General features: G+C 44.4%; 14 protein-coding genes and 5 long non-coding RNA genes across 32 annotated transcripts; 6 read left to right on the forward strand and 13 right to left on the reverse strand.

Moving 5' to 3' along the window:
- Window positions 1–3895: 3895 nt before the first annotated feature.
- On the forward strand, window positions 3896–6076 carry LOC113141293 (CD276 antigen homolog). Of its 2 annotated transcripts, none has more exons than XM_026325624.2 (3): window positions 3896–4088; window positions 4843–5181; window positions 5259–6076. In XM_026325624.2, exons 1-3 carry the CDS (start codon window positions 4052–4054, stop codon window positions 5384–5386), a joined length of 504 nt encoding a protein of 167 aa, XP_026181409.1. In that variant the 5' UTR covers window positions 3896–4051; the 3' UTR covers window positions 5387–6076. The 2 variants fall into 2 exon arrangements, 1 of the variants encoding a protein (XP_026181409.1); XR_003296732.2 differs by having other exon boundaries at window positions 3897–4088; window positions 4843–5360; window positions 5935–5980.
- A 4141-nt stretch (window positions 6077–10217) lies between these two features.
- LOC113141872 (uncharacterized) lies at window positions 10218–10988 on the forward strand. Its single transcript, XR_003296851.1, has 2 exons — window positions 10218–10447; window positions 10529–10988. It is a non-coding gene; the product is annotated as an uncharacterized LOC113141872 (long non-coding RNA).
- Window positions 10989–12612: 1624 nt separating this feature from the next.
- Window positions 12613–16697, reverse strand: LOC113139632 (Fc receptor-like protein 5). The gene is made up of 9 exons (XM_026322949.2): window positions 16565–16697; window positions 16366–16401; window positions 15900–16014; window positions 15431–15579; window positions 14779–15024; window positions 14062–14343; window positions 13313–13555; window positions 13017–13145; window positions 12613–12779 (listed from the first exon to the last, which is right to left on the reverse strand). The coding sequence occupies exons 1-9, from the start codon at window positions 16680–16682 to the stop codon at window positions 12676–12678; spliced, it is 1422 nt and encodes a 473-aa protein (XP_026178734.1). The 5' UTR covers window positions 16683–16697; the 3' UTR covers window positions 12613–12675.
- A 2388-nt stretch (window positions 16698–19085) lies between these two features.
- Window positions 19086–26262, reverse strand: LOC113139470 (sodium/hydrogen exchanger 9B2). The gene is made up of 15 exons (XM_026322744.1): window positions 26227–26262; window positions 24953–25024; window positions 24410–24499; window positions 23794–23893; window positions 23399–23569; window positions 22899–23041; window positions 22661–22788; window positions 22464–22545; window positions 21520–21613; window positions 21336–21442; window positions 21060–21209; window positions 20860–20968; window positions 20650–20786; window positions 19763–19937; window positions 19086–19662 (listed from the first exon to the last, which is right to left on the reverse strand). Exons 2-15 carry the CDS (start codon window positions 25022–25024, stop codon window positions 19577–19579), a joined length of 1644 nt encoding a protein of 547 aa, XP_026178529.1. The 5' UTR covers window positions 26227–26262; the 3' UTR covers window positions 19086–19576.
- A 902-nt stretch (window positions 26263–27164) lies between these two features.
- corin (corin, serine peptidase) lies at window positions 27165–41966 on the reverse strand. The gene is made up of 24 exons (XM_026321910.2): window positions 41625–41966; window positions 39454–39604; window positions 37314–37628; window positions 35995–36106; window positions 35746–35850; window positions 35133–35377; window positions 34928–35041; window positions 34426–34533; window positions 34149–34259; window positions 33832–33954; window positions 33625–33738; window positions 33128–33359; window positions 32885–33027; window positions 32666–32773; window positions 32453–32566; window positions 32100–32210; window positions 31847–31970; window positions 31632–31760; window positions 31357–31406; window positions 31039–31225; window positions 30805–30967; window positions 30618–30726; window positions 30268–30401; window positions 27165–29837 (listed from the first exon to the last, which is right to left on the reverse strand). Exons 1-24 carry the CDS (start codon window positions 41679–41681, stop codon window positions 29655–29657), a joined length of 3342 nt encoding a protein of 1113 aa, XP_026177695.1. The 5' UTR covers window positions 41682–41966; the 3' UTR covers window positions 27165–29654.
- A 1232-nt stretch (window positions 41967–43198) lies between these two features.
- nfxl1 (nuclear transcription factor, X-box binding-like 1) lies at window positions 43199–57939 on the reverse strand. 3 transcript variants are annotated; one of them, XM_026322097.1, is made up of 25 exons: window positions 57890–57939; window positions 57303–57496; window positions 57017–57205; window positions 56351–56460; window positions 55752–55882; window positions 55374–55418; window positions 54558–54691; window positions 54379–54464; window positions 54220–54295; window positions 53947–54044; window positions 53594–53708; window positions 52788–52912; window positions 52580–52702; window positions 51834–51924; window positions 49259–49379; window positions 49017–49173; window positions 48511–48602; window positions 46621–46642; window positions 46333–46455; window positions 45869–46023; window positions 45178–45247; window positions 44273–44377; window positions 44037–44117; window positions 43865–43918; window positions 43199–43706 (listed from the first exon to the last, which is right to left on the reverse strand). In XM_026322097.1, the coding sequence occupies exons 2-25, from the start codon at window positions 57475–57477 to the stop codon at window positions 43518–43520; spliced, it is 2667 nt and encodes an 888-aa protein (XP_026177882.1). In that variant the 5' UTR covers window positions 57478–57496; window positions 57890–57939; the 3' UTR covers window positions 43199–43517. The 3 variants fall into 3 exon arrangements, with proteins under 3 accessions (XP_026177882.1, XP_026177867.1, XP_026177875.1); XM_026322082.1 differs by having other exon boundaries at window positions 57285–57496; XM_026322090.1 differs by lacking the exon at window positions 57890–57939 and adding an exon at window positions 57670–57741 and having other exon boundaries at window positions 57285–57496.
- Window positions 57940–59528: 1589 nt separating this feature from the next.
- cnga1b (cyclic nucleotide gated channel subunit alpha 1b) lies at window positions 59529–64258 on the reverse strand. Its single transcript, XM_026299059.1, has 16 exons — window positions 64151–64258; window positions 64049–64068; window positions 63708–63796; window positions 63504–63611; window positions 63220–63246; window positions 62830–62863; window positions 62635–62739; window positions 62362–62468; window positions 61953–62127; window positions 61666–61802; window positions 61413–61585; window positions 61051–61176; window positions 60737–60889; window positions 60432–60663; window positions 59847–60022; window positions 59529–59774 (listed from the first exon to the last, which is right to left on the reverse strand). The coding sequence occupies exons 1-16, from the start codon at window positions 64256–64258 to the stop codon at window positions 59529–59531; spliced, it is 2016 nt and encodes a 671-aa protein (XP_026154844.1).
- Window positions 64259–71674: 7416 nt separating this feature from the next.
- On the forward strand, window positions 71675–75343 carry LOC113140849 (uncharacterized). 2 transcript variants are annotated; one of them, XM_026324909.2, is made up of 3 exons: window positions 71675–71953; window positions 73695–74051; window positions 74248–75343. In XM_026324909.2, exons 1-3 carry the CDS (start codon window positions 71872–71874, stop codon window positions 74454–74456), a joined length of 648 nt encoding a protein of 215 aa, XP_026180694.1. In that variant the 5' UTR covers window positions 71675–71871; the 3' UTR covers window positions 74457–75343. The 2 variants fall into 2 exon arrangements, with proteins under 2 accessions (XP_026180694.1, XP_026180703.1); XM_026324918.2 differs by having other exon boundaries at window positions 71680–71944.
- A 3910-nt stretch (window positions 75344–79253) lies between these two features.
- LOC113139796 (low affinity immunoglobulin gamma Fc region receptor II-like) lies at window positions 79254–192507 on the reverse strand. 3 transcript variants are annotated; one of them, XM_026323338.1, is made up of 10 exons: window positions 192490–192506; window positions 191022–191116; window positions 190207–190242; window positions 189585–189845; window positions 189263–189505; window positions 188882–189013; window positions 83674–83763; window positions 82016–82108; window positions 80515–80601; window positions 79254–79792 (listed from the first exon to the last, which is right to left on the reverse strand). In XM_026323338.1, exons 2-10 carry the CDS (start codon window positions 191050–191052, stop codon window positions 79749–79751), a joined length of 1017 nt encoding a protein of 338 aa, XP_026179123.1. In that variant the 5' UTR covers window positions 191053–191116; window positions 192490–192506; the 3' UTR covers window positions 79254–79748. The 3 variants fall into 3 exon arrangements, with proteins under 3 accessions (XP_026179123.1, XP_026179114.1, XP_026179131.1); XM_026323329.1 differs by lacking the exon at window positions 79254–79792 and adding an exon at window positions 79897–80383 and having other exon boundaries at window positions 192490–192507; XM_026323346.1 differs by lacking the exons at window positions 79254–79792; window positions 80515–80601; window positions 82016–82108; window positions 83674–83763 and adding exons at window positions 186390–186894; window positions 187645–187731; window positions 188402–188494; window positions 188609–188683.
- On the forward strand, window positions 88190–116872 carry LOC113139722 (polymeric immunoglobulin receptor-like). 4 transcript variants are annotated; one of them, XM_026323170.2, is made up of 8 exons: window positions 88190–88669; window positions 89427–89765; window positions 90533–90673; window positions 108021–108028; window positions 108867–109047; window positions 109283–109609; window positions 109829–109890; window positions 116588–116872. In XM_026323170.2, exons 1-8 carry the CDS (start codon window positions 88588–88590, stop codon window positions 116666–116668), a joined length of 1221 nt encoding a protein of 406 aa, XP_026178955.1. In that variant the 5' UTR covers window positions 88190–88587; the 3' UTR covers window positions 116669–116872. The 4 variants fall into 4 exon arrangements, with proteins under 4 accessions (XP_026178955.1, XP_026178971.1, XP_026178963.1 ...); XM_026323186.2 differs by lacking the exon at window positions 116588–116872 and adding an exon at window positions 110581–111816; XM_026323178.2 differs by having other exon boundaries at window positions 88196–88660; window positions 116588–116794.
- Window positions 100459–102462, reverse strand: LOC113141975 (uncharacterized). The gene is made up of 4 exons (XR_003296886.1): window positions 102334–102462; window positions 102054–102236; window positions 100993–101103; window positions 100459–100516 (listed from the first exon to the last, which is right to left on the reverse strand). It is a non-coding gene; the product is annotated as an uncharacterized LOC113141975 (long non-coding RNA).
- Window positions 103927–106391, reverse strand: LOC113140294 (low affinity immunoglobulin gamma Fc region receptor II-c-like). Of its 2 annotated transcripts, none has more exons than XM_026324114.2 (6): window positions 106166–106391; window positions 105738–105773; window positions 105032–105295; window positions 104722–104952; window positions 104457–104648; window positions 103927–104369 (listed from the first exon to the last, which is right to left on the reverse strand). In XM_026324114.2, the coding sequence occupies exons 1-6, from the start codon at window positions 106194–106196 to the stop codon at window positions 104260–104262; spliced, it is 864 nt and encodes a 287-aa protein (XP_026179899.1). In that variant the 5' UTR covers window positions 106197–106391; the 3' UTR covers window positions 103927–104259. The 2 variants fall into 2 exon arrangements, with proteins under 2 accessions (XP_026179899.1, XP_026179908.1); XM_026324123.2 differs by having other exon boundaries at window positions 104457–104579; window positions 106166–106390.
- LOC113141985 (uncharacterized) lies at window positions 121492–123633 on the reverse strand. Its single transcript, XR_003296888.1, has 3 exons — window positions 123287–123633; window positions 122230–122340; window positions 121492–121753 (listed from the first exon to the last, which is right to left on the reverse strand). It is a non-coding gene; the product is annotated as an uncharacterized LOC113141985 (long non-coding RNA).
- LOC113142029 (uncharacterized) lies at window positions 125921–128260 on the reverse strand. Its single transcript, XR_003296897.2, has 3 exons — window positions 127905–128260; window positions 126585–126586; window positions 125921–126100 (listed from the first exon to the last, which is right to left on the reverse strand). It is a non-coding gene; the product is annotated as an uncharacterized LOC113142029 (long non-coding RNA).
- Window positions 155428–187637, reverse strand: LOC113140240 (Fc receptor-like A). Its single transcript, XM_026324039.2, has 8 exons — window positions 187014–187637; window positions 161035–161239; window positions 158049–159923; window positions 156899–156934; window positions 156453–156716; window positions 156131–156373; window positions 155843–156055; window positions 155428–155722 (listed from the first exon to the last, which is right to left on the reverse strand). Exons 3-8 carry the CDS (start codon window positions 158077–158079, stop codon window positions 155622–155624), a joined length of 888 nt encoding a protein of 295 aa, XP_026179824.1. The 5' UTR covers window positions 158080–159923; window positions 161035–161239; window positions 187014–187637; the 3' UTR covers window positions 155428–155621.
- Window positions 173459–175651, reverse strand: LOC113139843 (high affinity immunoglobulin gamma Fc receptor I-like). Of its 2 annotated transcripts, none has more exons than XM_026323456.1 (6): window positions 175606–175651; window positions 175178–175213; window positions 174472–174735; window positions 174150–174392; window positions 173880–174074; window positions 173459–173700 (listed from the first exon to the last, which is right to left on the reverse strand). In XM_026323456.1, exons 1-6 carry the CDS (start codon window positions 175634–175636, stop codon window positions 173690–173692), a joined length of 780 nt encoding a protein of 259 aa, XP_026179241.1. In that variant the 5' UTR covers window positions 175637–175651; the 3' UTR covers window positions 173459–173689. The 2 variants fall into 2 exon arrangements, with proteins under 2 accessions (XP_026179241.1, XP_026179232.1); XM_026323447.1 differs by having other exon boundaries at window positions 173459–173753.
- Window positions 176252–179586, forward strand: LOC113140131 (butyrophilin subfamily 1 member A1-like). Its single transcript, XM_026323871.2, has 4 exons — window positions 176252–176455; window positions 177471–177800; window positions 178030–178377; window positions 178597–179586. The coding sequence occupies exons 1-4, from the start codon at window positions 176383–176385 to the stop codon at window positions 178758–178760; spliced, it is 915 nt and encodes a 304-aa protein (XP_026179656.1). The 5' UTR covers window positions 176252–176382; the 3' UTR covers window positions 178761–179586.
- A 2880-nt stretch (window positions 192508–195387) lies between the features above and the next one.
- On the forward strand, window positions 195388–214081 carry LOC113141835 (uncharacterized). The gene is made up of 4 exons (XR_004463294.1): window positions 195388–195760; window positions 205626–206188; window positions 206325–212767; window positions 212871–214081. It is a non-coding gene; the product is annotated as an uncharacterized LOC113141835 (long non-coding RNA).
- LOC113140215 (V-set domain containing T-cell activation inhibitor 1-like) lies at window positions 199220–203771 on the reverse strand. Of its 3 annotated transcripts, none has more exons than XM_026324010.2 (4): window positions 203589–203771; window positions 202329–202667; window positions 201753–202079; window positions 199220–200182 (listed from the first exon to the last, which is right to left on the reverse strand). In XM_026324010.2, exons 1-4 carry the CDS (start codon window positions 203659–203661, stop codon window positions 200022–200024), a joined length of 900 nt encoding a protein of 299 aa, XP_026179795.1. In that variant the 5' UTR covers window positions 203662–203771; the 3' UTR covers window positions 199220–200021. The 3 variants fall into 3 exon arrangements, with proteins under 3 accessions (XP_026179795.1, XP_026179803.1, XP_026179812.1); XM_026324018.2 differs by lacking the exon at window positions 199220–200182 and adding an exon at window positions 200314–201065; XM_026324027.2 differs by lacking the exon at window positions 199220–200182 and adding an exon at window positions 200314–201123.
- Window positions 214082–217236: the final 3155 nt, after the last annotated feature.

The raw sequence follows: 217236 nt of genomic DNA on the forward strand, positions 1-217236 counted from the left end.
GCCTTTTAGTAACGACGCATTGTTCTAATGGCCACACTGGTTATCTAGACTTGTTTTTTAAAAGCTATTTGTGTTTCTGTTTAGTTTTTTATTTTAGTATTTTTTTAGGGGCCATCTTGGGGCAGAAAGAGACAGAGGTCACACTAAGCTCAGCCCTCAATGACACAACACCTTCCAAACAACAGGCTGAGACAAACATCCAAACATCTGCCACTGGTCTGACGACAAACCACAGACGGCTGCTCTCACCTGACTATGGGCAGCCATTTGATGGGACAGACTGGATGTTGGCGGCTCATGGGCTTGGTGGCAAAAATAAAAAATAAGGATAGAGTTAAGGACAGGTGCTAGATCGCACAGAGAGGATTTTAAAGATGATACAAGGCCGCCATGACTGGAAAGTGGGGAGGGAGAGAGCACCCATGGCACCATGACCATGTTCAACCTTTGACCTGTAGCACCAAGAACCTGAACACAGGCCTCATGACGGGAGAGAAAGACCCTGACCCTAAGCCCTGCACAGAAACCACTAAAACAACCACTACAGGCTTCACTTTGGCCCAGGGGCCAGGACAGGACAGAGACAGAGTCATGGCGGCCAAGTATGACAAGAAAACAATGTCCTTACTATTTGGCAGACCTCACAGTGGACAGGGATCTGGAAAGAGAAAGGACAACAGTCAGTCTGGTCTCATGGGGTCCAGGAGTTTGCTTCATTTATTGCTCAGTGAGCACGGCCTCATTCAGACTCTGCACTTTGAGCTGCTACATCAACCCAAAGCTCAGGTGAGACTGGGTCTGAACACCTGCTGGACTCTATACTGGACCCTGAAAACCCCCAGTGCAGCTCCAGTTTGTGGCTCTAACCCAAACCGACAGGCAGGTCCCCCCTGGGTCTTTCAGGGCCAGAACCAAATCATGTCCAAGGCTGATGTGAACTGAACGGACACTTGACCTGGTCTCCTGAATAATAATGAGCTTCAACTAGTTTCATCTTCAGTGTCTTTGCTGTCACTTCCTGTTTGGACTGTTTCTGTTTGTTTCTTCGTTTATTTCTTTATTTGATATGAAGGAAAGTCAAATAGTTTGAACCAAGAAAACCCAGAAAGATAAAAACCAGCTTTTATGACCAGGCTACTAAATAAACTGGATTTGGACTAATGATTCCAGCAGCCTATGGAAAACTTAGTGGGTCATTGTGGGCCCAGGACAACCGACCGTCGGTGGGCCTTCTAACAGGGCTCATGGCTAAAACTGCGTCACACTGAGCCGCCACAGGTTTTTCCACCTGACTGACCTAACGGACAAGCTCACCTTAGTCCACGAGTCTTCAGGGCCCTTATGGATCCACACGTTGCAGACCCGAGGTCCGGTCTCGGTCCGACGTGGTTTTAAGGAGGCACTTTGAGCCTAAAGGCCTTGAAGCTCAGTCCGCCATGCGGCCACGCTGCTCTGCGTGTTGGGGCGTCACGCACCTGACGCACCTGTAGCAGGTGCAGACAAACAATGAGGGAGGGTCGCACCAACAAAGTGTCTTTGCTAAAGAAACGCTCGGTGTCTCAGCTCTGCCGGACTCTGGGTCCCTGGTCCTGCAGACACAGCTCTGTTCAGGTGAATATGACGTTTGTCTGCAGGTTTCTATCGTCTCTGCCTCCGCACCTGTTCCTCCTTTTTTCTTCGGGTTTAATGGTCAAGGTGCTGGTCCTTCTTGATCCGGCTCCAAACCGACGTGTTTGGACCAACGAGGGAGAAAAGATTCGGGTCTTGGTCATACAGCTTCAGCGGGCTGAGCACCTGGACAACACCTGAGCACCTGGCGCTCAGAGTTTAAAAAGCCGTGATTGACGGTCACGCCCACTGCGCACGGCTCCGGGCTGGTGATTGGCTCAGGCTGATCCATAGGTCATTTCCGGTTGCTGTGCTAGTTATCCTGTCAGATTATTGATAAATTCTAAGGCTGGAAGAAAATCCCATTCATTGTTATCAGATTTATAATGACAGAGGAAGATCATCATCCTCTTCACACATGCAGGTTGGTTGTTTTTATTATGGATGAAAAAAAAACATAAACATAAATCCAGACAGTAATTTCAAAATAAAAGCCTCACTGAAAAACACATATGTGGATATTTTATTGAAAAACTGTTTATTTACAAAGAGAAAACACTTTGAGAACAAAACAGTTACAGGAAAATGAGATAATCTGGGAAGAAGAAGAAGGAGAAGGAGAAGAAGAAGAAGGAGAAGAACAAGGAGAAGAAGAAGAAGGAGAAGAAGAAGAAGAAGGAGAAGAAGAAGAAGGAGAAGAAGAAGAAGGAGAAGAAGAAGAAGGAGAAGAAGAAGAAGAAGAAGAAGAAGAAGAAGAAGAAGAAGGAGAAGAAGAAGAAGAAGAAGAAGAAGAAGTGTGTGAGAGGTAGCAGAAGAGAAGGATGAGGATGTGATGCGGGAACCAAAGGTGTGTGGATCAGAAACTCCAGGTTCAGTCCTCTGTGCACAGCAGATAGAAAGTAGGTTATTTGCTGAAGCTGAAACAATAAAGTAGAAAACATATAATGACTGAGCCACATTTCTAGTGTGAGCTGAAGAAACTGATCAGTGACAGTGACGTCCTATAAAAACCTTCAGGACTGTTGGACTTGGAAGACAAATGTTGGTCTGACAGTGGAAAGCTGATGTTGCTGAAGGATACAGATGTGCACGCTCACTTTCCTCCAGCTGTTTCTTCTTCTGACCGCTTGTCATCTGTGACTCAAAGCTGCGTCAGGGTCGTGTCTCTGTCACAGTTAAAGTCTGCAGAAGAAGAAAATCTGCTGCCATGTAGACGAATCATGTTGTGTAGCTGCTGCAGAGCCTCTTTCTTCTTAGGACCAGTCCGTTCAGATTCCAATCAGCGGGTCCACATTAAATCCATCCACACAAATACAGCACCAAGAGTCGACCAGCAGGTGGCACCATTTGACCTGGATCAAACCCTTTGACACAGCAGCTTCACTGGGATTGTTTCAGAAAGTTTCCCCCCATCACTCCCTGACAACCAGAGGAAATCCATCAGTCCAGGACTCTCACAGCTGCTTCAGTCCTTCCTCACCAGCTGCTCCTTCCCTTTGGACTTTACTGATGAGATCAGGACCAACAGTCCAACGAGGACACGGCGCCATCAAGTGGCAACACCAGAAAACAGCAACCCACAATCAGGACTCAGAGAGGGAGAAGCTGCAGCAGATCCAGATGTGTTTCCAGGCCTGGTCACAGCTGGACACCCCATGTCCTTGTCTGGGCCTGATTTGGGTGTTTTCTGCCCAGCTTTGGTTCATGTCTGTCTCCATGGACTGAGCAGCAGCAGCAGCTGGGACAGTGTGTCCTGTGCTGCCCCCTGCTGGACTGAAGTACAATAACACACTTTGTTTCCTGTGCTGTCATTAGATTTGAATTGGAGACTGAAAATTCAGGTTCACACATTTATTAAAGACACAGGACAAAACAGCCTCAGTTTCATTAGGACGAGGCAGATGGAGACAAAAGAAAAAACAAACAGCATTTTTATCTCCTGTTATTTCCTTATATATATATATAATATTATTTATATATTATTATAGTATAGTTACAGTGATACTACAGTAACACTACTGTAATACTACACTAATACTACAGTAACACTACAGTGATACTACAGTAATACTACAGTCCACAGCCTTTACTGCTCACTGACACTTTGGGTCGGGTCCAGTCCAGTCCAACAGCAGCAGCTGGTTCTGTGTTGGTTGGACTGTGGACTGATTGGGAGGATAACACTTCCAACTCAGGGTGGATCTCAGTGTCCCAGCTGCTGCAGGCTCTTTCCTGTGTTGTAGCACGTGAACAGGGGTGGAACCTGATCCTGTAGTTACCAATCAGCTTCCTGGAGCTGAAAGAGAAAGAGAAAGTGTGAGGAGCTGAGGAAGGGCAGTGGCAGCTGCTGTCAACACGTCCTGAAGCTGTTTTTGAAGCTGAACTCAGTGTAGGAAGAAGCAGCTTTACGGGGACTTTGTGTTTGTAGGAGCCTTTAGTGAAGATGAAGATGTTGGTGGTGTTTGGGATCCTGGTGCACGGTAAGACCACCTTTCTCCCTCTGATCTGATTCACCAACACTTCAGCTCTTTGCTGTTTCATCCTCGGTGTAACTGCACCATGATGGTGGTTTTTCATGCCCCGAGTCTGATCCACAGCCAAAGGACTGAGAAGAAAAGGGACCAAGTATCTGTGTTCTTATCAAAAGGATTTCACATCGACCAATATTGAAATCATCCAGGGCTAAAAATAAAGGAGCCTCAAATCCGAACTAGAAGACACAACTTCAACCATGACAGACTGACACAGCAGCGTCTTTGTATCACGACCAGAATTAAAGTCAATCATTGACAGTCCCCAGGTCACTGCAGGTCAATGTGAACCAGGGAACCAGATCAGACCGGTCTGAGTTTCTGAGGAAGGAAAGAGTAGATAACAAACCTGCCCTGCAAGTCCAGTCCAGTGTTTACATACCTGTGGTAGGCAGGTACCAAACACACCTGAGGAGACTCTGCCACTGATGGATGTCTCCACTCTCCACTGCTTCTGATGATTTGTTCCCCAGAAACAAACTAATGGCCTGTGGTCTGAGCAGCCGCTGCATTTAAGGCAAACAGGGACTTTCCAGTCCAGGTCCCAACAATCTGAGCACTTCTTGCCCCTGATCATTGTTAGTTTGACTCTGCTGATCCAAAGTCCAACTTTGTCATTTGGTTTGTACAAGTGTTAGTCAGCAACAACATCTGAGTCCAGGTTGAACCACTGATGCACGTTTCTGTCTCTGTGTCCTCACAGTTTCCCAGCATGCCTTTGGTGTAGAGGTATCTGAGTGGGCGGAGTCAGTCATTTTGCCCTGTCAGATCTCTTCTGTACCTCGTCGTCCCACAGTGGTGTGGAGCCGCTACGACCTCACACCTTCAACTGTTTATGAGCGAGATGACGTAGGTGTCATCCTCACAGACCAAAACCAGCGTTACAGAGACCGAACGTCGATGAAAACTGACGCTCTGATCACTGGAGACCTGAGCCTCACTCTGAGAAAACCCCGCCTCTCTGACAGCGGCAACTACACCTGCATCATCACAGCGTTTGGAAACGAAAAAAGACTGGCAGATGTAGAACTGCAGGTCAAAGGTCAGCACCAACACCTGCTGTAGGTACAGGTCAGAGGTCAGAGGTCATATTGTCCTTTATGTTTCTGTTCTCCACAGAAGTTCCACCCTGGGCCAAAGGTCTTGTTGCTGTGTCTGTGGTTCTTGTGGTTCTTGCTGTTGCTGTGGGTCTTTTCATATATTTTTACTACTTCAGGACAGGTATGTCACTACTACATTACCCATAATGCTGTTGGTTACCATGTTTCCTGTAGTTGATCTTTGACTGTGTCTCAGCTCATTTCAGGTCCAAAAGAGACTGAATCAGTCTCTAATAAGTAGCTGCTGATGATCCTCAATCAGGACTGAAACCTGGACTTCAGTAACACTGCAGTCATTAGTCCAGTTCCAGTCCAATAGGACCAGACAACAAACATGTTCTTGTTGTTTCTGACCTTTTCTATCCAGCTGTGTAATTGTTGGATTTTGTCTGTAACTGTAGTTTCCCAATAATCTCACTAACAAAGTCTCAGAGTCTGGTCTCAGTCCTTTGTCATCATGGACTGCACAGTCCCTGAGTCAGTTCTTCAGGAACACTGTTACTGATTCATTCATCTGATTGGTTCCTGACTCGTTCTTTGGGAACTGCTCCAAATGTCAGGAACAATGAAACATGTCTTCATTCACAAACTAGTTTCCATTGGTTTCTGTTAGAGAAGGATGGAACAGGGAGCTGCTGTTCCTGTCAGTCCTGCTGCTGTCTGTCCAGCTCATGTTGTGTCTGTTGTCCTCTCAGTCCCACAGGTGGAGGTGGAATCAGGGGCGGAGTCTGTCCAGCTGCCCTGTAGAGCTTTAGTTAACCTGCTTCAAGTCTTCACAGTGAAGTGGACGGACAAGGACAACAGGAAGGTCCATGTGTATCAGGACGGCTCTGACCAACCTGAAGAACAGGACGAGTTTTACAGAAACAGAACAGAGATGAAGAGAATCCTGCTGAAAATTGGAGACTTCAGTCTGACTCTGAAACCTCCATCAGGCAGAGACACAAACACCTTCACCAGCAGAGTCTACAACAGGGAGGGAAAAGTCCTGATGGAGAAAAAGGTGGAGCTCAAAGTCAAAGGTCAGTCTTTATGCTAAGCTAACTGTCCTAGTCTTCAGTCTTGGATCTAGAGGAGAGAGTCTGTTAGACCCAGTCCAATCTGCTCTGTCAGGGTTTAAAAAGCTCCATGTGTGAATCAGAGAGAGATCACAGCCGCCTGCTTCTGTCTGTCCAGCTCATGTTGTGTCTGTTGTCCTCTCAGTCCCACAGGTGAAGATGAAATCAGGGGCGGAGTCTGTCCAGCTGCCCTTCATAACCACAGCTGACCTGCCTGAAGACGTCACAGTGGAGTGGATGGACAAGGACAACAGGAAGGTCCATGTGTATCAGGACGGCTCTGACCAACCTGAAGAACAGGACGAGTTTTACAGAAACAGAACAGAGATGAAGAAAGACCTGCTGAGAACTGGAGACCTCAGTCTGACCCTGAAACATCCAACAGACACAAACACCTTCACCTGCAGAGTCTACAGGGAGGCAAGAGTCCTGATGGAGAAACAGGTGGAGCTAAAAGTCAAAGGTCAGTTCAAAGTCTCTATGCTAAGCTAAGCTAACAGTTTCCACTGTATATGCTAAGCTAATGCTACATGGCTAAGAACGATGGGCCGACTCAGTCTTGGTGGAACATATTTAATTTCTTTCAGAAGCTTAAAAAACACAAAGAACATTAACAGGAGTGCAGTCGGTCCATGTGTCTGCAGACTCACTCATCACATCCTGACTTCTCTTCTTCTGCTGATTAGTTATTACATTACAAATACTCTAAACAAACACAGTAGGACCTAAAATAGTCCTGGAACAACCATAAACCAGCACATCCCTGCCTTAGATATATAGTTGAACAGTCTTATACATGACCCTCATGAATTGACAAGATATGCACTTTACCTCATCAACCATTGGTTCTATGAAGTCACATGACAGTTCCAGTTTTATGCAGCTTCTAACCTTTTGTTTTTAAATCACTTTTTACTCTCATGATTTGCATTTATTAAAGTAAACCTGTTTTACTCTCAGACCATGTTCATATTCTTTGTTCCCTTAATGAGATGATAACGTTTTAACACTGGTGGATCCTCTGACCAACAAAACTAATAGTCTAGTTTTAGACCAGATACAACATGTGGCAAATATCGACTCACTTCTTAGCTGAATGAAAGAATGAGCCCTGGTATATGTCCTCACTTTAGCTTAGCTTGACACTTCACACTAGTATCATGAACTTAACACTGTTGGTCTGTTCAACATGTCTTTTACTGAGAACTCATTCTTGTGCCTTTATACTTAGCACTTAGTTTAGACTTTATTAGAGCTTTTACCGACCTTAAACAGTTCTCTGTTTTACTGCTGCGGTCCACACTGACTCGTGTCCGCCATCCAGCAAAATGTGGGGACTCACTTTCAAACTGGTCAGTTTACTCTTTAAGTCTATAACACTATCTGTTAAGATATAAAAAGAAAAAGGAAAAAACTTCTTACCACTTGGAGAAGCTGAGTTTTTGACAAACAACCTTTTTCAACACACACATGATGATATCGTAGTTAGACGGACTTAAACAGTTTAACCAGTTGTTTCTAAACTTTAGTTCAAAGTTCATTAAAAATTAAAAACATATAGAAAAAAGCAAAGAGACATGAACAAACATGAACAAAACCATGAACAGACAGGAACAAAAACTAGATCTCATGGTGATGGAGTTTCCAGATGTTCTGCTGTTTTTTAAAACAATTTGACTCAGTTTTGTTGTTTTGACCTGAGACAGTGCAGCCTCTGAAACCAAATGACCATTGGATGGTGTCAGTGTCTGTTTATTGGAAATTAGCAGAGGAGAAATTCTTTTGGTTCACACACGAGTTTTAATTGAAAGTCCAAACTCTTGTACAAGGATTATATGTCAGCCAAAAATCACATCTCATTGGTTAACTACAGGTGGGGGAAGTCACGGTTTTAGACTTGACTCCCCTTGTTGGTGCTCAGGCTCAGTCCTGGCCTCTTAGCACTTGTCTCCTCCAATCCCTGGGGGCCCTGTTGTGAGAACTAGGAAGTTAGAAGCCTCAGTCTTATCTGTCCCTCCCTTATTTGGAGTTATTCATCACTCAGCAGGGTCGAGGTCCAGTCTCTTCTCTGCCTCCAGCTTTCAGTGTCTAATTACTCTGAGTCACAACACAGTGTTAACCTGCTGTTCATATCTACATCTACAAAGGTATATTAGTACGCAGTATTACTGTGAGTGTAACTGCTGTGTTCCTACGCTCTTTTCAATACCTTGTGTGTCTCTTCACACCGTGGAGACAGAGCTTTAACCTTCTTTCTTTAGTGTGTCAGGTCTGCATTACTCTTTGCAACAATGTGTGCATAAACAATATTTAACAAGCTAAATGGAAGGTAACTGCTGATAACGTTTTCCCAACAATGGATTCCTGCCAAGCTCTTTAAAGGTGAGAAAAGAAAACAACCTAAAACCCCAAAGTGGACGACTCTCAGTCTGAGATAAAGGCCAAGGAATAAAAGTGGGTTTGGAGACGTTTTTTAAAAGCAGCCAGACCAGAGGACTGTCTCACATGGACTTTATTCCAGAGCACAGGCCCCACGACTGAGATCTCACGGTCTCCTCTGCTCCTGAGTCTGGTCTTTGGAAGCTCCAGGAGCATCTGATCAGTTGACCTGAGGGACAGAGTGTAGGGATTTAAAAGCTCCGAGATATAAAAGGGGGCAAGACCATTAAGAGCTTTAAACACAGACAATAAAATCCTGAAATCGACTCCAAAATGGACCAGAAGCCAGTGAAGAGAAGTTATAGGACAGGAGTGAGACTGAGGACTGGCTGTCTACAGAGCTTTACAAGAGTCCAGTGTGTTGTGATAAAAGCGTCTATGACAGGTTCAAAATTAGACTTAGATTAAAACGGTTTTACTTTGGACAAAAGTCCCAGTTGATAAAAACCAGCTTTTCCAACATTGTTAGTCTGTTAGTCCAGTTTAAAATCAGGGTCCATTTTCACACCAAGGTTTGTCACCACAGGCTTGAATATGGCTTAAGTGGGCCCAGGTCCAACAGAGAGACAGAGGAGGTGTTTATAGGACTACCTCTGTTTGACTCTCATTAAAATGTAAAAAGTTAAGGGCCATGTCCCATTAAAGCTCCTCCCAAAAAACAATGTCCCCAGTAACATCATGGTTATCCACCAATAACATTTACATCTGGGATGATGGAATCTGTGGAAAAGATAAATGGGAAACATGGCTGAGGACTTTCAGTTTGTTTAGAAACCACATGGGAGCTCAGCTCATGTTTCAGTTACAGCTCAGTCCAAATCCCCTTCATTTCTTACCAATAGATTCCAATTAGTGAAGCACTTAGGTCCTGGACTCTGCTACTGTTGGAAGTCCTGAGGTCTAGACCTCAGTGCTGGGGGGACTGTCCTTTCACTGTGGTCTCTCCTAAACTGTGGAACTCTCCTCCATGTGATATTGACTGTGTCCCTGATTTTGGTCTTTGTCAGTCCAGACTTCACTAATAAAGGTTTATTGATTGATCGATCGATTGATGGAAACATGGAAATGTGCAGTTTGTCCTCCCAGTTAGTGGAGTCCCATCATGGGCCACTAATCCTCAGTCAGAGCCAGTAAATAAAGGTTTGATCTGGACATTTGACAATGACACTAAGTTAGTGAAGAAACAGGGAGTTGTGCTGTTGGTTGTTCACACACCACAGACTCTGTCTCTGTTAAATGGACCAATGGGACAGATTCCAGACTGGAACCAGTCAGACCTGTTTCCACTACAAATATTTCACTTCATACAGTCAAAGAAAATGTGTCAGTGCTGCTGCTGCTGCTGTCTGTCCAGCTCATGTTGTGTCTGTTGTCCTCTCAGTCCCACAGGTGGAGGTGGAATCAGGGGCGGAGTCTTTCCAGCTGCCCTTCATAACCACAGCTGACCTGCCTGGAGACGTCACAGTGGAGTGGAAGGACTTTATCAACAGGAAGGTCCATGTGTATCAGGACGGCTCTGACCGACCTGAAGAACAGTACGGGTTTTACAGAAACAGAACAGAGATGAAGAAAGACCTGCTGAGAACTGGAGACCTCAGTCTGACCTTGGAACTTCCAACAGACATACTAAGATACATAAGTCCCTTCACCTGCAGAGTCTCCAGGGAGGGAAGACTCCTGAGAAAGAAACAAGTGAAGCTCAGGGTCAAAGGTCAGAGGTCTCTGTGTTTGTCTCTGGTTGTTTGTTTGTCTCTGGTTGTTTGTCTCTGACTGTCTTCTGTCTCCTCTGCAGATGATTGAAGAGAATTGAGGACAAAGAAGAATCAGTGGACATCAGGAACAGAAGCAGCTCCACTGATCCATCTCCTCTGATGGCTGATCAATCAGTTTGATCGGTCTTTGATTATTGATCAGATCTGACTTTGGATCAGAGAGAAAATGGAGGTGAAGGAGCTGATGGACGATGGATGAAGAACAGAGGACGCTTTGTCTTCTTCTTCACTCTGACTCCTCCTGACTCTCACAGTCTGACACTCACTATTGATCAGTATTGATCAGTGATGTCACAGTGATCGGTGTGATGTCACTGGTATTCTGCTTGTTATTTGTAGTCGTCTTTTTCTGCACTTTCTAAATTGTGTTTTTGTTCATTTCATTCTGTGTTGATAAGTTTCCATTTTCATCAAGCAGACGACCCAAATATCTTTTTCATCCATTTGGACACAAATAAAAATTTCTTCTTCTGACTCTTATTCCACAAAGGAACTTTATGAGGATCAAACTGTGTTTGCAGATCATTTTCCAGCACAATAAGACTCCATGGTGGAAAACAGATATTTTAACAGGAAGTTTAGATATTCCAAAACCACATTTCAACAAGAAATCAAGGTTATCAAAAACTGCTGACGGACCCAGATCTGGTCCTTCATTTGAAGTTCAGTATTTATGATTCCAAAATCACAGGCTTTAATCCACCTTCTCTGTAGTCTACAAGGAAATCTGTTTTCCTGATCTAATGGGGTTTAGCACGGCTCAGCAGGCCTCTAGTTCCTGTGAAGGCTGAGGAAAGACCACCTCCCACCCCCCATCTTCTACAGAGGGGCTATAGAGCTGATCCTGAGCAGCTGCAGCAAAAGGGGAACTCATGGTTTGGTGAGCTCAGACTTTGCGTTGGGGGAGTCCTGCCAGCAGGGGAATTTATCCTGCCTCTGTAAAGCATGGCATCACCGAAGTACGATATGTCAGGTGGTTTCGTACATATGTGTAGGTCAGTGGACACGGTTCTGAGCATGACTGGGTTTCTGTTGTTGGGAGGCAGCAAGTCTGGCAGAGACAGAAGGTTCAGACGACTGGACAGAAGCTGCTGGAGCCTCAGTTTGTGTATGTTGGTTTCATTTTCCATCTAGTGTTACGCCCCAGCCTAGGGGTTGGCGGAGCGTAACACGATTGTGGAGTTTTCCTCCAAACCTCTTCCACTCTCAACAAACACGAACGAGACGAACTACAATTAACAAGAATATTTATTCTGTTTAAACACAGAATACAATACAGAATGTTCAAAACAAACAAAACGCTAATTTAGCCCTACTCAAACAAAAACGCTCCGTGAGCCCTACGATACTATACGAATACTGGAAAACAAACACAAACGCTAAATATAGCCCTATGGTCTCAATCAAAAGAAACAACACAAAATCACAGGTCGTCAGCCTGGAAACTCCTAAAACAAACAGGAGAAAACAAAACACAAACTAAGTGTCTAAGTAAGTAAGTTTCTAATCTAAACAACGAAAATCCAATCAATACTAAACTTACAAAATCGAAACAAAAATCTAATCACTAACTAATTGCGAAAACGAAGTCTTTATCAAAATACTTTGGAAGTGGCAAAGGTGGGAGAATAGCTCTCCTGAACAGCAGTCCGTGGGCTTCTTATAGTCCTTCCGGGAAGTGTTGGACCAATCCCGGAAGTCCAATCCACGGTCCTCGAGTCCACGCCCACTCCAGCATCCGACACACACACACACATACACACACACGAAATAGGGAGGGGAGAGCCAACAACATGACCCCTAGGGTCATAACACTAGTGAACACTGAAAAACTGTCACACATGAATTTCTAACAGGACTGACAGCTGAAGATCAGTCACTGGGAAAATCCCTGATCTTGGTTTTGTGTGACCCCCTCCTGGACTAATGTGTGTGTTTGTGTCAGAACTGTGTTTGTGTTGTTTGTGTTGGAGTCAGAGACATTTTGGATGAACCTTTGTGTGTCAGTGCAGTGAGAGCGTGGCTGGTGCTGCAGCTTCAGGGCTGATGGAGTTTGGGGGAACCTGCAGTGTGTTTCCACGGTAACGACACAACAACACTGAGGTCACAACATTTCTACTTTTATTGGAAACTTCAACACAGAAGAAGCAGCAGCACCGGGCCCAGGTCAGAACTGATGTTCAGTGGTGACATCATCATAGTCCGGGTCCAATCCGTTGCCAGGCTCACCAGGTGGGCGGGGCGTCGTCATGGTAACAGGCATCTTCCTTCCTGTAAAGACAGACATTGATCAGAGACACTGACAGTGAAGTCACAGTGAGTCCTCAGAGGTTTCATCAGTCAGTCCAAACATCAGGACCAAGCAAAAAGGAAGATTAGCTCAGATTCTGGGACCTGTCCCCACCAGCACCTGCTCAGGTGTTACTGCTCCGTCAGTCAGTAACAGCCATGACAAACCTAATAAACAGACACAAGCTGGGCCTCAGAGACTTTACAGGTGAGTGTTACCTGTGGGCTGCTGTCGATACAGAGACACCATGAGGATGGTGGAGATGACGTACGGACAGAACACCACGGCGTACCGGATCAGTGTCAACCAATGAGTCTCACCCGAGGGTGGACCTGGACTCTGTGAAGCTACACACACACACACACACACACAAACACACACACACACACACACACACACACACCTGCTTAGGTAACGTCTGCAGTCACTGTCAGTCATGTACCTGAGCAGACCACATCCTGGGACCACCCTCTGCTGCTCATATGGAGCTACAGCTTCTGTCACATGAACTCACTTCTTACAAATAGCCAGCTGGGTGGAGACTCTCCATGGCCCCTGATGTTACACCTGTAGACGCCTTCATCGGCCTTGGAAACATGGAGGATGGTCACGTGACCCGTAGGCCGATCGATGATGAGGGAGCCGTGTTTATAGAAATCAGCTGGGAGGTCGGAGGATGTCTGGGTTCTACAGATCAGGGTGATGTTTTCTCCCTCCATCACAGGGAGGACAGGACTCTGCAGGATCACTGCTCCACCTCAACATGGAGACAGAAGGAAAAACACCAGCGAATAAACCAACACACACATTTACTGCAACTTCCTGCCGACACAAACACATTTTACCACCTTTAGAGACGAGTTCGCAGTAACAGCTTCTTCCTGAAAACTTCAAGCTGCAGGTGTTGATGTAACACACAAATCTTTACAGTTAGAAATGGCTGAAGATGTTGTTTTGGTCCTGGTACATTCAGCTGTACATGCAAACGTCTGGTGTTCAGTCCCCCTCAGCTAAACTACAGCCTGTCCACCTCATTCACATTAAGCACAACTGACTGTGCAGCAGAGAAAAGTCTTGGATTTCTGATTTCTGATTTTGTTAGGTCAAACTGCAGCTGCAGGTGGTGCTGGGTCATGTCTTGTCCTGTTTGACCACAGGGTGGCGCTGGTGCTTTTACAGACAGCGGCTCTGCAGATCAACATGTCTGAGGCTGAAGATCATTGCACACATAAGGACAGGACGCAGACACACGGGCTCTCTCACCATGTACAGTGATGTTGACAGAGTTGCTGCGCTGCCTTGTAGGTGACTCACACCAGAACACGGCGCTGTCGGGCTGCTTGGCTGTTTGGATCAGGCAGCCAAAGGGAGTAGGGGTCCCCCACGCCTCTCCACAGCTGGATATCTTCCCGCCAGAGGTCGGGACCCTCCTGACCCTCCAGCCGTGATAGCTGCTGTTGGCACCACAGCTCAGAGACAGGTCCTCGTACTCAAAGTGCTGAGACGAGTCAGGAGACACCGTGAGAGAGGCCCGGTCCGAATCATCTGGAGACACAACCACAGCTGGAGTCAAAGTGCGTGAAGCTGCAGACCCTCTGTGTTGTTACCTCACGGGTCCCTGAGGCTGCAGAGCAGAACAGCTGCTTACTGGGTCAACTGGTTTGTATTTCATGTGTTTATGAGATAAATGAATAATAATAAAATCCGACTACTTTAAAGAGTTTCGTACTTTGGTCCAAACACCAAACATTTGACAGCCACTATGACCAGAACCTGATGAGTCCATGTTGCCAACAAGCAGCAAAGCTCAGTGTGGATTTTGTCCACACTGAGCTTTGCAACTCTTCCCTGTACTGACACAGACCTATTACCTGTTGCCCTGCTTTGCTTTGCCTGGTTCAAGGTTCAAGGTTCAAGGTTCATCCAAAACACAGCTGAAAATCTAAAAACACACAAAGTGACTCCAGACTATGTTTTTACCTCTGAGCAGCAGCCAGCTGGGTGGAGACTGTCCCTGACCCTTGACGTCACATGTGTAGACGCCTTCATCGGCCTTGGAAAACCCGTGGATGGTCATGTGACCTGTAGGCCCGCTGCTGATGAGGGAGTCATGTTTATAGAAATGGGCCTGGAGGTTGGAGGGAGGGCTCTTTGTTTTACAGTGCAGAGTGACATCATGTCCCTCCGTCACAGGGAGGACAGGACTCTGCAGGATCACCGGTCGATCTGCACAAAGAGGGAAACTGTTCAGAGTCTGATCAGCGTCTTTCTCCCCACCTTCAGCTGAACATTCAGAATCAGTAAAACCACTGTGCACATGCTCACACCACACTTTGTTTCACTACTTCTCCTGACACACACCAGTGTCACAGCTGTGGGGTCATGTGGTACAGACTTCTTTCCACAGTACCCCCCTAATCCAGCACTTATGTCCTAAACAAACCGAGCACAGCGTGAGGAGCCGTCCGGGTCCTTCTGATCAGAAAAGTTGTTTCTGATAATCTGATTCACTTCTCTTTCCTGAGACCACTTCCCTTTAAAAGTGTTATTTTAGTGCATGAGTTGCATGTAAAAATGTGCAGCATCAGAAAGAAGAAGAGAAATTGTGTGTGTGGAGTTTCAGGCTTCATACCAGTGACTGTGATATTGATGGCGACGCTGCTGAGCCTGTGGTTGGACTCACACCAGTACACGCCACTGCTGGACAGTTTGACCGTCTTCATGTTACAGGAAGAGGACGTCTGGACGCCCCAGCCCGAGCCACACTGGGACAGCTCCAACCTGGCAACACATGAGTCTGTCAGGCTGCTCCTCTGTTGTAGAGATTCATTAATGATCATTAATATTCACACCAGGCTGAAACCAACTGATCCTGTGAACACGAAGCAGCACGATCAGAGTCACCACAGGGTTTGTTTGTTTCTTCAGTGGATTAAAGTTGGTTAAAGTCCTGCTGACGACCTCTGACCCCAGTCACACGCTACAGCACATTCAAATAAAGTGGGAAAACACTGATGTCGCCTGTGATGGGTCATCAGTGTGCTGTGAGGTCACAGACGTGCACCTGAAACAGCTGGTGTTCAGCAGCTCAACAAACTGACCCTTTGTCTGTGTATCTCCACACCGTCCAGTCACCAGAGCTGAAGTGCTGACAGCTCAGAGACACCTGCTCATACTCGAAGTACTGAGACCTGTCGGAGGTCACCACCACAGAGGCTGAGACACAAACAGAGAAACAGACTGTCAAACAACAGGAGGGACCAGGTACCTCACAGAGCTGCAGGACTGAACCAACACAGGATCCTTCATCCCCCATCAGGCTCTACAACACCTCATCCAACGGCAGATGACGACTGACTACTCTCACTGCTGACAGACTAGTTAACAACAAGACCACCTGGATTTACCTTTGGGGATGAATAAAGTTTATCTCATCATCATCATCATCATCATCTCATTCACTTCCTGATTTTCCCTCTGACGCTTTCAGCTTCAGCCTGGACCTGAGCTCTTTACAGCAACAACTGAAACATGGAGGTGATCTAGAGGTTTGAGCTGGAGACTTACCTTGACTGTGGGCGGACGTCCGGCACAGAAACAGGCCTGAAACAACAGTCACAGCTCTGAGTGTTTGTGTCTGAGCACAGTTACCACAATCTAACAGATCAGCACATTTCCACTTCCACAATCCACCAGTCACATGAAATTCCCCTGTTGGTCTGAGTCCACAGGATGTTTGTGATTTTAGATGTTGGTCCGTACTCACAGAGGAGAAGCGGAGCTGTCCTCATGTCGCTGCAGTCTGAAGTTTCACTGGCTGCTGTAGTCAGTACATCCTGTTCAACCACAGAGGGTGGGAGGGGGCCTGAGCACTGCAGGCACATCAGCGTCACGGTCACCGCAGATTATTGTATCTGCCCTCCAGCCATCAGACTTTATACGTGTCTGTTTTCTTTCTAAACCTTTTTGTCACTGCTGATAATTTACGACTGAACACACACGTGTGTGAGACATATGGAATAAAAGAAAAAGTGCACTTCCTGTTTGTCTCAACAAAGACCAGTTCATGTTCCAACACCTTGGGCTGCGAACACAGTGTTTATATTAACCCACGACACTGCACTTCTCACACACACCTGTAATCCACAAACACACACACACACACACCTGTAGTCCACAAACACACTTGTAGCCCCCGCACACACACACACATACACCTGTAGAGCACACACACATGTAGTTCACAAACACACATGTAGTCCACCAACACACACACACACACACACACACACACACACACACACACACACACACCTGTAATCCAAACACACATACACACATCTGTAATTCACAAACACACACCTGTAGTTCACACACACAACTATAGTTCACAAACACACCCCTGCAGTTTACAAACACGCACACACCTGTAGTCCACACACACGCACACACACACAAACACCTGTAGTTCACAAACATAGACCTGTAGTCCACACACACACACACACACACACACACACACCTGTAATCCACAAACACACACATACACACACCTGTAATTCACAAAGACACTTGTAGCCCCCACACACACATACACCTGTAGAGCACACACACATGTAGTTCACAAACACACATGTAGTCCACCAACACACACACACACACACACACACACACACCTGTAATCCAAACACACATACACACATCTGTAATTCACAAACACACCCCTGTAGTTCACACACACACACACCTGTAGTCCACAAACACACTTGTAGCCCCCACACACACACACACATACACCTGTAGAGCACACACACATGTAGTTCACAAACACACATGTAGTCCACCAACACACACACACACACACACACACACACACACACACCTGTAATCCAAACACACATACACACATCTGTAATTCACAAACACACCCCTGTAGTCCACACACACACACACACACACCTGGGGAAACGCTCAGGTCAGTGTGAAGCTGCAGCCAGTAGCTGGTTAGCTTAGCATGAACACCTGACTGATGCTGTAAAAACACCAGCTCACTGAGCCTCAGTTCCTGAGGTCTGAGGTGTGACTGACATGTTGTTTCAGTAAACGGGAGTGCCTGATGCTTAGAACCCACTTTTGGTTGGTTTTACTGGGCTTCTTGCTGAAGTTTAGCTGAGATGAGAAAAACTTCATTAACCCCTGAAGGGAAACTCAGGCAGTCCTGTCGTTGGTCAGTCAGCAGTGAGGGCAGTCAGTCGTCGTCTGCCATTGGCTGAGGGCAGTGGGGATGAGGGATCCTGTATCGTTCAGTTATCCACTGCAGCTGCTGCTCCGGCCTGGCCTGGCCTGGCCTGGCCTGGCCTGGTCTTTATGCTGCCTCCCCAGTAGAGGAGAGAGCTCAGAGTACCTGTACCTGGGCAATAAAAGTAAACTGCCCAGTTTATCCTCTTGCCCCTACAAACGAAAACTGATGGTTTGTCAACAATCGGTTTCTGTTCTCAACAAGGACTGAGTGGGGACAGAAAGTGGGTGAGGGGGTTCAGAGGCAGTTTCTGGAAATGACGTGCAAATCATGCACAGCTCGACTGCTCATTTTCCACTACTGAACTCAGCAGCTGGGCAAAGATGATCTTCGGTGATTGTCGGCCTGTGGCGGTTTGCTGGCTGCAGTGAATGTCAGTCTGCTCGCCTTCTGTCCGACTGTGGTCTGTAAATGTCTGTGGGGGGGGGGAGAATATGGCTGTTAGAAGAAAACAGGAAACCCACAGATCTTGTGATAACTCAAAGAGAGCCTGGTGCCCAATATGAACGTTTACTTATCACCTTAAAAAAAACCACAGCAGCTTCTTGGTGTTGTTGTCAGAGGTGAGTTCGATTGTTCCAGAGTCGTGTTGTGGGTTAAAGAGAATCTGCTGTTTGTGTTAATGAGGGCAGTAAAGACTAAAGCCACAATGGCTCAACTTAAAAATCATAGTTTCTGTTTGTGTGTGATGCATCACACTGAAGCTGTTTTACAGCATCAGACCATATTCACGAGTCTCTGTACCAGGACAGATCAGGGCTGAAACTTACTGATGACCTCTGACAAAAACCTCCACCCTTACAAAAAACAACCAATAATAATAGTTAGCGTTACATGTTCTCTAACCTTACATACTGGAATTATCAATATTTGATGTGGGAGTTGCTGTAATAACCAGTGATTTGTTCATTTGATGACGAGTGAAAACCTGATAAATGAAATTTGAAGCTACATTAACGAGAAGCATCAAAAGAAAATAACAACAACAACCAGGAAAAACATATTTATTCAGGTTCATGTTGAACAAGCAGCAGATAAAATGTGATTTATCCTTCATAACGAACAAAAGTGATTAAAAAAAGCCATAACAATGATGAATATGTAATAATATTTCTCTAAGGAGGTCGGTGACATATGTCCATATTATGAATGTACTTTGGACTAATTATGACAAAGTACTTCTCATTACTGTCAATATTTTGATTACTACTATACTATACTGTACTTGTAGCAAAGAAAATGTAATATGTTTTATTTTATACACACATTATATACAAATGTTCTTTTTACGTCCCCACAACGTTGTAATGTCAAACATACGATGAAGTTTCCTCACTTGGAGTAATAAAATCAAATCACTATTAATTAGCTAATCAAAGCTAGCGTTAGCACGTCCAGGCATAAAACCAGCATAACGTGTGTACATATAGAAATATTTTTCACTGTGGACAGTTCATTTAGACTGTCCAATCACAGGCCTCACAGGTGGCTCTCCAGGGTCACATGGTATTTTTCTTGGACTGTCCCGTTACTGCTTTGGGTCGTGGTTTCAGCCTCTGATTCATCTGCTCGGGGTTAGAGAAAAATATCTCACTAATCATCTGATCAGTCAATGAAAGGGTCAAATGAAAGGTTGTGTGTTTGTATATGTGTGTAGGTGCTGACCTTTGACCTGCTGGGCCAGCAGACGTGGACCCGCCAGTCCAATGCCCAGAGCCCCGATGGGAGCTGTTGTCAGGATGGCTAACACGGCTAACGTTAGCACGTCCAAACCAAATTTTATCAAGGCCTCATCCCCCTCCTCCCTCGCCATGTCCAAGGCTTTGGATCCAATAGCAGCCTGACACGTGCACAAACAAAAACACACTTCAGACAGCAGGATTCGTACAACCCTAAGGTCTTTTTAGAACCTTAAACAGGCTAATGGCTAGATTCTGAGAACCAGACCTTTATTAACTCATTAAGGAAGGGTTCTGTAGGAGGAATCACAAAGGAGGACCTATGGGTCCTGTAAATGATTCTAGTATCAGGAGGTTGTGGAGATCACTTAGGGAGTTCTAGTGGTTTTTGAGTGGTTGCAGTCATCATTTGGGTGGTCCTTTTAGAAGTTTCTCTGGTCTCATGGTGATTCTACTGGTCCTTTCAGAGTCTACAGTTGTGACTGCGGTCCTACAGGTTTCTTGGATGATCAAGTACATATAGGTAGTGGTAACTGAGGGGTCAGCTCAGTGGGTGTTGTGGTAACTGGTCAGGGAGTTTGACATTTTCTTTAAGGGGTTTAGTATATTCAAGTATTTCAAGTAGGAAATTTGATTAGCCCCTAAGAAGGTGCTGGTTACCAAGGGACGTACCAGCTGTCCCTTCACAGGGTTTATAGGCACTGAGAAAGTTCTGAAGGTCCTTCGGGAAGTCAACACTTAAATCACAGGGCTCTTGTGGTCACTAAAGAGGTTTTAAGGATCCACTATGCAGTTCTTTTGTTCTTTGAGAAGGTTCTAGTCCTGATTTAGGAGGTCCTGGGGATCCTAATGCTGTGGTAAACATTCACAAACCTGTACAGTAGCTTTAGGCAGCCAGGCCACAGCAATGAAGAGTTTCTCCTTTAGGTTGAATCCTCCAAAATGAACCAGCAGGAAGGTGACGAGCAGACGGATCACCAGTCCGATACTGATACAGGCCAGGCCCAAACCTGAACACAGACATAGTCGAAGTGGATCGAGGTCTATATTAAATTCCATTTGTGTATTGGTTTTGGTTCTTACCAACAGTGCTGGGGCTGAGGGCTGTGATGGTGATTTCTGCTCCAATCAGACCAAACAGGAGAGGCTGGAACACATCCCATGACCGGCCCACCAAGGCTGCCACCGGGGCCTACACATAAACATACATACTTCTGGATTTAGCTGATTCTGCTGTCACATCCATGTTTGATCTGGATTAGAATTGGTCTGATGTGTGGTACCTTGTTGGTTTCCCAGCCCAGTGCAGCCAGGAAGGCTAGCACCAGTGTACAGAGTCCACCAGCTCCAGCAAAACCAATCACATGACTGAAGAAGATGGAAAATACTGACAGACCCAACAACATGAGAGTCCTTCTCAACACCAGGTCCTCCTGGAGGGGACAGAAGGAGAAATGCCCTCTGCTTACTGGGTGGATGAAAAGAGTTTCATACGAAAAGATCAAATTTGATTTAATTTTGGTTCTGATAAAGAAACATAATAAAAACCAACGTCAAACCTGATCTTTGCTGGGGAAGCAGCACAAGAACAGACCCAGGACCAGCCCAGCTATGACCCCTCCTACCACCTCCAGCAGCCCCTTTAGTATGTTCATCCACGTAGAACCTGCAGGACAAGAACGAACAAACAGCATATAGAACAGAGTAGAGCAGAAATGAATAAAATAGAACACGTTCTCTCACCTGTGGAGAAGGCGATTCCAAGGCAGGTAGAGAATCCGGTTATAGCCAGAATATCGTCAAAACTCCCAGCAGCCATCAGGAGGGTGGGAATCCCCTGAACAACAACAATACAGCATTAGAATATTAGAATATTAGAACCTTAAATGTGTTTTTGCTGAGGTTTCACTGTCCATGGGGAACGTTTTAGATAGATTTTCAAGGTCCTTTAGGCGCTTTTGTTACCTGAGAAGAACCTGGGGGAGGATGTTTAGGTCATCATCATATTGACCGGGACTTTAAAGTTGCTATATCAGGTTCTTACCAACACTGAAGGTTCCAGAGGCCCTTGACAAGGTTCTCAAGTTGACTGAATTGGTTTTAGATTTACTTTGGGTGATCAGAGTCATCAATTAGAATTGTAGTTAGAAAGGACGTTCCCATGGTCAGCAAGAAGGGCCTAGATAACATCTAGATGGTTCCTGTGATTACTGAGGAGGTTCTAGGAGTAGTATTATAAGTGGTTCTTGTAAACACTTTATATTATTATTATATATGACTTCTTTACATATTCTAGTGGTTCTTATGTTGTAGGAGGTTCTTGTTATCACGGTCGGTTCCTCTTCCAGAAGGAATATGTGTCATTGCTAAGGTTCTTGTAGTGAGTCTTTTCCTGATGACCCACGGCCATGGATGAGGATTTGAAGGCCAGTGTGTGGAAATGGCCAGTGAGGAGGATCGACTTTCTCTAAGAGGCTCCTGTTACTGAGGAGGTTCAGGTGGTTCTGTTTATGGTTCTTAAAGAAGTTCTTTAAGTTGTTGTTCTGTGGGTCATGTTTGTGGCTCTAATGTCCTACACACATAAGGTGTAATGTGTACACTGGCTGGCTCATCTTTCCTCCAGCTCCCCCTGGTGGTCAAGAGTCACCTGAGACCCATCTGACGTGTGGAGCAGTGGCAGGTTTTACCTTCTCCACCCCGAGTCCTTCTCTCTGCAGCAGCAGCATCGAAGGGACGACGACAGCAGGAGACACTGCAGCCAGGACAAACCTACACACACCGGTCCAATTACTTTCCTAAAGTCCCACACACAATAAACCCACAGTGTCCATATATTTGTAATGATGTGTGTGTGCTGTCTGCGCTTTGTGTTTGTGTGTGTTACCCCAGTACGAAGCCCCACACCCAGGGCAGACCCAGCAGGAAGTGAGAAACCACAGCAATGACACAGGCCTCCATCATGCAGGGGCCGATCGCAACACGCACACACACCGCCTTCAGACGGCGCAGAGCCTGCAGACACACACAGATACAAACTTATGGAAGTGCATCAGCACGGTCAGTGTGTGTGTGTGTGTGTGTGTGTGTGTGTGCACGCGCAGTGCACATTAGTGTGTTTGTACCGATGGGTCGAGGCCCAGCCCGGCTCTTGTCAGGATGATTGACAGGGCGATGTTCCTGAGAGCTGCAGACCAGTGGGTGTCGATGAAGACGGCGTCCGTTATGTAGGGAACGTTACGCAACACGAGACCTGCCAGCAACATACCTACACACACACACACACACACACACACACACACACACACACACACACACACAGAAGTACAAACAGGATGAGATTAAAATTAAAGTAATAAGATTCAGTTGATGTGCAGACTGGATTAGACAGTCATAGCAGTCCAGGATTTGATAGACTGGACTTAGTTAGGGCTGATCTAGACTAGATTACACTGTTTGACTGGTTAGGCCAAGCAAGACTACCTTAGACCAGGCCGCATCAGATTGAATTGGACTAGCTCAGTTTAATCAGGTCAAGCTTGACTGGACTGGTTATAATATATGAGTTCATATTTGGATCCAGACGAGTCCACATCAGAATACTTTAGATTAGACCGGGCTGTACCGAGCAGTGGAGGGAAGGGGGGCAGGGTGGGCAGCTGGATCATGCCCATCAGCTTCCCTCCGAGCACAGAGCAGATGAAGAGGATGACGATGCCGAAGAGGTTCCCTCCAGGTAAACACTCAGCTCCTGTGATGGACCAGACGACTCCGAACAGCAGCGCGAACAGACACACTGCACACACACACAGTCAAAGACATGAGGCTGAGGAAAGGTCTCACCGCACTCTGACCTCTCCTACAGTGGCCCCCCCAGGCTCTAAGAAGAACTAAACCCTCTCAGGAACTTTACTTTGCTGACAGGTCTTCACTTCCTCCAGTCAGGACACTGTGGTCTGCTGACACGTCCAGTGAGGACGAGGACTGGAGGACTCGTTAAACACTAACACAGTCCGTTACCTTTAGTCACGAGAAGGTTGAAGAGTCCCTGAGGTCGAGGACAACGGGACATCCGACTGATACAACACTGAGCACAGGAGGACGAGTCTGAGGCCACCATCTTGATGTAGACACACAAATAATAAACACATTATAAACGCACACACACACACACACACACACATGCACACACACACACATAATAAACACATTATAAACGCACACACACACACACACACACATGCACACACACACACATAATAAACACATTATAAACGCACACACACACACACACACACACACACATGCACACACACACACATAATAAACACATTATAAATGCACACACACACACACACGCACACATGCTGATGCAGCAACTTCTTCCACTGCTTTGGACTTTATGTCTTGAGAATCCAGTGAAACCATCGTGTCCAGTCTGTCTGCACAACAAACTGTTTCCTCCGTGGTTTGGGCTCGAGACAGAAGCACTGACACTGTCCCTGTAATGTGCAGCTGGACTTAGTGATTACAGAGACACCCTGAGTTTAACCAACAACAACACACACACACTTCTACTTTCTATTAATAGCTCTGTGTGTGTGTTACATGTATGTGTGTGTTCCTGCCCACTCACCTGGGCGTCGTTGTCCTGCTGCTCCGTCGTCCTCTGTGGCAGGATGACAATGTCTCTGTCCTCATGTGTGACCTGGACTTTAGTGTCACTCTGCACCACAGAAACATGAGACTTAATCATTAAACAGGAAACATGTAGGGACAGACTGTGAACAAAGGGCTGCACCTGTGTGTGTGTGTGTGTGTGTGTGTGTGTGTGTGCGTTTGGGGTTTTCCTTCAGTAAAAATCCTCGGCATTGACAGTGTTACATAAATAAATCAGTGATATTACAGAATTCCCCCTTAACGACAGCTAACTTAGTATTTTGGATCTTTGAGAGGCAATAAATCAATTTTCCAGACTGAATGAAATCAAGTCAGGAAGTGAACTTTATTTTAGATACAGACACACACTGGAGGTAAAATGCAGATATTTATGAAGAGAAACTGAACTGGGGCAAAGACCTGGGTCTCTGAATTAACCTGCAGGGCGTAGGAGGAACAACTGATCCAGGTGTGAACCACATCTGGATCAGTTGTTGTCTGAATGTGAGAACAGTTGTACCTCAGCTTCTTTCTGCGTTTGGCCGTCATCGCTCGGCCGACAGTAACGTTTTGTGGCTTCTTCATCCATCATCTGAAACAAACACACACATCATCCAACAGCTACTCAGCGGTATATAAAGTACTTCAAATTAGAAGTATATAAGGTAGTTAACGTCAGCTACCCAGCAGTATATAAAGTACTTCAAATTAGAAGTATATAAGGTAGTTAACGTCAGCTACCCAGCAGTATATAAAGTACTTCAAATTAGAAGTATATAAGGTAGTTAACGTCAGCTACCCAGCAGTATATAAAGTACTTCAAATTAGAAGTATATAAGGTAGATACATCAGCTACCCAGCGGTATATAAAGTACTTCAAATTAGAAGTATATAAGGTAGTTAACGTCAGCTACCCAGCAGTATATAAAGTACTTCAAATTAGAAGTATATAAGGTAGTTAACGTCAGCTACCCAGCAGTATATAAAGTACTTCAAATTAGAAGTATATAAGGTAGTTAACGTCAGCTACCCAGCGGTACATAAAGTACTTCAAATTAGAAGTATATAAGGTAGTTAACGTCAGATACCCAGCGGTATATAAAGTACTTCAAATTAGAAGTATATAAGGTAGATACATCAGCTACCCAGCGGTATATAAAGTACTTCAAATTAGAAGTATATAAGGTAGATACATCAGCTACCCAGCGGTATATAAAGTACTTCAAATTAGAAGTATATAAGGTAGATACATCAGCTACCCAGCGGTATATAAAGTACTTCAAATTAGAAGTATATAAGGTAGATACATCAGCTACCCAGCGGTATATAAAGTACTTCAAATTAGAAGTATATAAGGTAGTTAACGTCAGCTACCCAGCGGTATATAAAGTACTTCAAATTAGAAGTATATAAGGTAGTTAACGTCGGCTACCCAGCAGTATATAAAGTACTTAAAATTAGAAGTATATAAGGTAGTTAACGTCGGCTACCCAGCAGTATATAAAGTACTTCAAATTAGAAGTATATAAGGTAGTTAACGTCAGCTACCCAGCGGTATATAAAGTACTTCAAATTAGAAGTATATAAGGTAGTTAACGTCAGCTACCCAGCGGTATATAAAGTACTTCAAATTAGAAGTATATAAGGTAGTTAACGTCGGCTACCCAGCAGTATATAAAGTACTTCAAATTAGAAGTATATAAGGTAGTTAATGTCAGATACCCAGCAGTATATAAAGTACTTCAAATTATTAGAGTTTTCCTGTAAAACACAATCACACACCAACTTTCTTACCTTGGGCTGGTCCAGAGACTGTGTGACTGGGACAAAGAGGAAAAGACAAATGACAACTTAGTCATGGACGAGGCATCAGGCAGTGTGTGTGTGTGTGTGTCTGTGTGTGTGTCTGTGTCTGTGTGTGTCTCTGTGTGTGTGTGTGTTAATAACAGTGTGTTTAGACTCTGTTGTGTGTGTCACTAGAGGATGAGACAGGCTGTATAAACCCTGGCATTATGGGAACACGGGTCGCTGTCACAGTGTCGCCTGCATTAATACCAGGCTGTAACACACACACACGTCTTATTATCATCCAGATAATAAGACGTGTGTGTGTCAGTGTGTGCGCACATGTGGTGCACCTGCTGTTAACACACCTCACAGGTGACTGACAGGTGATGATTATTGGTCATATCGAAATGATTTAACAGCAAATAAACAGGTTTCAATATTCTAATGTGGATAATGTCAGTAAATAGCTGCCGTTTGCTCCACAGGCCTGGACACGTTATAGGACAACAGGCCCCTGGACACCATCATCTAACAGAGGGGGGTCTGAGAAACCAGAGCCAAGATACAAAACCACATTGTGAGTCTGTTCTGTGTTTGTTTGTGTCTTCTCGGTGTCACTTTCTGGTTGTTTTGAGAATATCTGCAGTCACTTTTAGTTTGTGAGGTTGTTTTTGTTGTTTTTCACTTAATTCATTCAGGTTTCGGTCTCACCTTAACATGAGGGGTCCAATCAGGACCAACCAGACACGTATCACATGACAGATGCAGATTTAAAGCAGCCATGGTCGACACTGTGATGCTAAGACTCCACAGTCTGAACTCGGCCGTATAAAAACCTTTAAAAACACACGTGAATCTAAAAATGTCCGTCGTTTATTCTTGTTTCTGGAAGAGGAAGTGGAAACAGAGCGAACGTCCAGTGATTGTGAGTCACACGCAGGACAGAGTGTGTGTACAGGTTTATTGGTGGGATACACAGTGACACAAACCAAAGAGCGACTGTTCACAGAAAACACCACAGTCTGTTCAGGAAGCTTTTAAACCCAGCACCCCTCATCGCCATGGCAACAGAGCTAAATCAGAGTGACATCACGAGCTCGCACACACAGGCCGAACAAACGTCTGCACGTCGGCACACACACCAACAGTCCTGTGTAGTGAGCATGACATACAAAAAGCTGTAGAAAAATACTCTTAAAAAACCAAAACAACAACAACCACTTGGAATGTTCTGGTGTCAGTCACGCGTCAACATGGAGGACACACCGGCAATTTGTTGGGCAACTCTTCGACTGCGTTACAAACGCGCTGTTAAGGGTCAAAGGTCGGGCTCGTGTCTCCTGAATGAGCCTTTGTATAGAACGGTTTTTACCTTTCTAACCATCTGTGGACCTTAAAGTGAATCGGACCAGTGGATTCTGGCAGGTTTCATGTTGGCGTTCTCAAATTAAAACGAATGTATGAAGGTTTTAACACTCAAAACTATTAAGACAAGACTCAGATATTTGAATATTATGGTCTGTTATTTTGACACAGGTCAGTTGTGCAGACTTTGTGTTGACTCCACACCTGCCAGTCTCCAAACAAATTAGGGGTCGACTGAGAAGCCAACTCCGCTAACATTAGCAGTTAGCAGTTATTTACATCATGGCTAACGCTAATCTGACAGCTACTTTTCTGTGCTAGCTCAGGCTGCTAACTAACGTTAACTATACTGTCTAGTTAAAGTACTACTGTTAAAACTACACAGCTTCACCAAAATACTTCATACAACCGTAGCAAACGTTGACGTAGCTTACTTCTGCTAACATTATGAGATCACACTATTAATCTATACTGGAAATATGCGACGATTGTGCTTCTTCCTAGCTGGCGCTAATGTGGCAGTTAATTGTTTAAGGCGTCTGCAGGTTATTGCGGGAAAACTAGCAACACTAGCATTTAGCTAAGGTGAAAATGGCGCCACCGGGTTGTTCAGACTACAGTTTTACAAACAGCTGCTAACACTGGCTAACAATGCTAATCTACATTAGCAGCATGGAGCAGGTGTGTCTTAAGACCTTTTTCACTTCATTTTGACTCGTGTTAAGAACATTTATAGATTAAAATTGGTAACTTTTTACTTTAAGACCTTCTGTTTATCAGTATCTGGTAAATACATGTAATGATTGTTTGTGTTGGTCATGGACTGTACACAGGTTATTTAGATCAAATACTTCAGGTGGTCTGTTTGAGGTAAAAGGTAAATAAAACGTGACCCAATATGTTGATAAATTGATTAATGTTATTACAAGTTGCCCAAATAAGTTGCCAGCATGTTATTTAAAGCAACAAAAACTTCTCACCATCTCACACTCACACAGTACGACATTGTACAAAGTTGTTTTTTTTGTTTGTTTTTTTTACAGCTAAGTTAAGTACAGGCACTATAGAGTGAAGCATTGTGGGAAGCTGAGTGCTCAGCTGGTCTGTTTTAGCTAGCAGCTTTTAGAAATTCAGCGCTGAACGCCTGAACATGATAATAAACATCAATGCAGACGAAGAATTAACGTGACAATAAACCGAAGCCTGATTATGATAAAGGTGATAAACATCAGGAAGTTGATTCCTCTGAGCTACTGCTGTAGTTAAACTACACACAAACTAAAACCTGGTCATGGAAGCAGAGAAGGACGATAATAAACTGAATTTACATACTGAATATTTAATGTCATTATTTTTTCAATTACTGAAATTTTGTATGTGAAAAGATTCTCAATTCAAACTTGTCCAAAGTACAAATATCTCAAAAACTACTTTTGAGGCATTTGTACTTATATTGACTTTTATACTTCATTATTCTACTCATCTACCTTCATCTGGTAGGTGGTTGTTTTCCAGACTAAGATTTTATATGTAAAAAATGAGAAACTCAGAATAAAATATGATGCATAATTATCGATTATACTCGAAAGGAGCATTTTTGCATAATAACTAATTGTACTTTGATATACTTAAGTACGTTTTTGCTGTGTGTACTACTGTACTTTACTGAAAACTTAAGATTTTACTGGTATTTATACATTTATACTTCAGACCTTCTTCTGACAGTTTATCTGCCCATAAATCTTCGTTGTTCTTCACTAAACTGAACATTTTTTGCTTCCATACGTGTGTTTTTATGTGTGTGTGTGTGTGTGTGTGTGTGTGTGTGTGTGTGTGTGTGTGTGTGTGTGTGTGTGTGTGTGTGTGATGTTTGTGTGTCGACAACAGCTCTACTCGTTTACTACTCAGTGTCTGTAGTTTATGCTGCTGCTCGTACAGCCGTCAGCGTCTAAAGGCGTCAGGACAGATATAGGCACAGGTAGAGGAACCGCAGGTGTGTGACTCATGGTGACATCACTTCCTCCTGGAATGAAAGCAGGTGTGTGTGTGTGTGTGTGTGTGTGCGTGCGTCAGTCGTTCAGGTACGTGTGAATGTAGAGCTGCTGCTGGATCCAGGGGGTGAAATGCGTCACGTTGCTGTAAACTCCGGGTCCGAGCACTTTACTGAAGCACACGCTGCCCCACGACGTCAGGCCGAACAGGGTCCAGCGACCGCCGGCCTCCTCGCACACCAACGGGCCACCGCTGTCGCCCTGAACACACACACAGGCGCAGACACACACATACAGACACACACTTTAATCACCTGAGCACTGAGACGGTATTTGGTTCAGGAATCAGTAAAAATCCAAACTAAAGTTGTTTTATTGCCTGAACATCAGGCTGAAAGTCTGTTGGAAACACTTTTTGTAGTTGATCCAGTTTTTAATAAAGACACTGGATGGATGTTCATTCATCGAGTGCTGGAGGACTGACAACATGAAGCTACTGCAGCAAAATAACAACTGAGCTTCCAGCAGCTGAAAGTGTCTGCTCACTACAATATGGCCTTTTGGTGCCAAGGACTTTCAAGAACCTGAAACTAGCTCTGTGATGCCCCCTGGTCTCCCTGCTGGCCTGAACCCCTGTCAGTACGGCAGCAGTTAGTCAGTGACGCCGAGCAGCTGTGGGTGCAGATGTTACCATGCAGGAGTCGACAGTTCCAGCCTCATAACCGGCACAAAGCATCCTGGGAGTGATGGTCTTCATGTCGAAGTAAGACTGGCACTGGGACAGAGAGATGATCCGAACCTCCCCTTCCTGCAGCTTGAAGGGCACTGCACACACACACACGCACGCACACACTCACTAATGTAGTCCACAAAGCTGTCTCTGCTAAAGTACCATACACTGTTCACATATACCGGATCTAGGACTACATATACAAGTGGCCCAGATCTGATCTGAGACCAGCTGGTTTGGTCTGTCTGGGAACATCAGGACTGAGTCAGTGCAGCTGGGATGTGGACACTGAAGAAGAACAGTGTACTCACTCCTGTTGCCCATGTGACCCCAGCCGGTGATGTAGCAGTAGGAGTCCGGTGAGGGAAGCTGGCCTGGCCGAGGGAGACACACCGGTCTGACCAGCAGCGTCTCCTCCACCTGCAAACACAACATCGTATTCTATCAGTACCGTCCCGTCTCTGCTGGGAACCAGTACTCTGTCTCAGTGTCCCTGACCTCGGAGTCCAGTTGAACCACACTGATGTCGTAGTCCACCACCGCCCGATTGTAGCGCGGGTGCACGATGATGGAGCGCACCCGTCGGTTCTGACTGTGGACTCCCGGATGGTCCAGGTTGTTCAGACCCAGCACCACTTTCCACAGGTCTGCACTCTCCCTCCTGGAGCAGACACACGTCAGAACAATACAGTCACACCCCCACCCTCCTCCCCTCCACCTCGCCTGCCTCACCCCTCAAAGCAGTGTGCGACGGTCAGAGCCCACCTCGGGGCGATGAGGACGCAGCCGCAGACGTGTCCGCTCTGACCGCTCTGCAGCGAGCACTGCCACGGCCACGCCCCCTGCCGGGACACACGCCCTCCCAGAATCCTCTTCTTCCTTTGAGGGTGGACGCCCACGGCCGGACGGAGCCCACACTCTGACAGACAGAGAGAAATCGTGGATTAGAGCTGCAGCCACAAACCCCCAGACAAAAGAGACCCTGAAACCACAGATTAACACGCAGGTTTAATTATCTGCAGCTGGAACTAAAACAGGAGCTGGGTTTACCTTCTCTGGTGCACAGGACAGATACTCTCCTCCTGGAATGACACGCATGACTGCACACACATGCACGCACACACACACACACACGCACACACACACACACACACGCACACACACACACACACACAAACACATATACACACAGTAATAGAGTCATTACAGCAGCAGGTTTAAAAAAGCAGCTTTGAAGTTTTATTAAAATGGAGATTTTCAACATAAAGTATCATTTATAGTCTGGACAGAACCGGTTCCTCCTCGGCTTCTAACTGGGTTTCTACCTTCTCTTCTCCAGCCGGGCCTGCAGTGCTGAGCCGTTCCTGAGGTGCCACTCAGGATGGACGTGTAACCAGCGGCGGCGGCCCGGGACTCCGGGCTGGTCAGGGACCATGGAAACGGAGGAGGGGACCCTGCAGAGACACAGACCACAGGTGTGTTGAATCTGTCCCACGTTCACAGAGTCGTGTTTGTGCTGTGTGTGTGTTACTGACCTTACCCTAGTCCCAGCTGGCTGCAGGTCAGTCTGCTCAGCTCGTGGTTCCACTCGTCCGCACACACCTGGTACTCCGCTGCCGTCCTGAACACGGTCAACACAGAACCCGATCGGTCGGACAGGGACACTACAGGGAGAGCAGAACCCATGTTGGTGGACGTAACACTGCCTTAAAATAAATTTGTGTGTGTGTGTGTGTGTGTGTGTGTGTGTGTGTGTGTGTGTGTGTGTGTGTGTGTGTGTGCGCACGCGGTACCACAGTTCCATTCGTCCGAGCTGTCGGAGCAGTGCTTCCTTCCATCACACCACCGAGTCCGGTGAACGCACTGATGGTTGTTACAGGGCAGCTCGTTGTCCCTGCACATGGCTGATTAATAACACGATCGATCAATACAATAACAATTATAATCTAAAACACTGACAACATGTATAAAATAATAATAATCCAAATAAACAAAAACACAACATATTATTAAAATAAGAACAGTAATAAAACTGCGTGTACTTGTAGTAATAGTAGTGTGGTGTAATAACAATAAGTGATAGTACTAGTAGTACTGTGCTGTACTTGTACTAATGTGCAGTGTGGTAACAGTGAGTGAGTCTCACAGCAGTTGGCCTCGTCCACCAGCAGGGGGCAGTCTGGGAATCCATCACAGATCATACTGGCTTTGATGCACACCTTACTGCCCGGACACTCCCACAGAGCGCGCTCAGAACAGCCTGCGCGAGACACACAGGTGACCATGTGGTACCACACCTGACACTGGTAGTGCTGTAGTCGTGCTGGTGGAGACTCTTATTTTGAAAGGTGCGTCTCACCACAGTTGTCCTCGTCGCTGTTGTCGTCACAGTCCAGGTGTCCGTCGCAGCGTTTGGTCGCCAGGACGCAGCGGCCCGACCGACACTTGAAGTGGCTGGGGGAGCACTCTGTCACCATGGCAACATGCCAAAAACACCAACAAGGACAAGGAAACAATTAAAATGGGACAGTGATGTCGACATGGGGGGGTTAAAGGTCGGCGTCATGAGGCCCAGTACCATCGACTCCGGCCTCCGGCAGCAGGCAAGTGGTGTTTCCTCCCTCCTCTGGAAACTGACTACAGTCTGAATCCTCAGGCCACTGCAATCCCACAATGCCGAGCACAGACTCACACTTCTCCTTCGCACTACGGCACAGAGACCTGCAGGGAGAGAGACAAGAGGGCACAATGGGAGAGTTAGTTAGTCCTGGTCATTGACTAACCAACACCTGAAGACTTAACAGACAAACTGGTAGCCGACCTGCAGGGCGGGACCCTCTGCAGGCTGACTGGGTCACACTTCGGCACCAGCAGTGTGCAGGCGTAGAACATGAGGTACTGGTAGCAGCCGGTCTGGACCAGGGCGGGGAACAGGGACGACTCCCAGGACACGGAGCTCTCTCTCTGGGACAGGTGGCCCAGGTAGTTGGGGTAGCTGGTCAGGTTGTAGGGTAGGTTCATGCACAGCTCCAGGCTGATGGGCTCACAGCGAGCTGGGTCACAGAGCACCAGAGTCAGGAGCAGGATCAAGACCAGGACTCTACTGTACTGGAGTCCATTTTGAGCTACGTGTACTCTAGTTTTGATTTTTTTTCCTGTCTGGGACCTCGTGCCTCGTCTTGACAATCATTACTGAATCCTGAACATCTAAACATTTGATTGATGCAATAATCAGGAAACGATTCTTATATAACCCAGGGATTGTGCTTTTTTTGGACTCTGGACTTTTATTTTTAAAAGTCTCTGATGAGGACTCACTGCAGTTGCTGTTGTGGTTATGTCGGGGGTCGCAGGTCGCACTGCCCCCTGTGCACACCGACGGACAGGAAGTGGAGATACAGCTGGGCTGACCAGGAACACACACACCCTGATCTGAAACACACACACACACACACTCAGGTAACTGTGGGTGAGAGGAGACGGACAAACAGGTGTGAGATGGTGTGAAGCCGACAGATGTCTCACTCTGCTCTCTGCTGCAGTGCTCTTCATCGCTGCCGTCTTTACAGTCGTCCTCTCCATCACAACGAAACGCAGAAGGGATGCACTGACCATTCCTGCACTCCAGCAGACCCTGACTCTTACACGCTGCACACACACACACACACGCACACGCACACACACACACACAGATTTACTGGGACTAAACAAATACCCGAGCTGTGTTCAGCTTTGACACAAGAGTTAACTTCATCAGTCTGACTCAGGTCTCTCACTCCGCCATGTCTCAGTCCGAGGTGGGAACTCGAGACACGAGTCTGACTCGTTGTTCTGTAACTCACAGCAGTTGAGCTCGTCGCTCTTGTCCAGACAGTCGTGGTCTCCGTCACACAGCCAGTCCCTGGACACGCAGCGGCCGTCTCCACATCGGTGATGACGAGCCGGGTCGCACACTGAAACACACACACACACACACACACACACACACACACACAGAAATAAATGCAGGTGATTAAAGTAATACTGCTGTACTGTCTCTGTGAGGTACACATGCAGTACTGTCAGAGTAAAATAGTACCACCATGTGTATTCATGGAAATGAATGTGTGTGTGTCTGACCACAGCTGAGTTCGTCGCTCAGGTCTCCACAGTCGTCGTAACCGTCACAGACCAGAGAGGGCGACAGGCAGCGACCGGTGTTACACCGAAACTCTGCATCTGTGCAGACTGAAGACAGAGTCACGTGTTTTTTTATTTGATCATATTCTGTCACATGGAGTGTTTCTGTTTTAATTCACGCTTTTCTTATTTTCTTTTCTCTTTCATCTGTATTTGTTCAGTCCCATTTTGTGTCAGTTCCTTTCTCTCATATTTTATCTGATATTTCTTTCCCTGCTTGTCTTAGAGTTCTATGGTTTTATTTGGCCTCAGTCAGTCAGAGGGCGAGAGTCATAGACCCTACAGTCTTCTTACATCACCGTGACGACCAGCCCTGTTATCCACTCGGTCACCTGTAAACACATCGCTACGGCAACAGGTTGAAAACTCCCACTGCTATTTACACAGAACACAATACACTGTGTGTGTGTGTGTGTGTGTGTGTGTGTGTGTGTGTGTTTACCGCAGTGTGTTTCATCGCTCCAGTCATCACAGTCGTTGTAGCCGTTACACACCAGTTTCTGAGGGACACAAATCCCCGTCGCACACAGGAAGTGGTCCTTCCCGCCGCACACAGCTGCCGACCAATCAGGAAGAGGATAGAACAGCGATGTCATCACATCAGCTGATCCGTTTAGATTTTGACATGTGTGTGTGTTTTTACTCACAGTGTTTCCCTTTGACCTGTCTTGGCGTGAAGCAGGCCAGGGGGGCGGGGCCTGCTGTTGTCATGGGTGGTGATGATGATGATGATGGTGATGATGATGATGATGGAGGTGACAAAGCAGAGGTGGCGTTGCTGAACTGCGAGCAGCGCAGGAAGTCAGGCCAGGAGGCGTTGAACATCTGAAGGACGGGCTCGCAGCCTTCCCTCGCCGCCTCGCAGAACGACGCACAGGGGAGCATGACCCGTCTGCATGCACACACATCACAGAGCACATTAACACCAACTCCCATGATGCTCCTGCCTGAGGTCAGGCGTCTCAGAGTGTGTGTGACGCTGTTATTCTTGGCCTGGACAGTTTCCAAACACACACACGTCATTTGAACAGCTGAGACAACACACGTGTTCCAACGTTCGCATCTCTGTGAGGACCAGGACTGAACCATCACAGTGAGGACATTTCTACCTGTCACCTCCTCACTACTTTAGTAGCAAGTACTGAGCACAAAAATGACTTTTATTATACTTTTATTACTTTTTAGTATCAGGAATAAATAACGTAAACTACAGATTTATGTAAAAATGATGGTCACTCCTCTTCAGGGTGGATTGTTTACCGGCCGTGTGTGCCGTCAGCGGCGATACATTCGGGCAGCGCCAGCGAGCAGCCGAACAACATGATGTGTTTGTAGCATGAGAGTCTGCCGAGGTAGCTGAAGAACCTGCAACACACACACACAGGTTCATGCACTTTTGGACAACAATGGAGGTACAGACCTATAAGCTAAACCAGGTTCTGGATTCACACACATTACGCTGTCGGTCTCTGGATGGGTTTGGACTCAGTTACACACACACACAGTTACCTTAGCAACATGTCGACCTCTGAGCTCTTGACCACGGCGGTGGACGAGGACAGCCATGTTTGATTGTAGGGCAACATGTGACACTGAGGCTCCACGATCAGCTGACAGCTTCCTGCAGAAACACAGCTTCCTGTTTATTTATACCCAGGAATAAACAAACAAACATACCAGCTGAGGACAGAGCTGGACCAGCACCTGCTACAGGTTCAGCAGGAACGTTGAGCCTGTTTATTCCACTTCATAAAAACACAGGAGGTTACAGTAACTACAGGTTTTGAACAGAGGAACAACAACTGTTATTATAACACAAACTCTACCAACTCGTTTATGAGACTTTCACTCACATGCACAACCTGCTCACACTCGTCACAGCTTCTCACTTTGTGCTTTATTAGAAATTCATTGACCTGCACTGGGTCTGTGGTTCTTTACTTTTAGACTGTAGGTCCAAGCTGAGGGAAACCAGACCGGAGCTGCTAACTGCTGTGTGGAGGTTAAACTTCCAGGTAGTCTGGTGACCGCCCAGCGTCCAATCAGAAGACAGGACAGACTGACGCTCATTAGCATTCACCTCAACTTCACATTAATACAGAGGGAGAGAGAGAGGGAGACAGAGTGGGAGAGAGACACTGAAGGACAGTGGAGGACCAGACGAGACGAGAGGAATTTTAAAACAGAAACTGAATGAGCGATTTATCATCTCACACACACACACACACACATAGAGGTCAGGATATTAGAGGACAGTAGATCTGGATTCAGCTCAGATCTGGCTTCACTCACTCACACTCACCCTCACACACACACACTCACACACTCCCGTCAGGTATCTGCAGTAATGAGACTAACAAGATTTTAGCGTTTGACAGAAAAGGACACAACAATAACAGAGACAGCAGGACAGAGACTACAGACTGTGGGAGTTGTAGTTTTTGTGAGGATGATGAGGCATCCTGCAGCTCACACTGCACCTTCACGGACTCTGCTGGAAAAACCACAGCCCCAGCACTGTGTATTTACTGTGTTGATACAGAAAGCAATATTAGCTAACCAGCAATACTCTTCTTCTCTTAATTAATTAAGTCTTTATTCATTGTAAGTATTATTCTTTCAACTTGTCTTTATCTACAGATGTGTATTTACTTTATAACACACATAGATAATCCACTGTGTGATTAAAAAAAACTGCAGGTTCTACTTTTTACCACCTTGTGCAAAACAAAGACCACATTTCCCATGAGCCCTTGCTCCTTCTTTTTCTGTTCCTGCTTTTACTTTGTGGTCACACTGTCACTGAATATCCCGTCCTCCGTGTTTACCTGTGTCAGGTGCAGGTGTGGTGCTGAATGGCCAGGCGGTGCTCGGTGACGTCACAGAGGTCAGCCAATCAGGAGGCTGTGTGTAGGGCTGGGTGGGCGTGGCCTGAGAGGAGGAAGCCAGAGGAGCGCTGGCGCTAGCAGCAGGTGTGATCACACCATCGTCGCCCTGGCTTTGTTGCGAATACGTGACGTTTACTGTCTCGGAGGCAGGGGAAGGATTTGTGCTGTTGCCATGGTAACCAGGGTCATCGCCATTGTTGACCGACTCAGGGGAGGGGAGAGGGCTGGAGACCAAGGGGCTGTTGCCAAATATACCTGGGGACAAAGACACAGGTAAGAAACACCTGTGGTTAATGACTGTACATGTGCTCTCAGCCAATCACATCGCTCACAAACAGCTGAGCCAATCACAGCGAGGCATTAAAAAACAAATCCAGGTCAGTGGGTCTGAGGTTGTGCTTTCCAGACACTGGAGCCCGGAAGTCGTGTCAGTGACACAATGTAAACACACAACAACAAACACGTTTCCACAGCAACACAACAGATGTGCATGTAAATAAGATAGAAACTGTAAATACAATCTGCAGATTAAAGGGACATTCTCCATGTTGTATGGATCCACAGGTGATGCACCGGGTCAGACGGCTTCAGGTGCTTCTTTACAGCAACACAAGAGAAACTGAGGAAGCTGCTGGTGATGTAAAGAACCAACAGGTGTACTGTACGTAAACGACAACCTCCCAACGCACAGGAAAAGCTGCCTGAAGAACCTTCCTTATGTTCCAGGTGTTTGGAACATCAGGAATTGATGCCTGTTTTAACGTTCCCCATGGTAACGCCATCGCTCCCACACTGATCGTACAGATTTCCCAGCAGGCCTGACACTGTGAAGAGACTGTGGATGTTTCCCTCCTGTGTGTTGATGATGATGGTGGCACAGGGGGAGGGAAACAAAGATCTGAGCGGCTTTAAAGTCCATTAGATGTTTAATGGTGGGAGAAGAGACCGTGTGTGTGTGTGTGTGTGTGTGTGTGTGCGTGTATGTGTGATGAGCTGAAACAACAGAAAACAGCTGCAGACAAAAGAGAAGACAAAGAGCTCACGCTGCGTGGTAAAGCTGCTTTCTCCACGGCTGTAAATTTCACTTATTCCGACGGGCTTTGTCTTTTTGTTTGGGCTTTGCTGCAAACATGAGGAGCAGCAGGAAAGAGAAGGATAAAAGAGACAAAGACAGGAAGTGAAAGGGTGACGAGCAAAGTGAGACGAGGATGTGAAAAGGAAAATGGATGAAGAGAAAAGGAGGAGTGGACGAACAGATGCTGCTCAGTTTTACTACCTGTGTAAATATTTGAAATTCTTTCACACAGTAAGCCTGACTCTGATTGGCTGAGAGAGTCCTCGCTGTCATGGCAACCAGAAGAAGCACCATACACACACGTACGTGATGTAATTAACACAACTGTGTGTGTGTGTGTGTGTGTGTGTCATCTCTCCTCCTACACACTGTCCTCCATCAGTCTGCTCACATCCCTCCATCTTTTCCTCCTCATTCCTGTTTTTCTTGCTTCCATCCATCCTAAGATCTCTGCTTCCTCCTTCGTCCTCACACCCTCCTCACTGCCGTCTCCACATACGAGACCTTAGCTCAGCACAAACACAACAAGCTCCAAGAATCACACATCTTCTGAGTCACACCTCAGTCAACTGTGAACACACAAGCATGATGCACATATTTTCTGTTTCAGCGTGACCTTCACTTCCTGGGGGTCTATCTCTGCTGTCCCTCCACAATAAAGCTCCATAAATCCACTTAGAGCAAACAGAGGCTGCAGAGCCTCCTTGAGAATCCTGCTGTTTCCTTCAGCGTCACAGGGATCCAGGGACAGTTGTCTGTGCACCCATGGGTTCACTGCAAACAGCAGCTGGTCACAGTCAGTTCTGCTGCTTTAATGAGACACTTTGACCGAATGTGAACAAATCCAGTTTAAACTCACAACCAAATCCTAACTCTTTACAATCCCCACAGCATTATGGGAGTGGTAGTTCAGAAGCAGAGCAAAGAGAAAAAGTGATAAAATCCATTAATATTAATCATCGTCTGACAAAAAACAAGAGTGTGTGTGTGTGTGTGTGTGTGTACCAGTGAGGGCCAGGACGAGCAGCAGCAGGGCGGCCAGCAGGCTCACAGTGGGAATCAGGATGTAGAACAGGAGTCGCAGGTGATTGGTGGATCCCAGCTTGTGAGGACACGCGTCCCCACCCATCCCTGTCTCAGGTCCTCGAGCCGGAGTCTGGAGGACACATGGACACAGTTCAGAGTCAGTGGACTTCATGCAAACAGCTGAATCCAGGTTATCAGAGGAGCGGGGGGCTGCCAGCTCAAACCCCCACCCACCCTGGGTTATTTTTAAGGAGCGAGGGTGGGGGTGACCCGGGTGGTTCTGTCCTCTCAGAGTTTCCGTTGGACATGTTGAGGTTATTTTTGAAGTGATATGACGAGGAGCAGACACTCGACACCACAGCAACCCCCACCTTTAAAGACGGCACACTGTTTGTTTGTCTGGACCTCCCTCTGTGCCATACACTGATTGATTGATTGATCTGCACAGCACCGTATCATAAACAGACCCCCCCCCCCATCCCCACCCAGACACCCACCCTAGTTAGAGCCTTTTCCTTCCGTTCAGCTGAACTAAAAATGTGTTGATCTACAAACTGAACTAATACAAAACTACAAACACATAGGGAGCAACTTAAAGAATGACTTTTATTTTGAAGGCCAGCTCCACATGAAGAACTGCAACATCAAAAACAGAAATGTTTTATTCATTGATTGTCTTAATTATTCTGATCTATTTACATCAGATCTGAAACAGACACCGTCCAGCTGTTACCGAGACTAAACCTGCAAACTGGGCTGGATTTTCATCATCTGATTAATCAAATGTGAAAAAACCGTCAAATGTCCCGTGACCCGTTAAAAACCACATCATGTTCAGTTCGTTATCGTAAGACACAATAACTATTCAGAGACTTTCTTTCTGATCAATTCACCGATCAATCGTTAGGGTCACTGGCAGTTCAGATAGATCATGTTTTATATAAAAAATACAATAACATTTTCTAATGCTCACCTTCACACATGATCATCTATACAATAATCAATAAACCAGACGTGTATTGATATTGATGTGTTTTATAGAAAAACAAGAAATTAACCAGTTACTGACAAAGCGAAACCAGTTTGAACCTGTTTATCAATTTATTCCTTCGTCATCAGAAACTGAGTTGATGAAGTTTATCACGTCGACTCGTCCATTTGATCATTTGGTTTATCAATTAAGATAAAAACATCGATTAACTTTTCTTTGGCAGCAGGTTCTAACCTGTAGTTACATGTTAACAGATAACTACCAACACCTGGTCTGCAGCTGTAGTTCCTGGATGGATTTTGGTCCAGATGTGTTGCAGCTGTTTTCTCTCACCAATGAGTTAAAGAGCTAAAAGTGTTGGAGGATTTTCACCAACCTGGCAACCACAAAGTTGTTCTCATTAATGGATTAAACTGATCAGTAAATTAACAGAACAAATCATATTATTGATTCTATCGATTAATCGACTATTCATCGTAAAGCAGAGTCTGAAGCACAGTGATGTAACCTCTTAGGACCTGGCGTCCACATGCGTCCACATGCGTCCACATCACATTTAGGGTTATATTACCATATCATGCTTAGGTTTTATACTTATCAAGTTCCAATAAGCCCAAATAGCAAAGAGAAATAAAAAATATCAAACCAGAGCTCAGGTCTTAAGAGGATAATATTGATCTGTGTAACTTTAGATCTGGAGCTGCGGGTTTGATGCTTGGGTTAATGATTAGATATTTATATATATTCATATAAACTGATCACATTATCAATACAAACTGATCATCTCAATATAAACTGATCACATTATCAATACAAACTGATCATCTCAATACAAACTGATCATCTTAATATAAATTGATCTCTGAACTACCTGGGGCCAAACGCTGTTCAGGGACCCGGAGCTTTGGAAACGAGCAGATTTAACGGGACAACACCGACCGTCCGTCTGATCCCGAACTGTTTCCTGGATAATCGGAGGTTAAACGGAGACGCTGAGGAACAGACGGAGAACCGGAGGACAGAGAACCGGAGGACGGAGGACAGAGAACCGGAGGACGGAGGACAGAGAACCAGAGGACGGAGCGGAGCAGCGGCCGCGGTGAAGGACACAACGCGCGGACAGCCTGACAGACAAACACCGGGGAGCAGAGACACTCACCGTGGCAGCTCCGGTGAAGGTGACACGCGGGCAGGTGTCCCGCCGCGCGGACAACATGACCTGCTGCTGCTGCCGCCGCTGAGCGCGAGATCATCCCTCTGTGTGATGCCCGCGAGCTGCACCGGTAACTAACGGGACACTGGCTCCGCCCCCCGCTCTCTCTCTCTCCACGGTCAGTGTCGCTCAGCCGCAGCTCAGGTGGCGTGCACGTGAACTTAACACGGGATTAAACACACACAAGATAACGGTACCGGAGCCTCGTGCCTGTGGGCTTAAACCGGTCGCACTGGGGCACGGCCGGATCTAACTCCAGGGGGGCCCCGGGGCACAGACCTTGTTGGACCCCTAGAAGCCAAAGGATTAGTCACGTGACTAAAAATCAACTAATCCACCTTTAAAATTGATTTTTACACAAAACTCTCCTGAAATCCGACACATTAAATTAACGAAGACAAACATACAGTAAATCTGGCAGTTTCAGATTTAAAGGTGCAGCCTGTAAAATGTCAAAGATTTAGCAGCACCTAGTGGTGAGATTGCAGAATGCAGCCTTCTGACCAACCATCACACCCCAGCCCTCATTTCCAGGTGTGAGGGAGGGTACAGAGGTCATCACCTTAAAAACAAAAGGTTTCCCTGTCTAGAGCCAGAATCTGGTTTGTCCATTCTGGGCTACTGTAGAAGCATGGCACAACATGGCTGCCTCTGTTAAAGGAGACCCGCTCCCTCTGTAGATTTAAAGGCTCATTCTGAGACTAAGACACTGAAACAGCTGGTATCTTTTGGTGATGACACACTAATGACAACATATTAATGAACACTATATTCCATTTCTCATAACAGATCACTCTAAATATTTCACATCGGACCTAATGAAATGAAACCGAACAACAAACCTTCAGTTCAGTGAAACCACATTTATTCTGTTTATTTTTCAAATATTTTAAAGAAAAAGAAACAAATTAATTTAGAGCAGCCGGAAAATGTTTAAGGTTTCACCACTGAACCTTTTCACTGTGATGGTTTTGTTCTCTGAGGCGTCTTCAACTAAACTTTACCACATCACTTTTCCTTTAACTTCCACTTTCAACAGTTTCAAAATTCATTTTCAAACTAGAAAATACACAAAACAAGAGAAATGAGGCTAAATTATTAAATTATACAAACTAAGATGTAAAAATCTTCACCGGCATCAAAACTTAGTGACTTTTAGCGACAATCTGCAGACTGACCCATCTCAAAGCAGAATGTTCAGTTTTCTCTCGGGTTGTTTGAAACCAAACTGCTGCACCGATGTTTTGTTTTACAGAACGATCGAATCATTGATTCCAACAAATCAACCGATTGAATAATCAATAATGAAGTGAACTGACAGTTGCAGCTTCTGTTCAGACATTTACAGGCAGCAGGAACTGATTCCGTTTTTCAGTCACTGAGTCCAGATCCCATCCAGAGACTGACAGCACCAATGAATGTGTGTGAATCCAGAACCTGGTTCAGCTTATGGGTCTGAGCCGTAGACCTCCATTGTTGTCCAAAGACTATTAAAAACCCAGCAGGGAACCACACCGCTGACTTGGCTCACATGGTTCTTCCTCAACAACAATGGGAGGCCTGTCTGTTTCCAAAAACCAGCTCCAGACTCTGAGAACGGCCGTCACTGTTTACAGACTCTGGTTCCACTGCTGGAGCTGGTTTTTGATTTCGTCTGGATGGAAAATCTGTGACCTGATCTTTCTTTATAGTTAAGACTGATGACGTTATAAGTTTGAAAAGTTAAATCCCACTCAGTCGACATCGACTGGAACAAACTAAACTAGAAAAACTCAAATACCAATTCAGAGAAGCAGAGAAACTAAATACGGAGACACCATCACGGAGCGATGCGTCTCTTCAGGGCGTGGTCAGGAGGTAGTAGGCGGCGACCGACAGCAGAGCTCCACCCAGCGGGACCAGGACGAAGGCGACGCACCTCCTCCACCTCCCTGCCCTCTGGTCATCATCCACCTCCTCCCTCCTGCCCCGCTTCTTGCTCCTCCTCCCTCCTCGCTGCTGACGCTTCTCGAACGCCTCCAGCTCCTCCTGCACACGGGAGGAGACGCTTTAACGACGGGTAATCAATAATAAACCATCAGTGATCACTAATAAACTACCAGTAATCAATAATTAACAGTCAATAACTAATAACCACAGGTCAAACTGTAAACACAGGGCTAAAGATAAACCACCACCTGACTCACCTGGAGCTTCCTTTGCTCCTCTTCCTGAGCTGCTCGCTGCTCCGCCTCCTTCAGCTGGACACACACACATTGACACACACAGGTTAGTGTGTATCCAAGTGTGTGTGAGTGAGGACTACAGGTGTGTGTTTGTGAACTACAGGTGTGTGTGTGTGTGTGTGTGTATGTTTACCTGGCTGACTTTTCTCTGTTGGTCTTTGCAGGTGTCATCACACTGAACACCACACTGAGGAGACTGAGAGCACAGGAACTCCTGAAACACACACACACACACACACGCACGCACACAGAGTTGTAATTAAATGTTACCCATTAATTAGACACACAAACTGACAATAAACAATATTTGCCATCAGTGTCTCATGCTAGTGTGTGTGTGTGTGTGTGTGTGTGTGTGTGTGTGTGTACCTTCTTGATCCTCCTGCAGGGACATCGCAGCTTCACCTTCTGCTGACATTTCTCCTCACACTCAGCTGGATGACACACCTGTTTACAGCGATGGCCACAGCTCAGCTGTAACACACACACACACACACACACACACACACACACACACACACACACACACACACACACACACACACACACACACACACACACACACACACACACACACGCAGGATGAATAACCAGAGTTCAGCTACAGAAACATGAGCTCAGTGGAAACAAAAGTGTGTGTGTGCAGCTCTGTGATCTCAGGATCCTCAGACCACACAGCTCCAAGCTAAAGAGCTGAGCAGGACTTTCCCTCCACTCTCCTCTGTTATTTCTCTGTCTGAACTTATTTTAACCGATCAAAGCTGTTGAGAGTCAGGTCAGAACCAGACCAGGTTAGAACCAGACCCGGCTAAAAACCAGGTCCAGGTTGGGGTTAAGGACTGGGGATGCATTATGTCAGTGAGTGTCCTCACAAAGATAGAAACACAAGAGTGTGCTGAAGCTTTTTGGAGGTTAAATTACTGCAGACTGTGAAAACAGAGCTGAACACACACACACGCGCACACACACACACACACACACACACACACACACACACAGAGGGAGACTCTGAGGTGAACAGTGGGATTGTGTTACTGCTACAGTGAGATTATTGGTTATTGATCGGGAAGGAAGAGGAACAAAGTGAGGAGGAGGAGAGAGGACGTCGGACAGAAACTGGTCTCATGGAAACACTGGGAATAATAATGGGAGGCAGCTGACTCCACTTCCAGAGTCTGATAAACAACTTTAACCATGATGCAATGGGGCCCAGGCTGAGGTGGCTAAGAGGGGCAGACCTGAGGACTGGACCGTGTGTGTGTGTGAGTCTGTACCTCTTTAGGACACTGGTTGTTGCAGGAGCCCAGCTCCACCTTCGTCTGCCCGTCAGCCGACGTCCACTTCCTGCAGACACACAGACATTTTGTTTGTTTGTTTGTGTTTGGCTGTTTACCTGTCAGGGATTAGCTCAGTCTCACCTGTGGGGCAGGATGTAAACAGACTGAGAGGAATGAGAAGATGCTGAGAGACCAAACCTCTGACCAATACCCGAGCTGATATTAGCCTGATTTATCGGCGTCAGCACTGATATCGACCAATCAGAGACAAGAACCAAGTTTAAACTTATTAATGTAGAAACCAGCAGCATCTATTTACTGAGCAGCAACTGGTGTGACTGGTGTGACTGGTGTGACTGGTGTGAAGAAGGAAACTCTTTCCTCATCAGTCACTCTGTGTCTTCCCCAGACACACTTTGACTGTGTTCTCAGTAAAGTTGTTATCTCTCACCACCAAACAGAGAAAAACCTCCCTGGTCTGGGGGGGTCTCAGGTGTCCTGGACCTAAAGAACAGAATCAGTGGATTCTGCTGCAGCAAACACTGAACACAATACGTACACAGACTGATGAATGAATGAATGAATGAATGAATGGAGGAGACAAAAGGTCACTCCTGTCGTCAGTGGCGATGATGATGCTGATGCCGTTGCCACGGAAACCATTGTGTATGTACGTGCACGGACTCACGTGCACTCCACGTAGAGCATGCTGATCTTGCAGTGGCAGCGCTGGCGGATCATCTGGCTGCAGAGGGGGCAGTCGCCGGGGTGACAGGGGCGGGGGCAGGTGTGAGGGCAGCCTGGGGGGCGGGGCTTGGAGCAGCCCTCCTCGCACACCTCACACTGCAGAGAGAGAGAGAGAGAGATTTATTTATGTCACGCATTTATCACCAACTCAGTTTGTTTAGAATTAGTCTTTAGGTCACTCTGTTTACTTCCTGCTCCACCTGTTGGACTTTATGACAAAGACACACCTGCTGAGGTGGCGATTCAATCTGAGCAGGCTGGAGGGTTTATAATAAACCTGGATGATTTATATTAAGTCATTTCAAGTGAAAATGAGAAAAGTCCACTTCAACTTTCAAGACCCTCTGATGGCTGCAGCAACAACATGACTTTTATAAAGCAGATCCACCCTAACGAGGTCGTCACCTTGTTGCCGTTGGTAACCAGGTGACACTCCCTCCTGCAGGTGTGGTTTCCACAGGTCAGAGGTCGTCCGCAGGCTCGTTTACAGGAGAACCGGCCCTGGCGATGACACGGCACCGGGCTGACCTGATCCACACACAGAGCAGAGTTTTATTTCCCGACCTCGTCTGAAGGGGAACGAGACAACGAGCTGGACACCAAAGGAACAAACGAGGAACAACAGGAGCTACAGGACACGAGGACGAGTGATGGGGACGAACAGGATGGAAAGAAGCAGCGACTGTTTCTTACCTCGTGTTCTCCAAAACAGGCCCTGAAACACAAACACAAAGAATGACTGTCCCACTTCATTCACCTGTGTGATCCAAACTGTTTTTAACACCAGGCTCTGCTGTGACTCACCTGGCCGACAGGTATCAGTGTGTAGACATGACCAACCTAAACAACCTAAACATCTGAAGGGAAGTCATGGAGCCACTGAAGCCTCAGTGCTCAGTAATATGTTAGTACGTATGTATGATTATTTAGAGGAATAATCCACTGCTGCTCAGACCATCATTAAAAACCAACTGTGCCCGAGTTAAAAGTCTTAGTGACTGGTTCAGTTTATCACCGTGGAAACGTGTCTGAAGAGCCTGAAACTGAACTGCAGGTCTGAGTCTCGCTGTGATGACTTCTGGGTAAATGAAGATGACTGCTCTTTGTTCTCACCATGTGGTGCCAGACCCCCTACACACACACACACACACACACACACACACACACACACACACACACACACACACACACACACACTCTGGGGCGGTTTGGTGCTGTCACAGATCATTAGACCTGAGATTAAAAAAAACATGTGCGTGCTGTGTTTTCCAGCAGCCTGCAGCTCTGTGACGCAGTCGACTCCCAAATGTGTGTGTGTGTGTTTGTCTGTGTCAGACCCAGGCCAACAAACACACACATGGCTGACTGTGTGTGTTTCAGGTATTTCTCACCAGAAATGGGAGCTTTTATTGTGAAAACACACAGTCCTAGAGGCCTGCTGTGGCCGACACCAAACAGCAGCTGTGGAGAATCTCTGACGTTTGTTTTCTTGTTGAGGAAAACTCAAAACCTGTGTCAGTTCGACTGAGCCTGAACACACAGATCTCCATCCGGCCTCCTGTGTGAGCGTGAGTGTGTGTGTGTGTCATCTTTCCTCTGTGTGACCTCTGACCTCTGTGTGACCTGTGGGCAGAGCTCTTTGGAAAAACCTCCAACCTGGACACCATGAGGACTAAAACCTTCCTCAATGATCAGCAGAAAATCCATTACAGCTCGTCCATTACAGCTCGTCTCTTGTCAACAGGAAGTTGGCTTTAAACCAAACTACAATGGACGGGACAATTGGATGCACTTGGTGCAATGCATCCTGGGTGTTGTAGGATTTTTCACCCTGAAAGTTTGTGGGAATAAAACGTCCTTTTATCCTGTTTCCTCCAGTCACAGGGCATGAAGAACATTTTTACTGTTCCACATATAAAGGGCTGAGCTGGATTCAATGATCCTCTGTTAAACAGCGGATTGTTCCTTTAATTCTAATCATATTAAGGAACAAGAGAACGTGTCTTGATCTTCAGAGGTTTTAACGTAAAAATAGTTTGTGTCTGTGTGTACAAACTAAATATCTTTACTATTCTGAGCCTTAGTCATGACAAAATATACTGATACTACAAATGAATGGGTTGTTTTCTTACTGATACGGACAAAAACTGCAACCATGTAAACAGGACGTGTACTGCTGCCCTTTAGTGTTGTTTCCTGTCTGATTTGCAGGTGGAGATAATGAAGTCATGTGACTAACACGACCGAGGAGTTTGGTTCTGACATGAAGGACCAGGCTTCACGAGAGAAAAGCTTTAATTTGTCTTTCTCTCTCCTGATCTCACATTTCTATTGGTCGTTTTAAACCAAACAGACAGGAAGCAACACTTTTTAAAGATCTTTCAGCTTTGCCTTTTCTAACAGGCTTTTAATGTGAAAAACTGCAGAAAACCAACAGTACTATCGTTTTGTTTGTACTGAACTCGCTCTGTGATTAACCACAGGTGACCCCGATCCCGACCCCTGCTGTGTGACGCTAATGTGAAAACAGGCCTGACGTGAGAACCGATGGGAATCTGTTCTCTGACTGCTGGTTTGACCTACGTGGGTATTGGCACTTGACACGGAGGACAGGGCAGAGCTTTCTTCACGAAGGCCGGTTCAGACAGCTGCTCCCACGGACCCGCCAACTGAACCTAAACACACATCAGTCACGAAGACAGAAAATCATTCAGACAAACATCATCTAGTCACCGACAGGAAACAGGAAACATCACTTCATATTAATGACGACTGTGATAAGATGCTGCTGATGGAGACAAAAACAAGTCAGTTCAAGAGTTTATCAGCAGATCTGACATTATTGGATTCTAATTATTGATGGATTATTGTGTTGATCACTTTAGTGTTGGAGCTGATGTGAGTTGTTAAACATCTTTTGTTGTTCAAAACAAAGACAACAAATATCTTTTCTATTTTTAGGTAATAAAAATAGAAAAGATGACAGCATGACTGCATTTTGTTGTGTTGCCTTTGGACAGAAGCTAACAGTTTACACCGTTTCTAGTCTTTATGCTAAGCTAAGCTAACAGGGGCAGCCTGGTCCCTACCTGCTGGGACCGGACCAGCACCAGGTCGTGGCAGGGCTGTGGACAGGTGTGGCTGCAGCTGGGCAGGGGCAGCAGGCAGAGCTGCTTGCAGGGGGGGCAGGGGCCAGGGTGGCACCGGTGAGGTTCCCTGGTCGGGTGGTGACAGGACGGAGGACACCTGGAGGAGACGGTGGAACAGACAGTCCTGAGTCCTGTGGCAGACGTGGAAATTAGTTCACAAGGTAAACAGGAAGTGTGTTTACCTGCAGGGCTCTTTGCAGCGAGGAGGTTTGGTGCTACGTTCTCGCCCACACGGAACAACCAAGACCGTGGAACTGCAGTTACATCTGACCTCCACGGTCTCTGGACAGGGGTAGCAACTGCCTGGAGGACAGCAGACACACTGGTTTCAAACATGGGGTTAAAGTACGGCTTTTAAACTGTGGCTGTACTTCCTGACAGCATCCTGCTCTTAAAACAAAATCATCATGTGAACATGAAGCCGTAACAGCTGGAAAGTCTCAGCTTCAAATGTCGTTAATAAAAACCATCCTACATTCAGTTCAGTTCGGTCTGTGCAGGTGAGAACTGTCCAGGTCTCAGTGAATGTGATGTGAATGTTGGATCCTCCAGCAGCCTCACACCCTGTGGCTGAATCTCACATTGTTGGCACAGACAGCACCTGTTGTTGCTGCACCCATAGGTGTCTTCCCCTCTTCACCTGGACAGTCTGGAGACTGAACATGGAGGTGATGGAGTGTTTCTGTCTGGATTTTCTTCATTTGTGGCGTGAACATGTGTTTTTGTCTCGTCAGTGCTGTCTGTGCTGTCAGTGCTCTGTCTGTGCGCCATCAGCTCACACTCAGTCCATTATCATAACACAGCTCCTACAGATAAAACTCACAGCATGACACCAAACCAGTGTCAGATCTGGACCCAGAACACACAGGACTTTGTTTTCACACTGAACAACGTCTCGCTCTGTGTTTCTGAGTCTCAGTTTAAAAAATAAAACACAATCATGAACATGGAAGAAAAACACATATTAATGAGCAGGGAGATGAATTTAAAGACAAAAAATTCAAATAGATAAAATCACTATGAGATTCTAAAATATGACATTAGACAAGTGGACCCTGTATCTGTGAGAACATGTCTGAGTCTGATGCAAATGAAACTCTGATTTCTCAGTAATGAAGGTGAAACAGAACATTAGTTGTATTTTCCTGTTACAGCTGCAGCAAAAAGACAATTAACTGATGAAAACAAATGGACTTTTTGTAAAACTGTCAAACGTCTGCTGGTTGAACCATCTCAGATAAAAGGACGTGTTGATTCACCTCAAAGATGTTACATGATGAATAAATGATGAACCGATCAGTTAATAATCGCTAATTATTAATCAATAATAAAACAGTCTTTAAGCTGCAGGTTCAGTCTCTGGTTGTTAACACATCATCATCTCCTCAGTGTCGGCTGTTATCTGTGTGGGAAGTGTTGGCGGTGGTGCGACCTTCTATTTCTTCCCCTTCAAAACATCAGCCAATCAGCACGCAGACACAAATAAATTAACTTTTATCTATTCAGCCAATCAGGAGGAAGGTGGACGCATAAATTACCCTTTATCGTCCAATCAGAAAACAATAGAGGCAGGAAGTAACCATTTTTGTGCAAACACACACACACACACACACACACACACACACACACGTCTTTGTTAAAGGGGATTAATGACGTTCAACGGGAATCAGAGGTCAACATTTTCCACAGTTAAATGTGTGTGTTGTTCAGTGCTATCAGCTGGAACAAATGCCACCACACACACACACGCACACGCACACTCACACACACACACACACACGCACACACACTCTCTTCAGGAGGTGTTGTGGGTCAGAGTTTTGACCTATCACCTTCTGCCAGCTGTGACTCCCTCAACAAATCAGAAACAATCTGACAGAGAGGGATGAGATGTGACATGTGTGTGTATGTGTGTGTGTGTGTGTGTGTGTGTGTGTGTGTGTGTGTGTGTGTTGGTAAAAGTTCATCAGACTCAAACTTTATTTCTGTGGTTTTATATGTAGTTTGTGTAGCTGTTAATAATTCTGCCTTTAGTTGTGTCAAGATGTGATGTTAATGATTTCTGATGGCTCACTGATTAATCAATAACATATTGATAATGATCAGCTGCTGCCGTTGGAGCAGCCTGGCTACCTGAGAAGTAATAATAAGAAGTTTAATGAGTAAATAAGTTTTCTGATTGATTAGCTCAGTTGTTTTTAATCAGTGTTCACTTTAAACTGGTTCTAAAACTGGATTTTTAAAGGCTTTTATTTTGTTTTCATTCCAACAGGAAGTCTCTTTTGCAGCCATGCATCTTCATACAACAACATATTTAAGACACGACACAAAGGCCTTTTCAACCACATCCTCCTCTGTGATCCACTGAAACAGAACAAAGTAATACTCTGAGGGACTCTTTGGATCTGCTGTCAGGTTACTCCAGGTAAACAAGGTAAACAGCAGGTAAACACCTGACGAGTAGAAACTTGGAGGACCCTAAAGTCCTGGCAGTGCGGCTGTGACTGGAGATAAGCAGGAAGTTCACCTGGTGTCGCTTTAGAAATAAAATCTCTGCTGCTGTCGTCACAAACAGCCAATCACAGGCAGAAAGGACGAACTTCAGTGAGACAGACTACTGTACCCATAATGCAACAAACAAACACAGGTGGTGTCAGCTCCACCCACACCTGCTGCTAACAGCACACTCACCAAAATAAAAGCACAGGTACAGGAACCAAAGTTCCAAAATAAGATTTTCACAATAAAGCACATTACCTTGGTGACAGACGGAGGGACACTTGTGGTTCCGACAGCCCAGAGTCCGACTGCAGCTCTGGTCACAGGGGGGGCAGTTACCGGGGCAACACTGAAACACAGGGCATCATGGGAAACAGAGTTTAAGCAAGAAAGACTGAAGTTATTTGTTTTTATCTGCTTCTCTTTCTCCTCCTTTTTCAGTCTCTCAGTTTCTCTGCTGACCCCAGCTTCTCCTCCACGTTTTGCTCTTTGACATTTAAACAGAGAGAAAACATTTAGCAGGTAAACACATCAGAAGCGACATTAGAAAGACTGACAAGTTAAAAATGATCCAGAGTCCACACAGGAGAGAAAATGTTTATCAGCCCTGTGTGATAACAGACCCTGTCTCGTCACTGGCAGCTCTGACCAAGCGTCAGTTCACCTTTTCCTATCGGACCCATCGCTCTGACATTTACAAGCAGAACCAGGAGCTGTGTGGAGAACCCTGCAGGTTTCAGCTGTTTGTCTCTCTGCTGATCAGTCGTCACCCTCATCACACACACACACACACACACACACATTCCTGCTGTCACACACTGATCCTGCTGCTGCTCATTAAACCATCGTGTCTGTGTCATCCTCAGTCCATCTAGTTCAATCCATTTCTCCACACCTGGCAGGGTTAGTAAATATCCTGCTACATCATCATCACATGAGCAGGTGACCTGGGTGGGCGGAGCCTGTCAGACAGGTGTTTCCAGGTGGAGCTGCTGCGAACTGACCTTCTTCCTGCACTGGTGTCTCTGGCAGCTTCTGGTCTTTGGACATTTGGAGTCACACAGGTACTCTCTATGACACGGCATCAACTTCCTGTGTTTGCCACACCTGCACTCCCTCTCCACCTCCTGATGGACACACACACACACAGCAGAGAGTTGGTGCGTGTCACTGTGGCTCAGTGTGTACCTGTGTGTGTGTGCGTGTTGTTACCTGTCTGCAGGTCTCACAGCTCCCTCGGTGACACCTCATCGAACAGGTGTGTTTCCCACATGACAGAGGGAGGTCGCACGTGTCGCCGCACGGCAGCACCTCCTCCGTGCACGGCAGAGACGACTCTACACACACACACAGTCAGGAGTGTGTGTTAGAAACATGAGCTCTGTGTTTTTGTCAACATGTATGTTCTTCAACACGTCACGACGACGTGAGAACAACATGATTCACAGCCTCAACAGATCAGCACCACCTGTTTCTGTGTACATGTGAGTATTTACTGTGTACATGTGAGTATTTCACCGTGTACATGAGTATTTACTGTGTACATGTGAGTATTTCACCGTGTACATGTGAGTATTTCACCGTGTACATGTGAGTATTTACTGTGTACATGTGAGTATTTCACCGTGTACATGTGAGTATTTCACCGTGTACATGTGAGTATTTCACCGTGTACATGTGAGTATTTCACTGTGTACATGTGAGTATTTCACCGTGTACATGTGAGTATTTACTGTATACATGTATTTCACCGTGTACATGTGAGTATTTACTGTGTACATGTGAGTATTTACTGTGTACATGTGAGTATTTCACCGTGTACATGTGAGTATTTCACCGTGTACATGTGAGTATTTCACTGTGTACATGTGAGTATTTCACCGTGTACATGTGAGTATTTACTGTATACATGTATTTCACCGTGTACATGTGAGTATTTACTGTGTACATGTGAGTATTTACTGTGTACATGTGAGTATTTCACCGTGTACATGTGAGTAGTAGTGGTGTGTACTAACTGGTCTTGCCGCAGGGACAGGATCTGCTGACAGAGCGAGGACACGGAGGACAGACTCCATCGTGACACACGACCTCACAGGTGTGATTCCCACAGGTGAGCAGACGACCACACACCTGGAACAGAGTCAGAAACAGAGTTAACCTCCAGGCTCTGCATTAAAGACTGTTGCATTATGGGTTGTTTGCAGCTTAATGTGTTTACTCATGTCTGGTATTTATTCATTTATTGGTCAGTCGGACAGAAACAAACTGAGCCAGTGATTAAGCTGTCAGTGAGGAGCTCACAGAGCACCTGGAGTACAAGTACCTGCTAGTACCTGCACTGCAATACTGCAGTACGTGGTAGTAGTACCTGCTGACAGTTCCAGCGGGGGCTGCTGCAGGGCCTCTCTGCCGTCTCTGCACCACACACACAGCTCTGGACGCTGACTCTGGGACAAGGAGCACATTCTGAAAGACACAGGGAGGTCAGAGGTCAGAGGTCAGAGTCACCTGCACACACTTCAGAGTGTCTCAAGCAGCTGGACTGTACTTTATTTACAGGGCTGTATATACTGCAGCGAGTACATGTATACACAATGAGGATTAAACTGCTACTGTGTTACCTGAGGTCATGTGAGCGTACCTGTGTGACAGGGCTGTGAACAGGTGTGCTGTTTGCAGGGTAACAACCTGCCACACTGCTGCTGACAGGACCAGGCCTGCAGAGAACACACACAGTTAGAGTCCCCCCCGCTGCTCCCACAGTACTTTCTGCCCTACACACCACATGTTTTATGTGTACCTTGTTGCTACAGCGACGGGGGAGGGGCTTAGCTTTGCCGCACATACAGGAAACTGACACCATCTTTGGACATGGAGGACAGGGACCTGAAAACACACACACACATTTATTTTAGTCTAGTTTTACCCATAATATTTTGTTTACCATGAAGAGGACAGTGTGTGTGTGTGTGTGGTTACCTGGGTGACAGAGCAGCAGACAGGTGTGTCCACAGGTGGGTTTGATTTCCTTCTGACAGATGGAGCCGCAGGAGTGAGGAACCAACCAGGGATCGGCTGGAGGATCCTGCAGTTTCCCACAGTAGCAGGTGTACCTGAACGCAACACAACACAGATTTAGCATTTCCAACAAAAACAACTTGAAAACAAAAACCAAACGCCTGAAGGAAAAGAAGCAGATGCTCGTTGTGTTTCAGCTCAGATCAGAAGCTGAAGAGAAGAATCAGCGTTGACCTTAAAAAGGACTTTTCTCTGTGCTGATGTGTTTTCACAATAAAGGTCACCAGTGACATTTTTCAGTCTGAAGACAAACGACGTGAAAATTTATTTCACTGATTAACTGATAATGATCAGCTTCAGTACATGGGCCCTGTCTTTGTGACTGTGTGTGTAAAATACACAAACACAGCTTCAGTTGCAGTGGAGCCCCCTGCTGCTCAACAACTCCCAACTCAGAGGTCAGAGGTCAGGCCTGAGACTTCAGGTTTCCATCCATGGAGCCCAGTGACACAGTAACATCACTGTAGGCTGAACCAGCTGAAGTTTGGTGTTTCTGCTTTAAAGATTATTGGTTATTGATCAGCAGCAGGTCAGTCCTCAGTCCTTCAGTCTGGGTCCGACCAGTAGAGGGCGCTGTTGCCTCACAGTCTTTGATCTGAAACCCTCCCTGTGACTAACGTCTGACCTGAGGACGGCACAGTGACGGACTAATGTGCTGTGTTACACTAAAGGTTCTGCACACACCTGTTAAGGATTCACTGACTTTGTAGGACGTACCTGTTGGGCGTGGCACTGGGAGGATATTCAGCTCGACACTTTGGGCTGAGGATGAAAAATTAAAAACTGATGATTGATTAATAATCAATGAACCTGTGACTGATTTTACTGATCAATACATCATCTCCACTGTTAACGTTCTGTTTACATCATGGTAACAATAAATCATCAACACATCTGAAGAAACTTTTGATGAATTAATTATCAAACCAGCAGCTAATTGATTAAAGCTCATTTAATTATCACTGAAACTGTAGAAACAATAAAACAACAATAAAACAAGAATAAACACGTTTCTATCAATGTTCTTTGTGTTTCAGTGTAAACACACTTTATTTCAGGTTCAACTAAAACAGCGTCAGGAACAAAAAGACTCACCAGGGCCAGGGCTGCTGCTTCTCACCAAAGTCTTCATCAGTGACCGAGGAGACGAGGAAGACTGAGTCTCTGGCCCATTTCTGAATGCAGGGCAGGTGGAAGAGGGAGAAACAGCTGGAGCAGCTCCACACCTGGACACACACACACACACACACACACACACACACACACACACACACACACACACACACACACACACACACACACACACACACACACACACACACACAGGTTTGACTGGATATGAATGTGCTGCAGGTCGATGGGTTAGTTTGAGTCTCTGCAGGTTCAGAAAACCTTTTTCACCCTCATGGTTTTTATAGACAAACCCAGGATGATTAATAACTAATGAACTATTCATTTCTAATAATATAATCAATTAACATCAGCTGGACCTTAACCTTTTCAATTAAGAGAGACAATACTGGTAGAGCAGCAGCAACAGAGGCTCATGGGTAATGTAGTATTTAGTAGTATTTAATAGATAAACCTGAAAAAATGAAATAACCGAAAATGACAGAAAACACAAACCTGCAGATTCAAATCACACGAATCAAATGTACTCAAGGTATCATAGCGTGTGTGTGTGGGGGTCTTACCGCCTGAGTCCTCTTGACCGAGGCGATGCAGATCAGACAGGTGAGAGCTCCAGACTGAAACAGATCACTGACATACTGACCAGTCCTGACCAGACCTGCTGCGTCTCCACCTGGACAGACACACACGCATGGAAACACACACACACACGGACACACACACTAGTCTACAACTTTTGGGAAATGTTCAACCTCTGAGATAAACTGTGCTGATTCATTAACCTGATTAGATGAATTAGACAACAGGTGACAACATGAAAGTTTATTAATGTATCTTCACTTTAACACTAAAGATCATTACCTGACTGTCATTTATTGATCTTTTATCTGCAAAGGTCAAGGTTTTATTGGTTTTCCTGAATAACTGATCCAGGTGTGTGTGTGTGTTTCCACTTTGCTTTCTTTAAAACTGTAGAATACTGAGGTTGTGTCTTAATAGTCTGCACAGCAAAGGGACCAACACACCCACAGTTATTCATGATATTCATCATGTATCAATACACAGATCAATTGATAATGATTGGGGTGGCACCAGTCTCTAAGTGCTGGAGCATAATCCCTAATAATCCTAGTTTGGACCAAACTCCATTTGAAAAAGAACCAATTTAGTTTAGTAAACAATGTTTAACATCACGTCTGACAACTGGGGTTACAGAGATTCAGGCGGACCTGTCTGATCGGTGTAGGTGGTGAAGGTTGAGGCCAGGATCTTCCCTCTCTTTCCGTCCTCATGGTCAATATCTTCATCGTCGTCATCGTCGTCTGAAGAGGAGGAGCTGAAATGGCTCTCCACCAATCGCTGAGCAGCCGCCTGGTTGGACTTTCTGATCTCCTCGAACTTGGACTGGACCGAGGCAGCTGTCAGTCACAGAGAGGGAAACGATAAATGACCTAAGGTTCTGACTGGGGAATGTTCCTGAGCATGTTCCTGCAGAACCTTTTATAGGAACGTCACCGTGTGGAGGCTCAGGTGTCACCGCCGCCTTCGCCCTCCCTCCTCGACCTGCCGCCCACAGCCCTGCAGCGGCCCCGGGCCTCTCTCTCTCCTTCAGCAGGGGTCGTGACCTTTCACCCTGACCCTCCTGACTCCGGCCTCGCCCTCGGCCCTGCTGTCGCCAGGCCGGTTCCATGGCGACCGGCTCTGAAGCTCTGCAGGAGGGAGATGAGGTGTTGAAACAGGTGTGTAACTGTTGGTTCCATATTAAAACTAAAAGTGAAGCCTTCCTACTTCCTGCAGCAGCAGGTTTCTGTTTTCAGGTCAAAGTGTTGGAGCAGCAGCTACATGACAACAACAATGACTGACAGATGACTCATAAACACACCTGAGCTCAGCCCTGAGACCACCTGGTCCACTTCAGACTGCTGTTAGCCGGCTAGCTAGGCTAGGCTACCTGCTACACAAACTCAGCGTGAAAACAAACGCAAACAAACGTCACATCCGGTAAACAACCGTTTGTAAACTGTAAACATCCCGCGGGGCCTCAGTAACTTTAATGAACAACAAACACAAACGTGATTTAAGACGCTGACGCCGACACTCACCTCAACTCTCAGCAGCAGCTCCCTGCTGTCCCAGCGCCTCGCAGTGCATGTCGGGACTTGTAGTCTACATTCACCCTAAAGCCGATTGTGTTTATGTAGAGTTAAAACTACAAATCCCATCATGCAACGTCACGCACAGAGCGACGTGTCGTTTCATTCATAATCTGGATCACCGGAAAGGGATGTAACTTTATTTTGAAATTCATATATTAATCTAATATTAATACGCGGCTTTTATAGCAAATTTTTGAATTTTGTTTACAACGTTAAACGTCGTTTAATTTGCAATAATGAAGAGTAACAAAGTAAATAAATTTACTCTTTTACAGCTAATAACATTTGTAATGCAAGACTGATTTCTTCACTGTAGTAGAAACAAACTTTACTAAAAATATAATATAGAAAAATATAAAATTAAATTTCACAATACAGTTTATATGTATGATTAAATAATTTAGAGTTATGAATAGAAAAAACGCTAAATTACAGCAAAAATTCATTTATAATTCTGTTTTATTTGTTTATTTTTCAGTAAATATAGACATTCTTAGTTAGGCTATAAAAATATACAGTAAAAATCCAATACAAATATAACAACAGATAAAATAATGAAATATTAGCTGTGAGATTAGCAGATTAATAAAAACTGTATTAATAAATATGTTTCTACTGACACTTCAGTCTTTTTCATTGAGTTGAAATAAAACTGTTCCAGTGCAGCGGCTCAACAATAAAAAAAAAAAAAACCTGTGTTATAAAACATGTTTATTCTCATTGGTCATATTTTGGCTCAGTAGAAAAACAAACTATGGGCAAAGACAATGAGTTTGGTGTCAGGTTTATAGGTCAGCTGACCTTTGACCTACACTGGTTTTACAGCAGCGAGCTGTAAATTAAATATCATTTAAATATGTTTTTGAAATATCAGTGGTCATTTAATGTCACTAGAAACAAAGAACTATACAAAAGCTCAGCTAGAAACATAGAAGTTGTGCTGATCATTATTTGATCTGTCATAAATTAATTCAATGTCAACATCAGAAAATTAAATCTTACACTAAAAGTGTCTCGTTTTCCCTCTGGAGCTCAAGTTTCCCTTTGAGCTCCATTTATTTTGATCCAGAGTCACTCCTGTTTCCAATGTGAACACAACTTTCAGCTTTGACAGCAAACAAGTGTGTGTCAAACTAGTTCAGTCAACAGAGTTTTTTATTAGTTTAACCACATGACAATTGACCAGATAAACACACACATTCAGTTTTTGATGATCAGACAGGAAATGAAACTGTGACTGTGTCAGATGAACGTTTTAAACAGCTGGACACTCACAGAGACCGCTTGCAGTAACATTTTGTCGTCTTGGTTCTATGAATTTTAATCTATGGAGGTTTTTATATTTACATCTCAGTGTAAAGTTCATAAATTGAAGTGAGGAGGTTCCATCTTTGAGGTCCAGTATCTGGTTCCTAACTAATATAAATCTCTTGTCACCTGTTTCATTTACTTTGAAGAAACTGAATGAGTTCGACATAAACTCTGAATATGAACTTGAGTTTGATTGGGTCACATTTCAAACCTCTTGCTTTCCACCCACCTGGCCAACCCAGGCTCTAACCTCAAATATCCAGTCCTCCCACTCCTACTTTTTCTCCTCTTCTTTGGTGGTCTCAGGTGTGGGAGGGGGCGGAGCTTCACCTGTCTGTTCGGCATGTGCTGACAGTGTAAGCTTCTTCTCCAGCCGGGTGACTCTATGTTTGAGTTTGCTGTGGGTGGCCTCGTGCTCCGCCAGCAGCCGAGCGTAACGGGTCAGCAGGCCGTCCAGCGTGCTCGCCATCCTCTCCACCTTCTCCTCCATCTCTTTGGGGTCGGGGCCCTGTGCTGCCACCTGCAGGACAAGACCAGTTACCACTTTAAGTTTAGCAGATCAGCCTCTGCTGTTTCTTTTCCCATCTGTTACCTCCAGGTCCAACAGCCCGTCCTTCATCAGAATCTGACGCCCCTTCTCCTCCAGCAGAGCCTTGGCATCAGGATATTCTGTCAGCGCCTCCATCAGGTCGTCTTTGGAAAGACAGAAGAGGTCGGAGTAACCGATGCTCCTGATGTTTGCCGTCCTTCTGTTTCCTGCCTTACTGCCTGGAATAATATAGCGTTCATATTTAATCCTGCTCTTTGGAAACATTACAGATGAAAGAGAAAGTTTCTGAAGTAGAGAAGAACCTGTCGATCTCGTCAGTGAACTTTAAAAACACATCAGACTGTTTCACAGTTTCAGATCAACATATTGCCGAAGCTTTTCCCAAAATCAACACAGATTCATTCTGATGATGATTAGACACAAACACAAACTGAGCAACATCTGACACTGATGCTCTGTTCAGGCTGTTAGTTTAAGCCAAGTTATGTCTCCTGCACGTCCCAACAAGTCAGGTCCACATTAATACTAATCCAATCCCTGCCTTAATTCTGCAGAGGTCAACTACTTCCTGCTAATATTTACTACTTCCTGTTCACTCTCTCTGCATGCAGGTTCTCTTGGTTTTACCTTTAATAGCCAGGATGCTGATCTCGCCAAAGTAGCTTCCTTCGCTGAGGACGACAAACTGTGTGACGCCGTCGTCTGCAACCACAGCCAGTTTTCCCTCCTTGATGATGTACATCTCTCTGCCGATGTCGCCCTTCTTACAGATATAGTCTCCTGGGCTGTAGACCTGAGGCTGCAACTTCAGCACCAGCTCCACCAGGAGCCCAGCCTCGCAGTCCGCAAAGATACGAACCTGCAGGAGAGAATCCCTGATGGATTTTTGTTCAATGGACTGGAGTTAAAGAGGACTGCTACTGCAGACAGACCTTCTTCAGGGTGTCCAGGTGGACGTTGATGGCGATCTCGGCTCTGAGTTTGTCCGGCAGGTACTTCAGGACTTCCCGCTCATCTATTGCTTTCTTATTGGTCCACAAGAAGTCAAACCACTTGATCACTCGCTTCTCAAGGTCCTTAGTTACCTGGAGGGGGGGACAGGAGGTTAAAGTATAGACCTGGTCCAACTTTGGAAATGTAATACTGGTAATGAAATAGACAATAAAAGTCCAGAAACTACAACAGTCCCCTCTGGGTCACATTATATTTTGCACCATATGTAAGATATAACTGGTGACTAGCTGACCTTTCGGAAGCTCATGTACTGTTTTATAGCGTCGATGCGGGCCTGGAAGTCAGCTCTGGCAGCATTCATGTTGGTGATCATGGAGCCAACGTTACCAACTATGGTGGCAAAAATTAACACCCCCACCTGAGCAGCATCAAAGCACAGTAGGAAAACTTTTATTCTGGTGACCAGATCATCAGTTCAGTTTCAGATAACAAATATGAGATTAAATCTAGAATGACCTCTTGCTCCATTTTATCTATTGAATAAACAGCATTTCATGTATCTGTTGGCCTGAGTGTCAAACCCTGACAATGACTGAAAGCTGGGTCTTAGACTTGTGGACTCTGGACTGTTTGACACTAACAAGTCAAACCCACCAGGAAGTCCGTGACGACGAAGAAATACTCAGAGTTCTCCACAGGTGGCGGCGTTTCTCCGATGGTGGTGAGCGTCAGCGTGGACCAGTACATACTGTAGGCGTACTTCCTCACCAGGCGACCAAACTCTGGATCTGATGGGTCGGGGTACACGAACCTGTCACTGCCAAAGCCTGAAGGGGCAGGACAGGACAAGGTGTTAGAGGCTTTTAGGAAGCAGCTACTGAAAAAACAACCAGATGTGTGGCCTCACCGATGGCCTTGGAGAAGGAGTAGTAGAGGCAGGCGTTCCAGTGGATGATGATGACGATGTACATGACCAGGTTGGAGATGCGGAGAACATTGGGGTAGTTTGTCCTGGTCTCTGTCCTCTGGAAGAACTCCAGCATCCTGAAACAACATGAGTGAAGTGAAATATTTCAATATATCTACAAGCTGTGAGATTAAACTGCTGCTCTTACTTCTTCCATTGTGGGGAACTGAAGGGTGTAGTGCTGTAGTGTATGTGTTGTACACGTGTGTGTGTGTGTGTGTGTGTACCTGTTGAACCTGAAGAGCTTGTTGAGGCGGATCTCGGGGTACGTGAGGCCAAACACGACGTACAGCAGGTCTGTGGGAATCATGGAGATCAGGTCCAGTTTGAACTGGAAACTGTTCATGTAGCGTTCACGCAGCTTCAGCTCGTCCTTCACCAGCAGGCCCTGATCCAGGTAGCCTGCACACACACACACACACACACACACACACACACAAACAAACACCAGGGGATTTCTTTTCCATTAATCAAGAAGTAAACAAAGTGAAACAAAGCTACAAGTAGAAACTCATAAAGCTCATAAAGCTAAATGTTTAGCCATGTTAGAAAACAGGCGTGTGTGTGTGTGTGTGTGTGTGTGTGTGTGTGTGTGTGTGTGTGTGTGTGTGTGTGTGTGTGGGCATGTGTCCGAACCGGTCCTGGTTCTGAAGACCATGTCAGCGAGGTAGATGATGTCACAGATGAAGTCCAGGATAAACCAATGGACCAGGTAGTCGGTCTGCAGCTCCTCGAAACAGGCCCTGCAACACAGAAACACACACTTACACAGGAAATACTTACCAAGGTGTGTGTGTGTGTGTGTGTGTGTGTGTGTGTCAGACCTGTGTGTGTGTGTGTGTGTGTGTGTGTGTGTGTGTGTGTGTGTGTGTGTGTGTGTGTGTGTGTGCGTGTGTGTGTGTGTGTTACCTGGCGATGATCAGGGTCCAGTTGTATAAGACGGGGACGGTGATGACAAACAGCCAGTAGTAGTAGGTGTTTCCTGCCGGATCAATGACTGTGATCTCCTGAGGACTGGACCCAGAGACAATAATCACTTTGATTGATTAGAATTAACAGCTACAGTCTGCACAGCTCAGTGACTCATGAAAACCAAACCTACACCTCCACTTTGGCCTTCTTCTCTTTCTCCTCTTCCTTCTCCTTCTTCTTCTTCTCCTTCCTCTCCTTCTTCTCCTGTTTCTCCTTCCTGCCAGAGAAGAAGACTTCGTCAGTTTGTCTCCTCACTGGCTGATGAATTACCTGTTTTATTCACCAGAAACCTGAACAGACCTGACACAGCTGAGAAAACCTAAACCTGAACCTTTGAATCAGCAGAGAAGAAGAATCCAACTTACTCTTTTCTCTCCTTCTTCTCCTTCTTCTTTTTCTTCTTCTCCTCCCTGGAAGAAAACAGGACGTGCATCACACTGAGATGAGGCGTGTGCATGTGTGTCTACGTGCACGTGTTTGTGTGTTTCTTACTCGTTGTTGTTGCTGTTGTTGATGTTGAACAGGAGTCCTGCTGCTGCTCCCTGGGCCCTGACACACAGACACAAACACAGTCAGATAAAACAAGTCACCAGCAGCTGAGTCCTTCACAGGAGCCTGGAATATGTGAGGGACTCCTGAAACCAGCAACAGAACCCCCCCAGCCCTTAACCATACTCAGAACCTCCTGCAGGAGTCCTGGAGCTGGTATTTGGACCATGTTATTGATGGGTGGACTGTAAACTAACAGCATCAGTGTGTCTAAAGCTTTTTAAGGACCTGAACACTGCCCCCTTTAAAGACCAGACCTCCTCTGCTGATTTGAAGCAGCTCCTCCTGTTCCTCCTGTTCCTGGTTCCTCAGACCTGAGGCTTCATCTGTGTGGAGGGTTGTACAGCTGCCTGACAGGCTGAATTCTGGGTAAATATATGAACATCTCCACATACAGCCACAAATAACATTTTCAAGATGCTCTTCAACAGCCACTCACCTGTTCCCTTCCCTGACGTCACCTGGCTCCTGAAGAATGATGGTGGGCGGGGCTAACCTGGAGACAGGTGCAGGGACTGGCGGAGCTACTTTAGCCATGTTGGTGGACTTCCTGTGGGCACACAGACAGAAACTAACAGAGCTTCATGTTGATTTATCTAAAGTCTCCACCTGTGCATGGAATCACCATGGGACACTCGACAACTACAACTCCCATGATGCTTTGGCAGCTCTCTTCCAGAACCACATGTTAGTCTGTAAGACAAGAGTTGGGTCTTGGGTGAATTTTTAACAGTTGTTAAAACAGCTGCTGAGTCTGATCAGATTTAAACACATCAGTCTGTTCCTGAGACTGGACCAGTACCTGACCAGTTTGACCAGCACCTGAAACAACACAGCCCAGTGTGTTTAAATGTGTGGCTTATGCTGACATTCAGCACCAGCTCTGCACAACAGTGACACAGACTCTGGAGGTCTCACTGATGGGTCCACATGAGACCTTCTGTCCACACAGAGGCGCTGCAGGTTCATCAGAGATGTGTTGTTGAGGACGAGCTTCACTGCTCCTCTTCATGGACGCATGAACGGCATTTAGTCAAAACATGGAGTTTTTATGCTGCTGGTGGAGACGGGAGGAGACATGTCTCAGATGAGTCACTGAATCAGGTCTGAACACAGGCTGCACTTGTTCTTCTTCTCTTTCTGTAACAATCTGTGTCTCCTGAAAATCACCAGCTTTTATTCTTGAATTAAAATGTAAAACAATACATCACACATCCTGCACCTTTATTGTGAAAGGCACAGGAATCAGAGCAGCAGGTTAAAAGTGAAATCAGTATTTGGGGATCATTGTGTTGTTTGCAGTGAAATAAAAACCGTCACACAACAGATGGGAAAATGTAAAAAACTGCATTTGTAAACAAAACACACACACTCCAGTTATTTTAACACAATTAAACATCATTTAAATTAAAAGTCTTTTATTTTTTCTTTATTTATATGAATATTCTGATTATGGGCTGTATCATAATCACACCTGCATCCTCCACTAGCTCCCTTACTCACCTGCCAGCTGCCAGCTGATTATCCGTCGCCCTCGGTTATGTGTTCTAAATCCACCAACTGCCCATCAAACTCATCGCCATGGAAACAGGACACACACCTGGCCCCTTTAAATCCAGGTGTGTGTGTGTGTTTGGAGTCCAGAGAGAAACGAGGAGAATGTGGACGGAATGAAAGTGTCTCCTCCGTCACCCTGACAGGGATAAAGAGATTAGACAGAGATGATACGTCTGACCAACCTACACCTGAGCACACAGGTGGGGGAGGAGCCTAATTCATGTTTATCTCACCTGTTCTCCTGCTCAGCTACAGTTTAACCTTAACGTTTAAGGTCCTGCACATGTGCACAGTTCACAGCTGGAACATTTTATTCAACAGGTTAAATGATAAAGGTGGTGATGATGAGGATGTAAAGGAAAGGAAACAAGGAAACACTGGAGGAAACAAGGGAAGGAGGAGGAGAGGAGTGAAGGGAAGACTGAGGAGGGAGCAGATTATGAACTGGTTTCCTCTGAGTCAGCAGACTGACCCTAATAACACACACACACACACACACACACACACACACACACAGAAGCAGCTTTAATCAGATTATCAGGATTTACTCTGTAGGTGTTTGTGAGGACTCGTCTTCCACCTGGACACCAACAACAAACGACTTATTAGTATTATTAATTTATTATTGTATAATATAATATTTATATTATACTATATTATATATATATTATATTATAATATTGTAAACCATTAAACCTCAGACTCAGTTTAAGGTTGTCTTTTATTTATTGTTGACTGTTCTTTGACTGTGTGTTAGTTTATATTTATTGTTGGGCCTGAGTCCTCTAAAGACCCAACTGTGTTGTGTGTAAAGGTTAGGGTGAGGTTAGGTCTGATGTCCTCAGATGGGATGAAAACAAGACTCTGTGTGTGTTTATGTCTTTCTGTGTTTGTGTGGACAGACTTTAGCTGAAGACCATCACTGTGAGGACACGTAGGTGAGAACCAGGTTCAGTTTCAGACCAGTTTCAGATCAGGCTTAGGGTTATATGTATTTACTTATGATAGTTAACCTTTCAGGAGGCTTTGAAATAAATAGTAACATGCCCCCAGAACCAGCTGTGAGGTAGAATCCACATCACTGACAAACACAAAGGTCCAGATTTGGCTCAGATGAAATGTAGCTTTTATTTAGTTCAGTCAAAGGTCGACAGTGCAAAGAATCAACTAAACTGAGTCTCACATGGTGAACAACAAGCAGACTGGTGGTGTCTGTCAGTGGAAACCATGACACCTCAGCAGAAACACATGATGGAGGCTCAAAGCGCTGCAGCAAACACACACACAGGAAATAAAAGTGCAGCAGCTGTGGTTTTTGGCAGCAGATCTACAGAGACGTGTCAGGTCTGATCAACAGAAAACACCTAGTTTATAAAAACACTGACACAGCCTGCAGCTACAGTATCACTGCACATGGTTAATAAACAGTTCTCTTTATGAGTCGGACTCAGTGCTGACCCTCGCCTCATCACCCTGCTCCTCAGCCAATCCTTCCTTGGTTCTGTTCTGTTGTTGCCATGGAGACGTGGAGACTGTTATCTGCCAACAGACGAATTAATGGAGAATTTAATGAAATTATTATAAAGAGAACAGAGTTTTTCACACTGTGATGATTCAGAGTGTTACCTGTGGGTCTGTGTGGATACAGAGACACCATGAGGACAGTGGAGATGACGTAGGGACAGAACACCACCAGGTAACGGACCACTGTGAACACCTGCTGGAGGGGGGAGGGGGCTCCAGAAGAGAGTATGTCTGTGGTTGTAGGTGTTCCTGCAGACAGAAGCCCACCTGGTCAGGTGAACATGTGGCTGAAATCAGAGTGTCAATCAAAGTGAAGCTGCTGACCTGTGACAGAGATCCAGCTGGGTGGAGACTCTCCATGGCCCCTGATGTTACACCTGTAGACGCCTTCATCAACCTTGGAAACATGGAGGATGGTCACGTGACCCGTAGGCCGATCGATGATGAGGGAGCCGTGTTTATAGAAATCAGCTGGGAGGTCGGAGGATGTCTGGGTTCTACAGATCAGGGTGATGTTTTCTCCCTCCATCACAGGGAGGACAGGACTCTGCAGGATCACTGCTCCACCTCAACACAGAGACAAACTACAGCATTTCATCCATTTCCACACAGCTTCATCAATACTAACTCCACAGGCTCATCTTACCACTGACAGTGATGTTGATGCTCTGACTGGTTGCTCCCTCTCTGGACTCACACCAGTAAACTCCACTGTCTGATGGGTCAATGTAGCTGATGTTACAGGAAGAACCAGCTGAGGTTCCCCAGTCAGGTCCACACTGAGTCCTCTGTCGTCTGGTTGTGTTCCTCCTCAGGGTCCATCCAGCAGAGCTGTCGTCCTCTTCACAGCTCAGAGACACAAAGTCGTCTTCAAAAAACTGGGAGCTGCTGGGACTCAGAGTCAGACGAGCTGTGGTGCAGACACAGTTTCAGTCCAACTAAACCTTTAATGACCTGCAGCTCAAACACTTTTACAAAAACTGATCTGATCTGAGCCTTCCTGTGTGGTTGATGTGGTTTGAGTCGACTATGAGACACGTTTATGATTTAGACAAAAGTTTCTCTGTGGTGACGATGAAACTGAAACTGAGAAACAGAAGAAAGACAGAAACAAAATATGGAAACACTTTCCATGTTACACAGATACTGAGGAACAAAATAAAACAGTGAATGATTTAATTATTACCTGTATAATAGATGATGATGAGGGACGACAGGACAGACTGAGGTCATTTCATAATTTTATTGTTTTTATTTAATTTGTCTTTATGTTTAGTTGATCCATGCGTACAGCACTTTGTGTCAGTTGTTGCCTTATAAATAAAAGTAGTTAATAATTAGTTTAACCTGCTGGTCCATAGTGCTGACAACAAACTTAGTAGGTCTGTTGTTTGGACCCTGACTAGAGTCTGTAGGACTTAGGAAAACCAGTTCTTAGTGAAGCTACAGTCTCATAAAATATGAACTTTATAATTTCAGTGAGACATTTGTGTGAGACAGCTGCATCTTCCTGTAGAAGTGAGCTGTGGGTCGGCAGAGAGGAAGTGAGACCTGAGTGTCTGACGGTAACCACTGAACTAATGTGGGTGGAAAGAGACTGGACCCAGTCTCAGACTTTAACTGGAGGTGAATGTTCAGTCATGAACATTTTAACTCACTGTAGCTGAACTCACCTGATGTGACTGTCACCTCTTGGTTCTGTCTGGATCTGACACTGATCGGATCACTGTGTGGTCCTGACTGAGTCTCTGCAGCCATGTGCTGTTTCAGACTAAAGTTCCCACATCTTGTGGTCAGGAGGCAGCAGGTTTACACAACCTACATGATGTTTATCAGTGATTTGACACTGGAATGAAAATACATCTGTGTGTGTTACTTCAACATCTTGTCAACAAGACCTCAGGGCAGGGATCCTAGAGACCTGATCTCTCTGCAGGGTCCAACAGTCACCAGGTCTCTGTTCACCAAGTGTGCATGTGCTCCCCCTGCAGGGAAACCAGCTGAGGACAGCAGAGATCACTGCAGCAGCAAAGTGTGGTCCTGGTTCAGATCCTTCAGGTTTCCTGTCCCTAGTCCACATGGACATGAGTTCACACCCTGAGCTGACTGAAGCAGACTGCACTGCAATAAACATCTATAGACACACAGGCCCAAGGAAACTGTGTGTATGATGGGTCATATGTGGCTCAGTGACTTTATAACGTCCCATCATCATCACCATCATCATCATCATGATACAAAATATCCATCCACCCCACTGTCACCTTCCAGTCCTTTGAAGCTCTCATAGCACGTATTCATGGTCACACACCAACCTTCTTGGCGACTATCTACCGCCCACCAAAACCTAACCCGACCTTCCTGGACGAACTGTCTGACCTCTTAGCTAACCTCATCTCTCTGTCAGCCAACATAATTCTTCTTGGTGATTTTAACATCCACTTCGACAATCCCAACAACGCCACAACAAAAGACTTCATTTCCTGTCTGGACAGCTTTGGGCTCCAACAATACATCACCTCCCCAACACATTCTCTAGGCCACACCCTCGACTTAGTCTGCTGCTCTGGCGTCACAGCTCAGTCATGTTCTACCCTCGACACCTTCTTCTCCGACCACAAACTAGTCTGCTTTAACTCCAAACTACCTCTCTTCAAAACCCACCTCTCCCCCACCATCACCTTCCGTAACTTAAAGAACATCGACCTCCCCTCCTTCACTGCTGCTCTCAACAACCTTTCATGTACTAATTATACACCGTCCCTCTCCAACATGTTATCCAATTTCAACCATGAGCTACGAAATCTACTTGACACCTTCGCCCCACTCAAAACTAGATCTGTATCCTTTATGTACTCTGCTCCTTGGTACACACCCGAACTCCGCCTCCTCAAAACCCAAGCCCGTCGCCTTGAACGTCTCTTCAAAAAAACCGGTTCATCCACCCACAAGGACTTATACCTAAACCACATACTGAAGTACAAGCAAACCATTACTCAAACAAAATCTGACTTCTTTGCCTCTCTTATTGTATCCGCCTCTGGCTCCACGCGTTCCCTCTTCTCCACTGTCAAAAATTTATTGGGCCCTCCCGATACTCCTCTCTTCCCCTCACTCTCCACCACCTTGTGCAATAACTTCCTGGATTTCTTCTCATCAAAAATCGAAAATATACACCAGCAATTTCCCTCCATCTATGACTCTGCGAACTGCCTCCACTGTACCCTACCCTGTCTATCAGTATTCTCCCTGCTTTCAAGTTTTATCATTCCACCCACCACGGTTACCACTTCCCTGATCCTCAAATCCAAACCCCCAACCTGTAAATTTGACCCCCTACCAACCAACCTCGTCAAGCTCTGTCTCCTTCTCTCTCATTCTCTCCTTCCTCATCTTACCCACATTATTCACACTTCCCTCAGTTCTGGCATCGTACCCCCATCACTCAAGACAGCCATCATCACACCAATTCTAAAAAAACCTGGTCTAGATCCTGCCAACCTTAACAATTTCTGCCCTATCTCCAATCTCCCGTTCCTCTCTAAAATTCTTGAAAAAATTGTTCACCACCAGGTCCATACCCACCTTTCCGCCAATAGCCTATACGAACACTTTCAATCTGGTTTCCGCCATCTTCACAGCACTGAAACCGCCCTGGTCAAAATCACCAATGACCTCCTAGTAGCCGCAGACTCTGGCCTTGTCTCCATCCTCATCTTCCTTGACCTAACTGCAGCTTTTGACACCATCTCGCACAATATTCTCCTCCATCGCATTGCTTCCATCAGCATAGCCGGCTCGGTCCTCTCATGGTTCACCTCCTACCTCTCTGACCGCACCCAGTCCGTCCAACTCCAGAACTTCCACTCCCAGCCCTCTACTGTCAGTTGTGGCGTGCCCCAGGGCTCTGTCCTGGGGCCCCTCCTCTTTATTATTTATCTCCTTCCTCTCGGACATATCTTTAGGTAACATAACATCAATTTCGACTGTTATGCAGACGACACCCAGCTCTACCTCTCTGCTGCTCCATCTTCTACCCTCCCCCCTCCCTCCCTCCTTACCTGCTTACATAATATCAAATCCTGGTTCACCCATAACTTTTTGAAACTCAACCCCGACAAAACTGAAATTCTCCTCGTGGGCACCAGATCCACCCTTTCTAAAACCAGCAGCTTCTCCATTCAAATTGACAACAATATTGTCCTCCCCTACCCCCAAGTTAAAAGCCTGGGTGTCATCCTAGACGGTACTCTCTCCTTCACGCAGCATATCAATACCACTACCCGGTCGGCCTACTCCCATCTCCGTGACATAAACCGCATCCGTTCCTCACTCACCATCGATAGCACGGCCATACTCGTTAATGCCTTTGTCACCTCTCGTTTGGATTACTGTAACTCACTCCTCACTGGTCTACCTCTCAAATCACTTCATAAACTACAACTTGTCCAGAACTCTGCTGCCCGAATCATCACCAGAACTCCATCCTCACATCATATTACCCCTGTCCTTAAACAACTTCACTGGCTCCCTGTGTCCTTCCGTATAAACTATAAAATCCTCCTTCTCACCTACGAAGCCCTCCACTCTATTGCCCCACCATACATCACTGATCTACTTCATATCTATTCTCCGCCTCGTACTCTCCGTTCCTCCAGTTCCACTCTCCTCTGCACCCCTACAGTGCGCCTGGCCACCATGGGCGCTAGATCCTTCAGCCACACTGCGCCCCGCCTTTGGAACATTCTCCCTCATCGCATCCGGTCGTCTCTGGACTTTTCAACTTTTAAATCATCACTCAAAACGGATCTGTTCCGTATAGCGTTTTCCACCTAACTGTCTTAACTTCTCAAAGCAGCCTGTGATGTTCTACCACCCTCCGCCTATTTCATATTGTCTCATATTGTTTCATATTTGTTGTTCTTTGTTTTTGTGTTTCAAATTGCTTTTACTGTACATCGCCCACTTCCTAGATACTCTACACTTTTGCCTTTACATTCTGGCCCTCTGTTTATGCATTGTTGTTACTGTTGTTTTAATGCACTCTATGTATTTCATGCTGTATGCTTCCTTTTTCTATCTGTAAGGTGACCTTGAGAGTTTGAAAGGCGCCATGAAATAAAATGTATTATTGTTATTATTATTATTTTATCATCATCATCATCATCATCACCATCAGAGCCTGTTCAGCTCAGCTGTTTCCAGGAAACTCTGTTTCATTGTAAATCACGTGACTCCTCTGTCACGGTAGTTTGGGCGTGACATAAACAAACCACATCAAGTCAAACTGCAGCTCAGGAAGTCAGCCAGTCTGACAGGATCTGGTCTCTGTGACTATCAGCTGCATGTTGTTGTTTTCCTGTGCAGGGATCAGTCCAAGTTCAGGTTTTATTGTAAATCATGTGACTCCTCCGTCATCGCACAGTTTGGGCGGGACACAGGCCAACTGGGACCAACGAGTCAAACTGCGTCACAGGAGGCTGGGCATTCTTACAAATTTCCTGTTCCTGTTCCTGTATCAGCGATAACTAAACAACAGACAAGATGTCTGCCTGTGTCACATGGATGGTTTCTGTGGGTCTGATCGGATCCTTGGTGCTGTGTCCTGTCTATGGAGGTAAGATGGGTCAGTGAATGCACCACGTTATTGACTGTTGTTGTGTTGTTAGTTACTGAGCTGAAAGAAACCAGTTCCAGTGAAACAGCTTGAGGTCTGGGCTCAGACAATGACTGGAGACTCCACAGGTCCTGCTGGTCTTTGCTTCCTGGTTTGGGCACGTTGTTGTTTTTGTCGTTGTTCTGTTGCTGTCATGGCGTCAGCTGCAGATCAAGCTCTGAAATAATTAACTTTTCATTTTCATTGACTGGGACTGGACTCTTCACCCTGGTGGACCAGAGACTGGGACCAGGTTATGTCTCTTTAATTACAATATATATAATATATATAATATGACTTGATGCCATTTAGGAAGAAGAAGAAGAAGTACTTTATTAATCCCCAAGAGGAAATTCAATTGTTACAGCAGTTTTTCTCATTTAAAGTTATTAAATTTAATATTATGTAAATTATTGGTGGCTGAGTGGTTAGCACTGTTGCCTCACATCAAGAAGGTTCCTGGTCTGAAACCCATCAGGGGCCTTTCTGTGTGGAGTCTGCATGTTCTCCCTGTGCTTGTGTGGGTTTTCTCCAGGTACTCTGGTTTCCTCCCACAGTCCAAAAACATGTATGTCAGGTTGATTGGTGACTCTAAATTGCCCATAGGAGTGAGTGTGAGTGTGTGAGGTTGTTGGTCTCTATGTGGCCCTGTGATGGACTGGTGACCTGTCCAGGGTGGACCCCTGCCTTTCACCCAAAGAGAGCTGGGATAGGCTCCAGCAGATCCCTGGGACCCTGGTTAGGAATAAGGGGGTACAGGTGATGGATGGATGGATTATGTAAATTATAATAATTAATTAATAAAGTAATTGATTATATATTTTGGGGGGTTTGTGTGTGTATGTGCATCTATATGTGTGTGTGTGTGTGTTATTGTTTATATTGTGAAATTATAGTCTTATGGCCATGGACACAAAAGTCTTCCTGAATCTCTCAGTTTGGGCTTTAGGAAGAATTAGAATTAGAGACGCAGGGTGACGTGTTAGTCCACAGACCGACTAAGCTGCATTTCTGGGCCCCATTAAACCACGACAGGTTTAGAAGAAGTGCAGGTCAGAACCTGTAGAGCAGCTTCAGCAGCATCAGAGTCACTGTCATTATATCATCACTGTTGTTGTTATCAGGATCTTTTCATCAGGACCAGGTAGACATGTGGGTTTTTGGCTCTGACCTGCATCAATCAATTGGATCCATGGACAATAGTTTCCTATTGGACACATTATTAAAAGTTTCTAATGTACCTCCCTTATAGTCCCACTGAAAAGTCCTGATCAGACCAGTCTGGTCCCACTGAGGTGGTCCCATGATGCAGTTTGGTTCTGATTATCAGGCTCCTGTTTGGATGATGAGCCCAGTGAGCTTCAGACTGTAGAACTGTCACATCTTATCAAAGCTGTTTCAGCTGCAGGTCTACCAGGGAACAGACTCCACCTCTGGATCTTCCTTTAGAGAAACTGCTACACCTGGTGGGGCCTGTTCTCCACTTCCCCTCAGGCTGTTTCTACAAACTCTGGTGTTCACACATGCACTTTTTTCTACTTCCAGTCATTTGTAGATTCTCTTAGAAACTCATAGGTTTGGTGTCAAACTCAGTTTAATGTGCTCAGACTTTGTCCAGACATCAGAGCTGTTTGATGAACAGATGAAGATAAAAATGTTTCCCAGAGAGCTGTGGTACTGATTCCTGCTTCTGTTTCCTTTTGTGGTCCAGACCCAGAACAGATCAAAGCCAAACCTGGAGAAAACGTCACTCTTCAGTGTCGAGGATCCAAAGATGCTACAACTGTAATGTTAAGGTGGGTCAGACCTGACCTGAAGTCAGAGGGTTGTGTCTTCGACTTCAGAGACCACAAGATAAATGAAGAAGCCCAACATGAAGCTTTTCATAGTCGAGTGGATCTGAGAGATCCAGAGATGAAGGATGGAAACTTTTCTGTGATTCTGAAGAACATCAGGATCAGCGACACTGGATCATATGAATGTTATGTTGGAAAGAGAAAACCAGGAAACCTAGTACCAGAACCAGTTGAGCTCATCAACAGCACCACACTGAAGGTGGAAGACTCAGGTGAGGTTGAAGCTGCTTCCTGGTTGTTGATGTGAGACCAGATGTTTGTGTTTTCTCCAGATGTTGTTGATGAGACTTTGTAGAAAACAGCTGGATGAGTGATGTGGTCAAAGTGCAGGAGATAATGTCTGACAGGAGTTTGTTCTGTTCTTCAGTCATCACCTACCTGACACCTCACACCTGTTCTCTCCTGCAGGTCACACAGGTGGTCAGAGTGGAGCTGAAGGAGACCAGGATGGAGGAGACAATCATGGACCTGTTGGACTGGCTGTGGGTCTGACAGTTGTTGGTATTTTGCTTCTTGTTGCTGCTGTTGTTGGTTTTATGTTCTATAGAAAACGATCCAGACCCACAGACCAGAATCCAAACCCACGTCCTGAACAAACACCAATGAACCCAAAGTGAACTGGGTCAGACCAGTTGGGTTCTGGTCCTGCTGCTGTCAGGGACCAGTTCAACACAGTCAGCCCAGAGACTTGAGACCAGCTTGGGACCAGGACTGATGGACACACTGAATTCAGGCTGCAGACACATCAACATGATGTGTTGAACAGTTTTGTTTTGTTACTGTGATGAAATGTGTCAGTGTCTGTCTGTAGCTGCCTGATCCAAACTCCTGGGTATCCAGTTTCAGCCATTTTCTAAACCAGTTCCTCACTGGACTTTAGGTCAAACTGGAGGAAACAGGGACTTTGTTGGAGACCAGACTACATTTGGTCTTTAATGGCTCAAAATCAGCTGCAGTGAAGCTGAAGCTTCTGTTGCTTTAACCACAACATGAAGCTGAAAACTCTGTAAATAATGTTTTTATTTCTAAATTCAGTTTTTATTCATGATGCAGGTCCATGTGGTTTGATCCTAAAAGCTGTTGACTGAACATGTTGCTGCAGGTCCTGAGCTGTTTATTCCAGCAGCTGGTCTAAAGTCCAAACTATGACCTATTGAAAACTTCAGTCTGTTTAATCCATGTTTTATTTTAAATCTGTCCTTTATGTTTGAATCTGATGTGAGCAGCTTCAGTTTCAGCCTGATATGGCCTGTAAAGCTTTTCTTTAATAAAGTCTGACTGGACTCAGCTCTGACTCTGGGTCTTTCAGTGACCCAGTAATTGGTGGAACATTTGTACTGGACTCAGCTGGGACAGAGGGATTGGACCTACTTGTAGTTTGTGCTCAGCAAAGAAGTAGGTTTGTTCTTCAGGAAACAGAAAGTACCAGTTTGTCCTAAACGCACCACGGCCTCAGAAGATCCGGACTCAACAGAAGCTGCATTTGAGCCTCAGACAAACTTTGAGTGAGTTTTTGCTCAGAATCAAAGTCGTGCAGTTTGTCCCTCATGGGTTCCAGTGCAGAGACGTTCAGGGTCAGCGAGGAGAGTGGGAGAAGTGAGGACCTATGAAGACCTGTGCTCACATGAGGAACCGTGCAGAGTTCCTTTAATGCTGTGAGCAGCTGCAGCAGGATAAGAGGCTGTTTTGAATCTCAAATGTGGAGACAAAGTGTTGAGCTGCTGTGGATCAAACCATCCTGACACTGTTGGTTCTGTTTCCTGCTGCCGCCTCAGGACAAACACTCAAACTGGTTCAACTGGTCGAAGCTTCTAAATGACAGACGGGAAAGTGAAACAGTGTGGGGGATTTCTCTGGACGTCATGTTCTAATTAGAAACAACAGGCTCCGTGTTTCCTGAGCAGGCAGGAGGAAGGTTTTTATCTTTCATTCCTCACATCAGTCACTGTGAGCTGAACCATCACCAACCGTTCTAACAGCATCATTCCACCTGTGCTGTGTGGGACCGGACTGGACTGTTCCTGACTGACTGTGGAAACAGCTTCTTAATGTTTCCTGCTGCAGGTGGAGCTGCTGTTCAGACTGGGAACATGTCAACGTCAACTAAAGGTCATAGGTCCAGACTCTAGACACATCCAGGACTAAAATCAGCAGGTTCACATTTAATGGTTCAGCATCCAGCATCCAGGAGAATAAACTGTGTGTGTTTTGGGGAAACACTATGAGCTTTGACCAAAAGTTTGACTGTTGCTGGTGCATTAAAGAAAAGGTTCTGAACAGACTCACTAACTGTAGTTTTATGTGGCAACAGCAGAATGTTGGAAATATGAACCGCAGCCTCCATAATGCAGAGCATGATGGTTTATATAGGTGAATTATCATGAAGGTCTTTATGTGAGGACTGACTGAGGACTGTTTCTTTAACCTGACACAGCCTGGAGGTTCCTCCTCCACCTAAATACTCCACGCTGATATAGGAAACAGGAAGAGGCTGTTTGGACTGACACTGTTCACTGCAGCTCCGTCTGTAGAAAACTGAACAGTCCACAGACCATCCGTGGAATAACGGGACCAGATGGACATTAAAACCTCTGTGTCACTGCCCTGGAGGCCTCACACATGGACTCATCAGGTCCTGCAGACTCTGTGTCTCTGCAGCTTCAGTCCCTGTGAAACCTCAGTCTCTGTTTTCTCCTGATCACAGATCAGCTCTCAGAAAAAACAGAAGCTTCTTAAAACCATCAGCAGAACTGGAATCTAATCTTGATAATATCCATAGACATGAGGCCTTTAGTGAGGAAACCAGCAGCTGCTGCACAGGAGAAGCTCCAAGTGTAGTTTGGAATAAAGCAGTGGATGAAGGGGAAGAGATCTGGACCAGGACAACAAGGGGCTGGTTCTTCTATAGTGCTAATAAGAAGGTGAAGAGTGAATATAGAAACATAGGGAGGAGCTCATGGTGAACACAGCGAGGTCGGGAAGATAAGGATCCATAAAGATCCAGACTGGGTCTACTTGTTATTCATTCCCATGAAATCCAACCATCAGTTTCTGGGTCCATGTTCAAAATGAACTTCCTGCTCAGTGTCATGTTCACCATGTCAGAGAGGATCCAGCAGGTGGTGCTGTTGTCTGACTGCTCATATGATGTGTTCAGCTCCATGATCAATAACCAATCAGAATCATTATTAAGACCAGTCCCATTGTCTCTATTGATCAAAGCACATGTTTAGTTTGGAAACACCTGGTAGATGTTGAACCATCTTCCTCTTACATTAAACTCAGAACAGTTTCCTTTTCCACCAGTTTGTCACTGAAGAGCAGACAGACAACAACAACAACATCAATGTCCAAAGTGCTGAAAGTGACAGGGAAAGACTTTCAGTCCCCAAACCTGAAGTCCATGAGAACAACCACAGGGTTTGAGCTGATGCACAAACAATATATCAGTGGAAAGATTCTTGTCCTGTCGGTGATGGGAACCATTTTAAGATGCAACAACAACAGCACATCCACTTAAAGCCTCTTTCAAGAACTGCAAAATCCTCCAAGGGGGACTTACTCACCAATAAGGTCTCTGTGAAAGTCCATAGGCTGAGCTCCAGATTGACACCTCATTTCAACAAATGAGAGCACTTAAGGCGGGGCTACAGGCAGCAGCAGCCAATCAGAGCCTTCAGCAGCAGCACGTCCTCCAGTCTGACTCCGGAAGCTTCCACCTATTGACCCGCACGTTCATGGTGACATCACAGACGTATAACCAATGGAATGCGGAACACGTTGGCCTGCAGCATTCTGGGAGTTTGAGTGAAATAGCATAATAGGGAGCGGCCCGTAAAAGACACTGTCATTTGTTCTTTTGTCTAAACTTTGTTTCTTTTGGCGAAACAGATAAAAAATAAAATAAAAAAGTTAAATACACAGTTGAGTATTTTTTTACTACTATGTCCAGGTTTGTCAAAATGTGCCAATTTGAAGAGCTGCTGGGTATAACCACTGGAAAACATCTGGAAAACTGTAATATTTTATAAATACTGATTGAAATTTGAAATGGGACTAGTCCACAACAAGTCCATAGCTCCCAGCTGCAGCTTTAACCTGTATATAAAGGTTAAAATATATACAGTTATAAATATATACAGGTTCTAAATATATACAGGTTACACAGGAACACAGAGTAAATCAGACTCAGACCAAACTTTTGTAAAAACTGCAACAGATTCAAGAACAGCTTTTACTTTAATTCAGGTCTGGCTTTGACAGGAGGTTTAAGCAGATGGACCTGGAATGATAAGACATGGCTGCTCTGCAGAACACAGCTTTGACTCAGTGTTCCTCATCACAACCACATGACGCCAAGTTACTGAAGACAGAAGAGACTTCCTGTCTCCGGTCAGACTCTGACCTAACACAGGAACCCAGTATAGAACCCAGTGAGTTCTTTCACATCCAGAGGAAACTTTGGTGGTTTGGCCTCAACCCTGAGACACAACGTCAGTGCAGCTGTGTCTACTGTCCATCTGTTCTCACACTCAGGTTGGTCCTCAGGCACACACACCCTCCTGCTCTAAGGTTCTACAGAGGAACCCTGAGCTCTCAACCATCTACAGCTACACAACTAAACCACTGAGTTAACACACGTGGTACTACACCTGAAGGACTGGATGTAAAAGTAATGCAGTAAAACTACTGATTTTCACCTCAATCTACTTCTAATATGAAGCTTCACATGTAGCTGAGTAACTACCTCTGAATTTATCCTTCTGTGTAATAATACACATGAAGTACCACGTAGTATCACATGTACTGCTGTGTCCCAGCAGGTGGCAGAGGAGCTGTGGAAGAAGTACACTAAAATTAATACAGTGATGCAAGTAAAAGTACTGGACTCCAAATGTTACTGCAATAAAAGTCCAAAAGTACCATCATCCAAATGTACTTGTATTCAAAGTAAAATACTCATTGTGCAGAATGGCCCATTTCACATGAATTGATCACCTAATGCTGGGTATCTGACGTTAACTACCTTATATACTTCTAATTTGAAGTACTTTATATACTGCTGGGTATCTTGGGAATTTCCCCCCAGGGATCAATAAAGTTTGATGATCAGTCTGTATTTTGTTGGATCCATCTGATACTGAAAATATAAAGAGAGCAGGAAAAAGTCCAAGGTTTGACTCTGACATGTAGTGAAGTACAAGGATGAAGTAGCACAACATGGAAATACTCAGGTAAAGTACTAATAACTCAGAGCTGGACAGAAGTATTAGTCTGTGGTCTCTGTTTTTACGTTTGTTCTTTTGTCCACAGCAGAGAGGTGTGGATCGGTTAGCCACAACCAAACCAGAAAAAGTCAAATTTTCCATCTGACGCCTTTATGAAACCCACAGAACCACACGAGAACAACAACAAAACCAGACCAAAGTTTAATGATCCTGCAGAGAAACCAGATGGCTGCTGCAGCAACAAGAACATGGTCCAAAAACCATCAATAAAATATAAATAACAGTAAAGTCACTGAGGACATTATCCACAAAACAGCTGGATTTTATCATCAGATTCTGTTAAACAGGCTCATATGAATCACAGTCTGACAAAACAAGTAACTTGATGTTGTCGTGCACCAAACTAAAACTGAAAGAGGCTGAGGGACTTAAAATACTTTAACAGTTTCTTTACTGTTTGGTTTTAGTTTTTAGTTCCAGTGGTTTGTGCTGAAAAATGCATCTAAACGTTTCCAAAAATAAGAGACAACAACAACAAAACACACAACCTGTAAAATGTTTGAAAAAATGAATGGAGTCTGGTGTGAGAGTCTCTGGGCACCAGTTACAGACCAGCAGGACGTCAGTGGGTGGACTGGTGTCTGAAGGTGTGAAGGTCTGAAGGTATGAAGGTCTGAAGGTCTACCTCAGTGATGAGTAGACGACAACTGGCTGTGCCTGAAACTCTGAACACACACACACACACACACACACACACACACACACACACAGTTCAATCCATATCCACCATCAGAGAGAGCGTCCTAATGTGTCCTCACCTCCATTCATGTGTTCTGTGTATCTGGGTCTGGTCTATGGGCCAGAGGCTCCTTTAACAAACTGGTTTCCAGTGAACTGTCCAGACTCCAGTCACTACTCACTGCACACGTCACTGTGAAGGCTGGACTGAGCCACTATCCACCTGTTCAACGTGCACATTAAGACCTGAATGATCCACATTTGGTTTTGCTGATTTTCTCTGACTTTGGTTCCAATTTGAGCTTCAGGTGGATGGAAACCAGACGACTGTCAGAGTGACCTCTGTTCTCATGGCACAGCACGTTTGGTATCATCACATTCACACTGAGCCTTTAAAGAACATTCCTGCTCTAATTAGATCTGAGCAGACAGAAACCTGTACAGGTCCAGACTCTCCTCAGGAATGATGCCAAGGTCTTTAAGGCCAAACTTCAGCTGACTGACATTTTTATGCTCCTGTTCTTCTCTAAATGAACAGCCCAACATTTCTGGGAAAAACAGTAGTTTTAGTTTCAGACCTGAGGGGACACAATGAAAACCAGTCTCGTGTGTGTGAAGTCCAGAGCTGGAGTCAGGATGCAGTTAGCTTAGCTTAGCATAAAGACTGGGTGCAGGGGGAAAGTGTTAGCCTGGCTCTGTCCACAGTTACCTCTGCTCCTGTTTGGTCCGATGACGATTTGTCCATAAGTGACGTCTTCAGTTCTCACTGCTGAGTAGACTGGAGCTGGATCTCTGTCTGCACAGGGAGCACATGGAGGTCACATGACTCCTGCTGCTACAGGAACATGAAGTTATTTCTCAGGTACAGATATAAAGAGATGCAGTACTACTTCATAAATGGCAGCAGGGTTTAAGTATTTGTTTGTTCTTCTCACCTCTGCTGAAACACAGTGAGACCAACCAGAGGTGGAGGGAACTGAACAGAAACAGGAAACTGTACGACCACAGAGCTGCTCACTGGTGTTAAAATAAACTGACACATTTCACCACATGACTTAAAACAAACAAACCTGTTGTCACACCATGTTCACAGAATCATCCCCCACAGTGGAACATGCTATAGTCAGAAACCAGACCAAGGTTCAGGGGAACCAGCAGAAAGAAGCTGCTGCTGTGGTTTAACATGCAGAGTTAAAAACTACAAAGTTATGAACAGTGTTTTTGGTCAGTGTGAGATGCAGAAAACAAACAGCTGAGGATCTTTGTTTGTTGATTCTGTCTCAGATCGGACTCTATTTGTTTTATTAAAGGATTAGTCTGATGACTTTCTATGGTTTTCTTCTTCTGCAGAGTCAAACTGGTTCAGTTCAAAACCTTCACTTTGACTCAGCGACTGAATAAAATGGTCTGGAGTTAAACAGAGAAACCAGAGAACTGAGTCCTGCACCAACCAGATGAAAACACCAACAGCTGCCTAAATAACTCAGAGCCTGTTTCATTATCAGGCCCAAACTGAGCCCGGCTCTGCTGGAGGTTTTTTCTTCCGTTAAAGGGAGTTTTTCCTCTCCACTGTCACCAAGTGCTGCTCATAAGGGATTTGTTGGGTTTTTATTTATTTATTTTTTTGTAAAGTGCCTTGAGATGATTGAATTGTGATTTGGCGCTATACAAACAAATTGAATTGAACTGAATAGATTCTTCCTCAACTGTTACCACGAACTCTCCAGGTCCAGGACCCTTTGCAGGGCCCCGATCCCCATGTTGGAAACCCAGGTTCTAACAGAGTGCTACTTTGTTTTTCACCAAATACCTGCAGAACTACTGAGTTTCCCATGAGCCTCAGCTGCTGTTTACTGCTAATCAGCTAATGTTAACATGCTAACATGCTAAACTGTGATCAGTGCTGGAAAGTACCTCAGTACTTTTACTCTAGTACAAAAGTACACACTTTTCCAGTGACAGTTTTTCTGTCCAGGTAAAACTTCAAACATGTGAGATCTTGTAGAACATGATGCTCTGCTGCAGATGAAGTTACCCACAGTTTATAAAGTACTTCAAACTGGTCCAACTACTGCAGTAAAGTTCAACATGTACTTTAATGCAGCAGGAATATTCTTCAGATATTACAGTCAAACACTGGCAGGGACCAGTACTTTTACTGTGATACTTGAAGTACATTTAGCTGATAATACTCAGAGGAGCAGCTGTACCTTGTTTCTTTGCTTTGGTGTCTCTGATGACGATTTGTCCATAAGTGACGTCTTCAGTTCTCACTGCTGAGTAGACTGGAGCTGGATCTCTGTCTGCACAGGGAGCACATGGAGGTCACATGACTCATGCTGCTGCTGGCTGTACCGCTGCTGTCAGTACTGCTACTGTCAGTACTGCTGCTGCTAGGACTACTGCTGTCAGTACTGCTGCTGTCAGTACTACTACTGTCTGTACTGTTGCTGTCAGTACTGCTGTTGTCTGTACTGCTGCTGTCGGTACTGCTGCTGTCAGTAATGCTGCTTTCAGTACTACACTGTTAGTACTACTACTGTACGTACTTCTGCTGTCAGTACTACGGCTGTCAGTATTACTGCTGTCAGTACTTCTGCTGTCAGTACTACTACTGTCAGTACTTCTGCTGTCAGTAATGCTGCTGTCGGTACTGCTGTTGTCTGTACTACTACTGTCAGTACTGCTGCTGTCAGTACTACTGTTGTCAGTACTACTGCTGTCAGTACTGCAGCTGTCTGTACTGCTGCTGTCGGTACTTATGCTGTCAGTACTGCTACTGTCAGTACTACTACTGTCAGTACTGCTGCTGTCAGTAGTACAAACTCCTGCAAACTCCAGGTGTGTGAAGCTGAAGTCAAATCCAGATGTGAGTCTGGATTAGACTGGGAACACTGGGAGAAATGGAAAAGGTCCCAGAAACAGGGAGGAGTAAAGTAGTTGAAAGCTGAAGCTGAAATCCTGAAGGAAGCTCATTTCATTATCTGGATCCTGAACCATTACAGCAACAGTCTGCACATGTTTGGAGATGTTGTGTTTGTGCACAGACACAGACGAGCAGCAGCTGAGTCTTTGTTCTGCTGTGAAGCTTCCTGCTCCATGTTCAGCTGAAGCTTTGGTCCCAGACAGGAACCTGGACGACCACAGAGCTGTGAGCTTCTGTTAGCAGCTTCACCACAGGCTCAACTACACACTGACTGACACGCAAAGCTCAACACACACTGTGTGAGACCAGAATAGAACAACAGGTTTGAAGAGAAGCTTCAGGCTGGTTCACCAACATCACAACACTGATGCAGATGCAGTGACTGGTTCAAACCACAGAGACTGTAAAAGCATCTACTTCTGTTTCTGAAGCAAAAAGAAGCAAACACACATTAAACATGAGCCTTTTCTGCAAATGTTCAAGCTCAGTTTCTTCTTTTTATTCTACAAACTTTGTGTGTTTGGAACATCAGACTCTTTAGGTCTGAACTGAGACAGAAACTTGTTAGTCAGGACTAAAAATAAAGTCTCTGCTGTTTGAAATGTCAGAAGACGTGAGAGGAAAGAACAAGTGAGGGAGTCGAGAGAAGTTTCAGCTGCAGCTGCAGGACAGAAACTAAACTAAACCTCCAGACTAAACGTTTGTCCAGAAATTCTCTCTCATGTCGTCACTTTGACGTCCATCTTATTAAAAATCCTCAGTCTGTAAAATCTCCTTTCTCTCTGAGGACGTTCCCTGTGTCTAAGAACAGACTCTTATTGTCCTTTCTGATGTCTCCACTTTCTAAAAACACAAAAACCAACGGCTTCTCTCACTTTATGAAAATGTCCTAAAGGTTCCAACAGGTTCCAAACCAACAGAAACAGGAAATAGAAACCTCACCTCTGCTTCGTCTGCTCCTCTGCTCTTTTTGATTGAATGTGTTGACCTCACTGTACGTGATGGGATGTTCTCCAGCATCATCTTCAGCAGCTGCAGGGAACCAAGATAAATAATAATAAACTGTGATGAGGAACCATTTGTCAGTGGATAATAAGCAGGAACATGCACAGACACAGGATGGAGAGAAAAATGCAGCTGTGATGATCTGGAGAACATCTGTATAAAGGTTTGAAATCCAGAAGTTTGTGTCTGACCTTTAGGTTTCCTCTGAACATGTCGTCTCACCAGTAGAACCAGTAACACCAGGAGAACCAGACCACAGACTGATTCTAACGCCAAAAACACACAGAGAAGAGGAGGAGGAGGAGGTGCAGTGGTTGGTGCAGGTGCAGTGGTTGGTGCAGGTGCAGTGGTTGGTTTCTCTAAAACGAAGCAGAAATAATGATGAAAACCATCAAAGGTCAAAGCTTCAGTGATTTAGCTGCTCAGTGAAAAATGAGATGAAACAGAAACTGGAGTTTCTTCTTCTTCTGATCTTCTCCAACACATTGAACATGAATGAAGCTGCTGATTGTAAAGTTGAGAGAACGACGACGCCGATCAGAGCAGGAACCTGTTAACATCAGCACACACACATCCACTGATTCAATGAGGAGTCTGTGACCTCTGACCTGTGACAGAGATCCAGCTGGGTGGAGACTCTCCATGGCCCCTGATGTTACACCTGTAGACGCCTTCATCGGCCTTGGAAACATGGAGGATGGTCACGTGACCCGTAGGCCGATCGATGACGAGGGAGCCGTGTTTATAGAAATCGGCTGGGAGGTCGGAGGATGTCTGGGTTCTACAGATCAGGGTGATGTTTTCTCCCTCCATCACAGGGAGGACAGGACTCTGCAGGATCACTGCTCCACCTCAACACAGAGACAAACTACAGCATTTCATCCATTTCCACACAGCTTCATCAATACTAACTCCACAGGCTCATCTTACCACTGACAGTGATGTTGATGCTCTGACTGGTTGCTCCCTCTCTGGACTCACACCAGTAAACTCCACTGTCCCAGGGGTCGATATAACTGATGTTACAGGAAGAACCAGCTGATGTTCCCCAGTCAGGTCCACACTGAGTCCTGGTTTCTCTGGTTGTGTTCCTCCTCAGGGTCCATCCAGCAGAGCTGTCGTCCTCCTCACAGCTCAGAGACAAAGAGTCTCCTTCAAAAAACTGGGAGCTGCTGGGACTCAGAGTCAGACGAGCTGTTTAACAACAACAACAACAACAACAACAACCTTAGTCTGTTAGTCTCTTAGTTCCTGCAGCAGAAAAAGTGTTTTAAAGCTGCAGCTGCTGAGTGAAGATCTTCATGTGTGTTTGGTGGATCAGACAGTTTCTCACAGCAGCGACTCTCCATCAGCTCAGAGTTAAAATTTATGACTGAATGTAAAGTAATAGACAGTTTTTCTTCCCAACATCATCAGACAACAACAGGTTTTCCAGACCAGGGTCAGACCAGGATCAGGGCTCTGACAGACTATCAGGACCAGCTGTCTGACCTCCATGTGTAAAGTCAGATGATCAGAGAAGCTCACTGACCTTGGTCTGTTGTGCAGCTCAGCACTGACAGCAAAGCTGCAGAGAAATGAGAGTCAGGTCAGTGTGAGGTTTAACATGGAGCAGAGACACAACTTTAACAATCACACACCAGATAAATAATAATAATCATACTTGTATTATTATTCAGATCAGTCCAGTGAACCAGACACTCAGTTCTCAGTAATTATCCCTCATCTCAAGGAAACAATAGAAACTTTATTGTGATAAATTATTTCCAGATATTTTAGTTTTATCACTAATGATCTCGACATATTGACATTATGAAAATAACTGGAAACACAGATGTTTTTCTGTAGTTACAACTGAAGACAATCAGCTTTGACATGTAACAACAGAGATAGAGAAACAATAAAAATAATATAGTTGAGTTTTTTAATAAGTTCAGCTCAAACTGTTTCTATGAAGGTAGAATAAAAAAACAGTAATCAATAAACCTGATCCAGTCTAAGGTCTGACTGACACCAACATCCAACAGTCCTTTAATTCTTCCTCACTGATCAGTGTTAGTTTAACAGATTATTTGTTGATATTGATCATCAATGATCTGAACCATATTGATCTATTGATTTGGATCAAAGTCTATGTTCCAGGTGAAGTCTGAGCTTCTCACTGATCAATATTTCATGGACTGATGAGGGTTTTTCTGGCTGTTTGTTGTATTTCCCTCCAAACTAAAGTGGCTGTGTATTTTCTTTCAGCTGCCTGATCTTAAACCTCCCTCGGTTCGGTCCTGGCCTTTCATTAGTATCTGACTACAGTCCTACTGAGCTGCTCTAAAACAGAAGCTGGATCATTCAGACCAACAGACTGTACTTACAGAGCAGCAGCTGCAGAGACGTTTGGTCCATGGCCCCACTGATGCTATGAGACCAGCCTGAGTCTGGTCTCAGCAGTTAATCCCACTTCCTTCTTCTGTAGCTGACGACGGTGGCCTGTAGTTCTTGATGGGGTTGGTTTATAGCAGCAGCAGCAGCAGCAGCAGACGCCTCCTTCACTTTATATCATTACTACTTTATTTACTTTATATTATTTATTATTATTTAAACATTACGTTTACATTATTTATTACAGTCAGGTTGATATCTTTTGGGACAAGGAGAAGTTATTTGTCATTTGGACTCTGTCAACGACTACAGTCATTTTTAGATTATTTTTATGTTTTATATTTTTATACACTCACCTCCATTGTTGGTGGCTCATCAATGTTGGGACAAATTGCTGATAAACAGTTTCATGGCCCAGTGTGTGGACTTTTACATACATATATACTGGTACATGCACTTACATAAATATGCATATATATATAATTTAATATTTTTCATTTCTTATTTATCTCACATCTTTGCTACTTCTGGCTCTGCTGTGTTTTGGACTTTGCTGTTGCAACAAGACAATTTCCTCATTGTGGGACAAATAAAGGTTTTTCTGATCTTTTCTTTCATATTCCTACATCCATGTGTGAGTGAGAATGAATTTTAATGATGCATCTTAATAAACCTTAGAAAGAAAAAAGGACAAAAAGACTCTACAGCCTCTTAAGAGAACGACCTGGAAACAAACCACAATAATAAAGAAGACTGCAGCTACAGTCTTTATACTTGGGTCTGTCTGCACCTCCAGGACTAGATCTGTTCATTATCATGGTCAGAGTCAGTCATTTGATTGTAGTAAGAGATTTGTCATTATCATTAGAAATAAAATTAGAGTCTGGATTCCTCATTGACAGATAACATTGTTTTTTTTTGTTTGTTTTTTTACAGATTTGTGCATACATTTAGGAAAAACAGAAAATCATAGTACGATTTTGAAGTTATTTCGGACTACAGTACATAAAATGAAGGTGTCAGGTACTGCAGTGAGTCCTCATGGTGGTTGTGTTGGGCTGCAGTTTGACATAAATCACCTTGTATGTCTCAGTCTGCATCAAACTGAGTCTGCTGACTGCAGCAAACTGGGGGACTGACCTGTCCAGGACTGGGCGCCCTCCTGGGGACTACACCCACATATAGACCAGGTCAGACTGTTGGACTCTGCAAAAAGGATCTCTGACCTGCAACGGTTTTTCTTCATGGGACAGGGGGACTGCTGGCCTGCATACAGAAGAGATCACCTCTCCTACAGTGTTTCTGGCCCCTAGTGGTTGGCAGCTGTCATCACACCCAGAGTCAAATAAATGGAATAAATAATATGATCCTGATTCCAGGTCTTCTCAGGACTTTTGCTGATGTTGTTCTGTTTATTTCCAGTTATTATTATATTATTTTCTGCCTGAGTCTCTGAGTTTCATAGTTTTTGTTTACACCCTCATCCCCGACTGCAACATCATGTTTCTAGGAGAACTCAGGACAGAGAAACATCAGTCAACTGTAAAAGTCTCAGTCTCAGGTCTTTATCAGGGGTTTGGACCCTGATCTATAGACCTGCAGCTCTGCTCATCAGCTGAACTGTGGCTTCTAACATTAGACATGAAGAATCCGTTCTGGTTCTAACACTGATCGGATCACTGTGTGGCCCTGACTGAGTCTCTGGTGCCATCTGCTGTTTCAGGCTAACCTGAGTCCAAAGTCCACTGGAGTCAGGAGCAGCTGCTGCCTCTGGGAACAAACGTGATGATGTGGTGAGGTCCCTCACAGCTTCACCTGTTCCCAGTCCACAGTCAGCAGGTTGTCAGCGGCAGCAGTGGAACTCAGAGCTGGACTCAGAGCTGGACTCAGAGCTGGACTCCAGCTTCTGGCAGAAACATGTGGCTGAGGCTTGTTGTGGACTGAACAAATGATGAGCTGCTGTGTATGAAACAATGAGGCAGCTACACCCTGAGCTGACTGAAGCAATAAACATCTATAGACACACAGGCCCAAGGAAACTGTGTGTGAGATGGGTCATAACGTCCCATCATCTTCATCATCATCACCATCATCATCATCATCATCATCATCATCATCATCATCATCATCAGAGCCTGTTCAGCTCAGCTGTTTCCTGTAAACTCTGTTGTTTCATTGTAAATCACGTGACTCCTCTATCACGGTAGTTTGGGCGTGACATAAACAAACCACATCAAGTCAAACTGCAGCTCAGGAAGTCAGCCAGTCTGACAGGATCTGGTCTCTGTGACTTTCTGCTGCATGTTGTTATTTTTCTGTCCAGGGATCAGTCCAAGTTCAGGTTTTATTGTAAATCACGTGACTCCTCCGTCATCGTACAATTTGGGCGGGACACAGGCCCTTGTCCTCAGGAGGCTCCGCAGCAGTCCGACAGTTTTCCTGTTCCTGTATCAGCGATAACTAAACAGAGACAGGATGTCTGCCTGTCTAACATGGATGGTTTCTGTGGGTCTGATCGGATCCTTGGTGCTGGGTCCTGTCTATGGAGGTAAGCTGGGTCAGTGAATGCACCACTTTATTGACTGTTGTTGTGTTGGTAGTCACTGGGCTGAAAGAAACCAGTTCCAGTGAAACAGGTTCAGGTCTGGGCTCAGACACGGACTGGAGACGCCACAGGTCCTGCTGGTTTGGGCGCTGTCCTTGTTGTTGTTCTGTTGCTGTCATGGCGTCAGCTGCAGAACAAGCTCTGAAATAACTCACTTTACATTTTCATTGACTGGGTCTGGACCCTTGACCCTGGTCTGTGATCAGCTCTGGGTTATGTTATATGAAGCTGAACAGCAGCAGTCGTGGTTACATTAATCGGACAGCTTTGTCCAGTAGTTCCAAATATCTGTTAATGGTTGGACATGAGCTTGGACTGGAGTATTTTCATCACATCTTGGTGCTTTTACTGAAGCTGAGGACTGAAATATATCCAGTGTTCTTGGACCAACCTGAGTCTCTCCCAGGCTGCGTTGGACAAGGGAGTTAATTTGAGAAGGAAAAACTTTACTGGTCTCACTGTCCTGGAATTAAAGTCCCTGGGTTTCCCTCATTAATGTCAGAAATTAATTCTTTGTTGAATTGTTTCAGTCTGGACCAAAGTCTGGACTGACTCAATAATAATAATGATTCTAATGTCCTTACTGTCTCAGCCTCCTGGCTCAGACTTTGTCCAGACAGCAGAGCTGTTTGATGAACAGATGAAGATAAAAATGTTTCCCAGAGAGCTGTGGTACTGATTCCTGCTTCTGTTTCCTTTTATGGTCCAGACCCAGAACAGATCAAAGCCAAACCTGGAGAAAACGTCACTCTTCAGTGTCGAGGATCCAAAGATGATACGTTTAGAGCATTAAAGTGGGTCAGACGTGAGCTGGAGTCAGAGGGTTATGTCTTCTACTTCAGAGAGAACCGCCAATATGAAAGCAATCAACTTCTATCTTTTCGTGGTCGACTAGATCTGAGAGATCCAGAGATGAAGGACGGAGACTTTTCTGTGATTCTGAAGAACGTCAGGATCAGTGACACTGGATCATATGAATGTCAAGTTGGAACCAACGGAAACAAACCAAAGCTCATCAACAACATGAGCCTGAAGGTGGAATATCCAGGTGAGTCCAAACTCAGGTGAGGGTGAATTGCAGTTTCTTTCTGGTTGGTTTTGTTCAGGTCAGACTGAATAATTCAGATCCAGATCCAGTCCCTGCTGTCCTCTCTGACCCAGTTCAGCAGAGACCAGTGTACCCTCTCTGACAGCCCCTCACTCTGATTGGCTGCTGTGGAAGTTACACCTGGACTCTCTAACCTCTGGTCTCTGTCTGTCAAATCACCATCTAGTCCTAGTCAACACAAACAGATAAAGCTGATTATTTTACTCACCAAATGTGTTATTGATCGAAATGCATCAGCCAAGGCAGATGAAGTGAAGTGGTTAACATCACAACATCCTGTAGAACTACTGACATTTGGGTATTTGCTTATTGACAAACATAGTGAGACCAAGACATGAACGCTGTCCAAACTTGATTTATTTTGGAGTGAGCAACAACAATAGCAGCACACCCTTCTAAGAAAATCACATCAGAACCAGAATCTTAAAAACAGTCTGACCTCTGGTCTCAATCAGTCATGTGACGTCTCTAAACTGTCTCCACAACAGATAAACTGAGGATCCAGGTCTTTGGAGCATGTTGGAGTTTTTCTGTTACAGCATCATCTCTGTTGTTATTTCAGATCACAGATGTTCTGTGATGAACAGTTTCTGAACAAACATCAGGGTCGACACTTTGAAATGTTTGAATGTTAAAGTATGTCCTGTCTTACTGATTTCTGCTTCCTGTTTTCTCGTTTTGTTGCTTTTGTTGTTGGTGCCAAAAAGAGAAAACAGCAAAACCTGGAGAAGACGTTGTCCTTCAGTGTCAGGTTCCCACAGACGCTGAGATTGTAATGACCAGGTGGAGCAGACCAGACCTGAAGTCAGAGGGTTATGTTTACATTTTCAAAGACGGTCGCCTTGATGAAAACGGCCAACATGAATCTTTTCGTGGTCGAGTGGATCTGAGAAGTCCAGAGATGAAGGACGGAGACTTTTCTGTGATTCTGAAGAACATCAGGATCAGTGACACTGGATCATATGAATGTTATATTGGAAAGAAAAAACCAGGAAACCTAGTACCAGAACCAGTTGAGCTCATCAACAGCACCACACTGAAGGTGGAAGACTCAGGTGAGGTTGAAGCTGCTTCCTGAGACCAGATGTTTGTGTTTTCTCCAGATGTTGTTGATGAGACTTTGTAGAAAACAGCTGGATGAGTGATGTGGTCAAAGTGCAGGAGATAATGTCTGACAGGAGTTTGTTCTGTTCTTCAGTCATCACCTACCTGACACCTCACACCTGTTCTCTCCTGCAGGTCACACAGGTGGACACAGTGGAGCTGAAGGAGACCAGGGTGCAGGAAACAATCATGGACATGTTGGACTGACTGTGGGTCTGACAGTTGTTGGTATTTTGCTTCTTGTTGCTGCTGTTGTTGGTTTTATGTTCTATAGAAAACGATGCAGACCCACAGACCAGAATCCAAACCCACGTCCTGAACGAAGACCAATGAACCCAAAGTGAACTGGGTCAGACCAGTTGGTCTCTGGTCCTGCTGCTGTCAGGGACCAGTACAACACAATCAGCCCAGAGACTTGAGACCAGACTGGGACCAGGACTGATGGACACACTGAATTCAGGCTGCAGACACATTAACATGGTGTGTTGAACAGTTTTGTTTTGTTACTGTGATGAAATGTGTCAGTGTCTGTCTGTGGCTGCCTGATCCAAACTCACTGGTTCCTGTTGAAAACATCTGTCTATAAAAATATCCAGTTTCAGTCACTTCCTGAACCAGTTGCTCACTGGCCTTTAGGTCAAACTGGAGGAAACAGGGACTTTGTTGGAGACCAGACTACATTTGGTCTTTAATGGCTCAAAATCAGCTGCAGTGAAGCTGAAGCTTCTGTTGCTTTAACCACAACATGAAGCTGAAAACTCTGTAAATAATGTTTTTTTTTCTAAATTCAGTTTTTATTCATGATGCAGGTCCATGTGGTTTGATCCTAAAAGCTGTTGACTGAACATGTTGCTGCAGGTCCTGAGCTGTTTATTCCAGCAGCTGGTCTAAAGTCCAAACTATGACCTGTTGAAAACTTCAGTCTGTTTAATCCATGTTTTATTTTAAATCTGTCCTTTATGTTTGAATCTGATGTGAGCAGCTTCAGTTTCAGCCTGATGTGGCCTGTAAAGCTTTTCTTTAATAAAGTCTGACTGGACTCAGCTCTGACTCTGGGTCTTTCTGTGTGATCCAGCTTTTTCTGGTCCAGCAGTGACCCAGTAACTGGTGGAACATTTGTACTGGACTCAGCTGGGACAGAGGGATTGGACCTACTTGTAGTTTGTGCTCAGCAAAGAAGTAGGTTTGTTCTTCAGGGAACAGAAAGTACCAGTTTGTCCTAAACGCACCACGGCCTCAGAAGATCCTGACTCAGCAGAAGCTGCATTTGAGCCTCAGACAAACTTTGCAGTGAGTTTTTGCTCAGAATCAAAGTCGTGCAGTTTGTCCTTCATGGGTTCCAGTGCAGAGACGTTCAGGGTCAGTGAGGAGAGTAGGAGAAGTGAGGACCTATGAAGACCTGTGCTCACACATGAGGAACCGTGCAGAGTTCCTTTAATGCTGTGAGCAGCTGCAGCAGGATAAGAGGCTGTTTTGAATCTCAAATGTGGAGACAAAGTGTTGAGCTGCTGTGGATCAAACCATCCTGACACTGTTGGTTCTGTTTCCTGCTGCCGCCTCAGGACAAACACTCAAACTGGTTCAACTGGTCGAAGCTTCTAAATGACAGAAGGGAAAGTGAAACAGTGTGGGGGATTTCTCTGGACGTCATGTTCTAATTAGAAACAACAGGCTCCGTGTTTCCTGAGCAGGCAGGAGGAAGGTTTTTATCTTTCATTCCTCACATCAGTCACTGTGAGCTAAACCATCACCAACCGTTCTAACAGCATCATTCCACCTGTGCTGTGTGGGACCGGACTGGACTGTTCCTGACTGACTGTGGAAACAGCTTCTTAATGTTTCCTGCTGCAGGTGGAGCTGCTGTTCAGACTGGGAACATGTCAACGTCAACTAAAGGTCACAGATCCAGACTCTAGACACATCCAGGACTAAAATCAGCAGGTTCACATTTAAAGAACCTCACAGCCCAGTTCCACTGCACCAGTGTTCCCAGTCTGAAGGTTCTATCATTTATTTTTTATTTTCCCTGTATGGACTGAATTTACTTCAACACATGATCTGTTCTGTTTCACTGTTTCCTCCTCCAGTGTTTCGAGGAGAAACAGGACGTTCACTGTGTCGGAACATAAACTTTGTTTATATGTGACACAGTTTGACAGAAACTAGATCAAATCAACTTTTTAAAGGTCTTTAATTGTTTAAGGTGCAGTAAAGGATTAGGTTGGAGCAGAGTTCCTCTAAATAACTGCAGTTTTATGTTGGTGACAGCAAAACGTTGGAAATTTGAAATAAAGGATGAATTTCATCTTAACCAGATTATTTGGGCCTTTATGAAGGGACTGGTTCTCAAACATGACTAATGAATAATACGACGAAGGTTTGTTGATTACACCAGAGAGGACAGAGAGAATACAGACAGTCCATGTACCTGTGAGGACAGGTGAGTCTGGAGCCTCGTTGCTGGTGATTATGTGCAGATGCTCAGGTCAAAGGTCACAGGTTACTCTGACTGGTCCAGCAGCGCCCCCTGCTGGAATAGGTTTACATGAACGTGAAAATGATCTCTTAAAGAAAAACTCCACAGAAGTAAAACTACAGAAATATAATTATTGAACATTAAAGTAAGAGTATTTATTGTTTCTAAAGTAAAAGTAGATTGTAAACGACCTGATGAACAGTCGCTTTGAGTTTAAATGCAGTTTTTAATAAATTTCCTTCTGTCTCTTTTTGTCTCTTGCTCCTGTTTCTTCTTTTAACATTTTGAAACACAACTTACAACCTGGTTAGAAATGAAAATACTCGTAATGTTTCCCCTGGTCTTTTGTTCAGGAGTGGATTTTTAATTTGTTCTTCAAAGAGAGCTGGGATAGGTTCCAGCAGGTCCCTGGGACCCTGGTTAGGAATAAGGGGTATAGATGATGGATGTGCCCTAAAATGACTGAAGTGTCTGTGCTGCCCCCTGCTGGTTGGTCCTGATCATAGTGTGGACTTTTGACGTGAGGACGTGACTGGGACGACCTTTGTAATGTGAACATGGTCTTGACTGTGGTGTCAGATCAGATTAATTGCCCAGTGCTCACTGACCGTTTATCACGGTTGAATAATGTGTGGAGCTGAGAGATCCAGTCATCACCTACCTGACACCTCACACCTGTTCTCTCCTGCAGGTCACAGTGGTGGACACAGTGGAGCTGAAGGAAACAATCATGGACATGTTGGACTGGCTGTGGGTCTGACAGTTGTTGGTATTTTGCTTCTTGTTGCTGCTGTTGTTGGTTTTATGTTCTATAGAAAACGATGCAGACCCACAGACCAGAATCCAAACCCACGTCCTGAACGAAGACCAATGAACCCAAAGTGAACTGGGTCAGACCAGTTGGTCTCTGGTCCTGCTGCTGTCAGGGACCAGTCCAACATAATCAGCCCAGAGACTTGAGACCAGACTGGGACCAGGACTGATGGACACACTGAATTCAGGCTGCAGACACATCAACATTGTGTGTTGAACAGTTTTGTTTTGTTACTGTGATGAAATGTGTCAGTGTCTGTCTGTGGCTGCCTGATCCAAACTCACTGGTTCCTGTTGAAAACATCTGTCTATAAAAATATCCAGTTTCAGTCACTTCCTGAACCAGTTACTCACTGGCCTTTAGGTCAAACTGGAGGAAACAGGGACTTTGTTGGAGACCAGACTACATTTGGTCTTTAATGGCTCAAAATCAGAGAGAGTAGGAGAAGTGAGGACCATCATCATAATTACATGCATCATTCCACCTGTGCTGTGTGGGACCGGACTGGACTGTTCCTGACTGACTGTGGAAACAGCTTCTTAATGTTTGCTGCTGCAGGTGGAGCTGCTGCTCAGACTGGGAACATGTGACATCACCACAGTCATCGTCCAATCCCTGCTCAGCATGGGTGGGCGGGGTCATCACCATGGAGACAGACAGGTGATTTCCTGCAGTCAGAGCAGGTGAGAAAGAAAATGGAGAATTTATCAACATTGGACACAAGAAGAGTCACAGACAGCTGGTATTGATTGATTGATTGATTGATTGATTGATGGTTAGAGGCAACAGCAGAATTTTTCTATTAGGACCAAACATTGTAATCTGTGTTGTACTTTCACTAAAACTGAAAACAGTTTGGGTCCTCCAGGTCCCGACAGTCCATCAGTGGTTTTTGCAGCTGTTTCCCTGCAGCTCCTGATCAATCAGACTGTCAGGATGAAGCTTTTTATCATTTCTTCCTCTTATCAGTCTGTTCCTCATTAGAACAAAATGATTCAGTCTATTGTGTCTGTGATTAGACAGTTCAAACAAAAAGTCTCTGTTCCCTGAAAGGTCTGGGAAAGTGAAACTTACATGTTTTATATATTTGAAAATGTTTTGCATTTAGTCAAATCCCAGTTGGACCTGGAGTGAGTCCAAACTGAGCCAGTTTCTGTGCAGACCAACAAAGTGAACTGTCTGTTGTTCAGTCTGTGACTTTTCCTGGAGCTGCTGTGACTCAGTGTCTGTGATGATGGAGCTGATTGTTCTGGAAACTTCACATTTCTCATTTTCTCCTTCTGGGACCTTAAAGTGGCAGCACGGTGGTTCAGTGGTCAGCACTGTTACATCTGCCTGTCACCCAAAGAGAGTTGGGATAGGCTCCAGCAGGTCCCTGGGACCCTGGTTAGGACTAAGGGGGTACAGATGATGGATGGTTGGGCCCTAAAATGACTGAAGCGTCTGTGCTGCCCCCTGCTGGTTGGTCCTGGTCACTGTGTCCACCATGTTCACATGAAGCTTTTATCCATATTACATGATAATATTTCAGACCATGACTCTGTGTGATGCTCCATCATGTATTAGCTACATGGAAATATGAAATACATCCCATAATGCACAGCATGATACATATATGAAGACATTTATGTGAGGACTGACTGAGTGAAGACATGAGCTGTTGTTTCTTTAATCTGACCCAGCCTGCAGGTACCTGTGAGTCCACAGATTCAGATTAAACCTGTTTCCTGTACAGACTCAGAGAATCAGCCACCAGGTAAAACTTAAAGCTGCTGAGTGGACCACAAAGAAACGACACAACGACTAGAAAGAGACTGAAAACCCCCCAAAGATGATAAAATGACAGGAACACACTGAACAACATGAAGACACTGAACAACTGATGCAAAACAAACACAACCTGAGTCTGAACAGACAGAAAACAACATGATGAGGGATCATGTGGTTACTCAGGTGGGGGCTTATTCCAGGTCTCTGCCCTTAGTGGGACTGACTCATGGTGGAGCAGCTGCTCTTTTTGTTTTCACAACAACAAAAGGGTTTGGATCTTTTTCTTTTCAGTGGGTTTCTGTCTCTGTCGTCTCTGGGTTCTTTGTTGTTCTGTGTCTTTGTGTGAACGTGGTGGACACAGTGACCAGGACCAACCAGCAGGGGGCTTTAAAAGGCTGTTTCTGCAGCTCATGTGAATCCACAGATTAAACCTGTTTCCTGTACAGACTCAGAGAATCAGCCGCCAGTGAAAACTTCTTACAGACCGTCTGTGGATCAACGGGACCAGACGACAGAAGAGAAGATGAACAGTGGAACCATGTCCCGGCTCTTTGTTTGGTTTTCATTCTGTCTCCTGGTCTGTGAGTCTGAAAGTGAGTCCAGTTGATTCATAGCCCTGAAAGTGTCACACATGGACTTTACTCTTTACCTTATTATGAGTTGAGGACAGTACTTCTTACTATTATTATTCATTAGTTGTAGGTGTTTGATTATTAGAATACTACAGTCTGAGCTGCTGGACTGTGCTGAACCTTAAAGTTTGATTCCTCCTAAAAGTCCTTCAGACCAACACTGCTGGCCCAGAGTCAAGATCCAGTGTGGTTTGACTCCTTTAAACTATGTTACTGTGGATGTTGAATGTAAAGCAGAAATAAATGTGAGGCTGTGCTGAAACTGTCCTCGTTGCTGTGTGAAAGGAGCCGTTCGTTAGGAAACTCTTTAGGATCAACAGCTGGTGACAGTGTTTTTATGTTTCCCACTGATGGAGGATCTGAGTCAGTCCTCCACAGTCCCTTTGTACTCTCAGACTAAAACAGGCCACTGTGACGTCTCTCTCCAACAAGCTGGATGAGATGAAGCTGCAGATTCATTGTGATGGACGATCACAGACCTGCCTCAGGAAACATCAAATACATGTTGGACGTGTGTCCGTCCACGTCGTTAGAAACTTAATGACTTTTTATAACTTTTATATTCTGTCTGTCTGACGAGGCCAAACCACACAAACCAACCAACCACACAAACAACTGCCCGACCAACACGACACACAGTCCGTCTGTCCAGTCACACCTGTAGCTGCTCAGGCTTTGGAGTCTGAGTGGATTATAGGAACAGGGTCTGCAGGAAACACAGCTGGACTTTTCTCTGACACTGCTGGTATTTCCCAAAGCATAAAGTCAAAGATGAGTCTTAGACCCAGACCAGAGCAAACCAGCCTGTGGTCTCAGCAGCTGTACAGCTGTGTCCAGGTGTGACACCAAAGCTGGATTTGCATGTGAACATTTACACACAGTAGGTCTGGGTGCTGATGACTGACAGTTCGTCAGCAGGAGACAACATCAAATCCTGCTCTATCAGTGAAAAGGGCCAGTCAGGATGATGCAGTCCACCTCAGAGTCCATAGTCATCTCGTTTTCTTCACATTGATGCTGGTCGTCCTTGCACCGAGTCCCCAGTTCATCTGGAGCTGAGTCCAGCTTGTTGCTTTTGGAGGAGCAATAATGTAATTTGATGTTTTACTAGGTGAAGGCCGCACCTGTAAACTGAATCTGATTTAAATGTACAGGTGTGAGGGAGGGCCGTCTGAATCTTCCTGACACTGGACAGCAAACACCACATCGGTCCTCTTTTGTTTTGGTATCTGGTCTTTAGGGTGAACCAGTCTCTGTCTCAGTGTGTTGGTGGGTTTGAAGTGGACTGGTATCTGATGTTTCCCAAAAATCCACTTAAGCCTCAGACACACCTGCTACATATGGAATGACCAGGTTCTTTCTCTGTGGGTCTTGAGGCTCAGTTGTGTCTCTTGTTTTTCTGCCTCATGTGGATGTTGCCTTGTTGAAGGTCCACTTGGAACTTGGTCCAGACGAGTCTTTCCTAAGAAAAGGTCTGATGTGTGCAGCTTCAGTTTCAGCCTGATATGTCCTGGAAAGATTTATTTTAATAATAAATCAGCTCAGCTCAGACTCTGTGTCTTTCTGTCTGATTCACTGTCACTAACACACACAGACCATGTTTGGGTTTAGTTTTGTGCTGATGGACACAGACCAGTGGTACAGTCCACGTACCTGTGTGGACAGGTGAGTCTGAAGGAGTCTGTGTCTGTGGGAGCAAAATAAAAGCCTCAAGTCTCATCGCTGGTGTTTATGTGCAGACACACAGGTGGAACCAAAATGTCCCAGGGGAAGAAACGCTGCAGGATGCTCAGGTCAAAGGTCACAGGTTACTCTGGTTCAGCAGCGCCCCCTGCTGGAATAGGTTTACTGAGGTAAAAGTACATGAATGTAAAAATTATTTTTTAAAGAAAAACACAAATTCAGATGAATTTTTCCTCCAATCTGATGTTGAAGCTGCAAAACTGTAAATTTTGAAACATACCAACCGTTGCATTTTCTTAATCTTAGAATGAGCCTTTTAAATCTTCATGAGGAGCGGGTCTCCTTTCATGGAGGCAGCCATGTTGCAGCTTCATGTTTCTACAGTAGCCCAGAAGGGACAAACCAAACTCTGGCTCTTAATTTTAACTTCAGAAATAACCGGAATGTGGTTTAACTTTATTGTTTGATAGTTTCACACAGCACATATATCGTTTTCTATTATGTAACAATCTACATAAGTTCATGAAAGCCCACCTTGATAGTTTTAGGTTCTAAGTGGTTCTCCAGTCTAACCTGAATGTGTTTAGTGGTACTCAGGAAGGATGACAATCCTGACAGTGTTTTTGTGCTGACCTCACTAATAACTAAAAATCTGAAAAGCACCCAGAGTGTTTCTAGTCAGGTCTGGAAACTCTACTTTGTCTAAATTTATAATTTGTAGTGATATTTTTGTTTATGTTCATTCCAGGATACTACATGATTTTTTACAATGCAGTACCACCTGTGGACAGGGTGGTTCCCACAATGTAACTACAAGGCTGTGTGTGTGTGTGTGTGTGTGTGTGTGTGTGTGTGTGTGTGTGTGTGTGTGTGTGTGTGTGTGTGTGTGTGTGTGTGTGTGTGTGTGTGTGTGTGTGTGTGTGTGTGTGTGTGTGTGTGTGTGTTACCTGGCGATGATCAGGGTCCAGTTGTATAAGACGGGGACGGTGATGACAAACAGCCAGTAGTAGTAGGTGTTTCCTGCCGGATCAATGACTGTGATCTCCTGAGGACTGGACCCAGAGACAATAATCACTTTGATTGATTAGAATTAACAGCTACAGTCTGCACAGCTCAGTGACTCATGAAAACCAAACCTACACCTCCACTTTGGCCTTCTTCTCTTTCTCCTCTTCCTTCTCCTTCTTCTTCTTCTCCTTCCTCTCCTTCTTCTCCTGTTTCTCCTTCCTGCCAGAGAAGAAGACTTCGTCAGTGTCTCCTCATTGGCTGATGAATTACCTGATGATTTATTCACCAGAAACCTGAACAGACCTGACACAGCTGAGAAAACCTAAACCTGAACCTTTGAATCAGCAGAGAAGAAGAATCCAACTTACTCTTTTCTCTCCTTCTTCTTTTTCTTCTTCTCCTCCCTGGAAGAAAACAGGACGTGCATCACACTGGGATGAGGCGTGTGCATGTGTCAGGATTGTTGGCAGCGGCCTGTCCAATACTGCCCCCTGCTGATCTTGGCCTGACCAGGATCTCGAGCTAATCAGTTGATTCACGGCACCCGTTCAGCACTAGTCTTAAACACGCCAGGACAACAGGCTCGCTGCCAGATTGTGGTTAATCCTCGCTTGACTCTTTCACGGCACGACAAGAATTGAGCCTTTGGACAATTCGATTTGGATTTTTGGAATACACGATCACAACCACTAGAAGACGTGATTGGTTTTTGTTTTGATGTAAGACTGCTTTGGACTTTGGGAATGCACAACCCCAACCACTAAAAGACTTGTTTTGTCTTTTGTTCTGATTCAGGACGTAAGTGTTGGAGAGACTTGTTTTGACGTTTTGTTTGTTTTGGAATAACTGCCACTCCTGTTTTCAACCTGAAAGATTCACGTCACCTGAATGATGCCCAAGAGAAAGTTTACCTAAGTTGTTTTACAAGTAACTGGCATTTCAGACAAGCTACTTTACTTTGTTTGACTCATATTGGGCCAGGTGGCGCCCCCAGGGCTTCCTCCTGAATCATCTTCTCTACGGGAAAAATAAAAACTCTTGTTGTAACTGTTCCTCGTGACTGTCAGAATTATTGAGCTCTAAACCAGAGTGCTAGTAGACTCTAACAGTATGTGTGTTTACGTGCACGTGTTTGTGTGTTTCTTACTCATCGTTGTTGCTGTTGTTGACGTTGAACAGGAGTCCTGCTGCTGCTCCCTGGGCCCTGACGCACAGACACAAACACAGTCAGATAAAACAAGTCACCAGCAGCTGAGTCCTTCACAGGAGCCTGGAATATGTGAGGGACACCTGAAACCAGCAACAGAACCCCCCCAGCCCTTAACCATACTCAGAACCTCCTGCAGGAGTCCTGGAACTGGTATTTGGACCATGTTATTGATCTGGGAATTAGGGTGGACTGTAAATTAACAGCATCAGTGTGTCTAAAGCTTTTTAAGGACCTGAACACTGCCCCCTTTAAAGACCAGACCTCCTTTGCAGAACTGTCCCAACACTCAACACGACCTGATTTGAAGCAGCTCCTCCTGTTCCTCCTGTTCCTGGTTCCTCAGACCTGAGGCCTCATCTGTGTGGAGGGTTGTACAGCTGCCTGACAGGCTGAATTCTGGGTAAATATATGAACATCTCCACAGACAGCCACAAATAACATTTTCAAGATGCTCTTCAACAGCCACTCACCTGTTCCCTTCCCTGACGTCACCTGGCTCCTGAAGAATGATGGTGGGCGGGGCTAACCTGGAGACAGGTGCAGGTACTGGCAGAGCTACTTTAGCCATGTTGGTGGACTTCCTGTGGGCACACAGACAGAAACTAACAGAGCTTCATGTTGATTTATCTAAAGGCTCCACCTGTGCATGGAATCACTATGGGACACTCGACAACTACAACTCCCATGATCCTTTGACAGCTCTCTACCAGAACCACATGTTAGTCTGTAAGACAAGAGTTGGGTCTTGGGTGAATTTTTAACAGTTGTTCAAACAGCTGCTGGGTCTGATCAGATTTAAACACATCAGTCTGTTCCTGAGACTGGACCAGTACCTGACCAGTTTGACCAGCACCTGAAACAACACAGCCCAGTGTGTTTAAATGTGTGGCTCATGCTGACATTCAGCACCAGCTCTGCACAACAGTGACACGGACTCTGGAGGTCTCACTGATGGGTCCACATGAGACCTTCTGTCCACACAGAGGCGCTGCAGGTTCATCAGAGATGTGTTGTTGAGGACGAGCTTCACTGCTCCTCTTCATGGACGCATGAACGGCATTTTGTCAAAACATGGAGTTTTTATGCTGCTGGTGGAGACGGGAGGAGACATGTCTCAGATGAGTCACTGAATCAGGTCTGAACACAGGCTGCACTTGTTCTTCTTCTCTTTCTGTAACAATCTGTGTCTCCTGAAAACCAGCAGCTTTTATTCTTGAATTAAAATGTAAAACAATACATCACACATCCTGCACCTTTATTGTGAAAGGCACAGGAATCAGAGCAGCAGGTTAAAAGTGAAATCAATGTTTGGGGATTATTGTGTTGTTTGCAGTGAAATAAAAACCGTCACACAACAGATGGGAAAATGTAAAAAACTGAATTTGTAAACAAAACACACACACTCCAGTTATTTTAACACAATTAAACATTTAAATTAAAAGTATTTTATTTTTTCTTTATTTATATGAATATTCTGATTATGGGCTGTATCATAATCACACCTGCATCCTCCACTAGCTGCCTTACTCACCTGCCAGCTGATTATCCGTCGCTCTCGGTTACGTGTCCTAAATCCACCAACTGCCCATCAAACTCATCGCCAAGGAAACAGGACACACACCTGGCCCCTTTAAATCCAGGTGTGTGTGTGTGTTTGGAGTCCAGAGAGAAACGAGGAGAAAGTGGACGGAGTGAAAGCGTCTCCTCCGTCACCCTGACAGGGATAAAGAGATTAGACAGAGATGATACGTCTGACCAACCTACACCTGAGCACACAGGTGGGGGAGGAGCCTAATTCATGTTTATCTCACCTGTTCTCCTGCTCAGCTGCAGTTTAACCTTAACGTTTAAGGTCCTGCACATGTGCACAGTTCACAGCTGGAACATTTTATTCAACAGGTTAAATGATAAAGGTGGTGATGATGAGGATGTAAAGGAAAGGAAACAAGGAAACACTGGAGGAAACAAGGGAAGGAGGACGAGAGGAGTGAAGGGAAGACTGAGGAGGGAGCAGATTATGAACTGGTTTCTTCTGAGTCAGCCGACTGACCCTAATAACACACACACACACACACACACACTCACACACACACACACTCACAGAAGCAGCTTTAATCAGATTATCAGGATTTACTCTGTAGGTGTTTGTGAGGACTCGTCTTCCACCTGAAGACCAACAACAAATCCTCACAATGTAAATCTGACTTATTAGTGTTATTACTTTATTATAGTATAATATAATATTTATATTATACTATATTATATATATATTATATTATAATATTATAAACCATTAAACCTCAGACTCAGTTTAAGGTTGTCTTTTATTTATTGTTTAATGTTCTTTGACTGTGTGTTAGTTTGTATTTATTGTTGGGTCTGAGTCCTCTAAAGACCCAACTGTGTGTGTGTACAGGCCTATACAAAAACAGTTTAACATTAGATGGTTAGATGAAGGTTGAGGGAAGGTTAGGGTGAGGTTGGGTCTGATGTCCTCAGATGGGACGAAGACAAGACTCGGTGTGTGTTTATGTTTGTCTGTGTTTGTGTGGACAGACTTTAGTTGAAGACCATCATTGTGAGGACACGTAGGTAAGAACCAGGTTCAGTTTCAGACCAGTTTCAGATCAGGCTTAGGGTTATATGTATTTACTTATGATAGTTAACCTTTCAGGAGGCTTTGAAATAAATACTAACATGCTAACAACAACAATGCTAACATTCTAATGTTTAGCACCTGTAATGTTTATTGTGTTCACTCAGTCAGATTATCATGCTAACATGCTAACATGCTAATCTGACTGCAACGGAAGGGCATCATGTGTAATAGCAAATTTCAAATGTTTGAATTTGAACTTGAATTTGAATTTAGTTTGTATAGTTTGAATTTATTAGTTTGAATTTGAAAAACAACTCAAAATTTCAAATTTCAAATAGCAAATGCTAACATGCTAACATTTGCAGCAAACAGCTGAAGCTGATGGGAATAACATTAGTTTCACCGATATCTGGTCAAAAAGTAAATGTTATAAAGGTCAGAGGATCATCAGAGTTCAAAGGTCATCCTGGGAGGAACATGTAGCACGTCACTCAGTTACCAGTTTATTAGGTACACCTAGCTAACAATGGTATCTGGTCACAATAACTGAAGGTGTTTTTGTTGTTTATCATAACCTACTGATGTAAACATGGTGTAAACACATTAGAGACACAATGATCATCCAGGTAAAAAAACAAAATGAACTTTATCACCTTCATGGAGGAGGATCTTCTGCTGGATTAGCTTTAGCTGGGTTTTCTTAAAAAACTGGAAAATGTGGATGGACAGACTGATCCTGTTGTCTCCAGAACCAGCTGTGAGGTAGAAACCACATCACTGACAAACACAAAGGTCCAGATCTGGCTCAGATGAAATGCAGCTTTTATTTAGTTCAGTCAAAGGTCGACAGTGCAAAGAATCAGCTAAACTGAGTCTCACATGATGAACAACAAGCAGACTGTCAGTGGAAACCATGACGCCTCAGCAGAAACACATGATGGAGGCTCAAAGCGCTGCAGCAAACACACACACAGGAAATAAAAGTGCAGCAGCTGTGGTTTTTGGCAGCAGATCTACAGAGACGTGTCAGGTCTGATCAACAGGAAACACCTAGTTTATACAAAACACTGACAGAGATCAAACACTGACGCAGCCTGCAGCTACAGCATCACTGCACATGGTTAATAAACAGTTCACTTCATGGGTCGGACTCAGCGCTGACCCTCGCCTCATCATCCTGCTCCTCAGCCAATCCCTCCTTGGCTCGGTTGGACCGGGGTGTTGCCATGGAGACGTGCAGACTGTTATCTGCCAACAGACGAATTAATGGAGAAATTAATGAAATTATTATAAACAGAGCTGAGTTTTTCACACTGTGATGATTCAGAGTGTTACCTGTGGGTCTGTGTCGATACAGAGACACCATGAGGACAGTGGAGATGACGTAGGGACAGAACACCACCAGGTAACGGACCACTGGGAACACCTGCTGGAGGGGGGAGGGGGCTGGGGGCGGGGCTGCAGAGGACACTGTAGTTAGTTCGGGGGGGGCTGCAGTGGTGGGCGGGGCTGTGGTTGTAGGTGTTCCTGCAGACAGAAGCCCACCTGGTCAGGTGAACATGTGGCTGAAATCAGTGTCAATCAAAGTGAAGCTGCTGACCTGTGACAGAGATCCAGCTGGGTGGAGACTCTCCATGGCCCCTGATGTTACACCTGTAGACGCCTTCATCAGCCTTGATGGTCATGTGACCTGTAGGCCCGGTGCCAATTAGAGAGTCATGTTTATAGAAATCAGCTGGGAGGTCGGAGGATGTCTGGGTTCTACAGATCAGGGTGATGTTTTCTCCCTCCATCACAGGGAGGACAGGACTCTGCAGGATCACTGCTCCACCTCAACACAGAGACAAACTACAGCATTTCATCCATTTCCACACAGCTTCATCAATACTAACTCCACAGGCTCATCTTACCACTGACAGTGATGTTGATGCTCTGACTGGTTGCTCCCTCTCTGGACTCACACCAGTAAACTCCACTGTCCCAGGGCAAGACGTAGCTGATCTTACAGGGAGAACCAGCTGATGTTCCCCAGTCAGCTCCACACTGAGTCCTGGTTTCTCTGGTTGTGTTCCTCCTCAGGGTCCACCCAGCAGAGCTGTCGTCCTCCTCACAGCTCAGAGACAAAGAGTCGTCTTCAAAAAACTGGGAGCTGCTGGGACTCAGAGTCAGACGAGCTGTGGTGCAGACACAGTTTCAGTCCAACTAAACCTTCAATGACCTGCAGCTCAAACACTTTTACAAAAACTGATCAGTGGGTTTTCCTGGTTGGCTGCAGCCTGTCGTGGCCTTAATGGGTCTCCTGGACTCTGTCAGTACTAATATAAAATGTGTCTGACTCATTGGCAGGTTGATATACTTTACATTATGAGGACTACATGGAACATCTACTGTATGTTGCTTTGAATGATGGGTAATCTCTGTCTAGTCCTCTGCCATGTGTTCTATGGGAGGTTCTCCTGCAGGTTCTATCAGAGATGAGGAGTGTTCTGGCTGGGAACCAGTAAGTGCTCTGAGACATGCAGCCTCCTCCAGAGTAACTCCACACTAACTGGGCTCTCAGGGGATCTTGGACAGAACCAGAGAGTCAGACTGGGACAGCAGAAGAAGCTCACTGACCTTGGTCTGTTGTGCAGCTCAGCAGGGACGTCACAGCTGCAGAGAAATGAGAGTCAGGTCAGTGGGAGGTTTAACATGGAGCAGAGACAACTGGACCAACACTGGAGAGGGAACACAGCCATGCTGGTTTGGTCTGATGCCTGAAGTCTCATTGTCTCATGAACATTTATATCCCAGACCCCACTGGTCCAGAAGAACAGCAGCAGAGTTCAGTCAATTGGAGCTGACTCTGGTACAGCAGCTGTCAGTGTGTGATCAACAAGAGACACCAGACAAACTGAGGAGACAAACAAACTAGAACAGAAACATAAAAATGTTGTGCAGAGGAAAAGAGACAGAGAAGAAACTAAACATCAGGACTCCAGTCGTGTTGTGGTGGAATCTGAACTATCTGAAGTTATGAGACACAAACACAGAGAGTTACTCACAGAGCAGACGGAGCAGAGACGTGGCCTCCATCCTCAGTAGGTAACATGAGCTCTGATCTCAGATCAGGTCGGTGTCCCAGTTAAAGGCTGAGCCTTCCTGTGTGGTTGATGTGGTTTGAGTCGACTATGAGACACGTTTATGATTCGGAGAAAAGTTTCTCTGTGGTGACGATGAAACTGAGACATTTTGAGAAGATAAAAGTTACTGAAGAACAAAAATCTTTGATGATGCTTTAATGATCAGTTTCTGAATCATGGACTATTTCATACATAATGATAAGTTCTGTAACCTGCTGGTCCACAGTGCTGACAACAAACTTAGTAGGTCTGTTGTTTGGACCCTGACTAGAGTCTGTAGGACTTAGGAAAACCAGTTCTTAGTGAAGCTACAGTCCCATAAAATATGAACTTTATAATTTCAGTGAGACATTTGTGTGAGACAGCTGCATCTTCCTGTAGAAGTGAGCTGTGGGTCGGCAGAGAGGAAGTGAGACCTGAGTGTCTGACGGTAACCACTGAACTAATGTGGGTGGAAAGAGACTGGACCCAGTCTCAGACTTTAACTGGAGGTGCATGTTCACAGTGATGATGTTCAGTCATAAACATTTGAAACTCACTGTAACTGAACTCACCTGATGTGACTGTCACCTCTTGGTTCTGTCTGGTTCTGACACTGATCGGATCACTGTGTGGTCCTGAGTCTCTGCTGCCATGTGCTGTTTCAGGCTAAAGTTCCCACATCTTGTGGTCAGGAGGCAGTGTGATGGGTCATATGTGGCTCAGTGACTCTAGAACGTCCCACCATCCCCATCATCATCATCATCATCATCATCATCATCATCATCATCATCATCATCATCATCATCATCATCATCATCATCATCATCATCATCATCATCATCATCATCATCATCATCATCATCATCATCATCATCATCATCATCATCATCATCATCATCATCATCATCATCATCATCATCATCATCATCATCATCATCATCAGAGCCTGTTCAGCTCAGCTGTTTCCTGGAATCTCTGTTGTTTCATTGTAAATCACGTGACTCCTCTGTCACGGTAGTGGGCGTGGCATAAACAAACCACATCAAGTCAAACTGCAGCTCAGGAAGTCAGCCAGTCTGACAGGATCTGGTCTCTGTGACTTTCTGCTGCATGTTGCTACTTTTCTGTCCAGGGATCAGTCAAAGTTCACATTTTATTGTAAACCACGTGACTCCTCCGTCATCTACACTTTGGGCAGGACACAGGCCCTTGTCCTCAGGAGGCTGTGCAGTCCGACAGTTTTCCTGTTCCTGTACTTGTGATAACTAAACAACAACAACAACAAGATGTCTGCCTGTCTAACATGGATGGTTTCTGTGGGTCTGATTGGATCCTTGGTGTTGGGTCCTGTCTATGGAGGTAAGCTGGGTCAGTGAATGCACCACGTTATTGACTGTTGTTGGGTTGTTAGTTACTGAGCTGAAAGAAACCAGTTCCAGTGAAACAGTCTCCGGTCTGGGCTCAGATGCAGACTGGAGACTCCACAGGTCCTGCTGGTCTTTGCTTCCTGGTTTGGGCACATTGTCGTTTTTGTCGTTGTTCTGTTGCTGTCATGGCATCAGCTGCAGAACAAGCTCTGAAATAATTTACATTTTCATTGACGGGGTCTGGACCCTTCACCCTGGTGGCTCCAGGACTGGGACCAGGTTATGTCTCTTTTATTACAACATGAGTCAACACTATTTTGAGACGCAGTGTGACGTGTTAGTCCACAGACCGACTGAGCTGCATTTCTGGGCTCCATTAAAACACGACAGGTTTAGAAGAAGTGCAGGTCAGAACCTGTAGAGCAGCTTCAGCAGCATCATTATGTCATTATATTATTCTGTTGTTGTTATCAGGCTCTTTTCATCAGGACCAGGTAGAGATGTGGGTTTTTGGCTCTGACCTGTTCATGGACACTGATTGTGTTTCTAGACTCTCCCACATGGTCCTGATCCAAGAGACAATCAATCACATCCATGGACAATATTTTCCTATTGAACACATTATTAAAGGTTTCTAATGTACCCCCCTCTCACTCCCATTGAAAAGTCCTGATCGGACCAGTCTGGACCCACTGAGGTGGTCCCATGATGCAGTTTGGTTCTGATTATCAGGCTCCTGTTTGGATAATGAGCCCAGTGAGCTTCAGATTGTGGAACTGTCACATCTTATCAAAGCTGTTTCAGCTGCAGGTCTACCAGGGAACAGACTCCACCTCTGGATCTTCCTTTAGAGAAACTGCTACACCTGGTGGGGCCTGTTCTCCACTTCCCCTCAGGCTGTTTCTACAAACTCTGGTGTTCACACATGCACTTTTTTCTACTTCCAGTCATTTGTAGATTCTCTTAGAAACTCATAGGTTTGGTGTCAAACTCAGTTTAATGTGCACAGACTTTGTCCAGACAGCAGAGCTGTTTGATGAACAGATGAAGATAAAAATGTTTCCCAGAGAGCTGTGGTACTGATTCCTGCTTCTGTTTCCTTTTGTGGTTCAGACCCAGAACAGATCGAAGCCAAACCTGGAGAAAACGTCACTCTTCAGTGTCGAGGATCCAAAGATGCTACGACTGTAATGTTAAGGTGGGTCAGACCTGACCTGATGGAGTCAGAGGGTTATGTCTTCTACTTCACAGACAACAGACTAAATGAAAAATACCAACATGAAGCTTTTCGTGGTCGAGTGGATCTGAGAGATCCAGAGATGAAGGAGGGAGACTTTTCTGTGATTCTGAAGAACGTCAGGATCAGCGACACTGGATCATATGAATGTTACGTTGGAACCAACGGAAACAAACCAAAGCTCATCAACAACAGGAGCCTGGAGGTGGAATATCCAGGTGAGTTTACAGAGTCCCGACTCAGGTGAGGGTGAATTGCAATTTCTTCCTGGTTGGTTTTGTTCAGGTCAGACTGAATGATGCAGATCCAGATCCCGTCCCTGCAGTCCCCTCTGACCCAGTTCAGCAGAGACCAGTATCCCCTTTCTGACAGCCCCTCACTCTGATTGGCTTCTATGGAAGTTACACCTGGACCCTCTAACCTCTGGTCTCTGTCTGTTCCTCTGTTCTTCAGTCATCACAGCTGAACCTGGACAGACTGTCACTCTGCCATGTCGAGCTCCCAGCAACTCAGAGATTAGAACAGTAGAGTGGACCAGACCTGATCTGGATCCAAAATATGTCTTTGTGTATTGGAACAATCAGCCTGATCCAGTAAACCAGCATCCATCTTTTAAGGAGCGGGTGGAGCTGAAGGACTCACAGATGAAGGATGGAGACGTGTCTGTGACTCTGAAGAATGTGACGTTTAATGACACTGGGACATACGAGTGTCGTGTCTTACAGGGTCAATCAAAACCACCTGAACTCATCAGCATCATCCACCTGAGAGTCTCAGCAGGTGAGTGTGTGTTTGTCTGAGCAGCAGAGCTGAAGCTGCTTCCTGGTTGTTGATGTGAAACCAGATGTTTGTGTTTTCTCCAGATGTTGTTGATGAGACTTTGTAGAAAACAGCTGGATGAGTGATGTGGTCAAAGTGCAGGAGATAATGTCTGACAGGAGTTTGTTCTGTTCTTCAGTCATCACCTACCTGACACCTCACACCTGTTCTCTCCTGCAGGTCACAGAGAAAAACACAGAGACGATGGACAAGACAAGGATAGAGGAGACAATCATGGACATGTGGGTCTGATAGTTGGTGGTATTTTGTTTGTTGCTGCTGTTGTTGGTATTATGTTCTATAGAAAATAATCCAGACCCACAGACCAGAATCCAAACCCACGTCCTGAACAAATACCAATGAACCAGATGGAAACTGGGTCAGACCAGTTGGGTTCTGGTCCTGCAGCTGTCAGGGACCAGTCCAACACAGTCAGCCCAGAGTCTTGACTTCAGTCTGCAGACACATCAACATGTGTATTTATCTCAACTGTGACGTGAACTAACATGAGACACATGTTCCTGAGTCAGACTCACTGTTTGTTTCAGCTGCTTCATTTTCTAACTTCAAAGCTCTGAAGCTTCTGTTGCTTTAACCACAACATGAAGCTGAAAACTCTGTAAATAATGTTTTTATTTCTAAATTCAGTTTTTATTCATGATGCAGGTCCATGTGGTTTGATCCTAAAAGCTGTTGACTGAACATGTTGCTGCAGGTCCTGAGCTGTTTATTCCAGCAGCTGGTCTAAAGTCCAAACTATGACCTGTTGAAAACTTCAGTCTGTTTAATCCATGTTTTATTTTAAATCTGTCCTTTATGTTTGAATCTGATGTGAGCAGCTTCAGTTTCAGCCTGATGTGGCCTGTAAAGCTTTTCTTTAATAAAGTCTGACTGGACTCAGCTCTGACTCTGGGTCTTTCTGTCTGATCCAGCTTTTTCTGGTCCAGTAGTGACCCAGTAACTGGTGGAACATTTGTACTGGACTCAGTTGGGACAGAGGGATTGGACCTACTTGTAGTTTGTGCTCAGCAAAGAAGTAGGTTTGTTCTTCAGGGAACAGAAAGTACCAGTTTGTCCTAAACGCACCACGGCCTCAGAAGATCCTGACTCAACAGAAGCTGCATTTGAGCCTCAGACAAACTTTGCAGTGAGTTTTTGCTCAGAATCAAAGTCGTGCAGTTTGTCCCTCATGGGTTCCAGTGCAGAGACGTTCAGGGTCAGCGAGGAGTGTAGGAGAAGTGAGGACCTATGAAGACCTGTGCTCACACATGAGGAACCGTGCAGAGTTCCTTTAATGCTGTGAGCAGCTGCAGCAGGATAAGAGGCTGTTTTGAATCTCAAATGTGGAGACAAAGTGTTGAGCTGCTGTGGATCAAACCATCCTGACACTGTTGGTTCTGTTTCCTGCTGCCGCCTCAGGACAAACACTCAAACTGGTTCAACTGGTCGAAGCTTCTAAATGACAGAAGGGAAAGTGAAACAGTGTGGGGGATTTCTCTGGACATCATGTTCTAATTAGAAACAACAGGCTCCGTGTTTCCTGAGCAGGCAGGAGGAAGGTTTTTATCCTTTATTCCTCACATCAGTCACTGTGAGCTAAACCATCACCAACCGTTCTAACAGCATCATTCCACCTGTGCTGTGTGGGACCGGACTGGACTGTTCCTGACTGACTGTGGAAACAGCTTCTTAATGTTTGCTGCTGCAGGTGGAGCTGCTGTTCAGACTGGGAACATGTCAACGTCAACTAAAGGTCATAGATCCAGACTCTAGACACATCCAGGACTAAAATCAGCAGGTTCACATTTAAAGAACCTCACAGCCCAGTTCCAGTGGAGGGAGCTGTCTGCTTGGACCAGTTCTCCTACAGTTTGGTGTCAGGACATTTGTAATGTGAACATGGGGGAGTGGGGTTCCATATTAAGGAGTGACCAGTTACCAGAGAACCTATTGTGAGATACTGGGTAATGACTTATATAATTATCATAATTAGTCCATCATTTCTCCATGAGAACAACTCACCACCCTGATGGAAAATCACAATGGTCGTTATCTGTTATTTAAAAACATGGTTTCAGTGATTCAGCAGGTCCACAAACTGCCCTCAGACCAGGTGATGCACAGGTCTACAGCGTATCCAGGGCAAACCTGAGTTATTAAACTTTCATCCTCAGCACAGTTATAACTCATTTGAGAGCCTCACTCTTAGTCTCTCACATACAAACTGGAAAACACAAAAACCAGTTCTACTTGTCATTTTGTACCGTCCACCTGTTCCTTACTCAGAGTTTTTAACTGAATTCCCTGACTTCCTGTCTGATTTAGTGCTTAGATCAGATAAAGTTATTATAGTGGGAGATTTTAACATTCATGTAGATGTTGAAAATAACAGCCTCAGCATTGCATTTAATTCTATATTAGATTCAATTGGTTTCATTCAAAACGTCAATAAACCCACCCACTGTTTTAATCACACCCTTGATCTTGTTCTGACCTATGGCATCGAAATTGAACATCTAATAATTTTTCCCCCAAATCCTGTTTTGTCAGATCATTCTTTAATAACTTTCGAATTTAAAATGATGGATCATGCAGCGTCTGGAAGAAAATTCCACTACAGCAGATGTTTATCCGACAACGCTGTTAATAAATTTAAGAAAATGATTCCATCTTTATTTGCATCTATGCCAAGTATAAACATAGTGGAGGGCAGCTGCCTTAATCCTACTCCCTACCAAATTGATCATGTTGTTGACAGCGCTGTAACCTCACTGCGTGAAACGCTTGATTCTGTAGCCCCTCTGAAAAAGAAGTTAGTGATTCAGAGGAGACTAGCCCCATGGTATAATTTACATGTTCGTACCTTAAAGCAGGCATCACGAAGGCTGGAAAGGAAGTGGCGTTCCACAAACTTAGAGGAAATTTTTCTAGCCTGGAAAAACAGTCTACTAACATATAAAAAAGCTCTCCGTAAAGCCAGAACTGCATACTATTCATCACTAATAGAGGAAAATAAGAACAATCCCAGGTTTCTTTTCAGCACTGTAGCCAGGCTGACAAAAAGTCACAGCTCCGTTGAGCCCAGTGTTCCCTTAGCTCTCAGCAGTGATGAATTTATGAGTTTCTTTACAAATAAAATCACAACTATTAGAGATAAAATTCAGCAGATGCTTCCTATACCTGCAATAAATGAATCTTTTACTACAGTAGCTCTTGAATCATCTGTAGGACCTCAGTTATGTTTAGACTGCTTCTCTCCTATAGATCTCTCTGAATTTACATCAGTAGTTGCTTCATCGAAATCATCAACGTGTCTCTTGGACCCCATCCCGACTAGACTGCTTAAAGGCACCCTGCCATTAATGAACTCATCTTTATTGGACTTGGTAAATTTATCTCTAGTATCAGGCTACGTACCACAGGCCTTTAAGACTGCAGTAATCAAACCTTTGCTCAAAAAGCCTAGTCTTGATCCAGGAGTCTTGGCTAATTATAGACCAATATCCAACCTGCCATTTATTTCTAAAATCCTAGAAAAAGCTGTTGCTAAGCAGCTATCAGACCACTTACACAGGAATGAACTATTTGAAGATTTCCAATCAGGATTTAGAGCACATCATAGTACAGAAACAGCACTGTTGAAAGTTACCAACGATCTTCTCTTAGCCTCAGATAATGGACTTGTTTCGATACTTGTCCTCCTAGACCTTAGTGCAGCATTCGACACCATTGACCACAACATCTTATTACAGAGACTGGAGCATGTGATTGGTATCAGAGGAACAGCGTTAAAGTGGTTCCAATCCTATTTATCGGACAGATTCCAGTTTGTTCATGTCCATGATGAACCTTCCACACGAACAAAAGTTAGTTATGGAGTTCCACAAGGTTCTGTGCTAGGACCTATTCTGTTCACCTTGTACATGCTTCCTTTAGGATATATCATTAGGAAGCACTCTATTAATTACCACTGCTATGCGGATGACACTCAGTTATATCTATCTATTAAACCTGTTAACACAAACCAGTTAACCAGACTTCAAGCCTGTCTAACTGACATAAAGGCCTGGATGACCAGTAACTTTTTACTTTTAAACTCGGAGAAAACAGAAGTCATTATATTTGGGCCAAAAAATCTCAGAAATAACTTTTCTAAAATTATAGCTACTCTAGATGGCATAGCCCTGGCCTCCAGCACTACTGTAAAAACACTTGGAGTTATTTTTGACCAGGACATGTCCTTTAACTCACACATAAAACAAATTTCTAGAACTGCATTCTTTCACCTGCGCAACATTTCCAAAATTAGGAACATCCTGTCTCAAAATGATGCAGAAAAACTAGTCCATGCATTTGTTTCCTCAAGGCTAGATTACTGTAACTCATTACTATCTGGATGTCCTAATATCTTAATAAAAAGCCTCCAATTAATCCAGAATGCCGCAGCCAGAGTCCTGACAGGAACTAGCAAGAGAGATCATATTTCTCCTATATTGGCTTCTCTTCATTGGCTCCCTGTAAAATATAGAATAGAATTTAAAATCCTTCTTCTCACATACAAATCCCTTCATAATCAAGCTCCTTCATACCTTAAAGACCTCATAGTACCATATTATCCCAATAGACCACTTCGCTCTCAGAGTGCAGGCCTACTTGTGGTTCCCAGAGTTCTCAAAAGCAGAATGGGAGGCAGAGCCTTTAGCTATCAAGCTCCTCTCCTGTGGAACCAGCTCTCAGCCTGGGTTCAGGAGGCAGACACTCTCTGTACTTTTAAGGCTAGACTTAAAACCTTCCTCTTTGACAAAGCATATAGTTAGGGCTGGCTTCAGGCAACCCTGAACCATCCCTTAGTTAGTTATGCTGCTATAGGCCTAGACTGCCCGAGGACCATCGGTGCACTGAGCTCCCCTACCCTAACCCCCCCCCCCCCCCCTCTCTCTTCTCTCCTCCCACCTCATGTATATTCCACTATTGAATGTCACTAACCTTGTGCTCTCTCTCTCCCCTAGTTTGTGCTCTCTCCCTCTCTCTCTGTTCTCTCTGTACCTTCTGCAGGTGTCCCTGGTCCTGGAGCTGTTTATCGCTGATGTGCAGTTACTGGCCCCACCACCTTGCAGTGTCTATTTGTTGTTTATTGTTGCTGTTCTTTTCTCTCTGCTCTATCCACTCACCCCAACCGGTCGAGGCAGATGGCCGCCCAGACTGAGCCCGGTTCTGCTGGAGGTTTTTTTCTTCCGTTAAAGGGAGTTTTTTTCCTCTCCACTGTCACCAAGTGCTTGCTCATAAGGGAATTGTTGGGTTTTTAGTTTTAGTTTTTGTAAAGTGCCTTGAGATGATTTGTATTGTGATTTGGCGCTATACAAATAAAATTGAATTGAATTGAATTGAATTGAAGCATCATGAAGGTGAAGCACTGCTACAAGCTGAAGGTGGAGGAACACTTCTCTAACTCTGACCCCCGACCCCCAGCCACAGATGTCTCTTTCCTTAACAAGCTAAATCACTTTATGCTCACTTTGACCCGGATAACAAAGACCAGACCCTCTGCAGACCACCAACCCCACACACTCAGGTACAGTGATGTCTACGCTCCACTGACCCAGATCAAAACATGCAAAGCTGCTGGCCGTGATGGAATTCATTGTGCCAGTGCCCAAACACCCCACCCCGACATGCTTGATCAACTACCGCCCTGTTGTACTCACACACATCGTTATGATGGTGCTTCGAGCGACTGGTCCTGGTCCACCTAGAGGACAGCCTCCCATCTACACTGGACATTATCAATTTGCCTACCACAGAAATAAGAGCACTGAGGATGTAGACTCCACAGTCTCCACTCTGTGCTCTCACATCTGGACAATAACACATATGCTAGAATGCTGTTTGTAGACTTCAGCTCAGCAGTCATCACCGTTATCCCGTCCAAGCTACCCAACTTCCTCTGTAACTGGATACTGGACTTTCTGACCAGCAGACCTCAGCATGTAAGGTCAGGCCACACCTACTCCACCATCATCACCGGTGAACCACAGGGCTCTGTGCTCAGCCCATTACTCTACTCCCTCTTCAGCTACGACTGCAGGCCTGACCATGGGATCTTGAGTTATTGTTGAGCACGTTGTCTCTGCTGCTTCCTGTTTCTGGTCAGAGCTCGAACTACAGGAAGGAAACGGTTTCAAAGTGACGCCACAGAAAACACCCTGGGCCTCAGAGACAGTCCCATGTTGTAGCTGTATAAACTACACATGACTCAAAGGTCTGTGATATGACTGGAGGCTGCCTGACAGTTTACACCCTGAATAATAGACAGCTACTTATTATTACCTCAACATTGTTTCTATGCCCGTTGCACTAGTGACTTAGCTTAAGGCATCATTTGTACACATGCATCTGTAAACAGCCTTCATAGTTTGAGCCTGTACATATATTTATAGCACATATTTCTCTCTACAGTGTGTTTATAGTCCTCACATCTGTATATATGTTCATAGCACTGCCTTAGTCTCCAAACTGTAGATTCTGCACTTCTGCTTAGATGCTAACTGCATTTCGTTGCCTTGTACCTGTAAATGTGTAATGACAGTAAAGTTTAATCTAATTCACACACAGGTGGGACTAATTTATGGAGAATTATATTATGTCCACATCAATGTGAGAGATTACTGTCATTTCTCAGGGTGATCCAGTGTTTTAGTGACAACTACATATTATTTTACTCTGATTACTCTAACTAGGCTGCAGCAGATCCCCCTGACCCTAAATAGGAATAAATGGGTCTAGACCATGGATGGATGGATGGATGGATGGATGGATGGATGGATTACTCCATCATTAGATTATATTACAGCCAATTTCAGTGATTTAAATGTTCTTGATGTCTGCTGATTCAGTCTGTGCTCACTTTGGTTATTTTTACTGCCATATATTCTCATTTAGGGTCTGGACACTTATTCCCCTCAGTGTCAGAAGAACAGGCTCACACCAGAGGGTTCCCATCACGCCCTGAAAGACAAATGATTTCCATACCTGCACCATGAGAACAGCTTTACTGTGGCTGAGCTGTTTATTTATACACAGTGTTGATGTGTTTCTCCATCCTGTCATGAGTAAACAGAGGACTCTGAAACTACAGAGACAAATGAAAAGTCAGTAGGGGATGAGCCATTCAGTGTTTAGATGATGTTTCCCTGCAGCTCCTGATCAATCAGACTGTCAGGATGAAGCTTTTTATCATTTCTTCCTCTTATCAGTCTGTTCCTCATTAGAACAAAATGATTCAGTCTATTCCTTCAAATTAAAAGCCTCCAGTCTGATAACCTCAGTCTCCTCCATATTAAAGGGACTGACCCTTGTCCTGGACTCAGACTGTGTCTGGTTTGTCATAAAAACCTCAGAGATTCAGTGAATGTGTTTGCAGACAGAGGGAGGAGACGTCATTCAGCAGGTTAACATCACTGACTGAGGAAAATCACTTCACTCACAGCTGCTCAGATACTTTAAAGTACAATCCTGAGGTTTTTGTACTTTACTTGAGTATTTACTGTTTGACATCTGGTTATGATTATATGGTTCTGTCAACATGAGCAGACACGTCACCAGCAGGTATTTTTGTTTGATGTGTGTCTGTGATTAGACAGTTTGAACAAGAAGCCTCTGTTCCCAGAAACATATCTGAAAGTAAAATTCACATGTTTTATATATTTGAAAATGTTTTGCATTTAGTCAAATCCCAGCTGGACCTGGAGTGAGTCCAAACTGAGCCAGTGTCTGTGTGGAGTCTGCATGTTCTCCCTGTGCTTGTGTGGGTTTTCTCCAGGTACTCTGGTTTCCTCCCACAGTCCAAAAACATGTATGTCAGGTTGATTGGTGACTCTAAATTGCCCATAGGAGTGAGTGTGAGTGTGTGAGATTGTTTGTCTCTATGTGGCCCTGTGATGGACTGGGGACCTGTCCAGGGTGGACCTCTGCCTTTCACCCAAAGAGAGCTGGGATAGGCTCCAGCAGATCCCTGTGACCCTGGTTAGGACTAAGGGGGTCTAGATGATGGATGGGCCCTAAAATGACTGAAGTGTCTGTGCTGCCCCCTGCTGGTTGGTCCTGGTCACTGTGTCCACCATGTTCACATGAAGCTTTTATCCATATTACATGATAATATTTCAGACCATGACTCTGTGTGATGCTCCATCATGTATTAGCTACATGGAAATATGAAATACATCCCATAATGCACAGCATGATACATATATGAAGACATTTATGTGAGGACTGACCGAGTGAAGACATGAGCTGTTGTTTCTTTAATCTGACCCAGCCTGCAGGTACCTGTGAGTCCACAGATTCAGATTAAACCTGTTTCCTGCACAGACTCAGAGAATCAGCCACCAGGTAAAACTTAAAGCTGCTGACCACAAAGAAACGACACAACGACTAGAAAGAGACTGAAAACCCCCCAAAGATGATAAAATGACAGGAACACACTGAACAACATGAAGACACTGAACAACTGATGCAAAACAAACACAACCTGAGTCTGAACGGACAGAAAACAACATGATGAGGGATCATGTGGTTACTCAGGTGGGGGCTTATTCCAGGTCTCTGCCCTTAGTGGGACTGACTCATGGTGGAGCAGCTGCTCTTTTTGTTTTCACAGCAACAAAAGGGTTTGGATCTTTTTCTTTTCAGTGGGTTTCTGTCTCTGTCGTCTCTGGGTTCTTTGTTGTTCTGTGTCTTTGTGTGAACATGGTGGACACAGTGACCAGGACCAACCAGCAGGGGGCTTTAAAAGGCTGTTTCTGCAGCTCATGTGAATCCACAGATTAAACCTGTTTCCTGTACAGACTCCGAGAATCAGGGGCCAGTGAAAACTTATTACAGACCGTCTGTGGATCAACGGGACCAGACGACAGAAGAGAAGATGAACAGTGGAACCATGTCCCTGCTCTTTGTTTGGTTTTCATTCTGTCTCCTGGTCTGTGAGTCTGAAAGTGAGTCCAGTTGATTCACAGCCCTGAAAGTGTCACACATGGACTTTACTCTTTACCTTATTATGAGTTGAGGACAGTACTTCTTACTATTATTATTCATTAGTTGAAGGTGTTTGATTATTAGAATACTACAGTCTGAGCTGCTGGACTGTGCTGAACCTTAAAGTTTGATTCCTCCTAAAAGTCCTTCAGACCAACACTGCTGGCACAGAGTCAAGATCCAGTGTGTTTTGACTCCTTTAAACTATGTTACTGTGGATGTTGAATGTAAAGCAGAAATAAATGTGAGGCTGTGCTGAAACTGTCCTCGTTGCTGTGTGAAAGGAGCCGTTCGTTAGGAAACTCTTTAGGATCAACAGCTGGTGACAGTGTTTTTATGTTTCCCACTGATGGAGGATCTGAGTCAGTCCTCCACAGTCCCTTTGTACTCTCAGACTAAAACAGGCCACTGTAACGTCTCTCGCCAACAAGCTGGATGAGATGAAGCTGCAGATTCATTGTGATGGACGATCACAGACCTGCCTCAGGAAACATCAAATACATGTTGGACGTGTGTCCGTCCACGTTGTTAGAAACTTAATGACTTTTTATAACTTTTATATTCTGTCTGTCTGACGAGGCCAAACCACACAAACCAACCAACCACACAAACAACTGCCCGACCAACACGACACACAGTCCGTCTGTCCAGAAACACCTGTAGCTGCTCAGGCTTTTGAGTCTGAGTGGATTATAGGAACAGGGTCTGCAGGACACAGCTGGACTTTTCTCTGACACTGCTGGTATTTCCCAAAGCATAAAGTCAAAGATGAGTCTCAGACCCAGACCAGAGCAAACCAGCCTGTGGTCTCAGCAGCTGTACAGCTGTGTCCAGGTGTGACACCAAAGCTGGATTTGCATGTGAACATTGACACACAGTAGGTCTGGGTGCTGATGACTGACAGTTCATCAGCAGGAGACAACATCAAATCCTGCTCTATCAGTGAAAAGGGCCAGTCAGGATGATGCAGTCCACCTCAGAGTCCACAGTCATCTCGTTTTCTTCACACTGATGCTGGTTGTCTTTGCACAGAGTCCCCAGTTCATCTGGAGATGAGTCCAGCTTGTTGCTATTGGAGGAGCAATAATGTAATTTGATGTGTTCACTAGGTGAAGGCCGCACCTGTAAACTGAATCTAATTTAAATGTACAGGTGTGAGGGAGGGCCGTCTGAATCTTCCTGACACTGGACAGCAAACACCACATCGGTCCTCTTTTGTTTTGGTATCTGGTCTTTAGGGTGAACCAGTCTCTGTCTCAGTGTGTTGGTGGGTTTGAAGTGGACTGGTATCTGATGTTTCCCAAAAATCCACTTAAGCCTCTGAAACACCTGCTACATATGGAATGACCAGGTTCTTTCTCTGTGGGTCTTGAGGCTCAGTTGTGTCTCCTGTTTTTCTGCCTCATGTGGATGTTGCCTTGTTGAAGGTCCACTTGGAACTTGGTCCAGACGAGTCTTTCCTAAGAAAAGGTCTGATGTGTGCAGCTTCAGTTTCAGCCTGATATGTCCTGGAAAGGTTTATTTTAATAATAAATCAGCTCAGCTCAGACTCTGTGTCTTTCTGTCTGATTCACTGTCACTAACACACACAGACCATGTTTGGGTTTAGTTTTGTGCTGATGGACACAGACCAGTGGTACAGTCCACGTACCTGTGTGGACAGGTGAGTCTGAAGGAGTCTGTGTCTGTGGGAGCAAAATAAAAGCCTCAAGTCTCATCGCTGGTGTTTATGTGCAGACACACAGGTGGAACCAAAATGTCCCAGGAGAAGAAACGCTGCAGGATGCTCAGGTCAAAGGTCACTGGTTACTCTGGTTCAGCAGTTCCCCCTGCTGGAATAGGTTTACTGAGGTAAAAGTACATGAACGTAAAAATTATCTTTTAAAGAAAAACACAAATTCAGATGAATTTTTCCTCCAATCTGATGTTGAAGCTGCAAAACTGTAGATTTTCAAACATACCAACCGTTGCATTTTCTTAATCTTAGAATGAGCCTTTTAAATCTACATGAGGAGCGGGTCTCCTTTCATGGAGGCAGCCATGTTGCAGCTTCATGTTTCTACAGTAGCCCAGAAGGGACAAACCAAACTCTGGCTCTTAATTTTAACTTCAGAAATAACCGGAATGTGGTTTAACTTTATTGTTTGATAGTTTCACACAGCACATATATCGTTTTCTATTATGTAACAAGCTACATAAGTTCATGAAAGCCCACCTTGATAGTTTTAGGTTCTATGTGGTTCTCCAGTCTAACCTGAATGTGTTTAGTGGTACTCAGGAAGGATGACAATCCTGACAGTGTGTTTGTGCTGACCTCACCAATAACTAAAAACCTGAAAATCACCCAGAGTGTTTCTAGTCAGGTCTGGAAACTCTACTTTGTGTAATTTATAATTTGTAGTGATATTTTTGTTTATCTTCATTCCAGGATACTACATGATTTTTTACTTTGTGTGTCTGTGTGTGTGTGTGTGTGTTACCTGGCGATGATCAGGGTCCAGTTGTATAAGACGGGGACGGTGATGACAAACAGCCAGTAGTAGTAGGTGTTTCCTGCCGGATCAATGACTGTGATCTCCTGAGGACTGGACCCAGAGACAATAATCACTTTGATTGATTAGAATTAACAGCTACAGTCTGCACAGCTCAGTGACTCAGGAAAACCAAACCTACACCTCCACTTTGGCCTTCTTCTCTTTCTCCTCTTCCTTCTCCTTCTTCTTCTTCTCCTGTTTTTCCTTCCTACCAGAGAAGAAGACTTCGTCAGTGTCTCCTCACTGGCTGATGAATTACCTGATGTTTTATTCACCAGAAACCTGAACAGACCTGACACAGCTGAGAAAACCTAAACCTGAACCTTTGAATCAGCAGAGAAGAAGAATCCAACTTACTCTTTTCTCTCCTTCTTCTCCTTCTTCTTTTTCTTCTTCTCCTCCCTGGAAGAAAACAGGACGTGCATCACACTGGGATGAGGCGTGTGCACGTGTGTGTACGTGCACGTGTTTGTGTGTTTCTTACTCGTTGTTGTTGCTGTTGTTGACGTTGAACAGGAGTCCTGCTGCTGCTCCCTGGGCCCTGACGCACAGACACAAACACAGTCAGATAAAACACGTCACCAGCAGCTGAGTCCTTCACAGGAGCCTGGAACATGTGAGGGACTCCTGAAACCAGCAACAGAACCCCCCCAGCCCTTAACCATACTCAGAACCTCCTGCAGGAGTCCTGGAGCTGGTATTTGGACCATGTTATTGATCTGGGAATTAGGGTGGACTGTAAATTAACAGCATCAGTGTGTCTAAAGCTTTTTAAGGACCTGAACACTGCCCCCTTTAAAGACCAGACCTCCTCTGCAGAACTGTCCCAACACTCAACACGACCTGATTTGAAGCAGCTCCTCCTGTTCCTCCTGTTCCTGGTTCCTCAGACCTGAGGCCTCATCTGTGTGGACGGTTGTACAGCTGCCTGACAGGCTGAATTCTGGGTAAATATATGAACATCTCCACAGACAGCCACAAATAACATTTTCAAGATGCTCTTCAACAGCCACTCACCTGTTCCCTTCCCTGACGTCACCTGGCTCCTGAAGAATGATGGTGGGCGGGGCTAACCTGGAGACAGGTGCAGGGACTGGCGGAGCTACTTTAGCCATGTTGGTGGACTTCCTGTGGGCACACAGACAGAAACTAACAGAGCTTCATGTTGATTTATCTAAAGTCTCCACCTGTGCATGGAATCACCATGGGACACTCAACAACTACAACTCCCATGATGCTTTGGCAGCTCTCTTCCAGAACCACATGTTAGTGTGTAAGACAAGAGTTGGGTCTTGGGTGAATTTTTAACAGTTGTTAAAACAGCTGCTGGGTCTGATAAGATTTAAACACATCAGTCTGTTCCTGAGACTGGACCAGTACCTGACCAGTTTGACCAGCACCTGAAACAACACAGCCCAGTGTGTTTAAATGTGTGGCTCATGCTGACATTCAGCACCAGCTCTGCACAACAGTGACACGGACTCTGGAGGTCTCACTGATGGGTCCACATGAGACCTTCTGTCCACACAGAGGCGCTGCAGGTTCATCAGAGACGTGTTGTTGAGGACGAGCTTCACTGCTCCTCTTCATGGACGCATGAACGGCATTTTGTCAAAACATGGAGTTTTTATGCTGCTGGTGGAGACGGGAGGAGACATGTCTCAGATGAGTCACTGAATCAGGTCTGAACACAGGCTGCACTTGTTCTTCTTCTCTTTCTGTAACAATCTGTGTCTCCTGAAAATAACCAGCTTTTATTCTTGAATTAAAATGTAAAACAATACATCACACATCCTGCACCTTTATTGTGAAAGGCACAGGAATCAGAGCAGCAGGTTAAAAGTGAAATCAATGTTTGGGGATCATTGTGTTGTTTGCAGTGAAATAAAAACCGTCACACAACAGATGGGAAAATGTAAAAAACTGAATTTGTAAACAAAACACACACACTCCAGTTATTTTAACACAATTAAACATCATTTAAATTAAAAGTCTTTTATTTTTTCTTTATTTATATGAAAAAATGGGGTGTATCATAATCACACCTGCATCCTCCACTAGCTTCCTTACTCACCTGCCAGCTGATTATCCGTCGCCCTCGGTTACGTGTTCTAAATCCACCCATCAAACTCATCGCCATGGAAACAGGACACACACCTGGCCCCTTTAATTCCAGGTGTGTGTGTGTGTTTGGAGTCCAGAGAGAAACAAGGAGAAAGTGGACGGAGTGAAAGCGTCTCCTCCGTCACCCTGACAGGGATAAAGAGATTAGACAGAGATGATACGTCTGACCAACCTACACCTGAGCACACAGGTGGGGGAGGAGCCAAATTCATGTTTAGCTCACCTGTTCTCCTGCTCAGGTGCAGTTTAACCTTAACGTTTAAGGTCCTGCACATGTGCACAGTTCACAGCTGGAACATTTTATTCAACAGATTAAATGATAAAGGTGGTGATGATGAGGATGTAAAGGAAAGGAAACAAGGAAACACTGGAGGAAACAAGGGAAGGAGGAGGAGAGGAGTGAAGGGAAGACTGAGGAGGGAGCAGATTATGAACTGCTTTCCTCTGAGTCAGCAGACTGACCCTAATAACACACACACACACACACACACACACACACACACACACACACACACACACACACACACACACACACACACACACACACACACACACACACACAGAAGCAGCTTTAATCAGATTATCAGAATTTACTCTGTAGGTGTTTGTGAGGACTCGTCTTCCACCTGAAGACCAACAACAAACGACTTATTAGTATTATTAATTTATTATTGTATAATATAATATTTATATTATACTATATTATATATATATTATATTATAATATTGTAAACCATTAAACCTCAGACTCAGTTTAAGGTTGTCTTTTATTTATTGTTGACTGTTCTTTGACTGTGTGTTAGTTTGTATTTATTGTTGGGCCTCTTGTTGGTAAGGTTAGATGAAGGTTAGGGTGAGGTTAGGTCTGATGTCCTCAGATGGGATGAAAACAAGACTGTGTGTATTTATGTCTTTCTGTGTTTGTGTGGACAGACTTTAGCTGAAGACCATCATTGTGAGGACACGTAGGTGAGAACCAGGTTCAGTTTCAGACCAGTTTCAGATCAGGCTTAGGGTTATATGTATTTACTTGTGATAGTTAACCTTTCAGGAGGCTTTGAAATAAATAGTAACATGCTAACAGTGACAATGCTAACATGCTAATGTTTAGCACCTGTAATGTTTATTGTGTTCACTCAGGCACATTAGCATGCTAACATGCTAACATTTGCTAACCAGCAGCAAACAGCTGAAGCTTATGGGAATAACATTAGTTTCACTCATATCTGGTCAAAAAGTAAATGTTATAAAGGTCAGAGGATCATCAGAGTTCAAAGTTCATCCTGGGAGGAACACGTAGCACGTCACTCAGTTACCAGTTTATTAGGTACACCTAGCTAACACTGGTATCTGGTCACAATAACTGAAGGTTTTTTTGTTGTTTATCATATCCTATTGATATAAACATGGTGTAAACACATTAGAGACACAATGAACATCCAGGTAAATAAACAAAATGAACTTTATCACCTTCATGGAGGAGGATCTTCTGCTGGATTAGCTTTAGCTGGGTTTTCTTAAAAAACAGGAAAATGTCACAGGGAGGACAGGACTCTGCAGGATCACTGCTCCACCTCAACACAGAGACAAACTACAGCATTTCATCCATTTCCACACAGCTTCATCAATACTAACTCCACAGGCTCATCTTACCACTGACAGTGATGTTGATGCTCTGACTGGTTGCTCCCTCTCTGGACTCACACCAGTAAACTCCACTGTCGGATGGGTCAATGTAGCTGATGTTACAGGAAGAACCAGCTGATGTTCCCAGTCAGCTCCACACTGAGTCCTCTGTCGTCTGGTTGTGTTCCTCCTCAGGGTCCATCCAGCAGAGCTGTCGTCCTCCTCACAGCTCAGAGACACAAAGTCGTCTTCAAAAAACTGGGAGCTGCTGGGACTCAGAGTCAGACGAGCTGTGGTGCAGACACAGTTTCACTCCAACTAAACCTTTAATGACCTGCAGCTCAAACACTTTTACAAAAACTGATCAGTGGGTTTTCCTGGTTGGCTGCAGCCTGTCGTGGTCTCCTGGACTCTGTCAGTACTAATATAAACTGTCTGACTCATTGGTAGGTTGATATACTTTATATTATGAGGACTACATGGAACATCTACTGTATGTTGCTTTGAATGATGGGTAATCTCTGTCTAGTCCTCTGCCATGTGCCTGTGCCTGTAGGGAAACCAGCTGAGGACAGCAGAGATCACTGCAGCAGCAAAGTGTGGTCCTGGTTCAGATCCTCCAGGTTTGCTGTCCCTGGACCACATGGACGAGTTCACACCCTGCAGGTTCTATCAGAGATGAGGAACATTCTGGCTGGGAACCAATAAGTGCTCTGACACATGCAGCCTCCTCCAGAGTAACTCCACACTAACTGGGCTCTCAGGGGATCTTGGACAGAACCAGAGAGTCAGACTGGGACTAACAGACAAACTAGAACAAACTAGAACAGAAACATAAAAATGTTGTGCAGAGGAAAAGAGACAGAGAAGAAACTAAACATCAGGACTCCAGTCGTGTTGTGGTGGAATCTGAACTATCTGAAGTTATGAGACACAAACACAGAGAGTAACTCACAGAGCAGACGGAGCAGAGACGTGGCCTCCATCCTCAGTAGGTAACATGAGCTCTGATCTCAGATCAGGTCGGTGTCCCAGTTAAAGGCTGAGCCTTCCTGTGTGGTTGATGTGGTTTGAGTCGACTATGAGACACGTTTATGATTTAGACAAAAGTTTCTCTGTGGTGACGATGAAACTGAGACTGAGAAACAGAAGAAAGACAGAAACAAAATATGGAAACACTTTCCATGTTACACAGATACTGAGGAACAAAATAAAACAGTGAATGATTTAATTATTACCTGTATAATAGATGATGATGAGGGACGACAGGACAGACTGAGGTCATTTCATAATTTTATTGTTTTTATTTAATTTGTCTTTATGTTTAGTTGATTCATGCGTACAGCACTTTGTGTCAGTTGTTGCCTTATAAATAAAAGTAGTTAATAATTAGTTTAACCTGCTGGTCCACAGTGCGGACAACAAACTTAGTAGGTCTGTTGGTTGGACCCTGACTAGAGTCTGTAGGACTTAGGAAAACCAGTTCTTAGTGAAGCTACAGTCCCATGAAATATGAACTTTATAATTTCAGTGAGACATTTGTGTGAGACAGCTGCATCTTCCTGTAGAAGTGAGCTGTGGGTCGGCAGAGAGGAAGTGAGACCTGAGTGTCTGACGGTAACCACTGAACTAATGTGGGTGGAAAGAGACTGGACCCAGTCTCAGACTTTAACTGGAGGTGAATGTTCAGTCATGAACATTTTAAACTCACTGTAGCTGAACTCACCTGATGTGACTGTCACCTCTTGGTTCTGTCTGGTTCTGACACTGATCAGATCACTGTGTGGTCCTGAGTCTCTGCTGCCATGTGCTGTTTCAGGCTAACCTGAGTCCAAAGTCCACTGGAGTCAGGAGCAGCTGCTGCCTCTGGGAACAAACGTGATGATGTGGTGAGGTCCCTCACAGCTTCACCTGTTCCCAGTCCACAGTCAGCAGGTTGTGTCAGTGGCTGCAGTGGAGCTCAGAGCTGGACTGGCAGCAACAGGGATCCTGGAGAGCTGATCTCTCTGCAGGATCCAACAGTCACCAGGTCTCTGTTCACCAAGTGTGCATGTGCCTGTAGGGAAACCAGCTGAGGACAGCAGAGATCACTGCAGCAGCAAAGTGTGGTCCTGGTTCAGATCCTTCAGGTTTCCTGTCCCTGGACCACATGGACATGAGTTCACACCCTGAGCTGACTGAAGCAATAAACATCTATAGACACACAGGCCCAAGGAAACTGTGTGTGTGATGGGTCATATGTGGCTCAGTGACTTTATAACGTCCCATCATCTTCATCATCATCATCATCATCATCATCATCATCATCATCAGAGCCTGTTCAGCTCAGCTGTTTCCTGTAATCTCTGTTGTTTCATTGTAAATCACGTGACTCCTCTGTCACGGTGGTTTGGGCGTGACATAAACAAACCACATCAAGTCAAACTGCTGCTCAGGAAGTCAGCCAGTCTGACAGGATCTGGTCTCTGTGACTTTCTGCTGCACGTTGTTATTTTTCTCTCTGTGGATCAGCAATAACTAAACAACAGACTGGATGTCTACCTGTCTAACATGGATGGTTTCTGTGGGTCTGATCGGATCCTCGGTGCTGGGTCCTGTCTATGGAGGTAAGCTGGGTCAGTGAATGCCCCACGTTATTGACTGTTGTTGTGCTGTTAGTTACTGAGCTGAAAGAAACCAGTTCCAGTGAAACAGGTTCAGGTCTGGGCTCAATGACTGGAGTTCCAGAACAATCTGGTATAAATCATTATCAACTGTTTATCGATGGTTCAGACTTTGTCCGTGTGTCTGCAACGGAGCAGAGACGTGTCTTCATTTCCTCATTCCAACAGTCGATAATTAGACGCAAAGAAAACACATTTTCAGAAGTTTCTCTGAGGAGAAAACCTGAATCCTGTTAAATGTCAAATATTTTCTGAAAACTAACAGACTTCTGGTCTTACTGAGGTTTTATTCAGATTGGGGGCCCTGAGTCATGGTCATGTCATGGCGGCGTTGTTGTTCTTCTCTTCCTCCTCTAAAGGCGGAGTTCATGTCGTTTACTCGAGCTGTAATGGAGGATGGTTCCTGTTGTCATAGTCCAGAGTCCGTGACCTGTTTTACAAAAACTGGATTGTTTTATCAGTTTGTTTGTGTAATGAGCAGTTTCTGACTCTGACCATCACTGTCCATACGTTTAATGTTGGTGTCTGAATAACAACCAAACTGTCCAGGCCCACATTTAATTGACACAGTGTGATGGTAGACCTGGGTCATACCACAGAATCTGGTTCTGGTCCGATACCAAGTGGGTCCAATAACAACACAATCAACAAGGCACTTTACAAAAGACAAAAACCCAACAAATCCCTTATGAGCAGCACTTGGTGACAGTGGAGAGGAAGAAAAAACCTCCAGCAGAACCAGGAAGAGACAGTAGCAGTTCTAGGCCAGTTTTACTGTGGGGGCCTCTGGGGACCAGTGTTTAATCAGAGGGGCACGTTAAAAAATGCAAAGATGATATTTAAGCATTTGGAACTTTTATTTTACTTTATATTAAAATGTCACTTCAGTTTATTCTGAACCAAAATGCTTTGATGCAATGAAACGATTGTACAGTGACATTCACTGAACCAAGAGCAGGTAGAGCCAAGTCAAAAGTCCCCATCTAGTCCTAGTCAACATCTAGTCCTAGTCACCATCTAGTCCTAGTCAACACAAACAGGTAAAGCTGATTACTTTACTCACCAAATGTGTTTTTGATCAAGTACCATCATCCAAATGTACTTGAAGTATCCAAAGTAAAAGTACTCATTGTGCAGAATGGCCCATTTCACATGAATGGATCTGATATTATTGGATTCTAATGTTAACTACCTTATGTACTTCTGATTTGAAGTACTTTATGTACCGCTGGGTAGCTGACGTTAACTACCTTATGTACTTCTGATTTGAAGTACTTTATGTACCGCTGGGTAGCTGACGTTAACTACCTTATATACTTCTGATTTGAAGTACTTTATGTACCGCTGGGTAGCTGACGTTAACTACCTTATATACTTCTGATTTGAAGTACTTTATGTACCGCTGAGTAGCTGATGTTAACTACCTTATATACTTCTAATATGAAGTACTTTATATACCGCTGGGTAGCTGACGTTAACTACCTTATATACTTCTAATTTGAAGTACTTTACGTACCGCTGGGTAGCTGACGTTAACTACCTTATATACTTCTAATTTGAAGTACTTTATATACCGCTGGGTAGCTGATGTTAACTACCTTATATACTTCTAATTTGAAGTACTTTATATACCGCTGGGTAGCTGACGTGAACTACCTTATATACTTCTAATTTGAAGTACTTTATATACTGCTGGGTAGCTGACGTTAACTACCTTATATACTTCTAATTTGAAGTACTTTATATACCGCTGGGTAGCTGACGTGAACTACCTTATATACTTCTAATTTGAAGTACTTTATATACCGCTGGGTAGCTGACGTTAACTACCTTATATACTTCTAATTTGAAGTACTTTATGTACCGCTGGGTAGCTGACGTTAACTAAACCTATAACAGTTGTAAGCTCGTTCGTTTTCTGCAGTGAGGACTCGTCTCAATAAATCAATTCAGAAGATTTATTTGCATTGAAGAATCATCATGTACATGAACTTCTCTTTGTCCATAAAATCGCAGCCTCCAACCAACTTCACAAAGAGAGAAGTGTCTAACTGAGCATTACACAAACTTATATATGGGAATGTGTTTTAATCTAAACAGTTGGGGAGGCACCGTGGTTTAAACTTAGCCCTCCCATCGTGGTGGCCCCTCGGCACGATATGCATCCCACCCGATGAGCCTAGACCCTGTAGGTGGCTTCAGTCTTCTTCTGTCCATCAACCCTGTCAACTAGAACACTATGTATTCTAAGAAATGAATGCTAACTCCGTGTTCCACCCTATGGAGCAACAGTTCTAACTAGCTGGCTATAGCAGATTACACTAGTGAGACTACACCTTCCCTGTTTATGCCCTGACACAGGAGCTCACTGTTGACTGTTGCTTCCCTATGAACATCTATAGAGTTACTTAATACAATCAGTAACTTCATACTATTATGACCCAACAAATCCCTCCTTTCACACCGAAAGGTGTGAATTCTATTTTTACTAAAGCAAATAAAGTAAGTGTATTCCTTCTTGAGGAGGCCCCCCAAAACTGCATCATTGTTCCACCCCAGTCACACCGTGGGGGCTGTGCTCTAAACCACTGATACTCTATGGGGCATGCAACTATGTCAGAGTATCCTCCTCAGCTACTGAGTCACCTGAACCATCTGAAGGGATAGCCTGTAGCAACGGCATCTGTATCGTAGACCTAGGCTCCCCTCCTTTAGTTACAAACTGCAGAGACAAGAGATACAGCAACAGCCACAACAAACAAGAATAGCAGCAAACACAGCTACTGACATTAACAGATAAAATCAAATTAGAATACTGACCAAATATACCCTGTATCCAGTTTGTAAAGGGGTCATCTATACCTGAGTTTCCAGCCAGCTCCTCAGACAGCACAGTGAGTCCCGCCAGCGCTTTGGTAACACTTCCATCTGGAGCAGTATTGTTTGGAATGAAAGTGTAACAGAAGGCGCCAAACATTTTACACACCCCACCTTTCTCCGCCAATAACATATGTAGGGCCATACGATTTTGCCAAGTCATTAACGAAGTAGGCCCCAGCTGTTCAGCTAGTCCTCTTATGGCATCCCTGCAGTAACTGACAAATCGTTGTTGATTATAATAGAGATACTTAATCCAATCCACATTTTTGTTAATTGTGCTCCACCAAAAAAGCAAGGACTCAAACCCTGCGCTTATCTGATTTCGAGCCTTGAACTCGTCTGGAACTCCCTGTGGCACATCTATGGCATCTATATATATTCTACGATCAAAAGAGTCTCCTGGGTTCCCCACCGACCCTACCAATGGAAGCACTGCATAAAGCTTCAGTCCGCCACACAGCCACCACAGCTCAGCTCTTCCTGTTTTCTGATCAACAAAATCTTGTTTAGTTAAATTTGCATGGTTAGTTTTGAATTTAACATAGTGGGTGCAGTAGCTGTGGGGAAGGAAGCCCAATTTTGTCCCGTTGCCAGTCAAATTAAAACAGGTATAATTCACCTATAGCTCACCACAGAGGGCGGTATGGAGGCCTGTTTGGGGGAGATTGGTGGATAAAGATGCTGGAATGGCTGGCAGGGCCTCATTCCTCCAGTGGGGTTGTGGAAAAGAGTTACAGCACACCTAAGACCTTCTGGGCTGGTGTTTTCACCTAATGGGTAGGGGGATGTGGATAGCTGCGGCCGAGCTGATGCACGTGCTATGCAATTACTAACATTAGTCCGTTGTGCTGTATGCCAAACCCAATCCAACCACTCATTTCTATCAGTGTATCCAGTCTCTATGGCTAACACGTCTTCCTGGGTCAAATCTGGAGGTATTTTACTGAATTAGAGATCCCTGGAATCAAACCTGGTGAGGGAGTAGAGGCAGGTGGTTTATTAGGCACTTGGGTGGCATTTTCAGTCACCTTAATATGAAACAACCCCAGTGGGTCGGTTCCTAAGACCCATACCTCCAATACATATGTTCCAGAGTCAGATAGTTTAGGTCTCCTTATAGTGATGATCAAGGGATTACAATTTTGGTCAGCACAGCTGGAGGTAGTACTGCTTGCTTTTATTACCGTCAGTCGTGGTTTCAAATCATCATCGAGATTATAACCCCAGTCCTGTTCACCCATATTGATATATTGATATATTCATACCCACTGCCATGCTGAACAATCACACCCCCAACTTTTCCACCCTCCTTCCTTCCAGTTTGTTTCAGAACACTTGAAACGTGTCACACAAATATACTTGTCTGTCCACCACCACTGTGCCTGTCTGCCACTTCCACATTCCACTACACTACAAAGGTCTACCTGGGCTATGCAGTCCAGTCCCTCTATACATTTAATTTGCAACTTTCCCTTGCCCTCTACTTCTGATCCTGGTACAAATCGTTTGGACCGTGAATGATCGGTTTGCACCTGTTCCTTTCTCTCCTGTAGTTCCCACCACAACAAAGGCAACACTATTATTGTGGTGACCACTACCTGATGCCTAAAAGGATGCCATGGCTTTCCTTCAACTGTGGCCATGGTTGGGGTGGACGTGTGTTATTCTTGTCAATTTCCTACTGCTTTGGCGTCCTCCCCTACTTTTGCCAAGGGCGGAGATGCAGGTGCACAGTGTGTCAAGGTGGTGCCAACTGGCTCCAGCTTTACCTTTTACCTGGACCGCGTGTGAGGTTACCTCAACAACTTCATAGGGTCCGGTCCACCTGGGTTCAAGCCACTTTCTCTTGTGGACTTTGACACGCACCCAATCGCCTAATCGTACAGCTGGAGTCTCAGTTGGAGTTGCTTCTGGCTCAGCTAGCTGCACCTGGGTAGACAAAACCCGAGTCAAATTAGTCAGAGCAGTCATGTAATCATCACAACCTACTTGCCACACATCCAGAGAGGGCATATGACCTCCCTCCCTGGGTGGTCCAGGCATTGGCCTTCCGGTAAGCAACTCATGTGGTGTCAAATGTGTGTTTGGACCTGGAGAGTTCCTTATTGACATAAGAGCAAGGGGAAGTGCATCTACCCATCACAGCTTCGTGCCATGGCAAATCTTTGCAATCTTTCTCTTTAATGTCTGATTTGCTCTTTCCACTGTTCCCTACGATGCTGGGTGGTACACTGCACCAAACGGTGAGTGATCTCTAGTGCTTTTTCTACTGCAGCTAGTTCCTTATTACTGAAATGTGACCCATTATCTGACCTAATGCTACGGGGAACCCCATGTCTAGGAATGAGTTCATTTCTTAGCCACTTAACTACAGTTTGTGTGTCTTCTTTTTTTCTTGGTATTGCTTCTACCCACTTTGTGAATCGGTCAACCATCACCAACATATACAGTGGGGCAAAAAAGTATTTAGTCAGCCACCAATTGTGCAAGTTCTCCCACTTAAAAAGATGAGAGAGGCCTGTAATTTTCATCATAGGTCTACCTCAACTATGAGGCACAAAATGAGAAAAAAAAATCCAGAAAATCACTTTTTTTTTTAAAGAATTTATTTGCAAATGATGGTGGAAAATAAGTATTTGGTCACCTACAAACAAGCAGGATTTCACAGACCTGTAACTTCTTCTGTAAGAGGCTCCTCTGTCCTTCACTCGTTACCTGTATTAATGGCACCGGTTTGAACTCGTCATCAGTATAAAAGACACCTGTCCACAACCTCAAACAGTCACACTCCAGACTCCACTATGGCCAAAACCAGAGAGCTGTCAAAGGACACCAGAAACAAAATTGTAGACCTGCACCAGGCTGGGAATCTGCAATAGGTAAGCAGCTTGGTGTGAAGAAATCAACTGTGGGAGCAATTATTAGAAAATGGAAGACATACAAGACCACTGATAATCTTCCTCGATCTGGGGCTCCAGGCAAGACCTCACCCCCTGGGGTCAAAATGATCACAAGAACGGTGAGCAAAAATCCCAGAACCACACGGGGGGACCTAGTGAATAACCTGCAGAGAGCTGGGACCAAAGTAACAAAGGCTGCCATCAGTAACACACTATGTCTCCAGGGACTCAAATCCTGCAGTGCCAGACGTGTCCCCCTGCTTAAGCCAGTGCATGTCCAGACCTGTCTGAAGTTTGCTAGAGAGCATTTGGATGATCCAGAAGAGGATTGGGAGAATGTCATATGGTCAGATGGAACCAAAATAGAACTTTTTGGTAAAAGCTCTACTCGTCATGTTTGGAGGAGAAAGAATGCTGAGTTGCATCCAAAGAACACCATACCTACTGTGGAGCATGGGGGTGGAAACATCATGCTTTGGGGCTGTTTTTCTGCAAAGGGACCAGGACGACTGATCCATGTAAAGGAAAGAATAAATGGGGCCATGTATCGTCAGATTTTGAGTGAAAACCTCCTTCCATCAGCAAGGACATTGAAGATGAAACGTGGCTGGGTCTTTCAGCATGACAATGATCCCAAACACACCGCCCGGGTAACGAAGTAGTGGTTTCGTAAGAAGCATTTCAAGGTCCTGGAGTGGCCTAGCCAGTCTCCAGATCTCAACCCCATAGAAAATCTTTGGAGGGAGTTGAAAGTCCGTGTTGCCCAGTGACAGCCCCAAAACATCACTGCTCTAGAGGAGATCCACATGGAGGACTGGGCCAAAATACCAGCAACAGTGTGTGAAAACCTTGTGAAGACTTGGAGAAAACGTTTGATCTCTGTCATTGCCAACAAAGGGAATATAACAACGTATTGAGATGAACTTTTGTTATTGACCAAATACTTATTTTCCACCATAATTTGCAAATAAATTCTTTAAAAATCAGACAATGTGATTTTCTGGATTGTTTCTCTCATTTTGTCTCTCATAGTGGAGGTATAGCTATGATGGAAATTACAGGCCTCTGCTACATAGGAGGCAACACGTCCATGTTCCCCCTCAGTATAGAATGAGATATGTGTCTGCACCAGGTTTAGAGCACACTCATTACCTTTGCGTCAAAGTTCCTTTCCCCAGGCTCCTCACTGGTGTTCGCCCATGCAATTTTAAAATTTACTCAATTTGCAATCACAACCAAACTTGTGCTGAGTTCGGCTGTTTCATGTGCACTTTAACTTTCACACTATAAATACAGGTTTAATGTACTTAAAGCAAACCTCAGTTAACCAGCATGGATATCCAGTGTGCACTTAGACACTCAAGCCGTGCGTTTGTTTTCAATCAGGTTACTGGCAAACCTGAACTTCTCAAGGACTATAAGACCAGGCCGACCGGCTGTTTCAATACAGCGATCTATAATCCGGTGTCAAACCAGTTTCCTATGTTCGATAACCTATTGTTATCAGGCAGTTTAACTCTTATCACTACTTTTATTTATTCTTCATTTTAAAATCCCACATATAGTTAGTTCTTCGATGCAGTACTCTCACATTAGAAAATTAATCCCACGACAGTTTTGATCGTTCGCTCCAACACTCACTTATAATAATTTATCCATTGTCAATGCACAGAATTTGGTTCATTAGAACAACAGGTTCTGCCTCTTACCTTCTTCTTCTGTCCATCAACCCTGTCAACTAGAACACTATGCATTCTAAGAAATGAATGCTAACTCCGTGTTCCACCCTATGGAGCAACAGTTCTAACTAGCTGGCTATAGCAGATTACACTAGTGAGACTACACCTTCCCTGTTTATGCCCTCACACAGGAGCTCACTGTTGACTGTTGCTTCCCTATGAACATCTATAGAGTTACTTAATACAATCAGTAACTTCATACTATTATGACCCCAACACAGTCCAGTCCGATCCCACACAGCACAGGTGGATTGATGCATGTAATTATGATGGTCGTCACTTCTCCTACTCTCCTCCCTGACCCTGAACGTCTCTGCACTGGAACCCATGAGGGACAAACTGCACGACTTTGATTCTGAGCAAAAACTCACTGCAAAGTTTGTCTGAGGCTCAAATGCAGCTTCTGTTGAGTCCGGATCTTCTGAGGCCGTGGTGCGTTTAGGACAAACTGGGACTTTCTGTTCCCTGAAGAACAAACCTACTTCTTTGCTGAGCACAAACTACAAGTAGGTCCAATCCCTCTGTCCCAGCTGGGTCCAGTACAAATGTTCCACCAGTTACTGGGTCACTGCTGGACCAGAAAAAGCTGGATCAGACAGAAAGACCCAGAGTCAGAGCTGAGTCCAGTCAGACTTTATTAAAGAAAAGCTTTACAGGCCACATCAGGCTGAAACTGAAGCTGCTCACATCAGATTCAAACATAAAGGACAGATTTAAAATAAAACATGGATTAAACAGACTGAAGTTTTCAACAGGTCATAGTTTGGACTTTAGACCAGCTGCTGGAATAAACAGCTCAGGACCTGCAGCAACATGTTCAGTCAACAGCTTTTAGGATCAAACCACATGGACCTGCATCATGAATAAGAACTGAATTTAGAAATAAAAACATTATTTACAGAGTTTTCAGCTTCATGTTGTGGTTAACGCAACAGAAGCTTCAGAGCTTTGAAGTTAGAAAATGAAGCAGCTGAAACAAACAGTGAGTCTGACTCAGGAACATGTGTCTCATGTTAGTTCACGTCACAGTTGAGATAAATACATATGTTGATGTGTCTGCAGACTGAAGTCAAGACTCTAGGCTGATTGTGTTGGACTGGTCCCTGACAGCAGCAGGACCAGAACACAACTGGTCTGACCCAGTTCCCTTTGGGTTCATTGGTATTTGTTCAGGACGTGGGTTTGGATTCTGGTCTGTGGGTCTGGATCGTTTTCTATAAAACATAAAACCAACAACAGCAGAAACAAGAAGCAAAATACCAACAACTGTCAGACCCACAGCCAGTCCAACAGGTCCATGACCTGCAGGAGAGAACAGGAGTGAGGTGTCAGGTAGGTGATGACTGAAGAACAGAACAAACTCCTGTCAGACATTATCTCCTGCACTTTGACCACATCACTCATCCAGCTGTTTTCTACAAAGTCTCATCAACAACATCTGGAGAAAACACAAACATCTGGTCTCACATCAACAACCAGGAAGCAGCTTCAGCTCTGCTGCTCAGACAAACATGTAGCGATTTTGAATTTATTAATTTTCTTATCAATCATCTCTGAAAATCATCAACGAATTAGCTCGGAGCACCAAGTCGTTTTCATGGCCTGGCCGTTTAAATTATATGAATGCAATTATCAATTTGGAAATCTGAAGAATGAGTTCGATACCCAACAGTGACCTTATATCTTCACAACCCACAGAGACCAGGAGAGAAGGACTGAGGTTTCCTCCATGTATTAAAACTGAGCATAGATGATAGGATTGTATACTTCAAACGTTACTGCAAATAACATGAATAACAATTTAACTCATCTAATTCTAAGTGATTTTGACTATTAGTAGTCAAAGTGGCAGTGTAGGTTGATCACTGACCCTGCAGAGGAACTAGTGACAGTAATTACTTAATAAACGTAGATACTTTGGAAAATGATTGGGTGCAGCAGTAAGTGAGACACCAGCTGATTCAGAGGATAGAGAGGCAGGTGCAGCCTACTTTGATGTCGTTTCGTGGAGGCTGGCTGACACCCCACGATGTCATCAGTCTGGTGTTCCCGAGGCGAACTTCTGGTTAACGAACCCGAAACGCCTCTTCGTCACACGGAGGATTAAAAAGGGGCCCGTAGATGCCTTGTGCCTGACGGTGCAGCTGCTGGAAACTCAGCTGGGCTGACGAGTTGCTGCTGTACGTCTTCAATTAGTGATTGAAAGGAATGCAAAGACTTTGCCATCTAACTTGTCACTGGTAACTTGAACATTAAAGAAAAATAAGTTATTTAAAGTTTGCACGCAAACGTACAAAAACTAAGTAAGAAAAAGGATCAAGAATTCAAATTGAAGCAAAACCGTAAAAAGAGAAATTGTTAAAAAAGGAACGAGCAAAAAGCAGCAGAAAGATTCAGAGGGGAGAGCAGAGGACGCAAAAAGAGAGTGAGAGCGAACACAGGTTTATCTACTTTTGCAGAGAGACGGGGAATTCAAAGTCATAAACTGAATCAGAGATTTGCCTACAGAGAGGGAAAATATTAATCCTTTGTCCAAAACTGTGGATTTCAGAGGATATCATTAAAGGCGTGATTACTTCACTGCCACCTTGACTGTACTTCATTACTTTCAGTACTTTCATTATCTCCTGTTCATGGACGCTGGTTCTGTGGTTATAGCTTGATTAGAGTGTCTTGTTTCAGGTTTAGCTGGAGTTAGATAAGATAGTCCTTAGACTGTTTGCTTAAATTGAAATTTCTTGAAAATCACTCAGTTTGTGATGTGTTTAAGGCAGGGGTCTGGATCCTGGAATGTTGAACCTCCACCACTTGGAATGTTTCAGGCCTAAATCAAAGTGGGGTTTTCCTTTTGCTACAAACACACACTCACCTGCTGAGACTTTCAGGTGGACGATGCTGGTGAGTTCAGGTGCTTTTGATTGACCCTGGAAGACACGACACTCGTATGTCCCAGTGTCAGTAAACGTCACATCCTTCAGAGTCACAGACACGTCTCCATCCCTCATCTGTGAGTCCTTCAGCTCCACCCGCTCCCTAAAAGATGGATGCTGGTTGTCTGGGTCAAACCTCCCGTCCAGGTACACAAAGATTTCTTCTGGATCCAGACCAGGTCTGGTCCACTCCACAGTTCTAATCTCTGAGCTGCTGGGAGCTCGACATGGCAGAGTGACGGTCTGTCCAGGTTCAGCTGTGATGTCTGAAGAACAGAGGAACAGACAGAGACCAGAGGTTAGAGGGTCCAGGTGTAACTTCCACAGCAGCCAATCAGAGTGAGGGGCTGTCAGAGAGGGGACACTGGTCTCTGCTGAACTGGGTCAGAGGGGACAGCAGGGACTGGATCTGGATCTGAATTATTCAGTCTGACCTGAACAAAATCAAACAGGAAGAAACTGCAATTCACCCTCACCTGAGTCGGGACTCTAAACTCACCTGGATATTCCACCTTCAGGCTCATGTTGTTGACGAGCTTTGGGCTGTTTCCTTTGATTCCAACGTAACATTCATATGATCCAGTGTCGCTGATCCTGACGTTCTTCAGAATCACAGAAAAGTCTCCGTCCTTCATCTCAGGATCTCTCAGATCCACTCGACCATGAAAAGATTCATATTGGTGGTCTTCATTTCTGCGGTTCTCTCTGAAGTAGAAGACATAACCCCCTGACTTCAGATCAGGTCTGACCCACCTTAACATTACAACATTATCATCTTTGGGTCCTCGACACTGAAGAGTGACGTCTTCTCCAGGTTTGGCTTCGATCTGTTCTGGGTCTGAACCACAAAAGGAAACAGAAGCAGGAATCAGTACCACAGCTCTCTGGGAAACATTTTTATCTTCATCTGTTCATCAAACAGCTCTGCTGTCTGGACAAAGTCTGAGCCAGGAGGCTGAGACAGTAAGGACATTAGAATCATTATTATTGGGTCAGTCCAGACTTTGGTCCAGACTGAAACAATTCAACAAAGAATTAATTTCTGACATTAATGAGGGAAACCCAGGGACTTTAATTCCTGGACAGTGAGACCAGTAAAGTTTTTCCTTCTCAAATTAACTCCCTTGTCCAACGCAGCCTGGAAGAGACTCAGGTTGGTCCAAGAACTTCTACGTCAAGTTGTTAACCTTGGATAATGTGTCCAATAGGAAAATATTGTCCATGGATCTGATTGATTGTGTCCTGGATCAGGACCATGTGGGGGAGAGTCCAGAAACCAGTCCAGTCAGTGTCCATGAACAGGTCAGAGCCAAAAACCCACATCTCTACCTGGTCCTGATGAAAAGAGCCTGATAACAACAACAGAATAATATAATGACAGTGAGTCTGATGCTGCTGAAGCTGCTCTACAGGTTCTGATCTGCACTTCTTCTAAACCTGTCGTGTTTTAATGGGGCCCAGAAATGCAGCTCAGTCGGTCCCAGTCCTGGAGCCACCAGGGTGAAGGGTCCAGACCCAGTCGGTGAAAATGTAAAGTGAATTATTTCAGAGCTTGTTCTGCAGAGTACGCCATGACCGCAACAGAACAAAAACAACAGCACCCAAACCAGGAAGCAAAGACCAGCAGGACATGTGATGTGTCCAGTCCGTGTCTGAGCCCAGACCTGAACCTGTTTCACTGGAACTGGTTTCTTTCAGCTCAGTGACTAACAACACAACATCAGTCAATACCGTGGTGCATTCACTGACCCAGCTTACCTCCATAGACAGGACCCAGCACCGAGGATCCGATCAGACCCACAGAAACCATCCATGTGACACAGGCAGACATCCGGTCTCTGTTGTATAGTTATCGCTGACCCTGGACAAGAACAGGAAAACTGTCGGACTGAGGAACCTCCTGAGGACAAGGGCCTGTGTCCCACCCAAACTGTTCCGATGGTGACATTTCCGGTCTGATACCTTTTTCCGGTCTTTTCGCAGGCATTGATGTTAGCGATGAACCGGTAAGTTATGAAACTATTTCTATGCCAAAGCCCATATGTCTTTATGGATCTGTTTCCCTGGTTAAAGTGCTAGTTACCTTTATTTTTGCTATACTCCGAAGATCTGCTCTCTGCATTTTGTAGCTTGAGGCCGTTTTGTCTTTAAAGCAGAGGATAAAGTCACATAAACCTGCTTGGAAACAAGTAGATGAGTAGGATGACTGGAGGAAGGTTCTTAAAGAATCCACCCACCTCCCTCACTGAGTCCAGAGGACAGCCTAGGACAGAGCTGGACTTCTTGACGACCTTGTCCAGCTTCTTCCTCTTCCTCTCCCTGATGCTGCTGCTCCAGCAGACCACACTGTAGAAGATGGCTGATGCCACCACAGAGTCATAGAAGGTCCTCAGGAGTGCCCCCTTCACCCCAAAAGACTGCAGTCTCCTCAGGAGGTAGAGTCGGCTCTGGTCCTTCCTGTACAGTGCATCTGTGTTATGAGGCCAGTCCAGTTTGTTGTTCAGGTGAACACCCAGGTACTTATAAGAGTCGACTCTCTCAGTGTCCATTCCCTGGATGTTCACTGATGAGGGGAGAGTAGACCAACATCTGTGTAAGTCCACCACCACCTCCTTGGTCTTCCCTGCATTGACGAGGTGGTTCTGCAGAAACCAGTCCACGAAGTCATGCATCAGTCCTCTGTATTCTGCGTCATCGTCATCAGCGATGAGCCCGACAATCACAGAGTCGTCAGAGAACTTCTGCATAACACAGCTGTCCGTGTTGTTTCAGTCCCCTGGGGGGCGTCCAAAGGGTAAAGGGTGAAGAGGAAGGGGTCCAGGACAGTCCCCTGGGGGGCCCCCACACTGCAGGTCAGGATGGCAGACACACCGTCCTGGACTACCTCACTCACTGGCCCCAGTTTGTGAGGTAGTCCAGGATCCACTTCGCCAGGTCCAAGTCCACACCAGCCTTCTCCAGTTTGTCCCTTAGAAGGACCGGCTGTATGGTGTTGAAAGTGCTGGAGAAGTCAAAGAACAGGATTCTCACAGCACTGCCGGGCTTCTCCAGGTGGGCCAGAGCACGGTGAAGCAGGAAGATGATGGCGTCCTCCACTCCGATGCCGGGTCGGTAGGCGAACTGCAGCGGATTCATCCCTGAGCTCACCACGGAGCGGAGGTGGCCCAGGACCAGTCTCTCCAGTGTCTTCATCAGATGAGATGTGATAGCCACCGGCCTGAAGCTGTTGAGGTCTTTAGTGTGCGGTGTCTCGGGCACTGGTACCACACAGGAAGTCTTCCAGAGCTGTGGTACCACCCTCAGCTTGAGGCTCAGGTTGAAGACATGCTCCATAACTCCACACAGTTCACCTGTGCAGGACTTAAGGAGCCTGGAGCTGATGCCATCTGGTACAGCTGCCTTCCTAGCCTTGATCCTCCTCAGTTCACTTCTCACCTGGGCTGGTGTGAGGAACGGGGGGGGGGGGGGGGGGGGGTGAGTCCATGGAGCTGTGAAGTGGTGGGTCCTTCAGGAGAGAGCTTTGATATCAGGGATAATCCAGGGCTTTTGCTTTGAAAACACTGTGCCCTCCCGGACGGTGTTTTCAAAGCAAAAGCTTCTATAGTCCGTGATGCAGTCTGTGTATGAGGGTGTGTGTCTACTGTTTTTTCACAGAAGCATCAAGATGTTACTGAAACTAAAATGGACTCCTTTAAGTTAAACATCCACAGCTACTCTTGTGGTAAATATGGGGGCTGTGTTTGGTACTATTTAAAACTGTATTTGTCCATATACAGAACATGAATTTAGTCTTTTCACCACAGTTTGTATTGTTCATTTATAGATGCCTAACATCCACCAGCTCAGGAAGAGGGAGAGGAAGACAAGGAAGTGGACTCTGGAGGCCATGGAACTGGTGTTACAGGAGGTGGAAGCAGGCAGGCTCAGTGTGAGGCAGGCAGCCAAACAGTTTGTCATTCCCAAGACCACCCTGAGAAACAGAGTCGATGGAAGGGTGTCCTCTGATTGTGCGTCAGGACAGAGGACACTTCTCACCCCTGAAGATGAGAATTCCCAGGTGGAGTACTGTTTGTATTGTGCCAGTCATGGGTTTCCTCTGACAAAGCCTCAGGTCAAGAAGGTCGTGGCCCACGCTCTGGCCCTTTACAACCTCCGCCACCCAGAGGCACCAAAAACGGCGCTTGGCCAGACGTGGTGGATTCATTTCAGGGAGCGGCATCACCATCGCCTTACATCCAGGACCCCAGACATCATTGACCGTGGGAGGGCATCCTGTGCCAAGAGGGGGCCCATTGAATAGTACTTCAGCCTCCTCACCACCACCCTGGAGGAGCACGGGTTGAGGCACACCATCACCCATGAGCCTGCCTGCAGGAGATCCTCCATGTTTTCCACAGACCGTAAGTTACATCTGTTTTACGCTTTGGGGTATTTGATTATTCAAATCTAATAATATAAAGATGGATAACAATTAGCTACATGTTATTTTGAGTAATTGTTTGGATGTTAAAATTATAACTTTTTTCTTTTTACAGCCATCAACATCAGTGCAAACATGTGGTCTCCAGGGCTCCCAAATGTCCTCCTCTCCCTCCCACCAACCTCCAGGAAGTTCAGAAGGATTGGTGTCCTGGGTCCAGTGTGACAACCGGCAGACATGGGAGCAGGAGGAGCTGGAACAGGGTTATTGGTGCTACTGGTGCCAGGACATTTAACCTTTTTTTAATTATTATTTTAGTTATTTATTATATTATTATTTTTATATATTAATATATTAGTGTTTAAAGTCAAATTTTTAATAGAGTGTTTCTGATAAAAAGCTTCATGAGCCACTTTGAGACAACTGTCCTGAAAACACAAACTGCTTCGAAGCCTTTGACAGTCAGACAGTGACACCTGCTGGTTGTCTTTGAGAACTGCCTCTTTTTATTTAGAAAAAGAATCACTTCTACAGTCTTGGCTTTAATCTGCTCCTCTTGGGGCTCACTACCTCTCCAGCTTTGGAGAAGACCTGCTCACATGGTACTGATGGAGCTGCCATGTGAAGGTAGATCTTGGCCATCCCAAAAACATGGGGGTCCATAGCTGCAGGTGTAGCCCAGTAACCGAGCGGGTCTTCTCCTCTGGAGGGGTCGGACTCAGACGGGTAACAAAGGTCACAGTTCTTCCAGCTCTTGTTCTAAGTTAGTTAATGCAGGAGTTTGTTCCTGGGCCTTTTTCACAACAAGGTTGAAACTATGTGAAGAACATGGGACAGTCCTCACATTAAGAAGGTCAGCACCAAGAATAATATTGGACCATTATCGGTAATCAAGCAGTGGACTTCCATTTCCTTTATAAACATCTGTGATCCAGAACATATTTCACAGCCAACAGTCAGAAACGTGCCCCTTGCCCGGGTGTGTGCACTAACATCCACCTCCCTCTGTCCCACCATCCATGTCTCTGTGTGTGTATTAAACATTAAATGCATGCTCTCCTTTTTACAGTCAGTCTCATGGTCTCCTCCTTGGTGACAGAGATTCCCCTGGTCCGTGCATGAAGACTCAGTATTCATATGTAAAACACAGGCGGTGACTTTGAACGAACCAGGTTCTGGTTCATTAAAAGTCACCGTGTGTGTCCCAAGACCAGCTGCTGGTGGAAGAGTCCAGGACTTAGCCAGACTCTTGTCTAAACATTATCAGGGTTTCTACTGTGAAAGTCCCAGTGACTGGCCCTGCCCCCAGACTTCCTTTATCCTTATTTTATATTGAGAACACGTGACAACCGTTTGCGTGGTACCAAGCTCCTCCCAGAAACAACAGCGTTAAAAAGGCATTACCCAAAGTCTGTTTTACATATGAATAATAAACTGCACTTCATGCACGGACCTACCCCTGCCAAACACATCCTTTAACACCTTACTACTGATCCTGCACCTCCTGGCCCACAGCAGGACACAGGCCAGAACTGAAATGATCATAGCCATAGTCTGGGCCCAGTTCCAGTGCCTTCACAGGCTCAGGGTCAGACCAGACAGGGCCTATGAGATTACTGTTGTGTGTGTGGTTCTCCACAACATAGCAACAATGTGAAAAGAGCAATGTCCTGCACCAACAGGAAGTGAAACAGACTAACCTGGGGCAGGATAATTAGGGACACGATTTATTTTAATCATTGTGCATAATAAAATAAAGAGAATATGTATGTATGTATCAAGTCTTCTTTATTTCCTGTAAGTACAGATGCAATAAATGGTCATTTTATTAGGTTAAATCCATCATACACCACTTAACCACTGTTAACTAGTGTTCCAGCAGCTGGATTTGTAGTTGACATCAAAAGTGAAACTGTTTTCCAGCCATTTGTCCCATCACTGACGGGGCTGATTCTATAAAATGGCTGTGATTGAATTAAAGCTGGAAACTTAAACTCAAAGTTAAACCTTGAAAGTCTTGTGTTTCAATTCAAAGTCAATGTGGTGACAGAAAGAGGCCAAATGGCAAATAACATCTCACTGCTCCAATAAATACAAACCTAAATGTAATAAAGATGAGATGAACCTTTATTTGTTCCACAGTGAGGAAGTTACAGCAGCACATAAAGAACTCAAGAAAGAAAGAACAACAATACTTTAAAAGTAACCAGAAAGGTATTTACAAGGTATACACAATAAGAATATAGAAAATAATAATAATAAATAGAATCAAATTAAGTAACAAAATATAATAAAAATAAATAAACACAATATAAAAATATTTTATATGAGATACATTTATGAAATAAAAATAAATGGGAACTAAGAATATATTTAGACAATGTAATAATATTAAATCTACTAATAATATTATTAACAATTATTATTAATAATGACACATACAAATTAAAGTAGTAATGATATAAAGTGAAGGAGGCGTCTGCTGCTGCTGCTGCTATAAACCAACCCCATCAAGAACTACAGGCCACCGTCGTCAGCTACAGAAGAAGGAAGTGGGATTAACTGCTGAGACCAGACTCAGGCTGGTCTCATAGCATCAGTGGGGCCATGGACCAAACGTCTCTGCAGCTGCTGCTCTGTAAGTACAGTCTGTTGGTCTGAATGATCCAGCTTCTGTTTTAGAGCAGCTCAGTAGGACTGTAGTCAGATACTAATGAAAGGCCAGGACCGAACCGAGGGAGGTTTAAGATCAGGCAGCTGAAAGAAAATACACAGCCACTTTAGTTTGGAGGGAAATACAACAAACAGCCAGAAAAACCCTCATCAGGCCATGAAATATTGATCAGTGAGAAGCTGAGACTTCACCTGGAACATAGACTTTGATCCAAATCAATAGATCAATATGGTTCAGATCATTGATGATCAATATCAACAAATAATCTGTTAAACTAACACTGATCAGTGAGGAAGAATTAAAGGACTGTTGGATGTTGGTGTCAGTCAGCCCTTAGACTGGATCAGGTTTATTGATTACTGTTTTTTTATTCTACCTTCATAGAAACAGTTTGAGCTGAACTTATTAAAAAACTCAACTATATTATTTTTATTGTTTCTCTATCTCTGTTGTTACATGTCAAAGCTGATTGTCTTCAGTTGTAACTACAGAAAAACATCTGTGTTTCCAGTTATTTTCATAATAATAATAATAATAATCCATTTTATTTGAAGCACCTTTCAATAAACTTAAGGATGCTTTACAAAAACAATAAGAAACACGGATGAAACACAATAAAAGAAGAGTAAACATGGAGCAGAGCAGTTTCAGGGAATATGATATTTTGAACAGGTGAGTTTTGAGTCTGGATTTGAACAATGGAAGAGAGTTGATGTTGCGGATGTCCAAAGGTCGTGAGTTCCAGAGTTTGGGAGCAGAGTGACTGAAAGCTCATGTGCTGAGACGAGCAGAGAGCACAGTGAGGTGGATGGAGGAGGTCAGACAGAAAAGGGGGGGGCGAGGTTATGGATGGCCTTAAAGTTGTGTCTCTGCTCCATGTTAAACCTCACACTGACCTGACTCTCATTTCTCTGCAGCTTTGCTGTCAGTGCTGAGCTGCACAACAGACCAAGGTCAGTGAGCTTCTCTGATCATCTGACTTTACACATGGAGGTCAGACAGCTGGTCCTGATAGTCTGTCAGAGCCCTGATCCTGGTCTGACCCTGGTCTGTAAAACCTGTTGTTATCTGATGACGTCATAGTGATGTCATCAGGGTTGACTCAGACTAACAGAAATCCTGAGTTTCAAAATGTGTGAAGTTTAATTTGTCTTGTCACAAAATATGTGATTAAAACACATATTAAAAACACATTTTTTGCAGCAGGACAACATGACTGTTTACATTTACATTGAACTGAACAGCTCGTCTGACTCTGAGTCCCAGCAGCTCCCAGTTTTTTGAAGGAGACTCTTTGTCTCTGAGCTGTGAGGAGGACGACAGCTCTGCTGGATGGACCCTGAGGAGGAACACAACCAAACAGAGGACTCAGTGTGGACCTGACTGGGGAACATCAGCTGGTTCTTCCTGTAACATCAGCTACATTGACACATTGGACAGTGGAGTTTACTGGTGTGAGTCCAGAGAGGGAGCAACCAGTCAGAGCATCAACATCACTGTCAGTGGTAAGATGAGCCTGTGGAGTTAGTATTGATGAAGCTGTGTGGAAATGGATGAAATGCTGTAGTTTGTCTCTGTGTTGAGGTGGAGCAGTGATCCTGCAGAGTCCTGTCCTCCCTGTGATGGAGGGAGAAAACATCACCCTGATCTGTAGAACCCAGACATCCTCCGACCTCCCAGCTGATTTCTATAAACAGGGCTCCCTCATCATCGATCGGCCTACGGGTCACGTGACCATCCTCCATGTTTCCAAGGCCGATGAAGGCGTCTACAGGTGTAACATCAGTGGCCATGGAGAGTCTCCACCCAGCTGGATCTCTGTCACAGGTCAGAGGTCACAGACTCCTCATTGAATCAGTGGATGTGTGTGTGCTGATGTTAACAGGTTCCTGCTCTGATCGGCGTCGTCGTTCTCCCAACTTTACAATCAGCAGCTTCATTCATGTTCAATGTGTTGGAGAAGATCAGAAGAAGAAGAAACTCCAGTTTCTGTTTCATCTCATTTTTCACTGAGCAGCTAAATCACTGAAGCTTTGTCCTTTGATGGTTTTCATCATTATTTCTGCTTCGTTTTAGAGAAACCAACCACTGCACCTGCACCAACCACTACACCCACCTCTCCTCCTCCTCCTCCTCCTCCTCTTCTCTATGTGTTGTTGCCTGTAGCATCAATCTGTGGTCTGGTTCTCCTGGTGTTACTGGTTCTCCTGGTGAGACGACATGTTCAGAGGAAACCTAAAGGTCAGACACAAACTTCTGGATTTTCCACTGAAGCTTTTGTTTTTCAAAATAAAACATGGACGTTGGGTTTAACATGTTATTTATGTTCCTCAGGTTTATGGTTCTTCCTGACTGTGTATGAATTTTTCCACTGAGCTCAAATGTCCATAACAATGTTTGTGAGTAGATGATGATGTGGATCATTGTGGTTGGTTGCAGCTGGAGAAGATCAGATCAGTGACGTCCGAACGTGTCAGACACGTCAACAACAGCAGCCCGTCAGGAGGATCACGGGTGAGTCTGTATTTGTGTGTGTGGCTTTGGATCTTATCAGAACCTGGTTCGGTCCTGAAGCGTCACAGTGAGTCCAGACCCCAGGACTCCCCAGCAGGATGGATTATACAGTGGATTGTTAGGACGTAATAAAACTGTGACGGTGAAATGTGTCGTATTTAAAGCAAAGACATTGGACTCATTTGATTTGACGCTTTACGACCTTGACTGATGCTTTAACATCAGTGTTGTGATGTTTGTGAACCAGCCTGAAGCTTCTCTTCAAACCTGTTGTTCTGTTCTGGTCTCACTCTGGTTTCTGACCATATCATGTTCCACTGTGGGGGATGATTCTGTGAACATGGTGTGACAACAGGTTTGTTTGTTTTAAGTCATGTCGTGAAAAGTGTCAGTTTATTTTAACACCAGTGAGCAGCTCTGTGGTCGTCCACTTTCCTGTTTCTGTTCAGTTCCCTCCACCTCTGGTTGGTCTCACTGTGTTTCAGCAGAGGTGTGAAGAACAAACAAATACTTAAACCCTGCTGCCATTTATGAAGTAGTACTGCATCTCTTTATATCTGTACCTGAGAAATAACTTCATGTTCCTGTAGCAGCAGGAGTCATGTGACCTCCATGTGCTCCCTGTGCAGACAGAGATCCAGCTCCAGTCTACTCAGCAGTGAGAACTGAAGACGTCACTTATGGACAAATCGTCATCGGACCAAACAGGAGCAGAGGTAACTGTGGACAGAGCCAGGCTAACACTTTCCCCCTGCTCCCAGTCTTTATGCTAAGCTAAGCTAACTGCATCCTGACTCCAGCTCTGGACTTCACACACACATGAGACTGGTTTTCATTGTGTCCCCCCTACTGTTTTTCCCAGAAATGTTGGGCTGTTCATTTAGAGAAGAACAGGAGCATAAAAATGTCAGTCAGCTGAAGTTTGGCCTTAAAGACCTTGGCATCATTCCTGAGGAGAGTCTGGACCTGTACAGGTTTCTGTCTGCTCAGATCTAATTAGAGCAGGGAGGTTCTTTAAAGGCTCAGTGTGAATGTGATGATACCAAACGTGCTGTGCCATGAGAACAGAGGTCACTCTGACAGTCGTCTGGTTTCCATCCACCTGAAGCTCAAATTGGAACCAAAGTCAGAGAAAATCAGCAAAACCAAATGTGGATCATTCAGGTCTTAATGTGCACGTTGAACAGGTGGATAGTGGCTCAGTCCAGCCTTCACAGTGACGTGTGCAGTGAGTAGGGACTGGAGTCTGGACAGTTCACTGGAATCCAGTTTGTTAAAGGAGCCTCTGGTCCATAGACCAGACCCAGATACACAGAACACATGAATGAAGGTGAGGACACATTAGGACGCTGTCTCTGATGGTGGATATGGTTTGAACTGTGTGTGTGTGTGTGTGTGTGTGTGTGTGTGTGTGTGTGTGTGTGTGTGTGTGGGTGTGTGTGGGTGTGTGTGTGTGTGTTCAGAATTTCAGGCAGAGCCAGATGTCGTCTACTCATCTTTGAGGTAGACCTTCAGACCTTCACACCTTCAGACCTTCAGACCTTCAGACCTTCAGAACTTCACACCTTCATACCTTCAGACACCAGTCCACCCACTGACATCCTGCTGGTCTGTAACTGGTGTCCAGAGACTCTCTCACCAGACTCCATTCATTTTTTCAATCATTTTACAGGTTGTGTGTTTTGTTGTTGTTGTCTCTTATTTTTGGAAACGTTTAGATGCATTTTTCAGCACAAACCACTGGAACTAAAAACTAAAACCAAACAGTAAAGAAACTGTTAAAGTATTTTTAAGTCCCTCAGCCTCTTTCAGTTTTAGTTTGGTGCACGACAACATCAAGTTTCTTGTTTTGTCAGACTTTGATTCATATGAGCCTGTTTAACAGAATCTGATGATAAAATCCAGCTGTTTTGTGGATAATGTCCTCAGTGACTTTACTGTTATTTATATTTTATTGATGGTTTTTGGACCATGTTCTTGTTGTTGCAGCAGCGATCTGGTTTCTCTGTAGGATCATTAAACTTTGGTCTGGTTTTGTTGTTGTTCTCGTGTGGTTCTGTGGGTTTCATAAAGGCGTCAGATGGAAAATTTGACTTGTACCTGTCTGGTTGTGTCTAACTGATCCACACCTCTCTGCTGTGGACAGACATAAAAAGCACGTCCACAGACTGATCTTACCAAAAGTTACTGTGGCCACTTTGAAAACGAAGCTGAAGACGTTCTGGTTTGGTTGTGTCTAACTGAGCCACACCTCTCTGCTGAGCACAAAAGAACAAACCGAGACCGCAGACTGCAGTCTGTGTTTACTATCTTTTTATTCTTCAATCAATGAAAAACTGAGGGGGACTCAGCATCACAGATCAAAATAAGTCATTAGGTTGGTCAGTTTCCACATGGGGGGGTCGAGACAAACTGTAACAGTCTCAAACTGGTCCTGAATCCTCACAGGGACAATCTGAGCAGGTTGATGTCTTTTCTGCACAGACAGGATCATTTTTATTGAAGAACTTACTCATTATTAGATTTTAGTGTTTGTAAGAAAGTTCTGGGTTAGAACCTCAGCCCAATTCTGAGGTATTACTACTTTACCTGAGTATTTCTATGTAGGGCTACTTCATCCTTGGACTTCACTACATGTCACAAATTAGAAGTATATAAGGTAGTTAACGTCAGCTACCCGGCGGTATATAAAGTACTTCAAATTAGAAGTATATAAGGTAGTTAACGTCAGCTACCCAGCCGTACATAAAGTACTTCAAATTAGAAGTGTATAAGGTGGTTAACGTCAGCTACCCAGTGGTACATAAAGTACTTCAAATCAGAAGTATATAAGGTAGTTAACGTCAGCTACCCAGTGGTACATAAAGTACTTCAAATTAGAAGTGTATAAGGTGGTTAACGTCAGCTACCCAGTGGTACATAAAGTACTTCAAATTAGAAGTATATAAGGTAGTTAACGTCAGCTACCCAGTGGTACATAAAGTACTTCAAATTAGAAGTGTATAAGGTAGTTAACGTCAGCTACCCAGCGGTATATAAAGTACTTTGAATTAGAAGTATATAAGGTAGTTAACGTCAGCTACCCAGCGGTATATAAAGTACTTCAAATTAGAAGTATATAAGGTAGTTAACGTCAGCTACCCAGCAGTATATAAAGTACTTTGAATTAGAAGTATATAAGACAATGCAAGTTTAGCCAGGTAATTCCATTCTGATCCATTATACAGATCCATCATCTGTACCCCCTTAGTCCTAACCAGGGTCCCAGGGATCTGCTGGAGCCTATCCTAGCTCTCTTTGGGTGAAAGGCAGGGGTCCACCCTGGACAGGTCCCCAGTGCATCACAGGGCCACATAGAGACAAACAACCTCACGCACTCACACTCACTCCTATGGGCAATTTAGAGTCACCAATCAACCTGACATACATGTTTTTGGACTGTGGGAGGAAACCAGAGGACCTGGAGAAAACCCACACAAGCACAGGGAGAACATGCAGACTCCACACAGAAAGGCCCCTGATGGGTTTCAAACCAGGAACCTTCTTGCTGTGAGGCAACAGTGCTAACCACTAACCCACCGTGCTGCCCAGTAATGAGTTTCGCTAACTTCAATTTACTTCCGGTTCCGATCTTACTACTTCCGGTTGATATTACCAGTTACAGCAACAGCAGAGTTCTACCGTTTATCTTATCTAAGTTGTAAAAAATACGTTGAAATATTGAAGAATCAATGCCGTAAGTCTTAAATATAACATGACACATAACATGAGTTCTTAAATCATATAAGTCGTGTATGACAAGTTTATATTACGTTTGTGTTTGTTGAAGAAATGTGGTTAGCTCGTTATGATTTAGCATAGCTACCTAATGTTGACATGTTTCTATGGAAACGAGTCCCTGAACACTTGTGTCTGTATTATTTACAGTTTTCACCGGCAGTGTTAAAGAAAGGACAAACAGTAAAGCAGGTTGGACGATGGTCCAGCAAAAAGCTGGTACTTTTTGTAATTAAGTGCAGTACTTGAGTAAAAGCACTTTGTTACTTTCCACCACTGCGGCTCATTATCATCAGGACTTTTGTAAATACTTTAGAGTTTTGACTTTAGTTTATCCCACACACAGTATGTTTCAGTTAGTCAAAACGTCAGCTGCCATGAGGCCTGTGTTAATCTATAACTGTTCTGCCTTATATGCTATAGTCTGAAGGAGTCTGTGTCTGTGGGAGCAAAATAAAAGTCTCAAGTCTCATCGCTGGTGTTTATGTGCAGACACAGGTAGAACCAAAATGTCCCAGGGGAAGAAACGCTGCAGGACGCTTGGGTCAAAGGTCACAGGTTACTCTGGTTCAGCAGCACCCCCTGCTGGAATAGGTTTACTGAGGTAAAAGTACAAGAATAAGAAAACTCAACAGAAGTAAAAGTACTTATTGTGTCTAAAGGAAAAATACTTATTAGTTCAAGAGTAAAAGTACTTATTGAACAGTAAAGTACAAGTACTCGTTGAGCAGTAAGGTACAAGTACTCATTGAGCAGTGTTACGCCCCAGCCTAGGGGTTGCCGGAGCGTGCGTGCGTGCGTGCGTGCGTCAGTCAGTCACACACACACTCACACTCACACACACTCACACCCCCCTCCCCAGGGTCATAACACCTCCCCCCTAAAGTCAAACATTTTCACAAGACGATTGTTGTTGTTCTGCATCCGAGTCAAAAATACGAGAGGGTTGTGGTCAGAGAAGACGAGGGTCGGCTGTGAACTGGAACCAACATACACCTCAAAGTGTTGGAATGTTAACAATAAGGCTAATGCCTCCTTCTCAATGGTGCTGTAATGTAGCTGGTGTTTTTTGAATTTCTTTGAGAAATAACTGATTGGATGGTCTATGCCCGCATCATCCTCCTGTAGGAGTCTAAAATCAGTACTGGAAGGAGCTGTCAGGGTCAGAATCAAACACTGATCATCCTTTTTATTGTTGTCAAACTGAGTTAGTCATTTCCTGCTGCAGTCTAAAATAAAAACTTTATTTTAGACAGAACTCAACGAGACAAGAGGGTCAAGGTCACACACACCAAGGGGGAAAACAAACACGATCAAAGGCCTGGGGTCACACACACCTCGGAGGACACACCAGACTTACACAAACAAACGCACAGACTAAACGGACAAAGCAAAAACAAGAGGGACTAAACATGTGGCTAGGTAAACAAGAAGACAAGACATGGTGAAACACACATACAACAGAGGCAGACAAAACTTAACTGAAACCCAGGAGAACAAAAGGCAGAGATGGCAGACAAACGCATATGAGGGCAGATGACCTAGCAAGGAACTGAGACAGAAACGAGGTACATGAAGGGAAGAACACAAACGAGGCACAGATGAAAACAATCAACAAGTTGGGTCAAAGCAAAGTGGAAAAAGACAAAACAAAACCAAATCCTAAAGGAACCTACAAAATAAAAGCATTGAACAGGAACTCAGAACACGGATCCTGACAGGCACCAGTAAAGTAAAAGTACTCATTGAGCAGTAAAGTAAAAGTACTCATTGAGCAGTAAAGTAAAAGTACTCATTGGGCAGTAAAGTAAAAGTACTCATTGGGCAGTAAAGTAAAAGTACTCATTGAGCAGTAAAGTAAAAGTACTCATTGAGCAGTAAAGTGTAGTAAGTACCTGCTTCTCTCTGACTTCATTCATCCTGAACCACCAACATCATTTCACTGCTGCAGCTGCAAAGGAGAGAAAATCAAAACACAAATTCAGATGAATTTTTCCTCCAATCTGATGTTGAAGCTGCAAAACTGTAAATTTTGAAACATACCAACCGTTGCATTTTCTTAATCTTAGAATGAGCCTTTTAAATCTACATGAGGAGCGGGTCTCCTTTCATGGAGGCAGCCATGTTGCAGCTTCATGTTTCTACAGTAGCCCAGAAGGGACAAACCAAACTCTGGCTCTAGATTTTAATTTGGGGACTCTGGACCTGCTGCTTCACACTCCAGCTCAGCTGGTGGCAGTAAGGAGCTGCTGAAACAGTTCTACTCTGCCGTCATCGAGTCCGTTCTGTGTCTGGTTTAGCTCAGCTACAAAAGTAGGCACCAAGATTACAGAGAACGGTTCGGACTGCCGAGAGGATTATTGGAGCTCCACTGCCACCCTTCAAGAACTGTAAACAACCAGAGTAAGGAAAAGGGCTCAGAAAATCACTCTGGATGCTTCACATCCAAGTCGCCCCCTTTTCGAACTTTTGCCATCTGGCCAGCACTACAGAGTCCCATATACCAGGACAGCCAGGCACAAGAACAGTTTCTTCCCCCAGACAATCCACCTTATGAACAGTTAAATGTTCCCCCCATTATTCAACAGAAATGTACAATGACCTAATTTAACCTTATTTGTTCCCACCTCCATCCTAGTACATCCCTGCATCTCTTTCTATTCTATTCCATTTTATCATCTATAGCACAACTGTACATACTGTTTATTTTTTGTCTATTTATATTTACATATGTGTATTTTATTATTAGTCTCATTTTTATTTTTATTGCCTGAGCGTTGTTGTTGTTGTCTCAGTGAACTGGAAGCTTATGACACCAAAACAAATTCCCTGTACACACAAACATATTTGGCAATAAAACTGATTCTGATGTTTCCAGAGTGACTCTGCTTTCTGCTGGACAGGTACTTTGACCTTTAACCTTTAACTTCAGAAACAATCTGAGTGTGATTTAAATAGTGAATATAGAAACATAGGGAGGAGCTCATGGTGAACACAATGAGGTCAGGAAGATAAGGATCCATAAAGGTCCAGACTGGGTCTACTTGTTATTCATTCCCATGAAATCCAACCATCAGTTTCTGGGTCCATGTTCAAAATGAACTTCCTGCTCAGTGTCATGTTCACCATGTCAGAGAGGATCCAGCAGGTGGTGCTGTTGTCTGACTGCATACATGATGTGTTCAGCTCCACGATCAATAACCAATCAGAACACTGTGATCACACAGTTTGACAGAGACCTGGATTCTGCGTCCCTGTTCAGACGGATCATGGTTTATTTCTCAGATGATGCTCCGGTTTCTTTTAGGAACAAATACTGCAGTACTACCCTACTACTGTCAGTACTACTAATGTTGGCACGATACACTTAGAATACTGCAGTACTACCCTTCTACTGTCAGTATTACTAATGTTGGCACAGTACACAGAGAATACTGCAGTACTACCCTACTACTGTCAGTACTACTCATGTTGGCATGATACACTGAGAATACTGCAGTAGTAGTAGCAGCAGTAGTACCACTATAGAGGAACATGAAGTTATTTCTCAGGTACAGATATAAAGAGATGCAGTACTACTTCATAAATGGCAGCAGGGTTTAAGTATTTGTTTGTTCTTCACACCTCTGCTGAAACACAGTGAGACCAGCCAGAGGTGGAGGGAACTGAACAGAAACAGGAAAGTGGACGACCACAGAGCTGCTCACTGGAGCCAACGTGCTGCAACACTGTCACACCATTTTACACAGAATCATCACCTACAGCAGAACATGCAGTGAGAGGAGGCTGCTGCTTCAGCTTTGACATGCAGGGTCTGAACTGTGACCCTGTTAGTTGTGTTCAAGGTCAGTCTGAGGAGCTGAAAACACAGCGCTGACCAGATCAGGCCTCTCAGGACCAAACTCCTCCAATAAACCAAGAACCAACAGGCCTATCAGAACCAGAACAAAGGTCACTGACCTGAACACTTTCAATACACCAGCTACATTTTATTAATATTTTTATTGTCTCTTTCAGCTGCTGCTGCTGCTGCACCTCCATCATCTCCTTCAACAACAGGCCTGAGGACGAGACAGAGGTTCCCAATCAAATGTCCTGTATGGATGGACAGCTGAGGTCCAAAACACACTGAGGCTCAAACAGGTTCTGACCAGAGAGCCAATCAGAACTGATGCTCTGTGGTGATGTCATCATAGTCATCCTCCAATCCCTGCTCAGCATGGGTGGGCGGGGTCATCACCATGGAGACAGACAGGTGATTTCCTGCAGTCAGAGCAGATGAGAAAGAAAATGGAGAATTTATCAACATTGGACACAAGAAGAGTCAGACAACTGGTATTGATTGATTGATTGATTGATTGATTGATTGATTCAGAGTGTTACCTGTGAGTCTGTGTCGATACAGAGACACCATGAGGACAGTGGAGATGACGTAGGGACAGAACACCACCAGGTAACGGACCACTGTGAACACCTGCTGGAGGGGGGCGGGGTCTGGGGGCGGGGCTGCAGAGGAGGCTGTAATTGGTTCGCGGGGTGGGGCTACAGTGGTGGGTGTGGCTGCAGTTGTGGGCGGGGCTGTGGTTGTAGGTGTTCCTGCAGACAGAAGCCCACCTGGTCAGATGAACATGTGGCTGAAATCAGAGTGTCAATCAAAGTGAAGCTGCTGACCTGTGACAGAGATCCAGCTGGGTGGAGACTCTCCATGGCCCCTGATGTTACACCTGTAGACGCCTTCATCGGCCTTGGAAACATGGAGGATGGTCACGTGACCCGTAGGCCGATCGATGATGAGGGAGCCCTGTTTATAGAAATCAGCCGGGAGGTCGGAGGATGTCTGGGTTCTACAGATCAGGGTGATGTTTTCTCCCTCCATCACAGGGAGGACAGGACTCTGCAGGATCACTGCTCCACCTCAACACAGAGACAAACTACAGCATTTCATCCATTTCCACACAGCTTCATCAATACTAACTCCACAGGCTCATCTTACCACTGACAGTGATGTTGATGCTCTGACTGGTTGCTCCCTCTCTGGACTCACACCAGTAAACTCCACTGTCCAAAGGGACTGTGAGACTGATGGTGCAGGACGAACCAGCTGATGTTCCCCAGTCAGGTCCACACTGAGTCCTGGTTTCTCTGGTTGTGTTCCTCCTGAGGGTCCATCCAGCAGAGCTGTCGTCCTCCTCACAGCTCAGAGACAAAGAGTCTCCTTCAAAAAACTGGGAGCTGCTGGGACTCAGAGTCAGACGAGCTGTCAGGGTGAGAATCAAGCACTGATCATCCTTTTTATTGTTGTCAAACTGAGTTTGTCATTTCCTGCTGTAAAGTTCAGGGTCTGAAACTTTATTGCTCCAAACCTTCTTTTTCACCAAGTTTCTATCAGAGTTTAAAACATCAGTTCTAATGAGGATCAAAAGGGAACAGCTCACTGACCTTGGTCTGTTGTGCAGCTCAGCACTGACAGCAAAGCTGCAGAGAAATGAGAGTCAGGCCAGTGGGAGGTTTTAGTGCAGTCACACAGGACTGTAGGAACCACATCATCAACTGAAACAGATTTTCTGTAGAAATTATACTGAGAAACTGTAAATGCAGATCAAAACGATAAAGTGTTATTCCATCCATCATCTACAGTTTTCCACTTAAAATGTCACAGGGAATTTATTATTATCATTATTAGTTTGACTCCAGGGTCATGTGATCATCATGTGACCAGGCCCTGTCCCTGTACTGCAGACCCACAACAGGAACTAGGTCGCAATGTGTCAGTCACTTTGTGGAAAGTTGTTAACTAGAAAATATTTCCATTAAGACCAGGAGGATCTCTTGCAATGCATGCTGGGATATCCTCCAGCAGCCCTGCAGGTACAGACACAGCTGAGACTGTTGGGTGGCTGAGTGGATGGAATTGGGACCTTTTAGGTTCCGTAGTCCCATTAAAGAACCGACTATATTATTACATAAAGATCAGGCCTGGTTAAACATCCAGGTCCAGCTCGGTGCTGGAAACAGCCGACCACATTTCACACAAATATGATAAAATGATGTTAAAACACTTTCCATCCAAAGGTCAAAGGTCAGCTTCATTGGGAGCTGATTAAGCCTTTTCTGGCATCGTTCAGGAACACAAGGGGAGTCTGGGACCACATGGAGACCCTCAGCTTGGTGCCCCCACCTTGAAACTGCACTGACGGAATAAATGGTCTGTGCTGTGAAGTAAAAGTACTGCTGTTTTCTCAGTACTCCACAGAATACTGGCACCACATACTGCAGTAGTGTTTGCTGCTGTTTGAAGTCGAGCTCCAAACAATAAAAAACTACACAGCCAAAAAAGTTTCCTAGACGTCGTCAGCAGCAGCTCACACTGTGTTTTCTGAGCCTCACAGTATTTTACATCTTCTTCAACTGACCAGAGCATTTCTCTTCCTGCATGTCGTCACATCTTTACACTTGATGTCTTTTCGCCACACGAACCAATAAAATCAGATTTTTCTAGATGTTCTTTTATAATATTTGAAGCTCTGACCGTTGCAGCTCCGATCTAAGGCTGGAACGACTGAAGTGTGACAGAAACCACGGTACTCACAGATCAGACACTGAAGACGGGTTTGTCCCATTGCACCTCTTGGTCCTTTGACATCAAATTCTTCTCAGTCTGAGCAGTAAAAACCACCATTTCCTCCGTGCAGGGCGGTGCAGCAGCTGCGTGGTTTCTCCTCCTGCAGCTGGAACATGGTCACTGATTTTTAGAATCACACAGATCCACATTAGTGAACGACCTCCTTCAGTCCTCAGCCACAGTCAGACATTAGTTCTGTATCTAAACACAGACAGTTGTGAAAATGTGGGGAAGCTGTTCTCATCTGCAGGGACCAACGGCTGATCAGCTGATCATTTCTCCTGCTCTCATTGGCCACGACTGTCACCACGTACTGTGGCGTTAGAGCAGCCACAAAGATGGAGGATGTGACCTGAGCCTGCCCACAGCACCTCTCTGGACATGTGTGCAGGTGATTACTGGGATCTTCTTGGTCTGAAGGTGAAATGTGTGTGGGAGTCTGGATAAAAGTCTCCTGCTGTGAGCCTGGATCCCTCAGTCCTGCTCTGTGCTGCTGTACTGACAGTAACTGTCCTGCAGAGGTCAGAGACACTCTGGGTCTTTTCCACACTGTCGGCCATGTTCTCTCTTCTATCGTGTGTCCAACGACCCACGGCCTCCTGGAACAGGTGCATGTGTCTCTGCCAGGTGACTGCACACACTCTAACATCTGGTCTCAGTCCCTACATGATAAAATGACTTTGTCCTGAGTCTTTGGTCCCCTTTACTGTGCTAATGCAGTATGTTTTAGTGGGCCTTGTTATCAGGCTTAAACTACAGAAACCAGACTGGACCTCCCCTGACACCACAGCAGAACCACTGGAGCTACAGGAGAAACCATCAGAGCTGACGTGAGCTGAGCTGGACCAGCACCACAGCTGGCAGACATTCCTCTGCACATTATTTCACCTGTTTAACAACAAAATGCTGCAGTTGATTTATTTCACAGACAAAGACAATTCAAAGAGCTTCACATAAAGCAAGAATAAACATCACCAAATCAACAAAAAGATAAAATGATGTAGGATAAAAGATAAAATGTAAAATAAAACTACAGATACAGAGATGGAAATGAGTTTAAAATGAAAAACAATTGTCATGTTTTCATCTTCACATCGTTCAGAATTTAAAGGGGCCTGTTAGTTGAGACGCTGTAAAAAAAGAGAGACGTCTTCAGCTTCGTTTTCAAAGTGGCCACAGTAACTTTTGGTAAGATCAGTCTGTGGTCGTGTTTTTTTATGTCTGTCCACAGCAGAGAGGTGTGGATCAGTTAGACACAACCAGACAGGTACAAGTCAAATTTTCCATCTGACGCCTTTATGAAACCCACAGAACCACACGAGAACAACAACAAAACCAGACCAAAGTTTAATGATCCTACAGAGAAACCAGATCGCTGCTGCAGCAACAAGAACATGGTCCAAAAACCATCAATAAAATATAAATAACAGTAAAGTCACTGAGGACATTATCCACAAAACAGCTGGATTTTATCATCAGATTCTGTTAAACAGGCTCATATGAATCAAAGTCTGACAAAACAAGTAACTTGATGTTGTCGTGCACTAAACTAAAACTGAAAGAGGCTGAGGGACTTAAAAATACTTTAACAGTTTCTTTAATCTTTGGTTTAGTTTTTAGTTCCAGTGGTTTGTGCTGAAAAATGCATCTAAACGTTTCCAAAAATAAGAGACAACAACAACAACAAAACACACAACCTGTAAAATGTTTGAAAAAATGAATGGAGTCTGGTGTGAGAGTCTCTGGGCACCAGTTACAGACCAGCAGGACGTCAGTGGGTGGACTGGTGTCTCACGGTCTACCTCAAGGACGAGTAGACGACATCTGGCTCTGCCTGAAACTCTGACACACACACACACACACACAGACACACACACACACACACACACACACACACACACACACAGTTCAAACCATATCCACCATCAGAGACATCCTGTCAAAAAGCCCAGAAAGATGAACGTTGATGATAAAACTGAATACATGCAGTATAAACCATGTACGCCTCAGAATGAAGAAGAGCAGCACTGTGGAACAAGTAGTAAGTGAAGATGGAGGTTAGATAGAAAAATAAATCAGAAATATTGATTAAAACCATGTAAAGTAAGGTTAACTATTAAAGATCTAATTTAAAGAGAGAAGACAAATGATTTCATAATAACTGCATCATGATTTAACTGTGAGTGACTGTATAATGATTTTATTGTGGTTGATTTCAGACATATAATCATGGAAATGTGATTAAATACAAGAACCAGTTTTACAGGGACATAAATCAATGTGTGAATGTGATAATGGAACTAAAATAAGTTGTGTCCAGAGGTCAATAGGGAAGTGAAAGAAGACTGGATGAACAGATGGCTGGGAGAAAAAGGGAAGTACCTAAACTAAAATAGCATCAATACAGGGAAATTATTAAGATCTGAAGTGTCACGTAGTTTCAAGTTGTTGGCCACGCACTGATCACGCCATCTGACCAGACTTTCAACAACTAATTTTACCTTTTTGATTCTTCTACTCATCAACCAGCCCTGTTCTTCTCAGACCAAGGAGGTTGTGAGTAGGATGATAGTAAGACAGGGGAAGAATAGAGATTATTGATTTATTATTGAATTCTTGGTTTTTATTGATTTTTAATACATTTACTGATTGAAACACATTTATTGTTTGCTGTTGCTTTTGTATCTGCTAAATAAAGAACATCTGCAGTTAAAGTAAAAGCTTCTTTGCTTTAATTGTAAATTAATGAGGTTTCTCTAAAGTGTCAGCAGCCTCTTGAGTGTGACTGAGTCAGGTTCACTAGATGAAGGCTCTAGTCGGTTTAGTCTAGACCCTGACATTAATCTCTCCTGAGCAGTAAAAGTATATTCACAGCTTAAATATCTTCCAGCAACCATAACAGCTGTTACTATAAGAAGTAAGCTGCTGTTAACCAGTGGGACTTCACCAGTACCTGTAGTTTCAGGTCTATGTAGGTGCTGGTGAGGAGGCAGCAGGGGAACGTTGGGATGAAGGTAGAAAACAGCTGGATGAATTTCTTTGCCCCAGTCTAGAGTAGAAACGTGATCCGTAGAACCTCAGGCAGACTGGTATTTACCACTTTAATGTGACGGCTGAACTGGACTCCTGGACTGGAGTGCCAGGGCGACAGTCCTCACCTTCATTCATGTGTTCTGTGTATCTGGGTCTGGTCTATGGGCCAGAGGCTCCTTTAACAAACTGGATTCCAGTGAACTGTCCAGACTCCAGTCCCTACTCACTGCACACATCACTGTGAAGGCTGGACTGAGCCACTATCCACCTGTTCAACGTGCACATTAAGACCTGAATGATCCACATTTGGTTTTGATGATTTTCTCTGACTTTGGTTCCAATTTGAGCTTCAGGTGGATGGAAACCAGACGACTGTCAGAGTGACCTCTGTTCTCATGGCACAGCACGTTTGGTATCGTCACATTCACACTGAGCCTTTAAAGAACATTCCTGCTCTAATTAGATCTGAGCAGACAGAAACCTGTACAGGTCCAGACTCTCCTCAGGAATGATGCCAAGGTCTTTAAGGCCAAACTTCAGCTGACTGACATTTTTATGCTCCTGTTCTTCTCCAAATGAACAGCCCAACATTTCTGGGAAAAACAGTAGTTTTAGTTTCAGACCTGAGGGGACACAATGAAAACCAGTCTCATGTGTGTGTGAAGTCCAGAGCTGGAGTCAGGATGCAGTTAGCTTAGCTTAGCATAAAGACTGGGAGCAGGGGGAAAGTGTTAGCCTGGCTCTGTCCACAGTTACCTCTGCTCCTGTTTGGTCCGATGACGATTTGGCCATAAGTGACGTCTTCAGTTCTCACTGCTGAGTAGACTGGAGCTGGATCTCTGTCTGCACAGGGAGCACATGGAGGTCACATGACTCATGCTGCTACAGGAACATGAAGTTATTTCTCAGGTACAGATATAAAGAGATGCAGTACTACTTCATAAATGGCAGCAGGGTTTAAGTATTTGTTTGTTCTTCACACCTCTGCTGAAACACAGTGAGACCAACCAGAGGTGGAGGGAACTGAACAGAAACAGGAAAGTGGACGACCACAGAGCTGCTCACTGGAGCCAACGTGCTGCAACACTGTCACACCATTTTACACAGAATCATCACCTACAGCAGAACATGCAGTGAGAGGAGGCTGCTGCTTCAGCTTTGACATGCAGGGTCTGAACTGTGACCCTGTTAGTTGTGTTCAAGGTCAGTCTGAGGAGCTGAAAACACAGCGCTGAGTATCTTTAGTCTCTTTTTATACTCTGCAGTACTACACACCTTCGTATTGTTGTTAAAATATAAAGTAGAATATCTGACTGTGTCTTACTCTGTTGTCCTGGTAACTTAGATCATGTGAGGTAAAAAGAAGATTTTATTAAAGATATGTACATTAAGAAGGAGAAAATGTTATTTATCAGCCATCATCAGTTTCTTTTACATTTCCATGAGACTAAATTTGTGCTGTTCTTTTGTTTTGTGCAGCCCAAGTCTTTTCCCTGATGATTTTATTTTCACTTGAACTTAAATTGATGTATCACCTCTAAACAAACCTGCTGACACACTGGGTTTATAGTTTGGTCTGTAAATGTGTAAATGTGAATATTTCCATATGAATATAATTAAAAACAGATTTGTGCTGCCTTCCAGTCCCCCAGTACTTGATGTGATTTGATCATTTTATGTGTAAAATAATAAAGTTTTATATAAAGATTTAATTTCTATAGAAACTAATTACAGATTGTAAGTTCAGTTTAAATATTATATAAGCATTAACCTACTGTTATAGCTTTGGAAAATAAGGTATTTTGCATAAAACCTGCATTTTCTGTTTAACCAGGCCTAAGTAGTGATGTGTAGAGTCACAGCACCACAACATCTGGAATGTTTTCAACATCTGCTGTCTTTTAGTTTCCCATGAGCCTTTACTTTATTTTGTCGTTGTCTCTATTGGTGTAAAAAATATTTAAATATTTATAATAAAGTTTGATAAAACTGGGTCTAACCTGAACCTTAAACCAGGTGTGACCTCAGACAACATCAGTACCTCTGCTCCGTTTGATTGGCTGCTGTTGGCGACGATTCTGATTTAATATGATGACATCACTGTATGTGACGTCATGTGTGATGTCATCACCACCTCCCGCTTCATTGGCTGAAATGGACCAATGGGAACAATCACTGACATTTAATGAATGAAACTCTTCAGACGTTGAACTTAAACCATGTTGAGCTGAACTTTCATCATTTTATAATTTATTATTCTGAAAAACAAAACCAGGGCACTAACCTTTGGGTTTCCTCTGAACACATCCCACCAGTACAACCAGTAACACCAGCAGAACCAGACCACAGACTGATGGTACAGTTGACACCACATAGAGAAAAAGACGAGGAGGAGAAGTGGACGAGGAATTGGTTGTAGAGGTGGGTGGAGGTGCAGTGGTTGGTTTCTCTAAAAAGAAGCAGAAATATTAATGAAAATCAATTTAAAAAATGACACATTCACTAATTTTACTGTTCAGACATTTAGAAAGTGAGAAACTGAAAACGCTTCTTTTGGTCTGAATTTAGTTAAAATATCTGCAGAAACCTGACCTGAATGAGGAGTCTGTGACTCCTGTGCCTGTGTGTCTCAGGCCTTTTCTCTTCTCCGGGTACAAACACCATGTTTCCGCCTATGTCTCTAACATCCACCTCTAAGGTCCACACTGAATACAGGTCCAACTTAAATACAGGTCCACCTTAAACACAGCCATATAGAGACGTGCACATATAACCAGGGGTGAAGGGCTGTTTCCACAGGGTCCCAGCAGCTGCAGGACTTTATACCATGAACAGTGGATCACACAGAGGAAATGAGGAGAGATGCCAAACAAACAGACGTTGTAGTGAATGAGCCTGAAACTGTCGATATAATTCTTGTTTTAACATCATCTGAGTCTTCAAATGTTCAGTCCAAATGATCCAATCAGATGTGAACTACTTTGTCCAGCTGGTTTCTCAAAGTCCCTTTGCCCAGACGGTTTCAGCTGATGGTCAAGTTTGCTCTGATGTAAACAACATATTGTTCAGCTGTTGTAAATAACAAACACTGTGCTGAGGACAGAAGTCAGCTGGATCTGGATTAATGAGTCCAGCAGAGGGAGCTGTTTGCTTAGAGACTGTTCTGTAGTCTATTATATTAAGAAACCCTGTGTCGGACCCAGTCAGTTTATTAGGAACCCCAGTGTCAGACCCAGTCGGTTTATCAGGAATCCCTGTGTCGGACCCAGTCGGTTAATTAGGAACCCCAGTGTCGGACCCAGTCGGTTAATTAGGAACCCCTGTGTCGGACCCAGTCGGTTTATCAGGAACCCCAGTGTCGGACCCAGTCGGTTTATCAGGAACCCCTGTGTCGGACCCAGTCGGTTTATCAGGAACCCCAGTGTCGGACCCAGTCGGTTTATCAGGAATCCTTGTGTCGGACCCAGTCGGTTAATTAGGAACCCCAGTGTCGGACCCAGTCGGTTAATTAGGAACCCCTGTGTCGGACCCAGTCGGTTTATCAGGAACCCCAGTGTCGGACCCAGTCGGTTTATCAGGAACCCCTGTGTCGGACCCACTCGGTTTATCAGGAACCCCAGTGTCGGACCCAGTCGGTTTATCAGGAACCCCTGTGTCGGACCCTACTCGGTTTATTAGGACCTCCTCTGTCGGACCCAGTTGGTTTATTAGGAACCCCTGTGTCGGACCCTTTTTATTAGGAACCCATGTGTCGGACCCATTCGGTTTATTGGGACTTCCTCCTCCATGATTCCTCCATGGCTCTATGGAGCAGTGGAAACAGACCTAAGGTTATTAGAGAACAGGAAGCACAGGTTGGATAAGGACTCCTTCTGACTGGAGAACACCAAAGTCTGAAGATGCTCTGAATGTGGTATCATTCAGCCATGCCAGGTAAGTCCTGTGTTGGTCTCAGACCTGTTCTGACGTCCATGCCCAGCTGTGTATTTGCTATAAATGAATCCCTGTGACAACAACACCTGTGTCTTTCATTACAAACACTGTCAGAGCATGGGGCCCATGTTTGAAGCTCTCATTACCAATAATCAGGCCCAGTCTGTGTTAGAGACCACTATAAAGACTAGGACTAGCACTGGTTACAACACTCAGCCTGCTAAAGGGGCTCAGCCCGACCTCGTGGCCTGTCTGGTCTCTCAATGGTCTGAGGTCCGTGCCGTGCTATCTGTGGTCCTGGTGGTTTGTGGCCTCTATATAAATGCATGTTATTGTATTCAAACTCACAATGTGATGTCACACTAAGCAGGATTTCACAGACAGTCTGGTAACTGTGAATGTGAATTAGAACTAGACTCGTTTATAAGGACGGGCACTGGCAGGAAGTTCGTTATGACCCTGAGCCAGCACACATGGGGAAGACGACGCCAGCGTAACGCTCTACGTCAGAACTTTGACAAATGTGTTTCCATCTTCCATTAGTCGCATAAACCAAAAACACTTCAAGCCAGATGGAAACATTTTTGATGAATTAAGTTTTTTTCTTTAAATTTGGTGTTTCCATCATTTTTGATGTGAAACTTCAAAATGTGCATAAAAACAAGGCGATGGAAACCAGACTAGTGTTTGTGGGACCAACAGAGACCTAAACTAGATGGTGTCTGGAGACCAGACTATAAGGCAGACACAACTATATAACCACGGTTAATGCTATGAATATTACGTGATTCTGAATATTGGACTGATATAAACATCAGGAGGTTTGTTGCCATTGGAACCAGCTCAGACCACAGAACAGCTCCCCTAGAGTCGGTCCCTGTAATGGTCCGTGAAAATTATGAACAGACGTTTAAGTTACACCTTTTAGAAAAACATTCGGGGAGAGATAAATTAATTTTTACCACTAAATTATTAAAAGAAAAGAAAAAAACAAGGAAGGAACCGGAAGTGACGTCTACACACGCCAGCAGCCCGTGTTACGTCATAATCTGCGACAGAGAAAAAGTAGTGGGTACAGGTCCGAAACTTAGATATTTGAGTCCAGTCTATATAGTACAGCAGTCTATATAGTACAGCAGTCTATATAGTGGACTATATAGTGACTGAGGGGTCCGGGACTAGGGTGGACATTCAGACACAGCCCGTGTTACCGAAGGCTGACGGACGAGGCGTGTCCGGTTGGTCTTTCCTGTAGATATTATTAATCATATGAGCCACAGTTTGAGAAATATCACCGATAAACAACTTTCAGACGACAGAAGAGAAAATGGGGGTTAAAGAAACTGTGTCCCTGCTGAGTCTTTGTCTCCTGGTCTGTGTCTCTGAGGGTGAGTCCAGTTTATCCTCAGGCCTTTGTGCTGTTGGAAAACACTACCCTTTGGTTACGTTCGGGATGAAAACATCCGCTAAAATAAAGTGCTGTGAAAATATTTCAGATAAATCCCTTTTATATTGAAATATGTTCATTATTATTTATATCTACAGTAAAGTTGTGGCCACATTCACAGTGAAAAATGACCCTTGGTGGATGAAAACATCCCCAACAGCACATGAGGGTCACATGGATGTGGTCTGGGCCAGTCTTGGATGATGAGGGGGCCGACCTCCAACTGTAGCCAGGCCCACTGCCATAGAAAACCGATGGGTCTAACAGTCAGATAGGTTCCTGTGTGAGGAACAGCTGGGCACTGTGTTGGAACGTTCCAGGCTGATCTGAATCCTTCCTGTCCAACCACAGTCCCACTTTGGAGGAACACACATCAGGAATAACTTCATCATCTTTGCTCAGGCTGTAAACACATTTCTTTGGATTTAGGCTGCTCTCTGTCTGTTCCTCTGTTCTTCAGGTCAGAGAACCATCACAGCTGAACCTGGACAGAACGTCACTCTGCCAGGTCGAGCTCCCAGCAGCACAGAGATCTTAGCTCTACAGTGGACCAGACCTGATCTGGATCCAGACTATGTCTATTTTTACCGAGATCGAAGATTTGATGGGATAAACCAGCATCCATCTTTTAAGGAGCGGGTAGAGCTGAAGGACTCACAGATGAAGGATGGAGACGTGTCTGTGACTCTGAAGGATGTGACGTTTACTGACACTGGGACATACGAGTGTCGTGTCTTACAGAGTCAAACAAAGCGCAGGAAGAGAGGTGTTTTAAAGACTGAGCCAATCAGCACCATCCACCTGAGAGTAGTTCCAGCAGGTGAGTGTGTGTTTGTCTGAGCAGCAGAGCTGAAGCTGCTTCCTGGTTGTTGATGTGAGACCAGATGTTTGTGTTTTCTCCAGATGTTGTTGATGAGACTTTGTAGAAAACAGCTGGATGAGTGATGTGGTCAAAGTGCAGGAGATAATGTCTGACAGGAGTTTGTTCTGTTCTTCAGTCATCACCTACCTGACACCTCACACCTGTTCTCTCCTGCAGGTCATGGACATGTTGGACTGGCTGTGGGTCTGACAGTTGTTGGTATTTTGCTTCTTGTTGCTGCTGTTGTTGGTTTTATGTTCTATAGAAAACGATGCAGACCCACAGACCAGAATCCAAACCCACGTCCTGAACGAAGACCAATGAACCCAAAGTGAACTGGGTCAGACCAGTTGGGTTCTGGTCCTGCTGCTGTCAGGGACCAGTCCAACACAGTCAGCCCAGACACTTGACTTCAGTCTGCAGACACATCAACATGGTGTGTTGATCAGGTGGTTTATCCAAGAAGACTGGCAGCAGCACAGTGTGTGTGTGTTTTCATGTTGTTTGTGTTTGTCGTCTAAGTCCCATGTTCCTGTGTCAGACTCACTAACTGTCTCAGCAGCTGGTTTCAGCTTCATTATGTTACTCTGGCTTTAATATACTGACGTTTCCACGGGATGAAGGTCCAGCCTGATCATTGTTGGGTAATGGATAGGACCTCCTGCACTGACCTGGACTTCAGGAAGGTTCTGAGGTTCTGATCCATGTCCTGGCTCATCACGGTGTACAGTGGATTCACAGTGGGAGAATTCACGACATGTTTATGACACTAAAATCCATTTCTGCTAATAATTCTGTCTATATATGAGACTATGTCTGTAAAGCTTTTCTTTAATAAAGCCTGACTGGACTCAGCTCTGACTCTGTGTCTCTGTCTGATTCAGCTTTTCCTCATGGAGCCCAGAACAACAGGTGAACACATGTGATGAGTGTTTTCATTGAACTGTTACGTTTTTTGTTAACGTTCAACCAAATGGATGAACATCCAGGCTCCGATCAGTTAAATAATTAACACAGTAACAGGAGAGGTGCATCGTGGGAAGTCCCCTCTAGTGGTCTGGATTTGGGACAGAGTGAGGATCTCCAAGAGGATCTTTGATAACGGTCCTGATCAGTGATTTCTGATCAGACTCTTTGGTTCATCTTTGTCTAAACTCTGTTGTGCAGCATGAAAACTTCAGGCTGTCACTTTGTTCCTGCAAAGACAAACTAAAGTCTGACCTCATGGGTCCAGAGAAGCTTTTGATTCTGCACACAGATGTTTGTGAGCAGCTGCAGCAGAATAAAACCAGCATCTCCTCACAAACTGTGCAGAAGAACAAACATTATTCCTCATATCAGTCTCTGTGAGCTCCTCATTTCAGGACTGAACCATTCAGCCAGCCCTTCAAATTAAAAGCCTCAAGAGTGACATCATGTCCCTCCATCACAGGGAGGACAGGACTCTGCAGGATCACTGCTCCACCTCAACACAGAGACAAACTACAGCATTTCATCCATTTCCACACAGCTTCATCAATACTAACTCCACAGGCTCATCTTACCACTGACAGTGATGTTGATGCTCTGACTGGTTGCTCCCTCTCTGGACTCACACCAGTAAACTCCACTGTCTGATGGGAAGGAAAGGCTGATGTTACAGGAAGAACCAGCTGATGTTCCCCAGTCTGGTCCACACTGAGTCCTCTGTCGTCTGGTTCGTTCAGCTGAAGGTGAACTGGCTGTAATCTGGTCTGTGAGAAGTAGAAACACTGAGTCATTGAGATGTTGATGTGAGGAACGTTGCATATCCACACCTGTCTCTGCTTTGTTTATTTGACATATTTCACATAAACTAATTTCTTATCACAGAAAAAAAACCCTGATGTGGATTTTTTATCATCCTAAAACCCAAACTCAGACAGAAGCAGAGACAGGAGGCGTTCACTGACCTTAGTCTTGACCTGGTCTTGAGAGTCAGGTTTTAGTGGAACAGAACAACTTTCTAGCAGAGAGAAAGTCCAGGCTGTGGGTGGAGTCAGCACTAAATCCTCTCAGCATGTTCAGCTGCTTCTCTCTCCTCTCTTGAAGAGAAGTGAGCTGGACTCATCATCCAGCCCTTTGGTCGGAGCTGGTACCACGTACACTTCCCATATTTCTGTGTTGGTTGTTTCTTCAATTAAAAACCCAAACCCATGCAGTCCACCTGAGAGGATGTGAAGAAAGAGCAGTTTCTAATCTCCAGGCCTGAGGGGAAGCAGCTGAAGGGGAAGTTTGAGACCACAAGCTGTTATTTTCCGTTAGGAGCTTCACTGCCAAAAACCCACAGACACACAAAGTCCTCGTGAACCAAACAGACACACAAAGTCCTCGTGAACCAAACAGACACACAAAGTCCTCATGAGCCAGACACACAAAGTCCTCATGAGCCAGACACACAAAGTCCTCATGAAGCAAACAGACACACAAAGTCCTCATGAACCCAACAGAGACACAAAGCCTTCTTGAACCAAACAGACACACAAAGTCCTCATGAACCAAACAGACACACAAAGTCCTCATGAAGCAAACAGACACACAAGGTCCTCATGAACCAAAAAGGCACACAAAGTCCTCATGAAGCAAACAGACACACAAAGTCCTCTTGAACCAAACAGACACACAAAGTCCTCATGAACCAGACACACAAAGTCCTCATGAACCAGACACACAAAGTCCTCATGAACGAAACAGACACACAAAGTCCTAATGAACCAAACAGACACACAAAGTCCTCATGAACCCAACAGACACACAAAGTCCTAATGAACCAAACAGACACACAAAGTCCTCGTGAACCAAACAGACACACAAAGTCCTCATGAACCAGACACACAAAGTCTTCATAAAGCAAACAGACACACAAAGTCGTCATGAACCCAACAGAGACACAAAGTCCTCTTGAACCAAACAGACACACAAAGTCCTCATGAACCAACAGACACACAAAGTCCTCATGAACCAAACAGACACACAAAGTCCTCATGAACCAGACACACAAAGTCCTCATGAACCAGACACACAAAGTCTTCATGAAGCAAACAGACACACAAAGTCCTCATGAACCCAACAGAGACACAAAGTCCTCATGAACCCAACAGACACACAAAGTCCTCATGAACCAAACAGACACACAAAGTCCTCCTGAACCAAACAGACACCAGACTCACCTGTGTGGATGTGGACAGGTGAGTCTGAAGGAGTCTGTGTGGGAGAAAAATTAAAGCCTCAAGTCTCATCACTGGTGTTTATGTGCAGACACACAGGTGGAACCAAAATGTCCCAGGGGAAGAAACGCTGCAGGATGCTCAGGTCAAAGGTCACTGGTTACTCTGGTTCAGCAGCGCCCCCTGCTGGAATAGGTTTACTGAGGTAAAAGTACATTAATGTAAAAAACACAGTCTTAAAGAAAAACTTAAGTAAAAGTACTTATTGTGTCTAAAGGAAAAATACTTATTAGGTCAAGAGTAAAAGTACTTATTGAACAGTAAAGTAATAGTACTTATTGAGCAGTAAAGAAAAAGTACTCATTGAGCAGTAACGTAATAGTACTCATTGAACAGTAAAGTAAAAGTACACATTGAGCAGTAAAGAAAAAGTACTCATTGAGCAGTAACGTAATAGTACTCATTGAACAGTAAAGTAAAAGTACACATTGAGCAGTAAAGTAAAAGTACTAATTGAACAGTAAAGTAAGAGTACTTATTGAGCAGTAAACTAAAAGTACTCATTGGGCAGTAAAGTAAAAGTACTCATTGAGCAGTAAAGTAAAAGTACTTATTGAGCAGTAAAGTAAAAGTACTGATTGAACAGTAAAGTAAAAGTACTTTTGAGCAGTAAAGTAAAAGTACTCATTGAGCAGTAAAGTAAAAGTACTCATTGAGCAGTAAAGTAAAAGTACTCATGGAGCAGTAAAGTGTAGTAAGTACCTGCTTCTCTCTGACTTCATTCATCCTGAACCACCAACATCATTTCACTGCTGCAGCTGCAAAGGAGAGAAAATCAAAACACAAATTCAGATGAATTTTTCCTCCAATCTGATGTTGAAGCTGCAAAACTGTAAATTTTGAAACATACCAACCGTTGCATTTTCTTAATCTTAGAATGAGCCTTTTAAATCTACATGAGGAGCGGGTCTCCTTTCATGGAGGCAGCCATGTTGCAGCTTCATGTTTCTACAGTAGCCCAGAAGGGACAAACCAAACTCTGGCTCTAGATTTTAATTTGGGGACTCTGGACCTGCTGCTTCACACTCCAGCTCAGCTGGTGGCAGTAAGGAGCTGCTGAAACAGTTCTACTCTGCCATCATCGAGTCCGTTCTGTGTCTGGTTTAGCTCAGCTACAAAAGTAGGCACCAAGATTACAGAGAACGGTTCGGACTGCTGAGAGGATTATTGGAGCTCCCCTGCCACCCTTCAAGACCTGTAAACAACCAGAGTGAGGAAAAGGGCTCAGAAAATCACTATGGATGCTTCACATCCAAGTCGCCCCCTTTTCGAACTTTTGCCATCTGGCCAGCACTACAGAGTCCCATATACCAGGACAGCCAGGCACAAGAACAGTTTCTTCCCCCAGACAATCCACCTTATGAACAGTTAAATGTTCCCCCCATTATTCAATAGAAATGTACAATGACCTAATTTAACCTTATTTGTTACCACCTCCATCCTAGTACATCCCTGCATCTCTTTATATTCTATTCCATTTTATCATCTATAGCACAACTGTACATACTGTTTATTTTTTGTCTATTTATATTTACATATGTGTATTTTATTATTAGTCTCATTTTTCTTTTTAATGCCTGAGTGTTGTTGTTGTTGTCTCAGTGAACTGGAAGCTTATGACACCAAAACAAATTCCCTGTACACACAAACATATTTGGCAATAAAACTGATTCTGATGTTTCCAGAGTGACTCTGCTTTCTGCTGGACAGATACTTTGACCTTTAACCTTTAACTTCAAAAACAATCTGAGTGTGATTTAAATAGTGAATATAGAAACATAGGGAGGAGCTCATGGTGAACACAATGAGGTCGGGAAGATAAGGATCCATAAAGATCCAGACTGGGTCTACTTGTTATTCATTCCCATGAAATCCAACCATCAGTTTCTGGGTCCATGTTCAAAATGAACTTCCTGCTCAGTGTCATGTTCACCATGTCAGAGAGGATCCAGCAGGTGGTGCTGTTGTCTGACTGCATACATGATGTGTTCAGCTCCACGATCAATAACTGATCAGAACACTGTGATCACACAGTTTGACAGAGACCTGGATTCTGTGTCCCTGTTCAGACGGGTCATGGTTTATTTTTCAGATGATGCTCTGGTTTCTTTCAGGAACAAATACTGCAGTACTACCCTACTACTGTCAGTACTACTAATGTTGGCAAGATACACTGATAATACTGCAGTAGTAGTAGCAGCAGTAGTACCACTATAGAGGAACATGAAGTTAATTATCAGGTACAGATATAAAGAGATGCAGTACTACCCTACTACTGTTAGTACTACTAATGTTGGCACAGTACACTGAGAATACTGCAGTAGTAGTAGCAGCAGTAGTACCACTATAGAGTAGACTGGAGCTGGATCTCTGTCTGCACAGGGAGCACATGGAGGTCACATGACTCATGCTGCTACAGGAACATGAAGTTATTTCTCAGGTACAGATATGAAGAGATGCAGTACTACTTCATAAATGGCAGCAGGGTTTAAGTATTTGTTTGTTCTTCACACCTCTGCTGAAACACAGTGAGACCAACCAGAGGTGGAGGGAACTGAACAGAAACAGGAAAGTGGACGACCACAGAGCTGCTCACTGGAGCCAACGTGCTGCAACACTGTCACACCATTTTACACAGAATCATCACCTACAGCAGAACATGCAGTGAGAGGAGGCTGCTGCTTCAGCTTTGACATGCAGGGTCTGAACTGTGACCCTGTTAGTTGTGTTCAAGGTCAGTCTGAGGAGCTGAAAACACAGCGCTGACCAGATCAGGCCTCTCAGGACCAAACTCCACCAATAAAGCAAGAACCAACAGGCCTATCAGAACCAGAACAAAGGCCACTGACCTGAACACTTTCAATACACCAGCTACATTTTATTAATATTTTTATTGTCTCTTTCAGCTGCTGCTGCTGCTGCACCTCCATCATCTCCTTCAACAACAGGCCTGAGGACGAGACAGAGGTTCCCAATCAAATGTCCTGTATGGATGGACAGCTGAGGTCCAAAACACACTGAGGCTCAAACAGGTTCTGACCAGAGAGCCAATCAGAACTGATGCTCTGTGGTGACGTCATCATGGTCATCATCCAATCCCTGCTCAGCATGGGTGGGCGGGGTCATCACCATGGAGACAGACAGGTGATTTCCCACAGTCAGAGCAGGTGAGAAAGAAAATGGAGAATTTATCAACATTGGACACAAGAAGAGTCAGAGACAACTGGTATTGATTGATTGATTGATTGATTGATTGATTGATTGATTCAGAGTGTTACCTGTGGGTCTGTGTCGATACAGAGACACCATGAGGACAGTGGAGATGACGTAGGGACAGAACACCACCAGGTAACGGACCACTGTGAACACCTGCTGGAGGGGGGCGGAGTTTGGGGGCGAGGCTGCAGAGGAGGCCGTAGTTGGTTCAGGGGGCGGGGCTGAAGTGGTGGGTGGGGCTGTTGTTGTAGGTTTTTCTGCAGACAGAAGCCCACCTGATCAGGTGAACATGTGGCTGAAATCAGAGTGTCAATCAAAGTGAAGCTGCTGACCTGTGACAGAGATCCAGCTGGGTGGAGACTCTCCATGGCCCCTGATGTTACACCTGTAGACGCCTTCATCGGCCTTGGAAACATGGAGGATGGTCACGTGACCCGTAGGCCGATCGATGATGAGGGAGCCGTGTTTATAGAAATCGGCTGGGAGGTCGGAGGATGTCTGGGTTCTACAGATCAGGGTGATGTTTTCTCCCTCCATCACAGGGAGGACAGGACTCTGCAGGATCACTGCTCCACCTCAACACAGAGACAAACTACAGCATTTCATCCATTTCCACACAGCTTCATCAATACTAACTCCACAGGCTCATCTTACCACTGACAGTGATGTTGATGCTCTGACTGGTTGCTCCCTCTCTGGACTCACACCAGTAAACTCCACTGTACCAGGGCAAGACGTAGTTGATCTTACAGGAAGAACCAGCTGAGGTTCCCCAGTCAGCTCCACACTGAGTCCTGGTTTCTCTGGTTGTGTTCCTTCTCAGGGTCCATCCAGCAGAGCTGTCGTCCTCCTCACAGCTCAGAGACACAAAGTCGTCTTTAAAAAACTGGGAGCTGCTGGGACTCAGAGTCAGACGAGCTGTGGTGCAGACACAGTTTCAGTCCAACTAAACCTTTAATGACCTGCAGCTCAAACACTTTTACAAAAACTGATCAGTGGGTTTTCCTGGTTGGCTGCAGACTGTCGTGGCCTTAATGGGTCTCCTGGACTCTGTCAGTACTAATATAAACTGTGTCTGACTCATTGGCAGGTTGATATACTTTACATTGTGAGGACTACATGGAACATCTACTGTATGTTGCTTTGAATGATGGGTAATCTCTGTCTAGTCCTCTGCCATGTGTTCTATGGGAGGTTCTCCTGCAGGTTCTATCAGAGGTGAGGAGTGTTCTGCCTGGGAACCAGTAAGTGCTCTGAGACATGCAGCCTCCTCCAGAGTAACTCCACACTAACTGGGCTCTCAGGGGATCTTGGACAGAACCAGAGAGTCAGACTGGGACAGCAGAAGAAGCTCACTGACCTTGGTCTGTTGTGCAGCTCAGCAGAGACGTCACAGCTGCAGAGAAATGAGAGTCAGGTCAGTGGGAGGTTTAACATGGAGCAGAGACAACTGGACCATCACTGGAGAGGGAACACAGCCATGCTGGTTTGGTCTGATGCCTGAAGTCTCATTGTCTCATGAACATTTATATCCCAGACCCCACTGGTCCAGAAGAACAGCAGCAGAGTTCAGTCAATTGGAGCTGACTCTGGTACAGCAGCTGTCAGTGTGTGATCAACAAGTGACACCAGACAAACTGAGGAGACAAACAAACTAGAACAGAAACATAAAAATGTTGTGCAGAGGAAAAGAGACAGAGAAGAAACTAAACATCAGGACTCCAGTCGTGTTGTGGTGGAATCTGAACTATCTGAAGTTATGAGACACAAACACAGAGAGTTACTCACAGAGCAGACGGAGCAGAGACGTGGCCTCCATCCTCAGTAGGTAACATGAGCTCTGATCTCAGATCAGGTCGGTGTCCCAGTTAAAGGCTGAGCCTTCCTGTGTGGTTGATGTGGTTTGAGTCGACTATGAGACACGTTTATGATTCGAAGAAAAGGTTTTGTGTGGTGACGATGAAGCTGAGAGCTGTCAACAGTCCCCCAGAACTCTGTTCTCTGTTGTGCATGTGCCTGCAGGGAAACCAGCTGAGGACAGCAGAGATCACTGCAGCAGCAAAGTGTGGTCCTGGTTCAGATCCTTCAGGTTTCCTGTCCCTGGACCACATGGACATGAGTTCACACCCTGAGCTGACTGAAGCAGACTGCACTGCAATAAACATCTATAGACACACAGGCCCAAGGAAACTGTGTGTGTGATGGGTCATATGTGGCTCAGTGACTTTATAACGTCCCATCATCATCATCATCATCATCATCATCATCATCATCACCATCATCACCATCATCATCATCATCATCATCATCATCACCATCATCACCATCATCATCATCATCATCAGAGCCTGTTCAGCTCAGCTGTTTCCTGGAATCTCTGTTGTTTCATTGTAAATCACGTGACTCCTCTGTCACGGTGGTTTGGGTGTGACGTAAACAAACCACATCAAGTCAAACTGCAGCTCAGGAAGTCAGCCAGTCTGACAGGATCTGGTCTCTGTGACTTTCAGCTGCATGTTGTTATTTTTCTGTCCAGGTATCAGCGATAACTAAACAACAGACTGGATGTCTACCTGTCTGACATGGATGGTTTCTGTGGGTCTGATCGGATCCTTGGTGCTGGGTCCTGTCTATGGAGGTAAGCTGGGTCAGTGAATGCACCACCTTATTGACTGTTGTTGTGTTGTTAGTTACTGAGCTGAAAGAAACCAGTTCCAGTGAAACAGGTTCAGGTCTGGGCTCAATGACTGGAGTTCCAGAACAATCTGGTATAAATCATTATCAACTGTTTATCGATGGTTCAGACTTTGTCCGTGTGTCTGCAACGGAGCAGAGACGTGTCTTCATTTCCTCTTTCCAACAGTCGATAATTAGACGCAAAGAAAACACATTTTCAGAAGTTTCTCTGAGGAGAAAACCTGAATCCTGTTAAATGTCAAATATTTTCTGAAAACTAACAGACTTCTGGTCTTACTGAGGTTTTATTCAGAGTGGGGGCCCTGAGTCATGGTCATGTCATGGCGGCGTTGTTGTTCTTCTCTTCCTCCTCTAAAGGCGGAGTTCATGTCGTTTACTCGAGCTGTAATGGAGGATGGTTCCTGTTGTCATAGTCCAGAGTCCGTGACCTGTTTTACAAAAACTGGATTGTTTTATCAGTTTGTTTGTGTAATGAGCAGTTTCTGACTCTGACCATCACTGTCCATACGTTTAATGTTGGTGTCTGAATAACAACCAAACTGTCCAGGCCCACATTTAATATACACAGTGTGATGGTAGACCTGGGTCATACCACAGAATCTGGTTCTGGTCCAATACCAAGTGGGTCCAGGACACAGACATCAGCACCTGTGACTGTACAGAGCAGCTGATGGAATCTCATTTATAAAGGAGTCGGCTGGTCATGTGACGTCTCTAAACTTTCCCCACAACAGATAAACTGAGGATCCAGGTCTTTGGAGCATGTTGGAGTTTTTCTGTTACAGCATCATCTCTGTTGTTATTTCAGATCACTGGATGTTCTGTGATGAACAGTTTCTGAACAAACATCAGGGTCGACACTTTGAGCTGTTTGAATATTAAAGTATTTCCTGTCTTACTGATTTCTTCTTCCTGTTTTCTCTTGTTGTGTTTCTTTTGTTGTTGATGCCCAAAAGAGAAAACAGTAAAACCTGGAGAAGACGTCGTCCTTCAGTGTCAGGGTCCCACAGACGCTGAGATTGTAATGTTCAGGTGGGTCAGACCAGACCTGCAGTCAGAGGATTTCGTATTCATCTACAAAGATGGTCGCCTTGATGAAAACAGGCAACATGAAGCTTTTCGTGGTCGAGTGGAGCTGAGAGATCCAGAGATGAAGGACGGAGACTTTTCTGTGATTCTGAAGAACGTCAGGATCAGCGACACTGGATCATATGAATGTTACGTTGGAACCAACGGAAACAAACCAAAGCTCATCAACAACATCAGCCTGAAGGTGGAATATCCAGGTGAGTTTATAGAGACCAGGTGAGGGTGACTTGCAGTTTCTTCCTGGTTGGTTTTGATCAGGTCAGACTGAATGAAGCAGATCCAGATCCAGTCCCTGCTGTCCCGTCTGACCCAGTTCAGCAGAGACCAGTGTCCCCTCTCTGACAGCCCCTCACTCTGATTGGCTGCTGTGGAAGTTACACCTGGACCCTCTAACCTCTGCTCTCTGTCTGTTCCTCTGTTCTTCAGATCAGAGAACCATCACAGCTGAACCTGGAGACTCTGTCACTCTGCCAGGTCGAGCTCCCAGCAGCTCAGAGATCTTAGCTCTACAGTGGACCAGACCTGATCTGGATCCAGACTATGTCTTTGTGTACAGGGACGGGAGGTTTGATCGGATAAACCAGCATCCATCTTTTAAGGAGCGGGTGGAGCTGAAGGACTCACAGATGAAGGATGGAGACGTGTCTGTGACTCTGAAGAATGTGACGTTTACTGACACTGGGACATACGAGTGTCGTGTCATTCAGGGTCAAACAAAGCGCAAGAAGAGAGCACCTGAACCCATCAGCACCTTCCACCTGAGAGTCTCAGCAGGTGAGTGTGTGTTTGTCTGAGCAGCAGAGCTGAAGCTGCTTCCTGGTTGTTGATGTGAGACCAGATGTTTGTGTTTTCTCCAGATGTTGTTGATGAGACTTTGTAGAAAACAGCTGGATGAGTGATGTGGTCAAAGTGCAGGAGATAATGTCTGACAGGAGTTTGTTCTGTTCTTCAGTCATCACCTACCTGACACCTCACTCCTGTTCTCTCCTGCAGGTCATGGACCTGTTGGACTGGCTGTGGGTCTGACAGTTGTTGGTATTTTGCTTCTTGTTGCTGCTGCTGTTGGTTTTATGTTCTATAGAAAACGATCCAGTCAAAATGCAACCACAGGGGGGTACAATCCAGTGTCTTCGTGTGCCGGTCCCAAGTCCGGGTAAATGCAGAGGGAGCCAAATCAAACATGCGAACCGCAAATATGACTTCCATACCTGACTTCAGTCTGCAGACACATCAATATATGTATTTATCTCAACTGTGACGTGAACTAACATGAGACGCATGTTCCTGAGTCAGACTCACTGTTTGTTTCAGCTGCTTCATTTTCTAACTTCAAAGCTCTGAAGCTTCTGTTGTGTTAACATAAGATAATTCTTTATTGATCCCACAGTGGGGAAATTCAATTGTTACCACAGGAAAACAGTGGTTCAAAGAATGAAAAACAAAAAGTCTGCAAAATGTGTGTATAGATTAAACATTTTACAAATAAGAATGTACATATACATATGTCTAAAATAAATAAACTACAAAAGATAAGCTAACATGAAAACCTCTATGTGCACAGTTGAGTTTGTTAGATAGATTGGTTGTATAATCTAACAGCGGTGGGAATGAAAGACCTGCGGTACCGCTCCTTCCTACATGGAGAGTGTAACAGTCTTCCACTGAAGGAGCTGCTCACCGCAACATGAAGATGGAAACTCTGTAAATAATGTTTTTATTTCTAAATTCAGTTTTTATTCATGATGCAGGTCCATGTGGTTTGATCCTAAAAGCTGTTGACTGAACATGTTGCTGCAGGTCCTGAGCTGTTTATTCCAGCAGCTGGTCTAAAGTCCAAACTATGACCTGTTGAAAACTTCAGTCTGTTTAATCCATGTTTTATTTTAAATCTGTCCTTTATGTTTGAATCTGATGTGAGCAGCTTCAGTTTCAGCCTGATATGGTCTGTAAAGCTTTTCTTTAATAAAGTCTGACTGGACTCAGCTCTGACTCTGGGTCTTTCTGTGTGATCCAGCTTTTTCTGGTCCAGTAGTGACCCAGTAACTGGTGGAACATTTGTACTGGACTCAGCTGGGACAGAGGGATTGGATCTACTTGTAGTTTGTGCTCAGCAAAGAAGTAGGTTTGTTCTTCAGGGAACAGAAAGTACCAGTTTGTCCTAAACGCACCACGGCCTCAGAAGATCCGGACTCAACAGAAGCTGCATTTGAGCCTCAGACAAACTTTGCAGTGAGTTTTTGCTCAGAATCAAAGTCGTGCAGTTTGTCCCTCATGGGTTCCAGTGCAGAGACGTTCAGGGTCAGCGAGGAGAGTAGGAGAAGTGAGGACCTATGAAGACCTGTGCTCACACACGAGGAACCGTGCAGAGTTCCTTTAATGCTGTGAGCAGCTGCAGCAGGATAAGAGGCTGTTTTGAATCTCAAATGTGGAGACAAAGTGTTGAGCTGCTGTGGATCAAACCATCCTGACACTGTTGGTTCTGTTTCCTGCTGCCGCCTCAGGACAAACACTCAAACTGGTTCAACTGGTCGAAGCTTCTAAATGACAGAAGGGAAAGTGAAACAGTGTGGGGGATTTCTCTGGACGTCATGTTCTAATTAGAAACAACAGGCTCCGTGTTTCCTGAGCAGGCAGGAGGAAGGTTTTTATCTTTTATTCCTCACATCAGTCACTGTGAGCTAAACCATCACCAACCGTTCTAACAGCATCATTCCACCTGTGCTGTGTGGGACCGGACTGGACTGGTCCTGACTGACTGTGGAAACAGCTTCTTAATGTTTGCTGCTGCAGGTGGAGCTGCTGTTCAGACTGGGAACATGTCAACGTCAACTAAAGGTCATAGATCCAGATTCTAGACACATCCAGGACTAAAATTAGCAGGTTCACATTTAAAGAACCTCACAGCCCAGTTCCATTGCACCAAAGGAGGGCGCTGTCTGCTTGGACCAGTTCTCCTACAGTTTGGTGTCAGGACATTTGTAATGTGAACATGGGGGAGTGGGGTTCCATATTAAGGAGTGACCAGTTACCAGAGAACCTACTGGGAGATACTGAGTAATGACTGAGTCATAATTAGTCCATCATTTCTCCATGAGAACAACTCACTACCCTGATGGAAAATCACAATGGTCCTTATCAGTTATTTAAAAACATGGTTTCAGTGATTCAGCAGGTCCACAAACTGCCCTCAGACCAGGTGATGCCAGGTCTACAGCGTATCCAGGGCAAACCTGAGAGGAGGCATCATAAAGGCGATGATCCAGATTCTAGACACATCCAGGACTAAAATCAGCAGGTTCACATTTAAAGGTTCAGCATCCAGCATCCAGGAGAATAAACTGTGTGTGTTTTGGGGAAACACTATGAGTTTTGACCAAATGTTTGACTGTTGCTGGTGCATTAAAGAAAAGGTTCTGAACAGACTCACTAACTGTAGTTTTATGTGGCAACAGCAAAATGTTGGAAATATGAAACGCAGCCTCCATAATGCAGAGCATGATGGTTTATATGGGTGAATTATCATGAAGGTCTTTATGTGAGGACTGACTGAGGACTGTTTCTTTAACCTGACACAGCCTGGAGGTTCCTCCTCCACCTGAAGACTCCATCCTGATATAGGAAACAGGAAGAGACTGTTTGGACTGACGCTGTTCACTGCAGCTCACATGGCTTCATGTCCGTCTGTAGAAAACTGAACAGTCCACAGACCGTCTGTGGAATAACGGGACCAGATGGACATTAAAACCTCTGTGTCACTGCCCTGGAGGCCTCACACATGGACTCAGCAGGTCCTGCAGACTCTGTGTCTCTGCAGCTTCAGTCCCTGTGAAACCTCAGTCTCTGTTTGCTCCTGATCACAGATCAGCTCTCAGAAAAAACAGAAGCTTCTTAAAACCATCAGCAGAACTGGAATCTAATATTGATAATATTCACAGACATGAGGCCTTTAGTGAGGAAACCAGCAGCTGCTGCACAGGAGAAGCTCCAAGTGTAGTCTGGAATAAAGCAGTGGATGAAGGGGAAGAGATCTGGACCAGGACAACAAGGGGCTGGTTCTTCTATAGTGCTAATAAGAAGATGAAGAGTGAATATAGAAACATAGGGAGGAGCTCATGTTGAACACAATGAGTTCGGGAAGATAAGGATCCATAAAGATCCAGACTGAGTCTACTTGTTATTCATTCCCATGAAATCCAACCATCAGTTTCTGGGTCCATGTTCAAAATGAACTTCCTGCTCAGTGTCATGTTCACCATGTCAGAGAGGATCCAGCAGGTGGTGCTGTTGTCTGACTGCTCACATGATGTGTTCAGCTCCACGATCAATAACCAATCAGAATCATTATTAAGACCAGTCCCATTGTCTCTATTGATCAAACCACATGTTTAGTTTGGAAACACCTGGTAGATGTTGAACCATCGTCCTCTTGAATTAAACTCAGAACAGTTTCCTTTTCCACCAGTTTGTCACTGAAGAGCAGACAGACAACAACAACAACAATGTCCAAAGTGCTGAAAGTGACAGGGAAAGACTTTCAGTCCCCAAACCTGAAGTCCATGAGACCAACCACAGGGTTTGAGCTGATGCACAAACAATATATCAGTGGAAAGATTCTTGTCCTGTCGGTGATGGGAACCATTTCAAGATGCAGCAACAACAGCACATCCACTTAAAGCCTCTTTCAAGAACAGCAAAATACTCCAAGGGGGACTTACTCACCAATAAGGTCTGTGTGAAAGTCCATAGGCTGAGCTCCAGATTGACACCTCATTTCAACAAATGACACCATGTAAGGCGGGGCTACAGGCAGCAGCAGCCAATCAGAGCCTTCAGCAGCAGCACGTCCTCCAGTCTGACTCCGGAAGCTTCCACCTATTGACCCACACGTTCATGGTGACATCACAGACGTATAACCAATGGACTATAGAACACGTTGGCCTGCAGCATTCTGGGAGTTTGAGTGAAATAGCATAATAGGGAGCGGCCTGTAAAAGACACTGTCATTTGATCTTTTGACTAAACTTTGTTTCTTTTGGCGAAACAGATAAAAAATAAAATAAAAAAGTTAAATACACAGTTGAGTATTTTTTTACTACTATGTCCAGGTTTGTTAAAATGTGCCAATTTGAAGAGCTGCTGGGTATAACCACTGGAAAACATCTGGAAAACTGTAATATTTTATAAATACTGATTGAAATTTGAAATGGGAATAGTCCACAACAAGTCCATAGCTCCCAGCTGCAGCTTTAACCTGTATATAAAGGTTAAAATATATACAGTTATAAATATATACAGGTTAAAATATATACAGGTTATAAATATATACAGTTATAAATATATACAGTTATAAATATATACAGGTTCTAAATATATACAGTTATAAATATATACAGGTTAAAATAAATACAGTTATAAATATATACAGGTTAGAAATATATACAGTTATAAATATATACAGTTATAAATATATACAGGTTATAAATATATACAGGTTAAAATATATACAAGTTATAAATATATACAGGTTAGAAATATATACAGTTATAAATATATACAGTTATAAATATATACAGGTTATAAATATATACAGGTTAAAATATATACAAGTTAAAATATATACAAGTTATAAATATATACAGGTTACACAGGAACACAGAGTAAATCAGACTCAGACCAAACCTTTATAAAAACTGCAACAGATTCTAGAACAGCTTATACTTTAATTCAGGTCTGGCTTTGACAGGAGGATTAAGCAGATGGACCTGGAATGATAAGACCTGGCTGCTCTGCAGAACACAGCTTTGACTCAGTGTTCCTCATCACAACCACATGACGCCAAGTTACTGAAGACAGAAGAGACTTCCTGTCTCAGGTCAGACTCTGACCTAACACAGGAACCCAGGATAGAACCCAGTGAGTTCTTTCACATCCAGAGGAAACTTTGGTGGTTTGGCCTCGACCCTGAGCCACAACGTCAGTGCAGCTGTGTCCACTGTCCATCTGTTCTCACACTCAGGTTGGTCCTCAGCCACACACACCCTCCTGTTCTAAGGTTCTACAGAGGAACCCTGAGCTCTCAACCATCTACAGCTACACAACTAAACCACTAAACACACGTGGTACTACACCTGAAGGACTGGATGTAAAGTAATGCAGTAAAACTACTGATTTTCACCTCAATCTACTTCAAATATGAAGCTTCACATGTAGCTGAGTAACCACCTCTGAATTTATCCTTCTGTGTAATAATACACATGAAGTACCACGTAGTATCATATGTACTGCTGTGTCCAAGCAGGTGGCAGAGGAGCTGTGGAAGAAGTACACTAAAATTAATACAGTGATGCAAGTAAAAGTACTGGATTCCAAATGTTACTGCAATAAAAGTCTAAAAGTACCATCAACCAAATGTACTTGAAGTATCCAAAGTAAAAGTACTCACTGTGCAGAATGGCCCATTTCACATGAACGGATCAGCTGCAGCTGGGTATCTGACGTTAACTACCTTATATACTTCTGATTTGAAGTACTTTATATACTCCTGGGTAGCTGACGTTAACTACCTTATATACTTCTAATTTGAAGTACTTTATATACTGCTGGGTATCTGACGTTAACTACCTTATATACTTCTGATTTGAAGTACTTTATATACCGCTGGGTAGCTAACGTTAACTACCTTATATACTTCTGATTTGAAGTACTTTATATACCGCTGGGTAGCTGACGTTAACTACCTTATATACTTCTAATTTGAAGTAAGGCAAGTTTATTTATATAGCACAATTCATACACAGAGTAATTCAAAGTGCTTTACAAAAATAAAAGACAGGTTAAAAATACATAAGCAAGAATAAAAATGAAGGCATGCAACCACTTTGTCACCATATTTGCCCCTTATGATATCGACTGTCGGACCACGCTGACCCATATTTGTGGGTCCCCTACTTTCAGTTTGTCTCATCCCTGATGGACTAAAAGTACCTCAACATAGACTATCTGCGGAGACGATCCTGAGTCCCAGACTCTTACGTCTAGGATCGAGTAGAGTACAGCTGGAGGTTCCAAACCCCTTATTTAAGTCTACAGCTGTTTAGACCCGTACTCTAAGGATAACACTAAAGCGCCAGGGTTCCTAACCCCTGAGTCCCTGACCCAATTGGCTTTAGATCGAAGGTTCCCAACCTAATCAACTTAGAGTACTGACCGTGAGTCCGATTGTCTCCCCCAACTGGACAAAAGTAGTGACAAAACAGTTAAAATAAATAAATAATAACATTAATTAAAAATTATTATTAGAGGAAACTGAATGCAGATAAATCAGTTTGGATAAAACACTGTGAGGTCATGTGTTATATGTGACACTAAAAAGGTTTTTAGCTTGGACTTAAATATTGCCAGAGATGAGGCTTGTCTAACATCATCAGGAGACTATTCCAGGTTTTAGCTGCATAGAACTGAAACGCTGATGGTCTCAGAGTCCGAGATGGTTCATATGGCACCAACATGTCAGAGATGTCTGTGGTGCTGAGCCATGAGGAGACTTATACACAAGCAGGGTGTTTTAGAGTCTGTTCTCTGAGAGACAGGAAGCCAGTGCAGAGATCTGAGAAAAGGAGTAATGTGGTTGTACTTCCTGGTTCTAGTCAGGACCTGAGCAGCAGCGTTCTGGATGTACTGTAGCTGCCTTACAGCTCTTTTTGAGAGCCCGATGAACAGTTACAGTAATCTAACCTGCTAGAGATAAATGCATGGATGAGTCTCTCCAAGTCTGGTTTAGACATGATCCCTTTGGTTCTGATGTTTTTGTGATGATAAAATGCTGACGATGTTATTGATTTAATGTGGCTGTTAAAGTTCAAGTCTGAGTCCATGATTACCCCTAGATTTCTAACCTGATATTTAGATTTTTAGAGAAAGAGACTCCAGGTGACTGCTGACACTTTCTCTTTGTTTCTGAGACCCAAAGATGATTATTTCAGTCTTGTCTCTGTTTATTTGGAGAAAGTTGTTTTTCATCTACACAGTGATCGGTTCAATACAATGACACAGTGAATCCACTGGTCCATGTTCACCTGCTGTGAGTGAAATGTAAATCTGAGTGTCATCTGCATAGTTAATGGTAGGACACATTGTTGCTGCGTATTAACTGGCCTAAAGGAAACATGTAAAGATTGAACAAAAGGGGTCCCAAGATGGACCCCTGGGGGACCACACATGTCAACGCCATTTGGTCTGAGACACAGTTACCAGTACTTTCCATACCGCTGGGTAGCTGACGTTAACTACCTTATATACTTCTAATTTGAAGTACTTTCCATACCGCTAGGTAGCTGACGTTAACTACCTTATATACTTCTAATTTGAAGTACTTTCCATACTGCTGGGTATCTTGGGAATTTCCCCCCAGGGATCAATAAAGTTTGATGATCAGTCTGTATTTTGTTGGATCCATCTGATTCTGAAAAGGAACTAAAGTTATCAGACAAATGTAGAGCAGGAAAAAGTCCAAGGTTTGACTCTGACATGTAGGGAAGTCCAAGGATGAAGTAGCACAACATGGAAATACTCAGGTAAAGTACTAATACCTCAGAGCTGGACAGAAGTAATAGTTGCTGTTAATAGTCTGTGGTCTCGGTTTTTTATGTTTGTTCTTTTGTGCACAGCAGAGAGGCGTGGATCAGTTAGCCACAACTAAACCGGAACAAGTCAAATTTTCCACCTGACACCTTTATGAAACCCACAGAACCACACAAGAACAACGATGAAACCAGACCAAAGTTTAATGATCCTGCAGAGAAACCAGATCGCTGCTGCAGCAACAAGAACATGGTCCAAAAACCATCAATAAAATATAAATAACAGTAAAGTCACTGAGGACATTATCCACAAAACAGCTGCATTTTATCATCAGATTCTGTTAAACAGGCTCATATGAATCAAAGTCTGACAAAACAAGTAACTTGATGTTGTCGTGCACCAAACTAAAACTGAAAGAGGCTGAGGGACTTAAAAATACTTTAACAGTTTCTTTAATCTTTGGTTTTAGTCTTTAGTTCCAGTGGTTTGTGCTGAAAAATGCATCTAAACGTTTCCAAAAATAAGAGACAACAACAACAAAACACACAACCTGTAAAATGTTGGAAAAAATGAATGGAGTCTGGTGAGAGAGTCTCTGGGCACCAGTTACAGACTGGCAGGACGTCAGTGGGTGGACTGGTGTCTGAAGGTCTGAAGGTCTGAAGGTCTACCTCAGTGACGAGAAGACGACGTCTGGCTCTGCCTGAAACTCTGAACACACACACACACACACACACACACACACACACACACACACACACACACACACACACACACACACAGTTCAAACCATATCCACCATCAGAGACAGCGTCCTAATGTGTCCTCACCTTCATTCATGTGTTCTGTGTATCTGGGTCTGGTCTATGGGCCAGAGGCTCCTTTAACAAACTGGTTTCCAGTGAACTGTCCAGACTCCAGTCCCTACTCACTGCACACGTCACTGTGAAGGCTGGACTGAGCCACTATCCACCTGTTCAACGTGCACATTAAGACCTGAATGATCCACATTTGGTTTTGCTGATTTTCTCTGACTTTGGTTCCAATTTGAGCTTCAGGTGGATGGAAACCAGACGACTGTCAGAGTGACCTCTGTTCTCATGGCACAGCACGTTTGGTATCATTACATTCACACTGAGCCTTTAAAGAACATTCCTGCTCTAATTAGATCTGAGCAGACAGAAACCTGTACAGGTCCAGACTCTCCTCAGGAATGATGCCAAGGTCTTTAAGGCCAAACTTCAGCTGACTGACATTTTTATGCTCCTGTTCTTCTCTAAATGAACAGCCCAACATTTCTGGGAAAAACAGTAGTTTTAGTTTCAGACCTGAGGGGACACAATGAAAACCAGTCTCATGTGTGTGTGAAGTCCAGAGCTGGAGTCAGGATGCAGTTAGCTTAGCTTAGCATAAAGACTGGGAGCAGGGGGAAAGTGTTAGCCTGGCTCTGTCCACAGTTACCTCTGCTCCTGTTTGGTCCGATGAGGATTTGTCCATAAGTGACGTCTTCAGTTCTCACTGCTGAGTAGACTGGAGCTGGATCTCTGTCTGCACAGGGAGCACATGGAGGTCACATGACTCATGCTGCTACAGGAACATGAAGTTATTTCTCAGGTACAGCTATAAAGAGATGCAGTACTACTTCATAAATGGCAGCAGGGTTTAAGTATTTGTTTGTTCTTCACACCTTTGCTGAAACACAGTGAGACCAACCAGAGGTGGAGGGAACTGAACAGAAACAGGAAACTGTACGACCACAGAGCTGCTCACTGGTGTTAAAATAAACTGACACTTTTCACCACATGATTCAAAACAAACAAACCTGTTGTCACATCATATTCACAGAATCATCCCCCACAGTGGAACATGCTATAGTCAGAAACCAGACCAAGGTTCAGGGGAACCAGCAGAAAGAAGCTGCTGCTGTGGTTTAACATGCAGAGTTAAAAACTACAAAGTTATGAACAGTGTTTTTGGTCAGTGTGAGATGCAGAAAACAACCAGTTTTTCTGTCCAGGTAAAACTTCAAACATGTGAGATCTTGTAGAACATGATGCTCTGCTGCAGATGAAGTTACCCACAGTTTATAAAGTACTTCAAACTGGTCCCGCTACTGCAGTAAAGTTCAACACGTACTTGAAACACTGACAGGGACTAGTACTTTTACTCTGATACTTGAAGTACATTTAGCTGATAATACTCAGAGGAGCAGCTGTACCTTGTTTCTTTGCTTTGGTGTCTCTGATGACGATTTGTCCATAAGTGACGTCTTCAGTTCTCACTGCTGAGTAGACTGGAGCTGGATCTCTGTCTGCACAGGGAGCACATGGAGGTCACATGACTCATACTGCTGCTGTCAGTGCTGCTGCTGTCAGTACTGCTGCAGCAGCCACTGTACAAACTGCTTATTGGTTATCAGACTCACCTGTGATCCTCCTGACGGGCTGCTGTTGTTGACGTGTCTGACACGTTCGGACGTCACTGATCTGATCTTCTCCAGCTGCAACCAACCACAATGATCCACATCATCATCTACTCACTAACATTGTTATGGACATTTGAGCTCAGTGGAAAAATTCATACACAGTCAGGAAGAACCATAAACCTGAGGAACATAAATAACATGTTAAACACAACGTCCATGTTTTATTTTGAAAAACAAAAGCTTCAGTGTAAAATCCACAAGTTTGTGTCTGACCTTTAGGTTTCCTCTGAACATGTCGTCTCACCAGGAGAACCAGTAACACCAGGAGAACCAGACCACAGACTGATGCTACAGGCAACACATAAGGAGGTGCAGTGGTTGGTGCTGGTGCAGTGGCTGGTTTCTCTAAAACGAAGCAGAAATAATGATGAAAACCATCAAAGGACAAAGCTTCAGTGATTTAGCTGCTCAGTGAAAAATGAGATGAAACAGAAACTGGAGTTTCTTCTTCTTCTGATCTTCTCCAACACATTGAACATGAATGAAGCTGCTGATTGTAAAGTTGAGAGAACGACGACGCCGATCAGAGCAGGAACCTGTTAACATCAGCACACACACATACACTGATTCAATGAGGAGTCTGTGACCTCTGACCTGTGACAGAGATCCAGCTGGGTGGAGACTCTCCATGGCCCCTGATGTTACACCTGTAGACGCCTTCATCGGCCTTGGAAACATGGAGGATGGTCACGTGACCCGTAGGCCGATCGATGATGAGGGAGCCGTGTTTATAGAAATCAGCCGGGAGGTCGGAGGATGTCTGGGTTCTACAGATCAGGGTGATGTTTTCTCCCTCCATCACAGGGAGGACAGGACTCTGCAGGATCACTGCTCCACCTCAACACAGAGACAAACTACAGCATTTCATCCATTTCCACACAGCTTCATCAATACTAACTCCACAGGCTCATCTTACCACTGACAGTGATGTTGATGCTCTGACTGGTTGCTCCCTCTCTGGACTCACACCAGTAAACTCCACTGTCTGATGGGACGATGTAGCTGATTTTACAGGAAGAACCATCTGATGTTCCCCAGCCAGCTCCACACTGAGTCCTCTGTTTGGTTGTGTTCCTCCTCAGGGTCCATCCAGCAGAGCTGTCGTCCTCCTCACAGCTCAGAGACACAAAGTCGTCTTTAAAAAACTGGGAGCTACTGGGACTCAGAGTCAGACGAGCTGTTCAACAACAACAACAACAACAACAACAACAACAACAACAACAACAACAACAACCTTAGTCTGTTAGTCTCTTAGTTCCTGCAGCAGAAAAAGTGTTTTAAAGCTGCAGCTGCTGAGTGAAGATCTTCATGTGTGTTTGGTGGATCAGACAGTTTCTCACAGCAGCGACTCTCCATCAGCTCAGAGTCAAAATTTAAGACTGAATGTAAAGTAATAGACAGTTTTTCTCCTCAACATCATCAGACAACAACAGGTTTTACAGACCAGGGTCAGACCAGGATCAGGGCTCTGACAGACTATCAGGACCAGCTGTCTGACCTCCATGTGTAAAGTCAGATGATCAGAGAAGCTCACTGACCTTGGTCTGTTGTGCAGCTCAGCACTGACAGCAAAGCTGCAGAGAAATGAGAGTCAGGTCAGTGTGAGGTTTAACATGGAGCAGAGACACAACTTTAACAATCACACACCAGATATTTACTGTCATTTATTATTAACAACAACAACAACAAGACAAAGATCATCCATCATTTTTAGATGTGAGTTTTTAATCAGTTCAGTTGATTCTCCAAACTGTTTCTATGAATGAACAGGAAGTGATGATAGTCTAAGAATAATAAAGATAATAATCATGGTGAGAACAGATTATTGTTGCCTGGAACTAAAAGAATCTTTCTGCATTAAGTTAATGAGTCAAAGAAATTTCTTCAAATGATGTTTTGTTCAATTTTCCTGCTGGTTTTCAAAAACCACCTCAGTGGATCAATGAACTAAAAACAGTGATCGATAAAACCTGATCCAGTCTAAGGTCTGACTGACACCAACATCCAACAGTCCTCTAATTCTTTCTCACAGATCAGTGTTAGTTTAACAGATTATTTGTTGATATCGATCATCAGTGATCTGAACCATATTGATCTATTGATTTGGATCAAAGTCTATGTTCCAGGTGAAGTCTCAGCTTCTCACTGATCAATATTTCATGGACTGATGAGGGTTTTTCTGGCTGTTTGTTGTATTTCCCTCCAAACTAAAGTGGCTGTGTATTTTCTTTCAGCTGCCTGATCTTAAACCTCCCTCGGTTCGGTCCTGGCCTTTCATTAGTATCTGACTACAGTCCTACTGAGCTGCTCTAAAACAGAAGCTGGATCATTCAGACCAACAGACTGTACTTACAGAGCAGCAGCTGCAGAGACGTTTGGTCCATGGCCCCACTGATGCTATGAGACCAGCCTGAGTCTGGTCTCAGCAGTTAATCCCACTTCCTTCTTCTGCAGGTGACGATTTCACGTTTTGTGAAACACAAACAAAAAAAAAAAAAACCAAACACGTTTGGTGCAGCAGCAGCAGCAGACGCCTCCTTCACTTTATATTATTCCTACATTATTTACTTTATTATTATTTATCATTGCTATTGTTTATATTGTTTATCACAGTCATGTCTTCATATACTCACTTTGAACTGAAACTCTCAGGATGTGAATAAAGTGAAGACTTTCAGCTTTAATTCAGAGGGTTGGATAAACATGTGACAACAACCATTTAGGAATTACAGCTGTTTTATAGTTTTATTTTATATTATTATATTATTGTATTTATATTTTATATCTTTTTATATACCATTTATTTATATGGCGGCCAAACAGCTTCCTGTTCCCATGAGGGTCCAGGACAAACCAGGCAGATGAAACAGGCACAAACTGACACAGTGTTGAATTAACATAATTTATATGTGCACTTGTTTTATTTCAGCAGAGCTGGACCTTCATTAATGTGTTTCACCACCTCCCTGCAACGACTATCTGCTGACCTTGTAGGGGGCGTGGCTTATCCACATGTCGCGCACACACGCCAAAGAGGAGCCAGGTGGACTGAGAGAAACCAGTGGTTTAGTAACGAGTAAGTCATTACGTGCAAAAAAGAAATAATAAGAAAGAGGCAAAAAACTCCCACACCTGCAGTACACCAGGCTGTTTTACTTCATTTGATGTTTTTTGTTTGGCAGACACAGCTGCCAGTTATGAGAAGATATTTGTACATATCCCCCTGAAAAGTGAGTTATTTTGAGGGGACAGCAAATTTACACTGTTATACAAGCTGCACACTCACTACTGTACATTGTAGCAAAGAGTCATTTCTTCAGTGTTGTCACATGAAAAGATAATGATAAACTATTTACTAAAATGTGACGGGTGGACTCACTTCTGTGAGATACTGTATATATATATATATATATATATATATATATATATATATATATATATATATATATATATATATATATATATATATATATATATATATATATATATATATATATATATATATATATATATATATGTGTGTGTGTGTGTGTGTGTGTGTACCAGTATAATGTTTTGCCTAAACAGCTTCTAACAGTCAGTCTGTTAAGACTCATGTACGAGTCTATGATAAAAGACGGACTCAAACACATCAGTTGTCTTCACATTATGTTACTGTCACTATGATAGTTCATGGTGTTTGGTTTAGTGTAGTGTGGTTTGTAAATGTGTAATGTGGTGAAGTGTGTTTTTGACCACCTGTTACAGTGACATGATTCTGTCTATTCAACATAATAGCTGTGTTTACTTTAGACACTGTGTGTGTGTGTGTGGTCACTTACAGCCATCATGACGTCACTGTTGTTTATCCACCATCAATGGTACATGAGTGTTAGTATTTGTTCTATTTAATCCATGTGTTGTCATGTCCTGTAGTTGATGTGTATGTGAAGTTTATTGTACAGTATCAGGTTCATCAGTGAGTTCATTTGGGTCGTTGCTTCTTCATTGATGGGGCCAATGTCAGTTCAGTTTATTTGTATAGTGTCAAAATCACAATAAACAACCATCTCAGGACACTTTAGGAAAATCCAACATGGGAGACTGATCCTTCACATTTTCTCTCCTCTCTACTGATTCAATGAGGAGTCTGTGACCTCTGACCTGTGACAGAGATCCAGCTGGGTGGAGACTCTCCATGGCCCCTGATGTTACACCTGTAGACGCCTTCATCGGCCTTGGAAACATGGAGGATGGTCACGTGACCCGTAGGCCGATCGATGACGAGGGAGCCATGTTTATAGAAATCAGCTGGGAGGCTGGAGGATGTCTGGGTTCTACAGATCAGGGTGATGTTTTCTCCCTCCATCACAGGGAGGACAGGACTCTGCAGGATCACTGCTCCACCTCAACACAGAGACAAACTACAGCATTTCATCCATTTCCACACAGCTTCATCAATACTAACTCCACAGGCTCATCTTACCACTGACAGTGATGTTGATGCTCTGACTGGTTGCTCCCTCTCTGGACTCACACCAGTAAACTCCACTGTCTGATGGATAGAGGTCACTGATGTTACAGGAAGAACCAGCTGATGTTCCCCAGTCAGCTCCACACTGAGTCCTGGTTTCTCTGGTTGTGTTCCTCCTCAGGGTCCATCCAGCAGAGCTGTCGTCCTCCTCACAGCTCAGAGACACAAAGTCGTCTTCAAAAAACTGGGAGCTGCTGGGACTCAGAGTCAGACGAGCTGTGGTGCAGACACAGTTTCAGTCCAACTAAACCTTTAATGACCTGCAGCTCAAACACTTTTACAAAAACTGATCAGTGGGTTTTCCTGGTTGGCTGCAGCCTGTCGTGGCCTTAATGTGTCTCCTGGACTCTGTCAGTACTAATATAAACTGTGTGTGACTCATTGGCAGGTTGATATACTTTACATTGTGAGGACTACATGGAACATCTACTGTCTGTTGCTTTGAATGATGGGTAATCTCTGTCTAGTCCTCTGCCATGTGTTCTATGGGAGGTTCTCCTGCAGGTTCTACCAGAGATGAGGAGTGTTCTGCCTGGGAACCAGTAAGTTCTCTGACACATGCAGCCTCCTCCAGAGTAACTCCACACTAACTGGGCTCTCAGGGGATCTTGGACAGAACCAGAGAGTCAGACTGGGACTAACAGACAAACTAGAACAAACTAGAACAGAAACATAAAAATGTTGTGCAGAGGAAAAGAGACAGAGAAGAAACTAAACATCAGGACTCCAGTCGTGTTGTGGTGGAATCTGAACTATCTGAAGTTATGAGACACAAACACAGAGAGTTACTCACAGAGCAGACGGAGCAGAGACGTGGCCTCCATCCTCAGTAGGTAACATGAGCTCTGATCTCAGATCAGGTCGGTGTCCCAGTTAAAGGCTGAGCCTTCCTGTGTGGTTGATGTGGTTTGAGTCGACTATGAGACACGTTTATGATTCAGACAAAAGTTTCTCTGTGGTGACGATGAAACTGAGACACTGAGAAACACAAGAAAGACAGAAACAAAATATGGAAACACTTTCCATGTTACACAGATACTGAGGAACAAAATAAAACAGTGAATGATTTAATTATTACCTGTATAATAGATGATGATGAGGGACGACAGGACAGACTGAGGTCATTTCATAATTTTATTGTTTTTATTTAATTTGTCTTTATGTTTAGTTGATTCATGCGTACAGCACTTTGTGTCAGTTGTTGCCTTATAAATAAAAGTAGTTAATAATTAGTTTAACCTGCTGGTCCACAGTGCTGACAATAAACTTAGTAGGTCTGTTGTTTGGACCCTGACTAGAGTCTGTAGGACTTAGGAAAACCAGTTCTTAGTGAAGCTACAGTCCCATAAAATATGAACTTTATAATTTCAGTGAGACATTTGTGTGAGACAGCTGCATCTTCCTGTAGAAGTGAGCTGTGGGTCGGCAGAGAGGAAGTGAGACCTGAGTGTCTGACGGTAACCACTGAACTAATGTGGGTGGAAAGAGACTGGACCCAGTCTCAGACTTTAACTGGAGGTGAATGTTCAGTCATGAACATTTTAAACTCACTTTAGCTGAACTCACCTGATGTGACTGTCACCTCTTGGTTCTGTCTGGTTCTGACACTGATCGGATCACTGTGTGGTCCTGAGTCTCTGCTGCCATGTGCTGTTTCAGACCAACTTGAGTCCAAAGTCCACTGGAGTCAGGAGCAGCTGCTGCCTCTGGGAACAAACGTGATGATGTGGTGAGGTCCCTCACAGCTTCAACTGTTCCCACAGTCCATAGTCAGCAGGTTGTGTCAGTGGCTGCAGAGGAGCTCAGAGCTGGACTCAGAGCTGGACTCCAGCTTCTGGCAGCAACAGGGATCCTGGAGACGTGATCTCTCTGCACGGTCTAACAGTCACCAGGTCTCTGTTCACCAAGTGTGCATGTGCTCCCCCTGTAGGGAAACCAGCTGAGGACAGCAGAGATCACTGCAGCAGCAAAGTGTGGTCCTGGTTCAGATCCTTCAGGTTTCCTGTCCCTGGACCACATGGACATGAGTTCACACCCTGAGCTGACTGAAGCAAACTGCACTGCAATGAACATCTATAGACACACAGGCCCAAGGAAACTGTGTGTGTGATGGATCATATGTGGCTCAGTGACTTTATAACGTCCCATCATCATCATCATCATCATCATCATCATCATCATCATCATCATCATCATCATCATCATCATCATCATCATCATCATCATCATCATCATCATCATCATCATCATCATCATCATCATCATCATCATCATCATCATCATCAGAGCCTGTTCAGCTCAGCTGTTTCCTGGAATCTCTGTTGTTTCATTGTAAATCACGTGACTCCTCTGTCACGGTGGTTTGGGCGTGACGTAAACAAACCACATCAAGTCAAACTGCAGCTCAGGAAGTCAGCCAGTCTGACAGGATCTGGTCTCTGTGACTTTCTGCTGCACGTTGTTATTTTTCTGTCCAGGGATCACCGATAACTAAACAACAGACTGGATGTCTACCTGTCTGACATGGATGGTTTCTGTGGGTCTGATCGGATCCTTGGTGCTGGGTCCTGTCTATGGAGGTAAGCTGGGTCAGTGAATGCACCACGTTATTGACTGTTGTTGTGTTGTTAGTCACTGGGCTGAAAGAAACCAGTTCCAGTGAAACAGGTTCAGGTCTGGGCTCAATGACTGGAGTTCCAGAACAATCTGGTATAAATCATTATCAACTGTTTATCGATGGTTCAGACTTTGTCCGTGTGTCTGCAACGGAGCAGAGACGTGTCTTCATTTCCTCTTTCCAACAGTCGATAATTAGACGCAAAGAAAACACATTTTCAGAAGTTTCTCTGAGGAGAAAACCTGAATCCTGTTAAATGTCAAATATTTTCTGAAAACTAACAGACTTCTGGTCTTACTGAGGTTTTATTCAGAGTGGGGGCCCTGAGTCATGGTCATGTCATGGGGCGTTGTTGTTCTTCTCTTCCTCCTCTAAAGGTGGAGTTCATGTCGTTTACTCGAGCTGTAATGGAGGATGGTTCCTGTTGTCATAGTCCAGAGTCCGTGACCTGTTTTACAAAAACTGGATTGTTTTATCAGTTTGTTTGTGTAATGAGCAGTTTCTGACTCTGACCATCACTGTCCATACGTTTAATGTTGGTGTCTGAATAACAACCAAACTGTCCAGGCCCACATTTAATTGACACAGTGTGATGGTAGACCTGGGTCATACCACAGGATCTGGTTCTGGTCCGATACCAAGTGGGTCCAATAACAACACAATCAACAAGGCACTTTACAAAAAACAAAAACCCAACAAATCCCTTATGAGCAGCACTTGGTGACAGTGGAGAGGAAGAAAAAACCTCCAGCAGAACCAGGAGGAGACAGTAGCAGTTCTAGGCCAGTTTTACTGTGGGGGCCTCTGGGGACCAGTGTTTAATCAGAGGGGCACGTTAAAAAATGCAAAGATGATATTTAAGCATTTGGAACTTTTATGTTACTTTATATTAAAATGTCACTTCAGTTTATTTTGAACCAAAATGCTTTGGTGCAATGAAACGATTGTACAGTGACATTCACTGAACCAAGAGCAGGTAGAGCCAAGTCACAAGTCCCCATCTAGTCCTAGTCAACACAAACAGGTAAAGCTGATTATTTTACTCACCAAATGTGTTATTGATCAAAATGCAAAACTCTAAAAGTACCATCATCCAAATGTACTTGAAGTATCCAAAGTAAAAGTACTCATTGTGCAGAATGGCCCATTTCACATGAATGGATCTGATATTATTAGATTATAATTATTGATGATTATTGTGTTGATCACTTTAATGTTGGAGCTGATGTTAACTACCTTATATACTTCTGATTTGAAGTACTTTATATACCGCTGGGTAGCTGACGTTAACTATCTTATCTACTTCTAATTTGAAGTACTTTATATACCGCTGGGTAGCTGACGTTAACTACCTTATATACTTCTAATTTGAAGTACTTTATATACCGCTGGGTAGCTGACGTTAACTACCTTATATACTTCTGATTTGAAGTACTTTATGTACCGCTGGGTAGCTGACGTTAACTATCTTATCTACTTCTGATTTGAAGTACTTTATATACCGCTGGGTAGCTGACGTTAACTACCTTATATACTTCTAATTTGAAGTACTTTATATACCGCTGGGTAGCTGACGTTAACTACCTTATATACTTCTAATTTGAAGTACTTTATATACCGCTGGGTAGCTGACGTTAACTACCTCATATACTTCTAATTTGAGGTACTTTATATACTACTGGGTAGCTGACGTTAACTACCTCATGTACTTCTAATTTGAGGTACTTTATATACCGCTGGGTAGCTGACGTTAACTACCTCATATACTTCTAATTTGAAGTACTTTATATACCGCTGGGTAGCTGACGTTAACTACCTTATATACTTCTAATTTGAGGTACTTTATATACCGCTGGGTAGCTGACGTTAACTACCTCATATACTTCTAATTTGAGGTACTTTATATACCGCTGGGTAGCTGACGTTAACTACCTCATATACTTCTAATTTGAAGTACTTTATATACCGCTGGGCAGCTGACGTTAACTACCTCATATACTTCTAATTTGAAGTACTTTATATACCGCTGGGTAGCTGACGTTAACTACCTCATATACTTCTAATTTGAAGTACTTTATATACTGCTGGGTATCTGACGTTGACTACCTCATATACTTCTAATTTGAAGTACTTTATATACCGCTGGGCAGCTGACGTTGACTACCTCATATACTTCTAATTTGAAGTACTTTATATACCACTGGGTATCTGACGTTGACTACCTCATATACTTCTAATTTGAAGTACTTTATATACCGCTGGGTAGCTGACGTTAACTACCTCATATACTTCTAATTTGAAGTACTTTATATACCGCTGGGTAGCTGACGTTGACTAACTTATATACTTCTAATTTGAAGTACTTTAGATACCGCTGGGTAGCTGACGTTAACTACCTTAAATGCTTCTAATTTGAAGTACTTTATATACTGCTGGGTATCTGACGTTAACTAACCTATAACAGTTGTAAGCTCGTTCGTTTTCTGCAGTGAGGACTCGTCTCAATAAATCAATTCAGAAGATTTATTTGCGTTGAAGAATCATCATGTACATGAACTTCTCTTTGTCCATAAAATCGCAGCCTCCAACCAACTTCACAAAGAGAGAAGTGTCTAACTGAGCATTACACAAACTTATATATGGGAATGTGTTTCCATCTATTTAATCTAAACAGTTGGGGAGGCACCGTGGTTTAAACTCAGCCCTCCCATCGTGGTGGCCCCTCGGCACGATATGCATCCCACCCGATGAGCCTAGACCCTGTAGGTGGCTTCAGTCTTCTTCTGTCCATCAACCCTGTCAACTAGAACACTATGCATTCTAAGAAATTAATGCTAACTCCGTGTTCCACCCTATGGAGCAACAGTTCTAACTAGCTGGCTATAGCAGATTACACTAGTGAGACTACACCTTCCCTGTTTATGTCCTCACACAGGAGCTCACTGTTGACTGTTGCTTCCCTATGAACATCTATAGAGTTACTTAATACAATCAGTAACTTCATACTATTATGACCCCAACACAGTCCAGTCCGATCCCACACAGCACAGGTGGATTGATGCATGTAATTATGATGGTCCTCACTTCTCCTACTCTCCTCGCTGACCCTGAACGTCTCTGCACTGGAACCCATGAGGGACAAACTGCACGACTTTGATTCTGAGCAAAAACTCACTGCAAAGTTTGTCTGAGGCTCAAATGCAGCTTCTGTTGAGTCAGGATCTTCTGAGGCCGTGGTGCGTTTAGGACAAACTGGTACTTTCTGTTCCCTGAAGAACAAACCTACTTCTTTGCTGAGCACAAACTACAAGTAGGTCCAATCCCTCTGTCCCAGCTGGGTCCAGTACAAATGTTCCACCAGTTACTGGGTCACTACTGGACCAGAAAAAGCTGGATCAGACAGAAAGACCCAGAGTCAGAGCTGAGTCCAGTCAGACTTTATTAAAGAAAAGCTTTACAGGCCACATCAGGCTGAAACTGAAGCTGCTCACATCAGATTCAAACATAAAGGACAGATTTAAAATAAAACATGGATTAAACAGACTGAAGTTTTCAACAGGTCATAGTTTGGACTTTAGACCAGCTGCTGGAATAAACAGCTCAGGACCTGCAGCAACATGTTCAGTCAACAGCTTTTAGGATCAAACCACATGGACCTGCATCATGAATAAAAACTGAATTTAGAAATAAAAACATTATTTACAGAGTTTTCAGCTTCATGTTGTGGTTAAAGCAACAGAAGCTTCAGAGCTTTGAAGTTAGAAAATGAAGCAGCTGAAACAAACAGTGAGTCTGACTCAGGAACATGTGTCTCATGTTAGTTCACGTCACAGTTGAGATAAATACACATGTTGATGTGTCTGCAGACTGAAGTCAGGTATGGAAGTCATATTTGCGGTTCGCATGTTTGATTTGGCTTAAATTTTATGTCGGGTTCCTTTCCCTCTGCATTTACCCAGACTTGGGACCAGCACATGAAGACACTGGATTGTGCCCCCTGTGGTTGCATTTTGTCTGCATTGTTTTCTATAGAACATAAAAACAACAACAGCAGCAGCAACAAGAAGCAAAATACCAACAACTGTCAGACCCACAGCCAGTCCAACAGGTCCATCCTGGTCTCCTCCATCCTTGTGTCCACCTCCAAGTCAAGACTCTGGGCTGATTGTGTTGGACTGGTCCCGGACAGCAGCAGGACCAGAGCCCAACTGGTCTGACCCAGTTCACTTTGGGTTCATTGGTGTTTGTTCAGGACGTGGGTTTGGATTCTGGTCTGTGGGTCTGGATCGTTTTCTATAAAACATAAAACCAACAACAGCAGCAGCAACAAGAAGCAAAATACCAACAACTGTCAGACCCACAGCCAGTCCAACAGGTCCATGACCTGCAGGAGAGAACAGGTGTGAGGTGTCAGGTAGGTGAAGACTGAAGAACAGAACAAACTCCTGTCAGACATTATCTCCTGCACTTTGACCACATCACTCATCCAGCTGTTTTCTACAAAGTCTCATCAACAACATCTGGAGAAAACACAAACATCTGGTCTCACATCAACAACCAGGAAGCAGCTTCAGCTCTGCTGCTCAGACAAACATGTAGCGATTTTGAATTTATTAATTTTCTTATCAATCATTTCTGAAAATCATCAACGAATTAGCTCGGAGCACCAAGTCGTTTTCATGGCCTGGCCGTTTAAATTATATGAATGCAATTATCAATTTGGAAATCTGAAGAATGAGTTCGATACCCAACAGTGACCTTATATCTTCACAACCCACAGAGACCAGGAGAGAAGGACTGAGGTTTCCTCCATGTATTAAACTGAGCATAGATGATAGGATTGTATACTTCAAACGTTACTGCAAATAACATGAATAACAATTTAACTCATCTAATTCTAAGTGATTTTGACTATTAGTAGTCAAAGTGGCAGTGTAGGTTGATCACTGACCCTGCAGAGGAACTAGTGACAGTAATTACTTAATAAACGTAGATACTTTGGAAAATGATTGGGTGCAGCAGTAAGTGAGACACCAGCTGATTCAGAGGATAGAGAGGCAGGTGCAGCCTACTTTGATGTCGTTTCGTGGAGGCTGGCTGACACCCCACGATGTCATCAGTCTGGTGTTCCCGAGGCGAACTTCTGGTTAACGAACCCGAAACGCCTCTTCGTCACACGGAGGATTAAAAAGGGGCCCGTAGATGCCTTGTGCCTGACGGTGCAGCTGCTGGAAACTCAGCTGGGCTGACGAGTTGCTGCTGTACGTCTTCAATTAGTGATTGAAAGGAATGCAAAGACTTTGCCATGTAACTTGTCACTGGTAACTTGAACATTAAAGAAAAATAAGTTATTTAAAGTTTGCACGCAAACGTACAAAAACTAAGTAAGAAAAAGGATCAAGAATTCAAATTGAAGCAAAACCGTAAAAAGAGAAATTGTTAAAAAAGGAACGAGCAAAAAGCAGCAGAAAGATTCAGAGGGGAGAGCAGAGGACGCAAAAAGAGAGTGAGAGCGAACACAGGTTTATCTACTTTTGCAGAGAGACGGGGAATTCAAAGTCATAAACTGAATCAGAGATTTGCCTACAGAGAGGGAAAATATTAATCCTTTGTCCAAAACTGTGGATTTCAGAGGATATCATTAAAGGCGTGATTACTTCACTGCCACCTTGACTGTACTTCATTACTTTCAGTACTTTCATTATCTCCTGTTCATGGACGCTGGTTCTGTGGTTATAGCTTGGTTAGAGTGTCTTGTTTCAGGTTTAGCTGGAGTTCAACAGATAAGACAGTCCTTAGACTGTTTGCTTAAATTGAAATTTCTTGAAAATCACTCAGTTTGTGATGTGTTTAAGGCAGGGGTCTGGATCCTGGAATGTTGAACCCCCACCACTTGGAATGTTTCAGGCCTAAATCAAAGTGGGGTTTTCCTTTTGCTACAAACACACACTCACCTGCTGAGACTCTCAGGTGGACGATGCTGGTGGGTTCAGGTGGTTTTGATTGACCCTGGAAGACACGACACTCGTATGTCCCAGTGTCAGTAAACGTCACATCCTTCAGAGTCACAGACACGTCTCCATCCTTCATCTGTGAGTCCTTCAGCTCCACCCGCTCCTTAAAAGATGGATGCTGGTTTACTGGATCAGGCTGATTGTTCCAATACACAAATACATATTTTGGATCCAGATCAGGTCTGGTCCACTCCAGAGTTCTGATCTCTGAGCTGCTGGGAGCTCGACATGTCAGAGTGACAGTCTGTCCAGGTTCAGCTGTGATGTCTGAAGAACAGAGGAACAGACAGAGACCAGAGGTTAGAGGGTCCAGGTGTAACTTCCACAGCAGCCAATCAGAGTGAGGGGCTGTCAGAGAGGGGACACTGGTCTCTGCTGAACTGGGTCAGAGGGGACAGCAGGGACTGGATCTGGATCTGAATTATTCAGTCTGACCTGAACAAAATCAAACAGGAAGAAACTGCAATTCACCCTCACCTGAGTCGGGACTCTAAACTCACCTGAGTCTGGACTCACCTGGATATTCCACCTTCAGGCTCATGTTGTTGATGAGCTTTGGTTTGTTTCCGTTGGTTCCAACGTAACATTCATATGATCCAGTGTCACTGATCCTGACGTTCTTCAGAATCACAGAAAAGTCTCCGTCCTTCATCTCTGGATCTCTCAGATCCACTCGACCACGAAAAGCTTCATATTGGGCTTCTTCATCTATCATGTGGTCTCTGAAGACGAAGACATAACCCCGTGACTCCAGATCAGGTCTGACCCACCTTAACATTACAACATTATCATCTTTGGATCCTCGACACTGAAGAGTGACGTTTTCTCCAGGTTTGGCTTTGATCTGTTCTGGGTCTGGACCATAAAAGGAAACAGAAGCAGGAATCAGTACCACGGCTCTCTGGGAAACATTTTTATCTTCATCTGTTCATCAAACAGCTCTGCTGTCTGGACAAAGTCTGAGCCAGGAGGCTGAGACAGTAAGGACATTAGAATCATTATTATTATTGGGTCAGTCCAGACTTTGGTCCAGACTGAAACAATTCAACAAAGAATTAATTTCTGACATTAATGAGGGAAACCCAGGGACTTTAATTCCTGGACAGTGAGACCAGTAAAGTTTTTCCTTCTCAAATTAACTCCCTTGTCCAACGCAGCCTGGGAGAGACTCAGGTTGGTCCAAGAACTTCTACGTCAAGTTGTTAACCTTGGATAATGTGTCCAATAGGAAAATATTGTCCATGGATCTGATTGATTGTGTCCTGGATCAGGACCATGTGGGAGAGTCCAGAAACCAGTCTAGTCAGTGTCCATGAACAGGTCAGAGCCAAAAACCCACATCTCTACCTGGTCCTGATGAAAAGAGCCTGATAACAACAACAGAATAATATAATGACAGTGAGTCTGATGCTGCTGAAGCTGCTCTACAGGTTCTGACCTGCACTTCTTCTAAACCTGTCGTGTTTTAATGGGGCCCAGAAATGCAGCTCAGTCGGTCCCAGTCCTGGAGCCGCCAGGGTGAAGGGTCCAGACCCAGTCGGTGAAAATGTAAAGTGAATTATTTCAGGGCTTGTTCTGCAGCTGACGCCATGACCGCAACAGAACAAAAACAACAGCACCCAAACCAGGAAGCAAAGACCAGCAGGACATGTGATGTGTCCAGTCCGTGTCTGAGCCCAGACCTGAACCGGTTTCACTGGAACTGGTTTCTTTCAGCTCAGTGACTAACAACACAACATCAGTCAATACCGTGGTGCATTCACTGACCCAGCTTACCTCCATAGACAGGACCCAGCACCGAGGATCCGATCAGACCCACAAAAACCATCCATGTGACACAGGCAGACATCCGGTCTCTGTTGTATAGTTATCGCTGACCCTGGACAAGAACAGGAAAACTGTCGGATTGCGGAAACTCCTGAGGACAAGGGCCTGTGTCCCACCCAAACTGTTCCGATGGTGACATTTCCGGTCTGATACCTTTTTCCGGTCTTTCCGCGGGCATTGATGTTAGCGATGAACCGGTAAGTCATGAAACTATTTCTATGCCAAAGCCCATATGTCTTTATGGATCTGTTTCCCTGGTTAAAGTGCTAGTTACCTTTATTTTTGCTACACTCGGAAGATCTGCTCTCTGCATTTTGTAGCTTGAGGCCGTTTTGTCTTTAAAGCAGAGGATAAAGTCACATAAACCTGCTTGGAAACAAGTAGATGAGTAGGATGACTGGAGGAAGGCTCTTAAAGAATCCACCCACCTCCCTCACTGAGTCCAGAGGACAGCCTAGGACAGAGCTGGACTTCTTGACGACCTTGTCCAGCTTCTTCCTCTTCCTCTCCCTGATGCTGCTGCTCCAGCAGACCACACTGTAGAAGATGGCTGATGCCACCACAGAGTCATAGAAGGTCCTCAGGAGTGCCCCCTTCACCCCAAAAGACTGCAGTCTCCTCAGGAGGTAGAGTCGGCTCTGGTCCTTCCTGTACAGTGCATCTGTGTTATGAGGCCAGTCCAGTTTGTTGTTCAGGTGAACACCCAGGTACTTATAAGAGTCGACTCTCTCTATGGCCATTCCCTGGATGTTCACTGATGAGGGGAGAGTAGACCAACATCTGTGTAAGGCCACCACCACCTCCTTGGTCTTCCTTGCGTTGATGAGGAGGTGGTTCTGCAGAAACCAGTCCACAAAGTCATGCATCAGTCCTCTGTATTCTGCGTCATCGTCATCAGCGATGAGCCCGACATTCACAGAGTCGTCAGAGAACTTCTGCAGAACACAGCCGTCCATGTTGTTTCAGTCCCCTGGGGGGGCGTCCAAAGGGTAAAGGGTGAAGAGGAAGGGGTCCAGGACAGTCCCCTGGGGGGCCCCCACACTGTAGGTCAGGATGGCAGACACACCGTCCTGGACTACCTCACAAACTGGGGCCAGTTTGTGAGGTAGTCCAGGATCCACTCCGCCAGGTCCAAGTCCACACCAGCCTTCTCCAGTTTACCCCTTAGAAGGACCGGCTGTATGGTGTTGAAAGTGCTGGAGAAGTCAAAGAACAGGATTCTCACAGCACTGCCGGGCTTCTCCAGGTGGGCCAGAGCACGGTGAAGCAGGAAAATGATGGCGTCCTCCACTCCGATGCCGGGTCGGTAGGCGAACTGCAGCGGATTCATCCCTGAGCTCACCACGGAGCGGAGGTGGCCCAGGACCAGTCTCTCCAGTGTCTTCATCAGATGAGATGTGATAGCCACCGGCCTGAAGCTGTTGAGGTCTTTAGTGTGCTGTGTCTCGGGCACTGGTACCACACAGGAAGTCTTCCAGAGCTGTGGTACCACCCTCAGCTTGAGGCTCAGGTTGAAGACATGCTCCATAACTCCACACAGTTCACCTGCGCAGGACTTAAGGAGCCTGGAGCTGATGCCATCTGGTCCAGCTGCCTTTGTAGCCTTGATCATCCTCAGTTCACTACTCACCTGGGGGGCGGGGTCCATGGAGCTGTGAAGTGGTGGGTCCTTCGGGAGAGCTTTGATATCAGGGATAATCCAGGGCTTGCTGTTTGGAAAACACTGTCCGGGAGGGCACGGTGTTTTCAAAGCAAAAGCTTCTATAGTCCGTGATGCAGTCTGTGTATGAGGGTGTGTGTCTACTGTTTTTTCACAGAAGCATCAAGATGTTACTGAAACTAAAATGGACTCCTTTAAGTCAAACATCCACAGCTACTCTTGTGGTAAATATGGGGGCTGTGTTTGGTACTATTTAAAACTGTATTTGTCCATATACAGAACATGAATTTAGTCTTTTCACCAAAGTTTGTATTGTTCATTTATAGATGCCTAAAATCCACCAGCTCAGGAAGCGGGAGAGGAAGACAAGGAAGTGGACCCTGGAGGCCATGGAACTGGCGTTACAGGAGGGTCAGTGTGAGGCAGGCAGCCAAACAGTTTGTCATTCCCAAGACCACCCTGAGAAACAGAGTCGATGGAAGGGTGTCCTCTGATTGTGCGTCAGGACAGAGGACACTTCTCACCCCTGAAGATGAGAATTCCCAGGTGGAGTACTGTTTGTATTCTGCCAGTCATGGGTTTCCTCTGACAAAGCCTCAGGTCAAGAAGGTCGTGGCCCACGCTCTGGCCCTTTACAACCTCCACCACCCAGAGGCACCAAAAATGGCGCTTGGCCAGACGTGGTGGATTCATTTCAGGGAGCAGCATCACCATCGCCTTACATCCAGGACCCCAGACATCACTGACCGTGGGAGGGCATCCTGTGCCAAGAGGGGGCCCATTGAATAGTACTTCAGCCTCCTCACCACCACCCTGGAGGAGCACGGGTTGAGGCACACCATCACCCATGAGCCTGCCTGCAGGAGATCCTCCATGTTTTCCACAGACCGTAAGTTACATCTGTTTTACGCTTTGGGGTATTTGATTATTCAAATCTAATAATTATAAAGATGGATAACAATTAGCTACATGTTATTTTGAGTAATTGTTTGGATGTTAAAATTATAACTTTTTTCTTTTTACAGCCATCCACATCAGTGCAAACATGTGGTCTCCAGGGCTCCCAAATGTCCTCCTCTCCCTCCCACCAACCTCCAGGAAGTTTAGAGGGATTGGTGTCCTGGGTCCAGTGTGACAACCGGCAGACATGGGAGCAGGAGGAGCTGGAACAGGGTTATTGGTGCTACTGGTGCCAGGACATTTAACCTTTTTTTAATTATTATTTTAGTTATTATATTATTATTTTTATATATTATTTATATATTATATTATTGTTGTTTATTTATATTAATATATTAGTGTTTAAAGTCACGTTTTTAATAGAGTGTTTTTGATAATGACGTGGCGCTTCATGAGCCACTTTGAGACAAGTGGCCTGAAAACACAAACTGCTTCGAAGCCTCTGACACAGTCAGACAGCGACACCTGCTGGTTGTCTTTGAGAACTGCATCTGAGCAGATGTCTTGACTGAGCCTCGTTGCTTCAGGCTGTAATGGATCTTATATTCTGTCTTTGTCTGAGGCTTTAATCAAAGTTCTTTAGTCAGACGTGTGTCATTGTGTTTGTATAATCCAGTATTTAAAGATGTTTGTCCAACAGGCAGCCTTGATGAGGCAAATATGTGGAATAGTCAAACTGGATTTGTGTGTTTTGATGCTGGGGCTTATGCACCTTTGGTTTTTCTTTTATAAATGGGGGATTTCAGGGACTTTGGCATTTGTGTGGGTTCAAAGGTTTTTCTTTAGAAAAAGAATCATCTCTACAGTCTTGGCTTTAATCTGCTCCTCTTGGGGCTCACTACCTCTCCAGCTTTGGAGAAGACCTGCTCACATGGCACTGATGGAGCTGCCATGTGAAGGTAGATCTTGGCCATCCCAAAAACATGGGGGTCCATAGCTGCAGGTGTAGCCCAGTAACCGAGCGGGTCTTCTCCTCTGGAGAGGTCGGACTCAGACGGGTAACAAAGGTCACAGTTCTTCCAGCTCTTGTTCTAATATCAGTTAATGCAGGAGTTTGTTTCTGGGCCTTTTTCACAACAAGGTTGAAACTATGTGAAGAACATGGGACAGTCCTCACATTAAGAAGGTCAGCACCAAGAATCATATTGGACCATTATCTGTAATCAAGCAGTGGACTTCCATTTCCTTTATAAACATCTGTGATCCAGAACATATTTCACAGCCAACAGTCAGTCCCACCATCCATGTCTCTGTGTGTGTATTAAACATTAAATGCATGCTTAGCTCGGTGTGTGTCGGCACCGTGTGGACTCACACTGCCCGAGGATTTAAAATGTTTGGGTTCTGGTTCATTAAAAGTCACCGTGCGTGTCCTGAGACCAGCTGCAAGTGTTGCCAGCTCCTCAGTAAGGACAGTCGCTATTGGCTGTCCTAAAAGTCGCTAGAAGTCTCTAATGACGTCATCGCCTAATTTGCATAAGTGTCATTTTGCTTGTCAATTTGTGATGGACACTGGGAGAAAGGAATAATGTTGTGGGAGAGCTAAAAAGTGATTAAATATGTTTAGAACTGTAAATGTATTTTCAGTTGATCCTTTGTCAATTAGATTTTTTAATTTAGCCATTTAATAGACTATTTTTCAAAATAACCCAAATTACATATAATCAGTTTGTCCTGTATTCTAACCCTCCTCCTTTATCTGGGCTTGGGACCAGCAAAGTGACCTAAAAGAGACACCGTGGCGGAGTTACTTTGTTTTTTTTTTGTGGAATTTTTTGTGTGGTTTTTGTGTTTTTTATTTTTTTATTCTTAACTTTGTTTTAGCTCCACTTAGGACTGGAGCCTGCAGTATTTTTGACTGTATAGTTTTGACTGACATTGTGAGCTAGCTAGATCTTCACAGACACAGAGTAGACGAGGTGGTACAGGTGACTGAGAACGTCTGATGCAGCGAGTCAAATGTTGACAATGATTTATAGTATGATAGTATGTGATAGTATAGTATTAAGTAACTTAACTTTTACTTGCCGCTCTGTAAACGGGCTCGGTGGTGACTTTGCGCATGCGTGGGGGGGGGGGGTCTCCTCCCTCCCCTCTGCTCTAACTGCAGCTGCTGCGGGAGGCCACAGTGAGACTGACCGCATTTGAGAGCTTTGGGACGGGGAGGGGCTCACAAAAGCACCCGCTGCTTGTGTCGTGTACAGTGTAGTAGGACGATACGTGCTTTCACGTCCAAGTCTCCTAAACTTCTGAAAAGTCGCTAACAAAATCAGAAAAAGTAGCTCGATTTGTCGCTATTCGCTTTTGACAAAAAAAGTCGCCAAGGGGGGAAAGAAAGTCGCTAAAAGTCGCCCAGTTGGCAACACTGCTTTAAAAATAAGAGACAACAACAACAAAACACACAAACATTTTTGGCAATAAAACTGATTCTGGTGTTTCCAGAGTGACTCTGCTTTCTGCTGGACAGGTACTTTGACCTTTAACCTTTAACTTCAAAAACAATCTGAGTGTGATTTAAATAGTGAATATAGAAACATAGGGAGGAGCTCATGGTGAACACAGTGAGGTCGGGAAGATAAGGATCCATAAAGATCCAGACTGGGTCTACTTGTTATTCATTCCCATGAAATCCAACCATCAGTTTCTGGGTCCATGTTCAAAATGAACTTCCTGCTCAGTGTCATGTTCACCATGTCAGAGAGGATCCAGCAGGTGGTGCTGTTGTCTGACTGCTCACATGATGTCTCCACGATCAATAACCGATCAGAACACTGTGATCACACAGTTTGACAGAGACCTGGATTCTGTGTCCCTGTTCAAACGGATCATGGTTTATTTCTCAGATGATGCTCCGGTTTCTTTTAGGAACAAATACTGCAGTACTACCCTACTACTGTTAGTACTACTCATGTTGGCACAGTACAGTACACTGAGAATACTGCAGTAGTAGTAGCAGCAATAGTACCACTATAGAGGAACATGAAGTTATTTCTCAGGTACAGATATAAAGAGATGCAGTACTACTTCATAAATGGCAGCAGGGTTTAAGTATTTGTTTGTTCTTCACACCTCTGCTGAAACACAGTGAGACCAACCAGAGGTGGAGGGAACTGAACAGAAACAGGAAACTGTACGACCACAGAGCTGCTCACTGGAGCCAACGTGCTGCAACACTGTCACACCATTTCACACAGAATCATCACCTACAGCAGAACATGCAGTGAGAGGAGGCTGCTGCTTCAGCTTTGACATGCAGGGTCTGAACTGTGACCCTGTTAGTTGTGTTCAAGGTCAGTCTGAGGAGCTGAAAACACAGCGCTGACCAGATCAGGCCTCTCAGGACCAAACTCCTCCAATAAAGCAAGAACCAACAGGCCTATCAGAACCAGAACAAAGGTCACTGACCTGAACACTTTCAATACACCAGCTACATTTTATTAATATTTTTATTGTCTCTTTCAGCTGCTGCTGCTGCTGCTGCACCTCCATCATCTCCTTCAACAACAGGCCTGAGGACGAGACAGAGGTTCCCAATCAAATGTCCTGTATGGATGGATAGCTGAGGTCCAAAACACACTGAGGCTCAAACAGGTTCTGACCAGAGAGCCAATCAGAACTGATGCTCTGTGGGGATGTCATCATAGTCATCGTCCAATCCCTGCTCAGCATGGGTGGGTGGGGTCATCACCATGGAGACAGACAGGTGATTTCCTGCAGTCAGAGCAGGTGAGAAAGAAAATGGAGAATTTATCAACATTGGACACAAGAAGAGTCAGAGACAACTGGTATTGATTGATTGATTGATTGATTGATTGATTCGGAGTGTTACCTGTGGGTCTGTGTCGATACAGAGACACCATGAGGACAGTGGAGATGACGTAGGGACAGAACACCACCAGGTAACGGACCACTGTGAACACCTGCTGGAGGGGGGTGGAGTCTGGGGGTGGGACTGCAGTGGTGGACGGGGCTGTGGTTGTAGGTGTTCCTGCAGACAGAAGCCCACCTGGTCAGGTGAACATGTGGCTGAAATCAGAGTCAATCAAAGTGAAGCTGCTGACCTGTGACAGAGATCCAGCTGGGTGGAGACTCTCCATGGCCCCTGATGTTACACCTGTAGACGCCTTCATCGGCCTTGGAAACATGGAGGATGGTCACGTGACCCGTAGGCCGATGGATGATGAGGGAGCCGTGTTTATAGAAATCAGCTGGGAGGTCGGAGGATGTCTGGGTTCTACAGATCAGGGTGATGTTTTCTCCCTCCATCACAGGGAGGACAGGACTCTGCAGGATCACTGCTCCACCTCAACACAGAGACAAACTACAGCATTTCATCCATTTCCACACAGCTTCATCAATACTAACTCCACAGGCTCATCTTACCACTGACAGTGATGTTGATGCTCTGACTGGTTGCTCCCTCTCTGGACTCACACCAGTAAACTCCACTGTCCCAGGGGAAGATGTAGCTGATCTTACAGGAAGAACCAGCTGATGTTCCCCAGCCAGCTCCACACTGAGTCCTCTGTCGTCTGGTTGTGTTCCTCCTCAGGGTCCATCCAGCAGAGCTGTCGTCCTCCTCACAGCTCAGAGACAAAGAGTCTCCTTCAAACATCTGTGAGCTGCTGGGACTCAGAGTCAGACGAGCTGTCAGGGTGAGAATCAAACACTGATCATCCTTTTTATTGTTGTCAAACTGAAATAGAGGAGAAACCTGTGAGGATCAGACAGAAGGGAACAGCTCACTGACCTTGGTCTGTTGTGCAGCTCAGCACTGACAGCACAGCTGCAGAGAAATGAGAGTCAGGTCAGTTTATTAGTTTGACTCCAGGGTCATGTGATCATCATGTGACCAGGCCCTGTCCCTGTACTGCAGACCCACAACAGGAACCAGGTCGCAGTGTGTCAGTCACTTTGTGGAAAGTTGTTAACTAGAAAATATGTCCATTAAGACCAGGAGGATCTCTTGCAATGCATGCTGGGATATCCTCCAGCGGCCCTGCAGGTACAGACACAGCTGAGACTGTTGGATGGCATAAAGTGTGATTCCATCCATCATCTACAGTTTTCCACTTAAAGTGTCACAGGGAATTTATTATTATCATTATTAGTTTGACTGCTGGGTCATGTGATCATCATGTGACCAGGCCCTGCACTGTTGGAATTGGCCCCTTTTAGGTTCCGTAGTCCCATTAAAGCACCGACTATATTATTACATAAAGATCAGGCCTGGTTAAACATCCAGGTCCAGGTCGGTGCTGGAAACAGTCGACCACATTTCACACAAATATGATAAAATTATGATGTTAGGAAACTTTCCATCCAAAGGTCAAAGGTCAGCTTCACTGGGAGCTGATTAAGCCTTTTCTGGCATCGTTCAGGAACACAAGGGGAGTCTGGGTCCACATGGAGACCCTCAGCTTGGTGCCCCCACCTTGAAACTGCACTGACGGAATAAATTGTCTGTGCTGTGAAGTAAAAGTACTGCTGTTTTCTCAGTACTCCACAGAATACTGGCACCACATACTGCAGTAGTGTTTGCTGCTGTTTGAAGTCGAGCTCCAAACAGTAAAAAACTACACAGCCAGAAAAGTTTCCTAGATGTCGTCAGCAGCAGCTCACACTGTGTTTTCTGAGCCTCACAGTATTTTACATCTTCTTCAACTGACCAGAGCATTTCTCTTCCTGCATGTCGTCACATCTTTACACTTGACGTCTTTTCTCCACACGAACCAATAAAATCAGATTTTTCTAGATGTTCTTTTATAATATTTGAAGCTCTGACCGTTGCAGCTCCGGTCTAAGACTGGAACGACTGAAGTGTGACAGAAACCACGGTACTCACAGATCAGACACTGAAGACGGGTTTGTCTCATTGCACCTCTTGGTCCTTTGACATCAAACTCTTCTCAGTCTGAGCAGTAAAAACCACCATTTCCTCCGTGCAGGGCGGTGCAGCAGCTGCGTGGTTTCTCCTCCTGCAGCTGGAACATGGTCACTTATTTTTAGAATCACACAGATCCACATTAGTGAACGACCTCCTTCAATCCTCAGCCACAGTCAGACATTAGTTCTGTATCTAAACACAGTCAGTTGTTGTGAAAATGTGGGGAAGCTGTTCTCATCTGCAGGGACCAACGGCTGATCAGCTGATCATTTCTCCTGCTCTCATTGACCACGACTGTCACCACGTACTGTGGCGTTAGAGCTGCCACAAAGATGGAGGATGTGACCTGAACCTGCCCACAGCACCTCTCTGGACATGTGTGCAGGTGATTACTGGGATCTTCTTGGTCTGAAGGTGAAATGTGTGTGGGAGTCTGGATAAAAGTCTCCTGCTGTGAGCCTGGATCCCTCAGTCCTGCTCTGTGCTGCTGTACTGACAGTAACTGTCCTGCAGAGGTCAGAGACACTCTGGGTCTTTTCCACACTGTCGGCCATGTTCTCTCTTCTATCGTGTGTCCAACGACCCACGGCCTCCTGGAACAGGTGCATGTGTCTCTGCCAGGTGACTGCACACACTCTAACATCTGGTCTCAGTCCCTACATGATAAAATGACTTTGTCCTGAGTCTTTGGTCCCCTTTACTGTGCTAATGCAGTATGTTTTAGTGTGCCTTGTTATCAGGCTTAAACTACAGAAACCAGACTGGACCTCCCCTGACACCACAGCAGAACCACTGGAGCTACAGGAGAAACCATCAGAGCTGACGTGAGCTGAGCTGGACCAGCACCACAGCTGGCAGACATTCCTCTGCACATTATTTCACCTGTTTAACAACAAAATGCTGCAGTTGATTTATTTCATAGACAAAGACAATTCAAAGAGCTTCACATAAAGCAAGAATAAACATCACCAAATCAACAAAAAGATAAAATGATGTAGGATAAAAGATAAAATGTAAAATAAAACTACAGATACAGAGATGGAAATGAGTTTAAAATGAAAAACAATTGTCATGTTTTCATCTTCACATCGTTCAGAATTTAAAGGGGCCTGTTAGTTGAGACGCTGTAAAAAAAAAAAGAGACGTCTTCAGCTTCGTTTTCAAAGTGGCCACAGTAACTTTTGGTAAGATCAGTCTGTGGTCGTGCTTTTTATGTCTGTCCACAGCAGAGAGGTGTGGATCAGTTAGACACAACCAAACAGGTACAAGTCAAATTTTCCACCTTCTACACCTGGTAGATGTTGAACCATCGTCCTCTTAAATTAAACTCAGAACAGTTTCCTTTTCCACCAGTTTGTCACTGAAGAGCAGACAGACGACAACAACAACAACAACCACAACAACGTCCAAAGTGCTGAAAGTGACATGGAAAGACTTTCAGTCCCCAAACCTGAAGTCCATGAGAACAACCACAGGGTTTGAGCTGATGCACAAACAATATATCAGTGGAAAGATTCTTGTCCTGTCGGTGATGGGAACCATTTTAAGATGCAACAACAGCAGCACATCAACTTAAAGCCTCTTTCAAGAACAGCAAAATACTCCAAGGGGGACTTACTCACCAATAAGGTCTCTGTGAAAGTCCATAGGCTGAGCTCCAGATTGACACCTCATTTCAACAAATGACAGCATGTAAGGCGGGGCTACAGGCAGCAGGAGCCAATCAGAGCCTTCAGTAGCAGCACGTCCTCCAGTCTGACTCTGGACGCTTCCACCTATTGGCCCACACGTTCATGGTGACATCACAGACGTATAACCAATGGAATGTGGAACATGTTGGCCTGCAGCATTCTGGGAGTTTGAGTGAAATAGCATAATAGGGAGTGGCCCGTAAAAGACACTGTCATTTGTTCTTTTGTCTAAACTTTGTTTCTTTTGGCGAAACAGATAAAAAATAAAATAAAAAAGTTAAATACACAGTTGAGTATTTTGTTACTACTATGTCCAGGTTTGTTAAAATGTGCCAATTTGAAGAGCTGCTGGGTATAACCACTGGAAAACATCTGGAAAACTGTAATATTTTATAAATACTGATTGAAATTTGAAATGGGACTAGTCCACAACAAGTCCATAGCTCCCAGCTGCAGCTTTAACCTGTATATAAAGGTTAAAATATATACAGTTATAAATATATACAGGTTAAAATATATACAGGTTATAAATATATACAGTTATAAATATATACAGGTTATAAATATATACAGGTTAAAATATATACAGGTTAAAATATATACAGGTTATAAATATATACAGTTATAAATATATACAGGTTATAAATATATACAGTTATAAATATATACAGGTTAAAATATATACAGGTTATAAATATATACAGGTTATAAATATATACAGTTATAAATATATACAGGTTATAAATATATACAGTTATAAATATATACAGGTTAAAATATATACAGGTTATAAATATATACAGGTTAAAATATATACAGGTTATAAATATATACAGTTATAAATATATACAGGTTAAAATATATACAGGTTCTAAATATATACAGTTTTAAATATATACAGGTTAGAAATATATACAGGTTAAAATATATACAGGTTCTAAATATATACAGTTATAAACATATACAGGTTAAAATATATATAGTTCTAAATATATACAGGTTACACAGGAACACAGAGTAAATCAGACTCAGACCAAACCTTTGTAAAAACTGCAACAGATTCTAGAACAGCTTTTACTTTAATTCAGGTCTGGCTTTGACAGGAGGTTTAAGCAGATGGACCTGGAATGATAAGACCTGGCTGCTCTGCAGAACACAGCTTTGACTCAGTGTTCCTCATCACAACCACATGACACCAAGTTACTGAAGACAGAAGAGACTTCCTGTCTCCGGTCAGACGCTGACCTAACACAGGAACCCAGGATAGAACCCAGTGAGTTCTTTCACATCCAGAGGAACCTTTGGTGGTTTGGCCTCGACACTGAGACACGACGTCAGTGCAGCTGTGTCCACTGTCCATCTGTTCTCACACTCAGGTTGGTCCTCAGGCACACATACCCTCCTGTTCTAAGGTTCTTCAGAGAAACCCTGAGCTTTCAACCATCTACAGCTACACAACTAAACCACTGAGTTAACACACGTGGTACTACACCTGAAGGACTGGATGTAAAGTAATGCAGTAAAACTACTGATTTTCACCTCAATCTACTTCAATTATGAAGCTTCACATGTAGCTGAGTAACTACCTCTGAATTTATCCTTCTGTGTAATAATACACATGAAGTACCACGTAGTATCACATGTACTGCTGTGTCGCAGCAGGTGGCAAAGGAGCTGTGGAAGAAGTACACAAAAATTAATACAGTGATGCAAGTAAAAGTACTGGACTCCAAATGTTACTGCAATAAAAGTCCAAAAGTACCATCATCCAAATGTACTTGAAGTATTCACAGTAAAAGTACTCACTGTGCAGATTGGCCCATTTCACATGAATGAATCAGCTACTGCTGGGTAGCTGACGTTAACTACCTTATATACTTCTGATTTGAAGTACTTTATATACCGCTGGGTAGCTGACGTTAACTACCTTATATACTTCTGATTTGAAGTACTTTATATACCGCTGGGTAGCTGACATTAACTACCTTATATACTTCTGATTTGAAGTACTTTATATACCGCTGGGTAGCTGACGTTAACTACCTTATATACTTCTGATTTGAAGTACTTTATATACCGCTGGGTAGCTGACATTAACTACCTTATATACTTCTAATTTGAAGTACTTTATATACCGCTGGGTAGCTGACGTTAACTACCTTATATACTTCAGATTTGAAGTACTTTATATACTGCTGGGTAGCTGACGTTAACTACCTTATATACTTCAGATTTGAAACACTTTATATACCGCTGGGTAGCTGACGTTAACTACCTTATATACTTCTGATTTGAAGTACTTTATATACCGCTGGGTAGCTGACGTTAACTACCTTATATACTTCTGATTTGAAGTACTTTATATACCGCTGGGTAGCTGACATTAACTACCTTATATACTTCTGATTTGAAGTACTTTATATACCGCTGGGTAGCTGACGTTAACTACCTTATATACTTCAGATTTGAAACACTTTATATACCGCTGGGTAGCTGACGTTAACTACCTTATATACTTCTAATTTGAAGTACTTTATATACCGCTGGGTAGCTGACGTTAACTACCTTATATACTTCTAATTTGAAGTACTTTATATACCGCTGGGTAGCTGACGTTAACTACCTTATATACTTCTGATTTGAAGTACTTTATATACCGCTGGGTAGCTGACATTAACTACCTTATATACTTCTGATTTGAAGTACTTTATATACCGCTGGGTAGCTGACGTTAACTACCTTATATACTTCAGATTTGAAACACTTTATATACCGCTGGGTAGCTGACGTTAACTACCTTATATACTTCAGATTTGAAGTACTTCATATACCGCTGGGTAGCTGACGTCGACTACCTCATGTACTTCTAATTTGAAGTACTTTATATACCGCTGGGTAGCTGACATTAACTACCTTATATACTTCTGATTTGAAGTACTTTATATACCGCTGGGTAGCTGACGTTAACTACCTTATATACTTCTAATTTGAAGTACTTTATATACCGCTGGGTAGCTGACGTTAACTACCTTATATACTTCAGATTTGAAGTACTTCATATACCGCTGGGTAGCTGACGTCGACTACCTCATGTACTTCTACTTTAAAGTACTTTATATACTGCTGGGTAGCTGATGTGAACTACCTTATATACTTCTTATTTGAAGTACTTTATATACCGCTGGGTAGCTGACGTTAACTACCTTATATACTTCTAATTTGAAGTACTTTATATACTGCTGGGTAGCTGACGTTAACTACCTTATATACTTCTTATTTGAAGTACTTTATATATCGCTGGGTAGCTGACGTTAACTACCTTATATACTTCTAATTTGAAGTACTTTATATACCGCTGGGTAGCTGACGTTAACTACCTTATATACTTCTAATTTGAAG

This window comes from Mastacembelus armatus, chromosome 18 (genome assembly GCF_900324485.2).
Source record: "Mastacembelus armatus chromosome 18, fMasArm1.2, whole genome shotgun sequence".
In the NCBI taxonomy this organism is placed as follows: domain Eukaryota; kingdom Metazoa; phylum Chordata; class Actinopteri; order Synbranchiformes; family Mastacembelidae; genus Mastacembelus; species Mastacembelus armatus.

Excerpts from the sequence above, each read along its gene's own strand:
- LOC113141293 (XM_026325624.2), top strand. The coding sequence starts at position 4,052 with ATGAAGATGTTGGTGGTGTTTGGGATCCTGGTGCACG. Across the intron at positions 4,089-4,842 it reads GTTTGGGATCCTGGTGCACG|TTTCCCAGCATGCCTTTGGT; the intron begins GTAAGACCACCT and ends GTGTCCTCACAG. Across the intron at positions 5,182-5,258 it reads TGTAGAACTGCAGGTCAAAG|AAGTTCCACCCTGGGCCAAA; the intron begins GTCAGCACCAAC and ends TGTTCTCCACAG.
- LOC113139632 (XM_026322949.2), bottom strand. The coding sequence starts at position 16,682 with ATGTGCCTGCAGTGCTCAGGCCCCCTCCCACCCTCTGTGGTTGAACAG. Across the intron at positions 16,402-16,564 it reads GACAGCTCCGCTTCTCCTCT|GCCTGTTTCTGTGCCGGACG; the intron begins GTGAGTACGGAC and ends CTGTTGTTTCAG. Across the intron at positions 13,146-13,312 it reads CAGCTGGCTATTTGTAAGAA|CTTCACAGAGTCCAGGTCCA; the intron begins GTGAGTTCATGT and ends GTGTGTGTGTAG.
- LOC113139470 (XM_026322744.1), bottom strand. The coding sequence starts at position 25,024 with ATGATGGATGAAGAAGCCACAAAACGTTACTGTCGGCCGAGCGATGAC. Across the intron at positions 21,210-21,335 it reads GCTTCCCCAGCAAAGATCAG|GAGGACCTGGTGTTGAGAAG; the intron begins GTTTGACGTTGG and ends TGTCCCCTCCAG. Across the intron at positions 19,663-19,762 it reads GCTGGCCCAGCAGGTCAAAG|ATGAATCAGAGGCTGAAACC; the intron begins GTCAGCACCTAC and ends AACCCCGAGCAG.
- corin (XM_026321910.2), bottom strand. The coding sequence starts at position 41,681 with ATGTTGTCCGCGCGGCGGGACACCTGCCCGCGTGTCACCTTCACCGGA. Across the intron at positions 36,107-37,313 it reads CACACCTGCACCTGACACAG|GAAGCTGTCAGCTGATCGTG; the intron begins GTAAACACGGAG and ends GTGTTTCTGCAG. Across the intron at positions 33,360-33,624 it reads TAACCACAACAGCAACTGCA|CTCGCTGTGAGCCCATCAGC; the intron begins GTGAGTCCTCAT and ends TCTGTGACCCAG.
- nfxl1 (XM_026322082.1), bottom strand. The coding sequence starts at position 57,477 with ATGGAACCGGCCTGGCGACAGCAGGGCCGAGGGCGAGGCCGGAGTCAG. Across the intron at positions 55,883-56,350 it reads CGGTCAAGAGGACTCAGGCG|GTGTGGAGCTGCTCCAGCTG; the intron begins GTAAGACCCCCA and ends GTGTGTGTCCAG. Across the intron at positions 52,703-52,787 it reads GCTGTGAGACCTGCAGACAG|GAGGTGGAGAGGGAGTGCAG; the intron begins GTAACAACACGC and ends TGTGTCCATCAG.
- cnga1b (XM_026299059.1), bottom strand. The coding sequence starts at position 64,258 with ATGAAGAGGAGCAGTGAAGCTCGTCCTCAACAACACATCTCTGATGAA. Across the intron at positions 61,177-61,412 it reads TCGTCGTCACGGACTTCCTG|GTGGGGGTGTTAATTTTTGC; the intron begins GTGGGTTTGACT and ends GATGCTGCTCAG. Across the intron at positions 60,023-60,431 it reads CAGCATCCTGGCTATTAAAG|GCAGTAAGGCAGGAAACAGA; the intron begins GTAAAACCAAGA and ends ATATTATTCCAG.
- LOC113140849 (XM_026324909.2), top strand. The coding sequence starts at position 71,872 with ATGTCTGCCTGTGTCACATGGATGGTTTCTGTGGGTCTGATCGGATCC. Across the intron at positions 71,954-73,694 it reads TGTCTATGGAGGTAAGATGG|ACCCAGAACAGATCAAAGCC; the intron begins GTCAGTGAATGC and ends TTTGTGGTCCAG. Across the intron at positions 74,052-74,247 it reads ACTGAAGGTGGAAGACTCAG|GTCACACAGGTGGTCAGAGT; the intron begins GTGAGGTTGAAG and ends TCTCTCCTGCAG.
- LOC113139722 (XM_026323170.2), top strand. The coding sequence starts at position 88,588 with ATGTCTGCCTGTCTAACATGGATGGTTTCTGTGGGTCTGATCGGATCC. Across the intron at positions 109,610-109,828 it reads CCACCTGAGAGTCTCAGCAG|GTCACAGAGAAAAACACAGA; the intron begins GTGAGTGTGTGT and ends TCTCTCCTGCAG. Across the intron at positions 109,891-116,587 it reads GAGGAGACAATCATGGACAT|GGTCTGGACACTTATTCCCC; the intron begins GTGGGTCTGATA and ends ATTCTCATTTAG.
- LOC113140294 (XM_026324114.2), bottom strand. The coding sequence starts at position 106,196 with ATGGAGGCCACGTCTCTGCTCCGTCTGCTCT. Across the intron at positions 105,774-106,165 it reads GTCTCTGCTCCGTCTGCTCT|CTGTGACGTCCCTGCTGAGC; the intron begins GTGAGTAACTCT and ends ATTTCTCTGCAG. Across the intron at positions 104,649-104,721 it reads CAGCTGGATCTCTGTCACAG|GAACACCTACAACCACAGCC; the intron begins GTCAGCAGCTTC and ends TTCTGTCTGCAG.
- LOC113140240 (XM_026324039.2), bottom strand. The coding sequence starts at position 158,079 with ATGGGACAAACCCGTCTTCAGTGTCTGATCT. Across the intron at positions 156,374-156,452 it reads CATCAACATCACTGTCAGTG|GTGGAGCAGTGATCCTGCAG; the intron begins GTAAGATGAGCC and ends CTCTGTGTTGAG. Across the intron at positions 156,056-156,130 it reads CAGCTGGATCTCTGTCACAG|GAACACCTACAACCACAGCC; the intron begins GTCAGCAGCTTC and ends TTCTGTCTGCAG.
- LOC113139843 (XM_026323447.1), bottom strand. The coding sequence starts at position 175,636 with ATGGAGGCCACGTCTCTGCTCCGTCTGCTCT. Across the intron at positions 174,736-175,177 it reads GAGCTGCACAACAGACCAAG|CTCGTCTGACTCTGAGTCCC; the intron begins GTCAGTGAGCTT and ends TCTGCACCACAG. Across the intron at positions 174,393-174,471 it reads CATCAACATCACTGTCAGTG|GTGGAGCAGTGATCCTGCAG; the intron begins GTAAGATGAGCC and ends CTCTGTGTTGAG.
- LOC113140131 (XM_026323871.2), top strand. The coding sequence starts at position 176,383 with ATGTCTACCTGTCTGACATGGATGGTTTCTGTGGGTCTGATCGGATCC. Across the intron at positions 176,456-177,470 it reads GCTGGGTCCTGTCTATGGAG|AGAAAACAGTAAAACCTGGA; the intron begins GTAAGCTGGGTC and ends GATGCCCAAAAG. Across the intron at positions 178,378-178,596 it reads CCACCTGAGAGTCTCAGCAG|GTCATGGACCTGTTGGACTG; the intron begins GTGAGTGTGTGT and ends TCTCTCCTGCAG.
- LOC113139796 (XM_026323329.1), bottom strand. The coding sequence starts at position 191,052 with ATGGACCAAACGTCTCTGCAGCTGCTGCTCT. Across the intron at positions 83,764-188,881 it reads TGTTCAGAGGAAACCTAAAG|CTGCTGAAGATGATGCTGGA; the intron begins GTCAGACACAAA and ends GGTTCCCTGCAG. Across the intron at positions 80,602-82,015 it reads CACCAAAGCAAAGAAACAAG|ACAGAGATCCAGCTCCAGTC; the intron begins GTACAGCTGCTC and ends CTCCCTGTGCAG.
- LOC113140215 (XM_026324010.2), bottom strand. The coding sequence starts at position 203,661 with ATGTCTGCCTGTGTCACATGGATGGTTTTTGTGGGTCTGATCGGATCC. Across the intron at positions 202,668-203,588 it reads GCTGGGTCCTGTCTATGGAG|ACCCAGAACAGATCAAAGCC; the intron begins GTAAGCTGGGTC and ends TTTATGGTCCAG. Across the intron at positions 200,183-201,752 it reads CCACCTGAGAGTCTCAGCAG|GTCATGGACCTGTTGGACTG; the intron begins GTGAGTGTGTGT and ends TCTCTCCTGCAG.